At 39.9% G+C, this 288,358-nt stretch overlaps 1 protein-coding gene across 3 annotated transcripts; it reads left to right on the top strand.

The window, feature by feature from the left end:
• The first annotated feature begins 94,606 nt into the window (after window positions 1-94,606).
• BRINP3 (BMP/retinoic acid inducible neural specific 3) lies at window positions 94,607-265,552 on the top strand. 3 transcript variants are annotated; one of them, XM_084868877.1, is made up of 8 exons: window positions 94,607-95,002; window positions 111,420-111,705; window positions 177,843-178,033; window positions 184,087-184,277; window positions 205,748-205,853; window positions 208,373-208,609; window positions 235,263-235,485; window positions 264,015-265,552. In XM_084868877.1, the coding sequence occupies exons 2-8, from the start codon at window positions 111,470-111,472 to the stop codon at window positions 265,171-265,173; spliced, it is 2,343 nt and encodes a 780-aa protein (XP_084725003.1). In that variant the 5' UTR covers window positions 94,607-95,002; window positions 111,420-111,469; the 3' UTR covers window positions 265,174-265,552. The 3 variants fall into 3 exon arrangements, with proteins under 3 accessions (XP_084725003.1, XP_084725004.1, XP_084725005.1); XM_084868878.1 differs by lacking the exon at window positions 94,607-95,002 and adding an exon at window positions 96,500-96,612; XM_084868879.1 differs by lacking the exon at window positions 94,607-95,002 and adding an exon at window positions 97,942-98,025.
• Window positions 265,553-288,358: the final 22,806 nt, after the last annotated feature.

Raw genomic sequence — 288,358 nt, 5'->3', positions numbered from 1 at the left:
ATATTTAACAGTAGCTCCCTTGTTTGAAATACTGCTTTTGGGAAATAAACTAAGTAAGAATTTAGATTTTTTGAAATCCTCAAAAGACTGAGGAGATTTAGTATTTTATCCTTAATTCTATCCCATGGCCATATTTAATTAAAAATGTATCATGTATCTTTTTTTCTTTAATAAGCATTGCATTCACAAAATATACAAAAACATTCATATATACTTGGAGATAGTCCCAAGGTTTTTATTTCCTCTGATAGATTATATCTGAATTCAAAAAGTACAATGTATTATTAGAACATTTTGTAAAGATAAGGACTTTGAATTTACATTAATTTCTTAAAAGAATAATTTTCATCATTTGATGGAAAAGTAAGTCCCCAGTGTTTTCCTCTTAAATGCATCTATTCCTTTAATATTCTCCCCAAAACATATTGAATTCAAACTATTTACTCATGATTCATAGGTTATTTTTTCCAGCTTTATTCTCCTATCTAATAAAAGAGTAAATTGACCATCACCTCAACATACAAGATGGCTGCCCCCATGTGGTCAAAGATGGCTGCCCACATGTGGACACAAGATGGCCACACAAGATGGCCAGCAGGGGAGGGCAGTTGGGAGGGACCAGGCCAGCGAGGGAGGGCTGTTGTGGGCAATAAGGCCAGCAAGGGAGTGCAGTTGGGAGGGACCAGGCTTGAAAGGGACGACAATTGGGGGCAATCAAGCCTGCAGGGGAGGGCAGTTAGGGGTGACCAGACTGGCAGGGGAGCAGTTAGGCATCAATCAGGATGGCAGGGGCATGGTTAGGGGGTAATCAGGCTGGCAGGCAGAAGCAGTTAGGGGCAATCAGGAGGCAGGCAGGTGAGCGGTTGGGAGCCAGCAGTCCTGGATTGTGAGAGGGATGTCTGACTGCCAGTTCAGGCCTAAACGGGTAGTTGAACACCCCTTGAGGGGTCCTAGATTGGCGAGAGTGAAGGCTGGGCAGAGGGGCACCCCTCCATGAATGAATTTTGTGAACCAGGCCTCTAGTTGTGATATAATTGACCCAAAACAGGTAGACTCAGGACCTTAGACATCTTATATTCTCTGCCTATTTAGGCTATTTTCCTGGATCAAATGGCCTAATCTCTGATTTTATTTACCTCTGTTTAAATCTCACCTTTACAGAAAGAACTTTTTCTGACAGCTTTTCTTTTTCAATGGGTGGACTATTATCTTACATGGATATTATCACCTCTCTTATCTATTTTTTAAATATATTTTTTTGATTACAGAGAGAGAGGGATATGGGGAGAGAGATGAAAACATCAATGATGAGTGAGAATCATTGATGGGCTGCCTCCTGCATGCCCCCTACTGGGGATTGAGCCTACAACCCAGGCATGTGCCCTGACTGGGAGTAAACACTCAACCACTGAGCACCATGGCCAGATGTCTCTCCTATCTATTATGTAATTTCTTTGCATTTCCTGTTTCACCTCACTATGAGCTCCTGAGAGATTTCAACTCTTTTGTTCCCTGTAGTGAGCCCAGGGACTAGAAAGTGCGCACATAGTAGTCACTCATTAAGTCATTTTAGAACAAAGGGATGGGTAGTAATTTGGAGTTTGACATCTGGGAAAATTCCTTGTCTATGACATATGGTTAAGGCTCTATAACTGTCAATACTTGCTTTTTTCACATTTGATTTAAACACAAGGTTTGTCTATCTACATAATCCACAATATGGCCAAAGTAAATTATTATGAGGTAACATCTGTACCATTCTTACTGATATTTTAAAAATCATGAATATTTACATATTTTACCAAGGTCCTTAATTATCCTGAGCAGGTGTTTGTAACACACAAACTCTTTTACATCCCATATTTGGAATTTTATGACTACGTACACACTTTTGAACATTTGGAGAGAATTGAATACCACAGGGCATGCATAGTTGTGGCTCTGAGAGTTCTATTTGAGATCTAATTGTGTTCAGAATTGTTAAAGAATAAATGGTCACTGATTTAATTTAGACCAATATTTCAGAGACATACTTCTTCTTAATTATGAAAAGTAATTCATTCATACCATAAGAAATTAAGTTCTGTTTACAAAAAGGAATTTGTGAACTTTCTGCCTACAAAACATTTTAGAATATTAGGAACATAGCATTTGATATATTTATATATGTACACGTGTAAATGTAGAAATATCTGGCAAGGAATAGATGATTTGTGCTGAATAATATGGAAAAAAAAAATCTAAAGGGAAATCAAGTAGCTACAAAAATTTAGGGAGAAATGAGGAAGCAGGCCCACGAATCGGGTTGGGTATATCGAGATAGGAATGTATGGGAAGATGGTTGTGAACTGGGACATTGAGCTTCTAATTTTTGATGAGTCTTCCTTGTTCATGGAAGTGGCTTCCCCAACCCCTGTGTCATTGGTCCCTCTACCCACAGTGGTCCCTTAGAATTTCTGTGTGAGGGGTTGAGCCAGCATTGTCTGGACACACTGTGACAGTAATTCCTGAGGCAGTGGCCATACAGGAGAAGGATGAGCCTCCTCAGGACCCCGTCCCACCTCCCCTCTTAGCTTCTAGACTGGATCACCAGACGCAATTCCCTGTAGGACTCTACAGGTGAGCTGCAATATTGGATCCATGAGGACGTATAGTCTTCAAAAGAATGATTTGCATTTTCTAATTTATACAGAAAAAGCCGAAGGAGCCTGTGTGGGAATAGACACAGGGAGAATAACATCTATAAAATAAAAGCATAATATGCTAATTAGACCAGACATCTTTCTAGACGACCTTCAGGATGAAGCCTAGGCTGCAAGGGAAGCCCGGGTCCCAGGTGCCAGAGGGAAGCCTGTGCTGGCAGCCAGGGAAATGAAGGCCTACTCTTGCATGAATTTTGTGCACCGGGCCTCTAGTAAGGCATATAAAGTTGGATGCACTGGATTTCATCATGCAGGCTTGCCAAACAGAGACTCTGTGAGTAACCTTGCAGCTCAGGGAGGGAGAATAGACTCTAGCAGTGTGGCTGGGCACCTGAAACAGAACCAGAGGTGCCCATTGAGAGTGAAGTGGAAATGCTTAACCTGCCCTGGTTGGAGGTGGAGAAAGGAGTTAGAAGGCTGGGGGAATTTGGACTGTGAGTGTGTACTTTCCATTCCAGACTTAACGTTTTTTTCCGGCGTATAAGACCACCCCCTAATTTTACAGTTAAAACATAGGTTTAGGCCTATATTCGCTGTATAAAACTACCCTCCACTTCAAAGAAAAGACTTACTTTGCCATCAAGATCTGCAGGTAATTTTTGTGCAATTTTGGTCTTTTGCCCCCAGATTTTCTGTTAACTTTTTTTTGTTTCAAAAGTCTTCTTATACATCGGAAAATATGGTACTCCAGTCGTACTGGGGGGGTCCGGAAGACATATCTTTCACCTGTCCTATTGGGAATACATTTGGAAGGGCAGCAATGGTCCCCTTAGTGAGCTCTGTGTACCCTCTTTAATAAAGAGGTGATATGCAAATTGACCAACACTCCAACACACAAGATGGCTGCCCCCACGTGGTCAAAGATGGCTGCCCCGATGTGAACACAAGATGGCCATGACAAGATGGCCAGCAAGGGAGGGTGGTTGTGCGTGATCAGGCCTCCAGGGGAAGAAAGTTGGGAGGGACTGGGCCTGCAGGGGAGAACAGTTGGAGGCAACCAGACCTGCAGAGGAGAACATTTAGGGGTGGTCAAGCAGGCAGGAGAGGGCAGTAGGGGTGATCAGGCTGGCAGAGGAGTGATTAGGGGATGATCAGGCTGGCAGGCAGAAGCAGTTAGGGGCAATCAGGAGGTAGGTAGGTGAGCGGTTAGGAGCCAGCAGTCCTGGATTGTGAGAGGGATGTCCGACTGCCTGTTTATGTCAGATCCCACCAGGATCAAGCCTAAATGTACAGTTGGACATCCCTCGAGGGGTCCCAGATTGGGGAGTATACAGGCTGGGCTGAGGAACACACACACACACACACCCTGTATACAAATTTCATGCACCGGGCCTCTAGTAATAATATATTATTGAAATTATTAGAATACATAATAATCTGTACACATAGATTCTTTTAAAAAAACAAATGAAGAAACAGGCTCCAAAAAATAAATGTGAGACCAGCCAGGGTGACTCAGTAGTTGAGTGTCACTTATGAACCAGGTGGTCGTGGTTTGATTCCCAGTCAGGGCACATGCCTGGGGTGTGGGCTCAATCCCCAGTAGGGGGAGTATAGGAGGTAGTCAATCAATTATTCTTATCATTGATACTTCTATATTTCTCGCTCTCCCCTTTTCTCTGAAATCAATAAAAACATATTTTAAATAAAATAAAAAGTGAAGTGTCCAAGGTCATAAGCAAATTCATGATGAGACGAGCACTGTCTCTAGTTTTTAAAATCCAAAAATAGTTTATTTAACCTACATGCAACATACATCTTGTACTATATGTATAAAAAGTAACAATTTTCATTGTAAAGTGAACATACAGAGTTTTCACCTAATTAGGGACCATTACATTTCTTCAACGTGAGATTTTTTTTTTTTTAAATGATATATTTTACAAATATTTTATAAAATGTCTAAAAATTTTTCCACAATTGGGTTATGCAAAAAATTGAAAACGAATTCTTCAAAAATACAAGCTCAAAAAGAATCGAAGTTGAGCAATGATGCTGAAAATATCATGTTTAGTGCTATCATCAACATAAAGAATAAGAACATTACCTGCCTCAAGCAATGCTCATTATTTTCCCGTTTTATTTGGTAATGAGCTAAATGTCATGGGATCCATAAATCATTACTTCTTGTTATGTAGAAAAGAATACAGTAGTAGATGACATTTCTTACTTTGGATTTTTTTTTTTTTAATAGCAGTTATTGTTTCTCCTCTGATTTAATTATAGGAAATTTGAAAATATAACACATTTCATGGGGGAAATCAGCATCGTACAGAACTTAAATGTATAGATTTTGGCATTGTATTGCTCAGGTAGAAATTCAAGGTTAAAATTACTAAGAGTAAGGTCTGTCATTATTTTACAAGCCTATTGCTTTTATCTGTAAAACTAGAATAACAAGAATACATACTTCTAGGATTGGTGGTTCATTTGAATACAATATTCAACACAATAGTTCTTAAAGAACAAAGTTTGATATTGAATATGTTTTCCAGAAAATGTTGGTTGGTATAAAAAGCTTTTATTTTTATAAGAGATGTCTAAATTATTTTTCAGTATTGTAAATTTCTAAAGATGAATTCATTTTTGTTTTACTGCCAAAAAATGTTTGTTAAAGCATTATATTATTTTCAGTTGCTTAATTTCACTTATTGGAATTCACTTATTCTCACTCTGTTAATTACTGTAACTTACATAAAACGAACTCGGTTGCACAATTTTAATGGTTTTTAAGTTGAATTTCAGACCCACAAACATTTAGTAGCTAGTGTAATAAAGATTGGGGTTGGATATTTTAGAATTCTGCCTTCCTGACCCAGTGAATTATAACTAATTACCATAAATTTACGCTTCTATACTATTAGATCATTGATTATAAGAAAATTTTAAAAATTCCCATTATTCATTTGCTTTGTGGATAGAAATCATGAAAACTTTACATTGGCTTCTAATTTTTGCTTTATATTTATTAACATTAAGTAATTGTCGCCATCATCATCATCACTAGTGACTATTATTTGCTAAAGCTTAATGAATTCAAAGGCCACTGGGACAAAGCCCGTATGTTGCCTGACAAAGTTTGATTTACTGGCCTGATACAAGGGACGGAACTCCAAGGGAACCATAAAACTCTCTGCACAAGAGCGATCTGAGGAGCATCTTTTCTATGTTTTGGCTTCTCACCCATGATTCTTCAGAGTCTAAGGGAGGCGGAGGCAGATTCTGCATTGGTCCATAGCTGCAAGGTGGGTGTGTATGATAGATACTGTAGTGAGGCAAGGAGGAGTTATTCCTGAGGGCTCCCCAATAATCGGTGGGACTGGCAACGTGGCCAGATGGTGTCATTGATAAAGACAATAATGGCCATTAAAGGAGGGTCATTAGGGGATTTCATAGTCACTTCATGAACGTGGGAACGATAACACTTCCGGAGAATTTTGGAGTTGGCTTGGCCTGTATCTATTCTGCCCTGTGATTAATGGCAGGGCTGCATTTTCTCTTTTTCAGCCCAAATTCATTTCAAACTCTTTTAATCCCCAGTCTGTTTTTTACTCATTCATTACATACTCTGAGTACAAGTCTGTTATTTTATGCAATGAGACCATCCCCTCCCCTCCTCCAGCTTTCCCTTTTCTTCTTTTAACAATGACTTCTGGTGAGCTGTGATCCTTAATTTTAACGAAGTGAAATTCACCCATTTTTTTAGTTTGAGTTAGTGTTTGGTGTGTCCTTGCTAAGAAATGTTTGCCTGTGCAAAGGTCATAAAGGTATTTTCCTGTATTATCTTCTAGAAGATAGGTTCATTTAGCTTTCCCATCAAATCCACAATTCATCTGGAATTGATTTCTGTGTACCATGTAAGGTAGGAATCCAGATAATGAAATCCAGTTTTCCCTCTTTGCATATAAATAGCCATATTGTCTAATAACTTATTGTAAAGATTTTTTTTTTTTTTTGCTGTGTTACAATGGCTTTTTTCCCCCCTCAAAAATCAGGTAACCATTATATATATTGGTTGAATTGGTAGAAACAAAAGCATGCAAGGAGCCCAACTGGTGTGGCTCAGCAGTTGAGCATCAACGTATGAACCAGGAGGTCATGGTTTGATTCCTGGTCAGGGCCCCAGTAGGGGGCATGTAGGAGGCAGCCAATCCATGATTCTCCCTCATCATTGATGTTTCTATCCCTCTCTCTCTCTCCCTTCCTCTCTGAAATCAATAATTAAAAAAAATAAAAGCATGGAAGGAGATCAGACAGTTTCCTTTCCCTTCCCCTTTAGAATCTCCATTCCTGGATGTGTATACTCACGTGGTTTCCAAAGGCACGGACTGCCATTTCGAATTCCTGAGTCTTCAATGAGAATAGATTTTTCTGTTATTTTTTTTTTTTTACTGCATCAGCTGTCCTGTCTCTCTAGCCCTAAACTTCAGCCCAGTGAACTCTGGATCACTTTTACTGTATCTCTGTCCTGTAGCTGGTGCTCCCTCTGAAGCTAATCCTATATTATAAAAGGCTAATATGCAGTTGTCCCCTTGACTGGGAGTTTAACTGGGAGTTCAACCAGGTGGTGGGGCTGGTCCATCAACAGCCTGCAGCCCCTCTTCCAACTAATCACACCTTTGATTAATCTTCCCACCCTGATAGGGCTGGGCAGGCAGGCCAATCTCCTGTGTCCCCTCCCCACTGGCCAGCCCAGCACAGTCGGGCTGGGCCTGCCAGACCTCACCCATGCACGAATTTGTCCACTGGACCTTTAGTCTCTTTATATAAAAGCCTAAGCGACTGTTAAGGCCAGATGACTGGATGACCAGTCAGTAGCTATGACATGCACTGACCACCAGGGGGCAGATGCACAATGCAGGTGCTGCCCCCTGGTGGTTAGTGCAATCCTAAGACTAACCTCCCACAGCTGGTTAACCTCTGGCAGTCCCTCCCCTCAGCTGGTCCCAATAGACCCCAATTCAGGACTGGGCAAGATGGCCCCGATTGGCCCCGATTGTTGACCAGGCTGAGGGACTCCACTTGTGCACCAATTTGTGCACCGGGCCTCTAGTTGATGAATATTCTCCACTCCTGACGTGATACACTTCAGGGGTCTTCAAACTACGGCCCGCGGGCCACATGCAGCCCCCAGGGGAGTCTGATCCTGCCCGCCAGGTTTTTCGGGCAGTGAGCGCAGCCAAGGTGTTACAGTAGGGATTAGTAGTTCATATAGTCCGGCCCTCCAGCTCTCTGAGGGACCGTGATCTGGCCCCCACTTTAAAAAGTTTGAAGACCCCTGCACTAACCCATTCATTAGTTCTGAGTCAATTTTATCTTTACTGGCACTGGATAGGGTTGACAAGACCTAACCTTTTTTTTTTCTTTTTTTAAGTTTAATATTCAATCATATTAGTTGAACCTGAACATTGTCCCATGTGCCTTTACTAGATTTCATTAAAGCAACAACTATTTATTGAACATCTACTTTTCTCAGGCTTTCTCCTAGATGCCAGAAGTATAAAATCATTCATGCTAGCTCTGACAAATTACAGCTTACTGAAAATATATTTGTCCTCAAATAGAGGATAAGTATACAATCATGTGGAAAAATATACTCTAAGCCTTTGTACATTTGTATTTACCAGATTTTCTAAATTTAATAAAAGATTACTGAAATTAAATGATAAATATTAAAACTCAGGAATCATTCTGTAAATCAGGCATAAGTTGGAATCAGTAAGAAGTCTTGCAAAGAAAACCCTTCATTCTTTGTGTTCCAATGACTGAACTCTAATGATAACAAAATCATTACTGGCAGAAAAAAATTAGTTAACATTAACAGTGGTTTTAAAACCACTGACCTGGTTAATTCTACAGAACCAAGTCTATTAATTCACTGACTTTTGTGTAAATAGTGTATGAATTATTAAAAGTGTTTATAGGCCTTGATTCATGTATTATTTGATAACAAGAGTCACAGAAAATATTAAGTTATTTCCATCAATTAATCAGTTGTGTTAATAAAATTCAAATGTATGTACATCAACCATAAAAGGTAAAGTGAAGATTATTCTACATGTTGCACATATGGCTTCGAAAATATTAACCCTTGGATTTGCAAAAAAAACTGATCATGAAAATGCTAATACTTTTAAAAATATATATTTTTATTGATTTCAGAGAGGAAGAGTGAGGGAGAGAGATAGAAACATCAGTGATGAGAGAGAATCATGGATCCGCTGCCTACTAAATGCCCCTACTGGGGATCAAGCCCACAACCCAGGCATGTGCCCTGACTGGGAATCAAACCATGATCTCTTGGTTCATAGGTCATTTCTCAACCACTGAGCTATTTAAAATGAATAAAGAAACATACGGCCTAAAGTTTTTAAAACTTGTTATGAGTGTACATTTCAAGTTCTCTTTGGTTTCTTTTAAAAGTGAGATGTGAATAGCATCATGTTTGTATTCAAGGCGCACATGGGCGATCCCCCTCTTTACCATGGTGTGTGAGGGGGCCGAAAGGGCAGTCCCTGCTCCCCACTGCTCCTGGCGATGGCAATTATTTTCATTCTGGGCTCTAGGGGCACCAACATCTCAGCATACATTTTGATAGCTGAAATTTTGCCATTTAAAGGTCAAAAATCTCTTTTTCGAAAGGAAAACAGAGACACCCTTCCATCTTATAAGCTCTTATTTAACTTCTCCAAATATGTGAGAATATTATTAAATCCTAAAACCTTTCCATTTAAGGTATCACAATTTTTTCTGTTTTTTTTTTTTTTTTTTTTTTTTCCCATGCTGAACCTAATAATTAAGTTATGTCCATTGTCAAAAACTGAAGATGAAAAATAGATCCCCAAATAAGGACAGGTTGCTGGGCTGGGTGAAAAAGGTGGAAGGATTAAAGAAAATAAAACTCATGGACACAGACAGCAGTGTAGGGGTGGGGTTGGAGGGAGGTCAAAGAGGATAGAAGGGGGATAAGTGATGAAGGAATGAGACTTGACTTGGTTCGTGAACACAATATACAGATGCTATACTGTCCACCAGAAACCTATATACTTTTATTAACCAATGTCGCTCCAATACATTAAAATAAAATATTAAAATAAAGTTTCCTTACTGGTAAAAATAAAATAAATAATTTAAAAACAAAACAGAACAAAAATAAGAACATAAAACTTAGAGAAGAAACTCAAAACACTAACCTCTATGTAATGATGTTAGAGTATTCAGGCAAAATACAGAAATAAGAAATATTATGTTGCCCTTGTTGGATTGGAAAAAGTTCAAGGGTTGGATGGTGCTAAGTACGTCTAAAGATGTGATGATATTGGACCCTCATACACATTTAAACAGGAGGGAGCCTTTTAGAGGCCAGTAATAATTTAATATGTTAATTAGCTTAACTATGGTAATCATTGCACAAGGTATACTTATATTAAAACATCACATTGTCACCCATTCGGTGTGGCTTAGGGGTTGAGCATCAACCTATGAACCAGGAGGTCACGGTTTGATTCCCCTGTGCAGGAGGCAGCTGATCCATGATTGTTTCTCATCATTCTATCTCTCTCTTCTCTCTGAAATCAATAAAAATATATATTTTTTAAAATCACATCATACACTTTTACCATATACAATGTTTAATTTGTCAACAATACTCTTTAAAGCTGGAAAAGAAAAGAATAACGTTCCTTGGACTGCATAGTATGGCTGACTTCAGTCTTAATAATAGTGATTCAGAAAAAAAAATATGCAAAAGAAGAAAAGGAAAAGTAGTTTACTAGGAAATCAGAATTATAAATAAGACAAGATCAGAATATAAGATCATACTAACAATGTGATGTGTTTGAAGAATATATCACTGCCTGTTCAGCATGGTGTTTATTTTTCTTCGTACAGTGAATATCTTGACTGCAAGGAGTTAGTGTTAATGATGATCCTTGAATCGTCATGTGTATCTCTCCTTTCATTGTTCAAAGATTTCTCTAGATAATGGTGTTTCCAGATCACTTGTTTTACATATTATACTCTGATGTGACTAATTCCACAGCGTTCAATCGATATCCCAGCACTTCTCCCACTTATACAGTTGGAGGAAAATTAAAATGGAGTTTTATGGGTTCATTTTGTGTCTAAAACAGATTTGAATTCTCAGCAGGAAGCATATTTCGTATTTTATTTCTTATCTCTCACATCCTCCACGTTCCGGGCTTTATATCCAAATGGTGACACCACCGGGTAACCCGATGGTCAATTTCTCTGTAGAAAAGTTCATGAACTAGTATTAGAAACACATTTGTTTCCCTTCGACTCTGCGCTCAAGGAGTCTGTAAGTAGGACTCCAAAAGTCTGCTTGGTAATAATATTTTATTGTCATTTTTAATGCCAGTTCATGCACATTTTTTTACAGCCCTGCTGAATTATAAATTCCAGTTCATCCGGAGGTTTAAACATTATATTTTCCAGATTGTGATTCACACTGCGCTGCAAGCAGCATTATGCCTGCTGCAGCTGTCATAATGGGCGTATTATAAAGTGTTGAGCAGATATAAATATAAACTTAAACTCTGCAAAATTCCCCAAAATTAAGGGTGAGCAAGGAGAAAGTTAATATTAAAATGTTGACTAGAAGACAGTCTTCCTACACATACATATAGATACATGAACATTTATCCGTAGAGATCTTACACATTCAGCAGCCCATTGGGAGCTCTGGTCATTCATTTTCTCATTGCCAAATACCCTAATGTTCTGTGCAGGAGACAGTGAACACAGCAGTCAGATTGCTCCCCACATGCTGCTTGTATGCTAGTGGAAGAAGAGGGACTTAAATAATTAAACATGTCAACATATAACAGGCCAGTCACTGATAAACTCTAGGAAGGATAGCAAAGCTGAGCAAGAACCCTAGGGGTTTCTGGATCTGGGGTGTGGAGAGTATCTTGTTTGCTGTGTAGTAGTCAGGAAGTTGAGCAGAGACCTGGATTAAGGGTCCGAGCGAAGCAGACAGCTGCAGCAAGAGTGTTCCAGGTAGAAGTCCCAGCAGATGCTTTCTGAGGTGGGAACAGGGACAGTGACCTCCAGGAGCCCTGCAGAAGCTGGTATGGCTGGGACAGACCAAGAAAAGGGCAGGTGGTAGAAGATATCTATCTATCTATCTATCTATCTATCTATCTATCTATCTATCTATGAGAGAACATCTTGTCAGTGTCATGGAGGACTTTGTGGAGAATTTTAAGGTCATTGAATTTTTTATATTTTTTTGCAGATTTATATTATCAAAAAGTTTCAGATTTATAGAATAACTAGAGACCCAGTGCACAAAATTTGTGCACTAAGGGTAGCAGGGGTCCCCTCAGCCCAGCCTGCAACCTCTTGCAGTCCGGGTGCCCTCGGGGGATGTCCACCTGACTGGGAATGAGCCTAAGCTGTCAGTCGGACATCCTCAGCACTGCCATGGTGGCAGGAGAGGCTCCTGCCACTATTGCTGTGCTCGCCAGCCAGGAGCCTGGCTTCTAACTGAGCACTCCCTTGTGGGAGTGTACTGACCACCAGGGGGCAGCGCCTGCATTAAGCATCTTGCCCCTTGGTGGTCATTGTGCATCATAGCAAATGGGCGTTCTGCCATCGGCTGAAACTGGCTCTCCAACATCCCCAAAGGGGTCCCAGATTGCGATAGGGTGCAGGCCAGGCCAAGGGACCCCACTGGTGCATGATCAGGGCCAGGAAGGAATGTGGGAAATTGGTCAGCCGGTGAGGGACTGCGGGAGGACTCCAGGGTATGTTTGGCCCATCTCGTTCAGTCCAAAATGGCAGGATCCCAGCAGCAAGCTAACCTACTTGGAGTGTCTGTCCCCTGGTGGTCAGTACATGTCATGGTGAAAGGTTGAGTGGCCTTAGCATATCATTAGCATATTATACTTTGATCGGTTGAACGGATAACCAGACACTTAGCATATTAGGCTTTTATTATATAGAAATGAAGAGTTGCCATACACTTGTCCCTCAGTTTCACTTTTACTTATCTATCTATCTATCTATCTATCTATCCATCCATCCATCCATCTCTAAAGAACCTCTACTAATTATTAAAAGAAACAGCATGAATGTCTCAGAAAAATGGATAGAATGTGTGGACACTTATTTATAGAAGAAACTGAGGGTCCTAGTGCTCATCTTCCATTGTGGAAGCTACAAGATGTGGTCCCATTTCACCCCAGTATCAGTGTTCTCTTTTGAAGCGTTGTCATGGGAACCATTGAAGTCAGAGTCTCACCACAATCCTGACTGTTCATCCGGAGGCCCCAGCCATTCTTGCATCGTAGGTGAGGTCATGAGACCAGGCAGCTTAATGAGTGGAAGAACATGTTTGGGTTCTGGATTGAATTCCTTGGAATATAGAGGCTTCTTGTCATGTGCTAGGGCTGGGAGAAAGCTGTGTGAGGTGATGGAGCCACAAGATAAAAAGACCCGTGGACTCCCCCCCCCCCCCCCCCCCCCCCCCCATGGAACAGACCAAGCTTCCTGGACTGGCCATCTCCATGGGGAACATTCTGGAAGGAAGAGTCAGTGCCTCACTTGTTGGAGCCACTCAATTCTGTGTCATGGCACTGGACTTAGTTAATCATCAGAACTGGGCTTGGAAGTGAACTACAGATGTTGGCACGTGTGATGCTTGCATGACAAATCAGTTTCGGTGATGTAACAGGGCAGGTAGACAAGATATCCACAGAGCCTGTGGGGGGAAGGGGAGGAGTCCAAATATTGGTGTTTCCTGTAAACTTCTTCCTGCTTTAGGGACAAACCAGATGAACAAGTCAGAGCAGGAGGGGAGGGCTTCCCGCCCTGCTGAAGAGGCTTTGTCTGACTCCAGCTGCCATCTCAATTGACCGGCAGCCCACTCCCCATGGCGTCTTGCAGGGATGTAAAAACCATCTGCTTCTGTCCACTGAGCAGCAGTGGATAAGATTATGGAGCCCACACATGCACATGCTGCGACATAAAGCGGTAGCCAGCCCAGCTGCAGAGATCAGATTATGAATATGGTTTGTCCACGGAGCCTATTATTGCAAATGGCCTGTTCGTAGCTGCCTTTGAAAGGAGTGTGGATGTCAATGAGTAAGAGAGTCAGTCATCCAGGATTCCGCGCTGGCCTGGTCCAGGCAGGCATTGCACTGCACTGTTATTTCTTTCCCATGGAACCGAAGGGGTACAACTAAATCAGCAGCCTCCTGAGTTTTTGAGGAAATGGTGATGCCCCCCCCCAAAATCTGTGGCTTCAAGGATTGGGGTTGTTCAAATATACTCAGGCAAACCCAAGTCTCAAAACCTAAACCAGTTCCGCCGGCATGGCTTAGGAGTTGAATGGCAACCTATGAACCAGGAGGTCACAGTTCCATTCCTGGTCAGGGCACATGATCAGTTTGTGGACTCCATCCCCAGTAGGGAGAATGCAGGAGGCAGCTAATCAATGATTCTCTCTCATCATTGATGTTTCTCTCTCTCCCTCCATCTCCCTCTCTGAAATCAATAAAAGTATAGATATATTTTTAAAATACAACGAAACCAACAGGGAGTCAATTATTAAATCTCCACCACATCAAGGAAGGCAGTCTCCACTCTTTTGACTGTGGGCATAGATTAGAGCAAATTTCTGCTAGAACTCAAAATAATTTTGGTACTTAACCTACTCATTGCCCCGAGGCCTGGTTATTTTATATTCTCAGAAAAAGAATAAGTGCAGTATCCTTGTGAATGACTGAAGAAAGTGATAAGAAACTTGAATTTTGCAACCTCATAAAGTTTGTCACGCATCCAACCTTCTATTTCTGGAGGCACGGGGTTTAACTGGAACACTGCAGGCTCCAGTGACTGGACTACCCTCTACCTGGTTTCCCAAGGCTAAGGTTCTGAGCCACCTCATCAGTCATCCCCCCAATATGTCTTCTCCACTCTCACACGTCCAGCTCACTGTAGGGGTTCATTGTTAAAAGGTCTTCTATCTCACCTGTTTCAGAAAGAGCTTCTAGAACAGCCATCAGAATTGTTCATGCACCTGTTACTTTCCATTAAGCCACATTTGTCAAACACAAGGCCCGCGGACCAAATCCAGCCCGCCAGGCCTTGCAATGTGGCCCGCACCGCGCTGTCATCACTGCACTCCGCTGTCAGTTTATGACATTGTCAGTTTATGACTGTTCAGTAAACCATTCGGCCCGCAATTTAGGCTGGATTTTAGATTTTGGCCCCTTCTCTGATTGAGTTCGACACCCCTACATTAAGCCAACCTAGGGCCATGTGAAGGATGTTGAAAAGGCCACTTGCTTTTCTTACCTTGAGACTGGAATGCCAGGGTAAAGGCAAGCCCTACGGAAGCCAAGGTGTGTGGGCACTTGTTGTCATTCCCCTGCGCGTGTCTCCCCAGGAGGCTGGCAGGCTATTACTGGAGAATTCTCTTCCTACGGTTTCACTGACACTGAAGTTTGTCATTCTCTGGGATACACGGAGTTTGTAGACCCAAATCGATCCTGAGGCTTAAAGTGTCTCAGTGGCTGTGACTGGTACATGGCTTGCATTTGAGGCACTTACATCAAGATTTGAGTGTTGCCAAAACCGGTTTGGCTCAGTGGATAGAGCGTTGGCCTGAGGACTGAAGGGTCTCAGGTTGGATTCCGATCAAGGGCATGTATTTTGGTTGCAGGCACATCCCCGGTAGCGGGTTGCAGGAGGAAGCTGGTCGATGTTTCTCTCTCATTGATGTTTTTAGCTCCCTATCCCTCTCCCTTCCTCTCTGTGGAAAATAAAAAAAAAATGTATATTTTTTAAAAAAGATTTGAGTGTTTACTTTGCCTTTTTAGAGGAACCATTACTTTATTTTTCTCTTAAAAATTGTTGTAAAAAAATACAACATTTTCTAGCTGCAGGTAAATGAATATTCTAGGATTGGAAAAATATCACAGCCCATGATTTAAAAATAAATTATCCAGGTCACCTATAACTCCTAAAGCAGAGTTTTGGTCCCATCTCTTTAAAAAAGTTCTCTGTGCTTTAAAATTTATAACCGATATTAAAAAAATACTGTCAGAGAATGAAAGTGCTGTGGTTACTATAAGAAGCTAACAATTAATTGATTATTAGTAGTCAATGGTAATATTGATTAAATAGAAAGAAAATAATAAAACCACACATCACTAAATGTAATTTGAAGTTTTCATATTTTTAAATGATTTTAAAATATTATAAATTCATTTTCTTATACTGGAGATTCAAGGCACATGGATTCTAGATTGATTGTAAACATTTGGGATTTAAGAAATTCAATGGAAGAGCAAAACATAATAACATATAAATAAATTGTAACATTTACATACAGTATATCGAAGAATTAGAGAATACAATAAATGGGATAGAAGTTAAGTCTAAAATATAATGTAAATAATATTATTATTTTAAGATTTATTAAATGCGCCCTAACCAGTTTGGCCCAGTGGATAGAGCATCAGCTTGCAGACTGAAGGGTCCCAGGTTCAGTTCCGGTCAAGGGCATGTACCCTGGTTGCAGGCCCATCCCCAGTAGGGGGTGTGCAGGAGGCAGCTGATCGATGTTTCTCAATGATGTTTCTGGCTCTCAATCCCTTTCCCATTCTCTCTGTAAAAAAATTATATATATATATATATATATATATATATATATATATATATATATATATATATCTTAAATGAAATATAAGGTACTGAGATTCCTTAAATGAAAAAAGAAATTGAAAAAGAAATTGAATCTCTAATTAAAGTAGTATAACTTGTTTTAGGATACAAAGTCATTGATAAAGAATACAGTGAGAAAATTATTGATCAGCTTGCCAGTTCCAAAGCAAAATAAGGCGTTTCACAGGTATCAGGACTAAAGCTATAGGAATGAGGCGGGGAGGAGGGAGCAGTCTAAACACACATGCGAATGAACATGCTGACCACCAAACTTACAATGCCAAGTTGAGGGAACTGACATTTTGAGGTAAAGGAGTGTATCCCATGAGATTCTCTTTCAGAGTAAATTACCCTTGAGTAGAAAAAAAAGGGAGGGTATCTTAAGAACTATCAGACCTGGATGTATTTTCATTAGGAACTCCTTCCTACCCCCTACCAGCTTGTGTACAAGCACACACACACACACACACACACACACACACACACACACACACACTCACTAATAATAAATCCCAGTACAGAAGGAATGGCTCAAAATAAAAGAACTAAGAAATTGGGGCATTCCTGTAGAAGAGAAACTATGTTATTATTATTATTATTATTATTCATTGTAAAACAGAAAGATGGTTTATGTCTTGTGTGTGATTTTAAAAAGGAATATTTTAACCACTTTATCACAGTACTTTTAATAGATGATCTTTAATTCCTGAAGAATTAATTCATTTGTCTTCAGCACCCAAAATAAATGACCCAGTTCGCATCCCATAAGCCATGACATATCTGTACCATTGCTGCCCTCAAAGTTCCCCAAATTAGCTGCCGGAAGGAAAGATAATGCCCGAATATATTACAGAAAGGGATTTGCAGAGTCGTGATTTTTCCAAATACTAGGAAAAGAGGCTCTTATCATAGGAAAAAATGTAGTCAACACATTTTCCTGGCATATAGGAAAGGGGCAATATTTCAAGTTTGGCTAAGAAAAGAGATCATCTAGCTAACTTGTGTGAAAATAGGAAAAACAAAAAACCACACAAAACCCTAGAAGCTCTCAGTGGCCTGGTTTTATTTGCTGGAAAAGGAGTCCAGATAGGTATTTGAAAGCAACTCTAGTTACAGATTTTTTTCCCATTTATGGCCTCCTTATGCACCTTCTCCTACGCTTCAGTAAGCGAATCGATGCCCATAGGTATAAATTCAAATTCTGACCATATAACTAAGATAAGTGCTCAGCAAAATGGTGTTGGAATTAGTTAAAATTATAAACAAACTAGAGGCCTGATGCATGATATTCATGCAAGGGGCTTGGCTCCCACCACTGCCACCTCTGCCTCGGCCCCCACCCTCCATGGCTTCCTTTACAACAGTGTTTCCCAAAGTGCGGTACGCGTACCCCCAGGGGTACGGGAAGAGTTTGGTGGGGGTACGTGTCGCACCGGAGTTTCGTGGGGATATGCACTGCACCGTGCTTAGCTGCGCCTAATTCTACGTTCTCATGAGTAGGAGGGGTACTTAGCGTTAGGAAAATTATAGAAGGGGTACCCATATGTCAAAAGTTTGGGAAACATGCTCTAGAAGATCATTTGGAAGGACGTCTGGTCTAATTAGCATATTATGCTTTTATTACTATAGGTATCCCTTCTGTATGACCTATTTGTGTAAGAAAAATGTTTTTAAATCTGTGGGTTGTTTTTTTTTTTCTTTTTAAATCTGAATGATTCTATTCAGTTCTTATAACTTTCCTACCTATTCAGACTCCTATCTTCTTGGATAGTGTTTGAACAGGGGCAGTAGGCCTACTGAAGGTTATTTGCATTTTTCCCCCCAAACAAACCCAGTATATGTATCAATACATTGCCTATATTTGAAATTCAAAGTAACCACAAGATATCTACGTGAAACTCTACGACAAACAAATGGCCATCTTTAAGAAATACATACAGTGGTAGGTCTATTTGATGTTTTAGAGTATTCTCTCTTTTGGGTTCATGTAACACAGATTTAGGGATTTGATTCTTCCCATCAAAGTATTTTGTTTAATTTCCTCATGGACCATATGTGGAGAAGCCAGATAAAATGTTTTGTCCAAAACCAATTCTTGGCCAACACTAAATTTTGCTCTACCTAATCGCCCCCAGTTCCTTGCTTGGAATTCCAGTGTCAAGGAAATATAACCCAATGAGAGCTGTCAGATAACTCACCTCCTCTCAAATACCTGTCTCCAACAGAAAGAGGGACACAGGGATACAGGTCTTTCTGCTCTTGTGGCTCCTTTCCTTTTATTTGGTGTACAGTTCTACAATACATCATCCATATCAATGAGTACTGTGTGCTCACCACCTCAAGTCAAGTATCCTCCCATCACCATTTATTGCCCCTTTATCTTCTGCTACTCCCCACATTATCCATATCAATGAGTACTGTGTGCTCACCACCTCAAGTCAAGTATCCTCCCATCACCATTTATTGCCCCTTTATCTTCTGCTACTCCCCTCACTCCCCATTCGCTCTGGCAACCACCATACTATTGTCTGTGTCCTTGAGTCTTTCTCCTCCTCCTCCTCCTCCTCCTCCTCCTCCTCCTCCTCCTCCTCCTCCTCCTCCTCCTCCTCTTCCTCCTTCTGCTCCTACTACTCCTCCTCTTCCTCCTTGCTTTCCTCCTCCTTCTGCTCCTCCTTCTTCTTCTATTCTTACTCCTCTTCTTCCTCCTCCTCCTCTTTCTTCTTCTTCTTTCCCTAATGTAAAGCATCTACAATATTACCCACTGAAGCACACACGTTTCCCTGCCCATACACCATTGCCTAGAACAGGCTAAGCTGAATATTCCTAGTTGCAAGGGAGACTCAGAGACTCACCAGTACGACCCAGGGGATGAAAATGTCATGGCTGCCTTTAACAGTCCTGACTCAGGCCTGGGGCTCTGCCCTGAGCAAAGTCAGCGTGCTGACAGCAAAGGAGGAAGAAGAAATAACTCAGAGAAACAACAAAGAACTTCTCTGCACACGTGTTTTTCTTTAAATCCTGGCACTCTGAGCTAAATCCATTCATACAAGCTTTATTCACCCAGTGGATGATTGAAGAATAATTTTTTGATGCATTTGCAACTCTTCTCTGTAAACTGTGTGTTCAAAGATCATCGAACAATGATTTGAATATTACCTGAACGACGTTTAAAGTATTGCTTATATTGCCCAGCCCGCATGGCTCAGTGGTTGAGCATCAACCTATGAACCAGGAGGTCACGGGTTTGATTCCCAGACAGGGCACATGCCGGACTGTGGGGTTGTGGGCTTAATCCCCAGTAGGGGGCATGCTGGAGGCAGCCAATCAGTGATTCTCTCTCATCATTGATGTTTCTATCTCTCTTTCCCGTCCTCCCTGAAATCAATAAACATCTACATTTTTAAAGTGTTGCAAGTATTACGTCGCTAAATATATTTCATGTAAAGTTACAGAGTCTATGGTTGGTTGCATGAAAGCTATTTCCATGTCTGAGGATAGACCCCTGGTTTCTGGGATTGGTATTTTCAAGCCCTCACCTTTTGAAAAATGATCTATCTTTTGCATAGCCAATTTGATGAGCAAATCCTTTCGTTACATCCAATTAAATTGCAAATACATACATGACTATTGCTGTATGGCAGTTTACGTCGATGCTAATTAGATTTATCTATCTCCTGTAAGACATACAAACCTATCCTACCCCACCCCCTCTATGAAAAAATAAAACAAAACAAAACAAAAACAAGTATCATGTCAAAATGGTCTCATTTATTAAACTGAAGAAAGAACTCAAAAATGTGTGCTTATTAAAGAAATGACTCCGACTCCCAGGGCCTCAGGTGCTCCTGATGCATATTAAAGATAGATAATTATCAGCATCATCAATTTCTATGATGTATTTCTAAGCAAGCGTTTAATTACATCAGCCCCAGCGCCGCGTTAGGCTCCGTGTCAGCTGAGGATTGCAGAGGCAGTGGATGCACTGTCTCCACAGACGAGGTGACATTTCAGCTGACGGGGGATCGGGTGCCGAGCAGCGTGGTATTTCTGCCTCCTGTTCAGATCAAAGTGACAACTGTGTCCTCTCATCTGGATTTACAGGCCAGGCGCAGGTGGTGATCCTTAGCCTCGTACATAATTTACCAGGGGAGGAAAGCCAGGAACAGAGGACTAAAGAGGGGACTCGCCTTTGAATTTCCTTAAAGGATGTTACATTTGGTTGTTTCAGATGAACGTGTAGTCAGACCAAACACACAGCGTTGCAAGTAACACTACACCTTGCACTGTTCATAGCATATTTATTCTTTTTTAAAAGGTATATTTTATTAATTTTTTACAGAGAGGAAGGGAAAGACATAGAGACTTAGAAACATCAATGAGAGAGAAACATTGATCAACTGCCTCCTGCACACCCAGTGGGGATGTGCCCGCAACCAAGCTACATGCCTTTGACCGGAATCGAACCCGGGACCCTTCAGTCCACAGGCTGACGCTCTATCCACTGAGCCAAACCGGTTTTGGCGCATGTTACATTTGGTTGTTTCTGATTAATGTCCAGTCAGACCCAACACACTAGCGTTGCAAGTAACAACGCACCTTTCACCATTCATAGCATATTTATTATTTTTTTAATATATATTTTATTAATTTTTTACAGAGAGGAAGGGAGAGGGATAGAGAATTAGAAAACATCTATCAGCTGCCTCCTGCACAGTCCCCACTGGGGATGTGCCCACAACCAAGGTACATGCCCTTGACCGGAATAGAACCTGGGATCCTTCAGTCTGCAGGCCGACACTCTATCCACTGAGCCAAATTAGTTAGGTCAGCATATTTATTCTTTACCTCCTGGCCTATGGAGCCACTAACTAGACTCAGTAGCCCTGGCTAGTTTTGCTCAGTGGTTGGAGCATCGGCCTGTGGATTGAAGAGTTCCAGGTTCCATTCCAGCCTAAGGGCACATGACTTGGTTGCAGACTTGATCCCCAGGTCCTAGTGGGGCACGTGCAGGAGGCAACCATCCAACGTGTCTCTCTCACATCGATGTTTCTCTCTCTCTGCCTCTCCCTTTCCCTTTCACTCTCTCTAAAAGTCCATGGAAAAAATGTCCTTCGGTGAGGATTAGCAAAAAACAACCACAAAAATAGACTCAGGAAAAGCCTAGCCAGTAGAGTAGGAGAGACTGGGAATGCAGGCACATAGTACCATTTCAGAGCTCTGTGAGCTGGGGAGTTTGTTTAATCTCTTGTAAGCTCCCTCTAAAGAGCTGCGTTTAATGCACATCCCATAATGTTCTCTACCACCACCACTGTTGCATGCACAGTCAAGTTCAGTGGCACTAAGCTCATTCACATCATTGAACCACTATCACCACCTCGCATCTCCAGACACTTATTTCTTGCAAAGCTGAATATTTATACCTGTCAAACATCTACTCCCCTTTCTACTCCCCCACCCCCCAACCCTTGGCCACCACCATGCATGCTACTCTGTTTCCATGACGATGACTATTTTAGAAACCCCCCCTGTACGTGCAACCACTCAGAATTTGTCAGGATGTGACCGGATTCTTTTCTGTAACAGAATGTCCTCCTGGTTCGCCCACCAGAATGGAAATTCCAAGTTGAAGTTCAGTGCATTTTTAGAAAAAAATAGAACGTGTCATATAGCTTGCATTTGTGGACTGAGAGGGGTCTGGCCCTAGCTCCTGGCGTAAAATCTTGTATTTGTGTGGGTATAAGAGACAGTGGGCCTATCAATGGGCATTGATGAATTTTCTTTAAGCTCCTTTCATGTATAAACCTACATTTGAATGATTTTTCAAATGAACAATTGGTATAATTTCTGGATCGCTTTGTATAGAATTCTTTGAAAGCCAGAGAGAGGAAATCTTGTGAGAAGTCACTTGTACGCGTGCTAGCCAGCTTCCGGCATTAAAACTTCAAGATCAAATGAATGATTTATGACCTTTTGAAAAATGCCATTTTTTAGATTTCCGATGTCACTTATGCTTTTCTGCCCATTCAATTTATTTTCCTCTTTTGTCCTTAAATGCATTATTCATCTTCCCTCCACCTCCTGTAAATATCATGCCTTTCTATCACCATTCCAAGCAGTTTCATAACACCATGGGAATAGCTTATAAAAAACTGTTTTAAGGAAACTACTGAATTCACTTAAACTTTTTATTGAAGAGAAGACGTGGCAATAGATCTATTGATTCTCAGCTAACAGGCTTGAGTGGGGAAAGGTGCTGTTTGATTGATCTGGCTTTATGTGTATTTTACAAAAAAATAATTAGAAAAACATGTACTCACTTCTTCTATATGACAGTAACTGCTTTTATCAAAGTGCAAATGAACGAAGGCATCAGGAATGGGAGGTCCTCTGGCATGCTTCTCTAACCCACTGCCCATCCTAAATGTCCCAGCATCCTCTTCTCTACGGGTGTTCACCTGCTTCCTGCCCAAGCCTGTTTCTATCTCTTATGGTTGTTGTTTTGTTAATCCTCATCCAAGGATATATATCCGTGCACCACCCCCCCTTCTCTAACCCCTCCCCCATGGATTTTTAGAGAGAGTGGAAGGGAGGGGGAGAGACACACACAGAGCGAAACATCGATGTGAGAGAGACACATTGATTGGTTGCCTCCAACAAGGGCACCTATCAGGGCCAAAGATAGAGCCTGCAGCTGAAGTTATGTGCCCTTGACAGGAATCGAACTTGGGACCCTTCAGTCAGCAGGCCAAAGGTCTATCCACTAAGCCAAACCAGCCTGGACTTGTTTCCATCTTAGAGCCTTTGTTCCAGCTACTCCATTACCGCCCAGCATTGTTTGCCGGCCTTTGCATGAGTTGGTTTGCCCTGCCAATCAAGCTTCCGGTTGAATGTGCTTTTATGGAGGGGTTCTCTGACAATTGGGTCTAAAGCAGAGATTCTTCCTTTGTCTGGCTTATAAATTTCGTGTGGACACGAGCTTTGAGTGGACATAGCTTTTGATATCTCTTGAGTAAATATCTGAGAGTTAAATCGCTGATGGTTTATAAGCATATACATTCGGTGAGCAGGAACAAAATTTATAGCTTGCTGTCATCTCAGGTATAGTACTAAATAATCATTTGTCCCCCAATCTCAAGGAGGAAATAGAAGAGCATTTAAGAGCCCTTGAAGAACTAATGGTTATAAATGTATATATCCATCCTGAGCATTCATCATTGTTGTGTTACGATATGAAAGACTCAGTAACCTGAGTTGTTGGGCTCAAGATCCACGTTACCTAGGAGGCAGAGCTGAAAAGAGTAAAAGTAGACAGCTCTACCAGAGAAAGTCAAAGCTCCCCTTCTATCTGTAATTATCGGTAGCATTTTACTTTAGTAAAGCAGGAGCTATTCAATAGAGTCTGCGTCCTATAAATTCACGTGACTAATACCCATGAGCAAGCATGTGGTTGATGAAGAGGCTGGAAAATAAATAATTCCTTTGTTACATTCAGACAGAAATCACTGCACATTTCTGTATCAATAATAATAAGCCTATATAGTGCCTCTTTTTTAAAAAAATTATATTTTATTGATTTTTCACAGAGAGGAAGAGCGAGTTAGAAAGATCAATGAGAGAGAAACACCAATTAGCTGCCTCCTGCGCACCTCCCACTGGGGATATGCCTGCAACCAAGGTACATGCCCTTGACTGGAATAGAACCTGGGACCTTTTAGTCTGCAGGCTGATGCTTTATCCACTGAGCCAAACAAGTCAGGACATATCTAGTGTCCTGAGGTGTTATATGGCTTGAGTAACAAGAGAAATGAAGATTATGTACCTTGCAGAGACGGGAGAAAAGAAGAAACGTGTTCTCCTGAGAACCCAAGTCACTCGGCTGCTCTAAAAATAAATAAATAAATGGGATGTTAGGCAGAAAGTAGGACTCCCTAGAGCAAGCATGTCAAACTCAAAGGCTACCACGGGCCAAATAAATGAGGCATGTGGCCTGCTGCGGGCTACAAGTTTGACATGCTTTCCCTAGAGAGAAAAGTTTGTGAAAATCAACAAAATCAATTCCTCTCCCGTGAATTAATATGTGAAGCTATACAAGGAATTTTGCAGCTGGTTGACCAGATAACGTAGTGTAAATCAGATGTACCAACACTTTTTGACCACAGAAGTTGTTTCTCACATAACAGCATTTCAGTGATTCCAGAATATCGCCTCTAGGTTTAACACCTTGGGAACGGGGAGGTCTGGTAAACTCGTTAAAATCTTATTCACACCCCTGTTTAGGCGGCGGCCCTGATATTTTTATCGTTATTTGCATTATTTTATGCTGAACTTCTTCATGCTGTCACTTCAGTTTGGTCTTGTGAATTCTTGCTACTACATTTGTTGAATTCAGTTGCAGCTTAAAAATTTTTTTTGCCATTTGTTTTGTGAAATATCCCATGGAAACTGTCTAGTCGTATCAAAAGAGCCCTCGTAAGAACTTGCAGAATAGATGTCAGCATTTCGGAGAAAAACCGGAAGAAAAAAGTAGAACACGTTAGATCATGTTCAGCCACTGGCTCTACAGCCACATAGAATCTAGGCAGTCTTAGTCAGAGCCAAGCAAAGCATTCAGTGGCCAGGATGAGGACATAGAGTGTTTGCTTTGGATGGATGGGAAGAGAGAGATGGGACTAAGGAGATGGGCAGATCTTGTTGGTGCACTGCATAGAAAAGATGAGATGAAAGGAATGAGCTGAGAGCCAGAAAGAAACAGTCATACAACCACAAGGATCTGAGTCCTGTCGAGAGCCTGAATAAGCTTGAAAGGAGCTTCTTCCCCACAGAATGTCTGCCCTTATGTGTCCTAGTAGTCCATTCCCAAAGCGGTTGTTGCTTTCTTCCAGGCCAGCAGGAGCACATCTGATGATTTACCTTTTTTATTTATTTTATTTTATGAAAAATATATTTTTATTAATTGCAGAGAGGAAGGGAGAAAGAGAGAGAAACAATAATGAAGATGAGAGAGAATCATTGATCAGCTGACTCCTGCACGCCCCCCTATTGGGGATCGAGCCTGCAACCTGCGCATGTGCCCTCACGGTGAATTGAACCTTGACCTCCTGGTTCATAGGTCGATGTTCAACCACTGAGCACAGTGGTGGGATTTTTAAAAATCTTTTTTTAAAAAGCCTCCTCTAAGTAAAAGTTTTCCAAGGTAATCTCCACATGGAGGAATTGAAAGCCGATTGGTTAGCAGCCTAATGACAGGAATGCTATTCACATATGTTCATGGGGAATGCCCACATTCAGGGGAGGTGATCGCCTGGAACATCTTCACCAGGGAGCTGGGACCTTACATGCCACCTTAGATCCCTCCTTCCCCCACACACCTCCCCTAAAAGTCTCATCTTGTTCATGCTAACTTAGAATGATGCTACCGGTAATACCAATTTAACTCATAGTGTCTGAGTCCTGATGTGTTTCTTCACTTGCTCCAGTCCTTCCACAGCATTCTGGTAGAACTAGCCAACGCTTCCAAAGCATTTTGTTGTAAAATCACTGACTGTGAAAAGGCACTTACTACACACCAGAGAACTTGACCTTTGTATAATTTCCATTAAGCCACATTGAGGACATAATGTACCATCGGTTCCAACATTCGTTTGAAAGGAGGTTAAAAAAAAATAAAAAAGGAAATTTCTTGATTGAAATTCAATATGCACTTATATTTTTCACAGACCCTGAGATTAATGAGCATATGTGATTTTGATAAATGGTCTATTAAAACAGAAAAAAAAAGATGACATGGGAAGAATGAAAGACAGCCATTACTGGGAACAAGCAGATGTTTTCTTTGCATATCGTACGGCGGGCTTTCATCAGACACTCCTAATTACAGTCTGCACACTGGTATTCTTGCAATTCAGTCCATTAACCTTCATCTGAAGCATTCGTTTCTGCATCAAGTACATTGTCATCGCCCTGCTCCCTCCTTTTCTGTGAAAATGCAAGCCAGCCTGCAGAGTGGAAAGACAATTGAATGAACGTGGGTTTGTTTTCTGTCCCAATGCCGAAGAAAGAAAGAAAGAAAGAAAGAAAGAAAGAAAGAAAGAAAGAAAGAAAGAAAGAAAGAAAGAAATTCCCACTCCCTCTCCCCAACAGCTCAGAAGGAGGCCTACAGCTATTTTAGCCATTTTCAAGAAGAAACTATATATATAGTTTCTTCTTGAAATTTCTTGATTGAAATTTTTTATATATATATATATATATATATATATATATATATATATATATTTTTTTTTTTTTTAATTAAAGAATCAGTCACAAGATATTGCTGAAAAATAGTTTGGCTAACAACGAAGAGAAACACAAAGACAGAATTAGAGGGATAATTTAGCAGCTCCAAAAGGAATGGCATGCAGGATAATGCACAATTAAATCCAAGGTTGTTCTTGGCAGAAGCAAAGGAGACATGGCCTGCCCCAGTCATAGATGGTTTGTTTAACACATAGCTCTGGGTTCCTTAATTACTACCTAAGATTTGATTTTCCTTGTAGCCTTAGAAGCATAAATAATCACTAGTTCCTCTTATTTTTATAACATCCTATCTCATAAAGATGGAATATGCTAATTGACCATCATGCCCTCAAAGATGGTGGCACCCACAGCCACAAGATGGTGGCGCTCAGTCCCCTCAGCCCCACTAGTGCGGTAGGCAGGTCCAGACAATTCATGCCCTTGCCTCTAGAGTCCCCTAGTCCTCTCAGCCTGTAGCTGCCCAGGATGCAGGCAAGCCTCAGATTGTGGCTTCCCAGCAGCCCAGGGCCACCTGAGGCTCAGGTTACCAGGGCTGGCCCATGCTTGCGCTGCCGGCAGTGGCAGCAGCATAAGTGTGAAGGGGGCGTTACCTTTCCCTGATTGCTGGGTCCCCTCTCGCCCTAAGGGCTCCCAGACTGTGAGAGGGGGCAGGCCAGGCTGAGGAACTACCCCTTCAGTGCATGAATGTTTCATACACTGGGTCTCTAGTAAGCTTAATGAGATGACTAGATGACTGGGTCTCTAGTAAGCATGTGATTGTTTAGGAGCATGAAAAGTCCTCAATTCCTATTCTCTGTTAGCCCTTGAAATGCTCTGAGGAAGAATTGGTGATGATGACAGCAGGGCAAATTTAGATTATTTTCTTGCAGAAAAGGATATATAAGTCTATTCTGATAGTTTCATGCAGGAAAAATAATTTCATATATGCAAATGAAAACATGTCTTCTCTATTATGGATTTGATACAATTTATCTAGTACATTTTCCTCCAAATGAAAGTAATTTTGTTTTTTAATAGATTTCTTTGAAGGTAATCAAGATGAAATGCTTTCAAAAGTATTTATCCCAAACATCTTTAACCGATGCTTTAGATTAGAAATTACATTTTGAAACTACAGAGTGCATTGAGTTTTAGAGCTAAAAGGGACCTCAAGAATCATCTAAGACCATCCTTTATCCTAAAGTGTGAGATATATTGTCTAAATATATTAAGCAATTTGTTAAAACACTTAGCAAATAAATAAAATAAACTGATTAAAGTTCCTACTTATCTAGTAAATTAGAGATTTGAAAACAGCAGTTTCTGGACACCAACTGCAATCTTTTCAATATTAAATAAATAGTCAATTTCATTAAGTTCTGGCTCCATACTACTTTCTGTAAAGCTTGACCTGTGTTTTTTTTAGAAAATGTATTTTTAATGTGAAATTTTGGGGTCGGGGGAGGGGATGTTGATCAAAAGTTTAACCTCGATGGATTAAATCAGAGGGATTTAAACATTTGGTGCCCTGATTTCATTGGAGCTACTTAGATGCTACAGTTAACTTACATTGGAAGAAATAATTTCAGTACATCTGCTATAAAATTGTTCTCTGTCACCTCGAATTCTTTTCTCCATATCCCAAACCCAAACCATGAGTTTGATTTCATGTGATTACACGTAAAAGGCATTTTCAATAGCTGTTGCCTACTTGTAGTAACAGACACACAGGCTTGGAGTATTAGGAATATTTAAATTTTTTTTTTTATCTATTAAGGAAGTAAATAATCAGTCATTCTTTTTTACTTGATAGCATTTTATGTTACTCTAAATTTCAAATTGTAAAGTATTCCTTTGAATGTTTAGTAATTTATTTAAATCTCCTTCTTGAATTTGTCATTTCCACTTAGTAACACATTTGCTGACCTTTTTTTTCCCCATCATGTGGGGCAAGTGGATATGACAGAATAGTCTTAACTTATAATCCTAGTTCTCAACTACTTTATATTATAGCTGGGGTATATATAGAAAAGAATCATATGCAATAAAATATTGAAATCTTAGATTTTTACATTGGATCAATAGTAGTGTCTTCCTCAAAGATTTCTGTACTAAGTGCATTAACATATGACAATAACTTAGCTCAACGCCTTTATATAGCTGTCAGTTAGATAATCTATTATAGCTATTAAGTCAGATAATATGGAAAGTGATAATGAATAGAATATTTAGTTCTCCAAATCTCTTACTGTGGAAATGCATTTATTAGTCCATCAATATTGAAAATGAATGTTTTCCTTGTTAAAAACCATATTCACTTATCGACCTTATTTAAGTACAGTTAGTTTAGTGTTGTTTTTTTTAAATTAAAGACAAAATGTTTTCAATAAATCCTGTCACCTTAAAGCAATGTGTCAATAAACACAGAATGCCAATGTTTTAAGATAAATTAAGCTAAACTTCAATTTCTTCAGAGTGATGAAGTTTTATCGCTCCTATGTGTCATGGACAGGCCACAGACCTCGTATTCTATATGGAGTCACCTTTGAATCACAAGCCAGGAGTTTTAAGACTTCTCCCGCACAGTTCAGCTCAGTGTGCACCATGGGCACAGTACCTACATTTAAGTGTTCAATAACTATCTATCAATGAATGATCATCGGGTGTAAGTATGCAAATTTAAAATTAGGCACAGCATGTTACAATGAAATACAGGAAAAGAGTAACGCATTTTAAGGTAATGCATCAAGCACACTGGTGATTTCAGAAAGCTGACAAATATAAATTTTGCAGACAGAGAAATGGGGGTTTATAGGGCAGGCAGGACACTCCTCTGTCATACATGCTCCCAGGCCATCCCATCCCCCAAACCTAGAACAAGAGTGAGCATTTAGGAAGGTGTAGCTAGGCTTTGTGCATAGTAACTTAGTTCCTGCTGCAACAGCCCTGGGGCATGTGCTGTGCCAGCACAGCCAAGGGTTTCGGGAGCCTGAGGGAGGGCTGGTGAAGGACAAAGAAAAGACAGACAAGAGAATAACCTGGGTCTAGATCAGTGATTCCCAAAGTGGTCTATATCGACCCCCAGGGGTCTTTGACAACCTGCAAGGGGTCTACGTCAGCAAAAAAAAAAATTTGGGGGTCCATGAAATGAAAATGGGGGTCCATGATAGTGGATCTTAACATACACTGATAGTACCTATTTACTTACATATTATCATATTATCTTATAATATAAAAACATATAAATTATTTATAAAAGTACCTATGAAGTAAAAAATTTATTATATATGTTTATAAAATTGTGTAAGTTGTAGGATAAAAACCTGCACATAATGATATACCAGTATCATCTTGTTACAAGCATACGCGCAGTAAACATTCTTGCCAATTTTTTTCTCAAAGCTTCGCGAACTTGCACCGACTTGTTCAATTCGTCACTCTATAAATATGAATGTGAGAAAAATACGTTCATTCGTTTCCTGAATCTTGAATAGGAAAGTGCTGAGAAAATATTTAAAAAAAATATAAACTGGTAGTTTATCATACAAATTATAGTGAATCAGTGTTATTTTGTTTGAGAATGCCGGAGAAAAGTAGGTACATTATTTTTTATTAAATTTTAACACTAAACTTCACTACAGTTAGAAATTTACAAAAAAATCAATATCAGGTAAGTAGGGGGTCTACCCAAAACCGAAAAACATGGCAAGGGGTCTACGGCACAAACAAGTTTGGGAACCTCTGGTTTAGATGGATCTTCTGTGCCTGGCTGAGGCCGCAGAACAGATACAGACTGCAAGCTGAGACTTTATTTATAGTCAGGGACAAACAAGGTAATCTACAATGTTCTTGTGAGTTTCACTTGTTTTGGCAGCTCTTGCTGCCCCTCCCACAGCTCATTAGCTACCCAGGAAAGATCTAGGGAGCAGTCACAAGGTGAAGCTTAATTATGCTTAGAGGTCTGTGCCCTCCAGGCTGGGACTTGTTTGTGACTTTGCCAGCAGGTCTGTCTGAGGCTTAACCCTATAACCACTCCCTATAGGGACCAATACTTTTGTGCATAGACTAAGTTACTTCCTAAATATTTTTCTCCAAGTAACGCAGTTCACACACACACAAAAAATCAAGATAAATTCTGTACAGAAACTAATAACTAGCCTTCTGAGGAAATTATCAGGTGCATCTCTTTGTATTATCTGTGAAGTCATATTAGTGTGGTTTAAAGAGACATTGATGTTTTCCCACTGTAGGCATACAACATTGTCTCTATTTAGGAGTTGTTACTCCTAACTCTCTCTCTTTACACACAATTCCAAAACCAAAATATACCCATTCCCAAAAGGTCAGTGTGATTGGTCAAGGTTAATAAGTCAGGATAAAATATGACATTAGTCTCATCTGCCGTTTTATTTTTTGCTCTTTTCAAAACCTAGAATTTCAGATACTGGGCCCTGAACTAAGAGGAATATGCTAATATAGTAACAACAACAACAAAGGGGGGGGGGAAATAGAGCAAAAAAGGTAAAAACAAACAAACAAACAAAAAAAACAATAACCCTTGTTGAATCCGCAGGTGGGAAGTTTTTAAGTCAGATAGCAAGCAACCAGTCCTTTGAAAGGAGCTCTGTGATGGAGCAGGAGAACACGCTTTAGTGCTATTTTTCCTTGCCAGCAGCATGCTCTCCTCCAGGCGTTACATACAACGTGGTGGATAATGATTTCTCTTTCAGAAACCCCAGGCGTGGAAACTGAGCTGAAGCGTGTAGCTCTAGGCTTTGCGCTTAGAATGTCCACCCTCGGAATGTCCCCCCGGGAGGGTGAGTGGAATGTCTTCGTGTGGGTTCCGTTAACTCTGCACCGCGCGGCTGCCCCTGGGGATAGACGCGCGGAACCGTTGCTAATCGCAGGGCCAAGGCAAGGCTTTCTGTAGATAACGGTCATGCATTAGAAGGGACTCCAGACATACATGATAATTCCTTTGAATGAGTACAAGTGATTCAGGGATTTTATTCAAGTCTCCATAAGACAAATTTTACCCCCCCCCCCCCCCCACTCCCGTTAAACAAATAGGAACATAAACTAGCCATTTGGTGAAAATCAGGAATATTTTAGCCAGAAGAAGATATCAAGAACTGATTTCTTAGTTAAAAAATTACTGATGAATAAGGATTCCGTAACGTTTGAGGTTGCAATAACATACTTCTGCATTAAGTATTGCAGGGGAGTGGTTCAAGCAGAATCCTATTAAGTTTAATACGTTATCATCATGTGTAGCTCTGTATTGTTTCTCCATCTTGCGTTCCCAAATATGGAATTTTACAAAACTCTCAACATGTCCAGTAAGTTAAACGTTTTCCCCTTCATCAGGGAATGGCGCCTCTTCTTTCCCACCAGCTGGTTCACTTGGGGTTACTACCTGTGTCCAAACATTGTTGGCTGTCTAGAGAGGAGGTGTTGACAAATCCAGAGATGGGCATGTCCTGGCTCAGTTGAGACCAACCACAGCCTTTCCCTAGGGCAGTGGTCGGCAAATTCATTAGTCCACAGAGCCAAATATCAATAGCACAACGATTGAAATTTCTTTGGAGAGCCACATTTTTTAAACTTAAACTTTTTCTAAGGCCACTTCTTCAAAATAGACTCACCCAGGCCGTGGTATTTTGTGGAAAAGCCACTCAAGGGGCCAAAGAGCTGCATGTGGCTCGCGAGCCATGGTTTGCTGACCACTGCCCTAGGTCTTTGAAATGATTAGTAAGGAAGCCAACTCTCCCTGGATTTTTTTAAATTTTTTTTATTGTTTGAAGTATTACATAAGTCCCCATTCCTTCTCCCCCCCATTGATCTCTCCCTGGCTGCCCCCACCCCCTTCCTCTTTTTTTTAATTTTTATATTGATTATGGTCTCACATAATTGTCCTTATTCCCCCATTCCCATCCCAAACCCCTCCCTAGATATAACCCCACTCCCCCCCCCCCCCGTTGTCCATGGCCTTTTATTTTTATTTTTTAAAATATATTTTATTGATTTTTTATAGAGAGGAAGAGAGAGTTAGAAACATCGATGAGAGAATCATCAATCAGCTGCCTCTTGCACACCCCTTACTGGGGATGTGCCCACAACCAAGGTACATGCCCTTGACCGGAATCAAACCCAGGACCTTTCAGTCCGCAGGCCAACGCTCTCTCCACTGAGCGAAACCGGTTTTGGCTAGGTCTCCCTGGTTTAACAAGTCGCCAGTGTTTCACCATGAACACTAGAGACAGTTGTGTTTCCCAAGTTGTCCGGAAGCCTGTTCTCAATGAGACTAGGAACCTTGGCTTCTGGAACATGCTATTATGAAGGCTAAGCCACCAGGATTGGCCTAGGGACATCACCTTATGACATTCAGAAATGGAAGCAAATATTTAAATGTGTAAAGATCAGATGCATTAACAGAAATTCAAAAGCCAGGGAGATATCAAAGAATGAACCCTCACAGTTAATGAGATTTTACAATGCAGCAATGCATATCAGGAATGGAATTTCAGATACTGGGACCTGAACTACAGGAAAAATACTTAATTATTAGCAAAATAAATGTAAAATTCTAGATGGAGATTACATGGCATTTTGTATGAGGCCTGGGCGCAAAATTGATGACACCTTGATATGAAATTACTGAGAGACCTAACAGTGGATGGGGATGTCCCGTTGAATTCTCTTGGTATGTTTTCTATTAAAATACAAAATGGAAACAGATGGTGGTCTTGGTAGGAAAAGTTGAATTCCACTTTCTGCCTTAATTACCTCTCACTTTTCTGGTGTATAATAGGAGTGGAATTACCCATTGGCTTTCTTGTTCAAAAGAAGTCATGGCCGTATGAAAGGAGAAATCAAGTTTGCAGAAAGGAAAAAAATGTAAGGCCCCTTGTGTTGCATAGAATATTCCTCAGCCTTCCCTCACCTTGCAGAGTTGTCAGACACAACAGGCACTGCTGGAAGCCCTTTGAGGGATGACAAAGTTCCTTCATTAAGACATCACAAAAGTAAGACGAACTCAGAGGGTGTTCAGCAGACAACCTATCAGAAATAGTATTTGAAAGAGTTTAGATTTTTTTTTTTAGTCCAATTTTCTTCCACGTGCAAGTTTCCCCAAAGTGTAAAGGTGTTTATTAGAAACTTGTAATGCCACAGTATATTCCAAAATATATCCCTAGGATATTTGTAATCATTACAGTAAGTCCCGTGTTCAATTCTGTAACATTGATCTGTGGACAATAACCTCAATCACTTTGGTAAGCTGTCTTCATTATTGCAGTGTATCATTCAGTGGGAAAATAGACAGGGTGGGGGAAAAGTAGGTTTGCAGTTGTTCATATGGAAAATAACAATCCTATCTAATAAAGAGGGAATATTCTAATTGACCCTCACACAGTCACATAGATGGCCAATAAGGAGGGAATATGCTAATTGTGGCCATGCCCTCAAAGATGGCGATGTCCACAGCCACAAGATGGCAGCTCTGCCAGAGTGGCAGGCGCATGGCCCTGGGGGCCTGGCTGCTCCAAGCTCCCTCCTGCCTCCAGAGTCCCCCAGTCCTCTCAGTCTCCTAGCTGTCCAGGGCTGGCCTGAGGTGCAGGCAAGCCTTGGATGGCGGCTGCCCAGCCACCCAGGGCCGCCTGAGGCTCAGGTAACCAGGGCCAGCCAAAGCTTGCACTGCTGGCAGTGGCAGCAGCAGAGGTGTAATGTGGAGTTGCCTCCCCCTGATCTCTAGGTTGCCTCCTGCCCCTGAGGGCTCCTAGACTGTGAGAAGGAGCAGGCGGACTGAGGGACCCCCCTCCAGTGCATGAATTTTCCCTAGTAACTAGTAAATATATAGTAATACAAAGATAAACTCTTGTACCTACTTTGTAAACCTACTTTGCCCACGCCATGTTGCTATCATTTTTTTTTTTTAACTCATTGGAAAATATAGTTTGTAAAGATAAATATACCCCCCTTTAACTTTTAATGTTTCTGCTAGAGGCTCAGAGCAAAGGTCTTAGAAAGATTTGTCTTTGTCACTTTTTTAAAAAACGGACTGACCTTGGGCAATTTCTTTAACCCTCTTTAAGCCCATTTTTCTCTATTTATGAATATCAATGCTAGAACCAATTTCATAAACTGACCGGGGACCTGGAAGAAATAACAAAGTGAAGTTCTTGTTCTGATACCTGTCAGCAATTACATTATCTCTGTGGACAGGATGGAAGTCAATAGCTCACGGAACCTGTGTCGAAAAGATAAGCATGGGGTTCCTATTTTCAAGTTAAAAACAGCCTATATTTAAATTCCATACTGCCTTATCATGTAGCAATAAGAGGTGGTGTTAACTAGGGTTAATTTTGGAGTTTCTTTCTAAGATCTTGATTATAATTATATATTATTTTCAATTTTTTAAAGACAGTTCCATTGGAAGAGGTGTTTTTTTTTTTTTCTTTTCCATTGTTAGCATATGTGTAGTTAGTTCAAGGAAATGAAGACAAAAGTTTAATTTCTTCAGTATAAGTCTAAAGTTACCTTAATTTAAAAATATCTATATTATTATTCTATCAAGTTGATTCCTTTTCTTTGTAAAGGCAGTGTGGAGGAGACTTTTTAAATTTTATTCTTATTTTCTATAGTAGACATAATAAATTTAGAGAGATGATTTAAAATGCCCCTTGAAGGCCTAGAGACTAAAGAAAAGCTATTAATGACTATTTGCCTAATTTTTCTTTAATATATTTTATTGGTTTTGTACAGAGAGGAAGGGAGAGAGATAGAGAGTTAGAAACATTGATGAGAGAGAAACATCGATCAGCTGCCTCTTGCACACCCCCTACTGGGGATGTGCCCGCAACCAAGGTACATGCCCTTGACCGGAAGAGAATCCGGGTCCCTTCAGTCCCCAAGCTGATGCTCTATCCATTGAGCCAAACCGGTTTCGGCTATTTGCCTAATTTTTAAGAAAATGTATATATGAAATATTATTTTATGTTCAGATTTTTTTTTATTTTATTGTTTACGGCTGGATCAGTTTCTTTTTTTATTCCTTAATCAAACTAAGAGTCACAGTACCCCTATTTTAAAAACAAAATGAGCTACCTAGATGAGCACCTTATAAGATGCTTATATCCTTTCTCAGGTGAATTAAAAACATGAGAAACTAGAATTCTGTAAAATTGTTTCCATGTCTTAGCACATCTTTTCTTTTCTTTTCTTCCTGTTTAGGAAATGTAGCAGGAAGTCCAACCTCAGCTTCAGTCCTAGGAAAATGAGGAGAAAGGGTTATCATTGGGCTCAGTTTTTTTTTCAAACAATGGAATTCATGCCTCTAGTCATGACCTTATTGTCAAGTTTACCCTATCGCCCTAGCAACGGGCTGATGCGATTTAGATACCAATTTCCAAGGGGGTCCCAGAGCTGGCTGAACAGCTTCCCTCTGTCGCTGGCATACTCACTGGGGCACTGTTCAATCTGAGAATATGACATTTGAATATATGCCAATCACGGGGCCAACATTGTTGGGGGAAAAGAAATCACAGTGCAGAAAACATAAATTTAATCAAAGTGTTATTCTAGAGATGATGTTGACAACTTAAACTAGTGTTACACTGACTAGCCTACGATAGGCTGTCCATTAAAATTATGTTAAGCTTTAGACCGAATTCTCCCATAACAGAACAAAACATTTGTATTCATTTCTTTTTTTCAGATGTGTTAGAGTAAACACTGTAAGTAAATACAGTTTCTCTTTCTTTTTCCTCCCTCTTTTCTTCCTCTTCTCATTTGTCTTGGGACTTTGGCATATCATCAATCTATTGGTTTTTATATTTTGTTTTGTTTTGTTTTGTTTTAAATATATTTTATTTATTTTTTTATAGAGTGGAAGGGAGAGGGAGAAAGAGTTAGAAACATCAATGAGAGGGAAACATTGATCAGCTGCCTCCTGCACACCTCCTACTGGGGATGTGCCTGCAACCAAGGTACATATCTTTGACCGGAATCGAACCTGGGATCCTTCAGTCCGCAGGCCAATGCTCTATCCACTGAGCCAAACCAGTCAGGGCTCATCAATCTATTGTTAATAATACCCACAGGTGGCATCACTTAAGTACATGCTGTTTGGTTTGTTCACTTCAGAAGCAGTCTTCTTACTTTTGGGGTTATTTCATGGAAATGTCTAACCATCTAATATCTGCACTATTTCCACATTTCTCTATGTGCCTGGCTTTCCTTGTGAAACTATAAACAATCTAGGAAATATAATCCAACCAGATGTGTTTACACATATGAAACAGGGGCCCCTGATTAATGCCTCTGTCTTGCTAGAAAGGCCTGAAGGATTGCACTGAGCGAGACCATTAAAAAATGGGACTGGGTCTTAATATTTGATGGGTGTACATGGAGACTGCCAAACTCCCGTGAAGTCAGACTTAGAACTACCGCTCACAAAGGGTGAATTTACAGCACTTAAAGGCAGGAAGGCGTTTTTTAAACTTGAATACATCACGGTAGCCCCTTGACATTGAGGTTCACCGTGGACTCCTTAAAAATAGCCTTGCCCAATTTAAAGCGGCCCTGTCACCTTGGCACTTTGTCTTGATGGATCAAAATGTCACCGCCTGGATGCTGACCCATTTCATCAGGCCCAGCTCGGCCCCACGGGAGAGGTCAGTAGGCTCACCTGGGCCTCTAATGATCATGAAGAGGCATTTCACCACTCCACTGCGATGAGAATAATAAATAGGAGCCCGGCCCAGCCTCTTTCCGAGAATGAAAAGGATTGTGTTAAAGGGGAAATTGATCATCAATAATCATAAACCTAAGGCAAATGAGGATGGCAGACCTAGGTGAGCAGAACATACTCAGGGTGATGTTTTTAAACATCAGATCAGGGAGTGGGAAGTCCATCAATCCAGTGCAGTAGGAATATACCAGGCAGGACACAGTTTATGAGTTTTCTAATACTGATCCACACCTCTGGCCCTAGTGGTGACCTGTCACTATTTTTTGATTGTTCGTGTTCAAAGGTGATGGATGCATTTTTAACCTGTGTAGGTGTGATGAAAAGCCTTCTGCCTTGCTCTAACCGGTTTGGCTCAGTGGATAGAGCACCCTGCGGACTGAAGGGTCCCAGGTTCTATTCCGGTCAAGGGCATGTACCTTGGTTGCGGGGCACATACTCAGTAGGGGATGTGCATGAGGCAGCTGATGGATGTTTCTCTCTCATTGATGTTTCTAACTCTCTATCCCTTTCCCTTCCTCATAAAAAAATCAATAACATATATTTAAAAAACAAAAAACAAAAAAGGCTTCTGCCTTGTCAATAGGTCTTCCTATTGGTTGAAGCAGAGTGAAGGAAAATAATGTTGGTAGAGAAGGAGATGAGCATGGCAGCCAGGGACTGGATCATGTAGAGCCCCATGAGTCATCCAGAGGTGACTGTGACAGGTGTATGTGTAGTCAGAGGTAGAGGATAGTGAATATGAAGGCAAAGAGAAGCAGTCAGAGAGTTATTGATATAACACTGAGAGATTACTATGGCTTCAAAATGATTCCAGCTACATTTCTTGAACTAGAATTTCCAGTTTTAGTATTGACAGGTAAAAATATAGTCTCATCTATTTTCACACATGCCACAGTTGGAGGGATGGAGAGATGGATGGATGGATGGATGGATGGATGGATGGATAGATAGATAGATAGATAGATAGATGATATAGATTCACAGTCTGACATATAGATAGGATACATAGATATATATAATAGGGATAGAGAAAGAGATAGATGTTAAAGATGGATAGAGGAATGGGTGGATGGATAGGTGGAAGGATGGAAGGAAGGAAGGATGGATGGATGGATAGATACATAGATAGATATGATATATAGAGTTAAATGATAAAGATGGGTAGAAGGATGGATGGATGGATGGATGGATGGATGGATAGAGAGATGATATATTGATTAGATTAGATAGAGGATATGATCTAAAACTTTTCCACAGGGAAAAAGATCTCTTAAAGAACAGTAAATTATAAAATAATCATATGCATGAATAATCCACACATAAATGATTAAACCTGTATGCAATTAATATTTGAATACGAGTATCTGTATCTTCTTGAAGTGTACAAACAAGCACACATATATTTCTGGAAGTCCTTCTCTAGAAGAGTTGTAAAATATTCCAATAATTTTTTTTCCCCACTCAATAAACTAGCAAGCAATAGACTTTTCTGGGCATCATTCCAAAAACCTATGATAATGCTGATTGGAAGCATGAAGCCCTCTTGTGGAAAGTCTGCTCTATGCTCATCTCTCTCCCAAAGCATCACAGAGGGGAGAAACACCCTAACCGCACACCCCCCTCCCCCCCTCGCACTCATTACATGCTGTGAACCCACCAGGGCGAAGCACCCTGCCCACCTCCCTCGCTTTGTTTGCCTTTGTTTATGGGGTTTATTTAGAAGCACTTTGGAGAGAACATTTGCCAATGTTTTAATCACTTATCAAAATTCCTGGTAAGCAGAGTGCTTTCAAACACTAACAATCTATAAACACAGTTATAAAATCAAACCCAAATGATATAGAATCAACCTGACAATGGGGTAAGCGCTCCAGTGTGATGGTTGGAATTAGTCCTGCTTTCAAATGCTTTCAGCTCAAAAAAAAAAAAAAAAAAAAAAAAGAAAGAAAGAAAGAAAGAAAGAAAGGGAAAAAGAGCAATCTCTCTTTTATTTATTTTTTTGAGCTACTTAGAAATGGCAGTGGAGTTCAACATAATCTTTAAGACTGAATAATAATAAATATAATTTTATAGAATATGATATTTCTACCCATGTGCTTTATTAACCAACTAGAGGCCTGGTTCATGACATTTATGCACTGGGGGTGGGGGAAGGAGAGGGTACTTCAGCCCAGTCTGCACCCTCTTGCAGTCTGAGACAGCTCAGGGGATGTCCAGCGGCTGGCTTAGGCCTGCCTCCACTCCATTCTGTGAGCACAGCTTCTGGCTGAGTGGCACTACCCTGGTGGGAGTGCACTGACCACCAGGGGACAGCTCCTGCATTGAGCGTCTGCTCCTTGGTGGTCAGTGCACGTCACAGTGACTGGTCTTTCCTCCATTTTGTCGATCTACATATTAGCCTTCTATTATATAGGATTGCTGGAGACAGGATATTGCCAGAATGAACAAGTGAAAATCTGAACTTTGATTATTATGGAGGACACACAGGATTAAGCACTCACTATAAAGTCAACACTTACTTATAATATTCTGCATTGTAATTTATGGACCTGTTTGGTAATTCTCACCATGGACGTGTGGTCTAAGTACATTGCAATGAACTTGGAAATGTATGAAACCACAGAGAAATATGTGTATAATGTGGTTTTACATTCTTTTCTGTTTTGCATCTTCATGTGTTCATCATCTATTTCTCTCATTTTCCTAAAGATCTCAAAGAAGAATATTACCTTATTGAGTTATTGTGTTCACAATCAATTTTAAAATACATAGCAATGCATTCTGTAATAGTGTTTTATAGAGAAAAGTTAACTACCAGAAAAGGGAATTCCATGGTGCTTCTCTTTGGAAGGTGAGAAAGTTCTAGATATGAACGATGCTCCTAAAAATATGTGGTCTCTTATTAAAGGGATAGCATGTTTCAGAGCACAACTGCTCCAATTTTGACCAGTAATAGTTATTAAGAACGTAATAAAAATGAAACATGTAGTCACATACTGGTATAGTAAAAGTAGATATACAAATGAATATTAAAATCCTATTTAATGTAGCGTCATAAATACCCAAGAACTTGTGGAACATTATAGAGAACTTTGCATACATTTAAATAAAATCCTCAGAAAGGAACAATCATATATGTACTGTATGTGTGTGTGTATATATACAGACATATACACACACATACACATAAATATATATGCACACACATATATATATGTTTTTCAGGTAAGTCTACAAAAATTTCAAGATAAAGCTTTTCTATTTCACCTTTATCATCTTTACTGATGTTTTCATAGACATTGTGTCTTAGGGCTGAACGCTGTACAGATTTGGACATCACATATTTGCAATGGCGTTTCTTGATACTGCAAGAAGATCCTGTATCTAAACAGGTGCATTTGCACTGACCTTAAATTTCCCATGAGTGCTTCGGTCTTCCTAGCTTGGGCGACCCGCAGAGATGCACAGGGATTCTGGGAGGAGGACATGATTTCCCGAAGTGTCTTGAGGATCAGGGTCAGCTCTGGGCAGCAGGAAAGGTGACGTCACCACAGGGGGTCCTTGCCCTGCAGCAATAAAATGTGACCCGTGGCCCCTTAGCTCTGGCTGCCATATTTCACTCTCCCAGTTGAACAGATGGGGGACTTTTTCAAAAAGGCGGGAGCTGGAGGGTAAACACCTGCTGCCAATTTGGGGCAAATACTGAACTTGTGCTTAAAAAAAGAGATGCATAACTTTTTTTTTGCCCTTTATTTCAGTATCATGATTAGGATTTCACAGTGAAACGCTTGAATTGGCCCCAAGAACCTGTTGACTGAAATGTTCTCCCAAGTCTAGATTTTTCTATTGATATGAAATGATCCTTATTTTATTTTATTTTATTTTAATATATTTTATTGATTTTTGTACAGAGAGGAAGGGAGAGAGATAGAGAGTTAGAAACATCAATGAAAGAGAGTCATTGATCAGCTGCCTCTTGCACACCCCCTACTGGGGATATGCCCGCAACCAAGGTACATGCCCTTGACTGGAATCGAACCTGGGGCCCTTCAGTCCCCAAGCCGAGGCTCTATCCATTGAGCCAAACCGGTCCCGGCATGATCCTCATTTTAAATCCACAGGTTGTCCTGTCTGGAGAAAAAATGCAGATCTTTCTCTCTATTCTTTGACTGTTGCTATGAGTCTTATTCCAGCAGCCAATCACGTTTTAGGACAGCGGCAAAGATGGAACAGTCATTCGGAGATGCACTATGCAAACCAGCATATGATTTATCTGTCATACAGTTTAGAAACAAGTGCAATTTAAAAAAAAAATGCCATATTGAAAACCTAGCCAGCGCTGTTAGGTGACATTAGAGGTTAGATTGATGTGATGTTAAGCCAAGAGTTATTGGGCTTTCTGTGGGCTCCCGGGAGCCTCAAGGAGTGGTTGTTTTCAAACTGGATGGTATAATTAGCTCCTGGTTGGATGAGGCATAATTACATTTTACAACCAATCCCAACATTTATGATCCTGTGCCCAGAATTGACACGCCATTAGTAGCTTTGGGAATTGCTAGAATCATCTTATCTATGGATTTATGTAAGCGGTATTGGCAAATAGCCTTGCATGAAAATTTAGCCAAAATGAAATCTGTGTTTTGAATGTGATGCGCACACCCAGTAGAGAATGTCCTTTAGACTAAAGGAATTCATCTTGTTTCTTTTTGTTGTTGTTCTTGTTTTGTGTTTTTTTAAATTGATTTTTCACAGAGAGGAAGAAAGAGGGATAGAGTTAGAAACACTGATGAGAGAGAAACATTGACCAGTTGCCTCCTGAACACCTCCCACCTGGGATGTGGCCACAACCAAGGTACATGCCCTTGACCGGAATCAAACCGGGGACCCCCAGTCTGCAGGCCAACGCTCTATTCACTGAGCCAAACTGGTTCTGGCATCTTGGTGTTTTTTTTTTTTTTTTTGTTTGTTTGTTTGTTTGTTTTTAAGCAAGTTAATGATTTACAGGGGCTTAGCATTCCTCTAAAGGTATCAGTGAGGGTTATTTTAGTTGACACTACATAAACTAAACTCAGAAGCAGTTTATGTGAGTGCCAGAAAAGTCACCAAGTTAATGGATTGTGAAAACCTTGATGAATTCTAAACCAAGGTTTTAAAATTCTAAGACCTAGAGTATAAGGTGGAAATTTCTTCTGAAAGAACAATCTGTTAGAAATAAGAAATATATGCAAAGAAGATATACTAGGTTATTTGGTAAACTCGTTTGATAATGCGCTTTTGTTTTATTGTTCTTTCCTCAGTTTGTCCTAAAACTAATAAAATGTATAGATCTCAGACGTTCTTATTAAAAGGAGTTATTATTACCAGTTCTAAAAATCCATGCACCTTGGGGTGGTAAACAACAGTACATTATAAAGATGATGTACTTAAAGTTACACCTGAAACCTACATAATTTCATTAACCAATGTCACCCCAATATAGCCAATGAAAAATAAATTAAAAATAAAAGAAAATCAATGACCTTTTCACAGGATGTCCAATATTCTTGCACCTAAATTTGATAGGATTTTTTTATGACTTAAAAATATTTAAAAACCCCTTAATGGATATTTGCAAAATATGCATTTGCCTGACATCAGTATTTTAGGAATCTTTTTGGTGGGGAATAAACTTTGTAGAGTGTACAGATTATGAATATGTTGTACAGTAAATTACAATTTAACTTTAGAAATAAGGTACAGATATTAAAAATAAAGTGATAATGATGAATGATGGAACATACTTTTCTGAAATAAAATGGTATACATACTTCTTGAGGATTAGAAAATAGAGTTCAGGGAAAGCAAATGCGATCACCAAAAATTGTTAAACGTAATTTAAATAGCTATACATTATATGTACTTGACTTGTACACTGAACTACATGCCAAGATATTAGACTATATAATAAAAGCCTAATATGATAAGTGTCTGGCTGGCCATTCAACCAATCAAATATACTAAAAATATGCTAAGGCTGCTCAACCACTCTCTTTGATGTGCACTGACTACCAGGGGGCAGACACTCTGACTAGTAGGTTGGTTAGCTTGCTGCTAGGGCCTGGCTGATCTGGACTGAGTGAGACTGGCTGGACATGCCCTAGAGCCCTCTTGTGGTCCCTACCAGGCTGGCCAACTTCTGGTGTCCCTTCCCAGCCTTAATCATGCACTGGTGGGGTCCCTTGGCCTGGCCTGCACCCTCTCGAAATCTGGGACCCCTCATGGGGATGTTGGAGAGCTGGTTTCAGCCCAATCCTGCAGGCCACGCCAAGGGATCCCACTGGTGCATGAACTTGTGCACTGAGCCTCTAGTTTTAAATATAATATAATACTATATTTACATTATTATCTTATGGATAGAAATATATTTTATTTCTGATAGAAATTTAAAGTATTTTTATTTCTTTTTAGAGAAAAAGGAATGGAGAGAGAGAGAGAGAGAGAGAGAGAGAGAGAGAGAGAGAGAGAGAGAGAGTAGGGGAGAGAGAAATAGAGAAACATCAATGTGAGAGTGAACCATCAAAGCCCACAACCCACCTGGGCAAGTGCCCTGACCCGGAATCAGATCAGCAACGTTTAGTGCATGGGACAATACCTAACCAACTGAGCCACACTGGCTAGGGCCTGAGTGCAATTTTTGATGCTTCTCTTAAAACAGCCGGTTATAAAATCTACACCTGATTTTCAGCTGTTAGAAAGGCTTGAACATCTTTTATAGCTGCATTTTTAATGACCAGAATAGTTGTCAGAACCATCTTTTACACATTTTGTGTCATCTTTATTTATTTTTTTATTTTTATTTTTTTAATATATTTTATTGTTTTTTTTACAGAGAGGAAGAGAGAGGTATAGATAGAAACATCTATGAGAGAGAAACATTGATCAGCTGCCTGCTGCACTCCCCCCACTGGGGATGTGCCTGCAACTAAGGTAAGTGCCCTTGACCAGAATTGAACCTGGGACTCCTCAGTCCGCAAGCCAACACTCTATCCACTGAGCCAAACTGGTTTCGGCTTGTGTCATCTTTATAAGGTGTAATATTAGTTCATTTTTATGTTTTAGGAAATATAACAAAGTTTAAATTTTTCTTCCACTTCCATTTCTTTTATTACATGTGGGAGAAATTGCAAGATTGTCTGCAGGGTCATTAGGTACCCTCTTTGTCAGGTGTAGTGTTACCCTGAAGGTATTCCTGTCATTAGCTGTCACCAGCTAGGAGAACAATTACAATATTTGTTGCTGTGGTGACTGAAGTCACCAACAATAACCCAAAGGCAATTTGACAAGCAGCTGTAGAGTTGAAAGGAAGAGATGGTGGAGTTATACACAAATCTCAGGAAGCCTTTAAAATCTTTTTAAAAAAAAAAAAAAAAATATATATATATATATATATATATATATATATATATATATATATATATATATATTTCTTTATTGATTTCAGAGAGGAAGGGAGGAGAGAGAGATAGAAACATCAATGATGAGAGAGAATCATTGATTGGCTGCTTCCTGCACACCCCCACTGGGGATTGAGCCTGCAACCCAGGCATGTGCCCTTGGCCGGAATCGAACCCAGGATTCCTCAGTCTGCAGGCTGACACTCTATCCACTGAGCCACGCTGGCCAGGGCAGCCTTTACAATCTTAAAGAAGGATCTGAACTCTAGGTGTCAAAGCCGGGGGTTAGGCTCTGTGGACTAGAATGAAGCTCAGAGGAAATGCAGGCACAGAATAATCAAATGTTAGTAGAAAATAATCTTAACTGATTAATATATATAAAAAAGCAAATGATTGATTTAAGTTCCTCTTGCTCTCATTTAGAAGAGGTGAAGAGAGATAGGTCCTCAAAATTTATTATGTAGGTATTCATTAAAACTTGTGACTCAAGAAATAAACTACCTGTAAATATGGAATACATGCAAGAATAAGCAGTGAAATGGTTAAAAGTGGTTGTATATGGGGTTGAGATTGTGGGAACAACTTTTATGAAATCCAACATGTAGTTACTACTTGATGCTTCATTGTCAAGTATTTATTACATTAACCCAATTAATAATTTTTAAACCAGGAGAGTCCTTGACTCTTTCCCTGGGGACCCTGGGAAGCTGACTGCAAGTGCATTGCTCAGAGGTGCTTGCGCCCTGCACTTCCCTCCTGCCCCCGTCTCCCATGTTGATGTGATGGCCTCGTTGGCACTGATTTTGGCTAGAAAAACAGAGAGGTGACATTACTATAGATATTTTCATTTCCAAATGGAGGAACTAAAAGCAAATGGTTGATTTAAGTTCCTCCCCATATGAGCGTAAACCTAAGGGTTTCACTGTTACATAAAATGCAATTTCCTGCCTGGCCTGCTGGCTCAGTGGTTGAGCTTTGGCCCATGAACCAGGAGGTCCTGGTTCGATTCCTGGTCAGGGCATGTGCCCAGGTTGCAGGATAGATCCCCAGGGTGGGGCATGCAGGAGGCAGCCGATCCATGATTTTCTCTCATCATTGGTGCTTCTATCTCACTTCTCTTTCTCCATTCCTCTCTGAAATCAATAAAACTATATTTAAAAAGAAAAGGAAAAAATGTAGTTTCCTGTATGTGACAAGGTCCCCCATGAGTAAGATGGGTCAGCATCGATCCAGGAAGCATTATTGAGTGGCTGGGAGCTCCTGGGGCCTAAGGTGAGCAAGGCAGCATGTATTTCTCCCCTCTATGCCTTTCTCATCAGCTGCTATTTTTCTTTCTTTATTTATTTATTATTAAATAGGGACTTGATCCAACATTGCAGTGCCTGCATAGACTGTTCTTCCTTTCCTAGAGGGCATCAAACTCATTGCTACACTGTTTTGTCATTTCTTACAGGAGAGGGGAGTGTGCATAGAAAGCATAGTTTTGTTTTGTAAAATCATGTCGCTAATGAGATGCATGGATGGGATTATACCCATGTCTGCCCATGCTGGTCTGCAGCAAATAAATTGACCTCAGTATTTTAGTTGGGTAAAGGACATTTGGATGTCAATCATAAAGGGAGCATTTATACACCCTTGTTCTTAGCGGTGATAGTTCCTAATAATTACTGAATTTTAACAGTCACAGTTATATTAACATTGAAACGTATGCATGCAAATATACATGATCTTGTAACAGAGAAACCCGCACCTGAAACCTGTATGTTGGCCAGTGTCACCCCAATCGATTTAATAACAAAAAAAGAAATACATGCATGCAATTTACTGCATTGTTGGTCTCAACAGGTAAAACTTTGAAGCTATGAACTGATGGCAGAAAAGATTTCAATGAAAACACCTTCAAAATTCATGCAATTATGTTATCAAATAGGTTCAATTTTCATCTCTCTGGAAATGGTTAGAGATAGTGTGGCAAACAAGTTATGATCGTTTTTCTTTTATTTATTTTAAGGCTGACCTTTAAAGGAGAATATATTGAATCTTTTTATTTATAGATTAACCAGACAGTGTATTTCTTCTCATGCATCATTATCTTAGTTTGGTTTTTCCCATTTCCATGTAAACAAATATTTTTTTAAAAAAAGAACTGTGTTAAAAAAAAAGTTAGTGTTCATGACACATATTGAGCATTTCTCTCATTTTTGTGATAAGGCCTTAAGATCATGCTAAATAAAATTAGAATGAAATAAAAATAATTGCTATTGTTTCCAGCTCCTTACAGACGCAGGAAACACAAATATCTACTTAAAGTGGAAAATTTTCAGCTGCTAAACAAAATACACCGTCTTCATTTATTTCATTTTTTTCAACTTGAAATGTCTTTTTTTATATTTAATGCTTAGGGAAAATACCTCAAAGTCAAGCACCAGTGAAGGACCAACAGACGCTTGTTCAAAAGAGACCCCCAGAGCAGCCAGCTATGACACGTTCTCACGCTGTTCTGGTTAGACCCCGACTCTCTTATCTCATCCCATTTAAGATGTCAGAGAAATATTGGCAAACAAGTCCTGACACATGCCCTTAATCGTTTCCTTGCAGTGGTGTGCAGAATGCTGGAAATAATCAGAAACAAATTGTATCTTTCTGAGCAAAAGGCACAGTCTGCATGCATTTAGATACAGCAATTGAAGACTATTTTACTTCCATCCGAAATGAATGCATGTGTGTGGATATTGTGGGCAATGAATGTGAGAGAAAGAACCGATATTATAGAGTCCATTATAGAATCATTGCCCATTTCATGTGAGAGAAAGAACTGATATTATAGAGTCACCAAAAGGGGGGACATTTATTCATAAAACTTACATTGATCAGAAAATAAAATATTGTTTATAAATTGACAGATTTACCTGCTATGAAACTCTTTGATATGCAGGGAACTAGTAATAAATTCCATAAGGTGATTAAAAGCAGAAAGAATAAAGCTCAAAAGGGTTACTAGGCAGGTACTTCTAAATGATCATCTGAAATTACTAGTGATACTTTTCAATCTATCAATCAGATACTGGACTGCAGTTTGCAAACTTATTTCCTTGGATTTTCACATCCCTTATGCTTTTTACTGTGTTCTTATAGTTTATGAAGTCAGTATGAATTACAAAGTGAATTATAACCTTCTGTTTTCTATGGCAAAACTAAGTATCCCACATACGAGTAGATACACCTGTGGGCATAAATTTCACAGTTTTTAAGCTTGTTCATATGTAAAGTGATGGAGAAAAAATCTAAAATTGCTAAAATTAAAACATTTCACTTGAAAACATTGTGACCAGCTTTTAGCATTCATTGTGATTTGACTTGAGAACAATAAAATATTATTGGTGCCTGCTCACATTTGAAAAGCAGTTATGTTGAAGCAATCCTCAGTCAATTAGGTCCCATTCAGCTTTCAAGCCATTATACACAAAGACCACTTGTAACCAAGGCATAGCAAAGAAATTTGTAATTTATCAAAGGGTGATTAAGTTTTATATCAGTCCAGCTTCATTTATCACTCTCCTTGGACTATCACCATCCTTTTAAGTGTAGACAATTGAATGTAATTTAAAAAATTAGTACTTTGCTCTGTTGAAATTGATCTAATTTTGACCTCTACTGCCGAAAGAAGGAACTCCATTGTAGGAATTTCATTAAACTGCCCAGTCTTTCCCAATTTTACTTAACAAAATTGACCATAGGTATTTTCCTTTAGTAAAAACTTTTTATCTTTATGATTTTAGTTTTATGGGACATAAATATATTATCCATGTCTTTATTCAAAGTATATTGAAACCATTGTTCTCTCACTCTCATTTCAATAAGCAATATTTAAAGGCAGATGAATAGAAAAAGAAGACCAACATTTTTATTATTAATACATTATGTAACTCTATATTAAGAAAAACACAGTCTACCTGTAAATTATTGGGATTAATAAGAACTTTGGAAATTTTCTAGATTAAAAAGTCAGTATTCAAAACCAATCATGCTTATGTACACCAGCAACAAACAAAAAGAAAAGAAAATATGAAAAGAATGATGAAATTTATTACAGCCTAGTATTTAGAGACATATATAAATATTAAAGTACCTAGAGATAATGGATACAAATTTCACAACTTCTCCAAATTGTGTTTAAAGAGCATTTACAATACCAAGAAGATATAGAAAAATCATAATATCTCTACATAACTAGAAAAAATGTCAAAAAAAATTAATTTGAGACAAATTAAGAAATGTTTTCTGGAATTCATTGTTGCAGCCTGTGTGTTCAAATACCACACTTTCTGTTTGTGAACATCTTGACCCTTCTTAAGTCCAGAAGTAAGTAAGGTTATGTACAATATGTAGTTAATTTTCATAGGTTCTTATCATATGCATTTTGGTTTTACAAGGTTTTAAACTGTAGATTTAGAAGCTTTAAAATTTTGTAATTTAAGCACTTTTTTTTTAAAGAACAAATATACCTAGTTATGTTCAGTTGGTAATAACATGCGTGTGAAAGATATGATATCTGGTTACTCAGCAAAGGTAAAAGGTGGTAAAAGCTTTATTTTGGGGCTACTAAGAGATATATTTAAGGGCTCTGCAAGCATAGTGGCCCTTAACACAAAATTGATAATTTTCATAACTAAGAGTCTTATACACTGTTGTATCTTGTTATCAATTAAGTAAAGTTATTAATTTCTACTTGTTAGATTTATATACTATTATGACTGTTTTTGTTAAGTTCCGTCATGGATGAGAAGTTAAAAGGCATTAAAATATAATATTGAGGAAAAACAAGAAAATACCATTACTTTTTATATCTCTCTAACTCTATTTACTACAGTCTCTTGGAAACATAGCCATCCAATTATAGTGATGTATATCCCTAACACTTAGATTTTTATTCCTAATGTTATAGCCTCCGCAAAGAAGTTGGGTTCCTCAGGAAATCACTGATTCATGTATGGATTAGTATTCAAAGCATAGGGCCTAGCACAAATAAACAAAATATATGAACAAGTAAGAAAAAGGAAAAAGGAGAAACATCTATATAATAAAAGCCTAAGCAACCATTATGGCAGATCAGTTGCTATGAAGCATACTGACCACTAGGGGGCACACACTCAATGCTGGGAGCTGCCTCCTGATGGTCAGTGTGCTCCCACAGGGTGAGCGCTGCTCAGCCAGAAGCTAGGCTCATGGCTCGCAAGCACAGCAGTGGTGGTGGGAGCCTATTGACTGCCAGATTAGGTAAGGAGCAAGGGGTGCCAGACTGTGCGAGGGATGTGCAACTGCTGGCTTAGGCCCACTCCTCAGGGAGCTGGCCTAACCCAGCAGGCTGACATCCTCCAAGGGTCCTGGACTGTGAGAGGGCACAGGCCAAGCTGAGGCCACCCCCTCCCCCCTAGTGCACGAATTTTGTGCACTGGGCCTCTAGCTTTCGTGGAATAAAAACATACAGGAAATTTCAAACTCATAAGTAACTTGGGAATTGGTAATTAAATCCACAATTAGATCCCTTTCTTTACCCATAAATGGACAAACATGAAAAAGCTTGACATAAAGAAGAGTTGGCAAGGATCTAGAGCAAATGGAAATCTCACCTTCGTGGGCAGTTGCTGGAATGTGAAGGTGCCACAGAAAAGAGCTCCCTCCCCGTATGTAATTTAACTATTAAAATTAAAGGTCCAGCCCATAGGGGTGGCTCGGTTGTTGAGCATCACAATTCGATTCCCCTGTCAGGACACATGCCCCGGTTATGAGCTCGAACCCCAGTGTGGGGTGTGCAGGAGGCAGCCGATCCATGAGTCTCTCTCATCATTGATGTTTCTACCTCTCTCTCCCTTCCTGTCTGAGACCAATAAAAATATATTTTTTTAAAAAAATTAAAGGACCATATTAAGTGGGGATTAAAATACCAGCTCCAGGGTAAGGAAGAGGATGTTGGCAGAGGGATTTTGCTCTGTAATTGCAGTGCTCAGTCATGCTGTCCTTGAACAATTCCTCACTTTCCCATCTGCACCTGGGAGGTGCTTTCCTTCTATGAGGTACTGGCTGCCTCATAGTAGGACCCTTGGCTCCTATCTCTCATGCTGTCTGTTCCTCATATGCGCTTCTCATTGTGACAGTATGACCTAGATTTGCCTTGACTTTCATAATTTAAAAGAGTAGCATGGAGAGGGACCATGCTGAATATAATCATCCAATTAACATTTGTTGAACGACTGGTGTGGGGGGGAAACACAGTCGTGTGTGTGTGTGTGTGTGTGTGTGTGTGTGTGTGTGTGTGTGTTGTGTGTGTATTTTTTTCTGATAATTTCTAGTGGACAGAATCCCCAACTTTTTCTTGTTTGCATGGGAACAGGGGCCTTCTGGAGAGCAGTGGGGAATGTATCCAATTAGGAAGTTGTAGATTCGATTTCAATTTCGGCCAAATCCTATACTTTTTTTTCCCTTCTTCTTTTCATTTTTGTCTGAATTGCCCTGTAGCTATGAAAACCAGTTTCTCATTTGAAGGCAGCTAGTAGTCAGGAACTGATTTGATGATTGAATGCATTAGGAAACTCGGCTCTATTAGTATAATTATGGAACTGTGCATAACCTGGGGATATTTTCCTTATTCAAAGAAAACAGTATCTCAAGGAGACTAACAGATAAGCATACAATGAGTTTCCTTAGTAAATATTTGTGAAAGATGGAAAGCTGAAAACTTTGGGCTGTTAGTCTAAGAATTGTCATTGAAATACTTTTATCCTCGTTGACTATTATTCTCTAAAATGTAAAACATAAAACATGGTAAAAATAAAATTTAATTTACTTAAATTAGTAGTAAAGGAAATGCAATAATTTAGACAGGCAGAAAAAGTAAAGAATTCAACATAATAAAATTCCATGTAATATGACATGTATTAATTATTGTATTATTTTCCATACATTCAACTATAAACCTACTTTTGCCCTGTCCTGTGTACACACACACAATTAGCAATTACACAAAAGCTCCAAGTGATACGTGGTTATATGAAACTTGAGAGATTCCCTTATACCAGAGGAAAATAATACAATCGATAAGTAATTTCTATTTCTATTTAAAAGTCACAGCACTCATTTCTTAATACGGTGTGGTTCCAATTGTTTCTGTATTTTGTTTGGGGGTGGGGTGGGGACTTCTCTCAAAACACATAGATAATAGCTAATAAGAAGAAGAAATCTGTTTTGTGACAATACAGATGTCTTGAGAACGTTATGCTAAGTGAAACAAATTAGACAAAGACCAACACTGTATGATCTCACTTATATGTGGAATCTGAAAAATAAGAGCGACCAGATTGGTGGTTATCAGGACAGAAGCTGGGGTGGGGGGTTGAGGAAGGTGCTTAAAAGGTACAACTTAGAGACATCCAATGACCAGGTGTTGGGGATGGAATGTACAACATGATGATGGTAGTTAGCAATGCTATAAGGGCTATTGAAAGTCGCTAAGAGAGCAGATTGGAAAAGTTCCCACCATAAGAGGATCGAGTGCTTGCTTATCAGGGCAGGATGGGCAGAACTAGAGGATTACATTTTTAAAAATATATATTTTATTGATTTTTTTACAGAGAGGAAGAGAGAGGGATAGAGAGTTAGAAACATCGATGAGGGAGAATCATCGATCAGCTGCCTCTTGCACACCCTCTACTGGGGATGTGCCTGCAACCAAGGTATATGCTCTTGACCAGAATCAAACCTGGGACCTTTCAGTGCACAGGCTGATGCCCTATCCACTGAGCCAAACCGGTTTCGGCAAGAGGATTAAATTTATAGCATATATTTCATGATTTCACACTTATCTGTAGAAAGGCAAATCAAAAGCAAAATGTTAGTATTAAATAACCTTCAGGAGTCAGTATTGAATGACCTAATTTAGATACCAGAAATGAAAAGGAACATCAAAGGAAAAACAACATCTGTGTACTTCTGTTGAAAATGTATAAAAACAGCCCAGCCAGTGTTGCTCAGTGATTGAACATTGACCTGTGAACCAGTAGGCTATGGTTTGATTCTTGGTCAGGGCTGGGTTTCTGGCTCAATCCCCAGCGTGGGGTGTACAGGAGGCAGCTGATCCATGATTCTCTCTCATCATTGATGTTACTACCTCTCTCTCCCTCTCCCTTCCTCTTTGAAATCAATTAAAAAAATAAAACAAAGGGCCTCTGCTTTTTCTCTCAATTAGGATAACCTGGAAAGACACAGTCTCTTCTATCAAATAATCACAACAATATCATATCCATAACTAGTTTCTTTCAAACTCACTTCATCACTGAATTTCTAATGATTTCAATTCTCTTTTGTGTTTGTTTTTTTCTTCTTTTTTTTCAGAAATAATTTGTGGCATGTGAGACTTTAAAGTGTTATTATAATAGTGTTTTGTGTGGGTTGATTAACTATAGTTTATTCATTTATTCATCTACATGGATATACTTTAATCAAAACAATTATTACTTTCTCAGACATCTCAAGACTTTATAACAATAAGTGTGTCTTCAATTATAGCTTCTAATTTAAGCTAAAACCACATTTATCTGTTTAGAAGGGGAGTTACATGGAATGAAAAATAAAGATAGCTAAGTTACTTCTAAGTATGTAGTTTTTATCAGCAGTTTTATTTGAGAGTTGGACATTCAGCATTTAGAATTCCATTGAGGGAAGAACACAATCAGAGATACAAATATGTAAGTTGTAAATATTCTTAAAAAAAGAAAAGAAGAGGAAAAAAAATAACTAAAAAGATACTGTCAACTCTTAGATCATTTCATAGGTAACATGGAGAATTTTAAATTAAATTTGTTACTAAATTATATAAAAATATTTCAGCATTGACAAACTATGTATTTTTCCACATTACCTTTTGTGCAATAAAAATGTGAAGAAGCTAATAATCTGTGTTCTAATACAAATACATTGGTTCAGGTCATCATGGATCAGTTGTTTGATATAGTTAAGTCTGATAAACTCAATTATTCAAGCACATTGTTCGTTGTGCAGTTTTGTCATTGAAATTTTATAACCTTTAAAGTTGCAATTTAGTTTCCTTAAGAGTTTGCTAATAAATGGGATGATAGGAACAAATGGGATTTTAGTCCAGCAGAATATGGTGAAAGCTGATATAATTCTTCATTCAAACAAATGGGCTTTTTATTGATAGTATATAGAATTTCATTTATGCATTCAGTATATAAATTATGTTGTTGATTTTTTATTTTGAACAATATTGATCTGTAGATCAACTTAATAGAAAACCTGAATTATACTTATCTGAATTTTCCCTATGTTCCTGAGATAATTCTTTTGTAAGAGTGATCACTAAATTGGCTTTGAAAGAAGTAATGGAGTTTAATTTTCCTTAGAGGTTTATTCTGGTTATGAAAGTCTGATTAAGTGTTTAAGAATTAAATAAATCAAATAGTCTAGTCTGTTATAATTCCTGTGAGTTACCCACCTGTGTACTGGCAGCTCAATAATAAATCATTCCTTCCAAGTTTTAAAACATAAAACTCTTACCATCCAGGAAATGCCAATGAAATAAAAATAAAATTTTAATTATTTTAATGTTTTAACTGTGCCTTCAATTAAAACCCATGAATTAATAGTTGGCAGAATCATGGGCATTGGAAAAAATGCTCTCTCTCTCTCTCTCTCTCTCTCTCTCTATATATATATATATATATATATATATGCCATACATATATATACATATATATATGCCATACATATATATACATATATATACATACATATATATATATATATATATATATATATATATATATATATATATATATTATAGTGGTAGAAATTGGTTTCAAGATAAAATAACTATAGTGTTTTGATGGAAAACAGTTGAGAAAGTCTTCCTTTATTTAAATGCATTTATGTAATAACTAGAGGCCCAGTGCATGAAATTTGTTAGGGGGATGGGGAGGTCCACTCAGCCCAGCTTGCACCCTCTCCGATCTGGGACCCCTCGGAGGATGTCCAATCTTGGGGTTTGGGCCTAAACCAGCAGTTGGACATCCCTCTCACAATCTGGGACTACTGGCTCCTAACTGCTCACCTGCCTGCCTGCCTGCCTGTCTGATCACTCCTAACTGCTCCTCTCCCCCTTCCCCCCACCCCCTGCCAGCCTGATCACCCCTAACTGCCTTTGCCTGCCAACCTGGTCGCCCCTAACTGCCCCCCCTGGAAGCCGGCCTGGTTGCCCCAACTCCCCCCTGCCAACCTGGTCACCCCATGCAGCTTTCTGTTCAGTCGTTTTGGTCATCCCTCACTAATCCGCCTGCCAGCCTTGCCGCCCCACGCAGCCTGCTGTTCAGTCATTATTGTTACTATGATGGTGTCCCAGACAATTTGCATATTCCTCTATTATTAGTATAGAGGAGACAGAAGCTTTGGCACATTCTGAGTAATCTTATCAAATAAATGCTTGAAGTACTTTGAGAAATCATTATAAAATATAAATTATTATTATTAATGCTATTAATGCTATAATAATATCAATATTATTATATTATTAATTATAATAAATAAGAGTATTTATTGTAAAACACGCAGCAATTTTACAACCATTCCAAGATGTATTAGATAAATTACAGGAAATTTTTGCTACTTTCGATGGCCTATAAGTTATAAGTCACATAGAACTTATCTAAATTCTTATTCAAATGCACAGCATATCTATAAATAATTCTAGCTAAGAAAACCTTAGCTGTTCTTGATTTCAGTAAATAGTCATTGAAGAATGCTTTCATGAAATGAATAATATTTTTTACAAAACTATTAAAAATTAGATCTTATTTTGCAAGATAAAACCAAGACAACGGTAGAGCAATAATTTTTCTGAGTATTTAGTTTTCTTAAAGATTCAAAGTTTAATCCCTATAATATATATAGCCACATAAGGCAATTCCAGAACTACCATCACTACAATGGCCAGATAATGTTTTTTTTTTTTTAAAGTTTCATAACTTAAACAACATTTTACTTGTTTTAAGGAAATTTCATATACAAGATTTCTTTGATCCCATCAATAATGTTTTAAGATGGACAAGCTCAAGTTTATGAATTTTTCATGCTTCTCTTTTACCATTTAGGAAAGTAAGAAAGGTAATATAGATACAGGCACACACACACACACACACACACACACACACACACACACACGGACTATAAGAGCCACAAACACTTTTTTTAATTTTTTATTTTATTTAAAGTATTACAAATAGTATCACATATGTCTTCTTTTTTTTTCCATTGACCTCCCCCCAGCCTCCCCCAAACTCTTGTAACATTGCAGATTTAACTCTTGTATCAACTATTATTGAAGACACCAAGAAAACATCTTTTACTTTTCCAGGGTCAGAAGAAAAGTGAACTGCAGGGTAGATTCCATTCGGCTCCCCAGATGTGAAAGGAAAGGTAAAGTAGGTGATTTATTTTCACTTTTGTAAACAATTACACACTGCATTTCATTCTCTGCTTGAAGAATCAGCAATTGTCATATCTGAACACCAAGTTCACTTAGCACTTTCCCTGGCAAAGTTTATCCTCCGTCACCTTGTCCAAGCCCTGTGTTTTCTACTTGGTACTATCAGAGGTCTCTCAGTGATTCATTGAACTGTTACCATATTTTAAAGCAGCTCATATCCCAATGAATGTGCTATTGATCCCATCTGGCTATCCCATATGGGAAGGTGATCTGAAAGTTCTTAGATGGTAGCTATTGATCAGAAGAAAACGTAATTCAATCGTGATGCCTAAATCTACTAGTATATTAATTGTCTGTGTTTGCATAGACATAGCATTTTTGTGTGTGATTTATTTTGCCTTTTTAATTTTGCCAGAAATTTGAAAATATGCCCTAGTATTGACCTTAGTGTTTTTCGATAAGGGGAAGAAAAAGACTGGTTCCAGACACTCTCTTATATATAATTATAAAATTGAACTTCTAAATTCTTTGATTCATCTGTTTTCAGTAGGTTTAGAGAGTCTAAAAGGAAAACCTAGATTAAAGGGATTGGACTCTAGTTATATATCGCATAAAGTATTGTTTTTATGAAATAATATAGTTTTTATAGTAGCAGTTGCCTAAAACTAGGATAGTATTCTAATCTACAAAATAGTAGACACAAAATAGCAAAACGATACAGTAGACACCCATGGAGACAAGTGGAATGATTAATAATCAAACACAGGACTCTCCCATAATATGCTGAATTCTTTACAATAATAAAATTAAAGGATTAAACTCCAAAGAGCTTAGAAGGAGATACCCACCAGAGGTAATGGCAGAGGAGAGCTCTGTTTATTCATAAAGTATGCACTGAATGGAATTCCTGAAAACTAAGGTAGCAATACAGAGGTTGGAAAGACAGTCTCGGGCCTTAGCCGTTTTGCTCAGTGGTAGAGCATAGGCCTGCAGACTGAAGTATCCCGGGTTCGACTAGAATCAATGCTATATACCTCCATTTCAGGCTCCATTCTTGGCCCTGGTCTGGGAGCATATAGGAATCTCACGACCCGCATGGAAAGAGTTCCAGTTCAGGGTTCGGGTTCTGGAGAAGGGCCGCACACAAATGAAAAGACTTGAGACTTGAAGAAATTCAATTTGGCGACATGGGGGGCCAGGCGGTAGTCCAACTCTAGTGGGAGAACTACTCCTCTCTGGCCCTGCCATCCCCTTTTACAGAGGCTTTGGGGAAAACATCTTAGGCAACATAAACAGAAATTTACATGTAGCCTTAGGCAGGAAATAACAGAAACTTACAGGGACAAACAAGGTGGAGGCTGCTTCAGCTAACAATGTCTCCACTAAAGAGTGGTTAGAGCAATGAAGGTTGTTGTCTAGCCTTCCTGGCTTCCTATCAACATCTCTCTTTTAGTGAAACTGATTTGTTTTCCAGCAGGAGCATGTGGGAGGCAACTAATGGACGTGTCTCTCTCACTTCAATGTTTCCCTCTCACTCTCTCTCTCCCAGGCCCTTCTAACATTTCTAAAACTCAATGGAAAAATGTCCTCTGTATAGGATTAACAACAACAACAGTGAGAAACAAAAGCAAAAAGAGTCTCAGATCTCAGGTGAGGTATGAAAAACCCGAACACAGCTAAAGATTATGCATGGCACTGATGGATGAGTTATGTAGGAATTTGTTTGAAGAGGGAATAAAGATATGAAGAGGGAAAAATCAGAATTCTATTTTTCCCCAATATCTCAAATTGTTAAGCAGAGGAGTGGAATGATGACATATTCAGTTTAGAAAGGTACTTTTGACAGCAAAGTGGAGAATATATTACGAGATGAAAGGACTGAAGGCGCGATGTAAGGAGTTCATTTTATCAGTTCATAAAATTGATAATGAAGGCTCAAAGCACACTATTGGCAGTGGAAATGAAGAGGAAGGAGACGTCTGAGAGGCATTTATGAGCTAGATTTAACAGTCCTCTATGACAAATGGATGAGATGGAGATGAGAGAGAGAAGGAGAGAAGTGGTGAATCCAATCAAATTTAAAAACATCTGCCTCTAAGACTAGGTGTTTCCATATACACCGTCTCATGTGAATTTCCCCATGTCTCTGTATTGTAGATCCTGTTATCCTCACTTGGTAAGTAGGCATATTGAGGCTTGGGAAGTGGGAATAATATGCTCAAGATTTTATAGTTAACAATTGCCAGAATCAGTACTTGAACTTTCATTGTTTTATGCATCTCTTCCTCGCTGGGTTCCTCATTTCTGCTTTAAATTTTCTGACTTGCTCAAGGACTACTCAAATCCTAGATGGCTCAGTAATCCTGAAACTATTGCCAATTCGTTTTTGATCCACCTTCTTGTATTCTTGTCACCATTTCCCTAGAAAATCTCCGACTCCCTTTCTCTATTTATCTTCCCCATCCTCTCTACTCTTCCTTCACAAACACACACACATACTTAATTCCAAGTCACAATTTTGTGCATATGATAACAACACTTGCTCTGAGCCTTGGGGGGAAAAAAAATCCCAAGCTTAGATTCAGCTTAATGGCAGAACCTATAAATACATCTCATGTCTCAAAAGTGGTTAAGTATTATTTTGCTAGCACAAGTAGTTTCTCTGATTACTCTAACTCCAGCTTGGAAACAGAAAACTCAGATTTTTATGCTTCATATTTTTTCATTCCAGACAGTAATGTTGAGAAATATGTTTATGAAATGAGATCTTCTAAATTATGGAGAAACTTTTTTTATATGTAACTCAACTGCAGTTGGATTTTGAAGGCAACGTAAAATTACATTTTCTAAATAGATGTAGAAAGCAGAGTGAAATTATTCCAACTAAGTTCTAATTCAAAATCCTGCCCAAATTTATTGTCAGTAAAATAAATCCTATAGAGCAAGAATAAAAATATACTATGGTAAGAATATATATATATATATATATATATATATATATATATACACACACACACACACACACACACACACACACACACACACTTCTTGGACCAGCCTTAATTTAATTGAGCTGCTTTAATTTTAGTACAGAAATGCTAACTGGAACACTCTTATATTTTAAAAATATTTTTTTATTGATTTCAGAGAGATAGAAACATCAATGATGAGAGAGAATCATTGATTGTCTGCCTCCTGCACGCCCCCCACTGGGGATGGTGCCCACAACCAGGGCATGTGCCCAACCTAGAATTGAACCGTGACCTCCTGGTTCTTAGGTCAATGCTCACACACTGAGCCTCCCAGGCCAGGCCTAAAATGTATTTTTTAAACCTTCTTTTATTGTTTGGTTATTTTGCCAGTTTTCATAACAGACGAACAGATGCACCCATATATATGGATTTAGAATGTTTAATTATGGTGTAGTTCCTATCACAAACATCTTCTTACATTGACTATAGTTTGTGATCCTATTTGTAAGCACATTTTATCTCTCTAAACATACGTCTTGGCTGAAGAGGCCAAAGACTGTTAGAGTTATCAATCCCTTGGAAGGCCAGCCGGGCTGCAAACATAACGGGGACATAAACTTCAGGGGTGTCATAGAGCGTTTAGTGTGATCACATTGACTTCTGTGAACCCTGCAGCAGCCATGTATCTCGTCCTCCCAGCCGGGAGCAGAGAGCTGCAGACACACCTGTGAGATACAGAACAAATGTTGCCTACAGCCGGCTGCAAAAGCGCTTCATGCTGCCTCCGTCTACTGTGGGGCGCTCTGAGATGCCGCTTCCCCAAAACCCAATACAGGGGTATCCGGGGTCTAAGGGGAAATCCATTCTCACTCAGAGCCACGGAGGAGATGTGTTCTTGCGCTCAAAGGAAATTTAAAGAGACAGAGCATCACCAGAGCCAACTGGCCTGGGAGATAGCCAAGCTTTGGCTCCTGGAGGTGAAGAAAGCCATAAACCATCAGAGAGTGGTACCCACACTAAACAACACAGCGACAGGAGTGTCCCCCGAGAAGCCCAGGGATCATCCATTGAGACAGGGACACATGCATGCATATGGGCCTAGCCAGTGGCCATGGACAACAGGGAGGTGGGGGAGGCATATGTAGGGAAGGGTTTGGGATGGGAATGGGGGGATGAGGACAATTATGTGATACCATAATCAATTAAAATAAAATATTAAAAAAAAGACAGGGACACATTCAGATGCACAGACGTTAGATACTGAGTCCAAAGGGCCTCGGAAAGGCACAGGTGTTTTCTCCCCTCTCTGAGCCCACTGTGAGAGAAAGGCCCGGATCCTTGTGGCATGGGGTCAAGTTCCCGCTCTGACCTTGGGTGACCCACCCGCCAAGGCCCCAGCAGGAACCAGAAAGCAGCTCCAGAGGGTTTCGCTTGAAGGCCTTTTTCAAAAGGGTTATTTTCAGAAGCGGAGGCAAGGTTAACTTCCAAAATCAATTGTGTTTGCTCTGTGTTCGCACTGAATCGCTGGCATTCAACATTTTAAAAAGCAGCCCTGCTTACAATAGACCCAAAATGAAATATTAGGTATAAATTGGAGTTTATTTTCTTGTTTGTTTTTTTCTTCTTTTCTCTCTGAAGAACATAAATATAAATTCCTGTTTAACCGTATTAGTCTAAGTGCTCCAGGCAGCATCTTGGTCAAAGTCATGGATAAATGGCCCTATAAGTGCTTTTAGTTGTAGGTATTAAAAATACAAACGTACCTGTCTGTCTGTTGGAAGAGAGTTGCAGTTAATTTCATGACCGTTCTCTCTGCTCACAGCTACAAACCGCTGGGTGAGTGGAGAAAGTAATTCCAGAGCAGTGGTCGGCAAACTCATTAGTTAACAGAGCCAAACATCAACAGTACAAGGATTGAAATTTCTTTGGAGAGCCAATTTTTTTAAAACTTAAATTTCTTCTAACGCAACATCTTCAACATAGACTCGCGCAGGCCGTGGTATTTTGCAGAAGAGCCACACTCAAGGGGCCAAAGAGCCGCATGTAGCTCGTGAGCCGCGGTTTGCCAACCACTGTTCCAGGGGAATCAGGAATCCGCAGGTCAGCGGTTCTTGCTTTCTTTGCAAAAAAGAAGTTTATGTTTATGTGTTTTGTCAAACTGGTGTCTTTCCCGAGGATGAAGTCAAAATATAAAAACAATATTGATTAACAATTACTGACAAATTGATCAAATTTATTCTAATATCTCCCTGTATCCCACATTAAGAATAAAAACAATGTTCAAAGAGCACTACTATTTAAGATCTGCTCAAAAAGGAAAAAGGGTAAGAAAAAGGCATCTGAGTAGGCAGAGCTCAGTACTTGGAAACACCTGCTTCAATTTGACCGATATTGGCTGTCAGCCTCATATTGGATCTTTCTCTTTCCACGTATTTCTTCTTAATGTCCTCACGTTGAAAACACTGCTTTATTTGTGCATTCTGGTTAGACTTCCATCACGAACAAGGGGAAGGTTGGTGTCTTTAACTGAAAGAGAAGATAAAGGGGAAATGGTAGACACAGGTCAAAGTGTGATTGCATTTTCTGTAGCTGGTAAAAATAAAAGAAGATGGATAAAGATGGGTATAGAGAATAATTACAATACCAGCTTATATGTGTCTGAAAAGCATATTGTGGTAACATTAAGTGCTCAGGAATTCAAGAGAAAAGTGTCAGACAGGGACAAATCAATTCTTGGTATCATTTGGACAAACTTTGCCTTTGCTACTGCACTGAGTACATTTTCTATCAGATGGTTTGTCATCAGAGAAATTTAGGGATAGGCAAAATTTACGTGTAACAGTCATTCCACCACAACTTATTTGATAATTGCATTCTCATTTATTTCATTTTTGCTATGAAGGCAGTTCCTGCCAGTATTGGTAGCACTTGTCAATGACTGTTCTTTAGACATATTCTGCCGACACTGCCTCTTTCTTTCGGCTTCAGAGGTACACTGTGCCAGTAGTTGGTCTTCAGACATATTCTGTCAACGATGTCTTTCAGCTTCAGAATGTCAACAAAAACAACCAAATTCATGATTCACAATAACATATCAAAACACATGTGTTTGATTGGTGCTAAATAGAGCTTTATATGTATTACAGATGTGGGAGTCAATGTTTATTTTTAAATTGTCAGTGCGCATCATATGTACCCATCGGTAGATTGGTTGGACGGTCAGAGAGATGTATGGTTGGCCACTTAGCCATATATATATGCCCAATGCATGAAATTCATACAAGGGGTCAAGCCTTACAGCCCCAGCTGCCTTGGCTGGCTCTTCCAGCTTTGTCTGGAAGGTTGTTCAGATGGTCCGGACTATCATTCTGCTCTTTGTTCTAATTAGCATATTAACTCTTTATTATATAGGATACCTTACTGGTATCTTATCTAGAATGAAACTTTTTCTTTGCCCAAATATTTCAGATTAAGATAATGTTTATTGGTAAGCATATCTGGTAGATGGTAGATGTCCTTTCTGTTTTAATATTTTTACAATATCCACTAATATAATTAGGGGATAGAAATGAAGTACTAGACAGCTACAGTGATATATTGTTGGTAGAGTAGCTTAATTCCCCTATAGGTGGAAGAGATATACACAAACCTAGATGTGCATATGAAGAACGTACAGATTTTAATAATAGCCTAAGTCTAAATTAAATTAGCGTTTTATGTGTAGGCTCATATACAAATAAATAAAATTAGTTATAAATAAAATCAGTATTAAGTCTGATTGTGTGTAGCTTTTGGAATAATAACTAGGCAAAGAAAGCATTCAATAAATGCTAGCTATTATTGATGTGATTCTTATTTCAAGTTTGAATTCTTGATTTTTCTCAGGTTCAACCTATTTTGAAAGAAAACATGCTTTGTAGGATAAATCATTCCATGTATCTAAACTTATTACAGTTTATTCTTTGAAGCCCAAACATGTCATTCAGATGTCATTCATTCATTTATTCATTCTCAAATTGTTATTCACTACTTTGTTAAAGGCAGTTATAAGGACAAAAGAAGTAACAATTTACATTTTGCACTAAATAAGTTAACAGTGAGAATGTGGAAGTACAGAAAGAGTCATGCAAAGCTATTGTTTTAGAATACGAGACAATTTTTTTTTAGCAATGCTTTATGTGACCAAATTTTCCCAAGAATAATAAATATATTCTTTTCATTATTAGAAATGCTTTATTTTCAAATTCCTTGTTCTTCTATTTTTGTTTTTGCAAGCACACATCCGTAAAAAGAAAAAATATTTCTCATTAAGTAACACCATGTTAGGTAGTCTACATGGCCATGTTAAGTATGTCCATTCTCTGTCTCTCTCTCTCTTTCATGCCTTGTGAAAATAATTCCAAGTGACACTCTCTCTCAAATCACTTAGCTCACACTTATATCAGCTTGCAAGAGGCATAAGTAAAGAAGTAAGTGTAGAGTTGGAAACCATCATTCATTGAATTATTAACTCTCTATAATGGACACTTTCTAATAATAGTTTGCTCTCAATTACCTGGTTATTCTCATCTCTTAAACTCGAATTATGTGCTGGAGTAATCCCTTAATTATGAAATACTTGGATTACTGTGGTCTTTGTTTAATAACTGATAATTGAGCTTAATGTATTAATCATTCCATATACAATTATACCATAGGATCAATAGAATTTAATGAACTCTATCTGGTCAGTGAAATAACAATAAATTATGCATGTCTGAAAATGAACTGTATTAAGTTAATAAGCCATTAGGATCATTTTCTAAAATAAATTTTGAGACAAAGACAGTATATCTTTTTTTTTTTTTTTCAAATGAGCAGTCTGTATAATAAGATCTGGCTCTCAATGTACTAAGGGCATTAGATCAAATGAAACATTTTCAGTTGTATTTAAAAAAAAGCTTCAGTTCAGATTTATCATCCAAGTGCATGTTGTTTTTATAAAATATTTTATTAAATGTATTGAGTATTTCCATTCCAGTTTCCCAATTTTTTTTAGAGTGAGCTTGTAGAAAAGGAGACTTGTTTTTCAAATTTATATTCGGCGTGTTTATTAAAAAATGCAGAAAATATTAGAGTTTGCTGAAAGAATGAATTTCAGTTAAAAAGTCAGTTTGTGCTTCCTAATAGCTACTGCATTGATGCAAGAATTTGGCGTCTTACATCTTATGTCAGAGCACCTGAAACCAATTCAAAGTTGATAAAAAAAAAAAAAAAAGAAATTTATTATGAACACACAGCTGTTTAAACATAAAACATGGAAAAGAATATAGTGATCCCATAGGGCCGTGGTCAGCAAACTGGGGCTCTTGAGCCAATTGCGGCTCTTTCGCCCCTTGAGTGTCGCTCTTCCACAAAATACCATGGCCTGGGTAAGTCTATTTTGAAGAAGTGGCATTAGAAGAAGTTTAAGTTTAAAAAATTTGGGTCTCCAAAGAAATTTCAATCGTTGTCCTGTTGGTATTTGGCTCTGTTGACGAATGAGTTTGCCGACCACTGCCATAGAGGGATTCTGCAACTAGTATATTTTATAGAATATACTAGTAGAATATAAAACAGGGGATTCCTGTTTATAGAATATATTTGTAGAATATAAAACAGGGGATTCCTCACTTTCTGTCAGGGTACATTCCCAAGCTACACTGTGTAAATCCGTTGGAGACTGGTTGGTCAGATTTGGATGGCCTCTCTGTCAGAGCCTGTGAGGGTCCAGGGGTACCCAGTGATGTTAGAACGTAGCCATCCTCTGCTGGCGGTTATGTGATTAGTTCTGACTGGGAGAAGGCAGCCTGAAGAGCTAAATGATGCCATTTCAGTGCAACAGGCTCGAGGGCTCAGGCCTGCAGAGGGGAGTGACGAAGTGCGATATAAAAAGGATTTAGTAAGTTTCCAGGCAAAAGGATGGGTGGCTGTAGGAAGCAGGGATATCAGCTACCAACTGTTCCCTGCACTGCCATCCAAGACATCCTGAGAGAAACCCATCACCTGCGGACTGACAGGCACCATAAAGCTAACTGCCCTTTCCCGGTGAATAAAAGAAGCCCAGGTGGGGAATAGTCAGTGCATTTAAAGAGAGGAAGTCTTTTTTTTTTTTTTCAGGACCAGTCTGTGAAGTTCACATTTGTTTAACGAGTGAAATGACAAAGATGGGAACCTATGTTAAATTCATAGGCTGGGAGACTTTAATACAGGCATCTTACCTAATAATAGACAAACACGTACATCGACCGTACCTCCGCCACGCCCACAGCCAAATCAGGAGTGAGTATGCAAATTAACCAGACAAAGATGTTGGGTTAATTTGCATATGCAGGCTTGGAGTGGCGGAAGGGGCGGGGCACCTGCTTTGGGGGGAGAGGGGGTAGTGGAGGGAGCTACAGGAGCAGTGCTCTGGCAGGGAGCTAGGACTTGCAGGCTCCGGGGTGGCTGAGAGGGAAGCCAGGGGAAGGAAGGCCTCTGGTTTAAAATAATGTTGCTGTTGACTAAACTGGCGATATCCTTATACAGTTATTTTTCAGAGAAACATCCAAAACAACCCTTATATAGCATAACACCCACTTGCATTTGAATAGGTCCAAGCCACTTACAATTAGTCATCTCATATGAAAGCCTTAACTTATAGGATGCCAATTGTCTACGTTTAAAATGCTTCCTGTCTAGCCCTAGCTGGTTTAGCTCAGTGGATAGAGGGTCGACCTGTGGACTGAAAGGTCCCGAGTTCTATTCCCCTCAAGGGCACGTGCCCAGGTGGCGGGCTTGAATCCCATATGGGGTGTGTAGGAGACAGCGATCAATGGTTCTCTCTCATCATTGATATTTCTATTTCTCTCTCAGATTAATAAAGATATATTTTAAGAATAATAATATGCAACACTTACAGAGGGAGCTGTCATCTCTCTCCATGGGGAGCACCACATTTCAGAGTCTCTGTGCTAGAATCAGTAGTTTTGATCTCTGTGAATCCCAGCGGCCAGAGGCTTAGCCAAAAGGCAGTTGGATCAAAGCCTGTCTCCCAGGAACTATGTCAAAAGAGAATGGTCAATGGAGTTTACTCTAAACAGGGAAGGGAGACACAGTGGCAGCTCTCAAATCGCTGAGCATGAAAACGCTCCAAAAACATGGCGAGGAAGGTTAGCTTTCCACATATTATTTTCTTTTCTTTCTTTTTTTTAATATATTTTATTGATTTTTTTATAGAGAGGAAGGGAGATAGAGAGCTAGAAACATCGATGAGAGAGAGTCATCGATCAGCTGCCTCTTGCACACCCCCTACCGGGGATATGCCCGCAACCAAGATACATGCCCTTGACCTGAATCGAACCTGGGACCTTTCAGTCCGCAGACCGAAGCTCTATCCACTGAGCCAAACCTGTTTCGGCCACATATTATTTTCAATGGAAGTGTCTCAGTGCAACATTTTCAATACTCTTTGGATACAAAGGACAAAGATGATTTGGGAGTTATGTGTTGATTTGAATTTGCCTAAGTATTAAATGGTTTTATGTGTGAAAATAATAAGAATGTTGTCTAATTTAGGAGTTCTTTTATTTTTTTTAAATCAAAACCCAGACTGTTTTTCTAATAAATACTTCAAATAAATAATTGAACAGGATATCCACAGTTATAAATAAAATATTTAATTTAAAGTAATATAACATTTCTTTTGTATTTAATTGGCAATAAATATCATATAATGCGCAATGCTTAAATTAAGTAGTTCTTATTTGCGACAGAAGTGGTTTTCAAGAGACTGATATAATTTCATGGAAGCAAGTGAAGCAATTAATTAGATTCTATTTATTAATCCACTTCAGATGTAATGAAAACGTAACAGCAAACAAATATATTTGCACTTGAATCTGTGATGGGTGTTGATATCACTGTGGTGTTCAAAGTTGCCTCATATTTCAAACGAATGCATGCAAATGTATAATAATAATTTAGATAAAAATCCAAATTAAATCACTAGAGACTTTAAATGGGAGTAGAAAATTATTTTTATTCATTTCTTCAATCAAAATTTATTTATTGACCTCATACTGTGCTTTAGACTCTGGAATAAATTCAGAATAAAAGGCTTATCAAGAGAGCTAATGTCCTCACACTGAGAAAATATTATTTAATTTTTAAATAATCTCATCACTGCTTTTGCTCACATCTATCAACCTATTCTTTTCAGACTGGATTCTAAATTCAACGTTACAGGCTTTATTTAGCTTGTTTCAGCATTTCCAATAAATGTCTCATTTGGAAATCTTCTCTATGGTTCTCTGTCTTTTCTCTTTGTCACTTGTTTGTTTCAGAGAATATTTTTATTTATAGCCCCATAACTAATAGTTATCTCTTTTAAAAATCACATTATGGTGGCAAAATCTGCATTTCACAAGTTTCATGCATTTGTATTGTTTATTTTAGTGAGCCTTAATCAATTTATGCAGTTGTTTGGCTGTCACCACAATCCAATTTTAGGTCATTCTCTTTACTTGTTTTTTAAAAATATATTTTATTTATGTTTTACAGAGTAGAAGGGAGAGGGATAGAGAGTTAAAAACATTAATGAGAGAGAAACGTCCATCAGCTGTTTCCTGCACACCTCCCACTGGGTAGGTGCCCACAATTAAGGTACATGCCCTTAACTGGAATCCAGCCTGGGACCCTTCAATCCACAGGCTGATGCTCTATTCACTGAGCCAACCTGGTTAGGGCACGTTCTCTTTACTCTTAAGGCAATTCTCACCAACCCCAGATCCAGGCCACCTCTGAGCCAATTTTGTTTCATTAATTTTGCCTTCTTGTAAAATGTCCTTCAAATGGAATCATGGTGTATGGATGTGTCTGGCCTCTATTTGAGGTTTGTTCAGGTTGTTGCATGTATACCTGTTCCTTTATATTGAGAAGTAGTATTTTATTTTATTTCAGTCATGTTTTCTAATTTTCAATGTTCAAGATTTCATTTCTTTTGTCAAAACTTTGATTAAATGTGCTAAGTATTCCTAAGTCTTTTGTTCATCTTGATATTATTGTGAAAAATGGTTTTCTATATACTGAGAATAGTATATAGAATTACAATTGACATTTCTATTCATCTATCCCGTGACCTTGTTAAATTTGCTGATTGGTTGTAGGAAGGTGACATATGAATCTTTCCTTTGGAATCTCTCCATATAAGATTATAAAAATATATTTTAAAAACTAAAAATAATATGCAAAACTTACAGAGTCATCACTGAATAAAAACAGGTGTACTCCATTCTTTCCCATCTGTCTGCCTTGAATTTCTGTTCTGTGCCTTAGGGCAGTGTTCGGCAAACTCATCAGTCAACAGAGCCAAATATCAACAGTACAACGATTGAAATTACTTTTGAGAGCTAAATTTAAATATATATATATATATATTTTTTTTTTTATTCATTTTTTACAGAGAGCTAGAAACATCGATGAGAGAGAAACATGGATCAGCTGCCTCCTGCACGCCCCCTACCGGGGATGTGCCCACAACCAAGATACATGCCCTTGACCTGAATCGAACCTGGGACCTTTCAGTCTGCAGTCTGGTGCTCTATCCACTGAGCCAAACTGGTTTTGGCGAGAGTCAAATTTTTTAAACTTAAACTTCTCCTAACACTACTTCTTCAAATAGACTCGCCCAAACCGTTGTATTTTGTGGAAGAGCCACACTCAAGGGGCCAAAGAGCTGCATGTGTCTTGTGAGCCACAGTTTGCCGACCATGGCCTTAGGACATTGGCTGTAACCTCCAAATAAGCATTGGTGAGAAGTGGAAGAGTGAACCTCCCTCCCTCTTTCCCAGTCTAAGCCTCACCATTGAGTGTGATGTTAGCTGGATTAGGTTGTTGATCTATCTTAGATTGTCCATACATTTTTAAAGTCATAAATGGACCTTGAATTTTATCAAATGCTTTTTTTCTACATCAATTGAGGCTATATTATGTTTTCTCCCCCTTCTTTTGTTTTATTTGTTAAAATGTATTGAGTATTTAATATGGCACAAGCACCAAGCGAAGAACTTTTCAATATGTCATCTTTATTTTTATCCTTATGGCAAACCTAAGAGAGAGAGAGAGAGATCATCATTATGTCAGTTTCACAGATGAGGAAGTCCAACTGCCATTAGGCTAATTTGAATTTTACCAACCTGGTTTGAACATTCCACACAATGTATATATGAACTCATATATTTGCAGGAATTAGCCACCATCTAGAGTTCACAATATTTCCATTATTACCTCTATCTAGCATTTGAGTTAGTGTATGTTAAGACTTTGCTGGTGAGTTGGGTTATCTGACTGTCTTATCTCATCTCACCAGGCCTCAAACGAATGGGGAATCAGATAAATCCATTTTGTTAAAAATTTTTAGCTTTGGGTGGTAAACACACAACACAATACAACAGATGATGCACCATAGAATTATACACCTGAAGCCTACGCAATTCCACCAACCAATGTCACCCCAATTAACCCATACAAAACACCAAAACACACCCCCCCACACACACACATACACACACACACACACACACACACACACACACACACACACACCATACATTTTTTTTTTTTTTTGACTGGAAGAGAGGAAGAAAAAGTCAGGAAAAGTTCAAGAATGAATGCTTCTTACAACAGATACCTAAGGGGAGAGATCTAGGCAGTCAGAGAGCAACATGAGTGCATAAAGCTTTCTGAGCAGATGAAATGATTAAAGAGAAACAGGCATCCTGGTTATCATACTTACTTTTACCAAAGCTGCAGGGCTCTGAGACCAACCGTCAGCGTCTGTTGCATTGGCCATACTGACTTTGACATAATAAGCAGAAAACTAATAGGAGGTAGTTTTTCCAAATTACTTATATCTATCATAGGATTATTCCAGTGTAACAAAGTATTCTCCAGGATTAAATTATTTAAGCTTTATAAACAAAATACTCTTTTTTCCCTCCCTCGCTTTCTCTCTTTTCCTTCTTCCCTTCCATTCCCTTTTCATCTCTTCCTCCCTCCTTCCCTCCCTCCCTCCCTCCCTCCCTCCCTCCCTCCCTCCCTCCCTCCCTCCCTCCCTTCCTTCCTTCCTTCCTTCCTTCCTTCCTTCCTTCCTTCCTTCCTTCCTTCCTTCTTCCCTCCCTGTATTAAATTCATCGGGTGACATTGGCCAACAAAACTACATAGGCCCCAGGACTATAACTCCAGCACACATAATCTGTATGCTGCGTTTTAACTATGAAAGTGATAACTCCTCCAAACTGCTCACCCTGGGTTTTCTCTACTTGCAAAAGGTGAGCGGAAGTCCAAATGAAGGCTACACTCCTTAATTACAATCAGACCCAAACGTATTACCATAATAATTTTGCTCCCAGTCCCTAACGGATTCCAACACAAAGGTCATCCAAATCTCAGTAATCAGTCTCCAACAGATTTCCATAGTGTAGCTTGGGAAGTACCCAGACAGACAGCATGCCACGTTCAGCCTAATTATTCAGCAACGATGCTTATTTACCCCTATTAGCCCTCTTTGAGGCTGGGTATCTGGATATAAGCAGCCATCTGTATTTTGCAATACCTTGGGGTCCTTAGGGCCTACAGTTCAGAGCTCAGAATTATGGAAAAATGACAGCCAGCAGTAGTTCCAGGAAAGTATTCACCCTACAAGGTGGAAAAAATACCCCCCTCCCCATTTTTATGGTCAGTAATAGAATTCAGCTGAACACAGAAAGCTGTTACTGTCAGTTATAGGGGGTGTTTCTCTCTTTTCCATGTCCATCTACATTACGGAAAAGGAATAAGTCCGGTTGCTGAGTGGAGGAGCTGGGGATTAAGAAATCAAAGAAAGAGACCAGAGGCAGAAATAGAGTCATCAAACTGGGAGCTCGGTGGGCACCATTCTCTCTGATGGAGAGGCAGCGAGCCCCTGAGCCACACAGCAGGTTTATTTTATATCCCAAAAATCCAAGAAGTAACACCAAAAATTAGGATCAAAGGAGCTTATTTGCATTCTTAAGTAGGCCCTAGCATTACATGATTTACATATCTAGACCCGCCCCTGCTGACACCTGGACAAAGATAAATCAGAATGAATAACAGCACCCGCCCCCCCCGCCCCTCCCCTCTTGGGGGGGTGTAACCTTGGGTATGATTCTGCCAGTGCCTAGGGCTCAGCTGGCAATTTAAAGAAATGGATCAGTGGATAGAGCGTCGGCCTGCAGACTGAGGAATCCCAGATTCTATTCCGGTCAAGGGCATGTATCTTGGTTGCGGGCACATCCCCAATGGGAGGTGTGCAGGAGGCAGCTGATGGATGTTTCTATCTCATCGATGTTTCTAACTCTCTATCTCTCTCCCTTCCTCTCTGTAAAAAATCAATAAAATAAAATAAAAAGAAAGAAATGTCCACGTGCCTTCCCAGGGGGCCCTCTACAGTCAGTGTCATGAAGAGCCGTCAATGACTGTGCAGACATGTTATTCCCCTGCCCAGCTCCCCTCTATCTCCTTTATTATATCTAGAGCCCCTCTTCTCTCCTTTAGTGTGCTATTGCTTTTAGGGCCAATACCTTCATATAAATCAGGGGTCTTCAAACTACGGCCCGCGGGCCACATGCGGCCTGCAGAGGAGTCTGATCCTGCCCGCCAGGTTTTTTGGGCAGTGAGCGCAGCCGAGGTGTTACAGTAGGAATTAGTACAATAGTTCATATAGTCCAGCCCTCCAGCTCTCTGAGGGACCGTGATCTGGCCCCCACTTTAAAAAGTTTGAAGACCCCTGATATAAATACTCGGAGACCTGCCTTTGGGCTCCACAGTGCCTGGGCGTGTTCGTTTGGCAGGTGTTTAATATATGATCCCCCACCGAAACCAGTTTGGTTCAGTGGCAGAGCGTTGGTCTGTGGACTGAAAGGTCCCAGGTTCAATTTCGGTCAGGGGCATGTATGTTGGTTGTGGGCACATCTCCGGTAGGGGGTGTGCAAGAGGCAGCTGGTTGATGTTTCTCTCTCATCGACGTTTCTAGCTCTCTATCTCTCTCCCTTCCTCTCTGTGAAAAATCAATAAAATATATTTTAAAAAATATATGATCCTCTTGCATTTCAGAACTCCCCTGCAGAATAAGGGAACTCAGCTTGAAATCAGACCTTTGAGCGGCTTGTTCTTCTTTTTGTCCCTCTCTCCTCGCACCCTTCCCAGTGTTTCCTAAGATCACGCCTTGTAAGTCACACACACACACACACAGCCTTCTGCTCCTCTGAGTTTGCTTTTGGGGACCCTGATGATGACAGATAACAATTGACTGGCTGCTGCATAAATCCCAGTTCAGCCGCACCTAGGGGTCTGTGGATCCCTCACTGCCAGGGAGGAAGTTCAAGGGTACAGTGTAGAGTTTTCAGCTAAACCTCACCTTTTCCTCTAACACTACTCGTCTGCATTCTCATGCTGATGTGTGCTTTGCCCTTTGGGGACCTTTATTGCTCCATCACAGAGCGTCTTGGATCATTGCTTCTCTACTTGCTTCAAGTGTTGGCTTTGAGTACAGTCTCTGCTTGCTTTGTGGGAGGCTTAGTTTCTCTCACTAAATCACACCCAGTGTTTTCTGCCTGCTTAAAGGTGCACATCACATTTTTCAGCTCTCTAACCAGAACAGTGTGTGTCTAAGACACCTTGTTGCCACCCATAGTTTGCCTTCTGCTTGTCAATGTACAGGAGTTATAAATCACTTTTTGAAGGAAATGATTGTCTGTGTTTAGTAATGGCAGAAAAGGATTCCCCCCAATATTGGAATCTGCTCATTTGTCCTTGAACATCTTCTGGGCAACCTCCTGTCATGGTCATTTTGTTGAAGTCTGTCACATGGACCATTGGAGGCCACCATGATGGTTTATTCTCTCACCATCGAGCATTCGTGAAAAGCTTTCTTCTCATTCCCGCCTCCAAAGTTAATTTTATCCCTGGGCCACCTTGAATCCTTTCTGGAACAAAGTCTGTAAAAGAAAGTGTTGAGAGTCATGTGTCTGCCTCACAGAGTTGGGTGCATTTCTGCCCATTTCCATTTCACTTCCTTTAGCTAATTGCTTGAAATGCTACTTCCTCAAATTTGGTTTTTGACTTGTCCGATGTTGTTGAAATTTTGAATTAATGTTTCCACCAGACATTTTAAAATCTGCTTTCTCATTTACCTCTCTCCTACGTCTTCTTTTTTTTTATTTATTGATTTTTTACAGAGAGGAAGAGAGAGGAATAGAGAGTTAGAAACATCGATGAGAGAGAAACATCCATCATCCACCTCTTGCACCCCCCACTGGGGATGTGCCTGCAACCAAGGTACATGCCCTTGACTGGAATCGAACCTGGGACACCCCAGTCCACAGGCCAATGCTCTATCCACTGAGCCAAAACGGCTTCTGCTCCTCCGTCTTCTTATTCTGTCACTAGTCATTTCATTACTGTGCCCTTCTCCTCAATTAACCCACAGCCCATGGAAAAGATTATGGGAGAGTATTCGGGGACTGAAGATTTGGATTGTATATGTTAATAAGGCTAAGAGGATCAGAAATCAAACTATGTCTTCATTTCCACTGTGTTCAGTCTGGTCAGGAACACACTGAGATGGAGGTGGCTGAGGCTTTGCCACAGGTGTATAGAATTGTCTCAAATATATAATTTAAGAGAAAGGGGACTCTGGAGATAAGATGCTGAAAGAAAAAATATTCAGAATAAAAAATTCATAAGGCAAAGTTCAAAAATGAGACATATATGTTTAAAGATATCCTTAGTTCTCTCTGCTAGAAGAGAAATATAAATGTTGATGAGTTTTTCAGTGACTTCTTTCACATATATGCTTATATTTATTTCATCGAATAATTTAAAATGTAGTTGAAGTGGCTTCCAAAATTATATATATATATATATATATATATATATATATATATATATATATATATATATATATATGTTTCTATCTCAAGATACACACAAACACACACACACACACATTGAACCCCTAAAATAATTATAAAATAATAAGTGCGCATGTAACTCAAAGTAGTCATGACTTTTTTTTCCTGAAGTGTCAGAGAAAGTAACTGATGGAATGAACACTTAATCTATTTCCAATGCCATTATACTGATGGGTTGGAAATATGTAGATTTCTTGAGTCATCAACCAAAGAGACAAAAATTCAACTCTTGGTAGTAAAGGAAGTCACTTTTGAGTTGGTAGAAGAGCCATATAGAGACAAGACAGTTTACAAACTATCATCGTGTCTGAACAAATGGGTTCTGAGATGGACCTTTGGAAGTGACTGGCAGAGAAACAGGTCAGAAGGAGAGCTCTGTGGCTCAGGATGACGCTGGGTCTGTGATGCAGAATGGCACACACCTGCGCTTCAGATTTAGAAGATGCTTCTGCCATCTTGTCTTAGCCACACTGCCTCTTGGCACTCAATGCCCTGAAGCACAGACCCTGAAAGGATAGATATTATATTTCCAAAATATTGTTGCTTATCCATGTAAGAAGGAAGGAAAAAAAGAAAAAGTGTGGAGGAAGAAATGTAAGTCATGGTTAATGGACATAAAGCTACCTCCCACTTCCATCTTCAAGTGTTATTTATGTGCATCCAAGCCACAGAACCCAATCATTCAGATTTTTAAAAATATATATTTTATTGATTCTTTTTACAGAGAGGAAGGGAGATAGATAGAGAGTTAGATACATCGATGAAAGAGAATCATCTTTCAGCTGCCTCTTGCACATCCCCTACTGGGGATATGCCCACAACCAAGGTACATGCCCTTGACCGGAATCAAACATGGGTCCCATCCACAGGCCGATGCTCTATTCACTGAGCCAAACCGGTTTTGGCTCATTCAGATTTTTGGCTTCTGAAGTAATCTGGACAACCTCTCCATATAGATAGAATATGAAACATGTTTACAAAATTAATAATAGACTTCATTTAAGGAAAAAAGGATGAATATAGTCATGCTTTATTTAAAGTATAGTAGGAGAGAGATGCAGAAATAAATAGATTTGCATCAGAGAATGCTGAGAATATGAGATTTGGGCTGATTGAAGAGTCAAAGACGGAGTCATTGTAGGTCATGGCTGAAATAAAGTGAAGGCTCCAGCCCATTGACTGGAGAAACTGTAATAATGGTACCATGTGATTTGTTATAAGGGATGTAATATGTATGGAGGACATGTAAAATAAAATTATAAAATCGGATTAAAATGACTGAGGAAGGTCATATGGTCACAGAGCTCAGTTGACATAGGCATCCCTACAGATGGGCCCTGGGGTGAACAGAATCCCTCACAGAACTGCGTTTTGGAAATCGATTAAAATATGTTGAATAGTTTTAAATAAATACAGCGTCAGGAGTATAAATTCTCTGCTCATCTCCATTGTTATACTGTCACACTTGTTTCCATATTATTAGGAGATTTACTATAGCAAAGACAGTTTTGACAACTATTACTAGAAATACTGATAAATCAGTGAATTAAAATCCTGGAAAAATATCTACCTGTGATTTTTCTTTCAAACACTAAGATTGGTCAGGCATTTCAATATATTCTTATTAAATTAGTTATATCCTAACTTTCAAAGTGAACACAAATCTTTCACTGAAATTTCTCCAATGTCTGGGAGTAAATTTAATTTTTACTGTTAATGTAATCATCTGGTAGTCATTTTTCAGGTAGTTATAACATTATTTTAGGCTGGCAACTCATAAAAATTTAAGCTTATTATAAAAAGAATATTAAGATATTATTCCATCCAGGTCATGGTCTTTGAATAAGACTATCTATAATTATTATAATGTATAATTTCAATATAAAAACAAGCTAAAATGTTACTAAAACTAACATTAATAGTAGAGAAAATAAACAGAAACTCAAAGGCAAGTAATTAAAAGAAAACACACAAAACAGCTGTTTTTTTTTTTTTTTTTTTTTTTTTTGGAAAGAAGAGTGAAATAGACAAAGCTGTTATATTCTTAAAAACAGAGAGATGTAAATCAAAAGGAAAGAGCAACAGGTCTGAGGAATAAGACATACCCATCAATCCAGAAGAGCTTACCATTATTATAAGAAGACACTGCTTGCAAGTGTATGGGAACAGGTGTGGAGCGGCTAAGGAAATGAATGGGCTCACCATAAAAGATGTGTACTGACAAGAAGGGATATAAAACTTTGAGGCCATGAAGGATGGAAGTGAACAAATCTTTGTAAAAGACATCGGATCTAGGTGGTGTTCTCACCGTGTTCTGTCTATACCCTTAATAATAGAATACATCGCTTGGAGTTCAAAGACCACCCATTCATAGCTGCACCAACCAGGCATTTTGGTGCTGGACTTCATGGCTCATCTGCCACTGAAGACTGGGCACCATATCACACTGCAGATGGGGCTAGATAAGACAACCAAGATGATGGCACAGGTCATTGGTGGCGGTGACATAGTTCATTGCCAGGCTGTGGGCACTCATGACAACACACTGAGGAGAAATAAGCCTTATGGACTCAGCCTCTTTCATTAAATACCAGTCATCTAATGAACCCTGTTTTCACCCACACCCTGCACTTTCATTGTCCTTCAACAGCACCCTTTCAGCTAATGGTCACCCGGGTCTTGTTTTGACCAAAAGAGTGGTCTGGTAATTTGTTTTACTGGAGGGCAAATTCATCATCATTATAATTCAGTTTGCTAAAAAAAAAAAACAAACAACCAAGTCAGGTAGCTACCTGAGGTTGAATCTTTGATGCAGAGAGCTGCAAGTACACAAATGGAAGGCCCTGAGGTGTCAGCGAGCTTGGTGGTTTCCATGGGGATCAAGGTGATAGAAGCAAATGACATTGCTGAGGAGGATGTGACATCTGAGATGGGAAAGGGAGACAGGCAGACTCAGGTGTGCCATGACACAGGGAAGATGACACAGGGAAGGGACCTTAAATTTAAGTCCTTGGAGGATTTTGAGCAAAGGAATGGCAAGGTGTGACTTCGATTTATTACTAAAGTGAAAAAAGTGAGAAAGCTAAGTGCAAAATGGGTTACTCTTTCTATGCAAAACTATACAAGAAAATAAATGGAATCCCTCCAAATGTTTATGTTTATACGAGATGCCCCTTGCAGGAAGATTCCTGCAATAGGGCTTCCTGCTGCGGTCTCTGCTGCCCCACTGGCTTCTCTCCCTTCTCCCCACCCCCCTGCTTCCCTGCCTTCTCTGCCACTTCTCTTGTTTGTTTCTCTGCAGCTTCGCTCCCTTCTGCAGTGCTTGGCTTCTTCCTACTTCAGACTGTCTTCAGACTTGGCTCTGGCCCGGATATGCAAATTAACCACCATATTGGTTGGGTTAATTTGCATGCTCTCCCTGATTGGCTGATGGGCGTGGCTTGTGGGTATAGAGAAGGTATGGCCAATTGCATGTTTCTCTTTTATTAGAGAGGATGAGCAGAGAAGAGTATGGAGATATCTGTACCAAGCCGCCAATATTACTGCCAACTGGTGTATGGGGTTGGGGAAGTTGTGAAGAAAAACTTCATTTATAATTTACATTGTGTAGTTGGTTATAGTGAGATTCCATTATTTTTGTAATTTTTTTAAAAGTATATTTTATTGATTTTTTTACAGAGAGGAAGGGAGAGAGATAGAGAGCTAGAAACGTCGATGAAAGAGAAACATCGACCAGCTGCCTCTTGCACACTCCTTACCGGGGATGTGCCCACAACCAATGTACATGCCCTTGACCGGAATCGAACCTGGGACCTTTCAGTCCACAGACCGATGCTCTACCACTGAGTCAAACCGGTTTTGGCTATTTTTGTAATTTTTAAATAATTAGAAAAGGATGGGTATCAAGAATGTTTATGAGCAGTCATAATTGCAATTGAACAAAGAATATAGGAAAGCACAGAATATTAAAATAGATAATTAATTTGGAATCTTGCCTGTAATTTGAAAGAATAACATAGTAAAATAACTTCAACATCTGAAAGATGAACAGATTTGTATTTAAAGTATTCATATAATGCTAATTAATAGTGTACCACCCTTTGGAAAATAGATACTTAATCTCCAAAAAATCAACTTAAATCATGTGTAGAAATCCAAATTTCCAATTAGTTTAAAAGTCTTGAGTGTCTGAGATCATTGATACAACACCAACATTTTGTGCTCTGACTTGGCACTTGCGCATAATATTCTTTGTTCTGACATCCTTAAATGAGAATGGTATTCGTCTGTCTCGTGGGATTGATCTCAGGATTGATTAGATAATGTTTACAAAATGTTTTGAAGATTAAAAGTGCTAAGTATTATGCTTATTGCTTCACTACTGACTCATCTGTGCTCCTGAAGTACTTAATCCATTACTTGGCTGGCAATCAGCATTTCGAATCATCAAGCCCCTGAAATAGCACACTGAGCCTAAAATAGTTTCCTTTGAAATTATCTCGCTCAATAACAAATCCTTTTACTATATGCCACCCAATCTAATACCATCTCCCCAGAATATCATTCAATCAGATCTCAAGTAGCTCACATAATTTCTCCAGTGATTAATTCATTTTACCTAATAAACATGGCTTCCATATAATACCCACAGAAGCAGAAGCAGATCATTGTAAAGGATTCGCAAGAAAAGCTGTGAATCTTAAAGCTATCATTTAGCCGAAACCGGTTTGGCTCAGTGGATAGAGCATCGGCCTGATGACTGAAAAGTCCGGGGATTGATTCCGATCAAGGGCATGTACCTTGGTTGCTGGCCCATCCCCAGTAGGGGGTGTGCAAGAGGCAGCTGATTGATGATTCTCATCTATGTTTCTGACTCTCTGTCCCTCTCTCTTTCTCTCTGTAAAAAATCAATAATATATATATATATTTTTAAAAGAAATAAGAAAATTGCATGGTTGCACTGGGTTTTCTTCTTAAAAAAAAAAATTAAAAAAAGCTATCATTTAGCCCTGGCTGGTGTGGCTTAGTTGGTTGAGCATCGTTCTGTCCACCAAAATGTCACCAGTTCAATTACTAGTTAGGGCACTTGCCTAGATTTGTACCTTGGGGACAGTAGGCTATACTATATAACCTAGATGTGTAGTAGGCCATATTATCCAGGCTTATGGAAGTCTTACTGCCATAGTATGCTCTCTGATGTTCATACAAAGACAAAAATAACCCAGTCATGTGTTTCTCAGAACATAACCCCATTATTAAGCAACACCTGGCCGCAATTCTTTCTCTTCTTTTGTAGTGCCTAGCTCTAAGGCCTATTATTTACAAACACGGCATCTCTTAATAGAATCTAGGTCTGCCTGGGCATATAAAGTAGGATGCAGGAATTCACATCTATTTTTTATGTTAATTGAAAGTTTTATGGATATTGATTGTTAAAGTTTTATAATGGAAAACAAGAGCGACTGGCATATAAATTAGAAACTATTTGCGTACCACCCATTACTTTATGTGTAGATGCACACTGCAATGGTTTGCAAATGCAATAGGACATGTAATTTAAGGGTTTGTTGAATAGGCTTTTATAGATTTTAATAAGCTCTAAGGTTTACTTATTTTTATTTAAATGAGGTTACAGCCTTAGAACACATTGGGGAGAGTGTATTGGGGCAGTGTGTTTTCAAGGCCCTGGTAGGCTATAAAAATCTACTGAGGATTCACATAGAATATGCTCAGCATAAAGTCAGGGTCTGGAAAACACCAACATTTAAGAGAAAAGATCAGTAGAAAAATTAACAGTTTAAAAAAAGGATAATTAAAAGCCACTGAAGTGATGTAAAGTTAGGGACCACAAAGAGGCATGAAAGGAAAGCAATTTGCAGAAGTGGGTAGTGGTTAACAGTGTCCAATCATGCAGAAAAGACAGTCACATGGTCTATCAGCAGATTTTAAACAAAACATAATTGGTGACTTGGCATCCTGCATTCCATTTTGTCATAGGAACAGAAGAAGAAAAAAGAAAAGAAGTTGACTAAAGAACAAATTGTAAGTGAGGAACTGGAGACAGTAAGTATAGACCACTGTTAAAGAGTATGCCCAGCCCGGCTCAGGTGTGGGTCAGGGGTTGAGCATTGACCTATGACCCAAGAGGTCACCTTTTGATTCCAGGTTGGGGCACATGATCCAATTGCAGGCTTGGTCTGCATTAGGGGGCATACAGGAGGCGGGTGATCAATGATACTCTCTCATTATTGATGCTTCTTTCTCTCTCTTGCTCCCTGAAATAAATTTAAAAAAATATTTTGAAAAAAATAAAAATATATCCATGACCAGGAGTGAGTTGGGACAGATGTCATGATGGTCACCTCTGTTTGTCAACACAACTTGGCCAAGAGCTGCCCAGATAGCCTGGTAAACATCACTCCGGGTATGTATGTGAGCGTGACCCCGGAAGGAATTTGCAATGGAATTAGTGGACTGAGTGAAGCAGATGGCCCTCCCCAACGGGAGTTGGCATCCTCCAATCCACCGAAGTCCTGAATAGAACAGAAGTGAGGGGGAGGCTGACTTCTCTCTACCTGATGACTTGAGCTGGAAAATCGACCTCCTACCACGAGCACTCCTGGCCTCAGGCCTTCAGACTCTGCCTGAGACCCACACCATCTGGCATTCCTGGTCTCCGGCTTGCAGATGGCAGACATGGACCTTCTCAGTCTCTGTCACTGCTGGAGCAAATACCTTAAATCAGATATACCTAGGATGGCCCCAAAAAATACATATACATTTTTTGATAGCTCAAATGATGTTTCTTTGTTTTCAGATTTAATCCATTGGGATTAATAATTATTCAAAGTGTGTATACATTTTTTTGGGACAGCCTTTATAAGTAAGTCATCCTATCTAATAAAGACCAAATATGCAAATTGACCTTAACTCTGCAACAAAGATGGAAGTGCCCACAGCCAATAAGGAGGGAATATGCAAATCATAGCCTGAATGTCTTTTTCCATAGGAACATCTGTAAACCTGCTTTTGCCCACCCCTGGGTTTGAAGGAGCAAGGGTACCACCTAGAATAATGCAGTGAAAACAGAAAAATGTCCAAGGAGTAGATGAAGATGAGGACATCTAAGATGCTGTTAATTACACATCAAGAGAAATCAGTAATGCGTCTTCTGTATCCCCCTGTTACCAATGTGTCTGTTATTGCCACCAGCCCCTAGATGCTTAGTGTGAATTCAGCAGGGCTGAAAGTCCAAGGTGGAAATATTCCTGAGCAGAAATGGAGTTATAATCTGACTGAGAAATAACCAAAAAAAACAAACACAGCTTAGCTAATAATGATCTAGTTTTTGTGACATTGTGCATCGGACAGAATGAAGTGTACAAAGTCCTAAAGTGAATGCAATGATGGAAAACATAAAGGTACATATTTTAAGGTTCTGCACTTCTAATGGAAAAACCTTTATTCCACAAACATTCTGGCAGGAAGGAAACATTCAGAAAACTGTGAAGGAATTTGGGGGAAGAGTCCATTAGAACGAGAGGTGGCAAAGCAGCCCCATTTCAGGGTTTGAAAGAAAGAAAAGCACCCTGCAGTTTCAAACTTGGCCGCAGGCACCATCTCAACCCATCCCCCGGTCGGATTGACCTCTGGCCACAGCTGACTCTGGAAACAGAAAGAATCAGACTCCACAGTCCCTCGACAGAGAAAAGAGGTGGGGTGCAGCAACCGGAAAACAGCACAGCACGCAGACATCCAAACTGGGGCAGAAGCCCACGTGTCACATGGATGAGGCTCTTTGTTAAGAATGGAAAGTTAGCCGAAACCAGTGTGGCTCAGTGGATAGAGCGTCAGCTTGCTGACTGAAAGGTCCCAGGTTCGATTCCGGTCAAGGGCATGTAACTTGGTTGTGGGCACATCCCCAGAAGGAGGTGTGCAAGAGGTAGCTGATCGATGATTCTCCCTCATCAATGTTTCTCACTCTCTGTAAAAAAAAAAAAAATCAATAAAATATATCTTTTTAAAAAGAAAAAAGAATGAAAAGCAAATTGACAACTAGGCACAGGCCTCCATTTGTGATTCAGTGACAATAACAAAGAATAGAGTCACCCTGTGACTGGTTTTGTTCAGTGGATAGAGCCTTGCTCTGTGGACTGAAGGGTCCCAAGTTTGATTCAGGCCAAGGGCATATACCTCGGTTGCGGGCACATCACCAGTAGGGGGTGTGCAGGAGGCAGCTGATCGATGTTTCTCTCTCATCTGTTTCTAACTCTCTATCCCTCTCTCTTCCTCTCTGTAAAAAAAAAAAAAAAAATCAATAAAATATATTAAAAAAAGAATAGAGTCCCTGAGGCCTTAGGCTCTTACAAGTTCATGGCAAGCCCCGAGAGCTTCTTCTAGCTGTTACCTTTCCTGTGCACAGGTGCTGTTGTGCCCAAAGGTCATGTTCTTGACCTTTCACAGTTGCTTAGCCTGTTTCCCCAGGTTTTTGTTCTTCTTGTTTTTAAAAATGCTTTTACTGATTTCAAAGAGGAAGGGGCGGAGAGATAAAGAGAGAGGAAAAAAAAATCCATGATGAGATAGACTCATTAATCGGCTGCCTCCTGCACACCCTCTACTGAAGACGGAGCCTGAAACCCAGGCATATGCCCTGAGCAGGAATCGAACTGTGACCTCCTATTTCATAGATGGATGCCCAACCACTGAGCCACTTCAGCCAGGCCCCAAGGTCTTACTTGTGTGCATTTCACACTCCTCTCTGCCACACACACTCACAATTGTCATCATTTCCCATCTGTCTGTTGTCTGAAATATAATCTGATGGTTTCATTGCACTCTCATAAAGACCTACTTACATTAATCTAAACTCACTTGTGCTTCCTATTTCCCGTGATCTCCCTAATGTGTGCTATTTTCAAACACGCATTACTGTAAAATGTAAGCCCCTACCGGGCACATGAGCATTGCTATGACATTTGCAAGAATCCATTTATTTATTCTCCAACTTCTTAAGTTATCAAAATAACCCTGAGATATAAGAGTAAAGGGAATCTAATTGGCTTATTTTCCCTTATTTTCCCCAGAGGAATGAAAAGTGAACCACTTAGAAGCAGCATGTGAGCCGGCTTGTCATATCGCTCATGGTGTGTGTGTGTGTGTGTGTGTGTGTGTGTGTGTGTGTGTGAGAGAGAGAGAGAGAGAGAGTGTGAGTGTGTTTTCATTCTCCTTCAAACCCTTATTATTGCTGCAGATTTCAAACCGTGAGTGACCAAATTACCAGGCCGGTTTCACTGAATGCTCCTTAGGCATGGAGTCATGCCGATTACCAAAGAAGAATGGGAAGTCAGAAAACCCACCAAACTTACACAGAGGAGTCCATCCCATTAGAAGTCATGTTCTAAGTTCTAGTCTGGCTGGTCCCTGCATCTGTTCCTTTTGTTCAAGCACTCGCCATATTTCAGTGAGCAGAGGAAACGGGCTGTTTGGGATTCTGTCGTCTTTATAACGTACTAGAGGCCCGGTGCACAAAATTCATGCAAGAGTAGGCCTTCCTTCCTCCGGCTGCCAGCACAGGCTTCCCTCTGGCACCCAGGACCCAGGCTTCCCTGGCAGCCCTGGCTTCCTCCAGAAAGTCCTCAGGACTAATTAGTATATTATTCTTTTACTATTATAGATTTTTATTTTACTTTAAAATATATTTTATTGATTTTTTTTTTTATAGAGAGGAAGGTAGAGGGATAGAGAGTTAGAAACATCGATCAGGTGCTTTCTGCACACCCCCTACTGGGGATGTGCCGCAACCAAGGTACATGCATTTGACTGGAATCGAACCTGAGACCCTGCAGTCTGCAGGCCAATGCTCTATTCAAACTATTCAGGGCTATTACATATTTTTAATGCCACCAAAGATCCCAATTCTGTGTATAAATGACTTGAAGAACATACTGAGAAGCCATGAGGTTCTCTTGTGCTTGGTGAAGGTAGATTTCCAGAAAAAAAACAAAAACTCATCGTCTAACATATCCACACTCTCTTCCCATGGTTCTCACTCAGGGGTGTCTGTGCCTCCAGATAATGCAAGAATCTGTTATATCTTGGAAGCATAGATGTCAAGAATAGGAGCCAGTTACCAGATTCTGACTGTAAAAGAAGGCCATGGGGAGAAGGGATGTATGGGGTGGAGTCCATGAATTCTAACAACTTCCCCATCAGCACATGTCAAAAAGTGAGCAGCTGCCTGGGCCAGTGTGGCTCAGTGGTTGAGCATTGACCTATGAACCAGGAGGTCACGGTTCAACTCCCATTCAGGTCACATGCTTGGGTTTTGAGCTCCATCCCAGAAGGGGGCATGCAAGAGGCAGCCAACCAATGATTCTCTCTCTCTCATCATGGATATTTCTCTCTATCTCACCCTCTCCCTTCCTCTTTGAAATCAATAAAAATATATTTTAACAAATCTTGAAGCCCTACTCTGTGTCTCAGGGAAATCGGGGCTTTTTCATTCCTGCACTTTGAGAATGCTTGCCCTTCCTCCGTCCCTCTACTGCTCAATGCCCGCTGCCTGGGTCCTCCTCCCCAGTTCTAAGCCCCACTCTGAAGCATCTCTCCAGTTTCCAGTCACCAAAGCCCTCACCCAGATTGGGATGGCCTGACTGCATGCCCCCTCCCTCCCAGGGACCTAGCTCCTTAGTGACTCCTGTTACCTCCTTAGGACCTGAAAATTATGCCTGGTCCTGGTCTCATTGTGGTGTTGGAGAATTCCTTAGTTTCCTTACATAATATGTTCTATCTTGTTTTAAAATATATTATTATTTATTTTAGAGAGGAAAGGAGAGGGAGGAAGAGAGGGAGGGAGTGAGGGAGGAGGGACGAAGGGAGGAAAGGAGAGAGAGAGAGAGAGAGAGAGAGAGAGAGAGAGAGAGAGAGAGAGAAGAAAGAAAGAATAAAAGAAAGAATAAAAGAAAGAAAGAAAGACAGAAAGAAAGACAGACAGAAAGAAAGAAAGAAAGAAAGAAAGAAAGAAAGAAAGAAAGAAAGAAAGAAAGAAAGAAAGAAACATCAATGATGAGAGAGAATCACACCTTCCTGCACATCCTACTGAAGATCAAGCCTGCAACCCAGGCATGTGCCCTGACCGAGAATAGAACTATAATCTCCTGGTTCTTAGGCAGATGCTCATCCACTAAGCCACATGGCCGGGTGATCTCCTCTACCTTTATACTCCAAATAATTTTCACAGCCAACCACACATAAGCCTCATAAAGATCCATTCTAGCCATTAATTATTACTTTGCGGGTTGTTTATCCTTCACCACTGGACACAGAGAGTTGAGCGTTGAGAACTAGGCCACACAGCTGGTATATGCGACCACAGGTTTCCAAACCTGAGTCTTCTGGTCCCTACACTCTATCCTCTGCTTCATGGCTCCCAAGTAATTGTCACCCATTACATTCTTCCCATTTAATTTTTAAAACTAAGCTCTGCTGGAGAGGTCAATAAGATCAATGCCATAGGATTGCTGATTGAATGGAGAAGGGAAGTGAGCAAACAGAAGGGAGAAAATTTCAATATCACCCCGTTTCATTCTCTAATGATTTTGCAACCCTCATGAATCCAAATGTCTTGGGGCCGTTATTTAATTGATTGGTTAAACATTATATTCATTGTAACATTTGATACAAATTGTGTAGGCAAACCCCAAGAAAGGGGGTGAACAAAACTGTACTGCTAATGTTGGCTCAGACACTTTGAAAAGCCAGCTTGCAAAGAGGACAGTACATCTATAAATGTACCATATGTTTTATTAAGGAAGGAAATAGGAATTATCTTACAATGGAACTTTTTTTCTGGTCCAGCATGCTTAGCGTCTTTCTGTGGGCACTCATTTTTACGCTCATCTTAAGTCTGTAACATGCACCGCCTTGTCATATATGGGATCCATGTTTTAATTATGTTACATTTGTTCATCACCAGCATGGATTTATTCTAAATGTCTTTCCAGTTGAAGGAAAGTCTAGTCTTTTTTTCCTTTTAAAACATAAAAAGTATCCTGCAATAGAAACAAATGTCTATCTGAGAGCAAACTTCTGAATGCTGGACACGGAATATTTCTGAGGAAGCACAGCATGGGTAAATGACGCATTCTTTCTCCACATAAGGCTCCAGGTGCCTCTGTCACTATTTGATGACCCCTTACAGACTATGAATTCAGGAGACAGAGCAGAGGGAGCCGAGCCCCACTGTGCTCCCACCAAACCTCACCATTAATTACATACTCTGTGTAGCATAGTAGGGATCTTAGGGAGTGTCTTTGCTACACGGGCAGAAGGGATGATTGGAGCAATGGAATGCAAGATGAGAAATCACTGCTACCCCGTGAAGTCGGGCGATAGGAACATTGTGATAGACTGTGTTCAAGGCGGTGGTTAAATTGAGCAGAATCAAGATGGGCAGACAACTCAGGGGTTGGCAATCAGCAAGTCCCACTGTGTTACATGCACAAGCATCAGGGTATATTTTATGAAACATACAGAAAGAAAATTAAAAAAAAATTGAGAGGCACTGTAGGGAGGAAAGAAAAAATATTTTGAAGCCAGTATTTTAAATATGCCTCAGCAATCCTAAGGCTTTGAGTTTATTGACTTCTCCAATAAAGCTGATTTAAAAAAATCAAATTGGAATTAAGCTGCCTATAGCTTTAAGAAATAGAAAATATACGGATGTCAATAACAGGAAGAATTTTATGATTATAACCAAAAATATAAAGGTCAGTCTCCTCAGATAACTTGATATGAGGTATAGAAATAGATTTGAAGCTTCAACTAAGTTTTTGAATAATAAAATTACAACCACATTTTAAAATGAGAGTTAATAATGATTTTAAAGAGCGGCAAGAAAGTAGAGAAAAAGCATTAATAAATCACAAGTATATTTTGATTCTAAATCGTTTTTATAGGAACATTTCCAGATGTGGAATCCTGTAGTTTGCAATAACAGAAAATTATTTTTTAGACTATGAAATCTCTATGGAAACCTTTCTTGTTTAAACAAGCATTTCACAAATGTGTGGATGAAATAAACTTCAAGTTTTATTTTGCATTTATGTGAAATACAGATAATTTATATTAGAATCATTTAACATCCTGCAGTGATATTAATGGGAAATCCATATTTATCTGCCAGACAAATTTTGGTGTTCCTTATCATTGAAATAACTCTTAAGAAATTATTAGACATATTTATATGAACTTTGTCTTCTACCACTTCCCAAAGAAACAGCATCTCGAAGTCATTCATTCATTCATTCATTCACTCAAATTTTCTTCCAAACTTGATGAGGTACAACTGAGAATTTTAAGTTTTATAGTGTTTTCTACTTGTGATTTAAATGGAAATGGAGCATTATGCATTAAAAGGCTTAGATTTATGTATTTAAGTATTATAACCCCAGTTATAATACTCAGGAGTAAAATGTATATAATACGTTATTGAAAAAATATGATATATAAATATCTACAACGAGAGTAAGAATTTTCTTTTGAAAGTTCAGAGCATTAATAAAATCAAGATCTCTATTTCCAAAAACTCAAAATCCGGAGGAAAATGCACATATTTCTTTAGACAAATGGTAATGTGATCTTCATATCCCCGGGGCAATGTGAAGATACATAATGTATGTATTCAAAATGTCTGATGCTGAAGACAACAAATAAGGGCAAAGTCTCTTTGGGGAGAAAAAAAAAGGTTGGTGAGAAATTTAAACTGCATTCAGATCTTTCATTCAAAGGCATGCTAGCAGAAGAATCGGAAAGGACTTACAGAAAAATACTATAGGATGATAAGAGGAAGCCTGAAAAGAAATATTACTACATCAAGTCCATGAACATCATAACTAACATTGAAAATACGTAATATTACTACAGCCTGCCCAGTGTTGCTCAGTGGTTGAGTGCCAACCAGGAGGTCAAGGTTCCATTCCCTCCCAGGGCACATGCCTGAGTTGGGGGCTTGATCCCTAGAAGGGGGCATGCAGGAAGCAGCCAATCAATGATTCTCTTGATCTCACCTGCAATCTGGGCTTGTGCCCTTGACTGGAATCAAACCCTGGACTCTTCATTCTGCAGGCTGATGCTCTATCCATCCACTGAGCCAAACCAGCTAGGGCTCATCATTGATGTTTCTATCTCTCCCTCTCCTTTCCTCTCTGAAAACAATAAAAAGATATTTTTTGAAAAATTGAAAAGCAAAACAAAGTTTACGACAGTAATTGGTAATTATTTCAGTGTAAAGGTTAGTGTTTGCTAGAGCAGAACTGATCTCCAAGAAGCTGGTGCCCCAGAAGAGAGGCTGGCTCTGGCAGAGCCCCAGAGAAGACTGTCATGGTCTAGTGCCTTAGCATCCACTTCTGGTCCAGAGCAAGACTTAGACCTGGGTCCTGATGCTGAGAAAGATGCCTGTGCTTTTCCGTCCACACACACTAGACTGGCAGGATAGGACTGGAGCCAAAGCCCTGCCTTGTTACATTGCTGTTGTGTCTAGATCCTGATCCTACTAAGAGGGGCTGCCTTATCCCTCACACAACTTAGAGGATCATGTGACCAGAGGATCAGCATGACCTCTTCTGGGCTGTGACATCATTTCTCGTCAGGTTCCTGGGTGTGAGCAATCGTGGGCTCAGACACCAGTGATTATTCAGCTCTGGGTTTATTATTTTCTTTGTTGTAAGGAACTAGAGGCTCACGTGATTATCTCATTTTCATACACACCTTATCTTCCGAAGTGCTTGACCCATAGATGACAACCAATAAATTTGTTTTTCTTTCTAATAAAAGGGTGGTTGGTGATGTGAATAGAGTGTCAGATGGATTTAAAAAGACCTTTATATTGATCGGTGTACTTCCCTTACCCTCATACTGAGACATAGAGACTGTAACTTATTTTTATGTTTTTACAACACTTAGAACCTTCCTTCTTATATGCAACACTATCCATAAATGATCACTGAGTAAATGCTCAATAAATATTAGTTGAATTGACTTTTAGGCCAGGCCCCCTTCCATAAAAATGAAATGCATTCATTTTATATGGTCTTTTATTATAAAATAGCTTTTGTCTGTAAATTCATATTTTTGTCTTCAGAGGCAAAGTCCATGATCAATGCCTACTACGTGTTCATTTCTCTAGAACGGGAAGTGAAGAGATTTAGAGAGATGCAGAAACCAAGAGAATTGGCAATCAAGGAACTCAGTTTCTTGTCATTTTCATTAAAAGAGGCAAAAGACCTTGTATGTTCTTGAGACAGTGAAATTAATGGTGCATCCTAATTAAGTGAATGCTCAGCCTCTTTTCTTGATTGCAGGGCCCTACAAAATACAAGGAGAAAATGATCAAATTGCTTCATCCCAGTCTCTTCATGAAAAGAAACAGTCCCTTCTTTCTCTTGTGGTCTCATGCAGTCAGGGAGTTGAGGGTAAATAAGATTAAAAACCACAGACATGTTTCCCCCACCACGGAGCTGATAGTCGGAGACATTGCTCTGAAATAGGTTGGGCTCCGAAATTCCATTAATATATTTATTTGAAGACACAATCAGTCGTACTAAAACACACTTCGTCACATCAAAGCTATTCAACCAAAGCTTCCAGAATGCTTCTCTTACCCCAGTGTTTTATGGGATTTAGGGTGTAACAGAAACCCACCCAGACTTTGGGTTTCCCATTTTGAATCTACTACTTAGCCTATGACTTTTGGGAAATGAATGAAGTACTTGGAGGCTGTTATTTCATGTATGAAATGTTTATAGCCAAATGGTGCACTTGATATGGAGAGAATCTATTTAAAGAAGTAGGCCTATAATAGCCTCTTAAAAATTCTATGCATCTTTCTCCTTAATAATTAGAAATTTGTATTCATGAACAAATTGGGCTTTGAATAAATGTGGGTTCTGTTATATAAATTCCTCATACATGTTCCATTTTTGCAGTATTTCAGATGCTCAGATGTGTGCAAAATTTTAATTTTATAAGAGCACATTATAGGATTTATAAACATATTTTGATTGTATTTTTGTTTTGTTTTTTACAATCCAGGTAGCAATGATAACTGCTAATGAATTGTAATGTTGATATTTGTCTTAATGAATTGTAATGTTGATATTTGTCTTTTAGGCTTTCCATTAAAAAAATGGCTTGCATGTTATACTCAATTATTGATGTATCTGAAAGAATGAAGAAGACTGATATGGCTTCAACCACTCTAGAAAATTGAACACCCCCAAATGGTTGAAGTTATACAGCTTTTCTCCTAATTATGGAAGCCATTTTTTAATGGAATGTGGATTTTTTTTTGCATGTTTTCATTACTATGCAGTGTCATCTCTGCATTTATTTCATAATGTGTATGGTTTCAGACATAAGTCATAGTTTAATTAATCATCTTATTTTGAACGTGGCTTCATTTAGAGATTTTAGTAGATTACTAGGTATGAAATACAGTAGGGGTTATGTTTACACTTAAAAGAACAAGGAGCCAGGGTAATACAAAGTGAGCTAAAATACCAACTACAGATGTGCAATGAGGTAATATAGGAGAGGATCTATACCATGTAAAATTAAACTCTGTAATTTCTGAGAAATGTCTAACTACCAACCAGATTTGTAACTAAGGTAAGAGGCAGCCAGAGGATATTAATTCCATGGTTCCATTTTGAAGTCCATCCAATGGAACCATATGATCTAATCTGGTGCTCACATACTTAAATTATCTAATAAAAGTTCAGTATTATAAATTATTTTAAACCTAAGAAACCATAAGGACACAACATTATTTTTTTATCCTGTATCTTATTTTTTCTCTCTCCAAGTATTTTAAAGAACAGCAGCCTTCCATTTATTTGACATTAAATTTTAACAAATCTGATCTTATGTTTTGTAATTTATGTCAAGGAACAATTGTATTTTTTGAATAGCAAATTAGGCAAATAGGTTTAGGCAACACACTGAGGTCTTATATGAAAAGTATGTTCTCTCTATATTACACTGTTTGGTGGTATTTGTAGTGGGTGTAATTTAGGATATTCATCCTTCTTATGTGGCTCTCAGATCCTCCAGCTAGACACAGTCTCCATAAAAAAACAGAGACATATACAGAAATCATCCTTTTGGTAAAATGAGATGACTGAAGAAAAATTTCTGCATTATGACACCATTAGGGCTGGAATACAGCCTAAGGAGAGAAAGAAAAAAAAAAGTTATACAAAAATGTCCTTACCAAAAGTCCCCCTCCCCAATTTTTTCTTAGTAGATTTTTATTGATTTCAGAGAGGAAGGGAGAGGGGGAAAGAGATAGAAACATCAATGATGAGAGAGAATCATTGATTGGCTGCCTCCTGCATGCCCCACACTGGAGTTTGAGCCCACAATCCAGGCATGTGTCCTGACCAGGAATCCCAGGAATTAAACTGTGACCTCCTGGTTCATAGGTCAATGCTCAACTATTGAAACAAGCAGGCTGGGCATACACACCCTCAATTTTGATAATAATACTGATGGGAGATATTTGCATTCATGCATGGTTACCTTGTTGTTGTAATATGCCACTTAGCTATCTCCTGGGATTTTATATTACTGATTTCTACAACATTGATTATCTGAAATGAAATCTATTCTAATCATTGGTATTTTAATATCCGATATTTCCAATGAGGTTAAGGCCATCTTATTTACATCAAGTATAAATTCATTGTTCCTATCCAAAATGGTCAGCTGGCACTTAAAAACCAAGTTCGTTCCATTTGCAAGATTTGTTCTTCTGCTCTTGGTACCTCATATGTAAGCACTCTCAAGAGCTGTTGGGTTCTTCCCACTGGGACACCAACCCAGCTCTTCACAGGATGGGTGTGCATAGACTGGAGTGCTAAAGACTCATGGAAACCAGAGAGCCTTATGAATTAGAGGACTCATCACCACATGCAAGTCACAGTTTTGGAGGCTACATATTTGTAGGAGAATTTGAATCAAGATGCACCCACGCCCAGCAGGTGTGGCTCAGTGATTGAGCATTGGCTTATGAACCAGGAGGTCACCTATCCATTCCCAGTCAGGCACAAGCCTGAGTTTTGGGCTCTATTCCCCAGGAGGGGGCGTGCCAGAGGCAGCCAATCAATTATTTTCATCACTAATGTTTCTATCTCTCTCGCTCTCCTTTCCTCTCTGAAATCAATAAAAATATGTCTTAAAAATAAAAAAATAAATATATAAGATGCATACATTAATAGGATGTTGCTATAGCTTTAATTTGGATATATATGTGCATCTTATTTATTTATTTATTTATAAATGTATACACATAAAGGCAGTGTTTATTAAAATACATTTCATTTTCTAAAATTGACCTGTCAGCTGTCCAAGTGTGTATACATTTTTGGGGGGACACTCTATATATCCTCATCTCTGGAACTGCAAGAATATTATACTTTAGAACAGGGCCAAGGTGTACCAAAGGCATAGACATAGGCTGCTTACTTACCAGAAACTACTTATTTTCAGAAAAGAGTGAGAATTGGTAAGACATAAGGGAGATATTGAAGTATCCCACTAGCGAGGAAGCAAGGACCCCCTGGACTTGTGTTTGTTTGGAATGTAGGAGGGGAAGGGTCCTCACAACCCCATGTTGTCTCTTTAGAGCCCCCCCCCCCCCCCCCCACCTTCCAATCCGCCCTTCCACAGGCCAGCTCTCCTCGGAAGGAGGAAAGGCAACCCAGCTGGTGGTGTACAAGCGGAGAGCAAATGAATGAATGGAGTGGGGGCTGGGGCGGCGGAGGCATTGCTGTTGTCTATTCAGCCGCAGCAAAGAAGATGACTTACCAACAGCACTTTCATCATCCCGGCCAAATGTTTCTTCTTCCCTCTCTCATTCACCTCCTCAGTCTGTGCGAGAGAAATCAATTTCCTCTCCACCTTCCCCTCCTCTCTCCTGGCTCCAGAGGGAGCCTGAGCTGAGGGCAAAAGACTCCCAAGGTGCTCTTTCTGTGGATCCTGGATCCTGGCTCCCAGGGGAGGGTGAGCCCAGGGAGGGAGAGAGGGGGATGGTCCCTAGGAAAGGTCCGGGGTTGCCATGGGGGGGGGGGGGCGTTTCACAGCCCAAACACAGAACCCCCACCAGGAGAATCATCGCCAGCCCCGCAGTCCCACAAGCAGTGCCTAAAGGGACATAGATTTCAGAAAAGGAAAAGAAAGGAAAGGAAGGTCCTGAATGGAGAGGTAGAGGGACAGGGAGCGGGGATGGGGCCGGGGAGAGAAGAGGGGAGCAGGAATCACAGTCTTACCCTACCATCCGAGCAGGCAGGCAGGCGATCTTTAGTTCCTGCAAGAGCAGGGATGCGAAAATGGCAAAAGAATGCATCCTGCTGCAAAGCCCTTCCCAGCGCAAGCTCTCCCGCGGTAACCGCGCAGGAACCAGAGGCGATGGGACGCAGGGGGCTCCCCTCCCCGCCTGCAACCTGCTTCCCAAGGGACGATCTCCTTCCTCCCCCTGAACCTCCAAAGCTCTAGCTTCTAAGTCTGCAGCTGAGGTTTTCGGGTGGTGCGAGTCCATTGAGTCTATTGCTTTGCGTCCTGGGCTGCAGGAGTCGCGGTGGAATCAGCACCACGGAGAGCTCCCGCCGCCTCTGCAGCTGCCTCCGCTGCAGCCCCTGCGCCTCTCACCGCGGAGCGCGGTCCCCTTGCCTGAGCCTGGGGCACAGCGCCCCCCGACTGCACTGGGCCTCAGAGGCATCCTCAGCCCCTCGAACCCTCTCCCCCGCCCCCAATGCTGATGATCTGGTCATCCTAAAGTGATCACTGTGGGGGGGACAGGGAGAAGGGGGAGAGTGGCCGCGCTGGGCTTCTTATAAGAAGCTTCTCGCATTTGCTGGGGCTCAGAGGGCTCCAGGGGGAATCCTGGGGGGGAAATGTGCTGGAGGAATAGGATGATGAATGGTAATCATGAGCTTCCGGGAAGCAGGTAACTCTTAAAGCTCCCGGAGGAGGAGCAGGGCGCTCAGAGAGCAGGATTGGGGAGGCAGTGCCCTCTTGCATTCTCATTGGATCCTTTCCCAGCAGCCTCAGTCCTTCTTGCTGCTCTCTCTCTACCCGGACGCCTACAGCCTTGCTCACTAGTTCTCTCTCTCTCTCTCTCTCTCTCTCTCTCTCTCTCTCTCTCTCTCTGTGTGTGTGTGTGTGTGTGTGTGTGTGTCTTCTTACCACAGCTTTTTTACTCCTCTTTTTTTTTTTTTTTTTTTTTTTTTTTGCAGATTTCTCTGCATTCCAGCTCCTTGCTCTCTGGGGTTTACGGGGTTTCTGCTTTTCTCCACTCTGTGAATTTTCATTCTGCCTGCCTAAAGATCACCCCATTAGGAGCCCCTTTCCACCACCACCACCACCACCACTGCTCCCTCCCTTCCTCCCTCCCCAAACTAAGAGGCGACCTCCTCCACATTTTGCTTCCCTTCCTTGGGGTTCTCCTTGGCTCTCAGGGGGTACAGGGCTTGGACTTGGTTACATGCCACCGGGAAGAGCTGGTCATTTCAAAGTTCCACCAGCCTGCAGCTCCTCCTCGCCGGACCTCGCTCTGGGAGATCATGGGTTATCTGTGTGAATTCTGGAGGTATCTGTTCCCGCTGTCCACCTGCTTCTGGAGATTTCTTTCCTCTGGTAAGTCATCCCCTTTTACGCATTCTTAGAGACCCATTGCAGCTGTTATTATTTTTTAAATAAGCCATGTTTGTTTTTTTAACAAAAAGTGCCACCATTAAATGCATTCTTGTGACTTGCAGAACTCAGAGATGTATGTAACTGCGTCTCATGACTGTGTTGGTTGCTGTTGTGCTGAGATACAGCCCATGTAGTGAGTCACCCCATCATCTCTACACTCTGTATTTATTTCTGCCCTTGTTGATATTACAGGCTGTAGGAAACCTTAGCCATCCCTCCACACACCCCCGTCAAGGCTCCTGGGCACACAGTCTCATACCCTTTGGAAGGTTGGATTTGATGCTTCTCTAAGAGTGAGCCCAAGAGGGACCTTCTGACAATCGCAAGGTCTGGCAGAGATCGCTGGTCCTCTGGCATCAGAGGGCTGGTCATGTCAGTCTGTGTTCATCGCAGCCGGTTACCTGAGGGCGGGAGGACTGTGCAAAGTGTCTGTGGGGGGTCTGCATGGGAAGGAGTGTGAGTTCTCAGCGCATCATCGGCATGTTCCTCACCACATCCCTCATCACGCGTGGACACGCTATTCCGGGCACTGTCTTCCCATCCGAGCGTCCTGCTGGGAGCACCTTTCTGATGCCGAGAATGTAGCCGGGGGATGGTTGGATGGTTAATGGGACTCGGAGTGCTCCTTTCAGAGGGGGAGAGCTGTGCAGAGAGCGCGTTGATGATCTTGGTTCTAATAAATGGAGATTCAGGGACAGACTTGATGTGAGAAATGTAACTGCCTCACCCCCACTTGTTCAGCCCCCAGGCTCATTTTTTAAGTATGTTCCTATGTCAGCATATGTTTTTCTTTTCTTTTCTTTTTTCTCTCTCTCTCTTTTTTTTTTTTTTTTCTTTTATGAACATTTTTGTGGGCTTAACTGACAGTCCGGACTTTCATTAAATACCACCCCTGCATGCATCAGTACCTGCTGATGAACGCTGAGGTTTAGGGGTTTTCTCTGACACCCCCCCCTACAAATCCCCCCCCCCCCTTAAGAACAAGTTTCTGCAACATCTCTATTGGGGTGGATGGTGCTGAGACCCTATTATACAAGCTTTTTTTTTTTTTTTTTTTCCTTCTTTTTTTTTTTTCTTCTCCCTTTTCCTATTAAAAAATAAATTCCCGGAAAGAACTATTCCCCGCTCCCTGATGCTGCTTGATGAGATACCCAAGTCCTGCTTTTTAAATGCAAAAGCCCTTTGAGCACCCACACCTAAGTGCTCCAGCTGCAGCCCAACCCATCCCCCAGGCTCCAGCTCCAAGGGCTTCCCCCCTGGGGTTCCCCCAGAGAGCGGAGCTGGGACCTGTCTGCCCCCAAGGCACCCCCCCCCCAGCCTCTCCCCCCTGTCTGGTTGCCCTGCCTGTCCAGTGCCCTGGGCGGCTATGACTTCAGTTGGAGAAACCAGGGTTTAGCGTAATTCACCAAACCCAGCCTCCTCCTCCTCGGAGCTCTCTGCTGATGCGCAGGGAGGGGTGAAGGGAGGGGGCCCCCAACTTTCAGTGCAGCCAGACCTGCTTTTCTCCAGCTGGTTTCCTCCTCCGGACTCAGGCAGGCTTCCCTGTGGAGGTGAGTGCGTTTGGCCAGATGAGGACCTGACCCTGGGCTTGGGGAGGGAGGGATGCGGGTGGCAGAAGCTCCTGCAGGCTGAGATGCTGTATTTAACCAGCAACAGGCGACCGTGCCTGCAGATGCTCCGCAGCTCCCGGAGTTGCCACCAGAGCCACCTGAGCGCGGGGAGCGCGGGGGACCAGGTGCCCGGTGACCGACTGGCCCTGGTCTGGGTGCGGGGTGCGGGGCGTGGGAGGGACCCGCGCCTTGGAGGGACTGTGCGGGGGCGCTGGGACCTGCTGGAACCGGCTGTGCCCTCCGCCCTGCGGCTGATGGGCTGCCCGCTGTGGGCATTGACAGCCTGGGAGCCTGGGGCACACCAGGAGGGGGGTTGGGGTCAACCGGGCTGAATGCTCCTTTCCCAGCCTCCCTCCGGCCACGCTGGAGCCAAATCCTCTTGGCTGGGCCGGGGGACAGGCTTGGGACTAGAGCATCTCTCATCAGCGCCTTCTGCGTCCCTGTTAATGAATGAATTCCTTGTTGATGAGCTGCCCTAAGACTAATCCGTGAGGGCTCTCAGCCTCTGTCTGCCCCGTAGAACCCGGGCGGCCACCTGCCTCTGAAGGGATCAGTTAGGTTGATTTTTTTTTGGGGGGGTGGGGGGGTTAGGGGGGTCCCTAAGTGACTTCTCAGGCTCCAGCTTAAAGTGTTGCTGACCCACCTCCTCTCCTCCCCACTCCCCTTCTCTAATGAGCTGGGACCTGCTGGGCAGTGGGATGGGGGAGCGGATTGCAACTCCGAGCTGGAGCCCGGGCTGTAAGGTTGAAGTTCAAGGCCAGGAGTGAGGGCTGGGAGGCATTGCAGGCTGCCCGCTTTCCCAGTTGGGCCTTTATGTGTATGTTTCTCCCCCACTGCTCCTGGGGGTGGGGTGAGAGGCGGGCAGCTGGGGCTGGCGCCCGCTCAGTGTCCACCCCAGAGGGGTTGGTGGCGCTCTGGCCACTGGGTATTTCTGGTTGGGCATCCTAGTGCTGGCTCTGAGTTCCCCAGCTCCCATGGCTGGTCTCCTTGTCGCCTGGAGTGGAAGCAGAGACCATTTTACTAGGAGCCAACCAGGTGGAGAAAGCCAGGAGCCTTGCAGTGCAGGGACCTCCTCCTAGCGGGACCTCTGATGAGCAAAGCTGAGGGAGGTAGGGTGCCTGCTTCCAGCTGTGTGAGCCGCCCACCGGAGGCTGGGGGAGAGGAGGAGGTGACCAGGGTTGCTACAGAGCCCTACCAGTGCTTGCAAATATTCTAGCCACTCCTGTGTCTGTCAGCCAAGAGCCCAGCTCCAGGGTGGAAGGCTGTCATAGCTCAGAAGGCGGATGAGTCAGGGCTGGGGGACTTTTTCTTGGTGTGCCTTGTAGATGTGTCTGTCCTCGTGCAGCGAAGCAGGTAAGGACCCCTTGCCTGCATTTTCTTGACAATCCTAGAACCCGTGTCTGACCCATCTGGTGATCATTTTTTCTCTGCCTTGAGCGGTGGCATATAGCCTGTGCATGTTCAGATGGCTCTGCAATGATGCATAACTTCGTCGTATTCACATCCATGAACTGTCTTCACTCCATGTACGTGCATGCAGTCATTTAAATGTCCCACTGGCACGCATTGGGATATTTACCAATGCTATAAAAATTGTAAACTGGGCCAAGGTGAGAGGGGGGGGGGGAAATGGGGAAGAGGGTGGTAGAATGTTACAGGGAGGGAAGCATAACCCCAGTGAAGAATGCGAGATGATAGCACCGGAAGTGCCTGAAAACAGTGCTTGTTGTTAAGGTCACAGACCTTAATATGTAAAGGATACTTGGAGAACTATCAAGGGCATCTGGAACTAGCAGTTTAATTCTGACTCCTTCATGGGAGTGAATGTTTTATGTTGTTGTTTTTTTAATTTAAAAAATCCTGAAAGTGGGGTTGGTTGGGTTGTCAAATAGGATGAGAAGGGTTTGTTTGCCTATGGCAATGTTATATATGACCCCGGTGCAGAAATCTCTGGAAACTAAAAAGTGAAGTCTGAACAAAATTTTTAAATAATGCCGAATCTCCCATAAATAAAGCTTTAAAAAAAAAAAACCCAAGTTTTGTAGGTGTATAATTTCAGCAACCAATTGATATCAGATCCAATAAGAAAGTCAATTAAGAGGCCCAAACAAATTTTGAATGTTTTAGTAAGTTTTGCTATTATTATGGATATTGTTTTGTTACGTCCTGTTTAGGCATTGAAGGTTTCTGGTACTCCCTGCACTGTGAAGCCAAAAATATTAATAAGACCCAGTCCTAGAATTATTTCTTTTACCTCTAACACTTTCTATTCTGGAAGAAATTGTATTCTTTAAGAGTTTCTCTGGAAATATGTTTAGTACTTCCATTTATTGACATAGATGCCCGATCAATACATTTTCTGCTTGTAAGGCTCACTGTTAACATCTTGAGGAAATATGAAAGATAATTGCAACTCTGGGTCATAAAATTGCAAAGTTTTAGTGCTGTTTGTTTGTTTGTTTGTTTGATCCAAGAGGTAGTTTCTTTTCCCTGGAGAAAGTAATTTATCAGTGAAGTCCAATTCCTCAATTCCTTTGCATTTACCCTCTGGGATTGTGTTATAGTGAACTTGCTCATTGTGTCTGTGAGTGTGTGTGTGTGTGTGTATATATATCTCCATTTTTGGGTGGGTGGATGGTACTTACTTTAAACCTATGTCACTTTGGACAAGATATCATATATTATTGATTTCATTTATCACTTAATCAGATAACATGTGATTCCTGCTTCTCATGAGATATTTTCTTTTAATAAACTCAACTGTATAATGGCAATGTACATTTTTATAAAATACAGGATATCTTGGTTTTCTTTATGCAAAATTATTGGTGTATTACAATATACCAATATATTGTAATATATACCAATATATTGTAATATATTGGTATATTGTGACTTAAGTTGGAAGAAACCATTGGAACTCTTATTTAAGTGTGCGTGTGTGCGCTCCCATGGGTATGTATTATGTACACACATGCAAGTTAGCCTTAACCCTAGGCCGGTATGTTCTGTAAATAAAAATGGAATCTCTTTTCAGAAGATTGCCTTGTTTGTTTCTCTCTGCAAGTGCAAAGAACTCAACTGGTAGAACTTCAAACTTTTGATGCTTTGGTTTCCTATATTTCCTGTTATTTTTATTTTTTTCCTATTATCTCTAGAATGATCAGTTACTGACTAGAATAAGTCTCTAAAATTTTAGTCATTTACAAAATTGGATATTGTTATTAAAAGTTCAGACACAAACATAGATGTAACCCCAATCTGTACAAGTTTAGTACAAATTTATCTTTTATTTAAAAATATCTCAGAGGTATTTGGATATGACTATGATTTACAATTACTGCAGTATTCTTTGAAGATTGTTAACATTTTTCTATTGGCTTCCTAGTAGTGGGTTGCTATGAAAAGCAGAGTGAGATGCATCTGGGATCCCTCCCCCAAGTTCATTTCTAGTTCTAGCTCATTAGAGTGATCCTAGTAAGAGTTCTTGGCACTTTTCATTTATTGTCCTCATCTCCCACATGGGGAAAACAAAATCTACTCCATAAATATTCTTGTAAATAAAATGACATGAGATGAGTATGCTTTAAAAAGGCAATCATTATGAAAACAAAACATATTCTGAAAAAGATATCATGCTCATTTGATTTATTTTTGTCTTTTTGGGTAAAATTCTCTTTCTAAGCAAGAGATAATGTTGACTCGACTTTTTTTAAAAAAAATTAAATATTAGTAGTCCAATTTTTTTTAATCTATGGTATCTAATGAGTTTAAATAATATTCCTTTTGTTTTGATATTACGTAGCTAAAGACTAATACACTCCTCAAGGCACATTAGTTCTTATTTACATTATATTTGCCTTGGTTTTAATGGAGTTCTGGGAGAATAGTCACTCACGTAGAGATAGTTGCTCTGCCTGGACTTCTCAGTGTCAGTGAATAAAAGGAAAGTCTGGTTTCTTAGCAGATTTATATTATTAACCCCGTGATCTCTACCAGTTCAATTGAAAACAAGATAAAAATATTCTTATGTAACCACTTTCAAAGTGGTTAAACTAAAAAAAAAAAAAAGACCATTATTTCTAAACATCTTTTACAAAGTATATTCAACTTACCAGAGTTAATGAGATGACATCTGAGATCCTTGGTGTTTTAATTTAGCAACTACTTGGGTAATTTCATTGAGACATTTAGGAGTGTAATTTTGACCTGTTTCCCCACACATCTCTAGCTGCTTTCATGATGATAGTGTTTATATTTTATAAGTTCCAAAGGGAACAAAACCCCAAAATAATTTGTGTTTGAATATTATTGGTTGCTCATGGATAATCTTGATTCTTAAGAGAAAGGGATAGTTTAATAGTGTGTATTCTCTCCTAGAGTCTAGAAATGATTTCTGAAGATGAAATTTCATCATGAACACTAATGGCCTTTCTACTGAAAAGCATCTGGAAGTTCTGGCCCAACTTTTTTTTTTTTCATGGTGATATCAAATAACCACTCTAACCATTTATACTGGTCATCAGATATCCTCATCAATAACATTTTTGGGTTTTTATCACTGTCATCTCAAGGCATATTTGATGAGTCATGAAGAATATTTATATTCAATTACTCATGTTCAGGCCTATCAGTTACAATGCCTCCAAAGATAATGAGTTCATAAGCTATGAATCCACACTTCTGTGGTTAATGTTTAAAATAGTGTGTTTATGCCAGCAGCTCTGAGGTATTTCTCAATTTTGTATTCATGCTAACAAGTCATGAATAACCAGCTGATACTCTAATAATGGACATAAACCCAGTGATGATTTTCCAACCTATTTCCCCCCAAGATTGAAAGATACGACTAATATATTATTAATGAACCGAGTGGCTTCCTACAATTTTATCGTGAAATAGTTTTGTTGGTCTTAAAATGTTTATTTTCAACCAAGAAAGTATAAATTCAGAGGTGGAAAAATGGCATGCAATCTAATTAGTTAAGGAATCTTATAGATTCTCATTCTATAGTCATTGCTATTTCTTAAACACCATTCATAACCTCTTTAAATTTTTATTCTTATTACGCTTACAGTCAACAATGCAATTTATTCTCAAAGTGACCTATTTTGGCTTATGATTAATTTTAGGAGTATTTGTTTTTTTATCCCTAAACCCTAATTTATTGAGATGTAAATGCCTTTAGAAGCACCCGAAGCATTACACTTTTTTTAATAGCTAATAAAGAAGATACCATCTTATAGTTCCAGAAAATTAAACCTATAAAATACACTTTTATTGATTAAATTAATAAATATGTTAATGTTACCTTCAAACACATTGTAGCTCTCTGCTCTATAAGAATTACTGTCTCATAATGGCACATTTCATTTCCATTCCATTATGGATTTATTTTGAAAGAATGCTTAATAGATAGACTTATTCTTCTTAATTTCTGTGAATAGAAGCCAAACTCCTCAGGACTGAGTTGTTTTTTATGAACTTTTCTGGAGTCTCGCATTTTGTTAATTTTAAAAGCTATCTCCAGACTATTGCACTATTAAAAAACAATCTAGACTTGAGAAGACCGGAGCTGAGTCAACATGCATATGAGATTTTTCAGTGTCAGATAGTGACTAGCGTATACTAACACACTGCTATGCTCTAGATTCATCAAACACCCATTCTCACAACCAAAAATTATTTTTTTTAAAAAAAAATTTGTCAAGTGAATTTTTTTCTTTGCTTAATCCCTTCACCCTCATCTCCCCTCTTCTGTGACAGCTGTGTGTTCTGTCTCTCTGAGTCTATTTCTATTTTGATAGTTTATTTTATGACATTCTACATATGAGTGAAGTCAGCACAATACAATCTACAGATGCTATATTATTGAATCGTGCACCTATATAATTTTATTAACCAACGTCACCCCAATAAATTTAATAAAAAATAAAATGAAGTATGTCAAGTGATAACCACTTGGGGGAAAATGATTATGCCAAATTAAAGAATAAACTTAAAATCTGAATCATGGCTTAACTCAAGTATCATATTACACACATGTTTGCAGGATGCTTACAATAAATGGGTGCTTTACAGTTCGTCATGTCTTTGCTATGCATGTTTTTAAAATTCACGTTTTTATTACTGCTATTAGATATGCAATTTAGTACTGTGAGTAGAAGCTAAAGTTGTATAGAAGTTGTAGCTAAAGCAAGTATAACAGAAAAGTTAATCCCATCAGGGAGTTCCTGGGGTATACAACATATTTAAGTGACTTTCATGTCTTTCGTGTGGCAATATTTCTGATGGTTTGAAACATCAGCCCTGTAAATCTATGGATAGAGATGGTGGAAGAGTCTTTTTTAGAAGTGAATAACTCTTAAAAAGTAGTAAACACAATATAAATTTTTAGAGGACAATTGTTAAAGGTTGAATAAATCATGCTCTAAAGCTGTACAAAATGCGTTTTAAGGTAATTAACCCATATATTTCTCAACCTTTTCTTTTATAACCCCAACCATATTAACATATAGACCGAGTCTACCTTACTTAAAACATTTATATTGAATGTGTCTACCTAAGTTTACGGTAATAGACTTTCTGATTATTCCTTTAGACCTGTCACTAATATAGAATGACAGAGTTACAGTACATTTTGTAAACGTGGTAAGTCATACTTTTTAAGATTATACATTGGGATAATATGGAAGAATATTAAGGTTTTCAAAAATAGAATAAAAAGAACTTGCCAGTTATCAATTAACTAAGCAACAAGTGAAAAGTATATATTTTGTTCTCAATGACTAATTTTACTCTGAATGAAGTTGTTAAAAAAAAGAACATTTTGTGAATTTTAATTCATAATTTCCTTGAATAAACAATTCAGATGGAATCTGAGTTTTTGGGATTTGTAAGACATACTCTTTTCTACTTACAGAAAGTTTCTACCTGTCTTTCACAATCGCCCCAACTCAGCACTTTCAGTTTGCAAGTGGGAAATAAGAAAATGGAATTCAGTTGACTCTGGGAATTGAAACTTAAAGTTAAGAGCTAAGAAAAAGGGGATCCTGAGCAATTTCTAAAGGGGCAGTCTACATGCCTTTAGAAATTCATCTTAAGCCCAGCCAGTGTGGCTTACTGGTTGAATGTTGACCTATGAATAAAGGTTCAATTCCTGGTCAGAGCACATGTCAGGGTTGCAGGCTCCATCCCCAGTAGGGGGCATTCAGGAGGCAATCAATCAATGATTCTCTTTCCTTTTTTAAAAAAAGTATTTTTATTGATTTCAAGAGGAAGGAAGAGGGAGAGAGATAGAAACATCAATGATGAGAGAGAATCATTGATTGGCTGCCTTCTGCACACCCCTCACTGGGATCTAGCCCACTACCCAGGCACATGTCCTTGACTGGAATCGAACCTGGGACCCTTCAGTCTGAAGGCGGACGCTCTACCCACCAAGCCAAATCTGTAGGGCAGTGCTTCTCTTTCATCATTAATGTTTCTATCTCTACCTCTTCTTTCCTCTCTGAAATCAATATATTCATCTTAAAACATTTTTTTTTTACTAAGGTACTTGTTTTAAGTATCTTTCTCACCTTTGGGCACATAGGTCAAGTATTTACAACCTACCTCTCCAGCACACACACATTTTTTCAATACATCACTCCTTATTTGAGTACTTTTAGATCCAAGACAGATTATTGACACTTTCAAGGTAGAGCTGTGTCTGTATTTGGGCTAACACTAATTATGTTTGACTAGCAACAGAACTATGGGGAAATATAACTTGGAGCATCAAGGTTTCCTCTTAGAGTGAACTGTATCGGCTTTTAATTTGTGCCTTCCACATCTATAAAATGCAGACATGTTAACACATCTCTTGTTTAACCAATTTGAAAGACAAAATGACCAATTGTGATCATAGAGAGATAGGCCAACCTGAATATGAAAGATCACTCATGTCTGTTCTTTTTAAAATCCATCCTTGACAGCTGTTATTTAAGGAAATCATGTCTTATTTAGAGTAAGAATCAACAACTTCAATATAAGCTGTGGTTATTAACTATTAAAATATTTATTTCTCATCAATATTGAGTCAGTAAAATAAATAAAAGTTTAATCTAACTTTAATGATTCTTTCATCACAAAAATTATAAGCATTTGACATCCTTTACTATCTTTTAGATACAGATTTTCAGATGACTAAGCTGAAAATGGAAATTTAATTGCTCAGGATTTGAAACTACACAGTAACTATTGACTGAAAATTTATCTATTACCAAAGTTTGGTCTCCAATAAGTTCTATAATGCTGATTCTCATAATTATTGTTTAGAAGTAATTTCTGACAAGTTCAGACAACATGATTTTTTTAAAAATGGTGTATGTGATATGCTGAGTATAGCTGATGTTAAATAGTCTCTATATGTCAGACATGGTAATGTCCCATTTATACTTCCTTATAATATCCTTCAAAATCTGGCTGGTTCTTTTTATATAAAAACACTTTTCATGAATGTAGATTAGGTTTATCATGTAGGTGTATTTTTCTTCTGGAATGTAGTTCTTTATAGTTTAAGCTCTGTGTGACTTTTTGAGTTTCAAAGACCATTTTGGTTATGTTAGTAGTTAAAGTAATATTGACAAGAATGGCCCTTGAAAATATCAAATATTTTCAGAATTGTGTATTGGATAAAAATGGGGAAGTCAGGTGCTTATTGTTAAAAAAAAATTTTTTTTAGAGAAGCTGGAATATATTACTGACACCAGTCAATGCAAAACTAACTATTGTAATATTGAAAACATGGGCCCTTCCAGCATCTCTAGCAACTGGGAAAGATGCTCTAGGCATCATTACTAAAGTGACTTTCTCTAGTTCAGTGTAATATAAATATCTGTGTTTTCCAATGGTCTTAGGCGACCCACAGGTTGACCCACATGTTGAGAACCGTTAGCAGGGTCGCTTAAGACTATCGGAAAACACAGATATTTACATTACAATTCATAACAGTAGCAAAATTACAGTTATGAAGTAGCAACAAAGATAATTTTATGGTTGGGGGTCACCCACCACAATATGAGGAACTGTATTAAAGGGTCGTGGCATTAGAAAGGTTGAGAACCACTGCTCTAGTTAGAAACACACAATGTTCTGCTTTCTTTCTTAAGAGGTAGTGCAGAGGCATTGGGAAATGGCAGATGGAGAATTATATACTTGACCTTGGGTTGGCTTGCTTGTTGTAGATCACCCCCCTTGTTATTTTTAGTTCTTGTGGGTTAATATCTACCTTGAGTCTTTTTGAATGTGGTAGTATGCAAATTATCAAAATAACTGTAGACTGGATGGTTGTCCATTCATGAATCTTCCAATGTTTCTCAATATGTTACTATCACCCTCTTTAACACCTCTGTTGGTTTGACCAAATTATGAAGGACTTGCTGGCAGGGATTATGTTTCAGTAACCCTGTGACCTGCTAATGGTTAACACGCTGTTGGTGTACACAGTCATTATGGAACACACACCGAGTTCAAGTCCTTTTCTCTAAACATTATGTGCTTTTCATTTTATCTGCTTACACCAGCATGGGATGATAATTATAGTCATCTGTTAGTAATACATTGCTTTTGTACTTTCTCACTTTCCTTCATTTTTTTTTTTTAAGAACTGAGCTTCCTTGCTTTAAATTACATTCTATATGTTAAGACTGGCCTTAGAAGTGAAGCTCTCCAGTCATTTAACTGCTAAACCTGTATTCCAGAAGGTCTTTCTGGTTATTTATTTTAGCTGATCAGGCAATACCGTGCCTCTGAATTACAGCTTTAAGTGGTTTCCATCTTAATGAGGGCCTCTTATTCCTCTGAGGAGGATATACTGCGGAGGGAACTAATCTCAGGCTTGATCCTGCCAATACAATCTTGTCCTACCAATAAAGAGGAAGTTAAATGCTACTACCTAATGGCAGAACTGATTAGGAAAAAAATTAAGAGAAGGGGAGCTCCATTCCTCAGTTCTGTCCTTCACATCGGGGAAATTGCTCTTAAAAATCTCTAAACTCAGGCTTAGCCGGTTTAGCTCAGTGGATAGAGCGTTGGCCCATGGACTGAAGGGTCCCGGGTTCTATTCTGGTCAAGGGCATGTACCTCGGTTACAGGCTCAATCCCTGGCCCTGGTCGGGGGTGCAAGGTGCAGGAAGCAACCAATTGATAAGTCTCTCTCTAATTAATGTTTTTTTTCTCTCTCTCTCCCTCCTCCTTTCTACTCTCTCTAAAGTTAAATGGAAAAATGTTCCCAAAGATTAATTTTTAAAAAGGTGGGGGTGGGAGGAGATGGCCAAACTTGGAGTCACCTGTGTTCTCTTCACAATTTAAATACAAACGACCTCAATGTTTCAACTTATGGAATCGTATCACAAAATATCTTGGTAAGGTTCAAATCTCACTTATTTCCAATTCATAAGGAAAGTGGTCAGAACTTGATCATAAAGTTCAGATGCAGGATGTTTTGCATAGTATGTTTAGATTACAAGGTCTAATTTTAAAGTAAAATATGAGGCATGCTTCAGAAAACTCACTTGTAACCACGACTCTCTTTGACTACCAAAGCAGTGAAACAAAAGACAGTTTAAAAGAAAGATGAGAATAATTTACATACAGGAATAGAATGGAAATAATTTTGACTGACTTGAATGTGAGACTCAAAACCATAAAAATCATGGAAGAAAACATAGGCAGGACATTTCTTAGAGCAATATTTTTTCTGCTATATCACCCTTTGGGCAAGGGAAAACAATATGGAGTTTCCTCAAAAAATTAAAAATGGGACTGCTGTGTGACCCAGCACTTCCACTTCTGGGAATATATTTAGAAAAACCTGAAACACTAATTTAAAAGATTAAATGCACCCCTATGTTTATTGCAGTGTTATTTACAGTAGCCAAGGTTTGAAAGCAACCCAAGAGCCCATCTATATATATAAAAGCCTAAGCGACTGGCTAAGCTATGATGTGCACTGACCAGAGGGGGCTGCCAAACTTCGGTTACTTGGCAGTGGTGGTTCTCAGGTAATGCACCAGGAATCAGAGAGGAGAGAGCCTGATTCTTGGGTACCTTACCCCGAACCACCCTCTCACCATCTGGGACCCTTCAGGGGATGTCAGAAAGACAGTTTTGATCCAATCCCCACAGGCCAGGTCAAGGAACCCCATCTGGGCCATTAAAATAAGAAAATCTTACCAGCATGGATGGAGCAGAAGAGCATTATGCTATGTGAAATATGTCAGTCAAAGGAAGACAAAGTACCATATTTCACTCATGTGGAATCTTATAAACAACAACAAAAAAGGCAAGCAAAATAGAAACAGACTCATAGATACAGAGAACAGAGTAACAGCTGTCAGAAGGGAGTTGGATAGGGGCAGAGTGAAAAAGGTGAAGGGATTAAGCAAAAAAAACAACAACAATACCAACCAACCTCAAAGACACAGACAAGATTACCAGTTGGAAAGGAAGGTGGGGGCAGGTAGAGGAGGGTAAAGGTAGGATCAGTGGTGACAGAAAGAGACTTGACTTGCTGTGGTGAATACACAGTTCACTATGCAGGTGATGTATTACAAAATTGTACACCTGCAACCTGTGTAAATTTGTTAACAGATGTTGCCCCAATAAATTCAATAAAAATAAATAAGTGAATAAATAAATAAATAGAGGAGAGAGAACAATAAAACCATAAAGATAAAACCTAATAAAACCACAAAGATAAAACCTAATAAAACCATAAAGATAAAACCTAATATTAAGACATTTAGATAGTTTTCCTATATATTAAGAAAATTGTTCCAAATTCCTATATGTTAAAACGAGGGAATGAGGACCACGAAAGCTCTTGAGCACACATGGTGAGGGAAAGAATAAAAACAGTGGTTCTGGGTAATTATTGAAAAATTGCAGAATTTGAGAAGAGGACCTTAGTCCAGGCCTGTCATTCCCCACTTTTTCTGTAATGCTCTGTGTCTTACAAGCTCATGTGCTTGAGCAGAGTTATGTTTACTGTAATGATTTAAGCTCAAAGAGTTAGGTGTATAATTACGATTTTGCACCAGTAAGAAACATGCTTTGAAACATGCTCTACCACATACGAGGCCCTATTCTTGCTGCTTCACATAGAAAAATATAACATTCTTTGTAACAATGATTAAATGGTGCGAGTTTGGATATATTTGATCAGCAGAATGAAAATGTGTGTTTAGCCAAGATAGGAAAGATTTGTTAGTCACAGGGGGATTATGCTGTTTCATTATGCATAATAATAATAATTCTTAGTTTAGGAATGTAAGCAAAATGCATTAATACTAAGAAAAATGTCATAGCTCCCACATCAGAAAAATACTATGTGAAAAATATCTATTTGCTTCATCAGAATTTGGGAATTATGAGCTGAGTCATTTGACCGTGCTCCATTTATACAAGTAATTGATGGAGACCCAGTGCCTCCCAACCCCTATTTCAAAATGTTTCTATTATGTGATTTTATTTTTTTATGATAAATCATTTTTAAAATGTATTCACTTGGAAGGCTTCCTATTTTGTTTACAAAGATGGCATTCTTCAATGACCTCAGTGAAATAGCTCATGTGATTAGAGCAACTCATATAGTGTGTGGGCATGAGTCCTTTCAATTGTGTGGTGGGTATCATGTCCTTGGCCATTCGCATTGTATTTCTGTTTTGACATTCTTTCTAGTTGCAAAATGATTGCTCTATACCTCTCATCAATAAATAGCTTAGGATTAAATTGTGAATTATAGGGCTATAACTAGGAAGCAAATTAAAGCTATCAATTGCCTTATCCAAACGCCAGAGAAATATGACAGCTATAATTAAAATATTTACTTAATACTGTGCATTTTGATTGCTTCCTAAAGAGATTTTGCTGACTAGGAACTTTTGCAACCCAAACTTTCTCATTAGTAAAATTTACATAACGCTCAATTCTATGTGCTATAAATAATAATGTTGGAAAAATTGGTGAAGTGAGAAAGTAGAACTGAATTCAGATATGTGTAGGCTTTTTTGTGTGTGGTGCCTGCTTCATGTGATGTTGCTTTGCTCTGCCACCCTGGGATCACGCCTCTTGTTACTTTATTTCTGAATGTCCCTAAAATTAATATATATGGTTTCTCTATTTATAATCTGCGTTATCTTAGTTTCTGTGTGTATGTGAACTTTGTAGGTATGCTTACTTATCTTATGAGTAAACATTGAAATCCTTGAAAGATCCTAAAAATAATTTATGATTCTGTTTAAATCAGAAAAGTTTGTTTCTAATAGGATAATGGTGAAAAATAGCTGAGCAAACACACACCTCTATTCTCCCTCCCTCTGCACACCATTCCTTTTATTTTTTATCTATATAGAGAGATAGCTAGACATACACTTACTCATATATATATAAACCCATAAATTTAATCCATCCAATTTCATCCATGTGATGAAAATAACTACCTAAATATCTTTAATTCATTTGTGAGAATTGTCCTAAAATAACTAAATAATAAAGTACACTTAGCATTAAAATTTATGACGAATTATGATATAATATAATTAAACATTCATTATTTATAAAGTGCTCAAGGTGATAAAACATTTATAAGCAGAAAAAAGAAAAAAGGAAAGAGTTGTGAGTCTAGACTTCTCACTGTCGCCTTATAAGCCTTCACGATCCACTGCAGGGGGCCCTTGTGCCTCAAGCCTTCCTTCCGGACACACTCCCAGAGACAGGGATACAGCTGTGACAGATCACAGTCATCGGAGTTTCCTCAGTCACTTTTGCCAGGGTCCAGTCTAAAGCAGTGTTTCCTGAACTTCTCTCATGATGAGAATCACCTGGTGGAGTTGTTAAACTACAGATTCCTGAATCCCAATTAAGAAGTGCTAAACTAGAATTTTTGGAAACATATAGTAAAATTGTATACTTAACTACCGTGTTTCCCCCAAAATAAGACATCCTCCGAAAATAAGACCTACTTACAGGATTCCTTATGAGTGAAATATAAGGCATTCCCCAAAAATAAGGCCCCGCCTCTAGGCTAAACATGAGAGATTTGGTCCACTGATTCTGAAAGAAATGGAGTCACAAGAAATTCACCAGGAAATTCAGGAATTGGATTGTTATGATGATGTTCCAGAAGATGATGACATGATTGTCATTGAATAAATGAGTAAATTCTTGATACTGTAGGCTTCACAGTTTGTCTGGTTTGTGTTGACAACTACTGTACTACCGTACCATATACAGGTAATAAATTTCCTTTATTTTCATTTAACAATAAATGGGTACCATATTCTTCTTCATGGAAAAATAAGAAATCCCCTGAAAATAAGACCTAGCGCATCTTTGGGAGCAAAAATTAATATAAGACACTGTCTTATTTTTGGGGAAACAGGGTAGTGCTCTAAGAGCAGTAGAATTTTTGGGAACATATAGGTAAAATTGTATACTTAGTGCTCTTACTAGTTAAGTATACAATTTTACCTATATGTTCCCAAAAATTCTAGTTTAGCACTTATTAGTTGGGATTCAGGAATCTGTAGTTTAACAATTCCATCAGGTGATTCTCATCACGAGAGAAGTTTGGGAAACACTGGTCTAAAGCAATGCTATTAGATAGGTTTTTTTTGGTTAATGGACCAGCCTCCTGCACAGCTTCCCTGCTGGAGAGCACGCCGTGGGCGCTCACTAATGGCCTGTGTGTGTGTTTCATCTAGGTGCTGAGGGAAAGCTAAGAGGATGAAGGCGCCAAGTGCCCAGGGGAAGCATGGTATGGCGCAGCGGAGCCGGTGCTGAAGTGCTCTCTCTGATGGCTCTATGGGAGTGGATAGCCCTGAGTCTGCACTGCTGGGTGTTCGCTGTCGCTGCTGTCTCCGACCAGCATGCCACAAGCCCTTTCGACTGGCTCCTGTATGACAAGGGACCCTTCCATCGCTCACAGGAATACGCCGATTTTGTGGACCGAAGCCGGCAGGGATTTAGCACAAGATACAAGATATACAGGTACGGACGGGGCCAAGGGCAGGCCGGTGCAGAGAGCTCTCTCTGCCTTGGAGGCGTGTGTGAATGCATTTCTCTAAAAGAGAGAGACAGAGGGGAGAGGGTTGTCATCAGGAGGGCTCTTATTTACCATTTGCCTCCATCATGTTTTTGTTTGTTTGTTGTTGTTATCCTATATAATAAAAGGCTAATATGCAAATCAACCAAAGGGCAGAATGACCGGTCACTATGATGCACACTGACCACCAGGGGGCAGATGATCAATGCGAGAGCTGCCCCGTGGTGGTCAGTGCATTCACACAGAGGGAGCACCACTCAGCCAGAAGCCAGGCTCATGTTACTGAGTGACTCCACAGTAACACTAAGGATGTCCGACTGCTGTCTTAGACCCTGGAAGCAGGCCTAACATCCTTCAAGGGCTCCCAGACTGCAAGAGGGTACAGGCCAGGCTGAGGGGCCCCCCACGCCCCACGTGCACAAATTTTATGCACTAGGCCTCCAGTTCGAACATATTTCTCATAGACATAATGTATTCCAGGAAAACGTGATAACAGTGACCCCTTGTGGGTCCCCTTCAGATCTTAGAATCCTCCTGTGCCTTTAAGTCAATGCCTGTGAACTTTGAGGCTGAGTTCATCATCTTCAACATTGTTCAGTGAATTTTCTCCAGTGGTGTTTACCTTTCCACTTATGCTATGATGTGTTGTTACGTTTTTTGAACTTCAATGGAAATGGTATCTCGTACTAGTCATTGAGAAGTTGAGTCCATTGAGACTATGGCAATGGCAGAAATGGCAATGTAACAGAAGGAAAAGGATAAACAAGACATGATAGCAGAGGCCAAGAAAGAAGAACAGATTGAGATATATGACCTTTACCTTTTACTGCACTTCTACATTTAACTCTCAATAGTTACACAAAAGAAGCTGTGTGTTAAATCCAACAGTCTTCCTGACCTCCAGCCAAATGAATCCATTAAATAGAGGATATACAAGTGCGCCTGAGTCTATGCCATAGAGAATGTTTTATGAAAGTTTTGATTGGTTCATATCTTCTAGATAGAAGCTTACAATTCCCAGTGATTTGTTGAACATGGAGAAGCAAAACTTAGCTTTGCATTTATGTGTCTATATGTAAATATGTGATATATATATATATATATATATATATATATATATATATATATATATATATGTTTTATTTTATGTTGTATCTGTGCACCAGAGGGCACTGTGCTTCTGGTCTGTATGTGGGGTCTTTATAGCATGGGAAATAGTATAAATTCTACCAGCAATGCCTATTTACCAAACAGACGGAAGGTACTGAAGTAGTTCTATGAAGCATCACAGAATTACTGATGTGAGTGTGAGTGTGTGTGTGTGTGTGTGTGTGTGTGTGTGTTTAGAAATCCTTAGTCCAGGCAGCCAGAGCATGGTCACAATTCTACAAAAAAGATTTACTCTATTTTAAAATAAAATAAAATATTAAAAGATGTTCTTTCTGAAACACAATAGGAAAAAGTCAGTATATTGATTCCAGTTGTATTCCTTTTCATATGTGTTTTGGTTTAGCCCACTTTCCTTCACAGATTGTGTGACATGACTTGAGTTGAAGGTGGTGAGAATGTCTTCTATGTCAGCATTCTGCAGTTTTAACCATCTGTCAATCAAACTGGTGCACGCTTGTCTCCACAATCTATTGGCATCTCTGTCGGGAGGTCAGAAATATCTTGTGTGTGGTTGTTGGAGTTTGGCTCACCCGTTGATTGGTTGTGAGTTGCAAACAAGGGTTGGCATGTTTTATGGGTTCTAGGCTGAATGACTGAGAGGCATCAAAATTATTTGGATTGCCACAGTGAAAGGTAATGGAAAACAACACCTTGGGGTTGGTTTTCAAGGCTTGTTTATTCCATTTAGAATTCTTGGGATTCTTCCTAACGACCTTTAATAGTCGTATACTTCTTAACTTTCTGATATCTTTATCTTTGTGGCTTGAATAAGCATGTATGGAAGTTATCTGTCTATAAACCATGGGATATGATGTTCTTGTCCCCTGCTTGGACAAGAACCTCTATGTGACCTTTGAAATGTTGCCTAATGATGCTATCTATGGTCATTGATGGTTGGGGTGGAATGAGCAATATAATATATTCATGAAGATTTCTTTTGCATTGCAACAATGAGATATTTCACTTGTCTAACTAGTATTTCCCTAAATTTTAGAGAGTACTCTTGACCTCTCCCTTCAATATAATGGATCTGAGTTCTTCTGGAAAAGTTAACTTTATTTTTGACATCTCAGGACCACCACAACAGCAAGGATTAGTATAGCTCTCTGGTTTCTTTGTTGTTACTTTTGATTTTCATATCTGTCTTCAAAAATAATTATCAGAGACTTTATTGTTCACCAATGTCCAACCTCAAATGCAGAATTTGTGATTAATACACAGAGATGGGAAATCCATATTTTCCCATTTTAATCACCAGCTTCATCATTTTGAAAGACCACATAATTTCAAAAAGTGACCAGCAAAATTCTACTAGTGCATTTTATTACTGCCATAAGCTACTTCATGCAGGATATTGTGTTGACATAGTTTCTGAAAGGCACTGGTTATGAATTAAAACATATTAAGCCTATTAATATAATTAGGTCAAATCTCTTTCAGTTATCTTTCTTCATCTGGCTCCTTCTCCAGAATCATATTGTCCTTTTTACCACAGATATAGAACAGCAAGATCAAAACAATGAAACATTAGTAAGATCATGGTCAGGGCTTAAAGAAAAAGAAATATTCTTTTCACAAGGTGTGTTTTGTTAAGTAAGAAGGCTCTGTATTTTTAAATTAATGAGTGTTATGAAGTACTTTTTGGATTTTGGTCTGAAACTGCATTATGACTCAAGAGGTGATTATTTTATGAGCAGGTCATTGAGTTGGAGGATCTACAGTGGGCTTGCTAACACGAAACTGCTTTTTTGGTTAAATATTAAAAGTTGGAGTTTCAGCTGTCTTTCTCTCTGAGCTAAAGATTGAACATAAAACCCGAGCACAGGCATTTTAAGTGAGTATTCTCACTTTTAGAGAATAGACCAAGCCTGGAGGAATTATGTCTGCTCTGAAGGGTAGAATAAGAACACACCTGTCCCTAAATAAATCGGAGCCTTGTGGTTGTCATTATCATATTCTAGAAATACCCTTAGGCTGTATGCTCCCCAGAAAATGCATAATTTCTTGCAGGCCATGAAATCCTCATCCTTTTCGTAACTCTCAGGAGCTCCGGATGAGGGATTCACTTTTAGTAACTTCAGCTTATAATTATCTCAAACCATGGACACGCATTCTAAAGTCACAGGGTGGTGCATTTTCTTCCCATAAAAGAAACCTTTTACATATGCAATTATTCACTTACGATAATACAGAATAATAAAAAACTTGACCTTGAGTTCTAACATTATTTTTTGCTTAACCACAAGTGCAAGTGAATGACGGGGAACATGTCATCTTTCAAAATAATGTAAAGATATGTCACATTATTGCAACTCACTTTGCTTCCTCAGCAGTTTTTCAAAGTGGAGTTTGAGTGAGAATAAGAGACAATTGAAATAAAGGCTGTACCTTATTGACTGTAGCCATCTTCCCTGACACAATTATATTTGCAAAATGCCAGTGAGGACAAGCTGGCCCGGAAAATGATGGACATATATATGGACACTTCATAAGACTGGGCCATAATGAAACAGTATATGAGAAAGAGTGGACTCCTAAATAAATGTTTCTGCAACTTGGGTTTTTGTTTGAGAAAAGCAGAAATAGGATTACTTTGTGATACCACCTACTCAAAACTGCTTGATATGGAATGAGGATCTAAAATAGGAAAGGCAACATATTAAGCTTCTAGAAGAAAACAGAGGGAAATACTTTCATGATGTTGAGATATGTAAGAATTTCTTAAAACAAATTAAATATAAAAATAATTGGTCAGTTCAGGTATATTAACATTCACACTAGTAACAGAGTGGACAAAACTCCTAGATAGAATGTTAAGTGAAAGAAACACAACCAAGGGAAAATTTGCACTCATGATTCTACCATACAAAGCTCACAGAATAGGTGCAATTTAATTATATTTAGAAATATATAACTAAGTATGGTTGTAAAACAAAACAATCCAGGACATGATCAAAACAAAAGAGAAGATAGAGCTCTTCATAAGAAGTAGAGAAAGATTAGCCACACCAGCCAGGGCTAAAATTTTATTTCACAATCAAATATATCTGTGCATTTATATTGAAATGTTCTTTAGTTGACATATGAAAAATTTCACTCATGAATAAAATAGAAATATCAATTCAAGGGTTTAAGAATTATAATCAACTTTCAGAAAAGCCAGTTCTTAATGAGGACTCTATATCATCTCATGATTATAAATAAAAATCATGCTTTGTAGCAACTAATAGAATTTGTAAGTAATAATTTTTGGTCTAACAGCAAATTCATGATTTTTGCTGTTAAAATGAGAAAATGAACAGCACTATTTTTCCATAGAATTATTTACAGAAGAGAAAATAACAATTATGATTTTTTGGCATTCAAACAAATAATTTATTTGATTATTTTTCTCTCAATGGTTCCATTTTACCAAGCAGTCTGATTCCTCTCTGTCATTATCTTTGCTATCTTCTTCCAAATACAATTATCAAAATTATCACTATTGTTCTCTTCAGTTATCATGTTCTGAGTCTTCTGAGTTGCTAATGTGTGTGTGTATGTGTGTGTGTGTGTGTGTGTGTGTGTGTGTGTGTGTGTGTGTATGTCTTTTACTGGACATTATATCAAAAATGTAAAGTGTAAAATCAGAGGGAAAAGAAAATACTAAATAATAATACTTCTTCATGATTTTAGGTTGTTTTTTGTTGTTGTTTTGTTTTTGGCTTTCTTTTAGTGTGTGTGTGTTGTGTTTATTTAAATGGAGTTTTATGAAAATACTACTCATGTGTATTATCTCTCTTGTGATAAGAAAATGTCCCAAAATGATATTCATTATGTTTTTTTTTGTGCCTTGATATAAAATAAAATAATTGCTATGTAATTGCAGTACTTAAAATTTCCAACTTTTAAAGTACGAGTCATAAAATTAAGATTAGGATATTAGCACTTTTGTTTTATTAACCATGTAATGTGAATAATAATAAAAGATTAGACACCACCTTCAAATTGACCTTCCAAATTTAGAGCCAAAATTCATACTTACTATTTATATTTTGTAATATATTTTATTTAATACCTTTTAGACCAATAGCAAGTTAAAAAATGGTTTAGATTACTTTTTCTATTAGTTACTGATTTTTTTTTCTTATGATTTTCAATTGGAATAATAATTCCATAATCTATTGTAGGATGCAAGAATTACCCAGTAGAATTTATTTGGCCTAGAGAAGGGTCTTATGTGAATTAATTCATAATATTTATCCATGGAAGACTGAAGAGATCTACAATGATACATAGATGTCCAAAAAATGTTGGTGGAAAAATTACATAAAGTTTATGTATTCTTAATTTTCCTCTCATGTATTTCTCTAAATATTATAGTAAACAAAGGCAATATAAAAAGTACACTATTTATTAAACCAGCAAACAGGAAAATACTAATAAACTGTTTCAGTTTAAGTACAAAAGCAGATAACCTTCTTTATAGGCAAAGGGGGAAATATTAAGCTCTTTCATTACTATTAAAGAATTATTAAAGGTTTCTGAATATTTTAATGATAATCAAGAAACAGAAGGTTTCACAATATTTGAAATTCGTTCACTTATGTACAAGTTTATTGTTAAGATGCCAATAGCCAAATATAGACATATATTCTGCTGACAAATGATTACTTTTTGTCTCCACTTTTTAAAATGTTTTTATTGATTTCAGAAAGAGGAAGGAAGGGGGAGAGAGAAATAGAAAAATCGATGAGAGAGAATCATTGATTTACTGCCTCCTGCACACCCCACACTGGGGATGGAGCCTGCAACCTGGGCCTGTGCCCTGACCAGGATCAAATCCGTGATCTCATGGGCCAACACTCAGCCACTGAGCCACACCAACCTGGCTTCCTCTTTTTTAGTAAACTTTCTCCCTTCTCCTCTCTAATGTGCAAGCTACCTGCTCCCTTCTTCTGTGACTGCTGCATAGAGGCAGAGAATGGTCTTGCCATGTATTTGCACATCTCTTTTCCAGCAGACCTTCCCTGGCTGCTCACTTAAATAGATAATAGCAGCGAACTAATTAAACTATCTCTCCAGTTAGCCTCCAATTAGCGAAGGCTCTGTGTTGCTGTGGCCTTGTGTTCCCACTGTCTTATCTTAAAGAAACACATGACTATTATCCCCAAGCATAATAGAAAAATAGATTTAAACAAATACCCCCAATCAAAATGCATTAAGTATTTGTTCACAAAATGCAATCTCCCAAAGATGAGCCATTGTATGAAAAATAACCTTTGATAGTCATCACTTAATTCATCCCACATAGGAATACTTTCCATATTTATTATAAAAATCAACGGGATGGTAACTTGCCTTGCAATTATTTTTTTAGAAGTGAAACTTTTTTGGGGACATGAAATCAAAAAGTTCCCAGGATTAAACATGCCCTTAAGATTCATCTCTTGCCATGGCAGTGTGGCTCAGTTGGGTGGGCATTGTACTGTGCATTGAAAGATTGCTAGTTCCATTTTAGGTCAGGGCACATGCCTGGGTTACAGGCTAGATCCTTAGTAGGGAGTATGCAGGAGGCAGCACATCAATGGTTCTCTCTCTCTCTCTCTCTCTCTCTCTCTCTCTCTCTCTCTCTCTCTCCCTCTCCCTTTCTCTTTTTCTCTCTCCTTGCCCATCTGAAATCAATAAAAATAGATTTTTTTAAAAAATAAATAAATAAAAGGTATCAGTCTTGAAACCCCAAGCTTCTTCATGGTCAAATTTCAGACACGAAAAGATTGGAGTATCTGTCTGATGGATTCTTGATCAAAGTGTAATCAACTAAAACCATACATGTTGTTCACTTTATGTGTGTGATATGGATTCTGAATATCACCAATGTTTGAATGACCCAGAAGGGTGGGTGGATGATTTTGAATTCACAAATTGTCAGCTACATGTTATTGTTCTTAAGGTAACTTTCTGTGGAAATCAGAAATATATATCTCAGGATATTCCATTGTCTCCACTGGCGGCGAAATGCCATGACTTCCATGTTGTGTGTAAGGTGTATTCTCTGGACTTTAAGGATGAGCCGAAACCGGTTTGGCTCAGTGGATAGAGTGTCGGCTTGGGGACTAAAGGGTCCCGGGTTAGATTCTGGTCAAGGGCATGCACCTTGGTTGCAGGCATATCCCCAGTGGGGGGTGTGCAAGAGGCAGCTGATCGATGACTCTCTCTCTCATTGATGTTTCTAACTCTCTGTCTCTCTCCCTTCCTCTCTGTACAAAATCAATAAAATAAAAACATAAAAAATAAAAAAGGATGAAGCTGTGTTTAGTGAAGCATAATCTGACTGGTGTGAGAAGGCAAGCAGTAACGAGATGTGGACAAAAAGGGTCTGTTTTAGTGAAATCTGTTGAGATTACACTTTTGTGATTTGAATTTTTGATTATTCCCAATGTATCACTCTTGCCATTTGTGTGTGTGTGTGTGTGTGTGTATGTGTGTGTGTGTGTGTGTGTGTGTGATTGAGCATGTTTTGTGCCTGAGTTCCCCCTTTACCTTCATTACATCCCTCTTAATAGTGTTATTTGGTTCTTATTTTACACTGAAAATGAATGCCCAGTAGAGTTTATATGCAAATTATTTATTTTTCAATTCTTTCAGCAATGCAGATAAGCTTTTGAGTGACATTTTAGAAGAAAACGCATAATATTGCAGATTAATATTCATTTAATTTGCATTAGATAGAAAAACAAATACAGTTATGCAGTAGGAAATTCTTGAAAGAAAATGGTTTACTTGCAAGATTATGCATATGACTGAATTCATTTTTCTGTAAGATTTTTTTTCTCATTGAGAATAAAAGCATCTTTTTCAGTTTAACAATTTGTTAAAAATGATTATTTTTAAGCAAGAAGGAATAAAATTAGCAAAATAACATTTTTATATGAAAGGATCTCTTAAGCTCGCATGTAAATATTTGAGTGCTTACCCATGCACACACAGTATCCCATTTATTTAAAATCAATTAATTAAGCAATAGCCACACTAAGTGTATTATTTAAACATAATTTTCACTAAAATTTCAGAAATATTTTTGTTTAAGGTTAATAATTTCATGAGAATGTGTGAATGTACTGTGTTTTTAGAAATGGCTACTTAAACTAGCCTGAGGAACGGTACATAATATGTCATAACTTATCTATTTCCTGAGACATTTTAGTAATTACCTAGAGTAATTCTAGCAGATGTATTACTGCAGTCCTGTTGGACATATTACCCAGAGATAAGTTTAATGAGAAAAAAAAAATCTTGTAAGGTTGTCATCTGAACAGGATAAGCATATTCGAATTGTTTACAGCACCATTAATTTGATTTCTTATAAATTATACGGTGGGATTGAACAGTTTCATTTTATGGATTGGTTTCGACAGCAAGAACCAAACACACTCCTTGCTTCATAAAGCTAAGTGATGGCTTTTTGTCGGTACTCCAAAGTTCCCCACCAGGAAGGAAATGTTGTATGTCATCACTATTTTTGTATCTGATTATTTGTAAACATCATTGAGAATTGGCAATTATCCCTCATAATAGGTGAAATAGCAAAGTCTTGATAAGAGGAACTCACATATGGTACCAAACATTAAAGGAAAAGTTACATGCATTTAAAATCTCGATGCTCGCCAAAACTGGTTTGGCTCAGTAGATAGAGCGTCCTTCTGTGGACTGAAGGGTCCCAGGTTCAATTCCTGTCAAGGGCATATACATTGGTTGCAGGCACATCCCTGGTGGGGGGTGTGCAGGAGGCAGCTGGTCAATGTTTCTCTCTCATCGATGTTTCTAGCTCTCTATCCCTCTCCCTTCCTCTCTGTAAAAAATCAATAAAATATAATTTAAAAAAATTAAAAATAAAAATAAAATCTCGATGCTGCTGCCAATGGCCTGGTAGGTTAAATTGTTGCCTTGGTGGTTAAATTTGTCTGTATTCGTTATGAATGAGCTTATGAATTTATAATATATTCATAATTCTACTATATGTAATTATAGTGTGAATATATTCTTTTTCTGAAAACTATCTGTTCCTGACTTTTGACTCCTTTCTCTGTCTTTGGGCAACTTTCATGTTTTAATAAGTGAAGGCATTATGAAACTGAAGGGAATGTTTCCAAAAATTACATGTATGGTAAAAATTGTGAAAAGAAGTATTTAATGAAAATGCTCAGAGAGGAAAATAGACTTGCTATTTTATCCTCTCACTCTTGATACGACCTACTGTCTTTAATTCAAAAGTGATCTCTAAGTACCAAATCTAGTGAAATCTTTTCAATTTTGTGACAGTATGGAAGTAGCTAAATTGTGCAATAATTAAAAAGGTTTGAATTATGGTCTCGCCGCTTCAATAACCTGTAACCTTCAGCTCACTAATTATCTGTATCATCTTCTATAAAATGGAGATAATGATAGTATTTACCTTACAAGTTTTTGTGAGGATTTAACTAAATAATGCATGTCACTAAAGCACTTAGCGTAGTTCCTGACACAAGCAAGTCATGTTCCTATAATTATGATTATTATTACCATCCTGTCAACATATCATATGCCACTCTTTCCTTCTCTCTCTCGGTCATGTTTTTAATGAACGTTACTATTTCCGGAAGGCTGCCATTAGATAGGAGATGAGTGTTTCTTACAGTTGTGATCTTGTTGTCACTGACTAAAATCTTCCACAGTGCTTCATTACCAGTGAAGTACTTTCCAAACCCTTCTGAGAACTATCCCCTAGTTTAAATCCAGAAACATACTGTGCAAAAAAGGACACTAGATTTAGAATTGAATGATGGCTATTAAAATATGTATGAATTGCCCGGCCAGCATGGCTCAGTGGTTGAGCATCAACCTATGAACCAGGAGGTCACCTTCAAGTCTAGGTCAGGGCACATGCCCCAGTTGTAGGCTTGATCCCCAGTAGGGGGCATGCAGGAGGCAGTGGATTCATGATTCTCATTATTGATGCTTCTATTTCTCTCTCACTCTTCCTTCCTCTCTGAAATCAATAAAAATATACTTTAAATTTTTTTTAAAAAATGTATGAATTTGTATTAGGCTAGTTTATCACTCTAAAAAGCAGTTTTCTGAGGAAGTTAGAGCAGATCACGGTGTCTCAGAATTCTACAAATACATTTTTCCACAAGGTTTCCTCTTTCTGTTGACATTTTGATGATAACTTGAAGAAATCCATGTAAACATATTTTTAAATATATTTTATTATTTTTTAAAGAGAGGAAGGGAGAGAGAGTTAGAAACATCAATGAGAGAGAAACATTGATCAGCTGCCTCCTGCATGCCCCCTACTGGGATGTGCCCCCAACCAACATATGTGCTCTTGACCAGAATAGAACCTGGCACCCTTCAGTCTACAGGCCAATGCTGATGCTCTATCCACTGAGCCAAACCGGTTTTGGCCGTTAAACATATTTAATAATTGTGAATATTATCCTCTGTGTTCAGATATATATTTTCATTATCTATTTGTACATGAAAGAATACATGTAAACTTTTAGAATCCTCGGACAGCATTATCATATTGAACAAATGCATGCTTCTCCAATTTTGAAACTGCACATCCTACATGTCAATAAGTGCAGTCCTGACACTTTATTTAAATTTTTGCTGATTAAAAATAAAATGCCGGGCTTTTCATTATTTATTGGCTTTTCATGAGAGAACATTTATTGGCTTCCTGTTGAAATGGATACTGTTAGCGAGGAGGATTTTATTGCAGTGATTCTGTCTGAGCCATTTACCTTTCAGAAAGGCACAAATCAACATTGTTTGGGTCTAATGGTTATTGATTTGGAAATAATTCTATAACAAGTATAGTTCTTTAAGGTCAAGCCAAGGTTTTGCCAGTGTAGCTGTTGTAGGAGTCACGTGATGCCTGAGCCCCCTGTTTTATGGGTTCCGTTTTATTTTATTTGACTTACAGTTCACATTTCCAGGATGAGGGTGGAACGTTAGTCTTTTTTGATGATATGCAGTACGCTCCTAGTAAGTGTGTTGCTGCTGACTCATAATAGAAGTGCTGGCCATGGCACGTTAAGAACTTAGATTTCTTCTAACCGAGCACTTGGCTCTCACTTTCTCAGCGCTGGCTCACTCTCAATGTTCTTCATTATTGAAATAAATTGGCCACTGGAGAGTGGAGCTGTAAAAATCATCACCCATTTATTTTGGGTGCTGCGTGAAGTGCTTATTTGAAGGCAGTCCCTAGGTACTCGCCCACAGGTGTCTGTTCATTTTTAAATCCTTCATATCACTTGGGAAGTGTTACAGCATTCACTCTATAAGCATGGGTCTCTTTTCTTCTCCTCCAAGACTTTTCTTCTCATCCTTTAGATTATTTTCTCTGTAATTTCTTCCACAGCACCTCCAATTCACAGGCCTCTTGATCTGTTTCTGTCTTTCAGAATATCGCCTTGATTTCAGTATTTTAGACTTTTTTCCTCCTTTAAGACATCTTTCTCGGGCTTTTCCTCCAAGTCTTGCTACGGTTATTTGAAGTGTCAGTACTGTTTGTGTTTGCCTTCAATCTGATTTATTACTTAAAAAAAAAAAAAAGTCAACTTGAGGGAGGGAGGAAGGGAGGGAGGGAGGGAGAGAGAGATAGATTTTGTTGTCCCACTTATTTATGTATTCATTGGTTGATTCTTGTATGTGCCTGATGGGGAGCTGAACCCGAAACCTTGGCACATGGGGAAGATACTCTAAACAACTGAGCTACCCAGTCAGGGCCTATTGTTGCAATTTTGGTTCCCTTATCTCATCATTGTCCCTTTAATAACATGTTTTCTCTCTCTGGCCCTCATCACACACAAAAATGAAAAAATAAAAATAAAGGAATTCTTTGTATTGGACTCCAACCAACTAATACATTAAATACTGTAATTTAAAGTTCAAAGTGAGTGTCTGTGCAGGAACAGGTTGTGACACACCAAAGCTAGGTTAACACAAACTTACTTCCCATTGTTTAAAACTGGGTCACAGTGATATACAATGATAGTGTCCTTTGAGACAAAAATAAAGCTGCCATAATAATAATCAAAAATAAAACTCTGGTCTAGCACCAATGGCAGACAGTATTCATGCACATATGCTTCCCCCTCCCCCCCCTCCCCCAGGGTGGAAAAGTTGAGAAAGTTTGAAAAAGTGTGAAATTTGAGAAATTCACTTGTAAATAGGAAAATATCAAAAGACAATATTTCATTCTTTAGTAATGATTTAATCTTGAAAATGGTTTAAACGTGCTACACTGGACCAATAAATATGGTATAAAGTATAAGCAAAACTTGAGTTAAAAGGATCAGCAATTTTTTTTTTCTTGTCCAATTGCCAAATACATAAAGGTACGATAATTCTTCACATGGTAAGAGTAATTGATCTAACGGCTGCCATTCGCAATATTTATGGAGGGAAAAATTTACACTATTATATGAACCCATTTGGAATATTTATAATGTTTGATCAATACCCTTTCTCTGGCTTTATGCTAAATAAATAAACAGAGAATTCAAGTCAGTATAGTGGATTTGGCTGCTGTTCCCTAAAGCACGGTATGTAATTGGCTGTTGTCGATAAAGTGAAGCTTGAGGCATGAAAGGGGAGTGAAACTACCCTGCCCTGCTGGCCATCTTGTGGCGGCCATTTTGACCACATGGGGGTAGCCATCTTGTGTGTTCAGCTTTCAGAAATAATCCCGCTATAAGAGTGTGGTACAGAGTTTAACACTCCATGTTTAGCTTTGGTGCTGAGAAAGGGCCTCTTTGCCCCAGACCCTGACCTGCAATGGCCTAGTCAGAAGGAAACATGAACAATGACTGTTCATGTAAAAGAATGGCGTGAAAGATTGGGATCTAGAAAAATTATTTCCTTCCCTTCAAATGAGAAACATGGAAGCTTCCTATCTGCCTGGGCCACAAATGACTATCAATCACCCTTCAAAAATCAGAATAAAACCCTGATGTTTCCAAGATTGTTTTTCACACACAAAGAAAAAATATCATAAGCACACAGCTGTCATGGCTCAGTGGTTTAGCATTGATCTATGAACCAGCAGGTCATGGTTTGATTCCCGGTCAGGGCACATGCCCAGGTTGTGGGCTCCATCCCCCGTGTGGTGCGTGCAGGAGGCAGTCGATCCATGATTCTCTCTCATCATTGATGTTTCTCTCTCTCCTCTTTGAAAGCAATAAAAAATATATTTTAAAAGAATATATACTTTTAAAATATATTTTAATATATTGTGTATATATAATATAATATATTTAAATATATTTAAATATATTTAAATACACACACACACACACACACACACACACACACACACATAACCCTGTTCAGGATGCACATTTAAGAATGGTAACAGACACAGTGGAATTAGTTGAGACTGCTGGAGACAGACTAGTGGCCAAACGATGGACAGAAGATGTCTCCTGGAGGGACAGGAGAATTCTTGGAGCAGCTGTGTGTCCATTGTTTCTTCAAGACCCTGACGCAGGCCTCTTCTTGAAAAGCTTTGGTGGTTGTCATTACCACCTGCAAGCCCATCTGTGTGCTGGTGAATCGTATTTAGGATTCATATATAAATTCATTATAAAAACCTACTTTGATCCCCAAATTTGGTTGCTTGCAAACGTTATACCAACACAGCTGATATTTGTAAAACCTCTCAAGAGAAACAACTCATTTTTTAAAGAAAGAATGCTTTCAAGTAATATTTGCATAGTGACCTAGAAATATTTTTTTCTAAATAGGGATTTTTTTTCTCTTGTGGTTAGCATTGGCCTATACACCAGAATTTTGCGTTCATTTACTTGGTATGTTTTGTGGCTAATGTTTGTTTTTTTAGTTTCTTAAATACCTAAATTAAAATATGTGTGTGTGGATGTATGTATACATATATAAGACTAGGAACCATACAGAGAAAAAATATGAAAGACTGGTAATGGGATAGGCTTTGCCATCTTTGTTTATGCAGTATCAGATATCAAAACTTCATATAACCTTATTCTGAATATAGTGTTATTTAAAATATTCATTTATCATTATATAATATTTTTAGAACTAAGTTTAGACAAAACACTCAAAGGATGAATACTTCTTTTATTCATCTTCAAACTCAATTATACATATTGTACAACAGATTTTTTGTAAGTATTACCAAAGATTTAAACTTAAATGTCATAACATTTTGTATTTTGTCCCCATGGGACAAAAATAATCCAAAGAAACATACTGAATTGATTTTTTAAATAAAACTCTATTAATTCAATAAGAAATTGGTGAGAATGCAATGACTGCACATTTGTTTTTGAAAATTAGTTTCCCAGTTCTGAAATTAACTATCACTTTTCTAAATGTAATGCTGTCAAAACATTCAGTTTTTAAAATATTTTCCCTTGTTACAATGGGACTCCTATAATTAGAGTTTTCTAATACTTGAAGTTTAACTAAGGGGTGAATATTGATTCTAAGATTTGCTTTTTGCTTTAGACAAGAGCCTTGAACTTACGAATGGGTACTTACATGGAAATTCCTTAAATCAGATGCATGAATAGTTGATAATGTGATTTGTGTCACAAAAGAATTTATAAGATTTAATTTTCCTTAAAAAAAGGGAGCTCTCAGAAGGTCATATTTTTTAAAATATATTTTATTGATTTTTTTTACAGAGAGAACGGGAGAGAGATAGAGAGCTAGAAATGTCAATGAGAGAGAAACGACCAGCTGCCTCTTGCACACCCCCTATCGGGGATGTGCCCGCAACCAATGTACATGCCCTTGACCGGAATCGAACCTGGGACCCTTCAGTCCGCAGACCGACGCTCTACCACTGAGCCAAACCAGTTTTGGCAGAAGGTCATTTTTAAAAAAATACAGTTTTACTGATTTCAGAGAGAAGAGAGAGGGAGAGAGAGATACAAACATCCATGATAAAAGAGAATCATTGATTGGGTGCCTCCTGCATACCCCACATTGGGGGTTTGAGTCCACAATCTGGGCATGGAATCGAATCGTGACTATAGGCCAGTGCTCAACCACAGAGCTACTTTGGCTACACAGAGATTCATTTTAAATGAGTATCCATCTTGCCTTGATTGCAGTGTAAAGAGTTTGTCAAGGGCAGCATTAAAAAAAAAAAAAAAAAAAAAAATACAGCCGAAACCGGTTTGGCTCAGTGGATAGAGTGAAGATCTGCGGATTTGATCATTAGAGAACAAGTTTTTTATTTTAGATAAAATACAGCCGAAACCGGTTTGGCTCAGTGGATAGAGTGAAGATCTGCGGACCCAAAGGTCCCAGGTTAGATTCCGGTCAAGGGCATGTATCTTGGTTGTGGGCACATCCCCAATGTTGGGGGGGCGGGGTGTGCAGGAGGCAGCTGGTCGATGATTCTCTCTCATCGATGTTTCTATCTATCCCTCTCCCTTCTTCTCTGTAAAAAAATAAATAAAATATATTTAAAAAAAATACAGCTGATTTGTGAGGCTCCAGAATGTGGAGGACCCCAAGGAGGTTACTCCTGCATTGGGTTTGAGGCCCACAAATAAAGCAGCACAAAGCTAGGTGAGCAGGTAGAAGGCAGATATCAATGTCATAGGGGTGGGGTTCACTTTGGGTCTGGGTCATGCCTCTATTGTTTTTAAGTATGATTTTTAGCGAGAGAGGCATGGAGTGAGAGAGAGACACATCGATGAGAGAGAAATATCATCCATTGCCTGCCTACTGCATATTGCTTTCTGGGGATCAAGCCCTCAAAGAATTGGATAATATGCCATATCTTCAAGTTTAAATTTTGTATAGAGAGCTTGACATACCAGTATTATTTATTGACTGGAGGGCTATTCCAGCATCTTATATTTCCAGGATACTGTGGGTGAATTTGATCATCTATTAGATAATGTAATAAAACTAGAACCGCCTTGGTCTTCATTTGGAAGGATCCCTGTCAGTCATCTGTGTGTGTGGCCCCCAGAGATACTGGCCAAGTTCAAATAGTATATACATTTTTCCTCAGTAAATTACTCCGCCGTTGCTAAAATAAAAAACTTGTTCTCTAATGATCAAAGAGATTCTGATCAAGGAACATGGCTAATATTTTCCGCTGGAATATTTTAAGATCAGTTGTAATCAGGCATCTAATTTGACCCTCGGTCGTGTTGCTATGAAACCTTTGATCTTGTTCTCATCTCTCCCCTCTTCCGATGCTTTACTTAAAGAGAATCCGCCATGAAAGGTAATGAAATTAATTACTGGATGGAACTGTTCTGTAAATTTCATTTGAATGCTAGAAAACATCTGCCAGAGTCAATTATTTTGGTTTTGGTAGACTTCTTAGGTTTTTGTTGTTGTTGTTGTAGTTTTTTTTTTTTGGTGTGTGTTTTTGTAACAGAAATTAGACAAGAGAATCAAAGGTTTCTTGAGGCATCCACTGGTTACTGATGATGAAAGCAAGTTCTGAGCATATAGGATGCTTGCCGACTTTCAATTAACTGGGATGTATCACTGCAGGACTGCCTGATGCCCCTTCATCTCTAAGCTGCATCTGGTTCTTGAGAAATAAGCGAGGGCAAAGCCCCACTAAAATGCACTTTATTTTATATCACTGAGATGGAAATCAGATCTGTCAGTGCTAGGGAAATATAGGCTGAGCTAAAATAGTAGCATTCATGTGATTTGTGTTGAGCTTATAAAACAAGATCCATAGCATGTTAAAAGATGATGGTGACTAGATGATAGTGTGAAGCCTTCCACATTATGCTTCTGAGTAAGATGAGAGTAGTCAGCCTTTAGAGTTGTTGTGTCTAAGAGCTGGTAGCACCAGGCGTCGGTGGTAGAAGCCGAGGTTAGCACAAATGCTCTGTAACCATGCCTACATTTTTACCTCTGGCACTGTACGTGGTATTAACAACTCAGTCTTACCGTACTTCAGAGTTTGTACTTTACAAGATCCTGGTGAAATCTATATGATTAGTCTGAAGACATTGCTGACTCTTTCTAAAGCAGATAATACCTTGGAAGTCAGATTTGGAATAGACAACTAAAGAGCCAGGCCGGTGTGGCTCAGTGGTTGAGCGTCGACCCATGAACCAAGAGGTTTGATTCCCAGTCAGGGCACATGCCCAGGTTGTGGGTTTGATCACCCGTGGGGGGTGTACAGGAGGCAGCTGATTGATGTTTCTCATTGATGTTTCTATGTCTCCCTTTCCCTCTCTCAAATCAATAAAAAAGACTTAAGATAAATACGTAAATAAAATAAGATAGACAGATAAAGAAATGGGCAAAATCAGGGTATGAGTTGAATGGAACCCCCTAAGTAACATGATGGACAGGACACGTGGGGTCTGGCTCACTCCTCTCTCATCTTCCCACCTGAATCTATTTGGATGCATTTCCTTACTTGTTTGCGTTTCCTACACTGTCCCTGCAGAATGATTGCAAATGAAACCCCCAGATCCACCTTCAGACATTCAGAAAGCGTGAGGCTGCAGAATAATGCAGTCTTGGTGCCCGTTTCTGCTTCATTTCAGAGTGTCCTCCTGACCACCGCTCTCCCTGGCTTTGCATTCATTTCTCTGATTGCGTTTCTCTCGCTAATTTGCATGGTGAGCCTCCCGGCTGGGCTGCCTTCTCTGTCATCCTGCAGCATCCTCACAGCTCACAAGGCTCATCATCACTCACGCTGACAAATGACGTGGCCTGTCTGTGCTTCTCGGAAGCATTTTTTATCCCTGCGTGCTAAGAAGAGGCGGTGTGATCAATCCTCAAACTCAGGAGCTGTGCAGGCAGGCATGGCTGGCCTTCCTATCCACTTTGATACATTGCACAACAATCGCTTCTTCTCTGGTCCAGTCGTTTACATCTTTGGTCTCCTGGATTAGAAATATCACCTCGTCGTTTCTGTGCAGGATTTTTTAAAAGCCGTTAGGTGGGTTTTATGGTTGTGATGTCATGGCAACCATTCCGTTGTGGTTTTTAAATTAAATCAGTTTTTGAAAACGGGGGGTGGGGGGGGGAGGGAGAAAATTGGTAAAACTCCTATCCCAATTAGTAGAGAGAAAGACACCTGGGAACTCAGAAAGGAACGTGGCTTTAATAATAGATAAATGGCACCATAAAAACTGCGTGCATTATGAGGTGAGACACTTCATCTTTCTGAGCCTTAATTTGCTCACCCATAAAATTGGGTTAATAATTGATCTTCCTTGGCAAATCTCACAGGGCTTTTGAAGGGCTAAATGACATAATGTGTATGAAAGGGCCTTGGAAACTATGAAGTGTTTTATGACTTTTAAGGTGATAATATAATTAACTGTTCTTTACTGGGAAATACGTCTTCTTCCTTGGTGAACTATATTGTCTCTGTTGCTGTGCAAGTATGAAGGCATTTTTAGTAATGACCGTTCTTCTCCAATCACAGGAAGCAAATCTATAGTAATAAAAGGGTAATATGCTAATTAGACCAGGAGACCTTCCAGACATCCTTCCGGACAAAGCCATGGTGGTGGGGCTTGAGGCAGAGGCAGTTAGAGGTGATCAGGCCAGGAGGGGAGGGCAGTTGCAGGTGATCGTAGGGGAGGGGAAGAGCAGTTGGAGGTGAGCAGGCCAGCAGAGAGGCAATTGAGAGTGATCAGGCTGGAAGCTGGGAGCAATTGGGGGTGATCAGGCTGGCAGGCAGAGTGGTTAGGGGCGATCAGGTAGGCAGGCAGGTGAGCATTAGGAGCCAACAGTCCCAGATTATGAGGGGGATGTCCAACTGCTGGTTTAGGCCCGATCCCCTAGGGGTCCCAGATTGTAGAGGGTGCAGGCTGGACTGAGGGACACCCCTTTGTCCCCCGTGCACAAATTTTGTGCACCAGGCCACTAATATATTAATAAATAAAGTGATATGAAGTTGCAAGCACCAGTAATGTTAGTAAGGAAAAAACAACAATCACATCTTTTTAACATGGTTCTGTTGATCCCTCAAACAAAATTATTCTCAAAGTATAATATATATATTTTTAATGAATTTCCACCCTAGACCATAAGATTTAGTTTATTTATATTTTCTTCTTTAGCAATAACTTTTCAAATTGAATTAAGGCACAATGATGCTTTTAATTTTTGCTTGCAGTTGACTGAAATGTTTTCCACTAGAATAATTATTTGCAAATAACAGAATTGTAGACAGGCTACACACTAGCCAGCAATTTGATTTGAAAGAGCGTGGATTGTGTGGTTGAGAGTCAAGGGCTTAATTTTAATTCGTGTACTTTTTCTTCTGCTCAGATTTGTAAAATTACATGGAGTAATGATCACTACTTCTTAGGACTTTTGGTGGGGTGGAATGAGATATGGTAGGTAAATTACCTGGTGCATTTTAGATTCTAAATGCATTCAGATACATTCCCTGCATTCTCTTAAGAAGCTTTGCTTAAAATACACATTGCTCTCAGAGCCAACAACTTCTGCCCTCAATTTTCACTTTGGCATGGAAATATTTATCGAATTATCTACGAGGATAAAAATGTTGATTCAGAAGTAGTATATGTAGTGATGAGAAGGTACGCTAAAAGGAATTAGTATCAAATGTCCAGAGAATTTTACAAAGTGAGCTCCAAAATGTGGGAGAAGCTCAATACTTTTCAGTGTATCTACAGAATCATCCTTTCGTTCTCAGTTTCCTTTAGGCAGTATATTTCTTGTTCCTACTCTGATCCATTTATATATTGATTACTATCATATGCAATCATTAAATAATTCCAGTATCAATTGATACTCAGTGAAAGTCTCCACATACCTGGCTCTGTGCTAGGCAGTGAAGGTAGAAAGGGATTTCTTGGCTCCTGCACCCTTATTTGATTGGATGATTTTGGCTTCCTTGGGATTGCACTCTTTTGTAGCCTGAGGCTACGAAATTTCTGTGGCTTTGCCTTTAGAATTCTAGTGATTCTCCCAGAAGAACGTAATAGGTAACTGGATATAGATCTTTCCTATTTATCCAGGGTAGCCTAATCTAATTCACATCAAATTCGATTACAGGTTGTTCATTTCTTCATGCCCATCTTTCCTTAGACCAATTCAATATTGAACTAGTTTCAAATAATTTCAGTGCCTATGGTGTTGGGTTAGATGAGAATGTTTCAGGACAGTATGGAGAATGCTTTAATATTAGAGGAAAGAAAACTTTAATATGTTAAGGTTTACCTTATCACTTTGTGAATTTTCCTTTTTTTCCCTTTGCCATTATTATTGTTTTAGAAGCTTCAAAATATTGCATTTTGCCTGATGTATGAACTAGGCAGACTTGAGCCACCAACTTTATGTATATTCTGTTGAATGTCATGTAGATTTTCTGCTAAGTTCAGCATCAGTATTTGAACCTAGGTCTTGTTCATTTATTCTATGAACACACTGGATAGTTTCTTTTATATATATATATATATATATATATATATATATATATATATATATATTTTTTTTTTTTTTAAAGAGGAAGGGAGAAGGAAAGAGAGATAGAAATATCAATGGTAAAAATCATTGATGGGCTGCTTTTCACATCCACCACACTGGGGATCAAGCCTGCAACCTGGGCATGTGCCCTGACTGGGAATGGAACCCTGACCTCCTGATTCATAGGCTGATTGATGCTCAACCACTGAGCTCTGACAGCCTGGCCACACTGGATAGTTTTAATGGCCCAAAATCTTCTACTGAGACACCATCAAAGAGATTTTTAACATAAAATCTGAAAGGATTTTTTAAAAAGTAAATTGGATTTCTCAAATTAATAGTTGCTATTAAGTATAAGGATGATGTAACTAATTTTAATTTACAATAAGAAGGAGCTATTACACACCATTAACATTTCAATGTTCATCTGTCTCAAAAACCTTCCAGTTGATGAATATATGAATATATTAATTGCATTTATTTCTATAATTTTTAAATGGCCTATAATTCCACAAGTGAAACTGTAATCAGCTAGTATGTAAGTTTTAAATATAAAATATATTACTTCAATTTCTTTAAGTTAAATTTATTTTTGAGGAAAAAAAATATATAAAATAATGCCGTGTTTCCCCGAAAATAAGACATCCTCTGAAAATAAGACCTAGTGCATGGAAAGATAAGACATCCCCTGAAAATAAGACCTAGTGCAACTTTGGGAGAAAAATTTAATATAAGACACTGTCTTATTTTTGGGGAAACAGGTTACATAACCATATATATGACATCAGTTTTCATCTAAGAATTGTTCATGTGTATTTATTTTAAGAATGTTATTGTTACCTGGCTGGCATGGCTCAGTGGTTGAGTGTCCACCTATGAACCAGGAGGTAACAATTTGATTTCAAATCAAGCACATGCCAAGGTTATGTGCTTAATCCCCAGTGTGGGTGGGGCATGTTAGGAGGCAGCTGGCCAATGTTTCTCTCATTGTGGATGTTTCTATCTCTCTTTTATTCTCCCTTCCACTCAGAAAGGAATCAATAAAAACATTTTTTTTTAAAAAAAAAAGACTTATTCTCCTAATGGTGATTGTAATAATCTGTTTTTTTTCTATTATCCACTAGATTTAAGTTGTGCATATTAGAATAACGTGAAATAAACATTCCTACTAAAAGTAAGCTATTGTTTTCTATGCTCACACCAAACATTTCTGACGCCAAATGTGTGTTCTCCCCATGCCAACTCATCCTCTCAGGACACCACCTGGAGTCCCACAATTCAGTTACTGGAGTTAACGCAGACCCTATATCACATGTGTCAAACACAAGGCCCGCGGGCCAAATCCAGTCCGCCAGGCCTTGCAATGTAGCCTGCACCGCGCTGTCATCACTGCACTCCGCTGTCAGTTTATGACATTGTCAGTTTATGACTGTTCAGTAAACCATTCGGCCCGCGATTTAGACTGGATTTTAGATTTTGGCCCCTTCTCTGATTGAGTTCGACACCCCTACCCTATATCCAACGGGCTCAGTCCCGCAAGACAATGTCCCATTTCAGATGCCAGTTGCAAGTAGCAGACCCCTAGGTACCCACACTTGTATCCATTCACTTGGCTAAACATTGGGTATTCCCTTGTTCTCCTCCATGGTTCAATAATTTGCTACAATAGCTCTCAGAACTCCAGGAAACTGTTCCTTAAGTTTACCAGTTACTACAAAGGATACCGTAAAGCAGTGTTTCCCAACCTTCTCTCATGATGAGAATCACCTGGTGGAGTTGTTAAAACACAGATTCCTGAATCCCAACTAAGAAGTGCTAAACTAGAATTTTTGGGAACATATAGGTAAAATTGTATACTTAACTAGTGCTCTAAGACAGATTTTATATACAGAGCACTAAGTTAGGTATGCAATTTTACCTATATGTTCTCAAAAATTCTAGTTTAGCACTTCTTAGTTGGGATTCAGGAATCTGTGTTTTAACAACTCCACCAGGTGATTCTCATCATGAGAGAAGGTTGGGAAACACTGCCGTAAAGGATACAGATGAAGAGCTAGAACTGGGCAAGGTTCAGAAGGCTCTAAGCCCAGGAGGTGGGTTTGTGGGCACCTCTTCCTCTTATCCATGGATATGGTCACCAACCGAGCAGCTCTCTGAACCCTATAGTTGATGTGTTTTTATGGAAGCTTCATCCTATTATTATTATCTATTATTAGCTCAGTCACCTGCTGCTCTCCCCTCTAGAGGACATTGGTGGGGATGAAAGTTTCAAGCATCTAATCATGACTTGATCTTTCTGGTGACCAACCTCCTTCCAGGAACACACCTAGTCACTTTATTGGAGCCTGATATGCTCATAGCATCCAGAAATCCCAAGGGAATTAGGAGCTCTGTGTAAAGTGCCCCGTCACTCAGGAAATTTATAGAGATTTTAAGATCTCTGTGTCATCAACTGGAGTCAAAGACCAACTATTAGAACAGAAGATGCTCCTTGAACCTAGGAGACCACAGTGTTCTTTGGAGTTCTGTGCTTGGTACCACGGACAGAGACCAATCTAGTTCTTATTGTTTCATACCTACTGGAATTAAATGTAGTATAAATGGTCATTTCTTTATGTTCAGTGAAAAAAAGGTAATGTTTATGGATTAAAAATATGGGTTAATCACACAAATTGTGACTTCAAATAGGTATGCACGGAAATGAATAGTAAGTTCTAAAAGCAACATTTTATTTAAAAACTATAGCATTATTTTGGAAACTGTAGGCATGTGTATAACTGTTGCATTTGGTTCAATAGAACTGATTGGTCTTTTTTTTTTATTTGTATGGGTATATTTGATTATAATTAATAGAAATCTTGACTCAGAAGGGGCTCACATTATTGCTTCTCAAACCGTGACATGCTTGAGGGTGTCATGAAGACCTTGTGCAGCCCACACACATCCATAGGCATCATTCCAAGCTTCTGACTCAGTAAGCCTGGGCCGGAGCCCAGAATTTGCATTTTCCTCTGTCTCCCAGGTGATTTGAAAAGAACTCTGATTTAAAGGAAAATACACACAAAACCATCCGCAGGTCGGACACACTCCAAGACACAATTGAACCCCAGTTGCGTCTGTTTTTTCCTTGTGTTTCTCTGCTCTGGGCTCCACAAAGCCATGTTGGGTTTGTCCTCAGGCAGGCTTCTCTCAGGACCGCAGCATGAATGCAGGCAGGAAGCTTCCTGTTCACATTCAGCAAAGGAGAGAGACAGCTCCCCCAAATCATGAAACATTGTATTTGGTTAGACCCCATTGGACCAACATAGGTCATGCCTCTACCTCTGAATCAGTCATAGTTGCCAGGGAATTGGATGATATGACTGGCTCCCACCAATGTCATTGGTAAGGGGGTTAGAGTTATGTTTTTTTTTTGTTTGTTTGTTTGTTTTTGTTATACTAACCCAAATTCATTTATGGAGCAATGGGTAGGATCTGTACTTCTGAGTCACATGGCCTGTACTGAACAGGACAGGACCTTGAATGAAATCAGTGTTCTGTTATATTGGTGGAAGGAAATGAGAGGGGACACTGGTTGGTAGCTACCAATGAACACTGCAGCCACTTACACATTTTCACCTGGCCCATAAGAAATGGAAGAAAAGAGATGTAACCAACCAAATCTAAGTGATTTCTAAGTCAACTCATAGGCTGAGTGTATTGGGTAGTTTTCAGCATATTTGGAATTTGCATTGGACTAAACTTTCATTTTCATGGTTGTTTAATGTGCAATGCCCAGCAATAATCTTTTTCTTTACTACATTAATCAGTAGTATTGAATTTGCCTAACCCCCAACCATTTTTGAAAGCCTCAACTATTTTGAGGTTGTCCTGTATTCTCTCAAAATTAAATTATATGACATGCTAGAATATATTGTATTTTCTAATGGAACCTGCGTGAGTTGTAATGATCTAGTCTCCCTGATCCTCCTTAAGATCATTTTTGGATCTGAATTTTAGGAATCTCCAATGCTTTTATAAATTGGAGCTGTGTTCTAAACCCAGATAGGCAAATTGTTCTTTTCTGCTTTCTTTTCTTTGTCACACCAGATATCGTTAGTCCAATCCTTACATGCATTGGAAAGGTCTCCACTCAGTTTCTCTTATATCTGCACCATTCAGAATTTCGATGTCAGCAGGGATTGGAAGTCAATAAATACTCGTTATCAGGGACAATGGAGATAGTGAAGAATCAGAAAGAGAGAGAGCGATGGGTAAGGGCAGTGGATTGAAAGCGGTCAGATTATTGTCATTATTGGGATGTATATATTTATGCTCTCTATTTAAGTAAATTTGAGGCTCAGTATATTCATCTGTAAGACAAGGCACAGATGAATACACTAGTAAATGACCTTCCTGTTTGCTTTATGGTTCAAAAATGAGTGACCCTAATTATGGCTTTTGTTATTGATCCCAGAGAATCTAAAAGAGTGATTTTCAGATTAGGCAGACAGGCCAGGAAGGGGAGGCTGGTGAGGATGGTCCTCAGAGAGTCTAAGAATTTTACACCCACGTAAAACCCTGTCTCTATGCGAAGGCCAGAATATGGAATGCAACAGGAGGAAATACCAGGTGATGAGCACTTCGTTTTCTGTTCAACTTGTACCCCTGGGTAGAAGAGACCGTTGTGAACAGAAGAATGCTACATACCTATTAAATTCCCCTATCTTGAAAACTCCTGGGAGCTTCTAAATGAGAACTACTTATTGTAGGCTGTGCGGATTGACTTCAAGTCCATGCTCAAGGACTGCCACTTTCATTTTTAGCCCGAAGCCATTGTAACCTGATGAGGAGACTCCTAGGATCACAAATTGGCTCCTCTGGGAAGGTCTATTTTTAGTCAGGGGCCTTAGCAACTCATTAAAAAAAATCCTATCAGGGTTTGTTTTTTTTTTAAGAAATATTTTACATATTTTCCTTTCTTAGGGCTATATATATATATATATATATATATAAAATATATATATATATAATATATATATATAATATATTGGGTCGGCAGCTAAGTAATTGCGGATTTTTTAAAGAAAATCAAAGACAATTTTTTCATGGAACTAAATAACTTTATTCTGTAATGTATTGCCCATTTTGATCAATGACCTTTTGCCATCTTCCAGGCAGCATCATAATCCCACGTTCAAAAAACTTCTGGTTTTTATTAGCAAAAAACTGAATCACGTACGATTTGACATCATCATCATTATTGAAATTTTTACCATTCAAGGAGTTTTGTAAAGATCGAAACAAAAAGTAATCAGATGGTGCAAGGTCAGGACTATATGGTGGATGTGGCAAAACATCCCAACCAAGCTCCATTAATTTTTGCCGAGTGACCAAAGATGTGTGTGGCCTTGCATTGTCATGATGGAATACAACACCTTTTTGATTTGTCAATTCGGGCCGCTTTTCTTCAACTGCATTGTTTAATTTCGTTAGTTGTTCAATGTAGACATCAGAATTGATCGTTCAGTTGGGTGGTAAGAGTTCAAAGTAGACAATTCCTTTGTAATCCCACCAAACTGATAACAAAACCTTCTTTTGATGAATATCAGCTTTTGATGTTGTTTGAGTTGGTTCACCTGGCCTGCTCCACTATCTTTTCCACTTGATATTGTTGTAAACAACCCATTTTTCATCGCCAGTTATCAGTCGTTTTAAAAATGGATCATTTTCATTACGTTTCTTTAGCAAATTGCAGCTGCTAATGCATTGCGTTAACTGTGATTCTTTCAGTTCGTGAGGAACCCATGTATCGAGTTTTTGAACATAGCTAAGTTGTTTTAAGTGATTTTCAATGCATGTATGTGATACATGAAGCTTCTCTGCAATCTCACGTGTTGTACTGTGACAGTCTGAATTGATTATTGCTTTGATTAGGGCCTCATCAACTTCAACTGGACGACCAGAGCGTTTTTCATCTTTGAGTGAAAAATCACCAGAACGAAATTTGGCAAACCAATTTTGACACTGCCGTTCTTTTAAGGCTTCGTCACCATAAACAGCACATAACTTTTTATGAGCTTGCAATGCGTTTTCCCTTTGCGGAAATAAAAAAGCAAAATATGACGAAAATGTTCCTTTTGATTTTCCATTTTTCAACGAACGCCAAACGAAAACTACAAAACAGATCAAAAAACTTTTTTTACTGATTAAAAGCTGAATAGCCAACTATCAAATAACAAAATGTGTTTTACATTTGTACTACGTCTGCAAACTAAAAATTCAACTGAAGCCATATATGTGTGAAACCCGCAATTACTTAGCTGCCGACCCAATATATATTATATATATATTTTTTTTTAGTGTTTTATTTGGAGGTATGGATGTTGATTTTTTTTTCTCATGTGTGTTTTTCATTAACAATATGAAGTGGATTCACATATGTCTAGGATGCCTCAGGTGTGTTTCAGAATCTAGCTTCTAGCTGAAGTGCTCCCTCCATTAGGCTCAAATGGCCTCAACAAGAAAAAGTAAGACAAAAATTTGTATTATCTCTGGATGAACAGATATATAAACAGACATTAATAACTTGTATTGAAGAGAAAATAATTTTCTTTCTACTCTTCTAAGTTCTTCTGGGTGGTCTAATAATCAAATCGGCATGAACAGATTAACCAGAGAAAATAATAACCAGGCCAAAACCGGTTTGGCTCAGTGGATAGAGTGTCGACCTGCAGACTGAAAGGTCCCAGGTTCGATTCCGGTCAAGGGCATGTACCTTGGTTGCGGGCACATCCCCAGTGCGAGGGTGGGGGCGGGGGGGGGGGAGTGTGTGTGCAGGGGGCAGCTGATTAATGATTCTCCCTCATCGATGTTTCTAACTCTCTATCCCTCTCTCTGTAAAAAAATCAATAAAGTATATTAAAAAATAATAATAACCAATTTCCCCCCCATATATACATCCAAGTGTCCCCTTAGTTATAGTGATGAGGCTGCCCAGTCCCAGGCAGGATCTAGGAGAGCCAGTTCCTTTAATATACTTTAAAAAAAAAAGGCTGTTAGCAATTTATGTCAGGCATGACAAACTGGGCCTTTGTTTTAAGGTATTAATCCTGTTTCCTAACCTGGGGAGAAGCATTGTTCATTATATGTCACTTAGTCAAGCAGGTTATTTTGTGGGTGAGTGTAAGATTTCATATATCCTCCATAACAGTGAGACTTAGTCATCTGTTACAAGTAAACCCTCTGTAAAATTAGGTTATCTTTTCTGCCATTCATAACTTCGTATTGCCACTCCTATTAATTTTAATTTACATGTTCAACGTGGACGACACTTACACTGTCAATTAGATATGAGTTATCGGTGAAGGTTTTAAAAGGAATAGCTTATCCCCTTTGCAAAAATATAAATTTGGAGACTTTGCTTCTTTTGGCATCCAGCACATGCATATTCTCTGTACAAAAGAGAATTAGTAATTTGAAAAAGAGTACACGGAACACATTGCCAGCCGAAATCACTGTTATTGGAAATAATGACATTTTAATTGCGTGATTCTGTTTAATAATTCCATTTTTATTAAAAAAAGGAAATTATATTTGTTCTGAGGACTCATTAAATACTCCATACTAATGAGGCTAAATAATGGGAAGGTAAAGAGAGAGGGAAATATCTTTAAAGTATTAAAAAGAATGTCACAGAAGTGAAAGGCTTGACACTTTTATAATTGTGTACATGTTCCCTGGTGTGATTTGTTTCTTTGAATCAAGCTCTAACTGAATTATGATGAGCAATTTACCTACAATATTTCAGTTACCTAACTGATAAGGACTTCAAAATACAACAAAAAACTGACGTTAAATTTAAATACTATTTTATATGGATTAACACTGAGTGTAAAAGAATGAAGCACTTGCCCAGCCAGTGTTGCTCAGTGGTTGAGCACTGATCCATGCACCAAGAGGTTGCCAGTTTGAATTCCGATCCAGGCACATTGCCCAGGTTGTGGGCTCTGCCCCTGGTGTGGGTGGGGCATGCAGGAGGCAGCCGATCAATGTTTCTCTCCCATCCATGTTTCTCTCTCTTGGTCACTCTCCCTTCCTATCTCTAAAATCAATAAAAACATTTTAAAAATTAAGTGCTACTACTTAGTAATTTATCAAGCAAAATAGTAGTCTTAATTCTGAGGGAAACATGAAAATAAAATGCTTAAACTCTGCTTCCTCTACTTCGTCCCTATTCCCTTGGCCTAGCTCGCGGGCGTGTGGATACATTCAAACACTTCCTAAGACTGAAATTCTGCAGAGTGCACAAAACTAGCCTTTAACATCCAGTTGAGCATAATCAGATGCAAATTCGAACAACCATTTTCGGAGTAATACATGCACTCAAGGTTTTTCAACATGCTTTTAGATTTAATAGTTCTAAGATGCGAGCTCTCTATAAAAAATTAATCTCAAGTCTATTTTGATTTTCCCCTTTTAAGTACATGATTTTCCTGGGTAATTAGAAATACAGAAAGATGCGATTTTTGTGTGTGTCTAAGGTTTCTAATGTCTATTGCTTTATTAAAAAAAATATGTATGTATATATTAAGAACTTGTTGGTTTCCATTTACTCTCCTTAAATGAATTGGAGAAGTGCATTTCGTATGTACTTTTTATCATATAGGCTGTTCATGTACTTGATTCAAAGGATATGATATATCAGCAAGGTTCGGGCTGAATCTTAAAAGATTCAATTGTTGTGCTTATTCATATGTTCTCTCCTCTTCTCATGCTGGGCTTGCTTTCCTATCAGACCTCACCTCTCCGTAGTGTCCCTCCTAGAATTGGAGGAAGGCCATTATCAATAGTTTGAGTTGGCATAAGTAATACCTGTTGCTATCCTGATCTTAAGAAAAATTTGTCATCATTTTTGATCCATTGGCCTAAATGGTGACTATGCACAGGATGCATTGAAATGCATACACATGCGTGCACAGATAAACACAATTTATGTTTCATGCATATGTAATGTGTCCTAGTGTCCCTCAGCGAATGTCCAGTCAATATTATAAATAAAACAAAATGGGACTCATGCACTAGATATAATATTCTCTTACTGTATTGAAAAGTCTACTTAGATCTTTGACAAAACACTCTTCATGTTAGTAGGTTTCTATCAAACACATCTCATTCCCAATCCTGTGATTTAAACCTAACCATAACTACAAAGAAAACCCAATTAGAAAGAATGTAGCAAGAAATTAAAAATAATTAAATTCAACACAAGCATTTAATTGCATTAATAGTCTTTCTAAGACTGTATAATTTAAAAATAAAAAAAAATTAGGTTAAATGAAGTCTTAATTATTTTTTTTTCAGATTGACAAATTATTTTTCTCTGTATTTTTTTTAATGTGTGTATTGTTGTTTTGTATTGAGATTTGAGACTTCTTTTCCTACAATGTATCCTGATATTTATAGAATGGCATTGAAGCCAAGTATGGCTCTATGGGGGATGAAGGTTTCCAATTTTTCATTTTTACCCTGACTGACAAAATAGAGAAAATGTGAAAATAGAACAGAGGTGTGAACTATTGCAAGTTGGGGCTCTCTTACTTTTTCTCTTAAGAAACTTTTGAGAAGGATCAAAAATGACCTCTTCAGAAAAAACTCTTTTCAGCACATGACACCCCTGTCTACACTGCAATATAATGGATCTCGTGTAAGAGAGGCAGATGATTGGGGAGTTTCAGTCACACCATATTTGAGCTGGATAACCTTTGGTTACCTCACTTGTTTTAGTCTCTGTTTTTTTCCCATCTGGAAATTGCGAACAATAACAGTACCCACCTCACAGATTTATTGTGAGAATTAGAAGACATAAGCTCTGTATATACCACTTAGTTCCTGGCCCACAGTGGGGCAACTGAACATTTTAGAGACTATTATTATTGTCCTTGATATTATTGTCATTATTAGGGCTGTGGTAGTCCGTTTTGACATTATTTTTAAAGATCTTACTACTGTAATCTCTTGTTTATATTACGGAATAGAGTTTACAGATAGCAATATCATTTTAAAGCCTATTTTAAGAGGGGCATTAATTATCAGGTACCAAAACATTGTGGAAGTTAATCTCCTGGAGAGTCTTTCTAATTACCAAGTTTAGGGTGTTTGATCAAGGTAATCCCTTGTTCCATTTTTAATGTCATGCAGTCCTCTGTGCCACCCAAGTAAAATGGCCATGCATTGAAAATGAGGATTATGCACACACCACCATTCCCAGTGAAATATCGTGGAACCAAAGAGGATGGCTTCTGAAAGCTAATTAGCAGTATTTGTCCGACTGCAGGAATTGAGCGTAAAGTAGAAAGTGAACTGTCTTTGGCACTCAGAGCAGTGATGAAGACAGGCATGTTTTGGTCTGTGTCCTTGACCTTAATAATCTGGCCGACCGTGTTCTTTAACATCAGTGGATTCAATTTAACTCGCGGTATCATTACACCTCAGTCATATCCTGCCTGTGGATCGCCACAGGAAGCCTCAGACCTGGAGACAAAGGTGGCTGAGAGGCGCATTTCTGTATTTCTTACTCCCTAAGACACCGGGGAGGTTTTCACAATGTCAGTTTGATCTTTTCAAGGTTCTATCTCAAAGGAGCTATTTTAAAAATCTCTGTTCTAGAGGAACTGTAGGTTTTGTTTGGGTTCTAAGAATTAATCCAAGACTATCTATTGTGATGACAAGCTGCTGTCATAGTACTGTGGACATCAATGCTCTTTCTAATTCAAATGCAGATGCTCATCCTCTGAGTGTAGACTAGCATTTATATAGCGGCAAATGAAATCCCACATATATTTTATTGTCTTGAAAATAAAAAAATGTATTTTTATTGATTTCAGAGAGGAAGGGAGATAAAGAGAGAGATAGAAACATCAATGATGAGAATCATTGTCTGCCTCCTGCACACCCTCTACTGGGGATTGAGCCCACAACATGGGCATGTGCCCTGACTTAGAATTGAACCATGACCTCCTGGTTGACACACCACCCCTGTACCACACCAGCCGGACCCCACATATATGTTATTAGGTATCTTCTACAAGGAACTACTGTGAGGAACTATCAAGTTGTAGAGATGAAGAACCCATATCTTCTTTCTTTTCATACACTGGTCAAATAGATCAGAATTTTGAAGTTAAGGAAACTTTTATTGATCTAGAAGGCCTGGCTTAAAGAGACGAGAGAGCCAATGCTCAAATCCATCTTAAGAGATCTCCAAATTTAGGTGTCTTATATGTCAAGGGAAGGGAGGGTGGGTGAGGCAAGATGTAGGTGGGGGCCATAGAAGGCTAGTCCCTGAAAAGGGATTGGAGGAAAAGCGTGAAATTTCAAAATTCCTTTGTTGCTGGATGGTTTCTTGGCCTCAGCTGATCTGAGTTTGGTCTTGGAGACTCTTGTAGATCTTTTCTAAACTGTCATTATCTTGTACATATTTCCCACCTTTTAGGGAAAAGCACCTCCTGGCAAGGGGCTGCTCTTGCAAATACTCAAGACTCAAACAGAATTGCTCTAGTTAATTATCCTATCTGTAGCAGGAGTCACTAGACTGAAGGCTAGCAGAGAGAGGATGCATTTCACTGCTATACTTTGAACTTTGTGTTGAGAACGAGGTGAAGTGAGACAAAGGCCAAAGCAAGGAGCCCATTCTGTTGCATTTCTCCAGGTGGGCAATGAAAGTGAATTGGACCAAGGTCATAGTGAACGTGGAGCTGACAAGTGACCAATTCATACCCGCCATGGAAAATGCCGATGAAAAGTGTGAAAGACAGAATTGTCAAGGTGGCACTTGATACTTCATTGAAACAATAGCAACGATGAGGTTATTTAGAAGAGGAGGAATTGAGAATAACTATATTTGGGGGAAGAAAATCAAGAATTTGATTTTGGATTTATTGAATCTAAGACTTACTAGATTTCCAAGTAGAGATACCAGAGGATAGTTCGATATTGCAACACAAGGTTCAGGGAAGATATCCAGGATGAAGATACAAACCTTGTGAGTCGCTGAAACCGGTTTGGCTCAGTGGATAGAGCGTCGGCCTGCGGACTGAAGGTCCCAGGGCATGTACCTTGGTTGCAGGCACATCCCCAGTAGGGGGTGTGCAGGAGGCAGCTGATCCATGATTCTCTCTCATCGATGTTTCTAACTCTCTATTCCTCTCTCTTCCTCTCTGTAAAAAATCAATAAAATATATTAAAAAAAAAAAAACAAAAAACCTTGTGAGTCATCCTGAAAGATGGCTGAGGCCATCAAATAATTTAATGTCAACAGAGGAAAAAAGAGGTCAAGACTAAGTCTTGAAACCCTCAAGTGCTTAAAGACTCAGATGAGACCAGCAAGCAGAGAACGCGTAAAAGCAGCCAGAACTGCAGGGTCACAGGGAGAATACAACTCAAGCTCCTCCTAAATCGTATAGAGTCCTTTCGAGAACATTCATGCAGCTCACATTACACACCTGTCCCCATCTTTTACCTTCTCGGATGGTTTCTCACGTGTGCATTGCCCTTTCTGAATTTTAGTATCCAAACATTAAACAGCGTTCCAAATTCAAATTCATTTTGACAGGGCGGCCTATAGTGGGCTTATCAATTCCTCTGATAAGCATGCTGTAACTCTATTAATGCTGCGGGGATTAAATTAGCTTCTGCTAGCATGCCAGTCTATTGGCCTTGATTAACTGAAAGTTGGCACATGAACTGTTTTTAAGCCAGGGTTCCCCCATCCTTTCACTTTCTGTATTGATTTTTTGGAAACCGTGTCTAGGAATTTGCATTTATCTTTATTAGAGGGCATTGTCTGGTTTCAGCTGATTCCACCTTTCACATGTATTCTGATTCTTGAGACAGCACGCAAGCAAGATGGAGATGGTTTTAACTAGATGTCCTTGAAACCTGATAAGCGTGCGTTCAAATGCTTTCTCCAGTTCATCCCGACCAGTGACCAGTGCTGCCTGGAACTTTGGCATTATTAAGTAGCAAAGGGTCTCAGGCTTAGGTTTAGGGTTTTGGTTTTCCCTTACAAAATATAGAAGAGAAATTTTCATTTTAAGAAATGTGTTTTCATTTTGAAAATCTATAATAATAAAAGTGTAATATGCTAATTAGACCAGAGGTCTTTCTGGATGACCTGGACAAAGCCGGGGCTGTGAGGGAAGCTCGGGTCCCAGGTGTCTACTGGTGGTTAGAGGGAAGCCCAGGTCCCAGGTGCCAGAGGGAAGCTGGTGCTGACACCAGGGAAAGGAAGGCCTATTCTTGCATGAATTTCATGCACCGGGCCTCTAGTTATTATATAATGGAAATGCATTGAAAGGCAATGATCAGATTAATATACACTCTGGACATAGATTGGCTGAGATTTAAATCTTGGTCCCATTATTTATTCCATGTGTGATGTTTCTTAACTTTTCTTGTGCCTCGATTTCCTCTTCTGAAAATTGGAATCATTATAATAACTACATCACGAGGTTGTTGTGATGATGGACTGAGCTAATACATGTAAAATGCTTATAACAACTAGCAGCTAATAATCACTTAATCCATAGCATTTGTTATCTTATGAATCTGTTTACTTTGGGAAAAATGTAAAAGCATTTGTTTACAAGTTCATATCTGCTTTTCACTTTGGCAAATGCAGGTTATAATTATTAGTATGTCACATGATCCTTTGAAATCAGTGTTCTTATTCTTGCTATATAAATACAGTTTGGAAATGTTGAGTAAGTTTTTCAGGTTAAATAGACTGTAAAATGGCAGAGATTGGACTTATTCCCACTGTTTGTGGTTTAAATTTATTTCATTTTTCATGCTTTATTTTGCTAACAAAAAGATGATTTTACTCTCTAATGCTATAAATTACATGTTAAAAATACGAACAGATATGACTCTTATATAATTGATACATAGTCTATTGGGATATCTAGAATTTAGTCAATAGTTCTTGCTAAGTGGAGGATGGTTACACTGATTATTACGCTTTTTCCAGGACAGTATAATGTTGGGTGTTAAGCATTATGCTTCTTGCTTCTGTGTTTGCCCCAAATTTCCCAGTGCCATCTCACCACCATCTAAAGGAAGTCAGCGATGTCTTCCATTAGTCAGAAGTCAAGTTTTATTGTTGCTGTTTTGATACTAGAAAAGGAAATTTTAGTTCTCCTGAATCTAATGTCTACTACAAATTAAAACAACAACGACAACACACAACAAGGAATTACTCTGTAAATGACCTCCGACAAAGCACCCAGTTAGCTATTTTTCTGGTCAAAATGAGATGAATAGAGAGGGGGGGGGGGGATACACACAGGAATGGATGTGTGCCAGTATTCTGACCTCAAGGGTTCCCTTTCATGCACTCCCCCACCTGCGCCGCTGAGCACACACAGATCAGTACTCTATCTATTCCAGGCTGTCACTTTGCCAAACCAAAGTGGCGAAAGCACTTGAGCAAATGGACAGTGTGTCTGGGCCCGCAAGACTGGAGAATAGAAATGTCTGCAGGATTCTCTCATGCCGCGTTGGGTTGGTGGGACCCCTCTCCGTGGCTTGGAACTCAGGTTCCAAAACAAGACCCTTGCATTTCTGAGGGCCTACCTAAGGAGACTTAAGAAATGGTGCTTTGACCAATTCCGTGGCTGCTGATTTTGTGAGAGAAATCTACAAAATGATGGAACATGCTTAATAGGTGAAAGCACGGGAACTTCATTGCAAGGGAATTTGCATTGCCAGATAAAGGACAACGCTGAGTGGCATGGTTTTTTTTTGTTTTGTTTTTTTGTTTGTTGTTGTTTTTGTCATAACCTTTTGTCTTTTGAGAGTTGATTGAGTGTTTACGAAGTGCCAGGTAGATAGAATGAATTAACTAAGTTACCCCCTCACAATGAGTACAGTTAAAGTAGGAACAGGTTACTGGGATTCCAACACAGGCTGTATTTTTGTTATTTGTTTGTTTGTTTGTTTGTTTGTTTGTGTGCCATGTTTTAGAAGAGAAAATGTTTAAAGACTGTGTACCTTGCGCCAATATTTGCCAAAGGTGGTCTGTGCTTTGCTCAGGAAGATTAGGGATTGAGTCCCCCAACCCCACCTCTTCTTTAAAGAAGTAAAAATCTTGCCCGGCCTGTGTGGCTCAGTGGTTGAGTGTCAACCTCTGAACCGGGAGGTCAAGGTTGGATTCCTGGTCAGGGCACATCCACGTTGCAGGTTCTATCCCCAGTGTCGAGTGTGCAAGAGTCAGCTGCTCAATGATTCTCTCATCGATATTTCTCTCTCTCTCTCCCTCTCTTCCTTTCTGAAATCAATAAAATATATATTTTTTAAAAAGTTAAATCTTGGCTGGAAAGCAAAATCTCATGCATAAATGTAGAGTTTGGGATTTTTTTTTTTTTTTTTTTTTTTTTTTAACACTTACTACCCTACTAAGCTGAAGTAGAATCTGGCGGGACTCCCTGAGTGACTGCACATATCCAAGTTGCTGGGTAGCCATTGAATGTGCCCTTTGAACCAAAAACAATGTTTTCATTTGTGATGTTGTGTTAGGAGGGAGAATGTAAATCCTGGTTGTGTAGACAAGGCGAGATGTGACAGGATTTCCAAGTGTGAAGCAATTAGGAGGGCGAGTGGAGAGGATTAAAAAGAAAGCAACTCAAGATTCTCTACAAGTCTGTTCATGCACCGCCCTCCTTTTTATCCTGATTTTATACTTCAGTGGAAAAGGGCAAATGTAACTGGGATTTTCATTGTCATGCAAATTTTTAGATTTCCTGAGGTAGGCACATATTACTTTTTTCTTTTTTTAAGGAAAGAGTTAACATTCAAAGAGAAAATGAATGGCCACACATGTTCTCTGCCAGGAATAAATGGTTTTGTGCAACCTGTGTATCTGTGTTCTGTATGTACATATAATTTTCTGCCACTCCTGATTACTTGTGCCTTTGTACTTTGAAATTTATGCATTATAAGCTGTACTCGGAGGATTTCAGCTTAATATAAAGCTTTCTAAAGTGGAAATTGCCATTTAAAAAATCTGAAGAAGTTAATTTTCACAAATTATCTGTATGAAAGGGAAAAGAACATTGAAATATTCTTGGAAGTAAGTACCTAGGATCTGCAAGATTTCAGTGTGTGTTGAATGAAATTGGGTTGGGACAGAAATGAGAATTAGCTGATGGATTTAATGAAAAATGTGCTATTCACTGCCATTCATTTACATGATTATTATTTGACACTTAATGAATCTCTGGCAGAAGTTTATGAATATTTTCATATGATTCAGGCTAAGAGGAAAATTCAAGGTCATTGGTATATATGCAAGTGACCAATTAAACTTTTACAGAACCATTTAAGTTAGAGGTATCCATCTCTAAAAATAGAAATAAGACAAATTCATGCTTATATGTCTTTCACCTTGATTTCCTTTTAAAATAGTAAATGAGAGTTCTATCTATATATAAAAGCTTAATATCCAAAGTGTTCCCTTGGGAGTTCGACTGACCAGGAGTTCGATCAATCGCTATGATGTGTGCTGACCACCAGGAGGCTGCACAGAGTGAAGGAAGGTCCCAGCTGGCAGCAGGCAACTGCTAGGGACTCTAACCATGCACAAAATTCATGCACTGGGCCTCTAGTTTAAGGTGACCAGATGTCCCGCTTTTGGTGGGACAGTCCCAATTTTTAACAGTTTGTCCCGTGTCCCAGGGAATTTTTAAAAAGTCTCAATTTTTGGAAAGAATGCATGACAAGCTAGGGAACAGTGGGAGAAGGGGAAGGGAATATAAGGTTTTCGGCGGCCATGAGGCTATTTAGCCAGGATATGAGTTTTATATTATTTTTGTTAATTTTATAATGTTAAACTTTTAATAATAACAAATAATTGTTGAGAACTGATTATCGAGAACTGCTCATCAAAGCTTGCTACGATGAAAACATTTTGTAACTGTCTCTCAGACAATACAAATCGTACTGCATGCTAGTAAGCTAGTTAAACAAGTGATGTCATTACAAGCCAGCTATTCAGATAATTTAGGTAAGTAATTTATGTATTTATTTTGTAAATACATAAATTTTCTTGAATTTAGTAGACAGTACTCGTATTATTTATATTTTATAGTGGCGGCAAAAAGCCTAGCCTTGAAAGTGACACTTACGACTTACGTTACAATTAAGTGTTGAGACTTTGAAAGCAATTTTATGTGTGAAATATAATTTAACAAATTCCTGTGAAAATTTTCATGACCTTTTAAATAATGACAGCAATCTACTAAAAAAATTCACTCAAATGAGAAATATGCCAAAGAATAAAATAATACTATACATAATTTTTATTTATTATATTTGTAAATTGTACTTATGTTAAAATTTTAAAAAATATATATTACAATACTTTTTTGTTCTATGAACATTTTTGTTGCTCCAAATAGACCAAAGTTTTTAATCAAGAACTCCCCGCCCCACCCTCTTCAATGATGTCCTGCTTTACTAATGTTAAAATCTGGTCACCTTACTCTAGTCCCATAATAAAAGGAATAGGGGTACCACTCTTGAACCTCAAGGCTGGCTCAGCACATAACTGTATGTAGCCATCCCAGTGGTCTGTGGTCCCTAAAATATTGTGCTTCCACAGGACCCTAAAAACTCTGTGTACGTTACCAATGCTTTTGGATGGAGGAAAAGGTCAAGGAAGCAAAGAATTGGCAACACGTGACACCAGGACGAATGCATTTTAAATAATAAATTTAAGAAAAAGATAAATAAGGAAATGCAAAATTTCTTTTATGATGGGAGCATGGCTAGGCAATCTGTCAACAAGGGTGGGTCGAAGGGAGGATTTGTGTAGGAGTTGAGACTTGACCTCTAGCCACGATTCTACCACTTATTCTGACCAAATGATCCGATGTTTTTGAGACTCACATGTTTTGTTGGTAAAAAAAAAAAAAAGGGGGGGGGGTGGTGGGGAAACTGGACTTACCATCCTATCTTCTTAGGTTTGCATTATCATAATGAGATACTTTAAAATTATTTTTTTCTGAGAGACAGAGTGGTGAGAGAGAATTAAGCCTAGTCTTGAATGCCTGGCTCTTCTCTTTACTGAATTTTTGTAACCCTGAGCAAGTTGGCTATGTCTATGTTGGTAATTTGTAACCATTGAGCCACACCAGCCAGGCATTATGTGTAAAGGAGGTAAATCATAACAACTACCTTCAAGGGTTGTCAATATGGAAGTGATGAAACAAAGAGCTATGCAGCCCACCCTACCTCTAGATTTACTTGTATGCTACTTAATATGTTTCCTTCTTAATTTAGTTTGCTTTGGAGATATTTTTATTGATCAACACTGACCTACTACTTCTTATTTAACTGCTTCCTTGACTCGAATCTCAGTCCTGGTATACCTTCTCCACCGAGACTGAGGTGTCTTTCTAACACACTGTCTCACCCAAGCATTAAAGATAAGTATTTACTGAGGTAGGTATAGAAAATGTATTAGTTTAGTCCAGATCTCTCTCCAAAAGGTGATCTTGATTATCTACATTTATGACATCTTCTTTTGGATATTAAATGGCTATTTCCCAATTAAGATGTTGGAAATGGAGCTCTTGATATTCTTCCAAATGTTAGATCTCCTTACATGTCTTCACCATCACTCAGCTACTTGCTTAACTTTAAAACCTGTGGATAATTCTCAGCATAATAATTAACCACATTCAGCCCATTCATGAACATTCTGAAATCTTCGGTCCATCCATTTTTCTCTATCCTATACTCCAGCCTTAATTTGAAACCTATTATTTGAGCTGGACTATTGTTGCAGGAATCCAACAGGACTAAGTAAATTCCCTCCTCGTAGCCAGAGTGACTTCTTAGGAATGTCAATTAGGCCACATCAATCCTTTGAATAAAAATGTTCAGGGATTTTTTTTTTTTTTTATGTTGCTATTGGAACAAATTCTAAATCCCTTCCAATCACCCACACATTTCTTAATGAACTGACTTCTTCTGTCTCTCTGTGCTTGTCTTATACCTTCTTCTCCTCCTTACTGTCATGTCACCTAGCTCTTCCAGCTCTTTCTCCAGGCCTCCTCCGTTCCTTCATTTCATCCCTAGCATGCTTCTCTGCTTCTCGCTTCTCTCATTCTTCACTTTCAAGTCAGCACTGAATGCCACTTTGTCAGAAAAGCATGAGAGTAAACTTTTTTTCTTTTTTTAATTGAGGAAGGGAGAGGGAGAGAGAGAGAAACATCAATGATGAAAGAGAATCATGGAACGGCTGCCTCCTTCACGCCCCCTACTGGGGATGGAGCATGCAAGTAGGGCATGTGCCCTGATGGGGAATCAAACCTAGACCTCTTGGCTCACAGGTCAATGCTCAACCATTGAGCAACACCGGCCAGGCATTATAGTAATCCTTACATAAGTTTTAACAATCTGAAAAACCTTACTTACCTTCGAAAGTAATAGTAGCATTGACTTTGTACATATTAATTAGAAGTAAGTTGACTTTTATCTATTACTAAATTATGTTGTGTGGTTTGTTTGTTTTTTAAGTAAGTTTTAAATGGAGTCCTGGAGTCCATTTTCTAACGTTTTATTTAGATTTTTTTTTTAAAAAAATGTATATTACAACAGAGTTTATTTAGTATGTGACATATTTGTGCAATATTTGCTTTGTTTTTATTGATTTACACCTGCTCCATAAACACATACTTGGATGGAAATCTATTCTCTGGAGGCATTTCAATGACATGCAAATTATTTGCTCTTTACAACAGTCTGTTTCTCCGTGTAATTCATGATCCAGGAACTGAAATCACCTCATAAACAATTAGCAGACGGGGAGATGATGACAACGTAATGTGCTAGCCCCAATCTTTCCTGCTTATCTTGGGTATAAAGCGCTAAATGACAGCAACTCGGGGCAAGTACATGCACCCAGATTCCCCCAGGGCCCCTTGATCCCGAGGTGCTTTCTGGGTTGCCTTCTAGCTGGTGCAGGCCTTGATCTCCACCGTTCCCGAACTGTACCAGGCAGTGGCTTCAATATCACCATGCTGCCCTTTCTGTCGGTACCAACCAGAAGGTGGGCAGAGAGGCTGCAGAGGTAGTGCGGGCAGAATGCCACACTCCAGCTGGGAAGGCATCTGAGCCCCTTTGGCTGGTCCCTCCCCTCCCATGCAGTGATTTCTGGGACTGGACTCCTAGGAGGTCATCTCTTAGCTTCCCAGGACCTCATCCCTTCCCCTCTCCCCTATCCTCTGGGCCTCAGACAAGCAGCTGCTGGGGCTGCAGGTGGCTCTGGATCCCTGGTCCCAGTCATGTGGAGGAGAGCAGAGACTGGAGAGGGATCCCAGGCTGCCACCAGTGGCATTTCCACCTGCAGGACGGGGACTTGGGAAGGAAGGCACCAAGCTTATTATGTGGCTGCAGATGCTAATATGGGGCCAATTTTTATCCAAACCAGAGGGCATCTGTCCATGTGGCGTGAGGTTGCGACACTCTCACTTCCAGGACCATCTCGCTTGCAAAAACCCCAGCTTTCCTGCGAAACCCACAGTTTGCCTCAGCCACCAATGGGGTGGCATTGGTGACGCCTGTTCCTGGCTCCGAGTTATTGTGGCCCTGCTTTCCATCAGGCTGAGGGAAGCTGAATTTTGTGTTACTAATTAAAACAAGTTTGCTACTTGTGTGGCTGTACTTCTCCCTGAGCCTGATAAATAATGCACCTTGTTACACGAGGCCCTGCGATATGTGATATGGATCTAGAACAAAACAAAGTCTCCGGGGAGAGACTGCAAATATAACGTTAGCTAAAATTTTTTGCAAATGCAGGTTTTTAAATTAATTAATTAATTTTTTTTTTAGTTTGCTTGGTCATGGACAGCAAAGGTAATGCATCTTTTTTTGCGTAACAGCCGCCCATGTGTCTGCCCTGAAGCCTGGATGGCGGAGGCAGGCCTTGAACATGATCCATTTTGGCTGGAGATGGCCATGTACTGGTGTGTGTGGGGGGGGGTTGGGGGGGCAGCACCTGGCACCTGCCTGCCCTTTGCAGATTTGAATCCAAATGCTGCCAAAACCGGTTTGGCTCGGTGGATAAAGTATCAGCCTGCGGACTGAAAGGTCCCAGGTTTGATTCCGGTCAAGGGCATATACCTTGGTTGCAGACATATCCCCGGTGGGGGGTGTGCAGGAGGCATCTGATCAATGTTTCTCTCTCATCTATGTTTCTAGCTCTCTATCCTACTCTTCCTTCCTCTCTGTAAAAAATCAATAAAATATATATATTTTAAAATGTTGCCATATCTTCCAAACTACTGAGACAGGCCAGAGATGCACTTGCATTAGTCATAGCTACTATGATAGCGTAATGGAAACCCATGTCAAAGAAAACCCAGTTTCGTGGTGCTCTGAAACAATGGGAAGGCCATCTTCCTCTCTCTTAGGAGAGCCAGGCAATCCTTGGTGTGCCTCAGGGGTGGGGAACCTTATTTTTTCTGCCAAGAGCCATTTGGATGTCTGTAACATCACTCGCTTACTATAATTCCCGCAATGGAAATGGATGTTGTTATGAAAAATGCTCCAAATTTATTGCATTTTGGGTCGCACCTGCTGTTGCCTTGGCAGGGCCAGACCAAATGGTTCCATGGGCCTTACACGGCCCGCGGGCCGGAGGTTCCCCACCCCTGGTGTACGTGGTCACTAGTGACTCTGCCCTCCTCCTGCTTGGTGTCCTGCTTTCCAGGGCATCTTGTTGTCCTTTGGGCTCCTGAGGTTCTGGTTGCTGTGGCATTGCCCGGGCGTTAGGAAGGAAGACGTGAGGCCACACAAGGGCCACACAGATTGTCCTGTAGGGGCCCTTGTGGGAGGCCACCTCCACAACATTGAGTCCATCCGTGACCGTCGCTAAGAAAGGGGTGTCTTTGCTGGACATTTTGCCACCAGAACGTGCCGAAGGAGTTTTGCAATGTTGAGTAAAATTAATCATGTTGATCTACCTCCTCTTCCACTTTAGTTTTATGTTCCAATGGCCTTGTGCGTTCCAGTGCTTACTGAACACAATGCTTCTGATTGCAGATATAGTTCCATTGCATATAGGCTATCCTTCCAAAAATGTACATAATTATAAAGGCAGTGTTAATTATTACAATGCATTGCATTTACAGAATTGAGCTAGCAGCTGTTAAAGTGTGTATACATTTGGGGGAGCTATCCTGTCTTTTGGCACTATTCTCCTTCAATCAAAATACTGTCTTTGTGTCCAGCTGGTGTGGTTCAGTGGTTGAGTGTTGACCCATGAGCCAGGAGGTCAGGGTAAGGTTCCAGATCAGGCCACATGCCTGTGTTGAAGGCTCGATCCCCAGTAGGAGGCATGCAGATGGCAGCTGATCAGTGATTCTCTCTCATCATTGATTAAATATATATTTTTAAATTTATTTTTTAAAATATATTTTATTGATTTTTTTTTACAGAGAGGAAGGGAGAGGGATAGAAAGCTAGAAACATCGATGAGAGAGAAGCATTGACCAGCTGCCTCTGCACCCCCCAGCTCCCACTGGGGATGTGCCTGCAACCAATGTACATGCCCTTGACCCAAATCAAACCTGGGACCCTTCAGTCCGAAGACCTTTGCTCTATCCACTGAGCCAAACTGGTTTCGGCCTAAAATGTATTTCAAAAGTAAATATATGTATTTTTAAATATTGCACTTGTGACTTTTTCCTAGAATGTTCCTTTAGGTGGCCTAGACAAAAATTATTTTATGTCTTATCCTTTCAGTACAAGTTGATGGTTATTCTCACCTTCTATGAATATCTTTCTTTCCTCTTGAAAGCACATGAAGATGATACACGGTTAGAAACGCCACATTGTAAAAACAGTTGTACAGTTTTAACGTCTGATTCTTTGAAATATTATTTCCATTTGATGTAATCTTTTCTGAACATTCCCATTTTATCTAATCTTTTTCTTAGGTCATGGTCATGACTGTTTATTTAAGCATGGACATTCTTTTTTTATATATATATATATATTTTATTGATTTTTTACAGAGAGGAAGGGAGAGAGCTAGAGAGCTAGAAACGTCAATGAGAGAGAAACATCGACCAGCTGCCTCCTGCACACCCCCCACCGGAGATGTGCCCGCAACCAATGTACATGCCCTCGACCAGAATCAAACCCGGGACTTTTCAGTCCACAGACCGACGCTCCACCGCTGAGCCAAACCGGTTTTGGCTAAGCATGGACATTCTTTCAAGCAAACTGGCTATTTTTGTTGTTGCTGTTGTTGATGTTATTTCTAGTGAAGACACATATTTCCATATTTAGTATCAATTTTAGGGCTCGAAGACACTTGGGAATGATTTCCAATGAAGGTTTTAAAAGGGAAAAAAAGTTCATTTATCTTCATAGATTATCCTTTCACTGTTGAATGCTTTGAGGAGACAGATGATAAAAAAGTGTTCCACATAGTTTAAAGGTTATTGATTTTCTGAGGGTCATTGTTTTGCCTGAGAGTAAATTCATGACAGATTTTTCAAATTAGACTACCTTATTTTATTGATAATTTCTAAAGCATTCTACTTGCAAATTTTGCATATTTTTCATGTTTTCTAATTATAAAGGAGCACTTTCTGTTCTAATCCATATTACAGTATAAGATATGTACACGCACACACACACACACACACACACACACACACATAGAGGCCCGATGCACGAAATTCATGCAAAAGGCCTTGGCTTGCCTCGGCCCTCACATTCATGGCTTCATCTGTAAGGTCATCCAGAAGGACATCTGGAAGGTCGTTCAGCTGTCCAGTCTAATTAGCATATTACATATTACACTTTTATTATTATAGATATATTACAACTAGTAATATTGTATTGTCAAACAAAAATGGCTTAAAAGAGAAAAAGTAAGGTCCTCACAGGTTTGGCTCAGTGGATAAAGCATTGGCCACTGGACTGAAGGATTCTGGGTTTGATTCTAGTCTGGGGCATGTGGCTCAGTTGCAAGCTCAATCCAGGTCCTGGTTAGAGCTGATGTGGAGGCAACCAATCAATGTGTCTCTCTCACATTGATGTTTCTCTGTCTCTCTACCTCCATTCCACTCTCTCTAAAAATCAATGGAAAAATATTCTTGAGTGAGCATTAACCAAAAAAAAAGAGAGAAGAAAGGAAGGAAGGAAGGAAAAAAGCACAAAGGGAGAAATAACAAGATGTCTTTAAATCCATCTTCTTAACTCCTGTTCTTGGTTTTACTCCCATTGAGAGCCGTGGCCCACTGCATCATTTTTATGAGTGACCTGGCATTTCTACAATTTTTAAAGTTTAGAGAGTCTGGATTTAGATTTCTTTAGTCCCTTTTCCAGATAAAATCTAAAGTGTCTTTTCTGGAATGATTGAAGGGCATGCCTGTTGGGTGGGCCAGTGGTGGAAAGACAAGTAGACCTACTTGAGGGACCTTCAGATCTGTGAGTCCGAGCGCTTCCAACTTTCAAAGCAAACCTTTCAATGAAACTTCATTTAGTGAACAAAGACTATGACTAAAATACTTGTGTGGATTAATGGACTTGGTAACATGATCTGAAATTCATACCATGATTTAGAAAACCATTAATCATCTGTGACAATTTTTACGACCATGTGCGTAGTGTATATCCAATACAATTATATTAAAACAAATTATATAACTCACAGTGCTCATTGCTTCTGTTTTAAATTAGTATCCTTTATCACCCTGTCATAATAGTCCCTTTTGAATTTCTACTCCCATAAGGTCATTGATGATGACATATAGGTTAAAATAATACTAAATTGTTCAAATATTTGAACTTTATCCTCTGACTAGTAATAATTTAATACAATGCCAATTACTATCATTATGGAGCTAGACTATTTATTATGTTAAACTGTTCAACTACTTCATTGCCAAAAGGCTCATATATGATTGATCACCAGTCGACATTCTTTATTATACATAGCCCTTCATTTGTGGTCTGATTTTCATCAAATTTTTCAAGATGAAAATCAGTATTATTTTTTAAACAAATGTTCTCAGGGTTCTGTAAGAATTTCATGATGATTAATTTTTTAAGACTTTATATTTTTTACAGCAGTTTTCTCAGTAAAATTAAGAGGAAAGTGAAGAGATTTCCCATCTACCTTCTGCCCCCACAGATGCATAATGTTCCGCCATTATCAACATCACTCACCGGAATGGTACAATTTTTTATTTTATTTTACAAATCATAACCACCCAAATTTCAGAGTTGATCTTAGGTAATTATCAGTGTTGCTTATTCTATGGATTTGGACAAATATAAAGTATCAGTGTTGTTTACTCTATAGGTTGGACAATATATAATGATATCCGTCCATCATTACAATGTCATACAGAGAATTTTCACTGCTCTAAAATTCTCTGTGATCTGCCTATTTATCTCTTCCAATCCCCATTATGGCAACAGCTGACCTTTTTATTGTCTCCATAGTCTTGCCTTTTCCAGCATGTTCATGTAGTTGGGATCATACAGTATGTAGCCTTTTTAGATTGGCTTCTTTCATTTAGTCATATGTCTTTAAGGATCAGCTCTCCTCTGCCTTATAAAATGAACAAAGCGCTGCCAGCATGGCTTAGTGGTTGAGCTTCAATCTTTGAGCCAGGAGGTCCCGGTTAGATTCTCAGTAGGGCACATGCCTGGGTTGTGGGTGTACAGAAGGCAGTCCATCAATTATTCCTTCTCATTATTTTTTTTCATTTTTAAAAAATATATTTTATTGATTTTGTACAGAGAGGAAGGGAGAGAGATAGTCAGAAACATCGATGAGAGTCATCGATCAGCTGCCTCTTGCACACCCCCTACCGGGGATATGCCCACAACCAAGGTACATGCCCTTGACCGGAATCGAACCCGGGTCCCTTCAGTCCCCAAGCCGACGCTCTATCCATTGAGCCAAACCGGTCTCGGCAATTATTCCTTCTCATTATTGATGTCTATATATATAATCTCCCTCTCCCTTCCTTTCTGAAATCAATAAAAATACATTTTTAAAAATGAACATAGGTGGGGATAATATCATGCATTCTCATGTATCCTTGCTTCTATACACACACACATAAAATGCACTTACTTTAATCAACTGTCACACCTGGAAACTATGAGCGAGAACCACTCTTTTTCTGGGCAAGAAGATGTTGCTAACTATGACTGAGCCCTTGGTGAAATGCAGGTGGCTCTTCGATGTCATTCTTCTTAGTTAGCGCTCCTCACCATCCATTTCCACGTCTAAAACTGCATAACCTTGCATTGGAAATTGATGCCCTGTCATTATGTCCACGGAGTTCTCGGGGAATATCTATGAAATAAGACAAGTAAGCAAGACGCAGTTCACCAGGTTGAAAGAACACTCCTGCAAAATGTGCTCTACACTGAAAGATAAAAAGAAGCATGCGTTGAAAAGTGGCTCAGCTGCTTTCAATTAAGTAGGTCTTGCCTTTTGATATGCACCTTCCACATATTCCGGTCCTGACAATGTGTGATAATAAGATGTATGGACTTAATATGGCAACCAGTCGCAGTGCTGGTGTAAATACATTATTCTCTCTCCCAGACGTTGAAAGGATCAGTAGATATTCGCTTTCTGTAGACTTAAAAGAATGCCTCCTCAAGTCATTCATTCCACTGTATGTACACAAAGTGTACTTTTCTCTCCCTCCATGGCCACATGTAATTTTTTATTTTTATTTTTTAATACATTGTATTGATTTATTTTACAGAAAGGGAGAGGGATAGAGAGTTAGAAACATCGATGAGAGAGAAACATCAATCAGCTGCCTCTTGCACACTCCCCATTGGGGATGTACCCACAACCAAGGTACATGCCCTTGACCGGAATCGAACCCGGGACCTTTCAGTCAGCAGGCTGACACTCAATCCATTGAGCCAAATCAGTTTCAGCCACATGTAATTTTTTAAAAGCTATGGGAATTTTGAGACCTTGAGTTCATACTGCTCTTTTTCCATTTGCTTCGGGAAACCTAATTATATGTCATTTGAAGACCTGGTGGGAGGGGGGAGATCACCACCTAAATACAATACAGTTTACCTTGGATATCAATTTAGCCCTAGAGATAAAATAAATGTAGAATGGATCATGGCCAATTTTCAGAGCAGTTTTCTTTCAACACTATTTGTAGCGGGAAGAATCTCACTTCATCCAAGGGTTAGAGCAGTGGTTCTCAACCTTTCCAAGTCCGTGACCTTTTAATACAGTTCCTCTGTATTAAAACTGTAATTTTGCTACTGTTATGAATCATAATGTAAATACCTGTATTGGAAAACACAGATATTTACATTAAGATTCATTAACTAGCAAAATTACAGTTATGAAGTAGCAACGAAAATAATGTTATGGTTGGGGGTCACCACAACATGAGGAACTGTATTAAAGGGTCGTGGCATTAGAAAGGTTGAGAACCACTGGGTTAGAGAGTCACCATCTTCAGTAAAAAGAGGGAAATATGCCTTAGCTCCATTCTCACCCTAAAATTCAAATGTCAAATACAATAAAACCCAGAAGTTATTGTGGGATTCCACTTTCACGTGGAATCTTTAAAAAATGCTTCAAAAGATCCACATTTTCTTTCAATGGTGAAATGCCCCCCCCCCCCCCAATAATCTTTCAAATATCTTTGACCCTAGTTTTAGAAGGAGAATTCACTCATTCTTGAAAACAGCTTGGGCAGGGGCCTTTGAAAGCAAGGCACGTCAAAGGGAAAGGGAAATTCAAGGACAAAATCAGGTTCTCTCTTAGCCACTCAATCCCATTTGTCCAATGGCCTTATCTGAACCTAACCTGAAGTTTCTAGGATTTGTACATTTTTATTTTTGTTTAAATTTCTATTTTTATTTTTGGTTTAGTTAAAGACCTTAGTGGGCGTGCCTGGGAGGCAGAGAGAGAGAGAGAATGGTGTTTTCATGTAATAGTGTGCTGCTTAGGGTAAAATGCATTGAAACCAGGGACATACCTGGAAATGAGACACTTAGTGGGGTCACTATGGAGACCTATAAATATTTGAAGGCTGCCAGGTAGAACCGGAAAGTAAATTAATTATGTGTTCCTCCGAGGACAGAACTGGGATCAATGAATTGAAGTCAAGAAAGAAGTGGAATAGATTGCAGAAAGATCACATACTAGATCAGGCACTGTTATGAAGAATTGATCTCCTTTGCCCAGGAAGTGTTTAAATAGACACATTGGTGATCAATTACTGTGGAGATTGTTGAGGTGACTCCGACATTAGAATATATTTTTGAGGATGACACCTTAACTCTGTTTTCCACCCTTTCATCATCTCAGAAACTGAGCTGTGAAAATAGTGGAGAATTCTGCCTTCAATTGTGACACCATCATTTGGTCATTAGAAATGCATACTTGGTTCATTTTGATTGAAACGTGTCTGTGTTATATTTATTGTATTCACTTTATCTTTACTATGGTTCATTCAGTCTTTCATGTCGTAAAAACTTAAGATTTGGCCATGCACTGCAGAGCTATTCCACTAAGCTTAAGGCCGTTAACTGTGAATAGCGAATCTCCACTGTCTATATGCATTTGCTTTAGAAGAAAGAATTCAGAAAACTATGTGTCCTTGAATCATAGCTTTACCACTAGACAGCTGTATCCTGGAGGATAATTAAAAAAATGTGTACTTTGATTTTCTCGCCTGTAAATTATAGGAGAAGAAAACCACCTTAACTATTGCTAAGAATTAAATGATATGGTACAAATCGATTAGCACTGGATCAGATTTTTTAAGTAGCCCCCCAAAATGTTGGTAATAATATTTTGGTAGTAGCTATTATTTTGTGATAATTGATCAATAAATATTCCATCTTAATGATGGGCTTTTTAGTTGAGACAATTTGCTCTTTCGTGATTGTTGATCGCTACATATTTTTATCTTCCACTCTTAAAAAAACAAAGAGATAAAGTAAGAGATGGCATTGTGGCTTGCAAATCATTTGCTTAAATATTAGTTTTTAAGGAAGTTGTAAGAAAATCAAAAAATCTGTTCTCCATTTATTACCCCAAACAACTTTAAGATTTATTTTTAATTTACTTTATTGAGGTATATGATTTTAATAAAAACCTATATGATTTTATTACATGGTTAATAAACAGATGTGTATCTATAATCCATCAGCTGCATATTGTTTTGTGAATTCATCACCTCAATACAAGTGTTCTTTCATCAACATTTATTTGTCCTCTCTCCTCTTCTATCTCCCCATCCCTTCCCTCTAGTAATCATCCTACTGTCTGTGTCTATAAGTTTCTTTCTTTATCTCTTCTAAATCTATTTTTGTTTCCTTCGACATTTTACATAAGCTTCTTTCTGGGTATCAGTCTTTCACACATCAATGCTAGAAGTTTGTGACTTTCTTGTACCTGTTCTCCTGAGGTGCCTTTTATTTAAGTTCTAATCATTTTATTTTAAAATCTAAGCACAGTGAAAAACAAAATAAATGTATTATGTTATAACCTGATATTATAAGCACAGCAGTTGTTAAAAAACCATCAATGTTGCTACCTTTTTTTTTCTGCTTCCTTGATTCTCTTTTAGCCCTAATTATTTAGAGGTGATTTATTTCACTAAACTTATGACAAAAATATCATCAAGAGAATAACTGCATTGTGGTTGCAAAGGATTTTATAGCTAATTATATAAACACTGATGACAGTGATTTCAAATATAGAAATGGTATTTTGGAAATGTTTGATAATTTGTAGTGGCAATTATCAAATTATTGATGAAACAATTTAAACAAGTTTTAAGTCAAGAGGAGCACTTACAGAACTTCGGCAAACGCATTAAGAGCAATATTTTATATCATTGTGGTAACAGAATGAAATATTACACTTTCTGGAGATTTACCAAAGCTAAGTGTTGCCCCCAAGTAAGTTATCATTTATTACTGATAGCATTCACACTTTGTTTAGGGAGAAAATATGTTTGTGTCAAGTGGCTTGTGGTGAAATTGGTTCTGAAATACAGCTTCACTCAGCATTAGAGGTTGAAAATAATTTTAATTGCTCTTAAACTATGAATTGTCATGAAGCAGTCATTTGTATTTATTTTTTAATATGTTTGTTATTGATTTTTATTGAGATGAAGGGAGAGGGAGAGATGGATAGAAACATCAGTGATGAGAGAGAATCATGGATCGGCTGCCTTCTGCACGCCCCCTATTGGGGAATCTAGCCAACAACAGAGGCATGTACCCTTGACCAGGAATCTAACTAGGACCTCCTGCTTCATAGATTGATGCTCAACCACTGAGCCACACCAGCCGGGCTTTATTTATTTATTATTGGTCTAGAGTTCTGATCTTCAATACCATGTTCTTCTAGAAGTTTCGCCATCCTATAAGCACATGTTTGTGCCTTTCTTTACTTAGGGTTCAGGTGGTAAAAATTGTGGATATTTCTTTCAAAAAGGCTAAGGATCTGTCACTCAGGCCTTTTACACCTTCCAGCTGAAAAGCGATTTTCTTGTACAGTTTTTTGCGAGTAACTGAAGGCTTTTCATTTGCTGCACTTACGCAGCTGTCTCGTGGTTCTGTCCTGCTTGTCATGTTTGTCCTGCTCTCTTGTGGAACCTCAGTGGCAGGAGTTGTAATATCCGGCCCCACAGGATAATGAAATAACCAGTCGATGCAGATGAGAGAAAAAAAAAAATTTCGTGGGTCAACTTGCTGTATTCCTCTAAGCATATCTCTCAAGTACATACCATTTTATCTTCTAAGTATTAATTCATTTATTACTATTGTATTACTCAGTTGGGTAAATTTGATCAGATTAATAGAAAATAAACTGTTACAGCACATTCCATTCCTCAAGAGAAGACTTGCAATAGTTAGAAGGTTGCTTTTCTTTCTTTTTTTTTAAATATATATTTTATTGATTTTTTACAGAGGGGAAGGGAGAGGGATAGAGAGCTAGAAACATCAATGAGAGAGAAACTTCGATCAGCTGCCTCCTGCACACTCCCTACTGGGGATGTGCCCGCAACTAAGGTACATGCCCTTGACCAGAATCGAACCTGGGGCCCCTCAGTACGCAGACCCACAATCTATCCACTGAGCCAAACCGGTTTTGGCAAAGGTTGCTTTTCTTTCCTCTTTTTGTAAACGTTTTGGCTCTGAATGAGCTTCGCCATTGCTGGCAATTAAGCACTAAATGTGTTGTCTGCATTTTATTATTTTTTATTTTTTAAAATATATTTTATTGATTTTGTACAGAGAGGAAGGGAGAGAGATAGAGAGTTAGAAACATCGATGAGAGAGAGTCATCGATCAGCTGCCTCTTGCACACCCCCTACTGGGGATATGCCTGCAACCAAGGTACATGCCCTTAACCAGAATCGAACCCAAGCCGACGCTCTATCCATTGAGCCAAACCGGTCTCAGCTGTTGTCTGCATTTTAAAATCAAGACATCATTTCGATGCTTTTCATTCTTGGGACTGTGACACAGAAAAAAAAAATGGGCCTAATGGTCTTTCTTTGTCTATCCAATTGTTATGCTAACCAGAAAAATAATTTTAAAATATAACTAGAAAATATATTTTCTCCTTACTACTCAATTATTATTGTTGTTTATTACATTCTCACTGACTTGGGCAGACCTAAAAGCTGTCATCATCCTATTGCAGCCTTTCCACGTATCTGTGTGTTTCTCTTGGTAGCTGATCCGATATCCAGAACTAATGAATACGTTCAATAAGAAACTTCTAATGCTTTGAATGGATACAGTCCTACTTAGATCCCCAAAGTATGATCATATTTCTGACCTTTGTATATGTACAAAGTTGTTAGTCGGCCAGCAGACATGGCTCAGTGGTTGAGTGTTGACCTATAAACCAGGAGGTCATGGTTTGATTCCCAGTCAGGGCCCTTGCTTGGGTTGTGAGTTCGAGCCCCAGTGTGGGGGGTGCAGGAGGCAGCTGACTAATGATTCTCATCATTGATGTTTCTCTCTCTCCCTCTCCCTTTCTCTCTTAAATTAATTAACAATTTGTGTGTGTGAGTGTGTGTGTGTGTGTGTGTGTGTGTATAATATAAATTTTAAATATATAATTTTTAAAAAATGTTAATTTAAAGGAATTGTTCTGATGAAACAAAATGATTAATATGAAGCAATTAATTGCTGCTTGAAACATAGTGAGCTCTCATGGTGATAATGATGGCGGTGAGGTTCTCAGTGTCAGTACTGTTCTCTCCTTCCAGAACTTTCTTTTGTCAGTTTTCCTTTACTGATACATGAATACTCCTTCTGCTGTTTCAAATATAACCTACTTTCCTAAAATTTTATTTCCTTGGTTACCATGAATTATACCTTTCTCCTCATTCCCACAACATACTATCAGTGTGTATATTTTTCAGATATTTCATTCTCCATGATAAAGTATACTTTTGGATATAGTTTTAACCTGGATAGAGACCCAGGTTTTAAAATATTCTTTTAATGCATCAAAATGTCTAACACAGTGCTCAGTATTTGAAGATAGTTGGATAACTTAAGCAAAAAACACTAAGTCTTTAGTAAGTGGGCTCGGTGACCCATAACATCTCTTTCTGCTATATTTTATCTTAAAAAACCACCTATGGCAGAGAAAGATCAGCCAAGACATTAAAGCACTTCACTGCGTATTTTCTAAATTTCATAGCAAGACTGGAAAAGTATTCTTTGTATTTAGTGCATGGAGTATCCACATGACCAGTATGAAGCTCAAGCAATAGGCAGCTGTTAAGGTTGGCTGACTCTGGACTAGAATCAGGCCTTTCTATCTGTGTGTCTGTAATTTACTTTCTTAAATCCCAGTTTCCTCCTTCATCCTATAGGGAGGACACCAAAGGCTACCTCGGGGTTGTTATGAGGATAAAGGAAGCTGAATCAGAGTAGCTGGGGCATAGATCTCACCTGGGTTCTTGTTGAGGATGTTATTATACGAGTAAGTTGCACACGTAAAACTGAGTAGATGTACTTGACATTGTATGTGCTTACTATTCAAATATATATCCCCCAGTGTGCGGAGTTTTCATTTGTAGTTCTTTTTGGCCCTTCGAGAGCCATCCCTATTTCATAAAAACCATTAAATCCACATCATTGTGTTTGGTGCATCGTATCCCACCATTTTTACCATTCTCATTGCCCTCCGCACCACCCCACACTTCGACTCTGGTTCATCTATGCCACCTGGTACCTCTATTTTTCACTTTCATTTCACTCATTGGCTTGATCTACATGCATCAAAATAAGACACTTCCAGATTTGGTGGGTCCGGTTTTCTAAGGCATCTCACCAGCTTCCCTGGAGGACGACAGAAAACCTTATATGATACCAATTCTCCCTTCTTAATGAACGAGACCTTCAGTTTCATGCATCATATTTAATTACCCTGCACTCAAATAGGTCCAACCAATTATTCTTTTCTTTCTTTTTTTTTTTTTTTAATGTTCAAATTGTTGTAAAGTACTTGTACTCTGTATATGTTAAAAGTAATTCGTAAAGTAAAATCAAATTGCAAAATAAAGTTTGTGGTTAATCACGATAGGAATTGTTGCAAGGGTACATTGGTGAATTTGAAATAAATATTTTAAACTCACATTGAATCGAATGAGAAATTACATAGTCCCAGAAAAGGGTACCATATCCACAGGTTGGCAAAGATTTCCAATTAAGTGTTAGAGACTATGAACGAAATAACCCTCAGCAGGTGATGTGACATTTCTCCCCCAAATATCACCCATACCTCAGCTATCTCATTATCGGAGGATATAAAATGAGATTTAATTTAAGATTTGGGGTCCGTGTTTCAGAGCTTTAATTTAAGAAGTGTTATCTTGCTCTACTTTTCAAAGAACCTTTGTGCCTCTCACAGCCAAAAGCTCTCCGTTACTTTGGGGGAAATCTTTTCAGAAGGAAACCTGAAAATATTGAACAGGCATCTTAAGGTCTATTTCATTTCCTATTTGGAGATGGAAGGACAACTTATGATATAACACACAGCTAAGGTATTTGGAACAAGGAAAGGCAACTCTATTCATTTCAGCCTCAGCTGAATGTGTAACGTAGATGTGTTTATGAGATCACCCAGAAACCTACACTGATTTGATTTCAAATACCTCTTGGGAACCTATACATTCTGTATTTTGACTTCTCTTCATTTTGATGTTATTCCAAGATATATTTGAGCTCTTTGAAATACACATATATATTCCCTTTGACAACATCTTTACATTATAGCCCATTTTCAACTCGGTAGGAATTCCTTGGGCTAATTATTATATTGACCTTTTCAATAACACAATTTATATAAGATCATCATTTCCTATTAATATTTGGCACCAATTCAAATGTGGTTGGTTACTTAAACATAAAAATGCTTTATTATTAAGTGTTTTCATCCACAAGGTGACCTTAGAGATAGTTATCATATAGCGGGCTTGATTTTTAAATATTCTGTGCGATTAAGAGACCATATGCTTTGAATTTATGTTCAGAAAACAGAACCCTCATTCCGCTGGGCCAGAGATTTTCAAAGGGTGTGCCTCAAGAATTTTTAAAACATGCATTGCTTCACTATTTAGTCAAGGGCACTGACCTCTTTTCTCTTAGATTGTCAAAAAAAAATGGCAACAGCCAACACAACAATAGCCATATGGTGTGAATAAATAAAACTTATAATTTTTTGGCCAAATAGGCAAAAATGTAATCTATTTTTTGGTGTGTCACAGAATTTTAGTAATTAGTTTAATGTGTGCTGTGAGATTGAAAACATTGAAAATCCCTGCCCTAGGCATCTGAGCATTCACTAGATTGGCACATTTTTTTTTTTTTTTTTATGTTTGTTGATGTTGAACATCTTTCCCTATGTGTGTAGGACTTTTGAATCTTTGAAGGAGAAATATCCATTCAAGTGCCTTGACTATTTTATAATCAGGTTCTTTTCATTTGCTGGTTCTGTTGTGTTATAGAACCTCTTGATGAATGCTGGATACTAACCTCTTATCCCATATATGATTTGCAGATATCACTACTCATTCGGTTGTTTTTGTACTCTGTTGCTTGTGTCCTTTTAATTTTGATGTAGTCCTGTTTGTCTGTTTTTACTTTTGTTGTCCACATCAGAGAATCAACTTTTGTCTTTATTGATTCTATTATATTTTTTGGTGTTATTACCTTTATCTTTTTTCTTTGTTGCTTTATATTTTTATTTTTATTTTTCTATTACAGTGTAAATCGAACTCCTTTTCAGTCTGTTTTTGATTTATAATGTAAGCATCTGAGATTACAAATTTCATGCTTAGAACTACTTCAGATTATCCAGGAGTTGCTGACACATAGTCCTGTTCAGCCTAAATAGTTTCTTATTTTTATTTTCTGATGTTTCTGTTCTAGCTTTTTCACATTTGCTTCTGAAGAACTTTAATTTTCTTTTCAGTTTAGCATATTTTAAAAGATTTATTTTAGACCAGTGTATTTAATTATTTCCATGGTAGAGACATTCCACCATTTTGCTGTAAAAGGAAACTTTGTTCATTGTTTTCATCGTCTTTTTGTTACCATTTCAATGCACAGATGTAAGAAAAGAAAGGGGGGGAAAAGGAAACTATTTCTATTTTTTATTTAAAATATATTTTATTGATTTTTCACAGAGAGGAAGAGAGAGGGACAGAGAGTTAGAAACATCGATGAGAGAGAATCATCGACCAGCTGCCTCCTGCATACCCCCTACTGGGGATGTGCCTGCAACCAAGGTACATGCCCTTGACCGGAATCAAACCCACGACCTTTCAATCCTCAATCAAACCCACGACCTTTCAATCCTCAGGCCAATGCTCTATCCACTGAGCCAAACCAGTCCAGGCAGAAACTATTTCTAAATACAGGAGCTTTTCTTTAGAAATAAGCCTTGCTTAGCATTACTGATGAGTATAATCTACACTTGAAAAACATTTTAATTACAAAAAGAAAATTTTGAATTTGAATTAAAGGGGTAAATATCATTAAATGTGTGATAACAACTGACTAAAATAAATATATGGCATTTTAAAAAATCTATTAAAATGTACTAAGTGCCTCTAGGCATAAGGCTATTTGTGTAGACATAGGGGAATTGGAGTATGACAATAACATTTAGACAGAACAGACTTTTCCTTCCAGATTTAACTAATAACATTATTCTCATTTTTAGGATTGATTTAAAAATGTCTATAATCGGACATTCAGTTCCTAACAATACTTCCAACTAAAAATGTCTTAATATAAATTATATGTTTCAACTTTTAAGTTCTATTTCAGTTTTGCATATAATTCAATCAAGCCTAACTAGGCCTTGGTTTTCAGATCTGAAAACTGACAAAACACACTACACAAGACACAGAGTGTTTTGCATTCCATAGAGACTCAAGGACTCAAAGAATCCGATTTTCTCCAGTACTCTATATTTTTCATGGGGATGATTTATTATTTGAGAAATTAGTATTGTCAATTGCAATTTTCCCTGTTAAGCAAGGCTATAAAAATGGAGCAATGATAAAGATTGAGGTAATATATTATTCTATAATAGTACTTTTTAATTGAATGTCCTAAAAATATTTTATGAATTTTATGCACAGGGATTATCTGTCTACTTTTGAGATGCAACATATATGTCAACCATTTATCCTGATTGGGTCCCTTTACCTCATTCTGACTCTGACTGGCTGTTGTACAAGGAATCTTGATTATCTATGCAAAGATAAGCCAGCTCTAGCATAATAATAATAATAATAATAATAATAGTTAATTAAAATCAAACAAACAGCTGAAACCAGTTTGGATAGAGTGTTGGCCTGCAGACTGAAAGGTCCCAGGTTCAATTCCAGTCAAGGGCATGTACCTTGGTTGCAGGCACATCCCCAGTGGGGGTTGTGCAAGAGGCAGCTGATCGATGTTTCTCTCTCATTGATGTTTCTAACTCTCTATCCCTCTCCCTTCCTCTCTGTGAAAAATCAGTAAAATATATTTTAAAAAAATCAAACAAACAAATCCCCAAACCCTGCTCTACCCAGACAGACTATGGAGATATTTGCTATGTTGCAAACTGGTTCCGCTAGATCAAGTTCATCATCATTTTCCCTAAAATAGGACACCTGCCTTTATCCCCTGTTTTTGCTTTCATTCCAAAAGAATCTATTACCTTGAAGAGGTAAGATATGCTTTTCACAAGGTCATATTGCGAACAAATGGCATCCCTTTGTTTCCTCTCAAAGTCTTCATGTTTAACCTTGGCCACATTTTATTCACCATCAGAATGTGTCCTTGGCCTCCACAAAGGCTAACCACATTCTCTTTGCTTCCCTCTCAATAATGTCACCCTCCCACTATCAGTAGAATTCCTGGTCCACAATATATTTCCCTTGGGTAGTGCTGATTTATAAACTGTTTCAGAGCCCTCAAGTATCTCTACTGCACCTTATTACATCATCTATAAAATACTGATAATAATTACAAGTGCCCTGCAGCATTATTGTGAGTCCTCAGCAAGAAAATCGATGCAAAGGTAGGATTGATTGCAGTGATCTTTGTTTTCACAGAGCATCAGTTGAATATTGCAGAGCGAATCATAACATTTTATTGTTCAAGTGTTTGAACATGACATGATGCTACAGGAGAATGTTCCATATGTAAGTCCTTGCCAAGTACTATCAGTCACATATGAGATATCTTGAGGTTTACTTTAGCTTGAGAAGTTTAAGGATGTAATCATTTCCCACACAGTTATATAAATTTAAATGAGGAAATCAGAAGGAAAAGGAAAACATAAGACACTTGAATTTTTTTTTAAGTCCATGGGCTTGATCTATCTGATAAAGGATGTATTCATTCATTTAGTGCTAAATAATTTAGTACAGAATGTGTGAATACAGAATCCTTCCTCTGTACATATTTCCATGTTTTAAACTTCTTTTATCAGTTTACTAGTAGCCCTGTGCAGGAATCCGTGCACCAGTAGCTCTCTGCAGGGCTTGGCCACTCCAGGTCCGCTGCCCAGAGGCTCTCCGTAGCCCACAGGCCCATCTGCGGCTGGGCAAGCATTCCTCCAATCCGCTCATGCTGCCTGCTCTCAGCGACCACCCCCCTGGATCTGGGGGACTTCAGCGGGGCTGAGATGACTGGGCACTGCCATCTTGGTGATAGAGTGATCGTTAATTTGCATATTACCCTTTTCTTAGATAGAATTATATACACAGCTCTACTTCTCTAATAGATGACCATGTACTTACCAACTTTTATGTGAATAGTTATTTGAATTAGTAACTCATGGGGGAAAATTAAACTACCTGTGATTTCCTTTTGATTGTTATTATTATTATTTTTTATTATGGAGTTAGTTGCATTTAAAAATACCCGAGGGAACAAGAAGGTACTTATTGTGTCTGGGCCTGTAGAACTGAGTCATCTGCCATTGACTGAGCCAATGGCCGGCAGTTTTCCAACTTGTCAGATTTCCCCATGCATCACATGAATGACTGAGCAATGGGAATGAGCCAGATCCAGGGAGTTCACGGTAGTTGGGTGAATTCAGCACCATCTGGGCTTCAGGCTTTGCGAACTTTTCGTTGACCTCGTTCTTTCAGAAGAGTCCTAATACCTAATTAATAAAACAGTTACTCAAGCTCAGACCAGAGTGAGTGAGGCTGCTCGTTAGAAGTCTTCATTGTTCTTTCAGTCTAAAATGGATAAATGAAAAAATGGCAGGCTTTTGATATTAAAAGCTCATCTTTTTTCAGTGTTCATTTAATAATTCCATTAAAAAAGCAGCCTTTCCATTTGACTTATATTTTCTTACTCCTTCCTTTCCAGTATTTATTGACTATTTTTTTTCTGTTTTGCCTAGTTACAGCTTTCGAATTAGAATATATCAGCTTTATAAAAAGCATGGTCATCTTTAATTTCACAGCACCATAACCGCACGCAAAATATTTCTGTCTTATCATAGCTTATAATTAAAATCTCACCAGAAGAGTCATTACATCATTTAACTTATGTTTATGTGGCCACCCACATACTAACATTTCTACAAGTACCATATGATTTCCCTCATATGTGGGATCTAATGAACCAAATTAACTAACAAGCAAAATAGAAATAGACTCATAGATACAGAGGACAGACTGACAGCTATCAGAGTGGGGGTTGCAGGGCTTGGTGAAAAGGGTGATGGAATTAAGCAAAAAATAAATAAAAACAACTCATAGACACAAACAAAAGTATGGTGATTCCGGAAGGGAAAGGGGGGGAGAGAAAGGGTTAAAGGGGGATAAATGGGGGTAAAAGAGTAGACTTGAGGTGTTGAACACACAATATAGTATACAGATGTGTTATAGAGTTCTGTACCTGAACCCTATATAATTTCATTAACCGGTGTTGCCAATAAATTCAATTTTTAAAAAGCCAAACAATTAATTTAATTATTCTCTGGGGATCTTCTTGGCATGATCTCACTATTAAATTTAACAAAAAGTTAACTTCCATCTGCTTCTAATGCTCAAACTTGGAAAATTAAAATATGGTGTCTAATTATGAGAGTATTGTTCTTTCCTCCATAAGATCATGGCTCAGAATTGCCTCATCTCATTGGATGGTGATTTGATGATTAATTTGGGATGTTAACATTTTAAATTTATATGTCTTTCAAATCCATGCATTATAAGACACAGCTAAACAGTATATAAATCCAGAAGTATTTTTACATATGTTAACGACTTGCTAACATTCATAGAGCTCAGAATTTTATGAATTGAATTGGTGGGGATGGGATTTGAGACTTCAGATATCTGACTCCTAAACCCATTGTCTTTTTTAAAATTATTTATAGATTAAGGTATTACATATATGTTCTTCTCCCCCCCATTACCCTCCACCCCCACTCATGCCTTCACCCCCTGTTGTGTGTGTCCATTGTTTAGGCCTATATGTATGCAAATAAGTCCTTTGATTGAACTCTCCCCCTTACCTCCACCCTCCCCTACCTTCCCTCTGAGGTTTCAATGTCTGATTGACCTTCTCTGTCTCTGGATCTGTTTTTGTTCATCAGTTTATGTTGTTCATTATATTCCATAAATGAGTGAGATCATGTGATATTTATCTTTCTCTGACTGGCTTATTTCACTAAGCTATCCAGTTTCATCCATGCTATTGCAAATGGTAAGAACTCCTTTTTTTTTTTTTTTCACCATAACATAGTATTCCATTGTGTAGAGGTACCACAGTTCAACAAGAAAGCCCACTGCATGGGAGAACATATTTGCCAATGTTATCACCAGTAAGGGATTAATCTCCAACATTTACAGGGAACTCATACAAATGAACAAAAGGAAGATAAACAACCCAATCAAAAAATGGGAAATAAACGTAAATAGATACTTTTTGGAAGAAGACAGAAGGAAGGCCAAGAGACATATGAAAACATGCCCATTGTCTTTTGAAAAACTAGCCTTACCTCCCTCAAAATATTGAAATACTTTCCATTTACTAACCAAGATAAAGAATTGCTTTTTAAATTAGAAATGTGAAAAATGGAAACCTTATATTTGTTTATTTTTTTTTTTTTTATGGAGAGAACCAGAGTGGGTATTTCATTTTAGCTCAGTGTGTCTTCTCTATGCTGATCAATAATTACCAAATCTATATAATTATATGTATGTGATTGATGAGCAATTGTGATAAGTGCTAACAGATGTTAAACTGTACTTCCAAAATTTAGAAGGAAATGAGTTTTCTTGTTACATAACTCCCCTCTCTCTTCAACATACAAAGTAATACATTGATAGCATGCATGCATATTTTTACATCAACACTTTTGCTAGCATCTGCTCAAACAAGTGGTTTAATTCAAACATGGATAATATGAATTACTATATTATTTATATCTGTGATCATACAAACATGTGGCACCTTTATATACTATTAAATTAATTACCTTTGGGAATAATGGCAGTGTCTATGATAATTGAATTCTGCATTATTTTTATAAAAATTTAAATAAGACACTATCTGTTATACTACAGAATATAGTTTAACATGATGTAAGATAAAATTAAATAACTTTCAGCCATTCCATTGACCTAAAAATACTTTAGGATCTAGAAGGATATATCACTAGCCATTCTTTATCTTTTTTAAAAAATATATATATTTTATTGATTTTTTTACAGAGAGGAAGGGAGAGGGATAGAGAGTTGGAAACATCAATGAGAGAGAAACATAGATCAGCTGCCTTCTGCACACCCCCTACTGGGGATGTGCCCATAACCAAGGCACATGCCCTTGTCCAGAATCAAACCTGGGACCCTTATGTCCACAGGCCAACACTCTATCCACTGAGCCAAACCGGTTAGGGCCAATAGACCAATTTTTTTAAAAAAAAAAATTATCTCTAATCCCTCCATCATTTTATTTTATTTCATGCTGTAGTCCAGATAACATAGTGCCTGGATTGGATGGTGTGGCTCACTGATTGAGCATCAATTTACAACCAGGAGATTGGGGTTCAATTCTTGGTCAGGGCACATGCCCAGTTGCAGGCTTGAACCCCAACAGGAGGTGTGCAGGAGGCAGCCAATCCATGATTCTCTCTCCTTTTCCCTCTCCCTATCGCTCTGAAATCAATTTTTTAAAGGAAGCCAATAGCTACAAAATAGCTACAAGGCATTCTTGCTGCTCTCCAGGGAGGGGCAGTTTGGTGCCATCATGCTAATCTGAGTCATCTCATCTCCTCAGATTCTGAGAGCTCCTTCCAAAGACCCCAGTCATCAATGGAGCTTCCCAGAAATTCTGCGTGTGACCATTGTACATAACTCTTGTTCATCGTTGTGCTTTATGTGCATAGATCTATGCTGCAAAATTCCCAGCCTCATCCCAAAGACCTTCCAAGCTTGAAATCCCCCGCCAGGACTGGAAGTGATAAAAAATGTGGAGTCACTGTCTCCAGTCAGGCCACGAAAGACAGTGGCTGGTGTGGCCTGCCAACTGGTTGACATTCAGCTGCAGCGCTGGCTTCAGGGCCCTGACCTCGAGGTGGTTGGGAACTTTTCCCTTTTCTGGTCCAAATGGGAAGCTACCCCAAAAGGATGTCAAAGGAGCTAATTTAAAATATATATATATATATATATATATATATATATATATATATATATATATATATATTATTGATTTTTACACTGAGGAAGGGAGAGAAAGAGGGACAGAGAGCTAGAAACATCAAGGAGAGAGAAACATTGACCAGCTGCCTCCTGCACACCCCCCACCAGGGATGTGCCCGTAACCAAGGTACATGCCCTTGACCGGAATCGAACCTGGGACCTTTCAGTCCACAAGCCGATGCTCTATCCACTGAGCCAAATTAGTTTTGGCCAAAGGAGCTTATTTTGCATCTAGTCGTTACACATAACACAATCAGGGAACCGGAATATTGATTATTAGAGGCGTTTCTTAAGATGGGTATGATTTTACAGATATAATTAGAAGGGTATTGCCACTGAAGATTGGTGAGTCCGTTTATGATTTTTATGCTGGGTTTGTTAGCAGTGGATTAGTGCTCGGGTGTTACATTTGGTTTAATATGCTGTAGTGCCTGCAAATCTCAATTAATATTGATAGAATTGGAATTACAAGCCAACCAGTGTAGTACTGTGGAAGGTAATGTAATAACAATCCTTAGGGCTTAGACAAACCACTTCATTTGGTGTAAATGAACAAATAAAGATATTTGAACTACTACATCATCCAACTATTAAAAATATATATTTATATTGATTTCAGAGAGAAAGGGAGAGGGAAAGAGAGATAGAAACGTCAATAATGAGAGAGAATCATCGATCAGCTGCCTTCTGCACTCCCTACACTGGGGATCAAACCAGCAACCTGGGCATTTGCCCTGACGAGGAATCGAACCATGAACTCCTGGTTCATAGGTTGACTCTCAACCACTGAGCCACACTAGCCATACTACATCATCTAATTTTTATGTTGCTTTTCCTTTGCTATTGAGTCCAAAATACCTAATATCAACAGTCATAGCTTCTGTATTTGAGGGGACCAACTCTACATGTGTCATTTTAAAGAAATCATAGTAGTGAGTATATTTTCAATACATTTACGTATTTACATAGAACTTAAATACTAATAAAGAATAGCTCAACAGCCCTGACTGGTTTGACTCAGTGGATAGCAGACTGAAGGTTCCCAGGTTCGATTCCAGTCAAGGGCATGTACCATGGTTGCGGGCACATCCCTAGTGGGGAGTGTGCAGGAGGCAGCTGATGGATGTTTGTCTCTCATCAATGTTTCTAACTCTCTATCCCTCTCCCTTTCTCTCTGTAAAAAATCAATAATATATATATATATATATATATATATATATATATATATATATATATAAACAAACATAGCTCAACAGCAATGTGGCAATGACATAAGCATTATTGAATGAGAATGTGTTGGTATCATTCTTGTTTCTCAGGCTTTGCGAGGAGCGGGGGTCAGGATAAATGAGAACACCTACTGTGGTAGGAAAGCACACATTACGTGGACACACAGGAGAGCAGACGCCCGCAGGTCAGCATTTTGAGCAGCAAACACACAACCCTAATCAACTAATAGAGGTTCCTCGGTGCCAACAAAAACATTTTCCAAGTAATGTTCTGGCTGAGCTGGTTACGGCCCATTTGTGTGCTGTACAGAACAGCAGCGCCTCTGAAAGGGCCAAGTTGCATTAAACTCTAATGATGGTGCCTATTTCATCTGAGATGGCCAGCCTTATGATGGGGAGGCATTTATGTTCCGTGAGAGCTTCAGGTAGCATTATTTGGATACAATGGTGCTTTTATTTACCATCAGCATAATGTGTCTGCTGCAGGGGGTCCCCTGGATGCTAGGAAAATGTTCTCTCCTCATGATAACCAAACCCTGCATCGTGTTTTCAACTCAGCACCCTTCTGCTTTCTTTGCCCCAAAATGTAATGAGTGCCTGGTCTAGCTGCAACTCACGTGAATCAGAATCTTCAGGAAATAAAAGGTTTGCACCCCAAGATTGCAATGTCTGCACAGTCCTTGGGTCCTTGATTCTCACGTTACCCCAAGGTCAAAGTGCTCTGCCTCAGTTATGATGTGCTGGAATGATTATCTTGCTAGAAAGTAATTGAATAAACTATCTAATAACCCCCTAATCTTGATAGCTTTACATGAAAAGATTTCTTTTTTAAAAATTTTAAAAAATATATATTTTGATTGATTTCAGAGAAAAAGAGAGAGAGAATATAGAAGTATCAATGATGAGAGAGAATCATTGTTCGGCTGCCTCCTGCACACCCCCTACTGGAGATCGAGCCCACAACCCGGGCATATGCTCTGACCAGGAATAGAACAGTGACCTCCTGGTTCATAGGTTGGTGCTCAATCATTGAGCAACATTGACTAGATACACATAAAAATATTTTAGAGTATCTGAATTGCAAGGAATTCACCCCATTTTATCTCGCTTATTATCATTTCTGAGCCCTTGAGGTTAGAGGTTTTCCTACACTCATCTATATTATTAGCAAGATTTCTGATAATAATAGACAGTAAATAGTAAACTATGAATTAAATGTTTTTTGGGGGAATTTGTTTTATTGACTGATTTCAGAAAATGACAAATTTGTTAAAACTGTTTTATAACCATTCCTGCCATTTTTTAAAAAAATTTTGCACATCCCTTAAAAGTCATTCTGCGGTTTGAGAAATTGCTACTCAAGTTGAATTTGGGTTTCAAAGTATGTTGTCCACAATAATTATTGGAAAAAAAAAACACACCAAAAAGCCACCAAACAAACAAGAACAGTTTCTCATTTGATCAGGTTTTTAACATTCTTCTACAGCTTCAGAATATCCTTGAGTTTTTACATTTTCACTCTAATGTGAATAGACCAAGGAATCATTAGAGTGATGAAAATAAATTCATTCTCTTCTTTCAACTTCCCTTAGAAAATGAAAAAAAAATTACTTTAGTTTTTCCCTTTTAACAACTTCACATTCAAATTCTATGCATAGTGAAATTATTATTATTATTTTTTTTTATTTTGCAGCTTGGGGGTGGTGGGGAATCAGTGAGAACTGTTTAAGTGGCTTATTTTTTTCCTCTCCATGACTGGTTTTAGAATATGTACTCCAATTAAATAAATGGAAAATATTGCTTCTCTTACTCATAACCTGAGACATAGTATTATAAGTAAGGAGTGCTGTAAGGAATGTAGAGACCCCAGCTTAACCTAGCAGGTGAACTTGACAAATGAAAAGCTTCAGCTAGATTATGTGTTTATAAATAAAAATAAATAAATTTGCTTTTCAGGGAGTTTGGCCGCTGGAAAGTAAATAACCTGGCAGTTGAGAGAAGAAATTTCCTCGGCTCCCCTCTGCCTCTTGCCCCCGAGTTCTTCCGTAACATCAGACTGTTGGGACGCCGGCCTACCCTTCAGCAAATCACAGAAAACCTTATCAAGAAATATGGGACCCATTTCTTGCTCTCTGCTACGCTGGGAGGTACGACTCTTTGAAAATACTTGTGCCCATGTGTGTGCTTGTGTGTAAACCTGTATGGATCCAGTAAAAGTGTTGATGAATCCAGAGAGCTGCCATTTGAATAATTCTAGAATCCACTGGTTAACTTACCCAGCACATTCAAGGAGTATTTTCCTAAAGGCCTTGTGTGGAGTTGACAAGGTAGATGAGTATGGCTTAGTTTATGTTAGTGATATTGTAATAGTGCTGACAGCCAGAAAGTTATAAAACCCTACCTAGTAAAGGAGAAACATGCAAATTGATCGTACCTCTGCTATGCCCACAAGCCATGCCCACCAGCCAATCAGGGTGAGTATGCAAATTAACCCGACCAAGATGGCAGTTGATTTGCATATCAGGGCCAAGCAAAGGCTGACCACAGCAGAGAAAGAAGCCAAGTGCTGCAGAAAGGAGCCAGAAATGCAAGCAAGCAGGGCAGGGGAGAAGGGAGGGAAGCAAGCAGGGTGGCGACCTCAGCAGGAAGCCCTATTGCAGGAATCTTCCTGCAACAGGCCACTAGTATCCTAATAATTATGGAAACAGATTCTGAGAAAGCTGTGTCTATTGGGCTTAATAATGTCAGCTATTATTGATGCAATAAAAGCTGAAGTAACAGTAGAATATTATTAACATAGGTCTCATTAAAAAAAATAAAATAAAATCCAGTGGTTTCAAAACATATATAGCCCTGGATGGTTTGGCTCAGTGGATAGAGTGTTAGCCTGTGTACTGAAGGGCCCTGGGCTCAATTTTGGTCAAGGGCATGTACCTCAGCTGCAGGCTTTTCTCTAGCCCAGGGCCCTTGTTGGGCAGAGTGCATGAAGGAGGCAACCAATCAATGTGTTTCTCTCACATGGATATTTCTCTCTGTCTTTCCCTCTCTCTTCTACTCTCTCTAAAAATCAACAGAAAAATACCCTAGGGTGAGGATTAATAAAACAAAAACAAACAAACAAAAAACACATATAAGGCTTCCCTGCCACTATCAGCAGTATAGGCACTCAGAAGAATGTCAGGGCATAAAATATATTCCCCAAATAAGAAAGGAAGGGACAGAGCGAACACAGAGAGATCAAATAGTGGAGGATTCTCATGGACATTTATTTGTTTAGCTGCAAAATCCTGGTGACTTTTTGATTTGTTTTGTTGCCTTGGCATTATGGATGCCACATGTTGGGTTTAAGATTAGTTTTGGTTTCGTAGGTTTCCTGTGAGATTAAATCACTTCTTCAGGTTGACTCTTCCCAGGATCGCAAGAGGCGATCTCAGAATTGCTATGCTTCGTTACTTACAAAGTCTTGCTCAGTCCTTTTATAAAGGGGTTGGGTGAAATTCCCACCCTCACTCACCTTCCAATCTCTGAGTCCCCAGTGATTTAGTGTTCCTAGTATTCTCTATTGGAGTTCTTTCTCTCCCCTCACTGTTAGATAGATTTCTCCTCAGGTGTCAGTTGTGTGATGTCAATAATTTAGCTAAAATATATGAAATTATTAAAGTGGCTCAAGGATATAAGCTATTTGCAATTAACAGGTGTACGAGGTTGATTTCAGGCAATTTTAGAATGATTGCTGTTGTAATTACACGAAAGCTTTCTTGTTGCTGTAAGTATATTTTTATCTTTGTATGTTTTACCTGACTGGGCATGAAATTGTATTACTCCATATTTTTTTTTTAAAAAAAATCAGATTGATGGTATATAACTTCAGTTAATTCTCTCTCACTCTCCTTTATTAACTAACAATAGGAAATGACTCCAGGGTAACACACCACGAATGTCATGTGTATAGCACACATTTTTAAACACACAGCCATTTATTTTTATAACTAGGGATTGCCTGAGCAACAAGATTTTCAACTAGATGCAAATATGTTTTAAAACAAGTTGAGTGTAGAATAGTCACAATCAGTATTAGAGTGTTGAAGAAAGAAAGAAAAATATGAATAAATATAAAGTAATTTAGGACATCATATTATTGACTTAGAGATAAAACTTTTGGATAGCAAATTTGAAGCCATGGATGGGGTATTTTATGATAGATAAAAGCCAACGATTGAATTACTTTCCTATGGGGTAAATAAATTATAAGAAGCCTTCTTCAATATATATATCGTTTTCTCCATTTATTTCATCTTATAGCTTCCAGGCCATTTATCAATATAGAAATTCAGCTGCTTCTCTTCTTACAATGATATCTAAACGCCATCACTGCTTAAATATCTAAAATAAGCTCCTCAATTTGCAGGATCAATCTTGAAAAAGATTGCACTCTTGGGATTTATTGATTCCTAGCTAAGAGATATATTTCATGCCTGATGTTATAATAAATTTCATTATGATAAATATATGACACATACAGAAATAAAAGTATATCTGGGTACTTAATATAGACATACAACAAAGAAAAAGGGTCCCTGGTTTGATTAGGGTCAGGGCACATGCCCAGGTTGAGGACTCAATATCTGGCCCTGGTAGGGGCTCATGCTGAAGACAGCCAATCCAGATGTCTCTCTCACATCAATGTTTCTCTCTCTCTCTCTCTCCCCATAAGATGCCACAGGGATTGAATAGCAATTAGATTATTTTCTATTTTATTGCATTACAGAGAAGTATAAGACATGAAAATGTTCTCATTTAATTTCAGAAATACCCAATTCTCTTTCATCATTGATGTTTTTATGTCTGTGTGAATTACATTCTATATAAAATATCCACAGATTTTCATTCCGTGTCACATACCACCTTCTTTCCACATCGACTAATCATTTCTCATTTTCACTTAGTCTCTTATTAGGAAGTACACATTTCCTTTATTTTAGTTTAGATTTAACCTAATTAAGGAAGAAAATCTGTCAAAAAATATATGTAATGTATTTCTTAAGCAAATATGAAGACCTATTGAAAATGCATGACACTATTTCTTCCATGAGGATGCATATTCTGTTTTAAGAAAAGAACTGAAAGGAAAAGAAATAATTTCGGAAGCTTCTTATCCCATGAAATCATTAAAGTAATGGCACTAAAGGAGCAAAAAGACTGGTGTTTAAAACTAAGTATTTAGCTTGGCCTGTGTGGCTCAGTGGTTGAGTGTTGACCTATGAACCAGGAGGTCAAGGTTCAATTCCCAGTCAGGGCACATGCCTGGGTTGGGGGCTCCATCCCCAGTAGGGGGCATGCAAGAGGCACCCGATTAATGTTTCTCTTTCATCATTGATGTTTTTATCTCTCTCCCTTTCTTTTACTTTCCAATATATATATATATATTAAACTAAGTATTTACTCATACTACTTAAGATTATATTGGTCCTCTCTCTCTCTCTCTCTCTCTCTCTCTCTCTCTCTCTCTCTCTCTCACACTCCCTTTCTCTCTATGTCTTGCTCTCTTGTTCAGTCTCTCATCTTTATCTCTCATGTTTCTCTAATAAACAAAATGAAAAGTTTGGAATTAAAGCAATGCTCTTCACTAACTTTTAATTGTCAAGCAGTTATTGACTAAAAGGACTTGAAACTACTTACATAAATAATAATAAGATATAATAATAAGATAATGAAGGAAATGAGGTTCAAATGGTTATGTCCATTGATTTTAGTCATAAGAGTCCTGGACACTAAGTCAAAGATAAATGTTCAATTTAGAATAGTATAAAGTTGACTATATATATTTCTTATTCTTCTTCATAGACCTCTGCTAAGGTAGATAAATCTCCTGCCTGCTCCTTTGACAAGTTATGAGCTGAGTTACCTGTAACGGTTCAAACACCAAGACCTCCCTTAAAGGGACACGCAAGTCACTGATAAAGACAGACATTGGAACTGGTAATAAATGGTGCTGTGATTTAGAGCCTCATTACTCAAACGTGGTCCATGCTTCCCTGTACCAGCATCACCTTGGAGCTGGTTACAAACGCAGAATCTCCGATTCCATCTCGGGTTCATGAATCAAAATCCACACGTTAGCAAGGCCTTCAGGTGATTTATATGCACATTACGCTTGAGGAGCCCTGATTAGACTTTCTCTATAAACGTAGAGTGCTCCGGAGTGTTCCAGAAATTCCCCTTCTGAGAATTCATCTCACCAGAAGAAGAGAAGGAATCTGCTAACCACACACAACAGAAACGCTCACTATAGCCTTGTTGGTAAACAGCTCCAAAATAGAAGTAACTTAATTACATTCTACTCAGGGTGGATTCGTTTCATCTACCCTTGGAACTATTTATTTCCAATTCCTCCCTCCCTCCCCCTCCCCCAATGTTATTGTTCCATAGAGAGGAATATGGTATGGTGGGCAATTTTGTTTGGAAACATTTCAGATGCATTTGGAATATTCCTATTAATAGTCATGAGGTCAGTTTTCCTTCAGAGTGTTGTGCAAAACATATGATGCTTCTTTCTCAAAGCTGCATTCGGCCTGCTATCCCCTTCCTGCAATACTTCGCAGATGCCAATTGGTGTTAAGCCAACATGTCTGTTTCTTAGCGTCTTTATATATTTGGTTCTGCTTCTTGTCAGAAGCCTATTTTTCTAAGATTGTTTTTCCCCCCATTATGTCTGCTTGCTTGCTTTTAAAACAGTCTTATTTCCTATAACATTATCTTAGTAGAAAGATAGACATTATCGGGACAAGTGGCTTTTAACATATTAGGCCAAAAATGGATGATCATCAGTTGCAAAAGCAAAACAAACATGGTGGGAGCTGAAATATAATTTCAAAAAGGACAGCAATACCCAAAATAACCCACGGATTTCAGTTCATGGGATAATCAGATCCGTCTCTACCGAAAATAGAATAACATTTTTAAACTAAAAGGACACATTGAAAGGAAAACCTACAATTAGATTTAAGCTACGTTTGCAATGGTTATTTCTGGATGACGGATCTCTACTCAAATAGCGGTTCTTTATAAGCAAAACTCGCACAAAAGCAAAACAGATATTCACAGGGAGATCTTCCAGTGGAAGGAAAGAGAATGACCTGGAAGACATCAGCCATAAACACACTTTTTTATTTCCCCCTGGGTGGAATGGTAAACATCATAGTTCAGTAGACAAACCCAAGGTTAGTAGTAATAATACAATAAGATACAGCCCACCTATAAGAGTTGGCTTTGTTGCAATTTTAAAAATCTATGCGGCCCCAGTGATTAAACCATTGGTGTGGCTACGTGGTTGAGTGTCGACCTATAAACCAGGAGATCACAGTTCAATTCCAGTCAAGGGCACATGCCCAGGAGGCAGCAGATTGATGATTCTCTCTCATCATCGCAGTTTCTATTTCCCTCCCTTCCTCTCTGAAATCAATAAAAATATATATATTTTTTTACAAAATCTCTGTGGATTGTAACTATAAGAGGCACTGTGTGTTCCTGGTGTTATCAGTTTTGACCTGGGTTCCCTTTGATCCTTTCTGATGCCTCCACTTTGGACCATGCTTGTCTTCCTCAGAGAGGAGAAAAGCAAAACCATGGCTGTAACATTGCCACGATTCTCCAGACTTGTCTTGGATCATGGCATATTCTGTTTGCATTGCCTTCCACTGAGCTAAGCACTTTCCTCTCTGATACCCAGGCTAATGGAAGTCATTCATGAACAACCCCTAGTTCTTCTCAACATTGGACCTTCATTCACATTTGCATCCATGATGGCATACACAGTACTTGCAAAAAGGAATCCAGTCTGGTCGCTGCTGATTTGGCTCAGTAGATAAGAGTGTCATCCTGCCTACTGAATGGCTCTGGGTTCGATTCCAGATCAGGGCACCTGCCCAGGTTAGGGAGGGCTCAGTCCCCAGTAGGGGGCATGCAGGAGGTGGCCGATCAATGACTCTCTCATCATTGATGCTCCTATCTCTCTCTCCCTCTCTTTTCCTCTCTCTGAAATCAATAAGAATATATTTTTAAAAAATAAATAAAAGATTTGCCCTTTTGATGTTTATCGCTCTTTCGTCTCACCATGTCTGATTATTTCCTCAGTTGCAGGTAATGGAAAAGTTGGATTTTTAGGTGGGAAATGGAATAACGTCCCATACATTTAATGCAGGAGAGGAGTCGCTCACCATTTTCGTGGACAAGCGGAAGCTGAGCAGAGGATCTGAAGGAGCTGATTCCAGCACCAACAGCTCCTCGGTCACCCTGGAGACGCTGCATCAGCTCGCTGCCTCCTACTTCATTGACAGGGACAGCACCCTGCGGAGACTCCACCACATCCAGATTGCATCCACTGCCATAAAGGTAGGACTGAGTCCACCCTCCGTGTATGTCATGGCTTATTTCTCCCATCTCTAAAGACCAGCTCTAGCCCTAGCCGGTTTGGCTCAGTGGATAGAGCATTGGCCTGAGGATTGAAGGGTCCAGGGTTCGATTCCGGGCAAGACCACATACCTCCTTTACAGTCTGGATCTATATTTCTTTCTTCCTTTCTTCCTTTCTTCCTTCCTTCCTCCCTCCCTCCCTCCCTCCCTCCCTCCCTCCCTCCCTCCCTCCCTCCCTCCCTCCCTCCCTTCCTTCCTTTCTTTCTTTCTTTCTTTCTTTCTTTTAAAATATATTTTATTGATTTTTTTTTTTGCAGAGAGGAAGAGAGAGGGTAGAGAGTTAGAAACATGGATGAGAGAGAAACATGGATCAGCTGCCTCCTGCACACCTCCTACTGGGGATGTGCCTGCAACCAAGGTACATGCCCTTGACCGAAATCGAACCTGGGACCTTTCAGTCCGCAGGCTGATGCTCTATCCACTGAGCCAAACCAGTTTTGGCTGCAGGCTGGATCTTTCACCCCAGTTGGGGCATATGCAGAAGGCAACCAATCGATGTGTCTCTCTCACATCACTGTTTCTCGCTCTTTGTTTCTCCCCCTCTGTCCCACTCTTTCTAAAAATAAAAATATCAAATATTATTTAATTCAGTGGGACAATCCAGTAATTAGAGGGGGATTTTGTTATTGTTGATAACCCACCTCTAATTATTGGCATGTCCCACTGAATTAAAGAATTGCATTCTAGAATTATTTTAACATTCCCTTTTGTGGTGAGGTCTGTAATACATTTCAAATGAAACGGTGTGTGTCTTGATGTAATTTTTTTAACTTGATAATTGGGTCAAGGTGCTTCATGGCAAAATATTAACTGAATTGCCCTTAAATTATTATGTAAGTTGATCCATGAGCTCCTCACAGAATGTGCATTGATAAAAATATTGTTTTAATAACATTGATTTTTTTTGGTAAATCTCCATATTTTATTTTATGCATTTTAAATACATTGTCCTTGGACGGAGATGACTCAGAGTGGGCAATGACACCACTGTCATTAAGAAGTCTGCTTTAGCCAAAACCGGTTTGGCTCAGTGGATAGAGCATCGGCCTGCGGACTGGAGGGTCCAAGGTTCAATTCCGGTCAGGGGCGTGTACCTTGGTTGCGGGCACATCCCCAGTGAGGGGTGTGCAGGAGGCAGCTGATCGATGTTTCTCTCTCATCAATGTTTCTGACTCTCTGTCTCTCTCCCTTCTTCTCTGTAAAAAATCAATAAAACATATATTTAAAAAAATATATGCTTTAAGCAATATTCCCCCCCCCCCAATGCTATTAAAATGAGGTGCAGATGTTTGGTTATAACTTTCTAGAAGTCAAGATACACAATATTCTAGAATTCATGGATGAACCTCATATGTTCACTAAAGTCCTTTGCTTGTGACTACATTTAGGTTAACTTTACTCAAGCTGAGAGAAAGGGAGAATAAGTCTTTTCTAAAAAAAAAAATTTCTTTTCAAAAGAAAGAGAGAAAGTTATTGTGGTTTCCAAAACAATAGACTTCTGGCCATATTTCACTGGCAATTTAGGTCAACACGTACTGTGTTGGCCACGAGCCACTGCAAAGCGAACAGACTGGAGGTTTGGCAGAGTATGCGGGTGTGATCCTGGGTGAAGTTCACAAGAGCAGAATAAAATACAGAGAACATTTCTGCTTATTTCAACGGCGACAATTCGTTATTATGGTAAAAAACAGTCTTTAAATATATTTTCTTGCTTTATGAGATTAAAATTAACATGTGTAGTTGTTTTGATCGATTAATTTAAAAGTTAGGCCTTCATAGTCTGGGAATGCTAGGTAAAACTAGCCGAAAATATATATTTTGTGATGATGTACAGGAGAGAATAGAGGTAACATAGAAATACCTTTAGCTTAAGGCTTACGCAAAAAATACTGCCCATCTTCAATATTGCTAGTGGATGATTTTAGGGAAAAAGAGTTCTGTACATGCAAATGACACATTTATAGTTAGTTTACTTCTGACTGTAGGACTTAAGTTATACTGAGTAAGCACATGTATAAATAGCAGTTATGCTGCATAGATTAAAATGCAGCTGGCATGAACGATGTTTTAGTTAATTTAAAAGTATTGTAAGGTAGGCTATTGTTAGAGATATTCAGGGCGAGGTTGCTGAGGAGAAATGGATTTTTTCCCTCCCCCGAAATCAATTCCGATGATATAAACAAGAACTTAAAGTGTATTTTCTAATAGAAGACATCATTGTTGTAAGTGTGTTTATTATATGGCTATTGATTTTTTTTTTCTTTTTGCTCAGCACCAAGTAGAATTATACAGTAGAGTTTCCTGTACGCATACCGAGAGAGAGAGAGATGTTCATTCACAGTTCACGTGAAGATTTAATGGATACTCCTACCTACTCTCTTCTTCCACAAGGGAGCTTGGGTGGCAAAGGCATGTGTTTTAATGGTGAAAGCCATGGTGTGTAGGCATTTCTCTCAGGCTCTGGTGCTATTGCTAGGGATGATCAGGCTTCAGGAAGCTTTGAGCTGGCTGTGGAAATGAGACCCCAAGGAAAGTGGCTTTTCTGAGTGATATAAGGACAGCTCCGGGGAGAGAAAGGAGTGACCAGGAGCCTGGGAGAGAGGACAGCTCACCCTGCGAGGGCTGCAGGCAGTGCTTGCTGTCCATGAGCCATGGGGAGGAGTTTCGGAGAACATAATGGAAATGTTTGAAAATGTGTGTGAAGCCAGACCAGCGTGGCTCAGTGGCTGAGTGTCAACCTATGAATCAGAAGGTCATGGTTCAAGTCCTGGTCAGAGCACATGCCAGGTTGTGGGTTCCATCCCCCAGTAGGGGGCGTGAAGGAGGCATCGGATCAATGATTCTGTCTCATCATTGATGTTTCTTGTTTCTCTCTCTCTCTCTCTCTCTCTCTTTCTCTCTCTCCCTCCCTCTCTCTCTCTCTCTCTCTCTCTCTCTCTCTCTCTCTCTCTCTCTCTCTCTCTCTCTCTCCTCTCTCTCCCTTCCTCCCTCCCTCCCTCCCTCCCTCTCTGAAATGAATGAAAATATATTTTTTTAAAAGATGTGTCTCTCTCACATTGGTGTTTTTCTCTGTCTCTCCCTCTCCCTTCGACTCTCTCTAAAAAACAATTAGAAAAATATCCTCTGGTGAGGATTAAAAAAAGAAGAAAAAAAATATTGTTTATTGATTTCAGAGAGGAAGAGAGAGAGATAGAAACATCCATGATGAGAGAGAATCAATGATCAACTGCCTCCTGCACGCCCCCCACTGGGGATCGAGCCCGCAACCTGGGTTAGCTATACATATGTGATGTGTAGTTATCAAGCGCTTGTTGTAGCTCCTCAAAAGTAAGCTTGTTTATCTCCCAGTCTCTCCATCCGGAGCTCAGCTCAGGACATGATAGGAACTCAATAAATGCTAATTGAAATTAAATGAACCTCACCCAGCCTGAGCTGGATTGATGGGGTTGTGGCCATCCAACACTGCAGCTGTCCAGTGATGTTGGAGTCACCTGTTTCTAAAATTAGGCGAGTGCTTGCAACTGAGGCAAGGATGCTGAGACAGCTCTGAGAAGTTTCTCAAGGACCCCAGACAGACTTTTATCTTTCCTCAGCCCCACCTTCCTTTTGCCTCTTGGTAGCAAAATAACAGCTCTTCACACACACGGGAGGAAATCACAGAGCCCTCTTTTGGAAGCAGCTTGCTTTCTCATAAGGATGCACGGTTGCTCTTTTCTTTTGTAATCATTCTGTGTATTTCATTTAACTGCCATTCTCCAAACAGCCATGATTGCAACATAGCAGAACTAGGAATTCTTTCTGCGTAGCTAACATGTGAAGCTCTTTGGCGGAACTCACATTAGGAATGCCTGCAGCAGAGAGCTTGCGGGACTGTGCATGCGACACTTCGCACACATTTGTTGAGTGGATTTTGTTGAAATTGAGAAATACCAGCAGTCACCAAGGTGCTTAGAAAGGAAACATTTCTTCCTAAAGTAGGTACAGCCGAAACCAGTTTGGCTCAGTGGATAGAGGGTTGGCTTGTGGACCGAAAGGTCCCAGGTTCAATTCCGGTCAAGGGCATGTATCTTGGTTGCGGGCACATCCCCAGTAGGGGCTGTGCAGGAGGCAGCTGATCGATGATTCTCCCTCACTGATGTTTCTAGTTCTCTATCCCTCTCTCTTACTCTCTGTAAAAAATCAATAAAATATATTAAATTTTTTTAAAAGTAGGTACAGATCGGCTTGTGTTGAATCCATTTCCCAGTGTATCTGACAACCTCAGTAGAGAAAACGTGTTCTCCACTGATGGAGTGCATAGGAATTCATTTTCTTTCAAAATTATCTTTTAAAAAAATATATTTTATTGATTTTTTTATAGAGAGGAAGGGAGAGGGATAGAGAGCTAGAAACATCAATTAGAGAGAAATATTGATCAGCTGCCTCCTGCACAACTCCTACTGGGGATGTGCCCACAACCAAGGTACATGCCCTTGACTGGAATCGAACCCGGGACCTTTCAGTCCGCTTGCCTATGCTCTATCCACTGAGCCAAACAGGTTTTGGCTCAAAGTTATCTTTTTATTACTCATCAGTGTCTGAAATCAAAGAAAGGCTGCATTGGTTTTCTCATACTTGGTAACAGCCCTGGGAAGGAAAGTAAGGAACTGGTAGTCGGAATTGGAATGCGTGCCTGGTTTATGAGCTACCTGGAGTTTTTTGTTTCATTTTGAAGGAAGAGTCTATTTTTTTTTTAGTGCAGTTTTAGGTTTACAATGAAATTGACAGAATAATACAGAGATTTCTCCCATATCTCCTTCTTCTACAAATGCATCGCCACCCCCATCATCAATATCTCCCTTCAGAATGGTACCTCTGTTACAATTGATGAACCTATGTTGAAACATGACAATGACCCAGAGCCCATGGTTCACGTTATGATCACACTTGGTGTACATTATGTGGGTTTGGACAAAAGCATGATGGTGTCTATTCACTACTGTGATACCATTCAGAGTATTTGTGCTGTGAATACTCACCCCTCTTCTCCTCCTCCTCCCCCTACAACCATTTTTTTTTGCATAAATGCTGTTAAATATTTGATTAAGTTCAATGAATGAAATAAAAGTTGTATTGTACCTCCCCTCTAGCATTCTAAAATTGGTCCATCCACCTGATAATGGATAATAACCAGCCGTTATTAGCTGTCACATGGTTTTCTCAATTTCCTACTGCTGAGGTCGGCAAACTGCAGCTCCTGAGCCACATGCGGCTCTTTGGCCCCTTGAGTGTGGCTCTTCCACAAAACACCACGGCCTGGGCGAGTCTATTTTGAAGAAGTGACGTTAGAAGAAGTTTAAGTTTAAAAAATTTGGCTCTCCAAAGGAAGACTTTGCCACTTCTTCAATCATTGTCCTGTTGATTTTGGCTCTGTTGACTAATGCGTTTGACTGTCCTACTGCATCACAGGTCACCACCTGTTGATTGCATGATCTCACTTGAATTAACTTACATTCTCTATCCCTTTAATCATCTATAAAAGGGAGATAATGATATCCCTTATGTTATAAGGGCATCATGAATGTTAAAATACTTAGTATATTTAAGGGGCTGAGAACAGTGCCTAGCCCATATTAAGTGCTATACAGATGTTAACTTTATTAATTAGCTCACAATGACAAGTCCAAGGTGAGGCTGATAAACAGAGGACTCAGGAGCAAGCTCTAATACGGAAAAACAATTTGAGAGTAGCAGTCAGTCAAGGTCCCCTTACCCTTTTCAAAAGAATTGGTTCTTACAAAGGGAATCAAAGCCAGGGTACAAAAGGACAGACTATTTGTGAGAACTAAACTACAACAAATAATCCATTTATTGGAATTTATGAAAACTCACTGAACCTGAGAGAAAGGCTCACTTTCTGGTGAATTTAAGTATTTCTGCCCATAATCTCTGGAAGGCAGTTGGGGAAAGTCCAAAATTCTTTCCAAGTTTCAGTAAATTCGGGAGATCTCACACTTAACCTTTTCTTTCTGCGTGGCCAGTTTCGATTTTTGCCTAGATTGTTATCATTAATTATGATATTGAGATGATTAGGTCTAAAGGTTCTGAGCTTGCCTTTTATCTTTTTAACAAAGTACTCATTTTTCATGAGTCAAGGAGATAAGTGACAATTTGATCTCTATCTTAAAACTATAGCAATTTTTAACTTTTGGGAAAATGAGGAAAACCCTATGAAAAGTCATTTTCAAAATGAACTTTTCATTGAGTTTGCAGTTTTGAAAGAAAAAAAAAAAAGGCCTGGCATATGATATTAGGAAAGAAATGACCTCTATACCATTTACTGTCAGCTTTAACTTAATAAAGGGAGGACATTGATAATAAATAACTGAGATCATTTTTACCAGTAGAAATATTGATGCATAAGAAATTATATCAGTTATCACTCCTCAGTATAAATAATGACATATCACAAATTGTCAATCATCAACACTATCTTGACAAATTCTATCTGTGTACTTCCATTACCATCCTCAAACCCCAGTTCCTCTCTAATTTTTCCAATAACCAGTGGTCGGCAAACTCGTTAGTCAACAGAGCCAAATATCAACAGTACAATGATTGAAATTCCTTTGGAGAACCCCATTTTTTAAACTTAAACTTCTTATAACACCACTTCTTCAAAATAGGCTCGCCCAGGCCTTGGCATTTTGTGGAAGAGCCACATTCAAGGGGCCAAAAAACTGCATGTGGCTCGCGAGCCGCAGCTTGCAGACCATGGAATTAGGCCCTTCTTGGTATAGAGCTGCACCGCTGTTCTCCTTGACCCCATTGTATCACCTTGTACACGCAGCCTGCTTACTGCCCTAAGAAAAATCCTCTCCAATCCTTTCTGGATCCAATTTGCTCAACATTTGGAAGGTTTCTTATTTCCTCTTCTATCTAATGCTCTGTAGACAATAATCCCTGGAATTGAATGATGCAATGTCTGGGATCCTTACTTGCTCAGCCATTTCAGCACTGGCTTGAGGGATGGAGTAAAGGAAAGGGTTAGCAAATGTTTGGAAACTGGAAAAGAAAGTAAACAGAGAGACAAAGCCAGCTCAGTAAGCCGGGATATAAATGAATGTAAAGATATGAAATGTTGTTAATATTTATGTAAAGTTTAAAAAAAAAAAAAAAAGATACTGCAGCCTAGATGGTTTGGCTCAGTGGAGAGAGCATTGGCCCTCAGACTAAAGGGTCCGGGTTCAATTCAGGTCAAGGGCACGTATCTGGGGTGTAGGCTTGATCCCCTGCCCCAGTCTGAGCAAATGTGGGAGGCATCCAATCCATATGTCTCTCTCACATCAATGTTTCTTTCTCTGTCTCTCTCCCTCCCTTCCACTCTCTCTAAAAATCGATGGAACAGTTGGGTGAGGATTAACAACAACAACAAAAAAGATATTGCATTCTTGAACACTCTAAGCCTTTAATATATTCTTCCTACACCTTAAAACTTGAACGCTTTTTGTCCAGGGGATTAAAGAAGACTGAGCTGGGTTTAAAAAGTAATTTGTGATGTGCTATGTAACCCTGAATTTATCTCCTGCTCCTCCCTTCGCTGAGGAGAACTTTCCCCCATCCGCTGTTTCAGAGGAGCTCAGAGTGAGCACAGGGTGTGCTGGGCATAGAATTTCTCTTTCAGATTGCTGTTTTTCTCTCTGGCTGCATTGTAAATGGTAGAGGTTCAATTTCTTTTACATTTTAAAGTGCACTTCAAAGTGCATTAACTTGCTAACATGTCTGCCCTGCAATGCTACCCTAATTTAATATCGGTCCTATAGCTTTTCTCTGTCTAACCTAGGCAGAAATCTGGCTTGACCTTAATTGTATTTTCTTTACTTTTAAGCCACAGTCTTCTCTGGCAATTTGTCGACTCGTGCATGGGAAATTTGGGCATTTTAAAAATGATTGGGTATTTTCTTTTAAATGTAGAGGTTTCTCTGAGAACCATAATACGCCTGTCAGGTTTAAAATACACTGCATTAGTCATGTGTGGCTTATGTAAGCAGAAAGGGCTGCACCTGTTTTAGTGAGGTGCCTGAGAAACCTACTCTCACCTTCCCATAACTCAGAGATGGCGAAAGCAATTTAGTTCAAACTCGCCGACAAGTTCACCTTTGGTCAAAGTTAAAGTTTGAAAAATCTCCTGCAAAATGGATCATGTCCAAGAGAAAATCGTGACCTAAAAAGAAGATAGACATTTAAAAGACTATTCAAAGACTGTTCCATTTTTTTTCCCCACTGAGTACATACAATTGTTACTTCATTTAAAATATTTCATTTTTCTTTTCTTTTCTTTTTTTGTTTTCAGTTCTTATTTATTTTACTCTTCTTGTTGCTGTTGTTACTCCTCACTTGAGGACATTTTTCCATTGATTTTGAGAGAGAGAGAAAAAATTGATGTGAGAGAAACACATTGATTGGTTGCCTCCCGCACCAATCCAGCCTGCAATTGAGGTATATGCCCTTGACTGGAATTGGAATTGAACCCTGGACCCTTCGGTCTGGGGGCCCACACTCTATCCACTGAGCCAGACCAGCCAGGGCCTTTTCACTTTTCTTGATATTTATCTTGATAGAAGTCCGTTGCTTGTTTTTAAATATGAAGCATCTATTACTTAAATTAGCTTTCTATTTTGGTAAGCTGAGTGAAGCCACTTAATTACTCTCAGTTGAAGTAATAAAATTGTCAATTAAAGCAAAATGTATGCATAATATGTGATCCTGCAGTCGTTAGATATAATCAAATGTTCGGTGCCCTGTGTCAATGCAAAGTTGTCTAAACCTTTATAAATTACCCAATTAATTTGCTTACTTGGGGGATGTTTATTCCATATCTGTGCGGTAGCCAGCACCACAAGTTGTTAGGCCTTCAGAAATGAAAATGCTGTGCATTTTAGCCTTGCGGTATTTAGTCTGTCTGGCGAGGCAGCTATATGCCTACTAAAAAAGGCAACATGGCAAAAATAACCAGGTCAAGGACACTCACTGATTCTTGTCTAAGGGAATTGATAAGAATACTCAGAAATATCAGATCTGGGTCTTATAGGATAAATAGTAGGGTAATCTAATCGCATGGAAAGAAAAATCCAGGCAAAAGATGAGAGCTTTGAAATGGGAAAGGAAAGGCTATGCTAAGAAAATGCATAGAATTTCAGAGTCTGAAGACCTCTGTGATTGTATTTACCGAAGTTATCTGACATGCATTGAGTTGTTTTTTCCCAGTTCTTTAGCTTTGCCCAATTTTCTACCCATGCCTTCAGGGTATCCTTGGCCAAATAAGTTATGGTTTCTCTGGCATTTAGGGAACATTTTTTGGCCCCTTTCGTGTTGCCCTTGGTCATGTGACTTGGTTCATGGAATCTTAATGGACATGACACATGGGGTTGCAATGCACTTTGTGGTGCTTCTGTCATTGTCATGTGAGTAAGTCACTATCTCTGTGGCCTGGGCCGTTCTCAGAATAAACACATGTGGGTCAGACCTGTGCCCACCACACAGCCTGGATCCTGAGCCTCAGTAGACACTCAGGCCACCAAGAATCAACCAAAACAAAGCTCTATTTAGCACCAGAGAGCTGATTATGGGACTAGGGAACTGTAGTTACAAATATAAGCGAAGAGAGCAAGAAGCCAATTGGGGATCTGTAACAGTTTTGATGTGTCCAGAATTTTGTGGGGAGTCTTGTTGGAATGGGAAACGTATCAACATTATAACTCAGAAACATGATTGGATTAGAAAAGTCTAATGGCGTAAACATGAGTTAGGATGTTGGTGCAATAAGTAATGGAAGAGTAGACAAAAGCCTTAACTTATGCAATACCAATAGAGAAACGTACAGGTTTGTGAATGTAGAATTGACTGCGCATCAACCACTGTAAGGCAGAGGGGAAGCAGCCAGAGAACATGAAAGTGGATTTAGACCTGAGAGATATGCTAGACACGGTGCTTCCATGAATGTATAGGGCATGACAGGACACTGGTTTCTTACATACAGAGCTCATAGAGTCCGTTTGTGACATGAAATGTATGAGGGATTTGTGAAAATCCAAACAGTAATGTCAAAGACAGTTGCAATTATGGGTCATGAAGTTCAAGAGAGAATCTAAAGAGAAAATATGTATTATCACTATCCTATATACTAAAAACCTAATATGCTAAGTGTCTGGTCATCTGGTCGTCCAATTCAACCAATCAAAGCATAATATGCTAATGATATGCTAAGGCTGCTCAACTGCTCGCTATGTTGTGCACTGACCACCAGGGGGCAGACTCTCTGACTGGTAGGTTAGCTTGCTGCTGGGATCTGTCCAATTGGGAGCTGAGTGAGAGGGGCTGGATACACCTAGAGACCTCCCGTTGCCCATCTTTGTATGGCCAATCTCCTGTGTCCCTCCCTGGCCCCAATTGTGCACCTGTGTGTTCCCTCAGCCTGTTCTGCACCCTCCCGAAATCTGGGACCCCCTCGGGGATGTTGGAGAGCTGGTTTTGGCCTGATCCTGCTCAACACAGGAGCTGCCCCCTGGAGATCAGTGCTCTCAGCCAGAAGCTGGGCTCAGGGCTAGCTAGCACAACGGTGGTGGTAGGGGCCTCTCACACCTCCATGGAAGCACTGAGGATGTCCAACTGATGGATCGGGCCTAAGCCATTAGTCAGGCATCCTATTAGGGTTCCTGGACTGTGAGAGGGCACGGACTGGGCTGAGGGACCACCCCCTGAGTGCATGAATTTCATGCACCGGGCCTCTAGTATAGGTAATCAGTGAAAGATGGCCCTGGCACATACAAAACTTAACCACTGAATGCATAAATAAGTGGAACAACAAATTGATCTCTCTCTCTCTCTCTCTCTAAAATATTATAAATAAAATAAGAATATATTTTTTAGAAAATAGGTGAAAGGTGGAAGTGAATTCAATCCATTACAGAGAACTTGTAGGTCTCTGTAGAAGAGAGGCATCTGGGGAAATGACCATTTAAAGAGAGACTTGACTCTCTTCCATCCACTCATTCATCTCTCCCAAGGTTTAGGTGCCCACAGGAAACAGGTCCTAAATAGCATAAGAACTTTTATAGCATTTTTTTTTTCATCCGAAATGACTGTCAAGTCTGGCCCCACAGCAGAAAGTCTTAATTTTGTATCAGAAAGCAATTGATCCCAGGAAGCACGGAGCGGGCAGAGGTGGCTGGCCCACATGAGTTTAGCTTTGTTTCCCTGACCCTCAGGAGCTGAAGAGTGGCTGAATAAATGGGCAGAGTTCTCCTGTTCAAGGCAGGAAAGCACCTCAGGGTGAAGCTAAATCTTAATAGCCTCACGGGGAACTGATAAGCTACTGTCATCCTTTTTAAGCTCCCAGCCCCCTGGCACAGTCTTCAGCTACTCTCAGCATTGCTGCCAATGACGTATGGTCGCAGCTGAACTGGAGTCCGAAAGAGTAACCATGAAAAAATACCAGCACATCTCAGCGAAGCCAGAACAGGAGAAGGAAGCACAGAGAGAACACTTATTCTAAACCTCCAAAGAAATCGGGCGACAGGAAACATTCTTGAACACAGAAAATACAGCTCAAAGTGTCGTGCTGTTGAGAAAAAGTGTAACGATTAATGGAGAATTGTTACTTATATGAATAGAAGTATATCTCAAAACTACAAAAAAAGGGAAGAAAAAATAGTTGTGAAAACTGACGTTAGAATTGAATATAGATGATATAGCCAACAGATACTGCATCTGGACATACAGAAATTTTATAAAAAGAAAAAAGTACTCACCAAAAAAATACAGTGGAATAAAATTTATAATCTACAGGAGGAAAACCATTTCAAACCAGATTTTATGTAGCTATGAAATTATTCAGTAACAACTCTACCCAGTTTGGTTATCCAACTTCCTAGTTACTAATAGATGTCCAGAGAGACTATTGTACTACTAGGAGGCACAATTGTACAACAAAAAAATGAAATTAAATTCATACTAATGCAGAGCAAGGGACAACAAGCCTAAAACCTCCACACAATACAACTAAAATAAATAGGAAGAAATAACACAACAGAGAGGAGGATTTGGGGGAAAGGAAATAGAAGAGGAAGACAAGAAAGGCAATGAGAGTCCCCATTGGAGTTTTCTGATTTTGTCGCTAAGTTTTAAAATTCTAGGTTAAGGATTCCAGAAAAGACACAAATGCCTACTTTAACTATTACCAAACTTTTTCTCATTTCCATTTTGTTATGCCTCCATTAATTACCCTACATAATAAAAGGCTAATATGCAAATTGACCGAATGTCAGAATGACCAGTCGCTATGATGCGCACTGACCACCAGGGGGCAGATGCTCAATGCAGGAGCTGCCCCCCGGTGGTCAGTGCACTCCCACAGGGGGAGTGCTGCTCAGTCAGAAGCCAGGCTTACAGCTGGCAAGTGCAGCGGTGGTGGCAGGAGCCTCTTCTGCCTCCATGGCAGTGCTAAGGATGTCAGTGAGACATTTCTCAAGGCCTCCTGGACTGCTAGAGGATGAAGGCAGGGCTAAGGCTAAGGGACTTATGCACCATCCTCCTCCCCCCTCCTCCCCCCGCCTGCCCATGAATGCACAAATTTCGTGCACCAGGCCTCTAGTTTATTATGAAGTATTCTCTTCGTTATAATTCTAAGGCTCTATATCAACTAAAAAAAAATGAGGGGAGGGTAATAATTTGATTACAGTATTGTTGAGCGATTTGCCCAATTTATTGCTTTTTTTTCTTGGCTCTTAGAATTTTACTAGTGCCTATGTAATTGATGCGGACTATAAGGTTCCTCTTTCTCTTATATTTTTATTTTGTTCATTTGAAGTCATCTTGGTGCTGGCTTTAATGCTTATTAAAGAATGTGGACTCATCCTAACTTTTGGTATGTGAATAAAGCCGATTTTCTTTTTTTTCAGGAAAAAAGAAAGAAATGACAGTTAAAGTGTTTCTGTAATGGCTAATTGAAACAAGTAATCTACGCTGTCTTTCTCATTATGCCTGAGTCTGTTCAGTTTTTGTATGGCGTGATTATCAGTTCTCTCGGGCGCCTGTCTTATCGGGTGACAAATGGAAGAATATGACAGTCTCGATATGACACGTTAGCTAGTCTGTGCACAGGCATGAGCTGTCTTATTATAAAAAGATAGCTTACATCGGAAGTGTTTGATGTGCTCCTGGAATTCAGAAATATTCAACACTTGGGGCACTTCAAAAGGCACGAGTAAAAAGTTTTACATTTTTTAATCAGAAGCGATAAGAAATGTTTTAATAATTCGTTCAGAGTAGGCATGGGAAATAGAACATTTCAGAGGAGTAATAGGAAATTTTGGTGAAAGGTTTTTTGGTGTTTGTTTTTTTTGAGGGAAATGGACTAGTGGGCATTTTGGGGAATGTCACACTACAATAGGCTGATTCCTGAATTAAAGGAGACATTTAAAAATATTAGCCATAATGTCGTTTTATTAATTTTTTATTATTTTTTAAAATATATTTTATTGTTTATTTACAGAGAGGAAGGGAGAGGGATAGAGAGCTAGAAACATCGATGAGAGGGAAACATCGACCAGCTGCCTCCTGCACACGCCCTACTGGGGATGTGACCGCAACCAAGGCACATGCCCTTGACCAAAATCAAACCTAGAACCCTTCAGTTCGCAGGCCCGACGCTCTATCCACTGAGCCAAACAGGTTTTGGCAGTTTTATTAAATCTTTCACGGGAAAGAAGTTCTGTCTAACCAGGTTCCCATCCTGGGTGTCCTAGTGCACAGGGCATTGTGTGGCCGGCATTTGGACAGGGGCAGTGGTTCTGGGTGTGCCTTCCCGGTGGACACTAGAAGCCATGTCCACCCTATGCTCTCCCGGTGCTGGTCCTCCAACACGGTGATGGGTGCTTTCCCTCCAGCTCTTGACATTCCCATCCTCCCATGTTTAGTCACTTTGTCAAAAGAAAGCATAGCCTCACCGTGGTGACTCAGTGGTTGAGCATCGATCGACCTGTGAACCAGGAGGTCACGGTTCGATTCCCTGTCAGAGCACATGCCCGGGTTGTAGGCTCGGTCCCCAGTGTGGGGGGAGCAGGAGGCAGCCAGTCTATGAGTCTCTTTCATCATGGATGTTTCTATCTCTCTCTCTTTCCCTCTCCCTTCCTCTCTGAAAGCAATAAAAACATATTAAAAATAAAAAAAAAAGAAAGAAAGAAAGAAAGAAAGAAAGAAAGAAAGAAAGAAAGAAAAGGAAGCATAGAAACAGACTGTGGAGTCTCAGAGGGAAGGCAGAGAAGGGCGGGTGGGTGGGAACAGATCAATCAGAGACCTTGTATATGTATAAGCATGACCCATGGACACAGACAATGGAGTGGGGGAGGCCTGGGGCAGGGGGCAGGGACAGGCTATAGGAGGCCAATGGCAGAATAAAGGGGGCATATGTAATACTTTCAAAAACAAAGATTTTTTTTTTATTAAAAAAAATAAGGGAAGCAAAATAGGTTACTCAGTTGATAGCATCATCATCAGCTCACAGTTAACTGCTAGACTGAGGCTCCAGGTGAGTACCATTTGGGCAGTATGAGTAGATCTAGAAATCCTCTATAATAAAAGGCTAATGTGCAAATTAACCAAACAGCAGAATGACCGGTCTCTATGATGCACACTGACCACCAGAGGGCAGATGCTCAATACAGGAGCTGCCCCCTGGTGGAGAGTGTACTTGCACAGGGGGAGCACCACTCAGCCAGAAGCTGAGTATGCATCCTCTCCCACCTCTGTGGCAGCACTAAGGATGTCTGAGTGCCTAAAACAGTGGTCGGCAAACTGTGGCATGTGAGCCTTGGTTTGCTGCTCTGTTGACTAATGAGTTTGCCAACCGCTGGCCTAAACCATCAGTCAGACATCTCCCAAGGGCTTCCAGACTGTGACAGGGCACAGGCCAGGCTGAGAGATCCCCCTGAGTGCACGAATTTTGTGCACTGAGCCTCTTGTATACAGATAAAAGAAATTATACAGCAGCCATCAATGCAGCCAGTGGTTCTGTGTAGGGCTAACCCTTTGCTCACCCATCCTGGCAACAGATGGGTTTGTGAACTCGGTCCCATTAGCTCAATTGTGGGTTAGAGCCTCCAAGTCTTTGGTGGATTCGGTCTACTGTGTCCCTGCTTATTCCATCAAAGGAGAGAGAACACACCTAGCCAGAGGGGTAGCTTGAAGTGGCAGGATCGTCAGGTACAGAAATGGTTTGGCGACAATAATAAGAAAGCCATGAGGTAATAGACCAGGTGAGTGTACCTGCAATATGGGGGCCAACGATGCTCTCCTAATCCCATTTTCCTCATGACTTTGTTATATTAAATTTAGCCACTCGAATAACTCCTCCTTCCCCATATTCATTTCTGTGGGATAGCTGGCAAAAATGTTGTTGAAAATCATCATAAAACCTACAAGTTGTTGTTTTCAATATATTTTAATTTACTTCAGAGAGGAAGAGAAAGAAACATCATTGCTGAGAAAGAAATCACTGATCAGCTGCCTCCTGCCCACCCCACACTGGGGATCGAACGCACAACCCTGGCATGTGCCCTGACTGGAATTCGAACTGTGTGACCTCCTGGTTCATAGGTCGATGCTCAACCATTGAGCAATGCTGTCAGGGCAAAACACTATTAGTTTTAAGATGATTTACATGAGCTCCAAAAAAGTAGTCTTTTATTTTAGACTTGGACCTTGAAGCATTTTTGGCCATTGAATTTTTAAAGTCTGCGGTCCATGCCGAAACCGGTTTGGCTCAGTGGATAGAGCGTCAGCCTGTAGACTGAAAGGTCCTGGGTTCGATTCTGGTCAAGGGCATGTACCTTGGTTGCAGGCACATCCCCAGTAGGGGGTGTGCAAGAGGCAGCTGATCGATGATTCTCTCTTATCAATGTTTCTAACTCTCTGTCCCTCTCTCTTCCTTCCTGTAAAAAAAATCAATAAGATATATTAAAAAAATAAAAATAAAGTCTGCAGTCCTTGTGAGCAGATTCAATAAGTAAAAAGCAAGGTGATTGCAATTCACAGAATAAACAATCAAGAAAATAAAAGCTCTCCCTGTGTTTGACTTCTCCTGTTTGCTTTTATTTCTATGATAAACGCAGGAAATGCTGTCCCACACGGCATTAATTTTTATGCGAAGCAACAGGAAAGAACCTGTGGCTCCTGACTTCCCGAAAATGCCATGCCTCTGGTGCAGGCAGTGGCCTCAGCCAGGGCAGTGCCCTCTAACATTGTCACCAGGATGCAGCCAGCCAGCCACAGCCCTAACCAGTTGAAAGCTGTATTGCTGTTTGTGATGCCCTGTGGCAGAGAAGTCTTCCTGTTGTTATTATTGACACTAAATGCATCAGAAAACTCTTAGCCAACTCCTTTGGAATAATAAGATCCTAGAGGTTGCCCTGACCGGTTTGGCTCAGTGGATAGAGCATCAGCCTGCAGACTGAAGGGTCCCAGGTTCGATTCCAGTCAAGGGCATGTACCTTGGTTGTGGACACATCCCTGGTAGAAGGTGTGCAGAGGCAGCTGGTCGATGTTTCTCTCTCATCAGTTGTTTTTAACTCTCCTCCCTTCCTCTCTGTAAAGTAATAATAACAATAATAATAATAATAAAACTTTTTTTAAAAAAGATCCTATAGGTTTTGCATAATGATGTCTACAGTTACCATTTATGTACCATCATCAGTTACAGACTTCACAATTGAAGCTTTTATAAAAATGTCAGTTTTATATATATAATAAGACATCCCCTGAAAATAAGACCTAGCACAACTTTGGGATAAAAAATTAATATAAGACACTGTCTTATTTTCGGGGAAACAGGATATATATATCCTTTATATATATATATATATATATATATATATATATATATATATGATTTTTTGCCACAGAGTTTCTTGCAATTGCTATGATTTGAAGCTATGTTCCTTATGGCAGAAATCAAAATAGCAATCTGTAGGAGTGAGCTTATAGATTTGGCCTCTCCAAGACCAGTCAACAGCCAGGCATTTAAATCCCATGGCAACCGAGGTTTAGGCACAAAGGAGTCCTGATGCTCGTTAGCGACCTTGTTGTGAGAGAATCGTGTCCAGTTTACCTTATTCCATAGCACCCTGGACGCTTTAATCACCTACGAAACCTCTCTTTTCTAGGCCCGGATGTACTTTCATGTTTTGATGGGTGCTCAGAGGGCATGCAGCGTCTGTCTCAAGAGAGCTGCCTGGGGCTGGTGGGTGGCGTGCCTGTGTGTTGTTTTGATGGAGGATAATTTATGGGGCATGGGAAAAATAGGTCGGTCATTGTCACCGGGCCTGGACTCATGGTGGCGAGGACAAGTGCAAATTGCACCAAAGCAATTGCTCTCCAAGAACGCTCTGTCTGTTTTGTCCCCAATCAAATGTGACTCCGTCTTTTGTGCTTTTCTCCTTAATAGCCTATTTCACATACTCTCTTTTTAAAAATACATTTTTTTATTGATTGCAGAGAGGGAGGGAGAGGGACAGAGAGAAACATCAGTGATAAGAGAGAATCATGGATCGGCTGCCTCCTGCATGGCCCCTACTGGGGATCCAGCCTGCAAACTAGGGCATGTGGCATGACCTCTTGGTTCAGAGGTCAAAGCTCAACTGCTGAGCCACACCAGCCGGGCTTCACATGCTTTATTTCATCAGCCATGTTTCTCCTTTCTCCTAACTTACATGTCACAGTTATATTACATATCTTGGGCATGGTTTCATGGATATACCTACTAGCAACTTAATATTGTTTGTAATCATCCTCTTTATCCTCATGTTTCAAAGATCACCTCTCCTCCTGAAGTAGAATCTCTAGAGAGTTAAAAAACAAAACAAAACAAAAAACACGCAATCCTAGGATAAATGATTATAATAGTTAAATGATGGGGAGTGGAGCTAGAGAAAACAGTTTTCAGCATAAAGTCATTTGCATAGATAAATAATTCAACAATCCTTCTTCCCATTGAGTTAGTATTTGATTTGTTTTTTGTACTTTTGAAGTGAAAAATATGAGTCATCTTGGCATTGGTTATTTATCATGAACTATTTTAAACTTCCATTAAATGGTTGGAGCAGGTTCAAGAGACATTGACAATGTCAACTGTATTTTAAATCATGATATTAATTGTGGGTAATGCACCAAGGACAGTGTTTATTGTTTTGTAGAGATGCTTGGAAATTTAGCATCGATACGTTCCTGTACTTTTCACTTGAGGACATAGAGTTTCATAGGTGAATGTGCACTACTCTCACAGGATTTACTATAAATAATAAAACAATTTTAAAAATTAAAGCCTTTGTTACTGAAATAGGTTTATATCAATATGCCCATTTTATTTTAAAACGCCTCTTGTATTAGCAATGTGTTTGCAAATCGATTTCTAAATTCAATATTAAATCCCAGGAATGTTGCAGGATACAGAACTAGGAATACATCAAAATTGCAGTTTGACACTCAGTGCTTAGTAAAATTGCTGAAATAAGAATGAATGACTGACAGAAACAAATAAATGGTGAGGATATCTTCAAACTCAACATTCCCATTTGAAAGAAAGAGGTTATATAATTATATAATTTTTAATTAGTAAATGTAATTAATAATCATCATTTATAATAATAAAAGTATAATATGTGAATTAGACGGGATGTCCTTCCAAACGACCCTCTGGACAAAGCCAGGGCTGTAAGGGAGGCCCGGGTCCTGGGTGCCAGAGGGAAGCCAGCAATGGCAGCAGGGGGAAGGAAGGCTTACTCTTGCATGAATTTTGTGCACCGAGTCTCTAGTATAATATGTAATTATATACCAATTGATATTATGTGATATAGTTATCACATATATTTAATTATAACATATCTAAAAATTATATGTATATATAATTGTTTTAATATCATCATGAGATAAATAATTTAACATACATATTATATAATATACATGATTTATGTAGTTGCATGTAAGTTACATATATATTTTAGTATCAATATTTTCTAAAACTTTTGTTAGTTCAATAGCTTTAAGTAGATGCAATTGTAAAAGATCCTACATCCCTAGGAGCAGAAACAAGCATACTGCTTTAGGATATAATAGGAACTAATCAACACATGTTTGACTTTTTCAGAAGTCTAATGTAGAGTAATATAAAAATGGGTGGGAATCTTTACTTCAGAGCACTAATAAATTAATACTCGGAATAAAAGCCAGCTCATTTGGTCTTCAAAGTATAGGCACAAGACATTTATAGCACTATTTATTGTTCATGACAATGACCCCAGATAGAACTCCATTCTAATAGACTTGTAGAGCAATTTAGGCCAATTAAATTGTGCTTTATTGTAACTTTATTGCATTATGGGGGGAGGGGAGAGAGAGATGAGAGAGAGAGAGAGAGAGAGAGAGAGAGAGAGAGAGAGAGAGAGAATGAGAATGCATTAGATTGATCAAGGCAAGTAAAGTTTCAAACACTGAGGTCTGGAGGTTAGAAAACCAGTGTGATTTCTGAATGGGCATTTGACTTATGAGTCGGAGGTTCAGGTCCCAGGTCCAGCTCTCATGTCCTTACATGACACCCTGTGGGCTGGCCAGCCTCCCTGGGCTCTAGAGACCTAGTTCATGTATGAATGGTGAGGCCAGGTGAGGTTTAGAAATGTACATAGGCTGGCCCTGCAGTATTTTCTTAGAAATTTCCGTAAAAAAAAAGTTTAATAAGTAGACATCAGAATTGTTTTGAAATAAAGAGTTCTAACTAAAAAGGAAATAGTTACTAATTTTTGAATGCCTACTGTGTGCCAGGTGCTCTGTGTAATTCTGAATAGGAAGCTTACAGTTAAATAAGTAAAGTTAATGTAAAAAGAGGATTGCAGAATCATTTTATCATTGCCACAATGAAATGTAAAGAAGATTTTATGATAAGATAAATGCGTAATGCCGGGACTGGTTTGGCTCATTGGATAGAGCGTCGGCCTGCAGACTGAAGGGTCCTGGGTTCGATTCTGGTCAAGGGCATGTGCCTTGGTTGGGGGCACATCCCCAGTGGGGGGTGTGGAAGAGGCAGCTGGTCGCTGATTTTCTCTCACCGCTGTTTCTAGCTCTCTGTCCTTCTCAATTCCTCTCTGTGTAAAATCAATAAAATATATTTAAAAAAAAAAAAAGATAAATGTGTAAGGTATTGAAATACCACAAATGCTGTGAGTCCTCAAGTGAAAAATGCAAGAACTTGCCAAAACCAGTTTGGCTCAGTGGATAGAGCATCGGCCTGGGGACTGAAAGGTTCAGGTTCGATTCTGGTCAAGGTCATATACCTTGGTTGTGGGCACATCCCCAGTAGGGGGTGTACAAGAGGCAGCTGATCGATGATTCTCTCTCATGTCTGTTTCTAACTCTCTATTCCTCTCTTCTTCCTCTCTGTAAAAAATCAACAAAATATATTTTTTAAAAGTGCAAGAGATAAAGTTCCTTTCATCCCCACACAATAAGAAGCATTGCACTTGATGCTTAATACACAGTTAATATCATGATTTAAAATATGGTTGACATTGTCAATGTTCCTTGAACCTGCTCCAACCATTTAATGGACGTTTAAAATAGTTCCTGATTGCCATGGGGGTAACAGGGTAAGTGGAAGCCGTGCAGGAGAGTTTAGACTTTGTTGTCACTATAAAAGAGGGGATATTTGTGGATTTTTAAGCAGAAGAATAAAATACTTAAGTCAGTTTTTAGATAGTAGCCTGGTCGATAGTTCTGATTTATTGAGAAAAAAATGAACCAACAAAAAACAATTCTTTTAAAAAATATTTTATTGATTTTTTTTACAGAGAGGAAGGGAGAGGGATAGAAGGTTAGAAACATCGATGAGAGAGAAACATCTATCAGCTGCCTCCTGCACATCCCCTGCAACCAATGTACATGCCCTTGACCGGAATCGAACCTGAGGCCTTTCAGTCTACAGGCCAACACTCTATCCACTGAGCCAAACCGGTTCGGCAAAAAACAATTCTTAATATGAGTCAAAACTTGCTCTGTACCTAAAGGAGCATGCCCTTGTCATAGCTTGGGTAAAACCGATGACCTTCTGTGAGGGATGCTTTTGACCAAAGCAGGCATCCTTGATTCCCAAGGGAAGAAAGTGGGACGAAAGACAAAGGGAGTCACCTGCCTGCTTTGTGTCCGGAAGGGTGGATGGTTGCTGGGGATCAGATCCTGGACCATTCAGTGATGTTTCCTGCCCCATGATACTGTCCTTCTGGACAACTCCATTGAACCCAGAGAGCATGGTCAAGTCTGACTTACATAATAAAGTTGGTGTGTGTGTGTTTTTTTTTTTTTTTTGGACAGGTAACAGAAACACGGACGGGTCCCCTGGGCTGCAGTAACTATGACAACCTAGATTCTGTCAGCTCCGTTCTGGTCCAGAGTCCTGAGAATAAGATTCAGTTGCAAGGTATGTAAGTAACGTTCCCTCTACATGGGCCTCCATGGCAACTATCCCATCGCGATGACTTTCTTCTTTGCGTTATCAGCCCTGTGTGCAGTGCTGGGCTTTTAAAATTCTCCTAAAAGGCCAGCTTCCTACATTTTGAGCAGATACGAGCATTGTAGTCAAGATGAAGGAAATGTCAAAATTCACTGTACTTCTTAAATGATCTGTAGCGATTGAAAATTTTTCATGGTAGTATTTTACTTCCTTATAGTTCTCACTGTAGCACTTTTTTCATAGGTCTGCCTGAGTTTTGTGTTTTTTTCTTTTTTTTAAAAAATAATATATTTTTATTGATTTCAGAGAGGAAGGGAGAGGGAGGGAGAGAGATAGAAACGTCAATGATGACAATCATTCATTGGCTGCCTCCTGCACACTCCCTTCTGGGCATCGAGCCTGAAACCCAGGCATGGTCCCCGACTGGTAATCAAACAGTGACCTCCTGGTTCACAGCTCAACGCTCAACCACTGACGATGCTGACCAGGCAGCTTTGTGTGTTTTTTGTAGATTCTGTAAAAGTTGTAAACCTATTTATGGTATAATATGAACTGTTGACATTTTAAATATAAATATATATGGCTGTTGTGGCTACATTTATCTTCCCACATATAGGAATGTACTTGAGAATGCATCTTGATATTTATATCTTTCCACTATAAAGATAGATTTTGTGATAATGCTAGTGATTTGCCATCTTTTCCTATTTGAAATAATTTAATAGAGGGTTTTAAAAAATAATAACTTTTAACAAGCCTCGATTGTTTCTGAAATGCTCCTGTGTATGCACATTACTCCTTCATTCAGGCAAGGAAAGGTTATGAATAAACATGTACTAGTTTGAATAAGTCCAGGAAAGACTTGGCGTTGGCACATTGTCTAACTCCTGCCGACTGATCAAAGGAGTAATTCTGAGTTGTTCTTTTCTGGTCTGCCTTCTGTAGTTGCATAACTCAGAACTGTATTTACATATTCGGTTTTACATCAAAATGCATTTTTTCTCTCAATGCTAATTCTTTAAACGTACCTCATAGATAAAGATTCAGGGTCAAACCTTGACTTTTTTTTTAATAAAGGAAATGTAAATGTAAAAATCCAGTTTTACAGTAAATAAGAACTATGTATTGGTCAAATTTTCCCTTACTGTTATGTTTATTTTCACCTACTGATTAGTTTGAATGTTTAGGCTTCTTATTAAATTTTCCTATGTAGCAATAAATGCTGAAATTGAAACTATATTCTTAAAAAATACTTTTTATTCATTTTAGAGAGAAAGAGAGAGGGAGAGAGAGTTTAAAACGGGATGAGAGAGAATCATTGATAGGCTGCCTCCTGTTTGGTCTAGCCAGTGTTGCTCAGTGGACAGAGCATGAGTCCTGGACAGAAGGTTCCCGAGTTTGATTCTGGTCAAGGGCAAATAGGTTGTAGGCTGGATCCCTGACCCTGGGGTGCTAACAAGAGGTAACCAATCAATGTGTCTCTCTCACATCGATGTTTCTCTCTCTGTCTTTCCCCCTCCTTTCCACCATCTCTAAAAATCAATAGAAAATATCCTCGGGGGAGGACTAACAAACAACAGCAACAACAACAACACAAAAAAAGTACTGAAAACTGTTAGAAATCAAGCTGTGCAGAATAAACACCTGCCTTCCTTTTCAAGGGTACACAGGCTCTACCTGCAATGTAGATTCTACATGAGGGAAAAATAACCAAACATTCTCTCTCTCTTTTTTTTTTTTTTTAAGATCAATTTTTAAAAATATATTTTATTGATTTTTTTTTTACAGAGAGGAAGAGAGAGGAATAGAGAGTTAGAAACATTGATGAGAGAGAAACATCGATCAGCTGCCTCCTGCATACCCCCCACTGGGGATGTGCCCACAACCAAGGTACATGCCCCTGACTGGAATCTAACCCGGGACCTTTCAGTCCACAGGCCGACGCTCTATGCACTGAGCCAAACCGGTTTCGGCGAAAAATAACCGAACTCATCAAATAAGCCAGAGAGCCCATCAAATAAGTTCAAAACACAAAATCAGATAGTCTGAAGGATAGAGCACATCTGTAATTACTGGGATTCTTGCACAGTGCACGGAGCCAGCATAGGTGCAAAGAGTTATAAATATTTGCGATTTTGTGGTGTTAGATATTATTTTCCAGGGATGGTGTTCAACATACATGAATCCATATCTCCATATACTTAGGTTTTTTTTTTTGTTTTTTTTTTGTTGTTGTTTTTTACCTTTTTGGCTATATATATATACATATATATATATATGGCCAATATGCATAATGTCCCCTCAATCACTCGCTACGATGTGCGCTGACCACCAGGGGGGCAGCACGGAATGATGGAAGGCCCAGATGAGTCCTTACCACTGGCCAGGCCCAGGGACCCTACATGCACGGGGCCTCTAGTTGTAAATATGTATAAGCTCTTTTTTCTTCATCAAAGCAAACCTGTCTGCCATGTTTGTTCTTTAAGGCCTGCAGGCACTGCTCCCTGACTACCTGCAAGAGCGTTTTGTCCAGGCAGCCCTGAGCTACATCGCCTGCAACTCCGAGGGCGAGTTCATCTGCAAGGACAATGACTGCTGGTGCCAGTGTGGCCCCAGATTCCCAGAATGCAACTGCCCCTCCATGGACATTCAAGCCATGGAAGACAATCTGCTTCGGATCACCGAGACCTGGAAAGCCTACAACAGTGACTTTGAGGAGTCAGGTAAGACCCGGGTTTTAATGCCTCGTTGCCATTTTGCCCAAGGAACTGCTGAGCTGGAAAGACCATGTTGCCTGTTTGGAAGAACTATTACATTCTTTTTTTTTTTTTAATTTTATTGATTATGGTATCACATAATTGTCCTCATCCCCCCATTCCCATCCCAAACCCCTCCCCAAATGTGCTCCCCCAACCCCCTTTTGTCCATGGCCACTGGCCAGGCCCATAGGCATGCACACAAGTCCTTTGGATGATCTCGGCCCCTTACCCCCCACCGTCCCCTACTTTCCCTCTGAGGTTTGAGAGTCTGATCTCTGCTTGTCTTTCTCTAGGCCCCTTTGTGTTCATCAGTTTATGTTGTTCATCATTTCCTCTAGATGTGTGAGGTCATGTGATCCAAGAAATACCCTTGTAAGAACCAAAACTGCCTCTCAGCATAACTTTTACATTCTTGGGATGGATTTTCCTTACATTTTCTTCTTCTTCTTCCAAATGGTCACGGGGTTGCTTTCATTGATGGTTATTTGGTATTTCATTTGAAATCACATCTGGTGCTGTGTGTCTTTCTGGGTGTTTTCGGCATTGGGACCGAGCTTGCTTTTGAGCTCACCGGTGTGTCATCTTGTTGCTTTCGTCAATATAAGAATTGATTGTGTGATATCTCTGATACCTCACTGGATTTTTCCAATGGTCCCTGAGTTTTCTGACACCTTCCCTGGTTCTGTGAATTCGCTGGGCACACAATCTTCATTCCCCAGTGACCACAGACAACAGTTTGACTAGCTACTTCCACACAAGGAGGATTGCCCTCATGCCAGCCTCTGCTAGAGGGTCCTGGACACACCCACCATCCACCACATCAAAGTCTTAGCTTTCCTCAGCACAGTCCCCTCCCTCCCCACCCCAAACACACACACACACTCTATTTCCAGCCCCCATTGCTATCTTAAGCCAAGATCAGCTTGGCAGTGCTGTAATAGCAAACTCCCCTGGCATCTCAGATATAAACTCCATTCATTTCTTGCTCAGACACAAGTCCACACAGGTGAACGGGAGTCTGCATTGCCCTGTTCTCATCTAGATTCAGGCTGAAGAAATGTTCTTTCTGGGATGATTCGGGAATGAAGGCAGTAGAAAGAAAGCAGGAAGTCACTGCTGGCTCTTACTTGACTTGCCAGGAATTTATTACCAGCACTTTCTATGTTCAAGTCTCATTTCAAAGTAGACAGAGAGGTGCCATTTTGCGGTGTGCCTGGAAGAGAAGATGACCTAGAATATTGGTGGACAGCCAATGTGCCAGCCAGTATTGTTTTTTCAGAAACAGGCAACTAAAAACATCATATTCTATGCCATCTCACCATGTGATCTTAGGTGGGAATATGTGATTTAGTCTTGGTATCTGTAGTTTCATAGTCTGGGAAAGGCAATGTAGAGACACATTCAACCCACTGTAGCCATCATTTTGTCAAAACTAAGTAGTTGAGCATAAGATAAACAAACTTTATTAGTAGCAAGCCATGTGCTCATTCATAAGTCATTTAATCTCTTAAAACGTCTGCTATCTCATTTGTTATTCAGATACCTTATTTAGCTTAGAGGAACTAAGTTCAATTCGAAATTAACCACCACATATACTAGTAATATTGCATCCTCATGAGTGAAGGTCTTTGGCCATCACATGCTAATATGGGAATTGGTAATTAGAATATAGTAGTGAGCTTTAGCCCTAACCGGTTTGGCTCAGTGGATAGAGCCCAGGCCTGTGAACTGAAAGGTCCCAAGTTCGATTCTGGTCAAAAACATATACCTTGGTTGCGGGCACGTTCCCAGTGGGGGGGGTGTGGGAGGCAGCTGATCGATGTTTCTCTCTAATCGGTGTTTCTAACTCTCTATCCCTCTCCCTTCCTGTCTGTAAAAAATCAGTAAAATATAATATTTTTTTTAAAAAGAATATAAGCTTTAAATAATACAAATCTCCAAAGAAGATTCTCGAAATATCTATGTAAGTTTTAATTTACTGTGATAATCTGCTCAGTGGCTCTACTGAAATTTACAGGTATTCCCAGCACAAGGCAATGTTCAGCTTTCATACTAATATATCAAAACCAATTTGGTTTTCATTTCTGTTTGCTCTCATTGGTCAGTGTGTCTGCTCTAATTCATCAATGCCTGGTTGTATCCTATTTAATGTATTATGAATATCACCTTTGCCATCACCAAATTTTATCCTGTATTTCAATTAATTTCCTAACATCATCTGAACAAAGATGGCTGAAAAGTCAGGCAGGTGTCTTATGCAAGGATTCATGATTTAGCTCCCAATGGGATTTCTGCTAAACGCTATCTACTACCTCTCCTCTTTGCCTAATGTATTTCCATTCCCAGATCAGGGCCGATGTCCCAAATACCTGTAAAGGGTTGAATGTTTTCTTGAGGGCAGAAAACAGCATATTTATTTTTTATTTTTACTTAATTTTACTAATTTCAGAGAGGAAGGTAGAGGGAGAGAGAGTTAGAAACATCAAAGATGAGAGAGAGTCACTGACTGGCTGCCTCCTGCATGTCCCCTACTGGGGATGAAGCTCACAACTCAGGCTTGTGCCCTGACCTGGAATTGAACCTTGACCTCCTGGTTCATAGGTCGACACTCAACCACTGAGCCACACCGGCCAGGCCAGAGTATTTCATTTTATCATTACATGAAAACTAGTAAACTGCTCTCTATTTAGTAGGCACATTGTACATCACAATATATGTTGATTGATTGATGAATGGGATCAAACATATGCACAGCTGTGCTTGATCTTTTCAACTGGCATATTCAAAGTGGAAGCACAAGAACCAAAAATACTTTACCTGTTATTGTTTTGTTTGGTCTTTAGCTAAGGAATGTGGGGGAATAAGGGGGGTGGAAATCTTTTTTTTTCTATTGCTCGGATCTGAAGAGCATGAATAATAAGGCGATTGATTACATATAGTGCTTTTTCCATTACTTTGAATGTATTTATTGAGAAAAGTTGTCTCTCTATAGATGTTTGTTTTAATGCTATCAGAGCTGATTGGTATTCCAATCCATAATTTGGTCAACTGTCAAGGTTAGTTGAAAACAAATCATTCATCACTTTGATTCAGTATCACCAAACTTACATAAATGGGACTTTATTCAGTGTTTTATTTTTATTTCTGTGTTTTAATGTCAGGGTTTTTTGTTTGTTTGTTTGTTTGTTTGTTTTGTTTTTAATGTAGACAAACTATGGCAGTGGTTGGCAAACTACGGCTTGCCAGCCACATGCGGCTCTTTGGCCCCTTGAGTGTGGCTCTTCCACAAAATACCACGGCCTGGGCTAGTTTATTATGAAGAAGTGGCATTAGAAGAAGTTTAAGTTTTAAAAAATTGGCCCTCAAAAGATATTTCAGTTGTTGTACTGTTGATATTTGGCTCTGTTGACTAATGAGTTTGCCGACCACTGAACTATGGTGAAGGGAGATTAATGACTAATACTATATATTCAGAGCATGTTTACATGCGTGCATATATGACACACTGACACAGACAACAGCATGCATATAGCATCCGCCACGTGGCTAACGGGCCAGTCACAGAGAGTCTCCTTTCATGTTTGCTATCTTGCTAGTGTGACTTAGCAGCGAGCCCTGAGAAGGAAACAGCTCTTCTGCTGGCAGCAGTCAGCACCTCGTGTAAGGAGCTGACTGAGTGTGAGTGGAAAGATCTGGAAGTTAATTGGCAGCTAAACAAATGTGCGGCGTTATGTCAGATCGTCAGGGAGCTGTGCTCTGTGAACTCCGAGCAAATATCTCTCTGGAAGGTTGGCCACATTTGTCGCCCTGGCTCTGCAGGATAACACACACACAGAGGAGCAAGACCAGTGTCCCCAAGCACCGCGGGAGCTCCAGGACGTGTCTGTGTCTCACCTCATAAAACAGGGGCCCTCGTGTCCAGTTTGTCCAACCTCCTGCCTGGTGTGGTGAACCCTCTGCTCTACACAGAGTGGAGCTGGTTATTTCACTCCTGTTTGCAGGGATGGGAGCTCTGTGACCACAAAGCCCAGGAGCAGGAATTGGAGCCCTGTTCTTAGAAGGTGACTCTTGCCCTGGCTGGTGTGGCTCAGTGGATAGAGCATCAGTCTGTAGACTTCAGGGTCTTGGGTTCGATTCCGATCAAGGACAGTACATTGGTTGGAGGTTCCCCATCCCTGGTCATGGTGTGTGCAGGAGGCAACCAATCGATGTGTCTCTCTCACATTGATGTTTCTCTCTGACTCTCCCTCTCTCTTCCACTCTCTCTAAAAATCAATGGAAAAATGTTCCCAGGTGAGGATTAATTAAAAATAAGAGAGAGACAGAGATGACTCTTGTTTATTTTGAAATTGTATTTATTCCTCACTTTTCATGCAAAAGTAGCATGATGTTGCCGGGTGCTAAAATATTTGTGGCTCTAACCTTTGTCCAATATGTGGTTGTCTTCTCCATATGCATGCAATGTCCACTCCCTCCTCCAGGGGGCAGCCTTCAGGTGTTTGCATAATTCTCCCACCTTCCCTTTGTGTGTGTTAACAAATCCCATATTCCCACTCTCTCAGGTGACCCTTATTTCTAACCCATTGACCTACCTTGTAATGCTTTTGGAATAATTTTGGTTTTTCAGTGGAATTCAAAACTTAATAAAACATAGTGCTATTAATGGGGATTCTTTAATGCTACAGAAAACAATTGTCTTTATTCTATATATTATGCAGACTAAGAATCAATTAACTTTTGGCAGCTGTGTCATATTGTTCAGACACATTGAGTTATGATTAAAAAAAAATTTTTTTTTAAATAGCCCAGCTGGTGTGGCTCAGTGGTTGAGGGTTGACCCATGAACCAGGAAGTCCTGGTTAAATTATTGGTCAGGGCATGTGACCGGATTGCTGGATTGATCCCCAGTGGTGGAGCATGTAGGAGGCAGTAGATCAATGATTCTCTCTCATCATTGATGTTTCTCTTCCTCTTCCTTCCTCTCTGAAATAAAATAAAATAATAAAATAAAAATAAAGGGAATACTCAAATACTCCCACAGCAGAACAATAAAACTTGATTAAAAATGTTTTTTAAAGATTTTTTCACATAGTCTGCTGGTAAGTCAGATCCCCTCTTTTTTATTTTTATTTTCTCTCTCTCACACATACACAGACACACACACACACAGAAACACACACTCACACACACACTCACATACACACACACACTCACACACGCACACACACACAGAAACACACACTCTCACACACTCACATATACACTCAAACACACACACACACACATACTTTTCTCTCAAGTAAATGCTGACATTCCCTTTGTTTTAACATTTCTGCCTTTGTTGCACTCTGAGTTTTTTTGGAATCCAGTTCCACCATGGATTAAAAATAAAGTCTTTTTCGGTTTCTTATTACTCATTGGCTTTCATTTGTTTATTGATTTGTTGATTTTGGCAGAAGAGGGCCGATAGTAGAACCCAGTCCCAAGGCACACTACAGTTTCCCAGGAATCAGAAAAAAAATTCCATATCGATTTAATTTATTTAATTTATTGATTGATTGATTGATTGATTTTATTGATTTTTTTTACAGAGAAGAAAGGAAAGGGAGAGTTAGAAACATCGATGAGAGAGAAACATCAATCAGCTGCCTCCTGCACATACTGAGGATGTGTCTGCAATCTGGGTACATGCCCTTGATAGGAATCGAACTTGGGACCCTCCAGTCCGCAGGCCGGCACTCTATCCATTGAGCAACACCAGCTCAGGCTCCATATCGATTTTAGCAATTCACTTGGTACACTTGATTCTTCTGCCCAAAATAACATTCAGTTTTATTTCGAATTTATACCAAACTGAAATGATATCTGTATGCCCAAGCATTTTAAGGTGGTTTTTTTTTTTTTTCCCAAAAAAAGGTTTTTTTTCATGTAATATAATTAACAATTCTATTTAAATGCCCTCAAGCCTAGTGTGCATGATAAATGGCAATTTGCAATAAATTCAGCTACTTCTGATGGGATATTCTTATTTCTGTGCAAAATGTCCACCGGTGTCTCAGTTTAAAATTCATTCCAAAATGTGCCACTAGCTGCCAGAGACGAAACACCAGCGTGTCCTGAGTTTCTCTCCGTGATCGTTTTTCCCTTTCCCGCTCTCTTCCTTCGTGTTAAAATGCATGCTCACATTTGGAAATTCTCAGCTGAAATACAAGGTATTTACCATCAAGAAGGTCTCCGAGGAGCAAGTACATCGGCTCAGCCTTTCAAACAATGCTTGAACTTCCCGGCGTTTTTTAAAAATTCGGAGTCAGCTTTGATGAGAACATTCTAGGACGTGCAAATCCTTCCCTGGGGGGTGGAGAGCCATAGAAGGATCTAGTTAGTTGAAGTTGTAAGAAACCGATTTTTTTTTTTTTCTTAAAGAGAAATACCTCTGTCATGTGTCTCTTAAAAAGTGTTCTTTGCTCTCTTTTCATCCTAACTCTATCCCATGTTGCCTTAAAGAACCCAAGACAGGTTTACAATGAAGCAGAACATTCTTGAATACATATGTTTTCTTTTTCTTTTTTGCTTAAGATATTTTATTGATTTTTTTACAGAGAGGAAGAGAGGGGGATAGAGAGTTAGAAACATTAATGAGAGAGAATCATCGATCAGCTGCCTCTTGCGCACCCCCTACTGGGGATGTGCCTGCAACCAAGGTACAGGCCCTTGACCGGAATCGAACCCGGGACCTTTCAGTCTGCAGGCTGATGCTCTATCCACTGAGCCAAACCAGTTTTGGCACATATGTTTTCTTTAATGAATTACCCTGCATTGAAAAGTATTATAACCATGCCCAGCTGTGGTGGCACAGTGGTTGAGCATCGGCCTATGAACCAGGAGGTCACAGTTCAGTTCCCTGTCAGGGAACATGCCTGCGTTGCAGGCTCCATCCCTGTAGGGGGCGCTCAGGAGGCAGCCAATCGGTGCAGTTTGATTTATAGTACAGGAGAAGGCTAATGCTGTATGCCTCAGCTGGTGACACACCTAACTAATGACAGTACAGTGACAGGGCGCTGCTGGTAGGCCAGTGGCTTCACAGTGGCCTTTCGTTGTTGTTGTTAATCCGTCTCCTGTTGATTTGTTTATTGTTGAATTCATTATGGTGACATTGGTTAATAAGATGATAGGTCTCAGGTGTATAGTTCTATAAACCATCATCTGCATATATTGCATTGCACCCCAAACCAAGTCTCCTTCTACCACCATTGATTCTCTCTTTACCTTCTACTCTCCCACCTCTCTCCCCCCCCCCTCCTCTCTTGGAACCACTATAGTGTTGTCTGTGTCTATGAGGTTTGTTTTGTTGTTTTATTTGTGTGGCTTCCCCCCCCCCCCCCCCCTTAATCCTTTTACCTTTTCATCCAGCCCTGCAGGCCCCTTCCCAGACTGACTCTGAGTGGTGAGTCTGGTCTCTGTGAGTGTGTTTCCATTGTGTTTGTTAACCTAACCCAGTGGTCGGCAAACTCATTAGTCCACAGAGCCAAATATCAGCAGTACAACGGTTGACATTTCTTCTGAGAGCCCGAATTTTTTAAACTTAAACTTCTTCTAACGCCACTTCTTCAAGATAGACTCGCCCAGGCCGTGGTATTCTGTGGGAGAGAAACACTCAAGGGGCCAAAGAGCTGCATGTGGCTCTTGAGCTGCAGTTTGCCAGCCACTGACCTCAAGGAGCAGAATCCACTCCGCAGAGGAGCATGACTGCGGTTGGAAGACAGAGTCGGGGTCAGCCATCAGTGGTAGATGGCCATTTCTCCTTTACGGGGTTGGAGTCTAGAGCACTTAGGCACCTGGGACTGGGAATGGCAGAGAGGGGTCACAGGGGAGAATGAGAGTCCCAGGACCTAGTGCAGAAGCTCATCTCCTTCTTGGCGAAGGCCAACAACAATTCCTTGACATGAAATGATTGGGTCTGAGAAACTGAGAACAAATGACAAGTACAGAGACGTGGGTCATGTGTACTGAACATCCACTTAAGAATAACTGAGTGGAAATAGCAAAGCCATGTTTTGAAGAACTTCCGTTACAAGAAGAGGGAAAACCTTAAAGCAGTAGATTAAGGACAAGCAGATTGCAGTGAATATGAGGTGATTGGCAAAGTCGCAAGGTCTATTGTCACACCAGAGGGAATGAAATGTGGAAGAGGAGACCGTTGCCTCAGCAGGAGAGGGGCGCTATGAAGCACACCTTAAGGGCTATGGCCATGGCTGAACTTGGGAGTTGGAGCCTGTGTCTAGCTTCCTATGGGGCTGAGTAAAGCAATTCTTCCCACGTGTGGTACATTGGCTAATTTGAAGTCAAAGGAAAATCTGAAAATCTTTCTTTCTTCCTTTCTTCCTTTCTTCCTTTCTTCCTTTCTTCCTTTCTTCCTTTCTTCCTTTCTTCCTTCCCTCCCTCCTTCCCTCCCTCCCTCCCTCCCTCCCTTCCTTCCTTCCTTCCTTCCTTCCTTCCTTCCTTCCTTCCTTCCTTTCCTGAAAAGCTTTCTTGTTTCATTTGGTCCAGTGCATGGGAGAGGGCTTCTCAGGTAAACACAAGACACCAGGGGGTGCAGAAGGGCCCCCCAAAGGCCTCTGGGCCCCACAGGCTCCTGGTTGTACTTGAGGGGGGCCTTGGAAGAGATACTGGCCCAGCCCAGCCTGGGGCCGCCTGCAGAGAAGAGGCAGGTGTGGCCCCTCTTCCTGACAACCTTCACCTGCAGGAAGTCACGGGGATGCGGGTCTGCAGCGGTAAAACCAGAGCCTGTAGCTACAAAAGGGCCTGGGTCTGGCTCCTCTCCAGGGCCAAGGCGGCTTCCGTGGCCCTGAGTTGTGCCCACTCTTGCCCACTCCTCTCTGGAGGCCTGTGCACATCTGGAAGAGGATGCAGCCCCTGCACTGGGTTAGCGTCTTTAAGGTGCCCAGGCCCTGGTGCTTCTTCTCCCCCAACTTCAGTGGACGCGGCCCCAGCGGCCTGGAGAGCCACATCGTCTCGTGGAAACAGAAGCCCAGAGAGGTGGGTGTGGGGCCCGCAGAGGAAGGAGGCTGGGTGGGTGAGGGAGCCTCCACCTCGGTGGAGGAATAATTCTGAGGAATTTGGGAGCGCGTGGTTATTTGCAGTAAGGAGTTCAGGCGGAAAGAAAACCTGTGTGTTGGCTGGTCTGGGAGGTGGCTGTGAAGGTGGTGACTGGTGAGATGCATTGAGGGGCCCCAGGCTGGGAGAAGCGGGGGTCCCTGTGTCTGTCTGGTCCAAAGGCTGTTGGAGCAGGAGACAGACCCGGACCGCCCAGGGTCCTGCGCCACTGTTAATTTTTCCGTCTTTTTTTTTGGGAAGAGAAGAAAAATCAGATAATTAAATATGATGCATAAAAAGTTCAGTGTTCAACTTAAATATTCAGCAGGAACGTAAAGCTTCGGGTTGAGATGGAGCATATGATGTAGGTGGTGGATGAGCACCAGGTGGGGTCTGACCAAACTTGGGTTCGGCAATCTTGGTGCTGTGCTGGCTGGAGGTGGGTGAGGATTTTAGGGGGACCCCAGAGGAAGGTCTCAATAGAACATTCAGCAGCTTTCTAGGTGTGTCCTTTCAAAGCTGTGGTTTCCACTGCTTGGTTGGGGGGCAGGGGTCTTTACTCCATGCAGCTGGGCCTGCTATCAACTGTGGCGGGTTCCTTGTTTCTCTGGGCCTGGAGCTGAGATATAACTGGGTCCTAGAGCCCTCGTAGGCAAACTGCGGCTCTTGAGCCACATGCGGCTCTTTGGCGCCTTGAGGGTGGCTCTTCCACAAAATACGTACCAAGGCCTGGGTCTATGTTGAAGAAGTGGCGTTAGAAGAAGTTCAAGTTTAAAAAATGTGGCTCTCCAGAGAAATTTCAATCGTTGTTCTGTTGGTAGTTGGCTCTGTTGACTAATGAGTTTGCTGACCACTGGGATAGATGTAATCTCTTGGGAGGGAAGGTCACGTGGGGTCAAACTGCCTGACCAGCATAAATTAGGGGAGGAGAGGTCACTTTAAGGGTTTGGTTCTACTCTACAATTGACTTTCTGTTGCTAGGCACCTGGGGGTGTCTGACCTGGTGACCTTCTGTTCCTGGCCGATCATCCTTGCTCTGCCCTGTCTGTCTAACCTCCTACTACATCATGTTGAAAAATAATTGTAGCCAAAACCGGTTTGGCTCAGTGGATAGAGCGTCGGCCTGCTGACTGAAAGGTCCCGGGTTCAATTCTGGTCAAGGGTATGTACCTTGGTTTCAAGCACATCCCAGTAAGGGGTGTGCAAGAGGCAGCTGATTGATTATTCTCTCTCATTGATGTTTCTAACTCTCTATCCCTCTCTTCCTCTCTGTAAAAAAATCAACAAAATATATTTTTTAAAAAAGAAAAATAATTGTAAACTATCAAATACAATGAAAAGTTCATTTTATTTATTTGGATATTATTTCTGGGTGTCATTGAACCGATCTGTGGGATAAGTGAGCCTCAAATATTCTACATCTTTGCCTCAACTGCTCTGCATCAGAGATCTGGAATTAGTGATTGCTCATAGCATGCCATTGTGATGCTATGATATTTGTGATGTTGTTGCCCGCGTTGATTGTAGAGACCTAGCGCATACATAATAAAGTCTTTCCTTTTGCTTTTAAGTTGCATATGGGAAGGGAGTCTGGAGCGGGAAACAAATCATTTGCATGCCGAGAAGTTCCAAGTAACCTTGTACTCATAGCTCCACACGTTGTTCTTACCCAGAGAAGCGACTGGAAAGCTATTTTGAATTATTTATGTTAACCATCTGTTCCCTGCATATCATATCTTCCCGAACAGACAGATCCCGTGCCCTTCCGACTGGAGCTACCTACTACTTCTAGATGAGCAGCTGTTTTCTTATCAAAAATCCATACTGAAGCCATTTATTCTAAAACTGGTGAATTCCATTAGTAATTCCAGGGCTCTAGCCGATGAGTCTGCTTAAATGGCACTCTCTTTAAAAGCAGGTGCTTAAGTGGCTTATCCCAATTCTATCATTTAACAATAGTACTTAGGAAAAAAAAAAAACACAAAACACTCCAGATTTTCTGCTAAAACAAAATAATAGGACTGCTTTCGTTTACTGCTACTTTTTGTTAAGAAAACAGCACTCAGTTGTCAGCGTATGGTACTTGTATGGGGTTGCTTTGATCAGAGAGCGGTCTCGATCTAAACTGTTTTAAGTGGAATTAACAGTTTTTACAATAGCTTAATGATCATGATTCTGAAAGGACACATGTAAATGAAAATGATTTTTGATCACTCTTTAATAGTATCGGGCCGCTGTAACAAATTACCACAAACTTGGTGGCTTAAACAACCGGAAAGGTAGAAAATCAAGGTGTCAATCGGGATGGGTATCCCTCCCTCTGGGTGTTCTAGAGGAGAGAAAAATGTCCTTGCTGTTTCCAGCTCTGGTTGCTGCCGGTTTTTCTTGACTTCTGACCCCATCACTCTGACCTCTGTCTCCAAGGTCACCTTCCTCCTCCTCTTGTCATCTCCCTCCACCTCTCCACTGTAAGACCATGGGGATAGATCGGCCAGCATGGCTCTGTGGTTGAGTGTTGACCTGTGAACCAGCAGGTCAGGGCACACACCCAGGTTGGGGGCTGGATCCCCAATAGGGGTGTGTTCAGGAGACAACCAATGAATGGTGGCTCCCATCATTGATGCTTCAACCTCTTTCTATCACTTCCTTTCTGAAATAAAAAAATACATATATTTTTTTAAAAAGTTGCATTTAAAAAAAAAGAGATCACTGGTATAGCCTTCAGAGCCTGTTTCAACAAACCAGATTAATCACCCAATGTTGTCAAAGAAAACTTGCTACAGATAAATTAGCAAGGTAAGGAAGGTTATATTTAAGACTGTTAACATAGAAGAGAGAGATGGGTCTCAATTCAGCTTCAACAAAGGTGGCGGGAGGAATTTTAAATGCTGGGGTGAACTGAGGAAAATAGCAGAGGACGAGGTTGGGGGTGGGTGGTGGTGGTGTGGGTGGGGGGTCAGCCAGTGCTACCAGGTCATCTTTGTCTGCTAATTGGTGATTAGTTGGGCTCTTATCTTCCCACAGAGGGTGAGAGATTCTCTCTTTCTCTTTCCTGATGGTTATATTTCACAGGGATGGCTCCCAGGTCCTTGAGAAAGACATTCCTGGGTTATAAACCTGTCTAGACTGCTGGGATAAGATTTACATCTCGATAGGGCAGAGGAAGAATTTACAATTGCAAGTTTCCTCAAGTAAATGCTCTCAGTAAAGAGAAACCAGGGCTGCCTTAATCCACTGGGACTGCCTTGGCAAAAATGTCCTCCATAGTGTGGCTTACAAACAAGCGAAGTTCATTTCTCATGAAGTCCAAGTTCAGGCACCAGCAGATCCAGAGTCTGGTGAAGAATCACTTCTTCAGTCTTAGATATTTGTTATATAAGCAACCATGGTGCCATCATCTTGGGGGGTTAGAATTTCAACATCTGAATTTGGGAGCAATACACTCAGACCATATCAGGGACCTGTATTCCAAAAGAAACCTGTCTAAGGGTTTAGTCTCACTGAAGGGACTTTGAAGGCCATCTTGTTCAAGGTCATTCTTGGTCAAGGTCAAGACTTTTAACTTAACCATGTCTGCAAAGATGTGCTTTTCAATTAAGATCACATTTACAGGTGCCAGAGGATAGCATGTGGATATTTTTGGAAAGGCACTCGGGACAGAGCTTGAAAATGAGAACCATTCATGGTGTCTGAACTTTTGGCCCAGTCTCAACAATTTCAGCATCTCCTTGTTGTAGTGTGTTAAAGTCACAACATGTTTTGTTTGTTTGTTTGTTTGGGTCTGTGGAAAGAGTAGGCATTCAACCAATATATTAGAAATTTTTTAGTTTTGAATGATTTTAAATGGTATTTCTTTCACTGGTAGACCAGACATTATGTTATACTCATCAGACATCTCCAATCAATTCCATTTTCTTTTTTAAAAAAATATATTTTATTGATTTTTTTTACAGAGAGGAAGGGAGAGAGATAGAGAGCTAGAAACGTCGATGAGAGAGAAACATCAACCACCTGCCTCTTGCACACCCCATACTGGGGATGTGCCCACAACCAACGTACATACCCTTGACCGGAATCAAACCTGGGACCTTTCAGTCCACAGACCGATGCTCCACCACTGAGCCAAACCGGTTTCGGCCAATTCCATTTTCACATACTAAAGGCCCAGTGCAGGAATTCATTCATGAGTGGAGTCCCTCAACCTGGCCAGAGATCAGGGCCCATCATGACTGGCCAGCAAAGGGGAAGGACTGTAGGAGGTTGGCTGATATAAGGAGGTTGATTGTGGGAGCACACTGACCACCAGGGGACAGTTCCTGCATTGATCGTCTGCCCATGATAGTCAATGTGTGTCAAAGTGACCAACCGGTTGACTGGTCATTCCATTGACTGCTCATAACAGTTGCTTAGGCATATATATATATATATAGTTTGGTACAACTATATTTAAGTCCAGATGTTTAAATTTGATTATTGTCATCTAATAGATGGCATGATAGAAATTCAAGACAGTAAGAAAAATGTAGGAGACAGTTATGTGTTCATTACTTTAAAAAATATTTTTATTGATATTGGGAGAGTGAGAAAGAGAATCATCAAAGATGAGAGAGAATCATTGAGCAGCTGCTTTCTGCATGTCCCCTACTAGGGATTGAACCCTAAACCTGGGCATGTATCCTGACCAGGAATCAAAACATGACCTCCTCTTTCATAGGTCAATGCTCCACAGCAGCAGGGCTGTGTTCCTTATTTCTATTTGTCATTATATCCTCCTAGAATCAGGAGAAAGATTGCTATACCAGTTCAGTCAACTTCCTACCAATACAAAACTGACAGATCAGATAATGATAGCTCAGAGATTCAGTCTTTTTCCTTTAAGTGTCGGTTTGTGATAGTGAAGAAAACCATCAAAAGGGTTTAGCAGCATTATTCTCTATTTTTCTTGCTAAAACTCTAAGAGTTCAGTTCAAAACTCGGACATAATATATACAGCAAGCAGGATGGGAGCCAGGCTGTGGACCGCGGAATGCAAGAAGCAACTCAGCTACGAGTTGGATATTTTTGTTGTGTGTGTGTGTGTGTGTGTGTTTATTATTGCCTATTATATCACCAACTACTAGGTGTGCTGATTCAGGTTCACATTAATAAAACTGGCCATTGCAAACCCATTATTCCCCTTTACCAAACAGGAAAACTGGGTCATAAGTACGGCTAGTACCCTCCCCAAGGTCATGTGGGTTTTGGGGCCAGTGTGGAAGGGAAGACACAGTGGTTTGGCTCCACAGTATCTTCGTGGAGCCTGCCATGGAGAAAGCAAACATTTAATTTAACCTGATCACCAACTACTATCAGATAAGGCACCTCTCACTGCAGATCCATTTCCCTAGAAAGATGACTCACTTCAATATGCAAGGCAGACCTTACCTCGTTTTTCTTGGGTGGTTCCACAGGGAATGTTCCATTAGATTGATGACAACTCAGATTCTTTGTGGTCCTTTAAAATAAGGAAGTCGACCCTTAATAAGGGCCACCCACTGTGAGGCACAGACACCGGGTTGAGGGTGCAGACAGGAAGGAATGTCAAGACGTGAGTTGCTACAGCCGTGCAGAAACCTGGGAATATTGCGTTTAAGTTTACAAACAGTCTCTGGAAGTCCTCCATATAATTGTGTTTTCTGTATGGTTTTGCAGGGGTGTTAATTGCCTGGCTAGTCGTTAACTTCCCCCAGGTGACTGTCAGGAAATGTAATCAATAGGAGGAACGGGGGCACCAAGCTGTCACGGCTTCTCCGACCAAGATCCCCTTCTCACCCCTGGCAAGGCGTCGCTGTGCTAATAAAATGAGCAGGTGCGGGGGCAAGGGTGACTCGGAAAGCCACCAGCGAAATCAGCTCAGAGCCCGGCTCCGAGAGGGAGAGGCAGCCAATCAGAACCTGGAAAGATAATTGCCTCATTTCCAGACTTAAATACATTATGGGCCTCCTGCTAGTGTCGCACCTGGCAGATCTCCTTATTAAAGTTATGAAGGGGAAGAGTTTGCTGAGACATTTTCAATATTATGCTGACATTGGGATAAAAGGAAGGAGAAAGGTGGGTGTGATGTAATTCTGTGGATGTCGGCTCAGGTCAGGATATATCATTATTCCCTTGGAGCTGATAACCAGATTTCATCCATGGAAATGTTTCAGATAATTCTGTGCGAAGTAAAAAATCTACTGAAGCTAAATGCATTGTCTCCCTTATAGTTCTTAAAGTTCCCTGGACTTTTTTTTATTTTATTAATTCAGATATTGGCTTATCATTTAGGCTATCCAACTTAATATTCCTTTTCCACTCGGTCTGTTTTCTCTCTGTTTCATAGTGGCTTCCTATGCGTGTGTAGATACTGCATGAGTAATGGGTGTGGGCTGGAAGAAAATGAAATTCAATCTCTATCACGGTGCTAGCAACACAATTATAGGTGTTCCGAGGCATGATTTATCTTCATCAGCAAGCAAGGGAGATGCGGGATCAGTGGTCCGATTTCGGGCATCCATATTTTAACCTAATTCCCTAGACATGTTCATTTCCACTCTTTCCTATATGCCATGAATAATAATAGAAATGGAAGTCTGATTGATAAAAATGTGCGTTTACCAAATGTGATGTTATAACTGCTTATATGAAAGGCTATCGCACTAAATAATTGTCTTTAGAATCCAGAGGGTTGTAACACTAACAATTGCAACTCAATTCCTGGTGTTGAGAAAGACAGTAAACACCTATTGCATGAGTACAAATCTCAATGTACTACAATGGGGAGTCTTAATGTGTGTGAACATACTATGTACGATGTACGAGCAGCCGAACATGGTATCCCATGGTTTCGTGTGATATAGGAATTGCAGGTGCATAGTGCCATATGCAAAACCTTAGGGGAGTGTGTGTTACAGAATTTATATACTATTTCAGGGTTTGGAAAGATCATGTGATACAAACACTGCAAATCACATGACATTCCTACTTATTGGTACTTTGGGAAAGGTTTGTTTCCCCAAGAATTTGGGCTTGCTTGACAAATGAATGATAAATCCTTGCTTGCTTCTCAGAGTTTCTTGCATTTTAGTATTGTAAATGTGGGCTGGCGGAACCCAGTACCAATACTAATTATTTTTCCTGACTTCCAATTATTTGTCAGGTAATTTTTAAAAATTGTCACTAGAATTATGTATCAAAAAGTTAGATTGTTTTTTGTTTTTGTTTTTTTTTGTTTTTTTTTAATAGTTTGACATCCAGTCTTAAAATTACAAGACATTCAGATTATGTTGGATCTGGGTTTGTGGTCACTGCGTAACCTTGCCTCTCCTGACTGCCACAGAAGTTGCATGTTGGTTGGCTGAGTGGCCAGCTGCTGGGTAGCTGGGAAGGGTGCCAACAAGGCTATCTTTGGTGATGCTTGCATTGCAATTACTTGCAAAGAAGACACTTGCCCCGAAGTTGCAAAGATAAGCCTCCCAGAGATGGGTTGATTGTCCATGGATGTGTTTGGCTGCGTGTTAAAGAAACAGACAAGCTCTTGTTGAATCATGAAAGGGACAGAGTGGCCTGACTGGTGTGGTTCAGTGGTTGAGCATTGACCTTTGAACCAGAAGGTCACGGTTCAATCCCCAGCCTGGGATGGAAGCACAAACCCCAGTGTGAGGCATGCAGGAGGAAGCCCATCAATGATTTTTCCTCCCATCATTGATGTTTCTCTTTCCCTCTTCCTTCCTCTCTGAAATTAATAAAAATACATTTTTTTAAAAATGTGGGAGATCAATAGATTGTTGTTGTTTTTAAGCATCTAGGATTTTTGGAATGGTTCATTAGAGCAGCAAAATGTAGCTTCTCTGGACAGTTACAAGGCACATTAGAGATTAGATTAGATAGATAGATGACAGACATTGATGACAAATAAATACCTATATTTCTGTTCATGTTTTCAGTGTCTATAAAAGTAGTCTTTATGCTTCCTAATATAATATAGAATCCAAGAAAATTGTAGTTTGTTTGTAATACATGAGGATTGTTCCTAAATCTCTCTTAACTATATTGACTACATTTGTGCAGAGAAGCAATATTTCTGGCTAAGGTCTAATATTTCCACGGGTTCCAATAAAATAAACATCCCTTGAAATTGAGTCTAGTTTTTTCTTTTTCTTTTTGCTTGTTTGTTTTAGGATGAGTTAAGTAATGTATTGTGAACAATTCAAGTCCATTGGAACATAAAAATAAGTGTATTTTCATTTTCGGTCCTTGGGTTCTGCCCCGGCCTCTGAAAGATGGCGAGATCTCTTTAAGTAATCCATCTCTGCTAAATCACCGTCATAATGCTCGCGCAATAGTGTGGCATCCCTTTATTGACCATTTATTTGCGGGCCTGAAATATTGGTTCCATTGTAGATCAATCCCTCTGATAACAATTTCGCCGGCTTTGCAATTTGCTATTTCAATTTAATATCGCCAGTGGAGTTAGCCTTGCTATTACTTTTATTGCTTAGATTAGTATTGAAAATATTGTGGCGAGAGAGAAGTAATATTGCTGTGATTTTATTATGAGGCCACTTTTCTTCTCCACAATACCAGGATGCGGCCCGAGCATCAGCCTCTCGGCCGTGGAGTATCATTTATATCTTTTATGACTGGCTCTCCGGGTTCTCCTCTAAGAATAGTGATGGTGAGTCTCAGGACTGCAGTCCTAGCAGCTTGCCACTGGAGCAAATCAAATAACTATGATGCTCTCATTTGGAAAGCTGGCAGCACATTTTAGGGGGGGAAATCAAATGATAACTATCTCAATGTTGTTTCTGTGCCCCATGAAATTCCCCATAGATAATCTGTGATGAAAAGGGGGACATTATGGAAAGTTAGTTCAGCTTGACATGATTTTTATCTTTATTGCTTGTTTTCCTATTATTATTTTTTTTAATTGCAGCTGACATTCAGTGTGATATTAGTTTCGGGTACCCAGCATGGCAATTAGATGTTTACTTAATTTATGAAGATTGTCATTTTAAGTACAAACTAAACTTCTCATAGGAAATTACTAAACGCCTTTGACCTTCATTTTCATCGTTTGTTAGGAAGGAATAAAAACTCCAAACACTGACAATTGGCCGAAAAAGGAGTTGGGGGTTGTTTTAGGCATGTTTCTCTCTCTCTCTCTTTCTCGAGAGAGAGAGAGAGAGAGAGAGAGAGAGAGAGAGAGAGAGAGAGAGAGAGAGAGAGAGAGAGAAATACCCAGGAAATGTTGCTTGTGGTGTGGGGATGAAGCAAAGTCTGTTCTTACCACCATCACCATAGCTCGGCTTGTCTGACACTCGATACAGTTTCAAATGAACTTGACCTCACAGGCAGGCACTGCTCATGTGTTTAGCAGTTTTTCTCTAGATATCACTTACAAGGCTTCAGACCTGGAGAAATTTACTCAGCATTTCTAGTTACCAATTTATTTGTTTATTGATTTTAGAGAGGAAGGAAGAAGAAGAGAAAGAATATCAATGATATTGCACACCCCCCTACTGGGGATTGAGACCACAACCCGGGCATGTGCCCTGACCAGAATCAAACTGTGACCTCCTGGTTCATAGGTCGATGCTCAACCACTGAGCCACACCAGCCGTGTGCAGAGTTATTATTTCAAATGATTTTTAAAATATATATTTTATTGACTTTTTTTTTTACAGAGAATAAGAAAGAGGGATAGAGTTAAAACATCAATGAGAGAGAAAGATTGATTAGCTGCCTCTTGCACACCCCCTAATGGGGATGTGCCCACAACCAAGGTACATGCCTTTGACTGGAATCGAACCTGGGACCTTTCAGTCCTCAGACCGACGCTCTATCCACTGAGCCAAACCGGTTTCAGCTGGTCATTCTTTTTATTAAGATCATTGCATCGAGTGAAAGCAAGACAGGGTTAGTGCCTGAGAATGGGCAGCCCTTTTCTGGTCATCGAGGGCAGGGGAAGCCAGCATCCTCGGTGCTTTCGAGCTCTCTGAGTTCATCCCAGTGCTCCCCTTTGTCTTCCAGTTCCTTGTGAGTTTGAGCCATGCCCAATGGCTGGGAGAAGAATCTCAAGGGCTTGAAAGGATGCTCTGGAGATGGGCAGTTTTGCACCTGTTTATACATTCCCATCAAAAGAGGAGACAAGCGAGTTCAGGTGATAGACTAAGGAGGCAGGAGAGAGCAAAGCAGGGAAACCTCTGGGATTGGATAAGAAGTAAAATGATTGACACATGCTTCTTTTAGCTAGGTGGGTGCAGGACAGTTACAGTAAGTGAGAAAGTAACTCAGTAACAATGCCAGGATGTGTGGTCTCCACAGAGCACTGCCTGTGCTCTGAGGGACCCAGAAAAGGAACATCCATTTGACCTCAGAACAATATATTATTTTTAAAAAGAAATGGCTCTAGGTGGCCTCTTCTTCTTTTTTAAATTTTTATTTATTTATCTTTATTGTTGAAAATATCATAGGTGTCCCCCGCCCCCCCATTGACCCCCTGCACTCTGCTCCCACCCACGCCCCAGTCTTACTCTGCACTATTGTCTGTGTCCATGGGTTACCAGTGTTTCCCAAACTTCTCTCATGATGAGAATCACCTGGTGGAGTTGTTAAAACACAGATTCCTGGATCCCAACTAAGAAGTGCTAAACTAGAATTTTTGAGAACATATAGGTAAAATTGCATACCTAACTTAGTGCTCTGTATATAAAATCTGTCTTAGGTAAAATTGTATACTTAACTAGTGCTCTAAGACAGATTTTATATACAGAGCACTAAGTTAGGTATGCAATTTTACCTATATGTTCTCAAAAATTCTAGTTTAGCACTTCTTAGTTGGGATTCAGGAATCTGTGTTTTAACAACTCCACCAGGTGATTCTCATCATGAGAGAAGTTTGGGAAACACTGGGTTAGACATATAAGTTCTTTGGTTAATCTGTTCCCGCCCACCCCTGACCCCCTGAAACTTGTCAGTCAGTTGCATGCTTTAATGTCTCTGGATTTATTTGGCTACTATTACATAAGCAGTTTAAAATTCCAGCTCAGGCTCTGACTAGTTTTGCTCAGTGGATAGAGCATTGGCCTGAGGACTGAAAGGTCCCAGGTTCAATTCCAGTCAAGGGCATGTACCTTTGTTGCAGGCACATCCCCAGTAGGAGGTGTGCAGGAGGCAGGTGATCGATGTTTCTCTCTCAATGTTTCTAACTCTCTATCCCTCTCCCTTCTTCTCCCTTCTTCTCTGTAAAAAAAAAAAAAAAAATATATATATATATATATATATATTTGGAATATATATATATTCCATTCCAGTTCAGGATGGGTACATGTGATGCATCTACTTTGTAAGGGCACCCGAGCCTTGCAGATTTTATACTTGCAGATAAGGTTCTGTTTGGATAATTCCTCAAACATTTGAAGGGAGATTCATAAAAAAGAAGGCAATCTAATGAAAGACAGATTAATTGGCTTACCATATTATAAAGTATTTTAATATAAAAATATGATGTGATGACATATTTTACTCTAAAAATATGATGCACCTTTCAGAGAAAAAGAAAACAGTCTGGACAAGCATAATTTCTTTCTCGGCAGCTACTAAGGGATTAAGATCGGTTTCTGATTTATGCCCGTGGGTAGCCATCACTTTGCTGCCTTATAAACTCAGCCAATTCACAAGCAAGTGAACAGGCTTGCCATTAACTTTATGCCCCATTATAGTATTTTGTCAATACCAGTATAAACTCTGCATTCATAACACACAGGATGGTTTTAAGTAGACTCGCATAGATATGTGGCCACTCAAAGTCATACCAGCGGTTCAGTGAAGTTGAGAAAATTCTCAACGGATACAAATCATTGAAATTATCCCTTAGAAATGTTGGAAGGAGAAAAAAAAAATCTTTGTAAAAGTAAAACTCCACCCATTCTAGTCAGGAGTGTGGAGTGAGTCAACATGTGTATGTTGGCCTGGCCTGTGTGACTCAGTGCTTGACTGTTGATCCATGAACCAGAAGGTCATGGTTTGATTCTCTGTCAAGGGTACATGCCCGGATTACTGGCTCCATCCCCATTGGGTTACATGTAGGAGGCAGCCCATCAATGATTCTCTCTCATCATTGATGTTTCTCTCTCTCTCCCACTTTTTTCCTATCTGAAATCAATATATTGTATATATTTAAAATGTGTATGTTGGTAGCATTTACTCAGGGATCCCATTTCCATTCCAGCCTGTACTTACTTTCTGCCCCTGCAGGAGGGAATTTCTGGTCACAGTTTCTCTTCCCAACAGCCCATCCCACTCAAGTTCCCACTTGTTTATCAATCTGGTTTCTTACCTACGTAAGGGAAGTATTGCAGTCCTGTCAAGGTCTGCAGTGAATTTGATTTTTAGATCTTTGCCACTGAGAACCAGAAAAATGTAGGATAATACTACCTTCTGGGGAAATGTGGCTCTCAGGGAATAAGAAGTAGCTTTATCAGAGGGTACTCTGGTTTGCAGTGACCTTGAAGGTCATTGGAAGACATAGCTTGATGTTTATTTGGCAGCTTCGGAAGTACTTTCCCATAAGCATAAAGTGGATCAAGCCTGCAACCAAGGTGCATCCCCTTGACTGGAATCAAACCCACAACCCTTCAGTCCACGGGGCTGATGCTCTCTCCACTGAGCAGACCAGCTGGGGCTATAGAACACCTTTGAAAATATATTCTAAAACACCTCTGAATATTTAGAGAGTCTGAATATTTAGAAATATGTAATCAACTGTATTAATAAGGGTTTCCATGCCCATCAATACAGGCAGAAACACAAATCTGGGTATGTGCCTTCATGGCTGGTTCCCTTACTGAAAAGGTTCAGTTTCTCCCCTCTCACCAGCTCGGTTCAACTGTGAACCATGTGAATAAAGAGCATAAATAATATATAATTACACGAATTCAATGTGTAAATACATTAGTGTTAGTAATATTTTTTGCTGACATTAGAATTAGGAAACTGAAGACAATTTGCATTCTACATACGAAAGGACACCAATAAAATTTACATGAAGGGTTAGTGGGGGAATTGAATTAATATTTAAAGCACTTAAAAAGAGTTCCTGCCCAAAGTAAGAAGTCGTGTTAATAGAGAGAGACAGATCATTAGTTTAAAATTAGCTAATTAGATATCAAGTGTTAACTAGCATTTCTATCAGGGGGAAGGGAGGTGGGGAGCAGCAGAGCTGGTTGTGCTAATTTTAAAAACACTTTATTTTTTATGGAGAAGCAGTAGTAGCTTGAAGGCAACATGGCACCTGGCTAGTCTTCTGTCATTCATTGGAAACTTGTCACTGGCCTGATTCTCTCTGCCGCCACAGAATTCATCAATACCATGCATTTCCCTTTGCATTATTCTTTGCTTCCTGTGAATTAGTTTTGTTAGGAAGACTGAGTGACTATAAATTCCTGCCAGCGTAGGTGATATTAGGAAGACTGAGTGACTATAAATTCCTGCCAGCGTAGGTGATATTTATTATTATTATTATTGTTGTGGTGGTGGTGGTGGTGGTGGTGGTGGTGGTGGTGGTGGTGGGAGTTGTTTTCTCTTTAGTTCTCAAGATCATACAGGGTAAAATACTCAATAGATACACTCTTTTTAAAAATATTTTTTATTGATTTTTTTTACAGAGAGGAAGAGAGAGGGATAGAGAGTTAGAAACATCAATGAGAGAGTGTCATCGATCAGCTGCCTCTTGCACACCCCCTACTGGAGATGTGCCTGCAACCAAGGTACATGCCCTTGCTTGGAATCGAACCTGGGACTTTTCAGTCTGCAGGCTGACACTCTATCCACTGAGCCAAACCGGTTAGGGCTCAATGGATACACTCTTAATGGATATTTCCAGATTACATGAGATGACTCTGTTTTCTTATAGAACTGTACTTGCCCCACAAATTATGGCTAGTCCCTGTTCATTTGCAACTTGAAATATGATGGTAGATTAAGAAAAAAAAAAAGGGGAGGGGGTTGTAGGGGGTGCAATGGTACTTCATCCTCCACTTGACTTTGGACATTATTGTAGGACAAGATGTTATCTGGCATCCCCACTTTGTAGCTTTGTAAATCACTAACGCACATCCTGATTCTAATGTGTCATTCATATTTCACTTTTATATCCTACAAATATGTGAATCTTACCAATTGCCATAGATGAGAGGAAAAAAAATACCCACAGAAATCTTTCTGGGGATTCTACTGCCTTCTAAAAAGAATGAATTTCAGATACTAGAGACATTAGTCTAGCACTCAAATATATTTCACGTCTACTTGTCATTTAAAAAGAAATAAGATGAAAGGCTTATTCGTATTCTCTTTCCTAGACACGGAGACAGCTGTTTGTTCTGTGTACAACAGGTGTCCAATAAATGGTTTGGGTGACTGTCAGTGGTGACTCTTAATGACTTTATCATGAAGTAATTATTCATGTGTGTTGTTAAAACCATGTTTCTTAGAAATTACCCCACGACAGTTTTCAGCTGACACAATTACGTACACTTGGATAAAATTAAATTCTATTTTAAGCTATCCTTTCCCGCGAATATAATTTACTGATTTAGAGACTTTCAGAATACCATTAGGACTAACAATGGAAAGAATTAAAATATGCATGCCCACGAAACAATAAAGGCTTATCAGACGTGTTCAAGTGAAAGACAACAATGAAATGAATGATTAGTTTTCAAAGTAGCGGCATCTGCTCTGAGACTACTCCCAGGATACTTCCCAGTCCCCAGAAAATACTTGCTTTTGAATTGGATCTTTATTCAAGAGAGCGAAACTCTCAACAGAGACATATGGGACTGAACAAATCGCAGGGTTCTGTGGAATTGGGATTTAAAATGCATTTCTTATTTGTAACACTGCTTGCTTAAAAAGATGATTGAAGCATATCAATTGGATATATGTGCAGATATTTTTCCCTGTAATCACTGGTGCTAGGATGTTATCATTTCCTTTGGTTTTACTTTTCTTTCTAGTAAAAGCCTATACCTGCAGAGTCCGCGAAATGCCAGAACTCTGCATTTATTTGTTGTAGAAGAAATAACAACCCCAATATTCATGAATATCGTTTTCTATTACTTTGTTAAAAAGTTGCATTTTCTAGCACTGATGAAATAAGTGGCTTGGATCTAAATATCGAACTAGCCCTAACACACGAAATAAATAGAAATTAATTGCTCTAGCCAGGTATCTGAATTAATGTGGTTCATTTATCAAGTGAGAAATGGCATGTTTTAAGAAGTGCTAATGACAATATGCTACTCTAATACAGATGGTGCCTACACACAAAAAACAAGTGTTAACACACCTCATCCAAAATCCGTTGAATAATAATAATAATAGTAATAGCCATAATGGCATTTGAAAATAACCATGTTTTTAATATATATATTGAATTCAGATAGGAAGGGAGAGGGAGAGATAGCAACATCAACATCAATCAATAATGAGAGAGTATCATTGATTGACTGCTTCCTGCCCCCTACTGGGGATGGAGCCCCTAACCCGGGCATGTGCCCTGACCAGGAATAGAACAGGTGATGTCCTGGTTCATAGGTTGACACTCAACCATTGAGCCACACCAGCCTGGCTGAAAATAACTGCTTTTGAATTGGATGTTTAAAACTAACCAAATTAGAATTTAAAGCAACAGTTCATAATGTCATAGACTTTTAAAGGTACATGAGACTATCATCCAGAACTCTGTATCTCATTTACAAAGGAGGAAACTAAGGCATAGAGAGGCTGAGGTTTAGCGCATACCGTATAACTTCATAATGGGCAGAAAAATGACTACAGTGTACTCTGTCGCACTTGCCAAATAATACTTGTTCAGCCATTGGAAACATTTTCCAAATCTCTCAGTATGTTGGTGTGTTCGTGAAGTTAACCTTAACATGTACTTCCTGATATTTTCAACAAACACATTTTCAATAAATACTAAAAGCAACAAAATGTTCGTGTCCTGAGCCCAGTTTACAATATTTACTTCAGATATAAAAGGAGAGATGAGGGAAAGGTTCAGCTATCATATTTTTTTAAATGTGATAAAATATATAACGTTTGTCATTGTAATCTTTCTAACAGTACAATTCAGGGATATTAACTACATTCAGGATGTTGTGCAACTATCACCATTATCTTGTCTCCGAAAAGTCATCATCTCCCCCAACAGAAATCCTGTAGCCTTTATGCAATAACTTCCCATTCCCTCTCCCCCCTCTAGCCTCCCCTGGCGAATTCCAATTCATTTTTCTTTCTTTCTTTCTTTCTTTCTTTCTTTCTTTCTTTCTTTCTTTCTTTCTTTCTTTCTTTCTTTCTTTCTTTTTTTAATATATTGTTATTGATTTTTTATAAAGAGGAAGAGAAAGAGATAGAGAGCTAGAAATGTCATTGAGAGAGAAACACTGACCAGCTGCCTCCTGCACACCCCCTACTGGAGATGTGCCTGCAACCAACCTAAATGCCCCTGACCGGAATCGAACCCGGGACCTTTCAGTCCGCAGACCAATGCTCTATCCACTGAGCCAAACCAGTTTCGGCCCAATTCATTTTCTGTCTCAGTGAACTTAACTATGCCATAGAGGTCACAGAAGTGGGAGCACACCATATTTGGGTTTGGACTCACGTATTTTCAAGGTTCCTTTGCATGGTGGCAGGTACCAAAACAGCGTATATTTTTATGGGCAGTTGTGATGTTTTTATTTTTTGGCTGTAGTCCCAGCTGTCCTTTTGTTTTTGGATAATTAGCAGACCTTTTAGATTATTATTTATTTTCGTGCAGCATCAACTTTTGTTGCTACTATTGGTTAATCAGACATTTGAAAATAAGACGATTTCAGGCATGATAATTAGTGTAACAAATATGAGAGTCGGTATTGGAGCTTTAAATGCTTTTTATTTTTTTCTCTCTTTAGTATCCATTTATGTTTTACACTGTTATATCAGTCATAGCAAATTGCAAATGTTAACCATTAATCAGAGTATAGAGTTGGATTGTATAATTTTCTATTTAAAATTCCTCTTTAAACATTAGTAAATATGCTTCATAATACTTTACATATTCTATAAACATTTCTGAAGATATTTCTTTGACATAAAACACTTGGAAAGGCTTAGAATACTACTGGCAAAAATGAAGGATGCATTAATGACCACTACCTATGGAGAGAGTTTATTCAAAGACCATCAAAATGGAGAACATGAAAAAAAAATAAGTTTAGCTTACATTTTCTGACCAAATTATTTTATCTTCTTCCCTGAACGTTCTGTTTTAAAGGGAAACCAAAAAGAAAATACGATTAAAACATCAAAACATCTTCCTGTTCATTTGCTCCTCCCCAATAATAAATTGCATGGACTCGATTATTTTTAATATTAACATGTGAAATATGTTTTTGGAGAAAAAGGAAGATAATTGTTTATAATGAACATATTGGATTTTCACAATTTTTTTTTTCCCCAGATGAATTCAAGTTGTTTATGAAAAGGCTGCCCATGAACTATTTCCTCAACACGTCCACCATCATGCACTTGTGGACAATGGATTCTAATTTCCAGCGTCGCTACGAGCAACTGGAGAACAGCATGAAGCAACTCTTCCTGAAGGCGCAGAAGATTGTATACAAGCTCTTCAGCCTCAGCAAGCGGTGTCACAAACAGCCCCTCATCAGCCTGCCGAGACAAAGGTAGGAGACCAGTGGTGACGTAGACACCTGAGGGCATTGTTTTCCCAGGGGGCTCTGCTTCTGTCTGAACGCAGGTGTGTGATAACGCATCGATCGGTGTTACTCACGTGATAGGCAATCATCAGAACACACAGTATGATTCACAAGTCTCAAAGGCATAAATTGTGGTTACTTTCCAAAGGAATATAGCACATGAGGAACATACAAAGCAACACTTCCTAATTTTTTCCTTTTCTTTCTTTCTTTTTTTTTTTTTTTTTTTTTTTAACTTTCATAGAAAGGAGTGGGAGAGAGAGAGAAACATCAATGATGAGAATCATTGATTGGCTGCCTCATGCACGCCCCCTATTGGGGATCCACCCTGCAACCATGGCATGTGCCCTGACCAGGGATTGAACCATGACCTTCTGGTTCATGGGTCCACCACTGAGCCATGCCAACTGGACTTTTTTATTTTATTGTTAAAATTGCAGAGTCATAATAACGTGGTATGTGAGGTAGTCACCGAAGAATTGTATCACAGTGAATCAAAAACACAGAGCCTTATCGTTAAATTGTAAGCAATGGGGTAAACTGGGCCACAGAGTGAAAGTTCTTATTATGCAACTTAGAATGAAAAGAATTTGAAGTTTATGTTCTTTGATTAGTGTTCAGAGTACCGTAAGCCTTATTCAACATGAGTCTCTGAAAACTGCTGGAGACGTTACTAATAATTTATGTGAATGATGACAGACTATTAAAATAGTGTATCTGAACTCTAATTTCAAGAAACACAATTTTTAGACTTGCTACTTTAAGACATATTGACCAGACAGTGCAATAAAAATTGTATTTATTTATTTGAAGTCAGATTAAAAATACATCAGAATGAAAAGCTAAGGGAAAATAACAGAATGATATCACAAAAAGTAAGCATTTGCACTATCTCGGTAATAAAATGCTTGCGTTTTGACTTGATGCTTAAATCATTAAGAGGAGAAATCTATAATTATAGATTTTTTTTCCCCTGAAAAAAAGTAAACACCTGAAAGTCTATACATTTTTCAAAATTCAATTTCAAAATAAATCTTTGGCATTTCCTTTCAAATCACTGGATTTTAGGACATTCAAAATTTATGTACCCATCCCCACAATCCAAGTTGAGAAGATTTTTATTCTCCCCCAAACAAATCCAGTCCTGATTAGCAGTAACTACCCATCCATACTCCCATACCCAGCCCTAGGCTATTTAGCTATAGAAACCAGTCACACCGCCTTATCCTTCTAGCTGTCCCTGGTGTGGACAGTCCTTATAAAGGCATTCATGCACTGTGTGTCTTTGTGACTGGCTTCTTTGATTTAACGCAGTACTTTCAGACTCATCCATGTCGCGTGTCTCAGTAGTATGGGTCTCTGACATGTCACGTGTTCATTCATCCTTTGATGGACATTGTGGTTGACTCCACTTTTTGGTTAGTGTGAGTACTGCCAGTATGAACATTCATGTATGTTTTTTAACGTGGAGGTATGTTTTCAATTTTTTTGGGGGGATATATCTGAAGTTGAGTGAAGGTAACTATACGTAACATTTTGAGGTGCTGCCAAGCTGTTTCCCAAAGTGGCTGCAGCATTTCGTATTTGCATGAGTGACACCTCCATTGCCCCATAATCCTGTTGTTGTCCCTCCCTGGCTTGCAGACATCCTGGTGGGTGTGAAGTGGATCTTGTGGTTGTGGTTTCTATTTCCCAGGGACTAATGATGCTGAGTGTCTTTCCTGTGCTAAGTGCTCATTGGCTATTGTCTTGGAGAGATGTCTGTTCAAATTCTTTACTCACTTTACCTTTCACTTTACTTTTGTTATTGCATTGTTGTAAGAGTAAGTTATGTATTTGGATGATGGTCTCCTATCAGTTCTATGATATACGAATATCTCCTTCCATTCTCTGACCACCCCCCTCTCTTTCTCTTTCTCTCTCTCTCTCTCTCTCTCTCTCTCTCTCTCTCTCTCTCTCTCTCTCTCTCTCTCATTAGTTTAGTTAAAGTGTGCTAATTTGGTTTCAAAGAACTAACTTTTGCTTTTCTTTGTATTTTTTCTTTGATTTTTTTCCACTGCAATCATTATTTCTTCCTTCTGTTTGCTTATGTTTACTATGATTTTTTTTTTTACTGTCATAGAAAAGGTAGGTTATAATTTAAGAACTTTCATTTTGTTAAAATATAAACATTTCCAGCTATAAATATTCCTCTGAGCACTGCCGTAAGTTTTGGTATTTTATGCATCCTTTAAGATTTTTTATTTTTTCTACGTAAGCTGCTTTTATATATAGCTGACCGTGTACATCCCCAAGCAGAGAATCCCCGCTGGTGGGAGACACTGTTACTTAGGTGTAATGAACGTCATGCTGCACGTGTGGAGTAAATATAGTTTGTAAACCACTAATGTAGATGGCTCGTCCCATCAAACAAAAATGGGAAACGTAAGAGTATGGTGAGTCCAGAAGCAAGGGGGTGAGTTTGGTAATGCACAGCTTTGCTTTAAGAAATTGGCTTAACAAGTCTGGACAGAGCGGGACGTTGACATCTGAAGATCTGAGCAGGCTGGATGGCGGTGCTTGTGAAACTACAACATCTGAATATAATATCATAAAAAAATGTGGAGATAGAAACTATGGCTGTATGTAAAGGGTGGGTGGAAAAACGGAAACTGCCAGTGAGCAGAGAGCAGGGTACAATACAGGGTTGGGCAAAAGTGGTTGACGGTTGTTCACCTGTAAACCTACTTTTGCCCACGTTGCAGTGTTGCTCAGTGGTAGAGCATCAGCCTGTAGTCCAATGGGTCTTGGGTTCAATTCCCAGTCAAGGGCATGCACCTGGGTTGCAGGTTCCTTCCCCAGCCCGGTAGGGGCACATTTGGGAGGCAACCAATTAATGTGTGTCTCTCACATTAGTATTTATTTCTTTCTGGGTCTCCCTCTCGTTTCCACAATCGCTAAAAAAAAAAAAAAAAAAAAAAAAAAAAAAAAAAAAAAAATCAATGGAAAAATATCCTCAGGTGAATATTAATATTATAATAACAGAAAAAGAACCACATTCATGTCTAGAAAAACAGTTCAAACATCCAAATTTCCCATAAAAGTATAAGATATTTAAGGAATGTATGAAAACATGAAGCAATCCAAGTTGCACGTATACAGAATAAGTAAATAAGCAACATAAAATAAAGATGTATTATGTGGAACAAGTTTCACTAAACTATAGGACTTAATATTTATTTTGTTCAGAACTTTTAGAAAACAAAGATTGCCAAAGGCTTTTCTTGACTTCCTTTTTCCAATGCAGCACAACTCCTCTGTTAGCCATTACTCCTGGCATACACCACGCAGACTTCTTGCTAGATGCACCATTTCATTGAATTTGGTTTTCACCCATGACCATTTTCCTTCTACTAGGAATGTGAGATATTGTTTCTGTTTTGCTTTCTCATTTTAATTGAATATAAAATGTCATTGGGAAAACTAAAAACCAATATGTAGTATGATCAGTTACTAGAATACAGTTGGGAAAAGTTTGGCTATTTATGGGGTACGTTTCCAGAAATTTCTAAAGAAGTGGCTGAGCAGCCCTAGCTGATTTGGCTCAGTGGATAGAGTGTCAACCTATGGGCTGAAAGGTTCTGGGTTTGATTCCTGGTCAGGGCACATGCCTGAGTTGAGGCTCTATCCCCAGTGTGGGGTGTGCAGGAGGCAGCTAATTGATGATTTCTTTCTCATCATTGATGTTTCTATCTGTCCCTCTTTCTTCATCTCTGAAAGCAATAAAAATATATTTTAAAGAAGTGTCTGAGCCAGTGGTCTGCAAACTGCGGCTCGTGAGCCACGTGCAGCTCTTTGGCCCCTTGAGTGTGGCTCTTCCACAAAATACCACGTGCGGGCGCGCATGTACAGTGCAATTGAAACTTCGTGGCCCATGCGCAGAAATAGGTTTTCGGATCTCAAAAGAAATTTTAATCTTTGTAGTGTTGGTATTTGGCTCTGTTGACTAATGAGTTTGCAGACCACTAGTCTAAGCAATACCAGTGACTCAGTTCCATTGCAAATTCTGATTATTGTCCTGCCTTTATGATATTCTTCCCAGCTTTCTTTTTTTTTAACTCATCACTGTAAGAACTGGATTTCAATACCTGATATTCTAAAATCTCGAAATACAAATAAAAACAAACAAAATGCATCTTCTGAAACAAAATGATTTCTGACACTTCCTGCATAATGGCAGGTAGGCTATTTTCCTACATGATGTAGTTTTTCTTTATATTGCTTTCTTTTTGGTAAAGCATGACACTCAGATTAAGCTCTCCCCCCAAGTTTGGACTGCCATCACCACTGTTCCTCATGAATTTCTGTGACATCAGAATCCCCTTTCCCACCTGGGGAAACTGATGACATTGGTGACCTGGTGTTCCTGAGGCAGTCACCTTTTGCTACCCTAAAACTTTTGACATAAGTAACGATGACATTCTTTTATTTTATTTATTTTTATTTATTTATTTTTACATTTTTTATTAAATTATTATCTGTGTACATATTTTAACATTGCTCCCCCTCCCATACATACCCTCCCTCCCCAGAGTTTTGTGTCCATTGGTTGTACTTATATGCGTGTATACAAGTCCTTCGGTTGATCTATTATCTCCCCCAGATCTCCCTCCTCTCCCCGCTGTAATTTCACAGACTGCTTGTTGCTTTACTGTCTCTGTATCTATCTTTTGGTTCATCAGTTTATAATGTTCTTTATTATCCATAAATGAGTGAGGTCATGTGGTGTTTCTCTTTCATTGACTGGCGTATTTCACTCAGCATGATGCTCTCTAATTCCATCCAGGTTGCTGCAAATGATGAGAATTCCTTCTTTTTATGGAAGCATGGTATTCCATTGTGTAGATGTACCATAGTTTTTTGATCCAATCATCTGCTGACGGGCACCTAGGCTGTTTCCAAATTCTAGCTATTGTGGATTGTGCTGCTATGAACATAGGGGTGCATATATCCTTACATTCTTTTAATGAAAGGACAATAATTACAGAAACTATGAAAAGTATTCAGAGATAGTTCTCTTTTTTTTAAATATATTTTATGGATTATACAGAGAGTAAGGGAGAGGGATAGTTAGAAACATCCATGAGATAGAAACATGGATCAGCTGCCTCCTGCACACCACACCAGGGATGTACCCTCAACCAAGGTACATGCCCTTCACCGGAATTGAACCTGGGATTCAGTCCACAGGCTGATGCTCTATTTACTGAGTGAAACTAGTTAGGGCTTCAGAGATAATTCTTAAAAAACAACTACACTATGTTGTGCAGCCAAGGATCCATAGAAATATTTCATTTATGGTCTCTTTTGTAAACCTTTAGCAACCAACTCTTTAAGGGGTAAATACCCCCCATCTTTAGCATGAAGTAATTTTGTGATATGAATATTTCCATCATGGCCAATTACAAGCTGCCCTTGTGGTGTCCTTGAACATAGAGTAGTTCAGAGACAATCACAATTGGCTCTTGCAGGCGCCAATAAACCACTACAAATGGATGAACATATGTTTTTTTAAATATATTTTTATTAATTTCAGAGAGGAAGGGAGAGGGCGAGAGTGATAGAAACATCAATGATGAGAATCATTGATCTACTGCTTCCTGCATGCCCCCAAGCTGGGGATTGAGCCTGCAACCTGGGCATGTTCCCTGATCAGGAAATGAATCCATAATCTCTTGGTTCCTGGGTTCATGCTCAACCACAGAGCCACACCGGAAGCGCTAGAAAAGTTTTAAAAGTTAGTTATAATGTGGAATTTAAAACCATGGGATTAATGTTTTGAAATCTCCTACATTAAATTATTTGGTCTACCTTGACCTTCAAATGGACCTTCTACGCACACATACACCATGACCGGGTCGTTTGGAAAATATTGGTTGGTTACTTAGGAAGATCTACGTGTTGACACATATAATTCATTCTACAATACCAAAACAGTTTCACCCCCTGATACTGCCATTGCATTTGTGAGAAAAGTCGTTACGTATTGAAAAGCTGTCGATCTCACAGGGGCAGACACAAGTTTTCCCAATTTGGAATCGTAACTTGAAAGCTTGAGATTTCACATTGGTTTTAACCCTTTGCACTCCGCTGTCCCCTCTCAGGGGACATCGGAATTCTAGCATATCACTCGGATGTCCCCTCTCGGGGACATTGCAGTTTATTAGTGATTACGGGGAATTGAGTTAATTCAACGCACGTGTCCGCCGCAAAGTGGTGTCGAGTAGCTGGTAGCCAATGTCCAGAATGGTTCGGAGTGCAAAGGGTTAAATATGTCAGTTGCCTGAATATTAAATGTCAATACGTCTGAGGTGATAGCTTCATTTCTTTCCATTTTGACAATGGACCTGCCCATAAGCCAAGTCTAACTAGCCATAGTTAGCCTGTCCATCATTCTTCAGAGTAAAATATGGTTTGAAAAAGTGCTGGCCCAGAGAACAGAAAAAATCACACAGAGTTCTGTCTCAAGTCCACCACTAGGCCAGGGGGTAGCACCAGGCATTATCCATCTGCCTATTTCAGGGTTTGTTTGTTTGTTCGTTTGTTTTTAAATGGTCTTCACCTAGTTGTATTTTATTTATTATTATTTTATTATTTAATTGTCACTCCAGAATATTTTTCCACTGATTTTTTAGACAGAGTGGAAGGGAGGGGAGAGACAGAGAGAGATACATTGATAGGTTGACTCTCACACCAGCCAGACTAGGGCTGGGGATCAATCTCGCAACTGAGATATGGGCCTTTAACCAGAATTTAACCCAGGACCCTTCTGTCTTTGGGCCAGTGCTCTATCCACTAGCAAAACTGGCCAGGGCAAGTCCAATCTCTTAGAAGTCATCTTTCCAGTCATGGGCTATTTATGATTGTACCATTATCTGAGAGAGGAATAAAATCACTTTTTTTCCCCTAAGTCAATATTACTTGGCTTATGTGACTGTAGCCAACTTCATCTCTACCTAATAAAAGGACCTCACTGAACGGCCTCCAAATCCTTTACAATTGCAGAATGTGCGATTTAATTAAAAATGGCATTTATATGATTAATACAGGAAACTTTTGCTGAGAGCAATTTCGTATGAAACTGTAGGGAGAAGTCAGGATATTAATTTTCCTTATACTTCTATGCTACAAAAGAATGTTGTTATTATTTTTGTTTCAGTCACTTTCTGGTGTCTCACATGCTAATAATGAAGCAGTAAATGCAGAGAGTTTAATGCATACTCAGTGTGTTCCTGAGACATGTAAAACATAACAACGACAAAGTAGCCAGCAAATGGAAGGAGCTTAAGTAATTGTCCAAACTAGAAAACACAAATTTCTTACGTATAGGTCATTTTGAACCTATTCATGAAATTTCTGCAAAATGTGTTTTCATGAGTTTCAGAGTCAAAGTAGAATTTGTCATAAAGGTAATAGCATCAATTCTAAAAGACACACACCGTTATGTGTGTAGAGTGACACACAGTAGCTTTGATTCTGATTCGGAGCCATGCTCTTTCCTTTTTCCTCAAGAAAATCTGTCCTTTCCCTCAGCGGCTTCCTTTTGCCTAATTCTTGGGGTAGCCCTGACTTCAACTATTCCGACTCTAAGTTCTTATTTCTTATCTTAATTTAAAAAAATATTTTTCCATTGATTTTCAGATAGAGTAGGAGGGAGGAGAAGGAGAGAGAAACATCAATGTGAGAGACACTTTGGTTGTCTCCTGCATTTGCCAGGGATCCAGCCTGCGACCTAAATAACCTAAACACATGCCCTTGACCTGAATGGAACCCATGACCCTTCAGCCCAAAGGCAAAACGCTCTAACCACTGAACAAACTGGCTAGGGTTGTTCTTATCTTTCCATTGTAGCATTCCTGCTTGGACCTTCAGCTCAGAAATCATTCCATGACCTTTCAACTTATTAGATCTTGATAGATGTTAGCTGAACATAGTTAATTCAAAATGATTTTATACTTAGGTATAAAGAGTGCTTGTGTTTTTTGAATGCCTTGCTAGCCAGTTTGATGCATACAGGCAGGGCAAAACCAATAATGTGAAAAGGGTAACACCCGTGCGATTATAATGCTGTGAATGTCCTCGTTTTCCTCTCCTGGATACAAGGTCGTGTGGGATAATGGGATAGCTAGTTTCTTTGATGTTTTGTCCAGAGATCTCTGTCTATAAGAGACAGACCATTCAGGAAAGAGGTCCAAATCTGAACTCTGGAGGCACTCTCCATAGCTAGCTACCTTTTGACAATATTATCAAATCAAAGGGCTTTGGTCCTTTTGGGAATTCTGTGGACTTCGTGATGTGCGTATTTGTATGTGTGTGAGCATCGTGCAAAATAACAGGTCAACAGCTCCCTGTATTTTCAGTAAAAGGCTTAGTAGCCTGTTGTCTTATTCTCCTTTTACATGTATTCTCATTCTCCCGTCGGAGGAAAAGGCAGCTAAGGGAAGTGGTATTGAATGGGCCACGTTCCCAATAAGAGATTCTGTCCTATTCCTCGCTATGCAAATGTCTTACAAGTACGGCTTCCCACATCTTCTTGACATTAAACAGTCTTCTAAGAAAGATGAAGAGGGTCATTACCATAATGCTTTTTACCCCCTGGTAACTCAATGGAGTTGCCAGCTAAAATAATTAGATTTGAGAACAGTAACAATATGGATGGCTCCAGAGGACTCTTAACACTTACGCTAACTTGCTTACAAAAAGAAAAGAGGAGTCCTATCAGAAATGCCCTGGAAATGAGGTCGGAAAGCTGACACCCTCCCCCTTTCCCAGCACTACTCGGAGTATCATTTTGCTTAAACAATCAGAATCCGTGTTTTATTGTTTGCCGACAACAGGTTTATGCAACAGAGGGTAGGTGGAGGGCTGTGTATCTGGCTTCATTTCCCCCTCATTACCAAGTTGATAAGCCCTCATTGTGTTTCACCAAATAAGCTGCATCTTATGAGATATTTAATGTTTGTTTTCTTAAAAAAATACATAAAATGAATGTGTGTGTGTGTATATATATAAAATTCATTTCATAGAGGAAAGGGGGGAGAGAGAGAGAAACATGGATGAGACACATCGATTGGATTGGCTGCCTCCTGCACGCCCCCTACTGGGGATTGAGCTCGCAATCCAGGCAGGTGCCCTCACCGGGAATCATTACGTAACATACTGGCTCATAGGTCCATGCTCAACCACTAAGCCAGGCTGGCTGGGCTCATTCCAATACTTTGCATGAGATGGAAAGTTGCATTAAGTTGGTACAGGAAGTTACTTCTTAGAAAAATATTATGGAGCAAAAGGAATAAGCTTATTCTTTGTTGATATTACATTAACCATCACCGGTCTGTATGTGGACCATAAAGTAAGAATCAATAGAAGCTCCAAGACACTAATGTTTCTGTAAATCTCATAATGTTATTGACAATAAAATTCCTAGACTGGATGCACTTTCAGTCTTTAAACAGATTTAAATCAGGGCTGAGAGTCAGTCTCATTTCTGTTTGCATCACTTCTGAACCATTTCACTGGTATTATGGAAGAAATGGATACATGTTTACTTGCCAAAGTAAATACATCATCCACTATTGGGATGGTGTGATGGCTTTATTACCTCAAAACAGAAGCTCATCTAATAAAACAGAATTATTATGTTATTCATGAACCTCCCCCCCCCGAATACATCCGGCAAAATGTTGTGGCCAGCGGTAAACACCATGATGTAGGGGTGACCTGACCAGCTGAGAGCAGACTAGAATCTTAGTGTATTATCTGCATAAAAGAGAAATGAAAAACGTGTTTTCTTGTATTCTATGAAAGTCTCTCCCTTCAGCTTTCATATCCATGACACGAGGCTTCCATGTGTGCAGATGAAATTGGTTATGTCAAAGCTGTCACTACTAGATATATTGATAAGATAGTATTTGTCCTGAACTCTTTTCTATTCTAAATGAAGGCAGTAATTTAAAAACAATTGTGATGTTAAACTAAAGAATAAAAATCAGCCTAGCATGTGTAGCATGTGTAGCTCAGTGGTTGAGCATCGACCCATGAACCAAGAGGTCATCGGTTTAATTCCCAGTTGCTGGCTGGATCCCCAGTGGGGGGTCTGCAGGAGGCAGCCAATCAATGGCCCTCTCTAATCGATGCTTCTATCTCTTTATCCTTCTCCCTTCCTCTCTGAAATCAATAAAAACATTTAAAAAATTGGATAAATCTTACAAACACTGCCTTTATCCAATCCACTCTACTCAATGAAGTGGGGGGGGGGGGTCTCCTTTGGGTATTTTTCACAATAAATAAATTGAATTTCATGCTTAACTTGATAACACCATGTAAAGCAGCGTGCAGCCTTTAATCGTCATAGTATGTTTAATATCATTCATGTTGAGGCCAAAAAAAGAACCTCTGTCACCTCCTTTTATAATTTCCTCACATGTATTGCTCATATTTATATGTATGTACTGTGTATATGTAAACACACAGAAGGTCTACACACATGCACCAAGTCATTACACATGATGATAGGGCTGAAATCCAGAATCATTTTACTTGAGCATTAAACAAATTACATTTTTCTAAAATCAAATGGCTTTATAAATCGAGAAGGGAAAAACTAAGCATTACCAAGCTATGTTTATGTCTAACACTGAAAAATCTCTGTAACACTGTAAACACCCACACACACCCACACACACACACACACACACACACAACTTTGAAAGACTTCATTTGAGGCAGCCACCACAAGTTATAAAGTCGGTGAATACATTTCAAAAATCAATGCCAATTGAAATCAAAATCCCCTTTCTCACAATCCAGATGCACTTCAGACAGCAGCAAATAGAACAGCACAAAAGAACATCGATGTGACAAAGGAACACGGGAGAAAACGAAGGTCAGTTTGTTGTGTTTGTTCTATTAAAGCAGCAGGAAGGCTTCATGTAGGCTTCTCCGAGGAGACAAAAGGATCAGGTCTGAGGCCGTAGCTTTTATTGAGCTGAAATAAAATTAATGCATACAAGCAGGAGAGTTCGCCATCAACAATCTAAAAACAGAGTAGTAAGGATATAAGAAATCCTACCAATTTTAAGGCAGATTTGTATTTATAAAATATTGTCCTCAATCTTATCCTTGGCTCAAGCACACACACACACACACACACACACACACACACACAGTGAATTAGAAACATAAGCAGGACAAGACATGGTTATGTTCAAAATACGTTTCTGCTTCATAACCTCATCTAAATTCCTCTTGAAATGAAATAAATTACATCACTACCAAATTACATCACTATCTATATGCAGGAATGTGGAGAGAATTTTAAGCATGTACCTGTTTTTGCTCCATGAACATAGTGTTACAAGGTAGTTAGGGTTATTCCCTGCAATTATAAGTGAGGGAACTTAAGGTTAGATCATCTAAAAGGCTGGCCCAGCTAGTGTGGGTCGGTGGTTGAGCATTGACCTATGAACCAGGAGGTCACAGTTCAATTCCAGTCAAGGGTACACGCCCAGGTTGCAGGCTTGATTCCCAGTCAGGGGCGTGCAAGAGGCAGCTGGTTGACGATTCTCATCATTGCTGATTCTCTCTCTCTCTCCCTCTCCCTTCCTTGTCAAAATCAATAGAAATATATATTTTCAAATGGGATGTTTTATATGCAAGAAATATCAAATCCATAAATTTAGGTTTGTAATCTATCAATGAAAATATCAAATCTACACATACGTCTTAACGGTAACATTTGCATGAGACACAAACCCATGAGTCTTGCGTTTCAGGAGGAGGATGAATGAGGGGCAGTTGGGAAGGGCTGATGCATTTCAATGAGGGACCTAAGAAAAGCAGGGCTCGTTTAAAGAGACAGGGACCTCCTGCTGCAGCCAAGGGACCCTTTCAGGCTTGCTCTGAGGGCGCCAGTGTCTCTCTGCACCTGTTGCTAAGGGGAGGCACGCCTGCTCAAGCTGCAGAGTGAATGTGCCCCAGAGATGCTGAAAAAGGGTCCCTCTGTGGTCCTCTCTCCCTGGTGAATAGAGATGTTTCTCTCCTAAAGGGGGAGTGGCAGGCCGAGGCAGCATTCCGGGGAGACACCTGGGAAACTTGGCAGCCTGGAGTGGCCACGCCGCCCGGCATGAATGGCTGCACAGTGAGCTGAGCCCGGCAACCAGCCCTCTCTATGCGGGAGCTCCAGGAATGCTAACGAGACCAGCTCCTTAGTCAGGCCTCCTTTTGCAATACAGTTCACTCTGTCTCCCCAAGTTCGAAATCAGATCGTTTGGCCCGAGTTCCAGAGTTTTAATTTGGTGAAAGGATCGCCGTGAGGTGGAGGAAAATGTCAAAATTAAGTCGTGTCTGCCCAGCTGGTGTGGCTCAGTGGTGGAGCATTGACCTATGAGCCAGGAGGTCATGGTTTGATTCCCTGTTAGGGCACAGGCTCTGATTGTAGGCTGGATCCCCAGCGGGGGGTGTGCAGGAGGCAGCTGATCTATGATGATTCTCTCATCATTGATGTTTCTATCTCTCCCTCTCTCCCTCCCTCTCTCTGAAATCAATTGAAAACATTCAAGGAAAATGAAGCTACTTCTGGTCCTGCCATTTCTCGGTTTAGTAAATCAAAGGAGTGCCTTGTTTGATCCAAGAAGAGCTGTTATGCTTCCCATTAGTCGCAGGCTGTGCCCATGGGAGTCCGCATCCAGGGCGGCCTGCTGGGCCTGTGGTACATGCTCTCCCCATCCTGTGGCAGCCACTCGGGTCTGGTGCCCTCCCTCTGCCTGGGACACGGACCCTCTGGCTGGCTGTTCAGGTGTCACCTCCCGGAGCAGGCCCCCGAGCCCAAGTGCCATTGTCTATGGCATTATATTCTATCTTTCTCATGGCACTTCTGCATCCTCACTAGTTCCTGTTACTTCACATATTTATCCAGGAGTAAACCCACAGTGGGACCATGTCTCCTTTTCAGCATTGCAGTCTTCATCCAAAAATACAAACAATAGCCGAGACCGGTTTGGCTCAATGGATAGAGCGTCAGCTTGGGGACTGAAAGGTCCCGGGTTCGATTCCGGTCAAGGGCATGTACATTGGTTGCAGGCACATCCGCAGTAGGGGGTGTGCAGGAGGCAGCTGGTCGATGATTCTCTCTCATCAATGTTTCTAACTCTCTATCCCTCTCTCTGTAAAAAATCAATAAAATATATATATTAAAATTGTCTTCTTAAAAAACAACAACAACAAAAAAAAACCCCCAAAAATACAAACAATAGCAACACAAAAACCCACAATGTGGGTGGCTGCCTTTCTTTATTTTGTTTTTTTTTGTTGTTGTTGTTGTTGTTTTTGTTTCCTGCTGGGTTTGGTTTTTATGAAACCTCTGGACTTGAGCTAATCATACATAGGATTCAGTAATACTTTCCTTGTTTGCCTCATTCCATGTACATGTGTATTCCGGTCTCTTCCACTTCCCTATGATGGGCTCCCACTCTGTGGGCTTGACAGAGTCTGTAAAGGTGCCCTGGCCTTTGTCAAACCTGCAGTGATGGTTTTCACATTTGTATATTTAATCTGCACGAGTTGTAGCATGTATTTTCTTTCTTACTCTTTCTCATGAAACATGTTTGCGAGACCCACCCAACATCCGTACCTGTATTTTATGGGTTCTCATGGTTGTCCCGTGTGATTCACCACAGTGGCCAGGCATTCCTTAGTGGTTTGTGAGTCTGGGTATGGGGAGTGTTCAGTTGGTTTGTGTGTGTTTTTAAATCGAAATGAAGGTGGCAGTCATCTGAAGGCGTGGTCAGGGCCGGAAGCTGTATTTCCAGAATGTCCCTTGGGGGGAGGTGGCAGGTGAACCTGTTGGAGTGGCATAATGTGTAGCACACAGACACATAGGGGCTGGAATCCCTCACTGACAGAGCCCAGGACCGTCCCAGTTTGGGAGCGGGTGTGGGGCAGGATTTGGTGGTGGGAACGTGTGCCTCTCCCCACGTGGCCATTTGGACATCCTGGTGAGGAGGTTTGCCTTTTCAGTGTGTGGCTCCCAAGATTACTGGGGCCATTGACATCTGGCCGTGAGAGGTGTAAGAGTGAGTGGACCAGCACCTCACTCAGGGTCAAGAGGTGGCCAAATCCGGATTTGAAGCCGACTGGGAAGTAGAGACACCTCCAAACCACCATGCTAACTGGGGTTGTTGAGAAAGTGAAGCCAGTTCACGCAGGGGCTGCTCTCGGAGCAGAGTCTTGGTCTCTGAAGGTACGAGGTTGAAAGGAGGTCTATGGGCAGCCAAGTGCTTAGCGGCTTTGTCAGGACTTTCAGAATTAGCAAGTTTTTGCTCTCTTGAGATGATTAAAATAATGCTTGGGGTGAATGCAAGCAGCTTAGAAGGTCTGAGGCCACTGAATCTAGTTAATGCGCTACTGCGCAAGAGGCGGTGGGAATATTTTGATGGCCCTGGTCACTGTGGCTCAGGTAGAGCATTGGGCTGAACGTGGAAGGGTCCTGGGTTCGATTGCCAGCCCCATGTGGGAGGCAACCAGTCTGTCTCTCTCAATCTCTTCCCCCCTCTCCTTCCCTCCCACTCTCTCTAAAAATCCATGGAAAAAACATCCTTGGGTGAGAATTCACACACACACACACACACACACACACACACACACACATTTTGATCAAAGGCCTATATTGAATAAAACAAACCAAAAGGAGAGCAAAGCCATGTTAGACCATTTTATTTATTGGTTTTTTAAAAATATATTTTATTGATTTTTTTACAGAGAGGAAGAGAGAAGGACCTAGTCAGAAACATCGATGCGAGAAAGTCATCAATTAGCTGCCTCTTGCACACCCCCCACTGGGGATGTGCCCGCAACCAAAGTACATGCCCTTGACCGGAATCGAACCTGGGACCTTTCGGTCCGCAGGCCGATGCTCTCTATCCACTGAGCCAAACCGATTTCGGCCATGTTAGACCATTTTAGACCTAATTGCTCAAAGGTGAGAGTGTGTGAGGACACAGGACATCCAGGTTGGGGAAGTTTGAAAAAAAGACATTTCTGAAAAATGTCTTTAACAGTGAAGATCTGAGTCAACTCTTATTTGCTCAGAGAACACTGCCAGCCAGAGAGGTCAAGGGATGTCAAAATCTGACAGAGATCTTGACAGCAAATCCAGAATGGCTCTCTGGACGACCTTCCAGAATTCTCTCCCGAAGTGACACTTTGCTCTTACACCGTTCCCGGCCCTTCCGGTTTGCAAGGACAACCCCACTGAGGTTTGTCTCCAGCAAGTCTGAAGATAAACTCCTGCCCCCGAAATAGATGTGCTTCTTAAAGGATTTTTCTCTAAAGAACAGACTGGCGTGCACCGTGTTGATTTAAAATTAGGCCTGGCTGTCTGAGCCGCTCGCTTCCCATCGTTATTTACCTCTTATTCTGTCTTGCTTTGAGAAGTATAACAGGCAAATAGCCTTCTCCGCGTTATCCATTACAGCATGTGGAATTAATTTATTTCTCTCTAAATCCTCGGTGGCTTTTAGAGAAGGATGCCAGCGGAATGAGGAGGACTGCTAACTAGGCACCTAAAAGCCACCTCTTGTTTGCTAACCTTCTCAGGTCTCAAGTCTCCAGCCCGACGGTAGGATTCTCATGCCTCATGTCAGGCATGCTGCTCTAGACACAGGCTGACCCATGTCCTTACTGCTGAGAAACTGTACATATTCTCTTACATGGTACATAAAGAATGTCATGCTATCATTACCTACTGCATGGATTATACATATCCCAGCACTGGTAAGTAACACAGCATTGCAACCCCAAATTATAGCTTAATGCGTACTTGCACATAGATAGCCAGAGACCTGACTCTGTTTAGTACAATGGTCAGAAAACCAAGGCTCTCGAGCCACATGAGGCTCTTTGGCCCCTTGAGGGTGGCTTTTCCACAAAATACCATGGCCTGGGGGAGTCTATTTTGAAGAAGTGGAATTAAAAGTAGTTTAAGTTTTAAAAATTTGGCTCTCCAAAGAAATTTCAATCGTACTGTTGATATTTGGCTCTGTGGACTAATGAGTCTGCTGACCACTGGTTTAGTAGACTTTCAAGTGTTTATTATTATAAAGTGATAATAATCATAGTTTTAAAATATATATTTTTATTTCAGAGAGGAAGGGAGAGGTTGAGAGAGAAACATCAGTGATGACTCATTGATCAGCTGCCTCTTGCACACCCCACTTGGGGATCAAGACTGAAAGTGGGGCATGTGCCCTGACTGGGAATCGAATCATATCCTCCTGGTTCATAGGTTGATGCTCAACCACTGAGCCATGCTGGCTTGGATAAACTATTTTAAATTTATTTTTCTCTTTGTACTGTTCATTGAGGAATCTGTATTGACCTAAATGCACTCTTTGGTCTACTGGAGGTAGGAGATGCAGGTTTCAATGGAGTGGCCAGGGGCTTCCATCACTGTGCACAGAAGGGAAGAAGGAATATTAAGGGAAAAAAATGGGTGCCTCTACTATACCATCCCATCGCAATTTTAATTTACAAGTGTTAGATCCAAGTTGGGAAACATAGCAGATTTCCATAAACTACCATCCAATGAACTGTGCAGAAAATCAATTACACCTTCTGGATAGCTACCTCATTCTCACTGTTTTTGCCTTCATCCTTATCAACAAAGGCCTTCTGTTAAGGATTGTTCAGATGAAATGCCCAACATAGTATTTCAAAGAACTAAGCTAGACTTCCAGGAATGTTTTCAAAGAGAGCCAAGATATATATCTACAGATCTTTCCATAATGTTTTATTGCACACATCTGCATTTCCATACATTTTTATTTAATTATGTACTACCTTTATTCACTTTTACTTCTTTAGAATGTGCTTGATAGAGAAGCTCTTTATTCTGCTTCCTTCTTTAATGCTTCGGGACAGCATGACCTTTATTCAGCTGAAAGGACCCTCATTAGGAGTTTGAGTGCTTATGTTCCAGACCTTGTTCTACTACTAATTATCTGTGTGACCTTGGGAAATGGTCCCCACCAATCAGGTTTCCATGTTCTCATCCACCAAGTAAAGGTGTTGGACAAGGTGATCTCTAAGGTCCTACCTACCCTGCTCTCATTTCCGGGATTCTCTGACTCGGAGCACGTGGTGGATGCTGATCTAATTAATGTTCTTAGTCACAGTCACAAGACTCAATGGAATGTATTTCCTCACTATGTTGGAGAAGCGGATGCGTGTGTCTGTCAAGATTTTGGTGAAGTATGAACTGTGGGGCTGGCTTTTCTGAAAGGCAGAGTTGAGTTTCTGATCCTGCACTGCACGGGACAACCATCTCTTCCTTTGTTCTTTTAACATTGACATTGAACATCCCTGCTTCATGATATGCTGTGAAATGGTGTCAATTTTAATACCCACGTTGTTTCATGTAGTGCCTCATGTTCAAAACTGTTTCTTATAGAACAGAGTGTAAACACATGAACTTTCTAAAATAGGTTTTAAACTGTTTAAATCAAAATGGCTGTCTTGAAGTAGGGTCATGTAGCATTTTCACGTCTCCCATTATTTGCATTGCAAACGAGCAGCTTCTACACATCCTACATTTGACTGGACTTCAAGAATAAGAGATGGCTGTCATATGGCCATCAGCCATCAAAAATGTAGGATCGTGTAAGGGCTTAGTAAGGGTGTGCACCATAGAACATGTAGAGATACATCAAATGGCTTCAGATCCCAAAGGGTTAGGGGATCTGAAGGTGATTTGGAAATTCTCTCCCAGGCTTGTCCTTAGATAGAAGGGCGGGACTTGGCAAGGTTGGGTGCAGAGGCCATTATTTGACCAGAAATGTGGCAGGGAGCTCATTTAGCTAACACTCGGAAGAGAGGGCTCAGAGACGGACAGGAAAGATACCAATTCCAGGCACCAGCTGACATCAGCAGGAAAGGGATACTCATTTTTCCTCTCCTGTCCAATGATGTGGATTTCTGCCGGATCCCCTTTCACATCCTGCATGGTTCAGGGTTCGGGTTCTGGAGAAGGGCCGCACACAAATGAAGAGAGACTAGAAGAAATTCAGTTTGGCGATATGGGGGGCCAGGCGGTAGTCCAACTCCGGATCCCCTTTCACATCCTGCATGATTCAGGGTTCGGGTTCTGGAGAAGGGCCGCACACAAATGAAGAGAGACTAGAAGAAATTCAGTTTGGCGATATGGGGGGCCAGGCGGTAGTCCAACTCTAGTGGGAGAACTACTCATGGCTCTGGCCCTGCCATCCCTTTTATTGAGGCTCTGAGGAAACACCCATAATGCTTAGGGCAGGCAATAACAGAAATTTACATGGGACAAACAGAGGTGGAGGCTGCTTCAGCTACCAATGTCTCCACTAAAGGCTGAGTGGTTAGAGCAATTAAGGTTGTTGTCAGCCTTCCTGGCTTCCTGTCCACATCTAGTAGTGAAACAGTAATTGGTTTCTGGCAGATGCTCATTTAGAAAATAATTTTTAAATAAGTTTTCAGACAAACCATGTAATTCGGTGACAGAATGAGGAGGACCGAGAGACAGGTAGCACAGTGAACCAGCCCAGCTGGTGTGGCTCAGTGGTTAAGGGTTGGACTGTGGACCAGGAGGTCATCAAGCTTTGCCTCCCAGTTGGGGAACGTGTGGGAGGCAGCCGATCAATGATTCTCTCTCATCATTGAAATTGATGCTTCTACCTCCTTCTCCCTTCCTCTCTGGAACCCACAAAAATTTATTTAAAAGGAAAACACAGCAGGATTCAAATTAGACATGCTGATTTAATTCAGTAATGGGGCTGAAGGTGGAGAGAGTCTGTAGGCAGTTGGAGAAAAATATGAGTGTCAGGCCACTGTGTAGTAATGCATGCAACATATTACTCCACACGTGATCTCACCCCCATATGTATTCCCCTTCTCTTTACTTACATTCAGTTCCGCTATCATCCTTTTTTTTTTTTTTTAACCTATTTCCACCCCCATGATTTGTATTTTCATATCTCCTCCTACACTGGTGGCTTACATTCTTCCTACCCTGCTGTAAACTATCACAACCTACAATTTGCTTTTTATTTAGATTGCATGTTTATTACATATATTTATGCATTTCTGGTGTAACATGCACTGGGAATGCACAAAATCTCCTATTTTTGATCCCCACGCCCCTCACATAATATTATCTAAAATGATGCTAGATATGTAATTAGAACTTAAGTACTTGCTGACGACACTTCCATATTCATGCTTCTGCAAGCTTTCCACAAATACTGTTTTTTTCCTGAATTTTAACATTTCAAAAAAGGGGAACAAGGTCCTAACATTTTGAGCATTTATTTATAGAAACATTCCTTTGCTTTTCAATGGCGTTTTGCTTTCAAATGGCCATGGGTAGCCATCCAGCTCCCATTTTTACCATTTTTGTTTTATCTCTAAAATTAATACGGCATTTTCTTCGAGGCTATAACAATAACAGCTAGCCCTTAAGGAAGCAAAAGACAGTTCCAACCCAGCACAGTGTGAGTCCCAGTCAGTAGGTGGTCATCTTTCAAGACTTTTTTTTTTTTTTTTTTTAGTTTTGCAAATTCGTCTGATCTATTCATTGTTCCATATTTAATTTTATTTCACGGCATTTTCACCTTGGTGGATGACATGGTGTTGTTAAATGTTCTTGTTTGCCTTTTCCTATGTGTTTGATTTAAATTCTGTATGATGTTTTAATTTAACCATTTTGGGAAAGTGAAAGGGGTCTACACACTGAGAGACGCACTGTAGGTACTGAATTCAAGTGATACATTTTTAACTATATTTTTATTGATTCCAGAGAGGAAGGGAGGGGGGAGAGAGAGAAACATCAATGAGAATCTTCCATAGACTGCTACCTGCACATCCCCCACTGGGGATGGACCCCATAACCTGGGCCCTTACCCTGACCAGGAATCAAACCATGACCTCCTCTTTCATAGGCTGATGGTCAGCCACTGAGTCACGCCGTGTGGGATCAATAAGTGTTTGTATAATGAACAAATGGGTAATTTGGGTTTTGTCTAGTTCTCTCCCCATCTCTTCTGTCTCAGTACTGGCCCACATTCTTCCCACCTTTATGTCCAGACGGGTCTTTTGGAATGGACTGAAGTTGTAATTACCTGAAGGAAATGCCATTACCTGTTACTGGGCCTTTAAAAAGGAACTCTTTTTATGGGAATGTGGTATGAAGAAGTGCAGACAATTATCATATTGATAATTTAAGTCCTGGCTCTTCCATTTCAGGGTTCATGTTCAAATTCACTTCCGTCCTCTTCTGCAAAAATGGAGACAATATTAGTACCTGTCTCCACTTTGTGTTGAGTATTCAGTTACTTCATTGAGGGGCAGGGCTTAGGAACATGCCTGGAACATAGCAGTCAGTATCCGCTGCTCTGGCAAGGTTAGATTCTCATTAAGGCGCTTCTCGATTGCAAAAGTTGAAATATAAACACCAGTTAACAAATAAACACCCTTGCTCATGCAGAAAGTCATTATTTAAGGCTAAGATGAAAGGGAAACTTATTAGTGTGCAGTTAAGCTGGGAATGTAACCAAATACTTTCAATGATAAAAGGCGGTCTTCCTACTACATTTTTTATAATGACCTCATTTGAATTACCGACTATTTTTTTTTTTTCTGGGTGCAAGGAACTATATTTCCTAATGAAAGAATTACAAGTATGTCCGGCCGGCATGGCTCAGTGGTTGTGTTGATCGTGGTTCAATTCCCGGTCAGGGCACATGCCTGGGTTGCAGGCTCCATCCCCAGAGTGAGGTGTGCAGGAGGCAACTGATTAATGATTCTCTCTCATCATTGATGTTTCTCTCTTTCCCTGCCTCTCTGAAATAAATTTTTTAAAAGGAATTACAAGCACAAAGCCTTTTATCCGGGGCATGGGTTTCTCCTGTAATTGTGCTCAGGGATCGGCTTGAGGAGGAGAAAACCCTTTGCCCACATCCCTAACGTGCCAGGAGTTCATTACCTCAGTGACCTCAGAAGAGGGACCTGGCCACTCTGAGGCTCAGTGATCTCCCCTGGAAAAAGCAACATTAATATTTCCCCCTGGAGTTGAGGGTCACATGACTGCATTGGGTCACATGACTACATTAGGTAGAGTGCCTAAAATCGCTGAATAAAAGTTGCCTATCTTTCTCTCTGAGCACCCAGGTAAAGGCCCTCTGGGGACAGCTATGTCCAGTGCAAATCCGTTTATTAATCTCGTTCCTGTGTATTCTGTGCCATTTTCTTATTTGTACAGGGGTGGCCAAAACCGGTTTGGCTTAGTGGATAGAGCGTCGGCCTGCGGACTGAAAGGTCCCAGGTTCGATTCCAGTCAAGGGCATGTACCTTGGTTGTGGACACATCCCCAGTGGGGGTGTGCAGGAGGCAGCTGATCGATGATTCTCGCTTTCTATCCCTCTCCCTTCCTCTCTGTAAAAAAATAAAATATATATTTAATTCTTTTTTAAAAATATTTTAAAAAGAAAAATAATTATTGTTAGGTTTTCAGGTAAATTGCAATATGTCCTGGATATTTGTCACTGCCAATAAATTAGTTAATTTTGTTAAGTGATAATGGCAGTTGTGACTGTCAGCTAATGGATCATCTTAACTTTTTGTTGTCTTCAAATGAGGAATAACAACATTTTCCCATTGATTTTTAAAGAGTGGGAAAAAAGAGAGAGAAACCTTCTATCCACAGAGCCAATGGGTTAGGCCAGTGGTTGGCAAACTGCAGCTCTTTGGCCCTTGAGTTGTTTGGCAGAGGCCAGCTTAGGAGGACCCTAATTAAGTTAATTACAATGTACGTCCCTATATAGTTTAAGTTTAAAAAATATGGCTCTCAAAAGAAATTTTAATCATTGTACTGGTGATATTTGGCTCTGTTGACTAATGAGTTTGTTAACCCAGTGGTCGGCAAACTCATTACTCATTTTTTTTTTTTTGAGCCAAAAACCGACTTCTGCGCATGGGCCACAAAGTTTCAATCTCACTGTATGTGCATCCCCTGCACGTGGTATTTTGTGGAAGAGCCACACTCAAGGGGCCAAAGAGCCGCATGTGGCTAGTGAGCCACAGTTTGCCGACCACTGGGCTAGGCTTTAGCTAGATTTAAAGCTAGATTTAAAGTTACTCTTCAACTTCAAAATGTTATTTAAGTTGAATAACTTCAAAATAACATTTTGAAGTTGAAGAGTAACTGAGGATTATGTTGTCCCTATACCCAAGCACTGGGTTTGGGTCCTGTAGGAAAACGGGAATCTGTTCTGGTGTTCAGAAGTCTCCAGAACGCCAAGGCACACACCTTCATTGAATCCGATAGAATTCAGACATTCCATGTACAGAGAGCCACGTACCTGAGTAGCTTCCATCTCCTCGGGTAACTGCTCTATAAATAAAAACTCATCTTTGTCTCCCTCAATTTCTGAATCAGAAAATCTATTAAGACAGGTAATGGAAACATGTTTGGTTGAAAATTGTGTCTGGTCCCTTTAGAATGTGTTTACCCCGACCACTGACATGGTGGGGATAGTTGGCGAGGCTTACCCCAGGGTGGCTCTCCGGCTAGGAGGCAGTCCTGCTCCCTGGAATTTAATTTGTCACACGGATTACTGGAGAGACAGCAGGTGTCTCTGCCTAACCTCCTTGGGCTGGGAGCAGAGGTATGACACGGCTATGAAAATGAAGGCTGACAGGCCGCTCCGAGAGCTCATTTCTCCTGCGGGTGTCACGCCATCACGGATCTGCATGGCGCGTGACGACCCCCACCCCCACCCCCCAAGCCAGAGCAAACACTGGTTGGGGCCGTACATCCTAAAAGCAGATATTGTCTACTCCAATCAATTGTCAGCTATTAACATGTGCTTTTAACTGCACTGGTGAAAGGCAGATATGTTCAATGAGTATATTTTTGCAGGAGCGAGATAACATTCACTCGGAGGAGAAATGTAGGCTGCCAGAGTCTATGGTGATGTGTAGATAAAAATTAACACACATAAGCCACGATGGACACAGCTTTAGGGAACAAGACCTTTGCCACTGACTGTACCGTGTACGATGCATGGTGATTGCCCTCACAAGTGAGGGATGGAAAGAATAGAAATAGAGTGTATAGCCAAAACCGGTGTTGCTCAGTGGATAAAGCATCAGCCTGCGGACTGAAAGGTCCCAGGTTCGATTCCAGTCAAGGGCATGTACCTTGATTGCGAGCACATTCCCAGAAGGGGGTGTGCAGGAGGCAGCTGATTGATAATTCTCTCTCATTGATGTTTCTAACTCTATCACTCTTCCTCTCGTAAAAAATCAATAAAAAATATTTTTTTTTAAATAGTGTGTATACACGGGCAAATAAAATAAAAGCATGCCAGGCTGGCGTGGTAGAGCCTCATTTTAAAGTTATTTCTCTTCCATCTTGAAAAAAAAAAATTTTTTTTAACTTCAAACATTTTTCAGGAAAACTTAAGTTTTGCTTTGCTGGACAAAAGAACTTGGTGATGTTTCAGGTAAGTGAAAATCCACAGCCGTCTTCCAATGTGCTCCACCTTCTGTTTTTAACCAAAGTTTTACAAGGAGAGAAGAAAAAGAAAAAAAAAAGACTTTTGTATTTTTTTTTCCTTTAAAAACCTGTTCCTCCTTGCAAAATACAATAAAATAACGGAAACACAACAAGAGCAGCAAGGAAGGAAATCCATGCGCTAGCCCTGCTGTCGGGGTCTGCGGGCTCTGAGTGCACGCCCATCAATATTCATACACGGGAAGCAGAGATGCAAAACAAACACCCCCCAAGTGCATCTGTGGCCTGGGCAAGGGGCTGGGGGGCAGGAATGAGGGGGGACTGAATTCAAGCTGGGGTCCGCTGCTTTTCTGAGAAAGATTCTCCTCGTGTGCTCTAGTTTTGTGAGCAGCCATTAGCCTGAGGCCTGTTTCATTGTTTGTCCCTGTGATTTGGAAACATGATTGAAGCCTTCCAGGGAGAGATGAATTGTCTGGGGAATGCATGCTATGGTTTCAGGGAAGAAAATGTAATTTTCCAGCCAGATCGGCTATATATTTTATATTCTTTATATTAGGCAGCCATCAATGGAACTACAGAAAGTGTGAAAAAAAAGGGGGTGGGAGGAAGAGGCAAGTGAATGAACTTGAGGGTTAGGTCTTCACAACTAGATTAAATGTCTATGTTAGCCTGTTTAGCCTGGCTCAGTGGTCGAGCATCAACCACCTATGAACCAGGAATCTACCACGGTTCCATTCCCCATCAGGGCACATACCTGGGTTGCAGGCTCTGTCCACGGTAGGGGGTGTGCTGGAAACAGCCAATCAGTGGTTCTCTCTCATCATCAATGTTTCTTCCTTTCTCTCTGAAATTCATAAAATATGTATATGATATAATGAACACTGAAAGGTGTAAGGATATCAAAAGTAGGTAGTTTTTGTGTCTGCTCTGAGACACACACAAGGCAGTGTTCTAAGCGCAAGCATACAGTCTGAGCCAAACGATTGCTCACAAGTGGTAGAGCATCGGTCTGCGGACTGAGGGGTCCCAGGTTTGATTCCGGTCAAGGGCATGTACCTTGGTTGCGGGCACATCCCTGGTAGGGGGTGTGCAAGAGGCAGCTAGTCAATGTTTCTCTCTCATCGATGTTTCTAGCTCTATCTCTCTCCCTTCTTCTCTGTAAAAAATCAATAAAAATTATATATATATATATATATATATATATATATATATATATATGAGATATTGCTATTCCCATTTTCACAGGAGAGAAGAGAAAGTGGGTTACACATCCTGCCCTAATATTCCATGATCATACAGCTAGGATGAGAAAAAATTTTCTGAATCCACAGCCATACTTTTTCTTCCTTATTTAACAGATTTTTATCTTAATTTTTTTGTTGATTTTTAGGGAGGAAGAGAGATGGATAGAAAGAAAAATACCATCAGCTGCCTCCTGCATGCCCTACACTGGGGATTGTGCCCACAACCCAGGGCATGTGTCCTGATCAGGAATCAAACCAGGACCTCCTGGTTCATAGGTTGATGCTCAACCACTGAGCCATGCAGGCCGGCTATTGTACAGAGATTGTAAACACACCAAGAGTGTCTGAGCCCTAGATAGTTTGGCTCAGAGGATAGAGCATCAGCCTGTGGACTGAAGGGTCCTGGGTTCAATTCCAGTAAATGGCACATACCTGAGTTTCAGGGTCCATTCTGGCCTTGGTTGGGGTGCAAATGGGAGGTAATTTATTGATGTGTCTCTCTCACATTGATGTTTCACTCTGTCTCCCCACTCCCATTCTGTTTCCCCCCTCCCATTCTCTCTAAAAATCAGTGGAAAACCTTGGGTGAGGATTAACAAAAAGAGTCTCAATAAGGTGAAGAAACAGGAAAATAACATCTTAAATTGCTTCATGATTTGCCTGATTTTGGGGGAAGAAATGAGAAAAAATTGTTAATGATTCAAATCAAACACATTAAATTGACATACTTATCCCTGTTAAAAGAACTCATAGTTGGCATTAATGAGATATTTTCGACAATTTCTTTGAGCAGCCTGTAAGTAAAAAATCAAACATGTTTCAATAATATTTTCCCTCTCAGTAGGTACTTGTTCTTTCAATGTTGATAAAACCCTGGGATTTAAATCCATTGATTGACAATTTGGAGCTGTTTATTTTTCTCCTATTTTCTATTTAGGGCTTCCTGGGACAGGAGGGCTTACTGAAGCGAAGCTAAGGGTGAATGAAGGAACAGTCCTCATTTATACAAGCTGATTCTCCTCTAGATATTTTATGATAAAGCCATTTATTTCCTACTGTTAGATATCTTTTCAGAACAATAACCGATCCAACTCTATACACAATCAGCATCTAAGTATACTAGTGCAGTGTTCAGCAAACCAAGGCTCAAGAGCCATGGTTTGCCCCTCTGTTGACTAATGAGTTTGCCGACCGCCGTCCTAGTTCATAGGTGGAAGTTCAACTCCTGAGCCACAGTGTTCCTCTTTTAAACATTTAGGTCAGCAGTCGGCAAACTCATTAGTCAACAGAGCGGCAAATGGAGGCTCACAGGCCTCATGTGGCTCACAAGCTGCAGTTTGCCGACCACTGTACTAGTGAGACCACATGCAATCTCTTCAGAAGGAATTATCTAGCCGGGACCGGTTTGGCTCAGTGGATAGAGCGTCGGCCTGTGGACTGAAAGGTCCCGGGTTCGATTCCGGGCAAGGGCATGTACTTTGGTTGCGGGCACGTCCCCAGTGGGGGGTGTGCAAGAGGCAGCTGATCGATGATTCTCTCTCATTGATGTTTCTAACTCTCTATCCCTCTCTCTTCCTCTCTGTGAAAAATCAATGAAATATATATTTAAAAAAAAAAGAAGGAATTATCTATAGCCAATCTTGTGCAGAAATAATATATTATAATGTAATATACAAAGATAGTATGCATCTATTATATATTATATAACATGATTATATAGTATATGTGTGTATATACTATATAAGCATATTTAAATATATATAATTTATAGTTTACAAAGATACAGGTATATTTCTTTAATGATTATATGGATCTTTTTTTTAAATATGTTTTTATTTCAGAGAGGGAGAGAGAGAGAAAAAAACGTCAATGATGAGAATCATGGATCAACTGCCTCCTGTACACCCCCCACTGGGGCTGGTGCCCACATCCTGGGCACAAGTGCTGACTGACCAGGAATCTAACCAGGACCTTCTCGTTCTTAAGTCGATGCTCAACCACTGAGCCATGCAGGCCGGCTATTGTACAGATTGTAAACACACCAAGAGTGTCTGAGCCCTAGCTGGTGTTGCTCAGTGGATAGAGCATCAGCCTGTGGACTGAAGCGTCCTGGGTTCAATAAAGACACATACCTGAGTTGCAGGGTCCATTCTGGCCCTGGTCAGAGTGCAAGTGGGAGACAACCTATCGATGTGTCTCTCTCTCCCCTCCCAACTCTCTCTAAAAATCAGTGGAAAACCCTTGGGTGAGGATTAACAAAAAGTCTCAATAAGGTGAAGAAATAGAAAAATAACTTTTTTTTTTTTTTTTTTTTTTTTAGGAAAATAACATCTTAAATTGGCTTCATGATTTGCCTGATTTTGGGGGAAAGAAATGAGAAAAAATTGTTAATGATTCAAATCAAACACATTAAATTGACACACTTAACCCTTGTTAAAAGAACTTGTAGTTGGTCTTAATGAGATATTTTTGATTTTTTACTTACAGGCTGCTCAAAGAAATTGTCAAACATGCTTCAATAGTATTTTCCCTCTCAGTAGGTACTTGTTCTTTCAATGTTGATAAAACCCTGGGATTTAAATCCATTGATTGACAATTTGGAGCTGTTTTGGAGCTGTTTATTTTTTTCTTATTTTCTATTTAGGGCTTCCTGTGACAGGATGGTTTACTGAAGCGAAGCTAAGGGTGAATGAAGGGACAGTCCTCATTTATACATGCTGATTCTCCTCTAGATATTTTATGATAAAGCCACTTATGTTTCCTATTGTTAGATATCTTTTCAGAACAATAACCGGTCCAACTCTATACACAATCAGCTTCCAAATATACTAGTGCAGTGGTCAGCAAACATGTGGCTCTAGAGCCTCGATTTGGCTCTGTTGATTAATGAGTTTGCCGACCACTGTCCTAGTTCATAGGTCGAAGTTCAGCTACTGAGCCACAGTGTTCCTCTTTTAAATGCTTAGGTCAGTGGTCAGCAAACTCAGTCATCAGAGTGGCAAATCGAGGCTCATTTACACCGATTCTCCTCTAGATATTTTATGATATCTAGAGCTGCAGTTTGCCGACCACTGTGCTAGTGAGACCACATGCAATCTCTTCAGAAGGAATTATCTATAGCCAATCTTGTGCAGAAATATATATATACATAATATACAAATATGCAAACACCTATTACATAACATATACATCTATATACTCTATAATCATGTTATATTACTATATAATATAGTATATAGGCAATATATACTATATAATATAGTATATAGGAATATATACTACATAAGCATATTTAAATATACATAATTTATACTATACAAATATACAGATATATTTCTTCAATGATTAACTATGTGGATCTTTTTTAAAAATATATTTTTATTTCAGAGAAGAAGGAAGAGGGAGAGAGAGAGAAACATCAATGATGAGAGAGAACCATGGATCAACTGCCTCCTGCACGCCCCCTACTGGGGCTGGAGCCCACATCCTGGGACTGGGAATCGAACCAGGACCTCCTGGTTCATAGGTGGATGCTCAACCACTGAGCCCCGCCCAGGGTTCCCTGGACCTCTTACCTTTGTTACGGACTGGCTGGAGCCGGGCAGAAGGAACCTAGTGCAGCTCCGGGCTCAGGATGCCTGTACTGACCCAGCCTCTCCCTGTTGTTCCCTTTCCAGATCCTCCACCTACTGGCTCTCCCGCGTCCAGTCCTTCCTCTACTGCAACGAGAACGGGCTGCTGGGCAGCTTCTCGGAGGAGACGCACTCGTGCACCTGCCCCAGCGACCAGCTGGCCTGCACGGCCGCCCTGCCATGCGCCGTGGGCGACGCGGCCGCCTGCCTGGCCTGCGCCCCGGACAACCGCACGCGCTGCGGCGCCTGCAACGCGGGCTACATGCTGAGCCAGGGCGCCTGCAGGCCCGAGGTGGCCGACTCCACCGACCACTACCTGGGCTTCGAGACCGACCTGCAGGACCTGGAGCTCCGCTACCTGCTGCAGAGGGCCGACCGGCGCCTCGAGGTGCATGCCATCTTCATCAGCAACGACATGCGCCTCAACAGCTGGTTCGACCCGTCGTGGCGCAAGCGCATGCTGCTCACGCTCAAGAGCAACAAGTACAAGGCCAGCCTGGTGCACATGGTGCTGGGCCTGTCGCTGCAGATCTGCCTGACCAAGAACAGCACGCTGGAGCCCGTGCTGGCCGTGTACATCAACCCGTTCGGGGGCAGCCACTCGGAGAGCTGGTACATGCCCGTTGGCGAGGACGGCTTCCCGGACTGGGAGCGGACTAGGCTGGACCTGCCCCTGCAGTGCTACAACTGGTCCCTGACGCTGGGCAACAAGTGGAAGACCTTCTTCGAGACGGTGCACATCTACCTGCGCAGCCGCGTCCGGGCCAGCAGCGCTGGTGGTGGCCCCGGAGGCAACGCCACCGACGGCAGCAGCAGCAGCAGCAGCAGCGTCGTGTACTACGAGCCGCTGGAGTTCGTGGACCCGGCGCGCAACCTGGGCTACATGAAGATCAACCACATCCAGGTGTTCGGCTACAGCATGCACTTCGACCCCGAGGCCATCCGGGACCTCATCCTGCAGCTGGACTACCCCTACACTCAGGGATCGCAGGACTCGGCGCTGCTGCAGCTGGTGGAGATCCGGGACCGGGTCAACAAGCTGTCCCCACCAGGCCCCCGCAGACTCGACCTGTTCGCCTGCCTGCTCCGCCACAGGCTCAAGCTGGCCACCAGCGAGGTGGTCCGCATCCAGGCGGCCCTGCAGGCCTTCAACGCCAAGCTGCCCAACGCCGTGGACTACGACACCACCAAACTGTGTAGCTAAACCAGGCATAAGCCAAGCACAAGAAGCCCACGTGCCCCCCCCCAGGGGGAGTTTTTCCCTAGTGCTTTTTGGGGGGCCCGTGTCTGTTGGGAAGAGTTCACTTACTTAAAACCAGTCGTCTTTTCACTATCTCGTCTTCTATCCGTGGATAAAACCGTTTGGAGGGCAACCATTGGCTGCCCATGAATATATCCCACTTGCAGTCTTGGTTGGTTGATGAATGAAAATATATTAACGGACGCCCGTCTAAGGAGACAGCCTACTTTTTACAAATAAAATTTCATTTGTAATTTTCTATGTTCCGTGGCCAATGCTTTTGTGCATTACATCCTCTGGAGGGAACATAAAAAAAAGATACCAATAAAATTTTGTAGCTGAACAGTTATTAAAAAGAAGTGCCGTGGGTTTCTTTCTTTTTCTTTTTTTCCCCCGTGAAATGAGTTCTGTTTGGATACATGGCTTGTTAGGAATTGAGGGGACATTCACCAGGATTGATTTTTTTTTTTTTAAATGGGGACATTTGAAAGTCCCTCTCAACCGCCTTCAGGGAAAATCCAACTAGATGGAATGCTTAGAAGCCGTTGACACATTATTACTTGTGTTACCCGTGCTTGCAAACCATTCCAAGAGACACAATCCTTATAACAAACAGGTAAAATGTTTCCCAACTAAATGTACCAAAGAAGGTGACCAAAAGCTTATCATAGTCGAAGGAAACAATTTTTTTTAGCAACTTGTTCAGCCATTGTTTTTCTAAAGTCTAATAGCCTATAGTTGTATATGCCACAATCATTTCCATGTACTGAAAACCTATCAATAGTTATTCCAACATTTTACCAAAGTCAATTGTATAACTTCTAGAACTTATAAATAATGACATGTTGGTATAAAATAAATCAACTGATGAAAAAGAAACTTTTTTTTTTCAGATAAACTATTACTAAAATACATTAAGAAAAACACACCCTTTTAATATAAAACTAATTTTAGTTTAAGGTTTTGTTCTAAAATGAGTTCGCATATTGCCCATGGTATAATATTAGATATATAATTAACTTTTCCCCTGCGGATGTAAAATGCATTTTTAATTTAAATTCCTATTGTTTAAAGTATTACATGTCTCCTTCCCCTACCCCTCCAACCACATCCCTCATTAACTTCTCCCAGGCCGCTTTTTGCTTAGATATGCCTGGATGTACCATCAAGTGTGGTTATGGTGCTTAGCACTGGGCTCTTGTCTTAGATGTGCCATAAGCATTTCTTAGCATTTAAACAAAAGCCCTGCCTACCTGCTGAGGCCATCTTGTCTCGTCATTTTCCAGGGCTCGGAGACAGGAACCCTTGATAGGAATGAACAGGGTAAGACTGGCCACAAAAACATCACCCAGACATCTGGGTTCTTGAGATGTTTGTCTTTCTTTCCCAGACATTTTAACCACAAGTAGTTCTGATGATTAATATATAGTCCATCTACCATAAGCAAAATACTGATCTCGCATTGCTTGGGGTAGCTTCTAAGCAGTTCAACAGAAAATATATACAATTATTAAACATCATCATTTTGGTGTTATATCAAATAGTCTCTTTCTTTGATTCTAACAACAACACTAGGTTATAGATTATTATGCCCCCCACCCCTTTTTTTTGTGAAAGGCTCAAAATGGTTGGTCAAACCAAGATGTTGCGAGCCCAAGATTCTAACACAGGTTTGTCTGAAAAAGTCAGAATTACCAAGAGGACCCTTATCAGAAAGAAGAGTCTCGGGAGCCTAGGCCAGACACCAACCAAGCAACATGCATTGTCCCCAATGGACACAGGTGGCGGCACTCCCTGGAACTCGCTCTGCCCTGACTGGCTTATGGGGAAGACCCCGCAGCCACAGGTAAGAACTTAACGAGGCTTTCCTCCTGGGATGGCCTGTGTTGGCATAAAGGTCCCACTGGTCAGGATCTAATTATCCGAGTGCCAGCTGCCTGAGTTACACTGGTAGCGTGACCTTTATATCCTAGTCTGGTTCCCCCCCGAAAGACAGAGGTCATACGAATGCTTCTCTCTAAACGCTGTGTTTAAGGAACCATGATTACAGTGTAAGTGAACAGATCAAGCAAATTCTCAAGTGTTATGCAGATGTAGAGGATCAACACATTTTTTTTTTGTTACCATTTCTCATATATTACTGGAATTTTGAAAACCCCATAGGGAAAACAATTTTAAATAATAAGTGTGGCTTGGGGTCTCTAAGAAGCTACGGAGAGGTGTCCCAGATCAAAATGTGACCACTGAAAAGAACATATAAAGTGAATCAAGCTCAGAACGCCTCTGATTAGAATCTCTTTCTGATTTGGTGCCTGGACCATTTAATTAGAATAATAATATCCTCTTGGAAAATTGCATTTCCCTCTGGTCATAGATACGGTCTTTATAATTTGAAGCCACAGAGTCACAGATGTTAAGCTTGTGATATTCTTAGGCAATTATCGCATAATTGACTGAATTTTTAAAACCTGAGAGTTGACATTTTGCTGTCTCCCCTTCTACTGCCATCGATATTCTACTTTCCCCCATCTGTGTGATCAGATTTATGTTTCTACTTCCCAGTTTTCCTGGAGATAGAAATATAAATTATAATTCAATCACCCCATAATAGTTCAATATTTGATAAATATATGTCAGTTGGAAATGTTCACATCTCCATTTCTTTTACGTGCAGGCAGCATCAGCTCTTTTAATGAACTATGGACGGCTTGTGAATTAGAATATCCATGTCAAATTATCTGATATGGAGGACATGTGGTAAATTAGTGCATCCAAATGAAATTCAATCTGAAGCAGAAGTTCCACACTTGAAATTATCTGATGTTTCTGACAATCAGGCTAACCATTTAATCACCAAAGTGCTATTTCGTTCTATGGTTGTACAATGCAACTATCACATAGTAACTATACTACGTAATACTTGATTAAATATATATGCAGTACTTACCATGAGTGAAGCACTGTCCCTAGGGGATAGGATTTCAATACAAGATAGTAACCTCACCACGGATTTCTAACTTAACTCTTCCTCCAACAAGCATTGTTATGGGCCTGAAACAGCCCTGAAGGGTTCAGAAGTTGGCTAATACAGGAGCCTTAAAAAAAAAAAAAAAGGTAAGTCTACCATATTGCTATAAAACCATAATTCATCTTTTCTCTCTAATTTCCCTGGTAATTTTTCCCGTTCCATTCCCCTCCAGTCACCAGTGTGAACTTTTAAATTATAAACCTATTAAAATGGAAATGGTACACGTATCTTGACTGAATTGGGAACTAACTCTTTAATTGGCATGTAATTCCTTTCTTAATCCAGCCCTTGGCTATTTCCCTATCTTCTTTTTCCAAAGTATTTATGTCATACCAAACTATTATTTAATATTAGACTGCATTAAAAAAAAGAAAGAAAAATGGTGGAAAAAACATAGAACTGGTTTCTACTATTCAATTTACCTTGCTACCACCAGCAATAAAGCAAAGTTATTAGGTCAAAACTAAAGAATCTGAATAAAGTAGAGACTTAAGTTAATAATGTTACAATATTTATTAATTGTAACAAAGGTACCGCATTGATACAATATTTTAATAGGGAAAAGTGGCAGTGGAGTATAGAAACACATTTTTTTTTTTAAATTTCCTGTAACTCTAAATCTGTTCTACATAAAAGCTATGCCCGGCCAGTGTGGCTCAATGGTTGAGCATTGACCTATGAACCAGGAGGTCATTGTTGGATTCCCAGTCAGGGCACATCCTGGGGTTGTGGGTTCAATCCCCAGTAGGGGGGGGGCGGGTAAGAGGCAGCTGATCAATGATTCTTTTTCATCATTGAGGTTTCTCTCTCTCCCTAGCCCTTCCTTTCTGAAATCAATAAAAAAGTATATTTCCAAAAGAAAAAATAAATAAATAAAAGTTGTTTTAGAATTCATAATCCCTGGGATATTCAGTGTATTATTAAAATTTTCATGGGTACAAATCATTTTCAAGCAAACATTTCAACTTTTGAATAATGTTTCCCAGAAGTATTATTACTGTTTACTGTTTACTCCCTAAAATTCATCTTCTCCTTTTCCTTAAGTACAAAGCTTCCCAGCTCAATTATTTTTCCTTCCCTCACTGACTCCGACTCTTATAAATTCTCACCAATGAAACAGGAGTGCAAATCCTCTCCGGACAACACGCAAACATATGTGCTTGAAATAAGCTTGGCCAAGGCTCCCTGTGACTTATCCACCACTCTGGCTGGGAATGGCCCTTAGCGGAGCTTCCTAGAAAACCATGTTTCAAGCATGCAAGAACCCCAAATACTGCTGAAATGAATACTCCGAGCAGATCCTACATACCCACCCTAAACATGAACCAAGAGAGAAATACATGTATCACTTTTTAAAAACCATTCCATTTGAAGTCATTCTAAAATCTTGGTTCACCTTGCATCTCTTAAGAGTCATACCTCCCACCCCTTGCATTTCTCCAGTGCCTCCTCCAATTGAATATGTGATTACGCTAATGCACTTTTGTAATAATGGGCACAACACTTACAATTTACAAACTATAGAAATGCTTCATGTTTTCGGTAACTTCAGCAGGAACTAAGTAGTTATTTTTAAAAGAATATTAACTAGAAATCAAAATCTTACACTCCTTTAATGGCCTAAAACTGTTGTTGCTGTAATGCCTTTGATGGAACTTTCTATAAATTTCATAGAAAACAAGTATACTAAGTCATCAAAATGACCACCAGTTACCTTAGGTCACTGGTCGGAAAACTCATTTGTCAACAGAGCCAAATATCAACAGAACAACGATTGAAATTTGTTTTGAGAGACCAATTTTTTAAACTTAAACTTCTTCTAACGCCACTTCTTCAAAATAGACTCGCCTAGGCCTTGGTATTTTGTGGAAGAGGCACACTCAAGGGGCCAAAGAGCCCCATGTGGCTCGAGAGCCGCAGTTTGCTGACCATGGCCTTAGGCTGTTATAATAACATTATCAGGCATAGTCATCATTTGGGCACATAGGCTAGCTTTGCTGCATACTAAATTGCTCTGGATTGCTATAATTCTTGTGTTCATGCCAATATCCCAAGCACCAGCCCAGTATTTGGGTTCCAAACATTACACTCGGTTGTCTTAAACCTATAAAAAAATACATATATGACTCTTCTATTAGGTGGACATGGAAAGGAACTTAGGGCACCTAAATGTGTCTGAATGAAGATTACTTTCCAGGAGTGATTTGAAGCATTCAGTGATTAGAGAATCTGAGTAGAGAATCTGAGATTGTATACCCTGTAGCACATCTTTTAGTCAAATATGCTTTATATTTATAAAAATAGAACTCTACTGGACTACTAATTACATATTTTGCCTATTGTGAGACAAGGATTTGAAACATATTTTCTAATCTTCGGAAGCATTTACCAAAAATGAACTATTTCTCCATTGAGCCAGTTTCATTTCCTTAATGGCCTTGATGACTTGGATCTACCTACAATGGAAAGACTTAACTTTCTTTTTGTTCTGTTCATGCAGTGATTCAACCATATATCTATTTATTCAACAATAAAACACACCAAGCCCTAATCATGTGCCTGTTATATTGCTAGTTGCTAGGATGGAGGAAAAAAAAAAAGGTTTTGTTTTTTTTCTTTGCTTTAGCCTTCCACAATTTATGAGGAGCACCTAGCAGTTAAACCCCAAGATTGTGAGGTCCTCTAATCCAATCAGTCCCTCTGTTCAAACTGAAGGATAAGATAAGCTACCTTTAAGACTACATTCCTGTGTACATAGTCCTCCTCCCTGCTGGTTTAGTACAAAGTTCCTTTCCCTTCACCTTCATAACTTTTGCTCTAAGAATATTTTGTAGGCTTTGAAAAAAATACTGATGAGACACCTCCCTAGGACACCTGCCCTATTGCCTCCTGAAGAACTAACAAAGACAACCCCCCCCCACACACACACACACACCATGTCTGCTCAATTTCATCCAGCAACAGCAGCAGCCTGAAAATCCCCCTCCCTTTCTTGTCCAGTATTTTAACACGCAGGCGCAGTTTTGGCCCTTGCATTGATTGATTAGCAATGCACTGGCCCTTTCTCTTCCGGTAAAATCAAATAAAATTTCTCCCTGCATCTACCTCTTCCTTTTGCTGTCAATTCATTCACAGCCCACGTCATGGGCCAAAAACCCTAACACCAGGTTCTAAGAACAAAACAATGGAAAACACGCGACCTGTCGCTGAATTTGCTAGGTTATGGATACGACTGACTCTCTGATGCTTCTACCACTGGAACTCCTGAGTTTCAGCTGGCACTGGCTACTATCCAGATAACACGCCCATCAAGATAGCATGTTGTGTGACTCATTGTGGTCCTAGGGCCACATTCTGATGAATAGGAAGTGAGAAGAAGGAATGTGTACTGGCTTCATTTGCTCAGAGCCAGCTCCATCACTTGCAGGGTTCAATGCAAAATGAAAACACACTACCTTGTGGAGAACTTCAAGATGGCGACAGCAGCGCTTCCAGACAAGCCTGGGTCCTTCTCCATGTGGGGTCCTTGGAATCACTCACAGGGCACATTCATGAAGCGGACCCTGCATGCTCTTACTAGGAACATGGCAGCTTGTCCTTCCTTCTCCTTTTCCTTCCTCACTTGCTGAGATGAAAAGAAAAGAAAAAGTCAAGACCTGGGTGATCCATGAATCCAGAATGACACAGCTACCTGTTATACCTAAACTAATGACCTATTTCTACCTTATTAAAAGCCACCCTGTAAATCTGACATAATAAAAACATGTCAGTCAATACACACATGCTTGCATTTCCATTATCATTATGTTTAATTCCTAGAGGTAGAAGTTAAAGCGGAATAAGTAAACTGATGGAAAGTTAGTTTACTAATTGAAGTGATCCTAAGCCGCACTTCACATGCTCATTGTACCCTGCTTTATAGAGACACGCTTCTCTGATATTTGATTGGATGTAATGAATCATTCATTGCATTAATGAATGTTGATGCCAGTTGTGTCAAACTGTTGATACAGATGCAATTTACATACTGCTTCCACATCGGCTGACTTCATCCCTCTCATTATCAGCAATATCAGAAATTACACTGAATACGTAATTTATTCTGTGCAGTTGTGAGCAACCTGGCTGGGGGGACGGTGGATGATATAAGGTAGGGGTGTCAAACTCAATCAGAGAAGGGGCCAAAATCTAAAATCCAGCCTAAATCGCGGGCCGAATAGTTTACTGAAGTCATAAACTGACAATGTCATAAACTGACAGCGGAGTGCAGTGATGACAGCGCGGTGCGGGCCACATTGCAAGGCCTGGCGGGCTGGATTTGGCCCGCGGGCCTTGTGTTTGACACATGTGATATAAGGCATTCTCATCCACTTTGAGGCCAGGAAAATCCAAATCATGCAACAGGGAGCAATATATTCATTTTTATCTACTCAGGTGCAGTTGACCTTGGAGCAACACTGGTTTGAACTGCATGGATCCACTTACACATGTTTTTTTTTTTTCAATAAATAATTGTACTATTTTTATCTTCAATGAGGGGTGTACAGTTGTATGCATTAATATACCCCATATTCTATAAGGAATTGAGCATCCACAGAGTTTGGTATCTGGGGGGTAGAGGAGGACCTGGAACCAATCTCCCAGAGGGGCCAAAGGATGGCTGAGTTTTGGGGGAGTCAAAAGTTAAATGCAGAATTTCAACTATGTGGGGGTTGGCACCCCTAACCCCCGAGTTGTTCAAAGATCAGCTAGCGATAGGTGGATAGGTGGATGCATATATAAATGGTAGTTAGGTAAATAGCTACCAATGCAATGTAAACATACATGGTAAAAAACTAAGTTTTAATGAAGTAGTTAATTGTTATTTTTAGCAATAAGGTGTTCTCCTCTAACAGAAACTCTTAAAGGGACCCCTGCACTCTGGTTGAAATCAGGCCCAAGTATCACATAGGAAGTGAAGGCCTTGTCTTTTAACAGTGGCATAGGCCTTTTGGGTTGTTCTTGCCTGATTTCCATGGGCCCCGAGAGTGCAAACATACACTAAAAAAAATCCTATTTTAATAATAAATTATAGCTGAAACCAGTTTGACTTAGTGGATAGTGTTGGCCTGCAGACTGAAAGGTCCCAGGTTTGATTCCGGTCAAGGACATGTACCTTGGTTGCGGGCACATCCCCAGTATGGGGTGTGTAAGAGGTAGTTGATCAATGATTCTCTCTCATTGATGTTTCTAACTCTCTATACCTCTCTCTTCCTCTCTGTAAAAAAAAATCAATAAAACTATATTTAAAAAATAATAATAAATTACCGTCAAGAACTCTTTTGTGCTTAGCATCTTGTTGCAGTAAGTAAGCCGCTTAGTCTTCTGGGACTTTGAGTTCCTCCCGTATAGACGTTATGGCTAAGTTTGCTTTAGGTTCTCATTCAACTTGAACATGTCTATGACTCCCTGTGCAAACTGACTCAACTGACAGAGTCCCCCTCTGGGTGAGAGCGGCTGCCAGCTATCAATGGCGATGACTGAGCCTCAAAATATGAGCAGGATCGCAGTACATTAGGAGCGCACAAGAGGACATTCCAGATAAAGCAAGTGCCATATAATTTGGGAATGCCAAGGCATAGCCTGGCAATGAGGAACATATGTGTCTGGCACCGCTTGGAAGTTTAATTGGCACTTTGTGTTCCAATGCTTTGATTTGGGGAAAGTAAACATTGTGTTTTTAAGCCCCGCTGAACACAGTGATTTCCTCAGTTGTTGGGAGTGATTTAAAAATTAATGCCACTCTCCACTGGCAAGGGATCCTGTATGAGATCGGATAGGTTTGGCTTTTGCAGTAACAAAGCCACAGCTCATTTGCCAGTCCTGCAGTGGCCAAAGCCATGATGCCCATTGTTCCATGATGACTGAAGGGTGGGAGGGGACAGAAGGAAAATGCAATGAACGATTCATTAGGGTCACTCGTTTTGTGTAATAAATTAATTTCCCGAAAATTGGCATTCGTCCTATGGAATCTGGGGATTGAAGAAAAGTACACCTAAATTTTTATAAAACAATACCTTTCAAGAGGATGGATTCTTAAAATCAACACTTAACATATTTACCTGTCTATTCAAAAATTTTTATTTAAAAAAAGGTTATCAAAAATCCATGGATGTCAAGGAAGGCCATCACCCTTTCAATTGCATTGCCATTTACAAACGAAGGATGTCTCCGTAAAATTCAAGTTGCCTATGTGACCCTAGTTGGTTTGGCTCAGTGGATAGAATGTCAGCCTGCAAGTCCCAGGTTCGATTCCAGTCAAGGGCACATGCCCGGGTTGTGGGCTCAATCCTCAATGGGTGGTGCAGGAGGCAGCAGGCCAATGATTCTCTTCCATTGTGGATGTTTCTCTTTCTCCCTCTCCCCTCCTCTCTGAAATCAATAATATATGTTGAAATCAATAATATTATATTTAACATTGCCTATATGGGTTCTAAAGAAAAGAGAGACCAAGAGTCATATTGATTCATAGTCTCCAACCCCAACCAGGGACATGCATGCCCTGGTCAGTCTATTTCCTCTTTTAAATATTTGTTTTCCATGACAGCATTTCTGAAACATGTTATTTCTAACAGGTAGCATGAACATGGTCATCAACTTACTTTTCTTTACCTTTCCAAAATTAGCAGTCTTTTTTTTATTGCTATAGACTGAATGTTTGTGTCCCCTAAATTGATATGCTGAAAGCTAATTCCCAAGGAGATAGCATTAGAAAGTGGGGATAAGGGGAGGGGGTTAAGGGACAAGGGTGGGGCTCTCACCAGTGGGATTTGTGCCCCTGTAAGAGATCTAGCGAGCTCCCTCACCCCTCTTACCTGGTGAGGACACAGGCAGATCTTTGTCTATGAACCGTATGAAGACAAGGAATCCTCAGGAGCCTTAATCTTGACTTCCCACCTCCCAATCTGTAAGAAATAAGTGTTTGTTGTTTAGGCTACACAGTCCATGGCATTCTTTTTTTAAAGAAATATATATATTATTGATTTTTTACAGAGAAGGAGAGGGATAGAGAGTTAGAAGCATCGATGAGAGAGAATCATTAATCAGCTGCCTCTTGCACACTTCCTACTGGGGATGTGCCTGAAACCAAGGTACATGCCCTTGACCGGAATCGGACCTGGGACCTTTCAGTCCGCTGGCCGACGCTCTATCCACTGAGCCAAACCGGTTTCAGCCATGGCATTCTTCTTATAACAGAAGTGAACACATTTATACAATTGATAAAACTTCTTAAAATCACTACGGTTTTAAACATCATCAATGTAGCTTATATTCCAAGTGGCAATGAACTATTTTAGTCTCTCTTGTGTATTTAGTAACATTTTTAAAGAACTACATGCCTGGCACAGTTCTAAGTATTGTGCAAATACCAACCCGTCTAATTCACAGATCAACCCAGAGAAGTCTATTTATACCAGCAGTTTACAGACTGAGCTAACCAAGGTACAGAAGGGCTAGATAATTTATCCAAAGTCACACAGCTAGTGAATAATAGGACCAGGAATTAGACTGGCATTTTAGTTCTACACTGTGCTTTTCAGTACCATATTTTAAATCTATTTATAACATTGCAATATGATCCCTAGCCAGTGAGGCTCATTTGGTTGACCATCATGCCTTGCACCAAGAGGTCACTGGTTCGATTCCTGGTCAGAGAACATGACGGGGTTTCAGACTCAATTCCCAGTAGGGGGCGTGTAAGAGGCAGCAGATAGATGTTTCTCTCTCCTGCTCTGGAGTCAATAAAAACATTTTAAAAAAAAATACCCCTAAATATTAAAAAAATTGCATTTTGATAGATATATGTATTTATACATGCCCCTTTTAGCAACCTCACTCATGTCTCTCTTTACATCAAGAAAACTTTGAAGACCATGAATGACTCCTGTTGTTAGGTACACAGCAATAATTTAAGGCCATTTCAAAAGTGTATTAATAATTACCCATTCACTTCAATTACTTCATTCATTGCACTTGTGTCTTTTAAGTGATAATTGAGTGTTTACGCATGATAGTATGAAAACCCTGGAAATTAATTTTCCTTCCGCCATGTGCAAATTAGTGCATCCTTAATACTGTAACGAAATTAAGAAACCATGTCCCTCGGGTCCTTAGTTCTTCTCTCCTTTCTTCCTGGCTCCTGTACTCCGTCTGCCTCATTCATTCTGAGGCCTCTAGCTATTGGTTTGCATTCAAAGCATCTCTTCTGCTCATAGGAAGTCCGTGGCTATCCTTTTCCTGTGGCTGCTGTAACAAATGATCTCGAACTCATGCCTAAAGCAATTTGCATTTATCCGCACACATTTCTGGAGGCCGGAAGTAAGAAGTTAGAACCCAGGGGCATGCAGGGCCAAAGGCCCCACAGAGGCTCTTGGGAAAGTTCTAGCTCTTATCTTTCCCACCTTGGGAGCTGCCTGCAATTCTAGCTCCCTGGAACTCTGCTTTCATGTCTCTGACTTCACCTTGTGCCTGCACTTAAATAATCAAACAAAAAGTCTTCAAGCCTAATGAAACCCTTTGAAATGTAAAACAGCCTGGCCGGTGTTGCTCAGTGGTTGAGCACTGACCCTTGGACCAGGAGGTCACAGTTCAATTCCCCATGTTGCAAGCTCAATTTCCAGGGGCCGGGGGGGGGGGGGGGGGGGGGGGGGGATATGCAGAAGGCAACTGCTTAATGTTTATATATCATCAATGTTTCTCTCTCTCTCTCTCCTTTTCTATCTCACTAAAAATGAAAGCATTTTTTTTTTAAATGGCTGGGGGAGTAATATTGGAAAATATTATTCGCTGTGTGTGGACTCTGACCTGGTAAATGTATCACACATATTCAGTGATGGTGAATGAGACTGTGCCAAAATTCTAATAACTTCAGACTAAGTCTGGGATGGTTCACCTATAGAATCTTTGTTATTGCTGTATTTATTTTTTTTTAACAAAAGAATGGTCTGCTGAAGAAATTTAATGCCTTGATGATGACTTTAGTGGCACTCTATTATTTATTTTGAGGCTCTGGCATTAGATGATGCGATTATGAAATTACGTATAAAATATCACTTATTTTAACATAAAAATAATAATATTCTTTTTGATGTGACAATTTTTTCCTTCAGAATTTAGCTGAAGTAATTTAAGGTATAGAAATACCATTTTAGCAATATGAAAACTATAATATATAGCATAACAATGAACAAGGAAATGTTAATTTTTGAAAATTATTATAAGTTTTGTCAGGCGATGTATGGGTAATACAAACAGTGGATAAGTAAACAAGTATAAGCAGGGTAATCACATATTAGAGGCTCTCTTTTTTGAACACTGGTTCTAGAACTGAATAATAGCCCAAGGCTTACAAATAGCAGGAGGGTCAGGCTTTGACACAGCTCTCAAACTCTTGCTTCCCGTTGTTTAAAAAATATAGTTTTATTTAGTTTAGAAAGAAGGGAGAGGGAGAATAGAAACATCAGGGATGAGAGAGAATCATGGGTCAGCTGCCTCCTGCATGCCCTCTAGTGGGGATCGAGCCCACCACCTGGAATCAAATCATGTGCCCTGACCTGGAATCCAACCATGACCTCCTGGTTCATGGGCAGACTCTTAACCACTGAGCCACACTGGCTGGGGACTTCCCATTTAAAAAAAAAAAAAAAAAAATTTCCCCTCCACTTTCTGCACTCTTTGGTCCTTTTCCAGCCTCCACACATCTAAGGGAGTGGACGACGTCAGCTTAGACCTCAAGGCTTTGCTTAAAAGACTCCACATTAATTACTGCTCATCAGCATCCATCATGGTGACAGCTCCTGGGAGCAGGGCTGTTTATTTTGTTCTCACCTTCTCTGCCTGGCTGTCACATGAAAGAGTTTTATGGTTCTTGAGGGAGCCATCCTTCTCTATGACCAGCTGCTTTAAGGGAAGAGAGAGAGAAAAAATGTCTTCCCTTCAATGTTGCCCTGGCTTTGGTGTTTCCGTGTAAATGAAATGGCATCACTGTAGCAATTACTAGTCTCCTTTAATTGAGTTCCTTGATAACTCAGTGGAGTTAAATCAACCAGGAAGCCATTGAAAAAAAAAAACAAAACAAAAAAACCTGAATTCTAATGCTATTACAACTGTTTTTTTCAGAGATGATCACAGAAGTTACACTATCTTGTGGGGATCCTATTTAAATGGGGGTCCTATTGCTTGACTTAAACTTTGACTATAATAACACCCTATGCCTTTGTAATAAGTATTTTCATTACTTTACTTTTATATGTCAGGAAATGTTATTTTGGGTTCTTTGGGTTTAATCAGTTTTTATTGCTGCAGTCTTCTTTAACTGTATCTCTTTTTTTTCCCTCATATATTTTTATTGACTTTTTATGGAGAGAAAGAGAGAGGGACAGAGTTAGAAACATCGATGAGAGAGAATCATCGATCAGCTGCCTCTTGTACACCCCCACTGGGGATGTGCCTGCAACCAAGATACATGCCCTTGACTGGAATCGAACCCGGGACCTTTCGGTCCTCAGGCTGAAGTTCTATCCACTGAGCAAAACCTGTTTCGGCAAACTGCATCTCTTTTTGTTTTGTTTTTATGGTTTTTGTTTGTTTGTTGTTGTTTTGTATGTGTTTTGTTAATCCTCACCAGAGGATATTTTGCCATTGATTCTTAGAGACAGTGGAAAGGAGAGGTGGAGACAGAGCGAAACATTGATGTGAGAGAGACACATGGACTGGTTGCCTCCCACATGAGCCCTGACCAGGGCTGGGGATTGAGCCTGCAACTGAGGTTACCTGCCCTGGACTGGAATAGAATCTGAGACCCTTCAGTCTGCAGCCTGACACTATCCACTGAGCCAAACTAGCCAGGGCTTTAATTGTATCTCAGACAACACTGTGTTTATTAAAGACTTGTAGGTCCCTCATCATCTGTTATGGAACCCAACACCTTTGTGGATGGAAAGGGTAAACTTACACTCAAGAGTGAAGACTGAGCTTCAATTGATCAGAGGCACTTAATAAAATACTAGTGTGGAGCCAGGAGAGATCCCTGACTTCAGATATGGGTGACTTCAGTAATTTCAGAAACAGACTACACTGAGAACAATTTTTAAAGATCTGGACAAAAAAGTTTTTTAAGTCTTTGAAAGCCCTGGTCATGTGGTTCAGTTGGTTAGAGCAGTGGTCAGCAAACTGCCATGGTTTGCCACTCTGTTGACTGATGAGTTTGCTGACCAGTGCCCTACACTCTCTCGATTCCAATAATTACAGGCTGTTGTTCCTTGTGATTAAACTCCCATCCCAGTGGTTGGCAAACTCATTAGTCAACAGAGCGGCGAGCTGCGGTTTGCCGACCACTGGTAGAGCATTGTCCCATACACCAGCAAGTTTTCTGGTTTGATTTAAAGTCAGAGCACATACTTGGGTTACAGGTTTGATCCCCAGTTGGGGCTCCTGGGAAGGGAACCAATTGAGGCTATTCTCTCTCTCTCTCTCTCTCTCTCTCTCTCTCTCTCTCTCTCTCTCTCTCTCTCCCTCTCTCCCTCTCTCTCTCTAAAATCAAAAGTGCATCCTTGGGTGAGGATAAAAATAAAATTCTTTTAAAGTTTCAACTAGCTAATAAAATAGTGAAAAATTACTGGCCACAATACAGAAGTCAGAATCTTTAAGAGGTAATCCGACACAGGAGTCATCTTTTAACAAGGGGACTTAAGAGACCCTTAGAGGTGGCTGGGATAGCAAGCAGGAACTGTTAGAAACCAGGCATGAGTTTGGCCTGATAAGAATCTCAGTACCACTTGAAGTCATTGTTCCTATCTAGACAGGTTCAAGGTCAGAAATTGGATGAAGGTGAAGATGTGCTATCAAGGGTTTTTCAAAAATAAATTCAGCCCTAGCAGGCTGACTTAATGCAGTGGTTGGCAAACCACGGCTCTCGAATCACATGTGGCTCTTTGGCCCCTTGAGTGTTCTAACGCCACTTCAAAATAGATTCACCCAGGCCAAAAACCAACTTCTGCGCATGGGCCATGAAGTTCCAATCATACTGTGCCTGCGTGCCTGCACATGGTATTTTGTGGAAGAGCCACACTCAAGGGGTCAAAGAGCCGGATGTGGCCTGCGAGCCACGGTCTGCCAACCACTGACTTAGTGGATGTAACGTCGGTCTATGGACTGAAGGTCTGTCCCAGATTTGATTCTAGCCAAGTGCACATACCTGGGTTTCAGGCTTGATCCTGGCACCGGCCAGGGCATGTGTGGGAGGCAACCAATCAATGTCTCTCTCTCACATGGAAGTTTATTTCTCTCTGTCTCTCCCTCTCCCTTCCACTCTCTCTAAAAATCAATGGGAAAATATCCTCTGGTGAGGATTAAGATAAAATAAATAATACAAATAAATAAATTTCAATACTCCCTGGAAACATAATATATGTTTTATCTTCAGATTAAGTATTTTATGTTTTATAAAAATATAATTTTATTGATTTCAGAGAGGAAGGGAGAGGGAGAGGGAGAGGGAGAGGGAGAGGGAGAGGGAGAGAGAGAGAGAGAAAGAGAGAGAGAGAGAGAGAGGGAGAGGGAGAGAGAGAGAGAAACATCAATGATGAGAGAGCATCATTGATGGGCTGCCTCCTGCACGCCCCCTATGGGATCAAGGCCACAACCCACCCAGGGGAGAGGGGCTCTCTCTACAGATCCCACTGCCAGGGGAGCATACAATGGTTGTGTGTATCTGAATTTTCTTATCAGTGTCTGTGGCGGTCTTGAAATCTTGCACTGTATCCCGTCCTCGCTGGAAGTGGAAATTTTATGTGTCTTTATTGAGACCTATCTCCATGGAATCAAGTTCACTCAATCTAAGTGTGCCCTCTGAGCAGCTCTGACCATGGTGGATAGACTTGTCACCATCACTGAGAGGCAGACTTCCATCAGCCTAAACATGTCCTTCCCCTCCCTGAGGACGATTCCCTGGGCACCTTCCATTGTGTGTCCTCTTAGGGATAACTTGTTATCTTTTTTCTTATTTAATTTCCTTCCTGAGTGCTAGCAAAGCTTAGTTCACACCTTTTTTTTTAATTTAAAATATATTTTATTGATTTTGTACAGAGAGGAAGGGAGAGAGATAGAGAGTTAGAAACATCAATGAGAGAGAGTCATCAATCAGCTGCCTCTTGCACACCCCCTACTGGGGATGTGCCAGCAACCAAGGTACATGCCCTTGACCGGAATCGAACCTGGGTTCCTTCAGTCCCCAAGCCGACGCTCTATCCATTGAGCCAAACCGGTTTCGGCTATCCTAAGTTTTTGAATAGCTGGTACCCTGCCACATCTTCCATTACTGATTTAATGATAATTAATTAGTTTTGAAATAATAGGTTAGAAACGCTCTCCCCCCTTTGTGGTCGAATGTTTGGGTAGTGTTTTTTTATTAGCTAATTAATATTGATTATCTTCCTCCATTTCACTCTTATTGCTTCTTTTTTAGGGATGATGCTTGAGTTTCCCCATTTATTTTAATTTGTACCAGTTTGTTTTTTCTGGACCAACAAGTATTAAGGATTTCTAAAGAAAGTTTGACATTCCCGGTACCCTTTCTGCTGGTAGTTAAAAGAAACTTCTCAAACACATGGCATTTGTGTGCGTGTGTGTGTGTGTGTGTGTGTGTGTGTGTGTGTGTGTTGGGTAGGGATGTTTGGTGAATCTTCTGAGTTTGTGAGGGGACCATTGCTATACATCCCCTGCTTTGTTCACCCCTCAGCCCTCCAGTCAAGCCTCTCAGGGATGCCTTCCTCTTCCAGTTTCTTTCCTTTCCCTCAAAAGGGTGCCTTCTAAACTAGGGGTGTCGAACTCAATGAGAGAAGGGGCCAAAATCTAAAATCCAGCCTAAATCGCGGGCCGAATGGTTTACTGAACAGTCATAAACTGACAATGTCATAAACTGACAGCGGAGTGCAGTGATGACAGCGTGGTGCGGGCCACATTGCAAGGCCTGGTGGGCTGGATTTGGCCCGCGGGCCTTGTGTTTGACACATGTGTTCTAAACACTACTGTAACCATAAACACACCACCAGACTCAGCCTGCTGACTCCCTAGTAGTCCATGCCCTGACCCACTGGCTCTCAGGCTGCTTCTCAATACTTCCTTTTTCAGGATTGAGACTTGCTTCTGCAGGTGATGCCACACATGCCTCCATCATGAGGACTCTTACTGTTCCTTCATTTTTACCTACATTTCTATCGCTATGTAGTGAAACAGAATTCGGAGCAGCTCAGTTACTTTTAAATGATATTTACATATATTGTAGCAGTCAGGATTCTCCAGAGAAACAGAACCAATAGGATACATATACAGATAGATAGATAGATAGATAGATAGATAGATAGATAGATAGATAGATTAGAAATTGTGGGAATTGGCTCACATAATTATGGATGCTGAGATATACCATGATCTGCTATCTACAAGCTGGAGAAAGAGGAAGGCTGGTGATACAATTCAGTTGGAGTCTGAAGACCTGCGAAGCTGGGGGAGCGTTGGTGAAGGCAGACAACAGTCTAAAGGCCCTAGAACCCTGAACACCAACGTTTGAGGCAGGAAGAGAAGACGTCCCAGCCAAAGAAGACAGAGAATTTTCCTTTCCTCTGCTTTTTTGTTCTATTCAGGCCCTCATGCCTGCACTTAGGGCTGGATCCCCAGTAGGGGGCTTGCAGGAGGCAATGGATTGGATGTCCTCACCTCACATTGGTAAAGGCAAATCTATTCCACTCATTCTACTAACTGACTCAAACGTTACACTCTTCTGGAAACATCATCACAGACACACCCAAAAATACAATTGCATATGCTATTTGGGTATCCCTCAGCCAGACAAGTTAACACATAACATGAACCATAACATACAGGTAAAATAATCTTTGAAGCACTCTTTCCCTAGTTTTGGTTAGCTATGATTTTTGGAGAAAGTGGGAGATTTCCTTAGTCACATTCCATATTTCTAACCAATTTCCTTAATTTTATGTGGATGTTTGGCAATTTTGATCATTATTTGAGAAGCCGAGTCTCGCTCATTTCTGCTTTAACCTCCCTCAATATTCTACTCAATAGATGTAATATTTAGGCCACCCTGGAGCTTTTTCCATCTCCAGAGTATATGAACTCACTGCAGCCTCAAAATATTTGTGTATTTTAAATTCTTCTCTCCCACATCTCTGTTCAAATCTTACGCATCTTATCAGTTTTCTGGACATGCTTGTCAAAGAGGGCCCTTCCTCAAATTTTCTTCATAACACATATCACTCCTCAAAATGTATTAGCTTATATATTTATAGCCTGCCTTCTCCAATAGAACATAACTCAGCTATTATGCTTGTTTTTTATTGTATTTCCAGCACCCAAAACTATGCTTACACATAGGGGGTATGTAACGCATATTTGGTGCATAAACAGTGTTTTTCAAATTCAGTTTGATTTTTTTTTTTTTTTTTTTTTTACCTATTTATACACAGTAGTACTCTGAGAAAAAATCCAATATTTTGCCAGAAAACAGTGTCAACTCCGCATTCCATTTTGATTTATCACATCAGAAGCCTTCTCTCTGTGCTCGGCGTCGGATTACTGGATCAAATTGAAACTTTGAATTATGATTCAATTTAAGAGTTTTTGTAGAGAGATCACCTGAAAGTTATTTAAAGTTCTGTCACTGCCAATAAAGAAGCCTTTTATGTCTTTGCGGCCCGTGTACAGGTTCAGAAAAAGCATTTCTTGGGATGGAGGCTTTTCCAAGCTGCTCGGCATGGTCTCTCCCCATGCACAACCTGTCCTCTGTGGGGGCCACTATTTACCCAAATCCTACACCCCAAACCTCCAACCGCTGTCAACACGCTCACTAACAAGATATGAACATGGCGCCTATTATATCAAAAAATGTTTTGCAATTTTTTCTTTTTTTTTTGTAATCCTTTCCCCTGCTACTTCAAGTCCACAACAAATCTCAATCTTTAAAGGTCCCCGACAAAGGAACAGAGAGCTAAAAATGAGGACATTTCACGGCCCTATAGGTAGTCCTCCTTTGAGCTCTGTGGGGCTCTTAATTTATCCAAGACACTCCAGCCACAGGGAGAAGAAGCAATTTTGGCTGCCCCTTCTTGGTGCAGCCTTCCTGGGGCAAAGTCCATTAAGGAGAGAGAGAGAGAGAGAGAGAGAGAGAGAGAGAGAGAGAGAGAGAGAGAGAGAGAGAGGACGCCAGAGAGAGAGAGAGGAGAGCGCTCACCATAGCCTACAAAAGCCCATACTGATGTCAGCGTGTATTTTTTTATTGGTCATTTCTGAGAAGCATTTCACAAACATCCCTGAGCCACCCTGTCGAGTCCCTTTCTGTTATGGATATTACAGTCAGGAAAATTCAGAAAGATATGCTACTTAGGGAGGGCAGCAGGGAGAATAATTATTAATCGAGAGATGGGATATGAAAAATATGGAGGGAATGTACATGATTCAATGTACATTGAAATAATTAGCCATTTGTGCACAATTCTCCTAATTTTCCCCAAGGTATTAGATGCCATAGTTCATATATTAATTAAATATAGATGTGCTTCATTGTAACTCTACAGATAAGACAATCGGAGAAGCCAAAAGCTCACACAATATGTCAGCTCCTTGGGTAATTATCTATTTTAATTTTTTTTTTTTTAGAAAAATAGGAGTTCTACAGGCAAGCATTGGAGAAAGAACAGATCATTAGAAAAACTTTGAACATGTAACGAGGACTTGGTATTTATATTTCTATCTCTACAGTCCTGGTTTATTACAGGGAATATTTCATTTAATGTGGATTTGGAAAACCCATTTGAGAAAAGTAGAACAAATACGTACTGGTTTTTCTTTGGACATCTAAAATGAGGAGGCAGCCCTAGCCAGTTTTGCTCAGTGGGTAGAACATCAGCCTGAAGGCTGAAGGGTCCCTGGTTCAATTCCGGCCAAGGGCACATGCCCAGGGGTGCCCCAGTAGATGGCATGCAGGAGGCAGCCAATCAATGAATCTCATCATTGATGTTTCTCTCCCTCTCCATTCTTCTCTGGAATCAATAAAAATATATTTAAAATAAAATAAAGGGAAGAGGCAATGAGGCAATCACCTTTGTATTAAGAATGAAAGAGGTTCATGCCTGAGCCTTTCCAAACACCATTAGAAAGTGCGCCCTCTGCCGGTGACCTGCAGCACATGTGCAGGATTTCAGAACACCCCCATTTCTTTTTTTCTTTTATTTTCTTTTAAATATATATTTTATTGATTTTTTACAGAGAGGAAGAGATAAGGATAGAGTTAAAAACATCGATGAGAGAGAATCATCGATCAGCTGCCTCTTGCACACCCCCTACTGGGGATGTGCCCACAACCAAGGTACATGCCCTTGACCGGAATCAAACCTGGGACCCCTTAGTCCGCAGGCCAACGCTCTATCCACTGAGCCAAACTGGTTTCCTCAGAACACCCCCATTTCTTTGGGATCACTGTCTCTGGGTTTGGCCTTGGTGGGAATCTGCCTATCTATTTGGTGGTGGAGTTAGTCCATATCAGAGTGAGAGTTGACTGTCCAGTGGCCTTAACGCTCCGGGTCACTGTGGCACAGGAGGCCTGGCCTGGAGGCACCCGTGGGGAGAGACCACTCTTCTCTCCAAACAGCTTTCTAAACGGCTACGGACACCACAAAGCTACTTAAACTAACCGATTGACAACATCAAAAGGCAATCAAGTTAGCTTAGTACCATTTACAGCAGTAGTCCAGGCAGGAGATTGAGATTCACAGATCAAAGCAAAGGGTACAGATTGGGGTCTTATAGGATGTACTTAGAATTAAGAACAACCATTTAAGTGACAGCCAAAAGAAAATCCTTTCTCCTTAGTCCCGCGTGTCCTGATGTCTAGTGCATTTCCTGTGCATTATGTCACGGGGTATACTGTTTATCTGTATTTTCCCATTGGTATAATTCTTCATTTTCGCAAAACAAGACTATCAATCAATACCAGCTAGGATATAAACGCAATCACAGAATGCTATTGGAGGCTGGTTACTTGTCCTGAGCAATATTGAGTACGATTTATTTTTCTTCTCTATGTGCAAGTCCTTTACTAGACTCAGAAATATTTTAAAAAATGATCGTCTGTCCTTATGAAATTTATTCTAATACTTTTCTTGGAAGAATAATACAAATGCAATTCATTGTTTTCTCTTATCCCATTGCGATGGTTTCATTGCCTGAAAGTTGGATATTACACAAAAATAAATGAATCTAATGAAATGCCCGAGGACAATGGAGCTGAATTATTAGGAAAATGTCAGATACAAACACACACAAAAGTATGTGCTGTACAAAACCGTGCCTCTTTTATTTTTTCTCTCAGCCTCAGTGTGTTCTTTAAATTTTTGAAAACCTTGTTTTAAAAAGATATTCTTTAAACTTAAAAAAAAAAAACTTGTTCAAAGACCCTTTATTTCTTTGTTGAGAAAACGCGGTATTGTATTCATAGAGAGACTCCTTTTTTAAAAAAAAAAAAAAATGTTTTTACTTATTTGAGAGAGAGGAAGGGAGAGGAGAGAGTTAGAAACCTCAATGATGAGAGAGAATCATGGATCGGCTGACTCCTGCATGCTCCCTACTGGGGATCGAGCCCCCAACTGGGGTATGTGCCCTCACCAGGAATGGAACTGTGACCTTCTGGTAAATGGATTGATGCTCAACCACTGAGCCACACTGGCCAAGCAGGGAGAGTCTTTTTCAATGCAGGGATATACAATATATGTTATCACCTTTATCTACTTAAGTTCTTAAAGACTCATACACATACCAGGTGAAGGATCACACTCTCATTGAAGAAAAAAATCCATCATATTCAGTGGCCTCTGAATCATACGTATGGATTTCTATCTCTGCCATACATTCCCTCTGATGCATCCTTGGATCTATTGTAGAAAGACCTAGGGCTGTGGTCCCTTCCTAAGAGACAGCATGGCATTTTCTGGCATCCCTGCCGAAGCAGAGGATGTGCCATTGGAGGGATGCTTTCTGTCCCAGAGGCTGCAGCATCTTCAAAGAAAGAGGCGACTGATTCGCGCTAAGCAGCCGCCGGTTAGCTCTCTAATTAGGTGAGGATCTGGATGCAGTCCAGGCCTTGAGCACATGTGGAGGAGCAAGCAGGGCTGGGGAAGGTGCCCACGGTGGGACTTCAAAGAGAGCAGATGGCCGAGAAACACCATTCCTGCCATTATTTCAGAGTTGTCACTTTAAGTCCATTTAGCATTATTATTTTTATTTTATTTTTTTATTGTTTTTTAATATATTTTTATTGATTTTGTACAGAGAGGAAAAGAGAGAGAGAGAGTTAGAAACATCGTTGAAGGAGAGTCATCGATCAGCTGCCTCTTGCACACCCCCTACTGGGATGTGCCCACAACCAAGGTACATGCCCTTGACCGGAATCAAACCCGGGACCCTTTAGTCCCCTAGCCAACGCTCTATCCACTGAGCCAAACCGGTTTCGGCGATTTACAATAGCATTATTATTATGGAAATGTGATTTATGGAAATGTAATTCTCGGACTTTTCATTAGGAATACCCTGCAAATATGTGTCACTCTCTGAAATAGTTTACCAAGTAGATCCACAGAGAGGCATTTGAGAGAGAGAGTGCCCCAACCAACTGAGCCACACCAGCCAGGGCTCACAGAGAGGCATTTGAAGTTTTGCCACAACAGAAAATAGAAATGTTTTGGCCTCTGTAATCTGCTATCTGAACCCAAATGGAATTTTAAGATACTTAGCTTTGTTTGAGTGTGTTGCTCAGTAAAAGATAAATAAAACGTCCACAGGATGTACGTGGTTATTACTAAAGATGAATAGTAACTGTATTATTCTAAAAATATATTGCATCTAAGACATCAAAATGGAAGCAGATTCAAGGTTTTGAAAGCTCATCTTTATATCAATCAAGGTAAAACATAAATGTATTTTGAAAATAGTTTCCCAGATAGAGGGATTGAAAATTATCTTATAAATATCACGCCGAAACCGGTTTGGCTCAGTGGTAGAGCATCAGCCTAC

Source organism: Pipistrellus hanaki (assembly GCF_964339955.1).
Source record: "Pipistrellus hanaki genome assembly, chromosome: 20".
Lineage (NCBI taxonomy): Eukaryota > Metazoa > Chordata > Mammalia > Chiroptera > Vespertilionidae > Pipistrellus > Pipistrellus hanaki.
Note: the sequence above shows the minus strand (reverse complement) of the source record. Positions and strands in the feature narration are given on the sequence as shown.

What these genes read in the sequence shown, in the direction of transcription:
- BRINP3 (XM_084868877.1), top strand. Translation starts at nt 111,470, where the DNA reads ATGGTATGGCGCAGCGGAGCCGGTGCTGAAGTGCTCTCTCTGATGGCT. An exon ending in ACAAGATACAAGATATACAG is followed by an intron (nt 111,706 to 177,842) that starts GTACGGACGGGG and finishes TTTGCTTTTCAG; the next exon opens with GGAGTTTGGCCGCTGGAAAG. An exon ending in GCTCTCTGCTACGCTGGGAG is followed by an intron (nt 178,034 to 184,086) that starts GTACGACTCTTT and finishes CATTTAATGCAG; the next exon opens with GAGAGGAGTCGCTCACCATT.